Consider the following 227,503-nt stretch of genomic DNA (forward strand, 5'->3'; position numbering starts at 1 on the left):
ATAAGTTGTGTAATACATATTTGTTGAAAACATATTTTGATATCACACATACAATGTAGTGCAAAAAGATGCATAAATGCTAAGTTTAATGTAAAATAATACAGCAAAATATATGAGTATAGGAAAGAGGAGGGGGACATTGGGGTACTGATATTAAAGTCATTTACATAACAATGTCTGGGGTATTTGAAATAATGCAAAAAGGGTTTTCTGTACGGTATTGTTCAAACCAGTCCAGTTTCACTGTGGACTGCTTGTACACTTACCTGTTCCTGTTACCTGTTCCTGTACTTGTTTCATTTCATTTGCAACACTTATTTTTAATAGGATAGCAACTATTCAGAAGGTGTGCAGTTTCTTTCTTAGGTTTGGAATTCATAAATACATGCACACACACACACACACACACACACACACACACACACAAACATACACACACACACACCTTCACACAGCTGCTGGCTGAGTATCTTTTTTTTATACAGGCTTAAGGTCCTTCACCTTGCTGGCATGATGCACGGTCACCATCATATTCACAGAGACTACTCTGCCCCCCTGTGTACCATAACATGCCCTACAGGACACACAGCAAGGTGCTGTTCCCCCAGCACAAATGAGCAGCAGTGAGTCAGCAAACTGGCAAGCTTTACGCGGCTCGGTCAGAAGCACAGCATGTGATGCAGCACAACAGGTAATGTCAAAAACAATGACTGGTATCATTCTTGCAGCTGGAAGAGACATGGGTGTGGTTCTTTTGGGCTTTAACCTGTCCATGCAAGACATGTCAGAATCTCTGCAGACATGTAGTAGTTGGTGCATCATCTAGATAAATATTATGATCACTGCAGATGTCTGTGGAATAGAGGCAACTGGGTAACTTTGTATGTTCCCAGAGAAAAGACACAGCTCATACTGTAAGCGGATTTTTTTATACACATCTGTCCATGTATAATCCCTGCCTTCCTTCTGTGTGCCACTAGGTGGCGCATTTAACGGAGCGTTCGAGCGCCGCGCTGCTGTCACACGCACAACCGAGAGACGGAGAGACGAGAAGGCTTTTTATCCTTCAGCCATCCAGAACTGAACTGCAGAACAAGTCGAGCTTTGCCTTGCCAAAGAGGAGCTGAAGCCAGACGCTAGAATAATGGCGGTGCGGAGAGAAGGCGGTGATGATGCGGATGTCGGTCGCCGCGGCGCGCGCCAGCTCTCTGTAATAACGCGCGCGGAGCACTGATTAATGCGCACGGGGCTGCGACCGCGAGTCCCAACAGTTCAGCCGCATACTGAGAGACAGCCAGAGAGCCAGAGAGGCCAACGCAGACCCCGGAACCCCTAACCTGAGTGAGTAAGCAGGGCTAAGCCGCTCTTTATCATATAGATCTGTCTGTTTTAGTGGATGATGCCTTCGTCTCGCGCACATTGCCCCTTGCACATGTCAGACGTCGAATGCTTTTGCGCTTAATACATCACACATGTGAAATAAACAGCTGTAATACAATATGTGCGTAATGTACTGATTAGAGTTAGTATATTGGTTAGTGCATTAAAAGGCATGCACTGGATTGAGATTGGAAAGGCGACACACACACACACACACACACACACACACACACACGTGTGTATCCGCATCGGTCTTTGTGATGCTGCGACCAATTAACCGATTTTACCGAGGCGACCTTTGATGTGAAAGCGAACGAGGCGGGGGCGTTGTGCCATCCTGTGGAAGCGTTGTAGCTCTGTATTCACTGTAATCCGTTCATTCATTCACTGGCTTTATTTTGCAGTCTGTGAAGCGAAGTAAAGCCGCTTTCCGTTTTTGTGGGAAAGCTGGCGACGCGTCTGCACCGCGCGGACATTTTGACTTTGAGCTTATTTGCAGAGCGCAAGGGAGATACGACATATTTGGAGACAAAATTGTGTGTGCGTGCAATAATGATTAATGCATGCTTTATGATGGTTCGTGCCGACCACACAGAGCAGTCAGGGTTTCAGAGCTGACCTGTTTGGAGGTGAGTGAAGCGCCGCAGTCCAACAGAGCGACACGCTAGGGTCATGTGCAAGGCCAAGGATGGAGACAAACAGATGTAAAATGTGGGCGTGGGTCTTTAAGTGCTCAAATCAGAGCCCGTTTTGCATATTTTAAGCGCACACAAGAGCTAAGAGAGAAGAGGACAGAGTGCTTTGAAGGAGCCAGAAAGCCCTGGGGCCAGGCTGCTCAATCAGATAAGCTTCTACTGGTGAGGAATGGAGGAAATTGGCTTTTTCTTACCAAAGGTAAAATTTATACAAATGGAAATAGCCTGTTGATGAGAGAGATATCTGTGTGATATCATGTGTCTGTTTTATGTACATTTCGGTGTAAGATCAAGAGTCAGATCAGTAATGTTGCATTCTTAAAAACAAGGCTACCTTTGGTTGATAAATTAATTCAAACTCCTATTATCATTGTAAAAACACCTCTATGAAGTGTTCTCAGAGGAATTTCTCTGAGGATTACATCCTCATCAGTCTGTGACAGTAAGGAAAATTCAGCATGCATGTTTGTTTATGTAAAGCAGAAGGTAGACCCGCACGGAACATGTGTTAATTAATAAATATTAATTGCGCAAGCACGCACATACACCCCCCAGAAACCATCAACATAAAATCCCAGTGGGGTCCAAGGCCCTGGTCCAAGGCCCAGATGAGGACAACAATTATACATGTTAATCATACAACCTGGAGTGAGGGAAAAACCATAGCTGGGATCTGATTACTCATTCTCATGCTTTGTTCTACTGCCTCCCAGTGGGAATCAGCACCTTTTCTTCTGTCTGCTTATTTATGGAGACTTTGACATTCCTCAGACATAAATTCATGAATAGATTCCTGAACTGTGCCCTTGAATTTACTGAAACACTATAATTACAGTCAGGAAGCTCTTAGGCCTGACAGACTTGACTAAAGCAGCTGGCTATTTGAATGACATTTAGATTGCACATATGAAAGCAGCCAAGCAGATACACATCCTAAGAGAGTATCCGAAAGGATCATCAGATGCAGGCAAATGTGTTTTATCTTTAGACTTCCCTGGAAGCAAAATATGGAAGAAAGTATCCTCCCTTCATTACATTTTAAGTAAATTGCTAAATATCCTTGCCACTGCCACTATATGCATAAGTATGAGTAACTTTTTTTTTTTTTGCCTCACCAGCAAGAGCTCATTTATTACCTGTAGCTGGGTGATAAGCAGTGTGTTCAATCCACTAGTGAAGCTGTGTTCTAATGGAACTTTCCATGAGGCCTCCCTTTATTTAATATGGAGCAGATAAGCAAACATGGTGTCTGACTGATGAATGGTGCTCAGAAATAAGAAAAATGCAATCCACCTGTGTGTATGTGTTTGTATATAATAAGACAACAATAATTATTTGATGTCTTGCATCTTCCTTTCTAGGGATTTTTAAAGATGGTTTTGCAGCCATGGTTACACGCTCAGTCCCGCTTGGCTGTTTGATGTGACATTCTATGTGAGTACTCTTTCATTATGTTTTTATTTTGGCTATTTTTTGGCACAAGAGTACTTTAATGGAGTTTATAAGATTTTATTTTTAAATATTATTAAAATGGCAGACAGCCATTACAGGGATGTCAGTGCTTCCTGACTGTCATGGGTTGGGGTCAGTGTTAAGGGCAAAGAAGAGGGGAATCACTTATGATTTTATAGTCCATCCAATAGAAGTAGACTTGTAGGCCTGCTTAAACATGTCCTCAGCAGACATAGTGTGCATCGTACAGCAAATACATGGGTGGCGGCCTGGGAAAGCGATTCCAATGGTCAAATACTAACATTATCTACTATATGAAGTTCTGAAGACTACAGGCTTTCATGACCTGAAATATGTCCACATCAGTTTCTATCTTATCACCTGAAGTAGCAGTATTGTAGTATTTAGACTGTTCTGTGGTTGCTCTTATATCTGTACTAAAATAATTAATTCAGTGAGTTCTCTTGCCTGTATTTCCCATATTTTTATTAGATCATTTGTCCTCTGTCTTCTGTACAGAGTGTGTAAGTGCCTTCTTGGTTACAGTGGGATGGCGCAGGTGCATTGCGGACAATTTGACAGGTGGCATCTGATGATGAACTAAATTGAATAGGCTTATGTCCAACTGATAAAAGGCTTACATTCACAAAAGCACACTTAGCTAGCAAGGTTTTAGATCTTTTTAGGCAGTTTTTACCACTGCGCTTGTTAAACTGACTTCAACATGATCTTTTCAGATAGCACAGGCAAGATTATAAATGAAATAAAAACATTTCCACATTACGTTAGTGAAAGATATTTATAAATTCTTAAAATAGAGAAGTCAAAGTATTTTGTAAGCAGGAAAACCTAATTTTGGCCTAAAACTGAGTTATTGCTGTTTCTGGCTGTTTGCCAGAATTGAGCTGACAGGTCTTCCCCAGTCTGCCTTGCGTACAGTATATTTTAAGCAGTGACATAGGTTTCTTTTAAATGAGACACACTGCTCATAAAACCCTACTCATCTTATGCATAAGGTTTTCTGCTAAATATTAACAGCAACATTTTTGGCAGTTAAATGCCTTATTTGATAAAGTTATTTGGCTTAGGATGCAATATTGCATTAACCATGTGTCAGCGATAAGATATATAAAATATGTTTTACTTCTTTTTGAGTCAGAGAGCGAGGAACAGGGTGGATAAATTACCGAGAAATTATGCTTAAATGAAAGTATAGATAATGTGTCAAAATCTTATTCCGTTAAAAGACGGAAATGGGTATTTCATGTGAAAAATAACTTTTATTACTTTTGTCTGAAAACCTCATTCAGTCTCTGTAAGTTTGCTGGTCATATGCATGACTAATACTACACAGCTTGCCAATGAATTAATCAGAAATAAAATATACTTGGATAAAAAGTATTTACCATCAACTAGAGTTTGACTTGCACCCTAGCCACTTACTATAGCTACTGGAATTGATGCTCTTCTAACCTGACATTAGCAAAGAAAGCAGGCTTAGTTAACTATAGGCAAATGACCCCTTAATGTTAGCAAATTAGTGAAATTTACCTCAGCATGCCTTTTCAAATTTGATGGAGTTAATGCCTTCTAGGGAGACAAAGAAGACCCCTCTTTTTATATGAGTATTTGCTTACTGCATCATATTGAAACATTTTAATGAGTTAGGGCCTTTTAGGGTCTAAATAATGTAAGGAGTAAACAGTAAGGATTTTTTAAAAAATTAATTACTGAAGTATTTTCTACCTGTTAGTATTACAAAAGGTCGAGCCGAGGAAGGATTTAACAAACTGAATAGGACATTTTACGAACCAAAGTGTTTTTAGAGGATAAAAGCAGATATGATGAAAATGCCAAATGGTGTAGAATAAAAAAAATAATATTTAGGAATACACAGGACTATCATAAGAAGGAAACCGATTCTGTTTACCTGCCCAGGTAGACTGTTCCACTCATTTGTGCCTGCTATAATGTAGCATTACAACACTATTTCAGAAGCACTTTCATTAGTAAATATGTTTTTTAATCCCAAACACTGCCTGTATGAACGTAGCTAATGTCAACTGACAAACGTATACTAAACTAGCTAGTTATGCTACCTACTGCTAACAAACTATCTTTAGCTAGATATAGGCTGCAGCATTGGCCGTCGTAGCTACTAGGCTGACAGTTTCAAACATGAACTCACTGCCATGCAGTGTACCTCAGTTTTAAGCACTGATTTGGAAACATTTGCTAGAAAAATGTAGCTAAAATGTAGGTATAGTACCATGTTATGAAAGGGGTTGCCAACTGTTGACTGTTTCTCACTCAGCTTGTGTGCAATGACAAAAATACCTTGTAAACTATAGGTACTTCTGAATTTTAACCAGAGTTTTTGATTTTTAAAAATAGATTTTAGTTGAAAGCACTGACATTAGGATATTTTGAGAAGACACAATTGTGGCGGAACATAAACAATGCTTTTCGGTATTTGCAGGCTTATAGCTTGTAAGCTATTTGGGTCACAGACGTGCTGTTTTTGTTTGAATTTCCAGTATAATATGGAACATTGCAATTCTAAATACTAATTCATCCATTGGTCACTAATATGTAGTCATGAAGTCAATTTATGTCCTTGTGAATATTGGTTCAGAATATAATTTATTAGGTTGGTCAATAAAGGGATAATACATATAAAAGCACAAACTCAGTAGTAGTAAGTGAGTTAGCTAGAGAGCCTTAGCTACAGAAACATCATCCATCAACCACTTTTTTTACTTAAAAAAGAGAAATTACTATGCTTTGATTTCTCATAAGATTAACATTACTGTGATGTGACTTCATTTCATTTTAAGGTCAACTGTAAGTCAGGGAACCACTTCGTATATATAACTGAGCATACAAAATCTGTGCTGGTAGCTACTTGCCTGAGATAAAAGCAACAAGTCTAACATGCTGAATGATCTGTCAAATCTGCTTGATGAGTGTTCACTGATTGCAATTTGCCATGGTACGAGACATAGATTGGAACAACTTGTAACTGTATGCAGCCGAGGCAGCACAAGCATGACAAGATTAGACATGGCTGACAACGACAAAGGCCAGGAACTCTGCTACAGAATGTTAGACTTGTACGTTAGACTTGTTGCTGCTGTCTCAGGCTTGTTTAAAAAAGTGCACCCTGGAAAGGATATAAAGACGTTATAATTTAACCATTGCCCCATGGAAAGTAGCAGACATATAAAGGATGTTGAAGTTTTATCATCTCCTTTCTCTCAGAGATTCTTTGGAAATTGTAGCTGTAAAGATGTATTGAAGGATGGGGTCGCTGCTGTCACATTTTGCCTATATTGCTCTTTAGTTATTTATTTAGTTTTTTCTTCCACATGAAATTGGCCTCCATAGAACAAGGAGAAAAGAGAGGGAAGAGAGAAACAGTGTGGCGACAAAGTCTTGTCACTGGGCTTGGGGGTATGACATGCCAGTTTCTTTCTTTTTCTGAAATCTAGGCCTTCACAGTAATTAAAACATGCCATTCCTCCATTGCTCCCTCTCTCTTTCTCTATTTCTCTCTCTAGGGTAGTAATTGGCAGCAGAAATGGGAGCCCATCTGACTCTGTGATGAAAGTTTGCAGTTGTTACGTGATCTGATTTCTGCTCTGGTACATTAACAATAAAGGAACTTGATTCATGTGCTAGTGACATTATTATTTCTGCTTGGAAGCTTTAATGGTGTTTTCTAGAGAGTGTATTAATGATGTGACAATATACCAGTATGACAGTGTAACATTTTAAGCAAATATTCTTCCACAGTTTTTTTTATGCCGTGCCAGTATTGACAATATCCCAAAAATTTCTAGGTGCACGCCTTAGAAACACCTATTTCTAGGTGCACGCATCCCATAAGTGATACTATTATATCTTTAATGTAGTGTTACCAACTTGTGCTGTGGATGCAGTATGGCATTTCATGTCATCCTCTTTGAATATGCAGTAGATTGGTTGGTACTTCAAATGGCTGCATTGATATGTTTTCATATGTTTTCTATGTCGGTTTCTTTTCTGTTATTCAACTAAGTCACAGAATTTAGGTTTCCAAAAACTGGACATACAGTATTTTGAAGAGAAGTATTTTCCTGCTGCTGTTTATTATTTCTTAACTCTGGCATTGAGGAAAAAATTTCTAAGCATAGAAAATTTAGGCAGGGAAAAAAGTCAAGGAGGCAAAGCAATCATTTTACAATTGTCGTTTCATATTCTTTTTTTACCCACTGTTTGCATTTAAACAGGTCATAATGTAATCATTCATTGTGATTTTTTAACAAGACGTTATAGTCATAATTATTTTCACATATGGCCCATTATTATTAGCTAGTTTAGCCAGTCCACTTACTGAGCCTGTGATATTGTTGCCTTTGCTAGATAGCTAGCTAACCTATGCTTGAAGAGTTTAGGTTTATTTCAAAATGCTTGAGTAGCATTCTTGAAAAATTGTTAACCTTTTGATAAAAATGGGTAAGAACATTAGGTTCGAACTGAGGCCAAGTTAAAGAGAAGCTAAACATTATTAAACAATAATAAACAGTAAAATCTGGCCAGCCCCTGTCTCTTGCTTTGAGGTGCCAGTGAATCTTATATCCAAGTGCTTCACAGTGTGCTGGAATTTTCACAAAAGTTTTTGTGGATGCTCTGAATTCAGTTCAACTCAATGGGGACAATCTGGAAAGTTGCACCCCACAAAGAGGGCGGCGCTTTTGACACATGAATCTTAGCCTGAAGAGGCGACTAGGTTTCTTATATATATGGCTGTTCATATTAATGTTTTAAATGAAATTGGCTGTCACTCTTGTGCCCAAGCTTTACCATAATTCTTATTAAAGCAACTTACTTCTTTTAACAACCTAGGGCTTCACATAATCAACCGTCTACAGGGCTAAAGCTATATACTGCTGAATTCCTAATCAAAGCTAGATAACTTTAGACAAATCAATCAATAGTTATGTAGTTGGGGGAAAGTTGAGCTGGCTGAGTTTATTTATTTGTTTATTAATTTTGGATGGTATGGTTATCATGTAGTGGGGTGTTTCGGTTTGAAATTTTCATAGTGTGATAATGTGTTGATGAAGTACTGAATACTAGTAGGAGTGGCAGCACAATGTAATATGTTTACAACAGTAGCGGATTACACAGGCAAAGGATTTTCAGTACAGTCTGTGTCCCCTGCAAAGAGGAATAAATGTTGCTGTATTATGATTTAGGGGGAGTCCAGAGGGAGGAATTGCAAAGTTTTTGGGGAGTTGCAGCCAGACAAAAAAAAGGATGAGGCGGAAATACATTTTAATTGCTTTTTTGATAAAGTCAATGGCGCGGTAACCGTCCAATCTTACACTGTGACTAACTATGAAACCATAATATTGGAGCAACCCTACCATAGAATTTTTTTTGTATCATCCCAGCACCAACCCCCCCCCCAACCTTAAAGCTGATTATATTCATCACTTCTATACATCACCAAACAACAGCAAAGACCTCAGAATGGGGAAGCTGTGGAAAGTGTTCTTGAACCCTTTAAACAATCATTTTATTTCATATATTATAAAGGTGCCTTTCTAAAAGGCATGGAAGTCTTTTCCTTTTCCTTTATGAAAATATATAATTCTGAAAATATATAAATATACTGCATAATATATAATTACTACATTATGATTTGCTCGATATTACAGCCATAAGTGCAGTTTTGCATGCATGTGTAATTCTATAATAATATATATATTGTAGTATTTTCATTGGTATGTGAATTTTTTCATTCACTGAGCATTCTTTTACATAAAAGGCACTCAAGCTTCCTTACAGGATATGAATCAGCTGTTTTCAGTGCATGAGTTATAATCTGTTGTTGTGTCATCACATGAATTAAAGATGAGCAGAACAGTTGATCTTGCTTAAATAATTGTTCATATTTTAAACATGTAAATGCCCTGTCTTGGTTTAATGCATTAGACAATTCTTTTTCTGGACTGCAAATGAAACCTAAAAGTAGAGACAACACAGCAGGCACATGATTCTAGATCACCCCTGGCTGTGACTATGCAATTAAGCTGTAGGGAAAAAATGGCTATTTGCTGGTTAATTAGGCCATCAAGAAATACAGTACTACTGTGAGGTCTTAGATATGTATAGTAGAAATAAAAAAGGTCCCATCTGCCAACTGAAGATAATATTGTGACTTGAGCCACCATACTTCATTTATATTCTTACTCTCTCTTTAGAGGCCATGCCAGTCTATGCTGAGGTCTGGCTAAGAGTGATGTCTTAAGGCATATTTGAATGCTGTTCTCCTGTATGAGGGTGAGGATTAGAGCTTTATAAGGGGCCCTAAGAGGCCCTGTTAGTGCAGATGTGTGTGTTTGTGTGTTAGGTGTACCAGAGTTCTGTTGCGCTCTGCCTGAGATTGGCAGGTGCTGAAAGACAAGCTGATTACCCTGAATGTTGCACTGCAGTGGCAAGGTGACACTCCTTTTAGGGGAAAAAGAGAGACAATGGAGGAGAGAGGGGGTTACAGATGGCAAGGGAGGAGGACAGGCAAAGGAAAAAGAAGAATTGGTTAAGGGGGATGAGAGGTAGAGTTTCACTTTTCTGTCTGCCTGAGCAAAAGTGTTAGAGTGAGGGATTATAAGAATCAGTAGGGCTGTAGAGCAGACACTAGTTGGCTGACTGTCACCACTGAGAGCACACATCTGTTTGAGGAACTTTTAGGCAACTACTGTCTGCCCTGCACGTTTTGAAGAGTGTACAGCAGTACCTTTACCACTCCTAGAATAAGTTCCGAAGGTTTTTTTTTGCAGAAAAAAAGTCAAAATATCCTTCTGCTTGTTTCAAACTAGTAGCTTGTCAACATCATTGGATCAAGAGCAGTAGAATGAGATTGGCTCTCACAAAATTGAAAGTCTTCCTCTCTGAATTAGTGTGTATTTATTAAGGCAGGTGAACTGTTCAGAATGCCCTGCCACACTTGAGCATCTCAGAGAACCTGGCCAATTATCAGGCTTTGACTGTATTATTGGAGAAGAACCCAGGTTGAAATGACAAAAATAACTTTAGACAAACACCCCAAAATCATCAGACAAAGTCCAAAAAGGCAAAAAATTGAAAAGCATCAAACAAGCAAAATAGCAAACAACTAAGCAGACAAGGGCGAAACAGGAGATCAAAAAACATAATAATAATGGAAGGACTCACGAGGATACAGACCAGATAGCAAATAACAGAGGCTTAGTGATGCTGGCAGTGAAGCACAAATAAGACTTAGCAAAGAATGGAGGAAATGTGGGTGTATGTACACTTATAGGGTGTAATGAGTAGCAGGTGACAACAATCCAATGCCAGTGAGCTAGAATGATTGTAGTTAGAGGAAACCGGAGAACTGGGCATGGTTGTCGACTGGGGGTTCTGGGAACTGGATGATAGTGACAGCAACAGTACTAATCTATAGGTGGCATCAATAATTCTGCTGACTACTTTAAATGGACCAGTGTAACATTTCAGTTTATCATTTCCCATTAAAAAGCTGCTTACTTGTCCCAACACAACATACTTCTCCTGCAACACATCTTGTAACTCAAAAGACACCTATGCCAGTTATCAGATAACATTATCACAGCAACATATTAGACTAACATTATTTTGCAGTTTGGTGAGTGCTAGACTTGCCTGGTGATGGGGCACCTCATGGCTGGTCTTGAAATTGGATTCCCATCTACAAAAAAAAAAAAAAATCACAGAAGCGCTTGGCACTCCATCTGGTAAAATTAATGGTCTGTTCACAGCCAGTGTGGCTACTGATGAAGCTTCTTCTATTTTGTGTGCGCACATGCAAGGTATATGATAATGCTGATGATAAGCTATGGTAAGCTCTCTGGCACTAATTTGTAAGTAATATCTAGTGCCAAAAAATACAGCGCAATAGATGGTGGCACTATAATGTTATTGATAACAAGTAAATAAGAATGGATATTAGTATTTACCTAGTCTCAGCCTCAGATGCTATAACTGTGGTTTGCATATATACTGTAATCTTACAGGTTACAATCTGATTGGCTCTCCACACATGTGTGTATATGTGCTTTCATACAGAAACAAATAGGCTTTTCCCAAACAAGACATAGGTACTAGAATTGAGTGATGAGAAGTATCAGGTACAAGTCTGTCTCGCAGGACTAGTAATTAAACACAGATTATTCAGCATTGTGTATTATATAAAACGTGCTAATACTATTACATTTTCCTGCCTATTCTATTACTATTTCTGCTCTATTACTATTCTATTACTATTTCTGCTCAATAGTAGTAATAGTATAACAGTAGTTTGAAAAGAAAATTAGAGTCCTCCTAATAGGTCAAATCAGGTCCCAATTTTACAATGTCTATTAATAATAATATGCATAATCTGTTTTATAGCTTTATGTACTGTTTTATGTAATGTTAGGAATACTATTACTGCCTGTAACGTAAACCATAAAGAGAAGCTCAGTCTGTTTTTTGCAGTGCACTGTGGAAATGCAGAAAAACAAAAATTGTACACTGTCCCGGAGTTGCATAATTAAATGTAGGAGACCTGTGTTCACCCTGTCTAGCCCAGCGAGTAAGTAAGAGAGATAAGCAGCTGTGGTAAAAGACTGCGATCGCTGTTCAGAACAGCTGCTATCCCTGTAGTGACTAAATATAAGCAGAGAATTAAAGGAAGGGTCGAATGAGGAGAGCGAGTGCTTCATTTTGACAGAATGTAGAAGAGTTTTGTATTTGTGAGAGAAGACATGGGTAATATTTACAGCAGCAGGCCCAGGATTGCTTAATTTTAAATAATTGTAAGGTTTAATGAGGTAATATTGCAACGTGGAATACTATCTGGCTTCTTCTAAAACACATTCACGTTGTCAATTTGGTTAAAGAAATGAGACTGTATTACCAGATTGCTGTTCTACAGTCGAGCATTTAAAGCTGTATCTGTCATTGACCTATGCTGTATAGGCCTATAGGGTGTTGGGAAAATGGAAGACTGCTTAGCGGATAGAGAATGCTATATTGAAATCTCCCTGTGTTCCTTGTAATCATTTAGTGGATGTAACAGGGAAACTAGTTTCTACAATAAGATTCAAGAGATCTGCTTTGGATCATTCGGTAATGTGATTTGTTGTATCATGGAGGCAAATCTTATGTAGTCATCTTTTGGAGTTCATCATAGGTTCAGAAGGCGTCTGCGGCATTTGAGACAGAACGTCCTGTGTGTTTACTTGTCTGTGAAAAACCCATCAAACTAACAAGAGTATTGTTCCCCCTGAGAACAAGGAGACACAAAAAAGTTTTTTTCCCCAGCCATGTTTTTTGACATCTCTTCACAGCAAGAAGACCTGCCTATGCACGAAAACATTTTTAGACTTTATCATGACTCATGGCTCACTTTGACACTACAGAAAACGAGCCAGATGATTAAAACATGCTCATTTTGATTTCAGCATCTCCACACTGCCAAATTAAACTGTGATGAATAAACAAACAAGCAGACAGACACACAAAGCAAGCACCCCCCTCCCTCCTACACACACACTTCATGTTATTTGCAGTCAAGAGCTGCCGTGTGATATTTTCTAACACTCATATTGCTATTACTGGTACTTGGGTAATGTTGAGGCACATAATCATGAATAAACAGCCTGTACATAGAAATATGAGCCAAATGTCCCATTCAGAACTATAATCTTATTCAGGTCCATTCACTGAGATCTCCAGCTGGTGTGTAAAGGCACGGCGAGACACTATGGGCTAGAAGGAAAATAGGAGTGCTGTAAGAAAAGCTAGTTCATCACTCTGCGATGTCCCCTACTGAGAAGGTGGCTCTTGTGGCAGGGGGGGATGGTGTTGTGGTGGAGTAAATAGTGGTGATGGGTTGATGAGACAAGGCATAGATTGAGAGATGAAGTTATATGTCTGGGTCATGGATACCCAGGCATTGTAGTGTTTGCAATAGGGAAAGTGGAGGAAGGGAACAAGTGGGTGAAGTGGGTGAAGTAGTTGAGTACTTCATGTTTTATCATGTATTATGGGGTTTATTGTGTGTATGTTGAACTGACACAAGTGTTATGAAGATAGCAGTGGATGCATGAGTAACACCCAAGGTATGTTGCAAGGTCCAGAAAAGTCTGCTATGAAGCAGTTTTTATTTAAGAATTTATCAGAAACTAATTCAATATTGCATTCTGTTGATTAGTTTTAATGCCATTTAATTTCATTGTAACTCATTTCCTTTCCATTGTAATGTATGCTAACACAGTGCCTGTTGTCATGTATTAATTATTAACTTGACATTAATGTGACCCTCTATTTGTTAGTCATTATCGCTATCAGGGGTTAAATTAGAGTGGAATGAACAGAAGTCAAGCTCAGACACCTTTGGATTATGTGAACAGCAATCAGAACTGAACTCTGGTACTATAATTTAATTCAGTTGTAACTCATATGTAATATAATCTTCATTAAATCCATTAAATTATTAGATGTAATAAATTGTGCAGACTGACAACCACTAGACAGCTGCTGAAGTTAGACTCCCTTGACTCCTCCCCTTCCGACCTTTTGTGAATATTCAAGTGTTTTTGCCGCTGTGTGTTTACAGCTATGAATCCTCTGATCTTGCTGATTTTCACAAATTATGTCTCAGTCAGCGATTGTTAACTGCCACGTAAATTTTGCTCATTAGAGAAAAATGTGTTTATTTACTGGGTTAAACTATAATAATAGAAAAGAATTAGATGGTACTCTGATGCCAACTTGACAGAGAAAATTTAAAAAATCAAGATCTGGCTACGAAATTGTGTTCAAGATAAATTAAGCCGTAGGGACAGAGCATGTAATTGAAAATGTGTTTTAATCACATTTTAATATTAGTAACAACATGTAATTTGAATGATACTATTCCACACATGGTACCGAACACTGTTTTACAGAATTAAAGCTAAAGTAGAGTAATATAGTTAAAGTAGGTGTTATTGTAAAGTGGCTCAATAACACTGCTTTCAGCAAAAAACAAAAAAAACAAAAAAAAACTATGGATGTATTGTATTCTATTAGTGATAGAAGATGTAATTTTGTATAATTCTAAAAAATAATAATAATAACAGATGACAACATATGGCAAAGGACTGTACATTGCTGTTCCATAGCTTGAATGTTTCCAGTAGTGTAGGCACTAGAATTAGCATAGGCAGGGTATAGCGCAGAGTTCTTCATAAGGAGTGTACAAAGTGTAAAAATCACCCCCTTGAACTGTGGAGCTGAGGATAATAGTGTCAGCCAGGGGCTGACTGGCAGCCAATAGGGAGAAAATGACAGTAAGTGTGAGACAAAGGGAGATATTTGGAGCTGGGATTCCTCTCCTGTCTCACAAGGTTTATGGAAGGAGGATGCAAGGATTCAGATGGATGTTGCTGTTTGATCTAAATGGAACAAATGTGCACAAAAGAAGAGCTTACCCCTTGCCTTCATCTCCGTTTTTCCTCAGATCCTGTGAAGCGTATAGCCAGTTTTTGCCTGTGTGCGTGCCTGTGGCAGAGAGTGGGAGTGTACGAGCGAGCGTGTGTGAGCACTCTCACATGGCCTCGATGCAGGACGGGGTGAACTTCACTGCTCCCCCCTACGGCAAAGTGTTGCTGCTCGGGGCCATCGCAGCTGCCTCGGCCTTCGTCGTCACCATCCTGATTGTCGTGCTGTGTGTGGGCTGCCACAGGTGAGCAACAGATGGAAACTGTAACTGTAATAATGAACACACACACATATTCACATATACAGTGGGTTTGGAAAGTATTCAGACCCCTTCATTTTTTGCACACTTTCTTGTGCTATAGATTAAATTTAAAATGGATAACAACTGCCTTTTTGACGATCAATCACGTTTTAGAAATTTTTGCAACTTTGTTAAAAATCGAAAACTGAAATGCCTAATTTAGATGAGTATTCAAACCCTTTATTCAGTACTTTGTAGAAATGTTGGGCAGCACTTACAGCTTTGATTATTCTTAGGTAAGATCTTCTCAAGCTCAATTAAATTCTTTTAAATTAAATTTATAATACAATAACATGCAAAAAGTGAAAGGGTCTGAATAGTTTCTGAACCTACTGTAAATATGAAGCACGGGCCATTTGATATGTTTAAGCAGAGGCCATTTGGATATGGCACATCCAAAATGGACTGTGATTGAATACAGCACTAAGCTCCAGTCTATCTAATGAATTATAGATGTGTTTCTCTGTCTGCTTGACGAGGACTCTTTTCATGTCTACTCTTCGGAATCTGGAGCTTTAGCCTTGCTTACCAGAGTCTTATCTAATGGTAGAGAAGAATTCAGAGGGACTTCAGACAGTTGACAGTTGTTCTTCCAGTGAGAGTAAACATATTTCTGCTCAAAGATACTTTGCAAAACAAAACAAAAAAAAAAGAGTTGTGAAAAAGCAGCTTTGGCCAAGAAAGTGAAGCTCCAGAGCTTTGACCAAGAGGCACTGGATGTGTAGTTAGTGTTAGGGTCTGAGTCTAAAGGGAGCTTTGATACTGTATGTACTGTAAAATAATCATGATAAATGATGTAAGGCTTTATTGCAGCTGATTGAAATATGCTCTGTGATTTAGCTGAAGACTTCAGTGTAAGAAAATGACCGTAAGTTTTATCGTAAATTACTGGCAACAGGATTGCCAGTAAAGTACTGTAAAAATTTACAGCCAACTACTGTTATATCCTACATAGTATGGAATAACATAATCCAGTGCATTTGCTCATTCGGCTGATGCTTTTTAAAGAAGTGCTGTACAGTTGATACAGGCTAAAACTGATCTGATGTTAAGGGTCTTACTTAAGGATCTAACCATAGCAGTTTAGAGGCAATGGGATTTGAACACAAGACTTTCTGTAACTCAAAGCCTTAACCACTGAGCCACCACAACTAGCCTGAGTAGCTTTCATTGATTCGATGCAATCTTTTAGTGCAGGTTAATTCAGTAAATGCAAACTAGTTGAGCAAGTTGTGGTGACTCAGTTGTTAAGGCCTTGAGTTGCAGTGCAGAAGGTTGTGTATTCCCAGCACTGCCAGATTGCTATGGCTGGACCCTTGAGCACCTTGAGCATGACTTGATTTTTTTTTTTTTTAAGAGAAAGCGCCAACCAAATGAGCAAATATACTGGATTATGTGTTACTTTATACTATGTAAGATATTGCAGTACTTTACTGTAAATGTGTTTACAGTTGTTTATTGCAAAATGTTTAAAAAACTGGCTTAAAACCTGTTGCCAGTAAATTACTGTAAAATTTACAGTCAGTTTTGTGTTGGCCTGAATCCTTTTCTTGTTTCAAGATTCAAACATTGGTTATCCTTGGTTGTTTCATGTGTCTTGGATATTAGGATTGTAGTATATACAAAAAATGCAGATGTAATTGCACCCAAGACACATTTAAAACAGATTTAATTCACTCAGAATATTTCAGGTGACCCGAGGTTTATTTTAGCCAGATGCATCCATCTCTCCAATCCAAACTTAACCAAAATCCCTTCCATTACTTGTTTATTTTGCACAACATAACCGGAAATTGAACCGTAATTACATAAATCCATGTCATAATAGGATACAGTGCAGGTACAAGATGCATGAAATGACCAGGTGTAATTGGGGCCGAAGGGGGTGAAGGGTTCTCATCCTAATCATGAACCAACCATCTATTATTGATAGAGACTGACGGATAATAAGTGTATTTTGTGCTTATTTTGTGTTTAACAGGAAGGGGAAGAGTCACAATGGTACTGGTGAAGAGAGAAAGCACAGACTCATGGACATGGTGACCATCTCTTTAATTTTCCCAGTTGCAATAAAACTATTTCCTTGTTATGTCTGCTTTTAGACTGCATTGACAGGTGAGAAGATTGGGATCTGGACACTGATGGCTGCTTTCAATCTTGGCGATATAAATAGGCAACTTATTTATAGATAATTTCATTATTCAGTTTGTGATTTTTGGGGTAAGCCATTCAGGTAATTGAAATGCAGGTTATGTCTCTGAGTTTGCCAGATTCTTCTTGTGTAGAGGTGATGGACAAGGAGATTCTCAACTGCATCTAGTTCACTCCTTTTAAAACAAGCTGTTGTCTTAAAAAGATTGTTAAATAAGGACTGATTAAGCTGATCATTTTTTTTGCTTGTAGTTGCAGTATGACTTAGCATAAAAGCAAATCTAATAGCAGCGTAATATATTAAAAATATATTCACACTCATAGTAATGAATTGTCCTATGGGTAGTGTTGCAGGCTCACAGCTCCAGGGCCCACAGTCTGATTCTCAGCTCAATTAATTTATTTTCCTCCCACCTCCCAAATAATGCTGATATGTGGATTGACTATTATAAATTGCATCTAGGTGTGTGAATATTTGTGTTCATGGTGCCCTGCGAATGACTGGAGTCCGTTCCAGGCTGTATTTCTGCCTTACGTTCCTTCAGTAGGCTCCAGATCATCCACAACTCCGACCATGATAAAGCGGTTACTGAAGATGAATGAATGAATAAACTAATTAATTCATTAATATTTTATTTTTTAAATGCCATTCCATCATTTTTCTGTGTACTTACATGCGGAATTGTTGCGACACATAGTGAGTAGCAGATAATGGAATTAATACAGCACAAAAATGTGACTTATTCTCAAGGACAGACTAGTACTAGTACATAACTGAGACATGCTGCTGTTCTGGACAACCTCTGCTCTTTGTGTCCAACTGTCTAGCAGTCCTGGAGTCCAGAAATAATTAGGTCTAAACACCAATATGTGCAATTTCTATATTAATTTCACAGTATCCCCACATAACTCAACTCTGAATATGGCCCTGTGTTAAGGCTACAGTCAAGCATGATGCTTATCTTATTGACCATGTAGATGAAAAAAAAAACAGTGTTCTCACCTGTCAAGTGCCACATTTAAGCTCCACACACAAATGATGCTTTTTGCAAATATTTACAGTGCAAATATATTTATACAAATTTACTGTGGTATTTATAATAGAAGTCTTACATTGATCTATTTTCTACTTTTTACTCTTCTTTTATAATGATGTACAACTCATATTAGGCTATATGGTTACAATGGTCTCTGTTTTTTTTTTAGAACATATTGCGGCAGTCAAAGCTGCGCTCCATCAGTAAGTCAGACACCAAGCTCCATGAGATGAACAGACTCAACTGCAATGGCAAAAGTATGTACATTCGCTTCTCACACTGCTTGATAGCGTTACCGAGGCCGCAGAGCCGCCTCAAATTCGGATGTAGAGTCGGAGCATGCGGGATGGTATAAGTTTCATTTCGGGATACAATTCTTTTCTCTGTTCTTCTGTAGTAGAGCCACCCGTAGATGTTATTTTCACTTTGTGAGGGTTGGCGCCGTCTGTGCCGCCTTTGCCTCTGCAGTTTAGCCCACAATGTTCTGTTCCTTTTTTGATATACCACATATTCCATACTCCATGGAGCTAAAATTGATGTTAAATCTTCAGAATCCTCCAAGAAGAACCGTCCAGCCAGTATGGACCTGCTCCTGCTGCCAAGCCGTCGCTCCAATTCTGACCTGCGAACCTCACAAGGCCGCCAGGTGCCCCAGGTGCCGTCAGGGGAGGATGGAGAGCACACATACGCTGAGGTGGGGCGTCGCTCGTCCCCCACTCGCTGTCCTGAGGCCGCGCTCAGGGGGCGGGCTGGAGAGACAGACACCCCCGCCCCCCCAGCTGTTCCCGCCAATACCCCAGCCCCACCTGATCCGGATGGGGACAGCCTGGATGGCGGGATTCCTGAGCCTGAGACCCTCCCTCAGGTAATGAACCCGCCCCCGCAGCCTCCGGAAACAGCTGAGTATGCGTGTATCAGAAAAGTTCGCAAGGTTGACAAAGCTGCCCAGAAGAGGGATAATGGCACTGAGACGGAGGAGGGGCTCGGCCAGGCACAGCGGCACAGTAGTGGAGAGATTCGGCATGCTCCGCCCAGTCATCCAGCTCCGCCCCCACCACATCCGCACAGTCAAAAGTTGCCACGCAAGAATGTGGAGGCTTTCAATCTTCCTTTCTTTCCAAAGGTAGGTGGGGCTTTTATGCTGAGGGAGATAAGCCAATATTGACCATAATGTTTGTTTTTGCATTATTAGTTACTTATTGGCACTGTGTCTCTGTGCCAATAATTAGCTTAATTAGTAATTAATAGTCAAATTACTAGTTGGCTTACACACATTTTGTATGCATGAAACTGCAGTATCTGTTCATCAGAGGTGGCACAAGAAGGAAAAGAAAATGTGTTGCACATGCTCTCTAATTACTAGTGGTGGAAAGACACCACTGAAAGTACACACTGAAAGACACAAAGACACAAAGACACTGACTGAAAGTAGTAATAATTGATGAGTAAAAGTAAATTACTTAAGTAATCATAAATAAGTCATCTGGTTACTACTTAAGTAATTACTTTACAAATTATTTCTTCACGTACTGTATCTACAGCTGACATAGCTAATCTGAAAATGTTTTATTTTCTATTCTGTTTTATTTTTCATGTTTATAGTAGCCATAACACCACCTTAATTATCAACAGTATATAAACAAATGCAACATTAGTTGCCTGGCTAACTTATCCAAATGCGCTTGGGGTTTCAGTAGTTTGCTAGCTAATGGCTTACCTGTATGTTTCTGCAGGTTAGATATTGAGTTGTGAAATGCCAGTATCTCCACTGGTTGGCTCACAGATGGCTCACGGATCTACTTTAAAAATCATTACCACACTGTTTCCTTTGAAGCATTTAAAACTGAACATGCCTGAAAAATTGGACTAGGAACGCTCATCTGTCACCACTGTCTCAGACATTGCTGCTGCTGACTAAGCCTTTAGCACCTGAAGTGCAGACATTCAGCAGGAAACTGCTTTATTTTGATTGGGTCGAATTATTGGGTTGAATTATTGAAAATATAGACATACATTTTTAAACTCATTTTATCAGAGGCCAAAAAATGGAATTTCCGTCTGTTTTCTGTTATTTGATATGTCACACTCCACAGTCGTGGATAAAGGCTTATATGAAAGTAGATACTTAAGGCTTTAAGAATTTGCAGTTTTTCCTAAGTATTTTTTTACCTAGCCTACTAGGTTTAAATATTATAATTTTATTGTGGCTTATAATTTTATTGTGGTTGTATAAGGTGTATACTCTGTAACAGTGATTAAAATGAATGCAGTGAAGTTGAATATTTTATTATTAAAAAACCCAGGTAAAAGCACTATGATTTAATTATACTAAAAAAAGTACCATTACATTGAACCTTGTACTCAAGTACTGTAACAAGAGTACATGTAGTTTTGTTACTTTCCATCCCTGTTAATTACACACTTCTGTGAATACTCCTGACACTGGTTCTTGTCCATTTGGCATTCCTGCTGAGGCATACCCAGAAGCCCTATGCCATACAGATGACGCAATACACAGAAACCCATATGCAATGCCTGTATTCCCGTCATTCAAATTCAGGTCATAGACATCTAGTGACTTCCTATTGCTACAAGATATATTTTCTCATAAACAAATGCCTGTAATCTTGCCATAAATATTCAGAAGTAGAGCTTATACATTGCAGCTTCTTAGCCAGCTTTTCACATTTGAGGGCTTTACATTGCTTCTCTGACAGGAGCATAATACCCATAAATCTAATAAAATCTAAAATAAAATACCTGACTGAACTTTTACTGTACAGTAATGTTATAAAAAAATAAACATTATACATAAATAGAATGAAAAATAAACTATTCTAGTACGTTGCGGTACTCGCTTTTCTATTTTGCGCTCATGAGAATATGAATAAAACTGTGAAGTATGGGCTATTGTTCCCTCACCACTGCCAGGTTGGGAAAACTCATTAAGCTTCATGTCATTAGATCCACTGAGTGGTTATAGATGAGCTAGTCAGTCAGCAGGGGGAAAGCCAGATGGATTGCACTGACCTTAACACTCCGTTAGAGGACATGTTTCAAACAAGCTCTCTAAATCTCAGAAAAGTTTAACAATAATCATTTTGCTGGTTAATCTGCTCCAGTTGAATGTAAATTAAACCATTAAATATTAAGCTTTAATTACATATTTACATAGGCTCAGTTGTGAAGAAACTGTCACTGGTGGTTTGCTTAACAGTGGCTTTTGCCAGATGCTTGCATGTTGTTGGGTTTTTTTTACACTGCTGATGTGACTCTGAGAAGTCTCTTCTTCTAACCTTTTTCTTGGTGGAACTTCTCTGACATATTTATATATATACACACACATACATACACACATTTTCCATTTTTCCAATGAATTTTTTCCATTTCATGAGACTAAGACCCATGAATGAGTCTCCCGACATGGTGGGTGGGCAACGCCAATTCTGACCCACTATCCTTTAATACAGGATAGTCAGGGCAACTCGCGGCAGTTCAGAAACATCATATTATAGAGACTTTTTCCCTTCCCTGACTTAATAATCATGTTTTTATTGGTAGCAAATATATCCTATGTACTATAGCTGGTACGTTCACAGATGATGCATTAAACATGGTAATTCAGTACTGCTTCACTGTTGTAATTGGTTACTGTTGTCTTCATATGGGTATATGATGACAAAGACAGTCGTGGCCTAATGGATAGAGAGTTAGACTTGTAACCCGAAGGTGAACCTGAAGGTCGTGGGTTCGAGTCTCAGGTCCAGCAGGGATTGTAGGTGGGGGGAGTGAATGACCAGCACTCTCTTCCACCCTCAATACCACGACTGAGGTGAGACCCTTGAGCAAGGCACCGAACCCCCAACTGCTCCCCGGGTGCCGCAGCAAAAAAAAAAAGACTGCCCACTGCTCCGGGTGTGTGTTCACTACTGTGTGTGCACTTGGATGGGTTAAATGCAGAGCACAAATTCTGAGTGTGGGTCACCATACTTGGCCACAAGTCACTTCACTTCGAAGACACAGATCATAGCCTTATAAATTTCATCACTACATTGATTCAGGTTTAATTTTAGCCATCAATAATCAGAAACGGTCTGTATATGATAAGACAGCTCACTCTCTGTATTGTCTGATCAGGAGGCAGTGTTTATTGGAAATGGAGAGGAGTACATATGGAAGCCTCCTGAAGATGATGACATCATGTTCCAGCCCAAGCACATAGGCCCTCTGAGCCCTCACATGGGAGAAAACATGGCAGCTGGGGTACGTGAGTGTTTCTGCATTCAATCCCTTCTTCACTATAAAATGGTTTTCAAGGTGTCAAGGCTTTCACTTAATTTCTAAACTATAAGTAGTCATGTAAAGGTTGAGGTATAGATTAACAAAGGCAAGGGCATTTATTGCTTCACCTTTTGCGACTCATAGATACTATGTTGTTCTTCAGATCTCAGATATGTATTCTAAAGTCTGCAAACCAGGCAAGAAGAAAAGAGGCATGCCCGGCTCGCCTACTGGTCCTAGGGATATTGGTGGCTATCGGACCTTGGCCCGAGGTGAACGTGATGGTGGCTTTAATGTGGTGGTGAAGCCACAGACATGGGCGCCACAGGAGGCAAAAGGCTCAAGGATGCCCCCTGGCTCAATGGAAGAGCACTGCTACGAAGCCATTGGTGCGGAGGAGAGCGACATGTCCTATGAAGCTGCAGAGGTTGGTGGAGGAGGAGGAGGAGGAGGTGGTGGAGGATGGAAACGAGACAGGCCTCCACCCAATGCCAGTGCCACTCTCCGGCCCAAGAAGAGAAAGCCACAGCAGCCACAGCACCAACCACCTCCACCACCTCCCCCTCCCCAGCATACGCCCAAGATGCAGCACCTGCCAGCCAAAGCACTTTTGCTGCCAGGCGAGAATCTCTACGAGAGCATCCCTGACCTTAAGCAGGGCTCAACCACATCCAGTACCACCACCATCTTCACTTTTAATGACGGAATGGAAATGTATGTCACTGGCCTGTAAGGGCTCAAACTTAAATCTCATATGGAAAGACCCCCCATCTTATAGTTGAGTGGGAAAGAGGCTTGATAAGGCAACAACTCTTCCTGCACTCATTCACACATCATGTTTACATTTCAGCCCTATGGTTCCCAAGTAGCCCCACACATTGCCTTAGAGAAGCAGTCTGGAAGAGGGGGCTTATCTTACAGAAGATATTGTGCAAAGGTTTTCAGTGGGGATGCTATTGCATCATACATCAGTTTGGTAAACACTCATTGCACTACCACTTCATGTCTAACATGGTGTATCAGTATTAATTGCCTATGGATTGGGATTTGAAAGTGTGGTGGGAAAAAAAGTGATAACACCAAGGAAAAGACTTAGGTAAAAACTTATCTCACTTAATCACATATCTTTCGAGAGTAGCAGACATCAGAATTCACAAATCACCAACAAATCACCACATAGGGGAAGCCTGTTTAAGGTATTCTCCAGAATCCTGTTTTTGATAGTACACTCACTTGTGCATTAGTTTCCATCTAAGTTTCCATCGGAATTGCGGGTTTCTTTTGTTTAATTTTATGTTAATTCCAAAGGAAAGGACAAAATGAGCACAACTCTACTGAGCAGAAAGAATACTAAAATGGCACAGAGTATTTACACTCAATGTTTTAGAGTATATTGACAGAGAAAAATTATGCAGTGGGAAAAAAAAGCCCCTTATTTTAGTGACAAACCAATAGCAAAATATAACTATTAATGAAATTCTGGCTAAGGCCACTATTGTCATCCCTTGTATTGTAGCTTGACAATGAACACAGGCCTTTATCTAAATTATTTATTAATACATCCACAAGCTTTGGGAAAATATGTGGCACTATTTTTCTAGTGATAAAGCCTCTATTTCTGTAAGGAAATTCTATGGGAAATAAATATAAAATATAGATATAAAAACAGTATTCCCAATCACTGAATCACACAACTGCATATTGGTCTGCATATTCAAAAGCACAGAATCATATAATGCAAATTTCCTCTTTCAGCACTTAAATACATTATAGACTGTTTTGAGTCCATTTGAAAAATGAGAGCTAAAATGAATTACATGATAATTATAGTAGCAATTAAAAAAGAGATCCTAAAAAGAATTAGCAAAAGCTCAGGGAAAGTGAAAAATATATAAAGGTAATTGAATTAGTTGCACATGGAACTATTTTCCTCTAAGTGAAACAAAGAGAGTTTAGAGCATTTTAGGCATTGGACCTTGCCCTTCAGAATGGTTTTTTAATCTTTTTGTTTTCATAGTACTAACTTTTTTCGTTTTAGCTCATAACATAAACACTTAAATGGCTGTGTATGAAGTCACCACTGCCGTACAATACAGTACAATAATGTTTTACGTTGTTAATACTGTTAATGCACTTTGCCTGATAAAAAAAGATGCATGTATTAAAAAAAAACATACAAATGAAAAAAGGTGATGAAAAAAAACAAGTTATCTGGTGTCTGAGAATGGTTTATTTCTTGCTGTTGTCGGTTGCTTATTTGATTTAATTGCCTTTTCCTCTGCTAAAGAGAGAGCACAATGTTTTGCTTCAAGACTGATGAATCAAGGTGAACTTTGTCTACATCTGACATTACACAACTGGAAGCAGAATGTGACTGGTCATAGTGAATAAATCATAGACAATTCTCCTCATTTCTCCAAGTGAACACCAATCAGGATGTCTGCATTTGGCTCAAACACCTTTTAGGCGGACATATGCTCTAGGTGGAATTTAGGTGGAATTTCACCCAACTGTCTTTCAGCACATTAATCTGCTGTATAATAATTGGGAATAATGTAAAGAAACACTCTATTGATGCTATTGAAATGATGGTAACCAGTGAGTATAGTGCGCTACAGTGGTTTTTATGGTTGTGGTTTTAATGCACACAGCATTATCTGTGACGTTCCTCAAGAATTGAAGAAAAAAAAAAAACGAGTTAACCTTCACCAGTGAGAATTAATATTAGTGTAAAAAGAGGCTTGAACCCATGGAGAAAGACTGCAGTCTATGAGTCTGGCACACAGTCACTGTCATATATGTTGGAGCAACGTTGTAAATATTTTACAAGAAATGAAAAGAACAGGAGGATCAAGGTGAAGTTGCCCTAGGTGTATTTGAACATATGTGTTTCTTTTCATTTGTTCTTTTGGAATGATTTTTCTCTGGTGAAAATTTTGCTCAGCAGTATCTCTGTGGGTTTTGATGTGTTTCGTTATTTTTTTTATTCTTTTCCCGTGCCATTTTGAGCTATTATGTGTATTTCAAAGATCAACTGAGTATTAGTGTGGCAGCTGATGTTGTGTGTTTGCTTATCAGACAACAGGGTTGTGTGTTCCAGCCGTGTAAGTACTCATGTGCAAAAGATTGTAATGTTTTTATAACAAAATGACTATTCATAAAAAATGTCAACAAGTTTATACTTTTCTAATAAAGTAGCACCTAAAAACCTGCCTTGGATTTACATAATGTATTTTGTAAAAATGCAATAGCTCTGCAGTCTCTCCACAAATTTTAAAATGCCAAAACATGCAGATGAGGCCAAACGTTTATCTAAACCTAGGCTAAAGACATACAGACTCAATTTTTCACAACTTCATACAATTCATGTTACCATACATTTCCTATGTTGAGGTAGTTCCTTAATTTCCATATAAGTTAATTTCAAAATAATAGTTAAGAGACAGATTTATTTCAGCTTTTATTTACTATATCAGATTTTTTTTACTCTTATACAGTATTAAGTGGCATTGCGTTTTAATTGCTTGAACATGAAGGCTTGGGGTAGCTTTGACAAACGTTTTCAATTCAGATTTTTCAGACAAATTTTGTTGTCTTTAAGCCATTTTGTTACAGTGTTGGAGGTATGCTTAAGATCATTGTTCTGCTGGAAGACCCAGCTGGGGTCAAGTTTTAAATTACTGGCTGGTGTCTTGAGGTTTTGCTTCAGTATTTCTAGATAATTCTCTTCCCTCATGATGCCATCTATTTTCTGAAGTGCACCAGTACTTTTTCCAGCAAAACACCCACAGAACATAATGCTGCGACACCAATGTTTCACAGCTGGGCTGGTGTTCTTAGAATTAAAAGCCTCATGCTTTTTCTTCCATATATAGCACTGATCATTATGGCCAGATAGTTAAATTTTTATTTCATCTGACTACAGAACACTCCTCCAAAAGGCTAGTAATCACCTGAACACTTCAGCCTGACATTTTTTTAATGCCGGTCTTAAAGTAGGGGCTTCTTTCTTGCGCAACAGCTTGTCAGGCCACGAGTCCTGGAGGACTTGTGGAGGTCCACAAATTTTTTCTAAGGTCTTGGCTGAGTTGCTTGGATTTTCCCATGGTATCAAGGGCAAAAAGGCACTGCCTCTAAAAGTAAGCCTGTAAACAAAGCCAATTAAGTCCTAATTATGACAATTGGTCAATCAGAAGCCTCTAAAAGTGATTATATTAATTTATGGAATTTTCCATACTGTTTAACGACACAGTCAACTTGGTGTATGTAAACATTTGACCCACTGGAATTCTGATACAGTGAAAATGAATGCTGAAATAAATCTGTCTCTAATCAATTGTTTTAAAATGACCTCTGATGTGACCAAAGTAGAGGCCCTAACTGATTTGTCAAAAGAAATGTATGGTACCTTGAGATGTATGGAGATGTGAGAAATGAGATGTAGGTATATGTAAACTTTTGACCTATACCTTATACAGCATCTTCTTAATCCAGGCACTAAGGAAATCTTTTGCTTAAATAGATTATTTATCTTGCCAAAGTGCCACAGAAGCAACTAAGTCTTCATTCAGTCATTAAGTTATTCAGTCTTAAAAAAAAAGAAGTCAAAACACATTTTTAAATTCCAACATTGTTAACAATGAAATTGTAGCATTTCAGGAAAAATTCTACTTTGGGAGAACTCAAAATCTGCTTCAGTGCCGGTTTGGGTTAGTCTCAGGTTCTTTTTTTAAAATGAAACCAGTCTGATTTATGAACACTTGGGTAAAGGGAGGATCTGATTTGAAATCTTTGTTTACAGTTAAACCAGGGAAGCTGCCATGTTTCCCCTTTCATTTCTGATATGTTCCTATGACAACAGCTGTTCCTCATGCTGTGATATGATTTTTTGTTTCTCCCATGCCAAGACAAAATTGAAAATTATTTTTGCATGTGGAACAGCCCAAATTAATGCCTGATTACAAACATCATTGATCATTTGATTGTATTCAATTTATTTTAGTCTATGAAGTAACATTACAGTTATGTGTGTGTGTGTGTGTGTGTGTGTATTAATGTGTCATTTATAGAATATGTTTGTTTGTTTGTGTGGTTGTGTGTGTGTGTGTCTGTCGTATGCCTCTATCTGACTTGTTTTGGAAAAAAAAATAGGTCATCCTTAAAACATGTGCAATCTACATGGCAACCATCTGCTGATTTTTTATTGGCTGATATGTTACCATGGTAACTGGTTAACCTTGAGGCTGCAGTCTCAGACCAGTTTGTTGTCTGGGAGAATCCAGCATGCATGAGAGCCTCTCTTAGCCCAGATGTCATACACGCCAAGCACATCGGATAGACGGAGTGCGAGTCTGGCTCAGGCAGCTCTCCTGAAACATTAATGCTGTGATAGTGGAGGCCTGTTAGAATCATGACACTGCCAACTTTAAACTGCCTCACAGAAGGGCTGTCTACAGCACCACTGTCTCTACAGCTGTAATCCTGTAGGCTTTCCAAGGCTACAGTGACACACAGTCTATTTTTATGGTAGTCTAGCTAAATGGAACTGGTAATGAACAGCACCATTTCCTTTGAGATGTTTTTAACCATCTCCTCATTTATTCTGCCTCCTGATGGGAGCTGTTTAATCTCAACAGTCATTGTGATAGAAATCGTCTTTTGTGTTTATAAAGCTCTAAAAGAGTTGTTTTGTTACTGAACTATTTTATAAATTAGATTTTCAATAGTGCTGATTTCATGATTTTTGTCTGGGTGATGTGAGCAACTTACTTCAAGCAAGGAATATACTTGGGTCAGTGCGCTATAAAACGAGGTATATAACACTTTATAATAGAGATACGGCTATCAAATTTGGTATGAATAATCACAGTGTGGCCAGTGGAATAACATATTGCTTATTGCCATTGTTGATCATTTTAACTGTTGATATACTTTAAATGTAACAAATGTGAAAGTTCTCATTCATTCACTTTCAGTAACCACTTTATCCTGGTCAGGGTTGTGGTAGGTCCAATGACAATCCTGGGGACACTGGGATCAAGCAGAAGAATTCACCCCAGATGCGATGCTAGTACATCTCAGGCCACCATGTGCACACACAGTCAAACACTCATTCACTACTATGGGCAATTTAACGTAGCCAGTCTGCATGATTGTGGACAGTGGGAGGAAACTGGAGAACCTGGTGAAAACTCACTAGAACATGCGAAACTCTGCACAGACAGTAACTCTAGCTCAGGATTGAACCAGGAAGAATTTTAGATTAAATGGGTAAATCCTGTAGGTCGTTTAATGTTGCAGGGATTTTTAATCAATTACTGTGGCATTTTTTTAGTATACACATACATGCTTGATGTCAAACCTTTACAGAAGTCTAAATGAGTACTAGTGGTCTTGTCCAGTGCCAGTCATGTTTTTACCCATTATCTTCACATCTATTCTCCCTCTAAGGAAAGCTGATTACAGCACCAGTGGAACCCGTGAACCTGCATTTCTGTGCTGTATAATTCCTATATACTTTGTGTCCTTATTTCCAATTTCATAAATGCATGATCACTTGAACACAATTTCATTCAGTCAGATATCCTTATCCAAGATCTTCCTCATCCACACAGTGCTCTTATTGGCTGATTTCTCAGATTACTGCCATTGATGTCTCACTGAGTTGTCATCTCGTGATGTTGATTCATGCTGCTCCCAGAAGGAAAAATGTCAACCACACTCTCTTCCAGTGAAAGTTGAGCTACCAAGAAATTTCAGCTGCTCTTTGAGGTTAGTTTATTTTTATAGCCAATGATGACAGGTATCTGCTAATTCACTTCTACCTCAACCTTTCATCCTCTCTTTCTCTACCTTTCATATTTCCACTGGCTTGTCCAAATTCAATGCTTGATTAACTGGGGGTGCCTGTGTTCAGCATTGGATTTATTTGTGATCTCACAATGCACAGTAGTGGTTTATGGCTGGTTGGAGGTTAATGGAAAGTAGACACTAGGGCTTTAAGAATTTGTAGTTTTCAATAAGTATTTTTTTTTTTACCTTGCCTACTAGGTTTAAATGTTATACTGTATTGTGGCAGTTGTAAGCTTTAGTTGTGCTGTCTGTTTTCATCTCTGTACCAATGTTATTGTGGAGAGGTGTGAATTATTTGCCCAGCAGGGGGCTTACACCCCTCCCCTTTCTCATCGCCCTGCTCACCAGCAGCTAAACACAGTCACGATGCTCTACACACGGAAACCCAGCAGTGTCATGACTAATCTTATAACAGACTTACAGCGATAAAATAATTCATTTGTTTATACTGATTGAAAATGTCCAATAAGCCGATTTCTATTCCGCTGGTGGAATGGAATGCCAGTGTTCTGTGAAAAAGGGTTAAAATAGATGCTTTGGTTTGTTCAGTTGTACAGCAGTCATATTAGGCTGGTGTTTATTAAGTTTTGATAATGGACAAGAGCACAGGTGCAGTCATGTGAGCTGACATAATAAAAAAAAATTAAGTGCAAAAAAAAAACCTTCAGAGGGCAGATTTTGGATTTTAAGGAACTTTTTTTCTGACATTTTTGGATTTTACTGTGGTCTTTGCTACCAATATATCCTGACAACATACACTACATGGCCAGAAGTATGTGGACACCTGACCATCACACACATATGTGGGTGGGCCTTCCACAAACTGTTGTATGTTGCCCCAGAGTTGTAAGCAAACACGTGAGGTTCATAAAGACATGGTTTGCCAAGGGTGACTGGCAAGATGGAAGAAGTCAAGTGGCTTGCACAGAGCCCTGACCTCAACCCCACTGAACACCTTTTGGATGAACTGGAACCCCAACTGTTCCTCCTCACTTGCCATCAGTGCCTGACCTCACTAATGCTCTTGTGGTTGAATGAGCACAATTCCCCACAGCTCAAATGCTCCAAAAGAGGAAAGTGGATAGCCACCCTAGAAGAGTGGAGACTGTTCTAGCTGCAAAGGTGGCACCAACTCTGTGTAAATGCCCATGGTTTTGGAATGGACACATATGGGTGTGATAGTCAGGTGTCCACATACTTTGGGCCAACTTTATTTTCAAAAAAGAAAAGTGTAAAAACTTTGGCACTGCATTGACAATAACTGCTTGATTTCAGTAGCGTCTTGAGCTATGAAATGCAAGCCTGTCCACACAGACAAACTGATTAGCTAAAAAAAAATTTCAGTTGTTTTTATTTCAACTAGTTATACAGCAGCACCCAGTATACAACACTCACTGGTTGGGCATATTTAACCTCACATTTGTAATGAATATACAATGGATTTTAAATGAATATAATGATTAATAATTGATACTAATAGACAAATAGAAAATGGTAATCAGATACAATCAGTGTATGAGAGTTGCAGAATAGTTGCTATTATATAAATTGTCTGAATGTCATGATATTTTAGTAGCTACTGTTTTGTGTTATTAGCCTTGATTTGTAATAGTTGGAGCAGATCTAGATCCATGGCATGGTGTATGTACACACACACACCCTAGTTCTGCCCATGGTGAAGTTTCTTTTGTGATTACTGTTGTGATCAGTGTATAGTGTAAAAAATAGCAGCATAGATGAACTTGCACCATACAAGCTTTGCTGCATATATGATTGTTTTAAATTTATTTTTCATTACTTTCCCATTCTTCAGGCTTTCAAGGCACTGATGAGCTGCATAATAATTGGCTAAAGTAAAGAGAGATATATACCACCACCTAGTGGTAATAATCCTACAGCTCGCATGACACCTTTCAAGCACAAACACTCAAGCACAGGATCACTGTATTGCCTGATCAGTGGGTTTCATGTTCTCCTTAAGGGAGACAGTTTTACAGCAGGTAGACACACACACACACTTTTTAATCAGTATTTAGGTAAAAACATTAGACAAAGACACACAGACTGTGTTTTTATTTATTTTATTTTATTTTATTGACAAAAGCTATTATCCACAAAGCTATTCTCTCCACAACTGAGAGAAGATTCAAGCAGTTGAAGGATAAAGGCCCTGCATAAGGTTTTCTGCCAGTCCTGGATCTGAACTCATAACCTTCCAATCACACGTTTAAAAAAATAAGAACTGAGCTACTGCTGGCCATAATCATTAGTGGCAAAAGGTAAGTTATTTTAAAATATTTTTTAATTATTACTAGTGTATGTTTGCATTATTTACTTACACAGTTGTCTGTTTGAAGCTTTTGTAACTGTTGTGATAGTGTTTAAGTCACTGGTATGTTTACTAATGACATTGAGTGTTCAAGGAAAAGACACTTTTTGTCTACAGAGGTCTCTCAGGCCTGTTTATTCATGGATCACTTACACAAATGTTGTATCTTAGAATACATTCCTGACTGGCTGAATAAAGAATATACCATATTTCTTAAACTATCCCTGTCTTTTACTGTGCACTTAGTCTGTCATGATTCCAACTTGCATTTAATCACTTTGCTTACAACCGTCATATAAATTGGCAGGGTCAGTTTCAGCAAATGCTGTATTTTAGAATATATTCCCATCCTGAGTGGCTGAATACCGAATCTACCATAATGCTTAAACTGACCCTGCGAATTTACAAGAATCGTATAGACAAAGTGCTTAAATGCAATTTGAAATCTTGACAGACTCAGTGCATAGTCAATGACAAAAGTTCCTTATTTGAAAGCATCTGTTCTTGGTTCTCTATATCACTCTGTGATGAAGGAACATCTGTTCCAAAGTAGCACCTCATAAAATCCCTTTAAAAGTGGAGGAATATATTCAAACAGAGGAATTTATTACTTGTTCCTACTAAGTCTATTGAGCTTTGGAGAGCAGACAGTTGGGAGTAGGATGTATTTCTTTTTATTATACTATGAATGTTACTGAATATCATTACAAGGGAAGTAGGTGTTACCCCCCAAAGTCAGGCTCAAGTATGCACTGCAATAGAGTGTCAAGTAACCGATTGGAGGATATAAGAGAGTGAGAGTTTTATCTCAGTGAGCCTCACCTATACCTGGGAAGACCTTTAAAAAGTCATTCAGGCTCTTGTCCATAGCAGTGGTGACACCAGCAATATGTTCTCCTCCTAAATATTTGGTCCTTTGCACATTCACACACAAAAAAGCAAAATACATGGTTAACACACTGACAGTTCATAAGTTAAAACATACACTCTGTAATGACCTCTGTAATGAAACTTTGTGAATAATATGAACCCAATTTGGTAAAGGACATTTGTTCTATGTTTCAGTTTATGTAAGAGATAATAATGTTTATCATAGTCCTGGCGTCCAGGGATAGTATTTATGTTCATTACTAAATTTTGAAGCTTAACTGACTGGCCACTTGCGTTGAATAGTTTTAAAATTTACACAAAGTACACTATAAGAAGTTGTTCATTTCCTAATCTGAAGCATTAATAATGGTAACTTTTAATAAAACTAGTAGAAGTGCTATTTATGGTACCAAATGACTCTAAAATGTAACACAGTGCAGTTTGTTTGGGTTCTGTGGATAGAAGGTTCTGGAATAAAAAGCCATAATGGACACTATAAATAAATATAATTATATGTTTTCATAAACTTTGAATAATTGGATTATATTCATAAAATAAATCTGTGCTGTGATTAGAACGTTTAAAAACCCCTTCCTTAAACTACTTACACCTAATATGCCCAATTAATTAGCTTGCTTACTTAGATATGTTTAATAAATAAAAAATATTCAAATAAATTGGTGTTTTAAGCCAATGTGACTCAGCTTGTGTTATAATCTTGGGGATATTTCACTACTTATCTAAGGAGCTACGCCAGATCTACTAAATAGTGGTAAAATCCCTGGCATTTAAATGTGTGGGTGATTCTCACTATGTTACACTCAGAGACATGTGAGAACTCCTAGAACATGAATCGGTGTGAACCTGCTATTATGATGTTAAACTGATAAAACCACTTGACTGAGTAACATCTTTATATAAATTTATATAGCATGGTCATTGCATTGACTTAGAACTACCAGATAAATTTCTATTAATTTTCTGGATGTAGTAGTTCAGTGGTAAATGTTTTTATTCTAGTCAAAAGAAGGTTGAAAATCTTGAGATTGCCAAATAAACACTTAAATCCTCAGCTATATTTTCAATCTGCTTCACTTGTAGGTTGGTTTGTTTAAAAGTATTTGCTGAAAAAGTAAAAGCACTACACTGGTTTGTTATTGTTTGTCTGTAATAGAATTACTGGTCAAAGCTACAGACCAAGCACACTCTAGTCACCATCATGGCTGCAGATCACGTGAACATGATGCTGTTCATTATGAGCCCATGGCCCTCTCTGATGAACTAGGCAGTAAGAAGAGTGGCATATAAAGATCCTGTTACCAAGGAAACAAAGTGAGGAACAGGCAAAACCAAAAGAACACAAACCAAGGAGTCAGGAGACCCCTGTTTCCATGGAGACTGAGTCATGACAACAGACAAAGAGGATGGGAGAGGTGGAATGAAATCTTAGAAAAAAACACCTTTTTCATCATATTTATTTTACTAGTAGGTATTACAGTACAAAGAGGCAAATGAGAACAGTCTAGAATGAAAGAATGGGCATTACACACACACACACACACACACACACACACACACACACACACATATATATATATATATATGGGGTGACATGATGGGGTGGGGTGTTTCAACAGCTAGCATAAGTTCAAAAGCTAACATACAGCTATAACTGGACAAAGTAAAAGTGTGGGATAAACCTGGAATTAATTAAAGTGTCTGGAAATAGGGACTGGCTTAACGGATTCACCATTATTGTGCTCCAATTTTATATTTTCCTAATGAGATGATGTCATTTCTAATCTGCCAATTCCCATATCAAATTTCATTCTCTTCTATCCTAAATCCTAAACATATAGTAGAAAGAGAGACCCTAGGCGATAGACCAGAGCTGGTATGAATGTATCAGATGAAGCAGCAATTATGTGTGTCCAATTATATGTGTACAGTTATAACTCATCTTTTTCCATTTCCTGCAAAACAACAAGGACATATGCAGCAGAATTATATGTAGTTGTAATTAGTATTTTGTAATGCAAAGGTTGCTATTTAATCTCAGACTGGCAATCTATGTCAAAGAGGTATTAAGCCACATTGAAAGTTGTGTTAACACTAATTCACATTCAAACACACCGTATACAGTACGAACACGTGAAGTAAGTGACTCAGTCTTTTTGGACAGAAAGTAAACATCCACCTCCACATCCGAATGTACTGTCTTTGTTTTTTTTTTTTAAACTGAAAGATATTTAATAAACGTAATAAATATAATGAAAGGTAAATGAAAAGCCATTATATAAATGGCATGACCTAATGATGAATTATGGACCAGCGGAGTGCTGTAACACACTCAGTGTCTGACAGAGAGACTGAGACACTGTGGCCAGGATTGCCCTGTGTTTGAAGAGAGAGAGAAAAGGAAATGAGGAAGAAGCAGAATTATATCTGAATGAAGCAAAATAAAAAGGTATAATTGTAAAGAGAAATAAAAGGAGTGCAAATATAATGTCTATATTATTTCAAAATGAGGAGCACACTGAATAGCTTGCTATATAAATAGACAGGCGTACAAATCCATGACACTGTTGCAGTGTTCAGTCTTGGCCCTAGGGCAGCTGACAGCTCTGGTGCTGTGGCAGCTCTACTAAAGCTTTACAGACCCACAGCCATTCTCTTTCTGAACATCTAAAGTTTATAGGATAAATAGTTGCTTTCTTTCCGTCTTTGTCATGTAGCTTTGAGTAAATACACCCACACTGAATCAGTTTAATGTCAAGTATAGTTCTATTCATTTTTTTTTAGCAATCTGAAAATGAAAAAAAAGGGTATTAAATATTATTACATCACCTGTATAGAACTCCTGAATGGATTTAACAAAAACTTTTTGATACAAGAGAGGGCGCTGTTTCTGCACGTGATGTTATATTGTTTTTTTTTTGTTTTTTTTTTTTGTTTTTTTTTGCAAAAGCCAGAATTCATTTGAAGATGCTGACATTTGCAGCAAAGATATTTTCATAGGAAAGATTAGGAGTTAGTGGACACTTCATCATATAAATGATGTTACAGTGCTTATCATGGATCTATTCTCTGTGTGGTAAGGCATGGTTCTGAATTTAGTGTACAATATACTTGGCACTATTGACTTTTATTCATTATTTTATTGTTTTAGTGTCTTACTACATGGCTAATTAGTTGTCTCAGGTGGTTAGATAGTGCACCTGTTAGTTAGTTAGTTAGTTAGTTAGTATGCTTTCCATCACATTCCCCAAGAAACAGGGGTGGGGGCAATGGGCTTGTTTCTGTCCCAAGAATGAAGCTTCACAGCTCTTGCACAGCACTTTTACTGTTACCTCTCCCATTAATCTTCATACTGCTGTTATCCATCATCACATCACCAACCAAATCATACCCCCACCCCCCACCACCAGAAGACTTCATAGAAATCCTCCTTAATCTTTTCCCTTCTGATGGGACCTGACTCTCCACCTCCTTCATCCTCTTTTCAGTCATGCTCCAGTCGTTCTGCCTGCGCTATCTTTCACTCTTTTGACCTGATCTTCAACAACTGCCCTCCAACACACAAGGGAGGAAACATTCTGGACCTGGTCTTCAGCTGACCTTCTTCAGCTTTAGATATCAACATTACTGGTCACTTTTCAGATAATCATTTTGTAGGAATGCCCTTCCTCTCGACTGTTGTACTCCTCTCCCACTTGCCTCAATCTATCTCTCCTTCTTCCCTAGCTTTCAGCATCCTGACATCCCTACCTTCTACCACTTGATTCAACCACCAATACTTTCCTCTTTTCACTCTCTTCATCCATTGACCTCCTCTGCCCTCAATCTTCTAGACCAGGAAAATCTTTTCTTCCTGTTCCTTGGCTGTCAGACATGCTACACAGCAACAGGAGAAAATTAAGTGCAGCTGAGAGAAAGTGGAGGAGATCACTTGATGCTGATCTCTCATACCTCTCTCTTCTGTCAAAGTTCTTCTCTAATGTGACTGCTATTAAGACATCATTCTACAACAGAAAGCTGAAAGCATGTGATATATACAAGCTCCATAGCATTTTTCTTCACTTTTCTTTACTAGACAACTACTAGCAACTACTGGTATCACTTCTACGCTTTCTTTCTAACATTTTGAATGTACTGTATACAATCAGTTGTCTCTATTCCTTACAACTTCCAGAACCTCCAGACCTCTGAGATCTTAATTAGTCTGGATGAAATGTGACACACTCCAAAGAAATGACCCTTGTGGCTGTTACTGAGAAACTTCATGCCTCTAGAAAATCAGCCCTCATCCTCCTTGAATATCTTCAGTAGCCTTCAGCACAGTCAGTGGAATTATTTGGTACCAGAGTAAATACAGAGGGTTTAACGCAATTAAATACATTATTATTTTTTTATTATTATTTAGTAGACAGCTAAAAATAACAATACATTTGACAATGTCCAAATATTTATGGACCTGACTGTACATTCTTCATATAGGGTGCCAGAAATTATGAATTTGACAGTAATATGCCCGGTTTGTCAAAAGGTAAGTAACAGTATCACTGCACACCTGCAGTTTACAAAGTTGCATCAGACACTTTTTATTATGGAACTTACTTTTGCTGCCAATATTGCTGCTATACTTACTGCTGCTATACTACAAAGTAGTTCACAGTTTACAGCCCATGTTCTGTGTATTTATTGTCCTGTGTATCTATTGCTCTGTTCTGTGTATTTATTGTCCTGCACTCGTCTCACACTGTTGTGTATTGCACTTTATGTAGTCTTGCATACTGTTCTGTGTTGACCATGGCCCTGGAGAAACAACATTTCATTCCAATGTATACAAGCTGTATAGAGGAATGACAATAAAAACCCACTTGACTTGAGTATCGTTACACTGATAGGTGACTAAACAAAGGAGAAGCAGTGGTTGATGCCATGGGGGCATTTTGCTGTTGAGGTTTTCCACAGGAAGCGTTACTGCAAATCAATGCAAATTTATTTTGACTGATCAGCTTTGTCCTATAGTGAAGCATTTCTATCCTGATGGGAGTGGTCTCTTCCAGAATGACAATGCCCACATCATGGAATGGTTTGAAGAGTATAAAAATGATGTAAACCATATGATATTGTTCTTTGTAGTCACTAGATCTCAACCCAACTGAACACTTATAGAAGATTTTGGAGCGCTCTCTACCATCATCAAAACACCAGCTGGGGAATATATTTTGGAAGAATGGTGTTAATCCATCCAGTACATTTCGAGAGATCTATTACAAGACACACTGAAGCTATTCTGGCTGTTCCGGTTGTCCAACATCTTACTAAAACATTGTGTGTTGGTTTTCCTTTAATTTACCACTGTACCTTCCTTGGGGCTGGCATTCATTTTAGGAATTTTTGTTTTGGGGGTAAGAAAGAAAAAAAAAGGTCAGTAGATGGCAGAATACACCAACAACTGCTTCCATCATAGATAACTGTGTGACACCACCACAACAGTGTTTCTCACTCCTGGTGAACATATGCACAGAAATTTTGTTTCATCTGGTTTTAAAAATATCTAATTCCACTCACAATGCACTAATAAGCTAAGCCAGGGAAAACAAAAACAATGTAGAATGCATGCGGTACCAATGATAGGCTTAAGCTGTATTTGTGCAAATGAGATATAATCCACCTTTCAAATCCCGCACAGATATTTATTCATTGCAAGAAGGAAAATTATCCAAAAGCTCAATAAGTTTTGCTTATTATATTCTTTCAGTAGGCTACACCATGAGACACTGTGTTCAAAAAGTAACAGTCTGCCTATCAGACTTGTAGGCTACACATAATAATCTAAGTCATATACAAAATCATATACAAAATGCCTGAACAGTACACCCCCAAACAATCCATATGGAGAGCCAGCAGTGAGGTAGTGTTGGCACATATTACTGAGGCTGTAATACTTATGTATATGTCAGTCCAACTCATCAAATCGCTTTAACTACTATACAACAACATACATCAAAACCCACACATGAGAAACTTGGGGTAAATTACAATAGATCCAAATGAAATAGTTACTAATTATTTGTATACATTTCTCTAGGCTTAACGTCATGTTCTTTATTTACATATTTTAAAATAAGACCTCAAAAGGAATGAATATGAAGAATCCAAACATAAGGTAAAAACCAGAATGTAAAAGGGTGTTTGGACGTGTGTGCTCAGGGCAAAGGGTGCCATGTAATCCAGAAGGGTTCTTAAAAGAAACTATATTTAAAAAGCCATTACACGTCAGTGAATGTTCAGTATGCAAAACAAAGTATGGAGAGAATGTCAACCTTTTATTGTGGAATTTCTGTAATGCTCTAATGTCTCCAAGTAAAGCTCTGTGTGTTATCAAGGTGACAAATAGACTAGAAACGCCTAAATCTGTGTGTAGTAAAAGTCATGGAGCAATGATTTCTTTCATTTCTTTCTTAGTATTTTTTTTTAACCACAACATTTACTGAGTGATGAGTGTTAAACAATGTGAAGTCCTGATGAGCTTGTTTTTATCACCTCATCTTTCCTTCAAGCTGTGTTACAATACCACTCTGACATTTCACAGTTAGATGTGGTACCTTTGAAAGGCATGTCAAGGCTTGCTGCTTTCTTAATTTTTGCGTAATTCCACTGTAGCTGATTCCATCGGTCTCCTAGCTGGCATTTGTCTCTTGAAAGATTATTACAGTGAGTTATTGTGCAGTGGAAAAATCACCCACATAGTCTTTGTGGACAAAATCACTTGTCATGAAAATGAAAAATACTTCTGCAGAAGAAAACAGCTTAAGGTAACCAGCAAAACGTGTGTTTCCCAGCACTCCTGGTTATAGTTCTGCAGCCTTGTGCTCACAGAGACACTACATTTTAGAGTAATACACTACGCTCAGAGGGGAGATTCAGGTTAGCTTGTTTACTCTCCTTGTTGCTGCAGATTTAGTCTGTGCTCTTCTGGAATCTCAGATGGACATGAAGGTTCAGCTGGTAATGCTGAAAGCTCTGCCAAAGCCTCAGTGGCCTGTGGCAGTCCAAGACAGAGGTCTCTTCTTGCACACACACAGCGTGTGGCCCCATGCCTTGATGCCCTCTCACAGCACTGAGCCTGGCAGAGCTGCCCACGCATGGCTGTAGCTATGACAGGTTCCCAAAAGTCCCTGCAGTCAGAGGAAGAGGGAGAAGAAAGGAATGAATACATAATCCTCCCAAGCAAAAGAGATCCTGTTCATATGGAAAAAACAAACACACTCTCGCTTTCTCTGAATTTTCATCACTTTCCTTACAAATCACATCCTGTGCCTCATTTATAAAGCTGGATACAAACAAATGTATGCAAAAATTATTCATTCCTACACATTTACACAAGAAATTATGTATTCATGAAAATCCTGTAGTTTTAGGAAATCTAAACTAAAATTCTATTCATGTTCCTGAGTGTGTGTAAATTTGTGCATAAGAAGACTAACTAAAGTAAACCTCGACTTCAAATCATACAAGTTGCACGGATTACTGCACTTTTATACATGGATCACACTTTCAAATGTAAATCGCTTATTTATTTATGTTTACAGCATTTAGCATTTAGATTTAGTGCACACTTATGAGAGAAAGGATGTTTAGAGACCGCTATGATGACAGCTGGCTTATAAATCTGTTCTGTTTGCCATGCCATCTTCTTTGAATGCTGTGCACCACTTCCAGCATGATGGCTGAGACACCTCAAACAATTTTTTAAAATTGCTTGGTACAGTATAGATCTTTTTTTCCTCCTCCATTTTCATGTCGCACCATTTTCTTGTCATCTCACTTAATTGACACCTAATTCAACTTTTCTGTAATCTGTCTCTAGATTTTAACCTGTCCAGCTGCTGTTAAATGCACTGCTAAATATTTTTACTGGCACAGAAGTCAGTCAAAATGACTTCCATTTCTCCCTTTTCTCCCGTCTTTTAGTAGTCATTTTGTGCTTCCAGCCATTGTCCACCTGGCCTTTTATGGAGCTTTGTAGGCATGCCTAAATGCAAATGAGCTGTGTCAGGAACATGGTTTGCACTTTACAGTTTATAAACATACACAAGTGAATACCAAGAAAATCAGCATTTCTGAAACCTTTCTAAATTTGGCAAAATTTTTTAGTTCAGTTTAGCTTACTAAACTAAAAGTTGATAAAAGAGGACCCTTGTCTGTCTAAATCAGTTTCCCAGCTTCCATTCACCTCTGCTGAGCAGCTGGAGGTTGCGTCTCTCCTCCTGGACTTGCAGTTGCAGGACCTGCTGAAGAAGCTCCTGCCTGAGAGTTTCCTGTACCAGACCCATCCTCTCCAACTTTTCACCATTCAGTCTCAACAAAGCTCGGCCTGAGAGAGAGAGAGAGAGAGAGAGGGAAAGAAACAGAGAGAGAAAAAGAGAGAGTGAGAGATGGTCCTTTGAATCACATTGGTTAGATTATTTAAACATTATTAACATTATTTAGTGATCATTATCTACGATTAATGCAAATGAATACTGTTACAGAAATATTCAGTTTTAGTATGAACAGTGGGCTATCTATTAGACCCTTGGACATACTGTAAGCACCTGATGTTCTTAAAAAAAAAAACAAAAAAAAAAAACAAAGGTTTAGCACCACATCATTCTGCAACTGTTGTTTCCCCAAACCCAACAGATTAAAATGCAAATTAATATGATCCTTGGTGTAAGTGTTGATTTGATGGCGGGCAAAAGATAATATCATGTATAAAATTGGGTCACTGACCACACAACAGCCCTTACACGGACAGATACAGATGGGCTGACAAGACACACACACCAGAAAGGGAGCTCAAGCCTGAAGGTCATCTGTGACTCTGCAGAGTTGTTGTATGTCTCTGAGGTTGTTTTCCTCCCTGCTGTCTCCCAAAAGAATGCCAAACACTAACAGACTGGCAGACATGTTCTGTTTTAATTAATATGCTGATATTTTTATCTTTCCTTTTCTTCACCCATTTTTCTCATTGTGTTCATTTTCAGCAACTATTAAATTACATGTTATAAAAGCTGTTTTGTTGTAGAAGTTGTTTGAATTAATCGAACACTGAATTTTGGATTTACTTCCTTTTAAGTAGCCAAGAATCTTGAGGGATGCTTAACCTGAAACCAGGAGTCTCAAGTACTCTGGTTTCCAAATTACTGTTAAATCGTAGACGCATCTCCCCTACTCATTGGGATCCTTCAAGCAAATCACAGGTGGGGGAGATTCTGAATGTAATTATGGCATCCTGCTAAAGCTGCTCCCTGAGAGGTAACCAAGCCTGAAGTCATTTTCATGGCCCTGAAACCTACCGAGCTTGCTGGTTTTCTAAACCCTTTAGTGCACAGCCCTGAATGGCCAACTGCTCTGTTGCCTTTCTTTGCCTTCTTGTCTTCTCCCCAAATGACAGGCAAAGCCTCTCTCAATATCTCGGTCACTCTCCCTGTCTCTCGCTCTCCTTTTGTCACTTGCATAACATCTGAGCCCCAGATGCTTTATGTTCAATTAGAGAGAGAGGACAGGAACAGTGAGCCAGATGGGGCTCTCCAGAGAAGGAGAGGGTGGAAACAGAGAAAATTTACATTTACATTTACAACGTTTGACAGGTGCCCTTATCCAGAGTGACTTACATTAGTATTTTGTAGTCTCTAATATAAAACATATCCCCATGCTAGTACAAAAAGGCCACGGTCTGAGAATACAATCAAACTAAAACAATTTGAAGGGTTACTATGGGAATGGGTACAGCAGAACCACAGGACTAAGCACAGTGTACATGGACAAAGGGACTTACAAAAGCATATGTGTACACACATTCTCAGTGAAACTGTACGAATTACACAGTCAGATACATAAAATATGCTTTCTGCCTTCTTCAGAGATTCGTGTACACATTTATGTACACACTCAACTTCAGACTCTATTTTGTGCAAGTCATATTAGATGTGACAGAATGTTCTCATTAAAATTAACAAATGAATCAGGGCTTCTGTGGCTTCTTAAACTCTGCTGTAATGACCTCAGAGCACAAAGTCACTGTGGTTACCAGCCACTTTGGATGCATTGATATGCAGTGTTGCCCTCTCTAAAGGGCAGGGCTGGCATTAATCATAAATGAAAAAAATACTTGACTTCAACATGACTATGCCTACACCCTACGCATGCACTTGTTGTATCTAGAACCAGCACAGATCAGGTATTGGGCAGATATCAGCAGAAAATGCAGGATAGGATATCAGAGGGAAAAGAACGAATCCATCCATCTAGATCTATAAGAAGCTAACATGCTATTATAACCATATGCCATTTACCTTCATGTTAAATGCCTTTATAACTTTATTTTCTACTGTGAGGGTATTTTTAGACTGGAAATTTTGTTACACGTTGATTTTAATATATTTGGCATGAATAAGTACTAAATTGAAACTAATTTTGCACATATTTGCACTGTGATATTTAAGCTTTGTTTCTTTTTGTTTGAATTTGGTGATGTCTATGTACAGCATTTCCTAATGGACGGTAGTGTTTGTGCAGTTTGAGTATGGTCCTTTTAGATGGCCAGTTTATTATAGTTTATATTGAGATGGCCAGTTCACAAATCTATCTATATATATATATATATATATATATATTTTTTTTTTCTTCTAATTTTTTTTTTTATTTTCTCCCTAATTTAGTCTTGGCCAATTCCCACCCACCAGTTAGGTCTCCCCAATCATACGACAGCTAGCAACCGGGGAAGGTGAAGACTATCATTGATAGGGGAGAGAGAGAGAGTATGCCATGCCTCCCACTCAGAAAGCACGGCTAATTTTGCTGTCTTGGACTCTTGGCCATGGAAGGCTGTGATCTCCGGACGATAGAGTGAACACTTTTCTATTGCACCACTCAGGAGCTACAAATTTTAAATCTCAGATTTTAAACAGATATTAATATCAGCTGATACTCCAGGTTTGATATCAGTATCTGTATCATAAAAAGAAGGTAATATGGTATTGTGCTATTTTTAGTTGTATATCTGTATCAAGTATCAAGCCTGTAATGAGAGCACAGGACAGTGCTTTTACCATGCAGTACATTCATAGTTTGGATGAACAGATGGATAGTTTGGATGACTACAGTTCTGATACTGCACCTGTCCTGAAAATAATATTACAATATATTAAAGAGCTTGTACACCTGCACCGCTGTAACTCAAAATGAAACCACTGCAGTGTAAGGAAGTGTACATACAGACGGTGGGGAGCTTCTAAGGTCCTAGAAAAGTAGTCAAGCCAGAATTCACTGACCTTTAATTCAGAGGGCTAACCCTTCTGTCCCACTGTATAAAATAGTTGTGTCAGAACATGACCGTGATTATCTTGAGCAAATTGCTAAACATACACTTATTATATAAAACTTCCTTTTTTATTTATTCTTTTGTCCTGTGTTAGAGTAATTGAACAATAGTGAGAAGTTGAGTATAAAAGCTGCATGACTTCAAAATAATGAAACTCAAAAAAAAGGATTTAATGCAATTTAAGTGTTTTGCAAATCTCTTGCAGTTTTTCATTTAAGTTATTCTACTTTGACTCTTTGGTAGTGTCTTTGTTTCTATGTTTCTTTTAACACCATTCACCATTGTGAAACATATTTCAGGTCTTTTATGTCTCACTGAGTGTTACATGTTAGAATATTGCATGCCTTTAACACAATGAATGTGTTGACTGCTTTAAATCATTAGATAACACAATGGGACAAATTCTAGTAAATCAACTAGTTTCTTTGCTGTTTAGTTTTACAATAGAATTACTGTTAAATGGACATGGAATTCTTTTTTGCTGACAAATTTTTTTTTCCAAGCAGATGCAAAGATTTACACACAACTGTGTTACACAAGCCAGCAGCCAGCTACAACAATTAAGTCTGTATTTCCAAAAAAAAAAAAAAAAAAAAAAAAAAAACGCATTTACTTTTGATGTAGAAAAATGCCCCAGTGCATTAACTTGTCTCTGGTAGCAGTGACCTCAAAGTCTAGAGAACATACCTGTAATGGCATGGTGGGAAAAAGCCTCCACGTAGGTCAGGTAGTTGTGAGGACAGTGTTTCTTTAACCACCGACACACATCCTGTTGGGACCACAGAACCACTGGCCTAGACAGGCTTGGCAGGGTGGGACTAGTGTGGTAAACAGAGTATGCTTCCCCTGTGTGAAGCTGAGGGAGAAAACAGAAATAAAAGGGAAAGAGAGACAGAGAGAGAACAAAACAATTCCAGTGAAATGGGCGAATACATTCCAAGTGGAGGCTACGGAGTCTGTGTATCATACCTCATGTGTCAAAGCTCGTTAGGAATGCATTTCATCGGTACCATAACACACACATATATGCACACCCAGCTTCTTTCTCTTGACTAAGTGAGCAATATCCCATGACGGTGATGACATTCAAACTGCTGCACAGAGCTCTAGGAAATAAATCTTTTTTTTTTTTTCGTAATAGCAGTGTTCCGCTCTATGTGCTGTCAGTAATTAAGATGGATTATTTCATCTCAGATTGTCATCATTTTGGCCAACACATTGACAGACTCATGATGCTATAAACAGACCTCATTAAACTAAGACCATCTAAAAGCTATTTAGTAACCTCTAGCACAGTGCCAACACAAATGTTGTTGCAGGTGTCCCAAAAACCAATTTACAGTCATGTACCCTAGCTAGAAAAGCAGTATGGTGCATCGTTGTGATCAGAATAGTCCCAGACAATGTTTGGATGAACTGAGAATTTAGACAGGATATATGAAGACACTGTTTACAAACCCTCCATTCACCTTTTAAGTTTTGTCAAGGTATTAACAAACTGGCATTTATTGTTATTATTATTATGCATTTTTCAAAGCCAAGCACTGTGAATATAATATGTCTAATTTGTTGTATCATTCACTCCCACAAAGTCCTTTTCATTATTCACAGCAATTTTGTGCCTTTTCTTCTATTTGTTTGCTTTGATGACCCATTAACTGCCATCTGCGTATGTTTTTATTCTGGCCCACTCCCATTTATCTTCAATTTTCTTTCTCCTTCACAGTTTTTGCCCTCACACTCTCTCCCTCCCTCCCTGACAGCCATTTTAACTGCAGTGTTCTCTCTTGAATGGCCCTAGGGAGATCTTTCGTGTGTAACAGCAGACACACATGTGCACACACACAAAGCTGAATCAGAGAATGGTACTCCCTATTTGAACTGGTTGGATACATATGTCCTTTCATATCCCAATCATGCTCTCTGACATGGCTGGGACCGTAAGGGACTTTCCCCTCTCGAAACCAATACTACATGCAAATATCACAAAACCAATAATCAAACAATAACTGATCAAGAAAATTGGTCACTGAACATTTATCCGCAGTGCAGATGCCAATCAATGGGTCTCCTTTCCATATGTCTGTTACTGACTAATCCCCAACATGACAATGTTTGTGTAAACACCATGACTGTTTAAACACCCTTCATGTCCGGGCTATTAGTTTCTTATTCATTATTGTCTAGCAAACATGTGGGTTCAACAAACATAAACCTACTCCTGTTTCTTTCCAGTCAATCACAATAACACCGGTAGCTGGCATATGCGAGAGCTGGCTGGTGGGTGGGAAATGGCCAAGACCAAATTAGGTGGCAAAAATGGGGGAAAGATTTTTCAAAAGTCACTTCGTAGTTAAACGTATCAAAAGAAAACAAAGTCACTATCCAGACAAATAATATATTTTATGAGTGAAAGGACACCACATCTCATAGGTGTTGGCCAATGATTTGCTGGCTTTATGTTGAGAGTGCAAACACAATCTGCTACATGATCATATACTCGTTCATTTCCCTTAGTCTGTATTAAATGTACCTAACACTCTAATTATCTTACCATACTTTACGTTAGCCACTGCATTTTAGCCTACTCAAAAAAGGTACTCAGCAACAAAATATGGGACTAGGCAAACACTTTAGAGCTTTTACTTTTGTGGTGGGCAGGCTAATGAATTTATGATTTATCCACCCCTGCATAGACAAGGGTGCCTCTGACGGGTAATTATAGAATGCAGTAATGAGATGGAAACTGGCTTTCGTGTTTCTCAACCTGCTATTTTCTTGTAGACAGATCGCCACGCCACCATCAGCATTAAATCCTCATTACGGTCTGACTTACTTTTCTTTCTTTCTGTCTGTCTTTCTTTCTTTTCTTTTGAAAAACGAGATACAAAAATTCCTTAACAGTAATGGATGGCTACTTCCATTAGGAGGTCATATAAGTACAAAGTATCCACACAGTTCACACTAGCTGATCTGTCTGGAGAGTGCTAACTTTCATTATTTATGAAAAATCATGATTCACATTGAGGCCCAAAATAGATGAAAATTACCCACGATTTCAGCAGTTACTGTTTGGACTCTGTAAGAGATATATTAATATAGTAGACTAATTATACAGGGCTTTTAGTCATTGGTTCACTTAGAACAAAAAAAAAAGCAAGTAGCTGCAGCTCTGATTGGCTCTTGCAAGGTTGGGGGGAGAGGCACAACAGCATACCCACTAGAAAACTCTTCAAAGCCAGCATAGTGTTCATGAACTAACTTCACTTGACAAGAAGAAAATGCAATAGATATTGCAAAAAAATGTAAGCACAGCTTTTCTTTAAATATTTAGCTTTAAAAAAAAAAAAAAAAAAAATTAGGACACTAGGACATGGAGGCAGAGAGAGGAATTAACATTACTACCACCACCACTACTACTACTACTACTACTACTACTACTACTACTACTAATTATTATTATTATTATTATTATTATTATTATTATTGTCCGTATGTTACTCCTGGATAACCAGACATTTGCCAAGTTTGCAAATACTTATACCAAAAGAATGATGATTATTCTTCTTTTTTTTTTTCTTTTTTTTAAAGGGGGGGTGGATCATAATAATAATAAATAATAATAATAATATATCTGCTACAGCATACAAAGGCATCCAATACAATTATGTCCAACAAAAACCCAAGATGTCACATTATTTTAAGAACATGAATTATCTCCAGATTTGAAGGTGTCTGCTGTCTGATAAGATACACTCCTGAAAAAAAAAGCTTTCTTTTACACCAAAAATTTCTCTAAAAACACAACCTCTACTATAATCATAGACATCCACTGTATGTTACTTTATTGAATGACACTTTTCTGAACAATATATACAGTGGGATCGGAAAGTCTGAGACTACTAGTGAAATTGCATTCATTTTGCATTCTTAATTAATTATTTCTTAATTTAGAACAACAATTTTCTTTGCAAATTATATTACTGACAACAACTTGAGTTTCTGAAATATTTACATAAATTTCAGAGTTTCTTAGTATTTGGTATGTCCCCTTTTTGCTTTAATGACAGCATATAATCGAACTGGCATGGACTATACAAGCTTGTGCAAAACATTATGATCCATTTTAGAGCCATCGGAGTGTCGTCTGAATATATACTTCAGTAGAATCGATTATGCGTGAGGAAAAGCCAACCTTCCGTAAAAAGCAGTTAACATCAATATCCCAAATTTGCTTACAGTTAAATAGGAACCTTGATATTGATTCCGCACTATTGCTAAGATACTGAACACTTACTTTCTTTGTTTTAAATAAAATATTTATTTAATTTTAATTAATTTATTTAATTTAAATTATTTTTTAAATAGAATTCTTTGTTTAAATAAAATTCAAAAACCTTCTGTTTATTTCCAATGTTAAATGAAAAAAAAAAAAAAAATCCCAGATTTTTAATGTGGTCTCAGACTTTTGGACCCTACTGTGTATATCTTTTAAAACTAGGTTACATATATAACTTACCACAAGCCTTTTCTGTAGCGTACATGTCTAGCATTGGTTGTTAAATCTTGTTAATTGGACTGCTAGTGAAATGGTTAAATCGTGTAATGTAAGAAATGGGATGGAGAGAGAAGGGAGTGGCACCATGTTCACAGATCTTTCAGATCTGGGAGAAGAAAGACAGTAGACTCTCTCTCTCTCTCCCTGTCAGGAGTGGGCCTTCAAGATTTTTTTTTTTTTTTTCCAAATCCTTACATTGTTGTTCTGGACCCACTTTCCCAAAATGAAAATGTGAATGCTTCATCAGTGTTGTGATTCTGCAATTTGTCTTGCTTGTGCACTGATGTCTTTGCACTGTGTGAATGTGTTATTATGTGTTATATTATGTGTTAAATTATGTGTATTTATTTTGTCTGTTTATTGCACTGTGCCTTTCAGCCACAGTAGTGCCCAAATTTCCATTCTGGGGATCATTAAAGTCTTTCCAATCATACGTCTGCAAGTGTCAGGCCTAAATATTATGTCATGTCTTTCATGTATCCTGAATATATCGTTTAAGTAGTTAAAAATCATCATCATTATTATTATTATTATTATTATTATTATTATTGGTAGTAGTAGTAGTAGTAGTAACTGCAAGACAAATGTGTGATTTTTGCATTCCATTAAAAAAACGACTGGTGCTAGCGTTTTCCCTTGGGCAGGCGTGCATTTAATCACAAATTGATTTTGGTCACGTGAGAGTGTTTATATTTAACACAAAACAGCTTCAGGAATAGATGGCACTTCAGATAATAAAGTGATATAAAGATTATTAAAAAAATAAAATATAATTTTTTAAAAACTCAACTTAAATCATGAACGAAAAATTATCACCTCCTTAAAAGTCTCATGATTATCATGATCATAAGTCTCCTTATGATTCTGTTATTCACTGTAAAGCATATTATTCAGTATTATGAATTATTCAATGACAACAACTAGTCTAATAAGAAAACATATGTAGTTATGTAGTGCTGGGAGTTTAAGGGGTTAACTCAGGTTATTTGCCACTAATAATCACTCAAGAATAAAGTCAGTTAAAACCATTTCAGCTTATAAGAAAGATTAGTTTAGCTGGAACTGTTAATCAGCCCAAATGCAGAATAAAATCTATAAAGAAAGCAAGCCTGTGCTATTGACAGGATCTGGACGTACCCACTGGGGGCATGGAAGGGGGGCACAGGAGGTTGTTTTTTTTTCAATATGAAAATTTAAAGCCTCAGCTAGAGTTCAACACAAACACTAAGGTTCGTATATCTGCCTGTAGTGTTCAATCATCCATTACCAGTGTTCAGGAGCTAAGAGACTTTACAGTCTATTTAAAGCCATTCTCGAACAAGAGCCTTTGCTTTGCTCTGCCTCCCGGCTCAGCTGCATCTTTCCCATTTTCTGCAAATAAAGTCTTGATTTGGATGGATGGCTGAATAGAGAGCAAAGGGGGATGGGTAAGAGAGGAAGAAATGGGAATAAAAAGACAGACAGAAACAAAGAGAGTGAATGGCAACATTTCCTCTTTCTTTCACCCTTTTGACCTTTGTATTATTCACAGCCATGTCTTTGTTGAGTGCATGTCAGAAAACATGAGGATATCAGCCATCGCAGTCATGCAAAATGCAGTGAAGAATGGGTGTGGAATAACACCCTCTCTCTTGTAGCACAGTTTAATGGGTAATGTGTGGACTTCAGCCATAAAGAGAATGCCTGTTTAAAGACATGAAGCAGTAGTATGAAAGCATTACAGCGGTAACCGACAGGGTGCTTAGAAAGGATCAGCGATTTCTCACAGCTGTAAGGTCCTCATTATCGCTGTCACACCATCATACTGTTCCTGCTGCAGTTCTTTTTTGATGAAGCAGAAGGATGTAGACGAAAATGCAATGTATTTAAGCCACTATATTCTCAGACACTCCAAATAGCAGTATTATTTCTGCAGTATCATACCTGAGAATTATGAACCTATATTATTCCCATATCATGTTGTTCATACTATATTGTAGATTGTACAGAAAGTTTCTAACTTCTTCATAAACCAGTATATGATGGGGTTCATTTCCCTTATTGGAGAAAACAATAACAAACAATCATTTCTAGTTTCAATAGTCTCATCAGCTTATGGATTTCTGCTCTTTGCATTGCGATGCTATGAATCTATGAATTTGAAGTGGAGCACCTGCTGGATTATTGGCACCTTTTAAGAAAATGGGAAATAGCCAACAAAACAAACATACAGTACATTGCACATAATGCTTTAAACTCCACTCAAACAATTTCCTATAACCACTTATCATGAGAACTATTTATTTCATTTGCTAGAATACATTCAACCAAATGGTCATGCTTAAAGAAATTCTACTGGTTTTTAAATTGCTGTCATTGCACATCCATACCCATTTTAAAACAATATGCTGGTGCATCATTAAAGTTTTTGGGATTTTTGTTAAGGTTTAGGGTAAGATTTTAAACAAGATAATGATTTTTGCCAATAATTCTAAAGTTAACTGTAACTTCAACATTTTACTAAAGCAGTAACTTTTTTTCCAAGATTTCTAAAGACAAACATGCAGCTATTCAAAAGGTATGAAAACACATCTTTTAGGTTTGAGAGAAAACTGTTTATGTGCTTCTGCTTTCATTGAAACACTAGGACATGACTGCAGAGTGAGGAATTTGTTACACTTCGACACCATACACAATACACTTTGAGACTGAAATGGCTCCAGTCTATAATAAACCATAGCTAATGATTTTGTCTGAAAAACAGACAAGAAAGAAAAAACTGAAATGAAATGAAAAAAAAAAATTCAGTCAATTAGCACTTAACACAAAACAGCTGCCTGAATAGATGGCATGCCAGGAAATTTCAGTGAAGAGATTAAATAACTTGTGAAAAAAAGGTTTTGCCTCCTTGGCTTGTTATTGAGTTATTCAAAATTATTGCAAAACATTATTCATTAACTAGTATGAATTATTCAGTGGCTAGGAAAAGATATTTAGTAATATAGTGGTTGGAGTTTAAGGGTTATCTCAGGCTACTTGCCAATGAGTCACTAACGAATATAAATTAGCTCAAAACCTGGTTCAACAGGATGCTGGTTATAACTTCAGTACTTCACTAAACTTCTTTACCATCAAGATGTTCATAATGGTTTTGTGTAGTTACCTGCAAGGCCTCGGTTCCTGGCTGCTGTAGAAGTTTGACAGTACGACCGCCTGCTGTTTTGTTCCCAAGACACTCATGCCAGGTAAGATTTCCACCGGTGCAGCGGCTGAGCTGGTACTTAAAGTCTTCTGGAAGTGCCTTGTACTCTACTGCAGGACGACAGAAACTAAAGCTGGAGGCAGCTATGGAACAAGAGAGAATAAGAGAGCTTGACACTTTGAGAAGGTAACCTCTGTCCTGGCTGTTCTGTTTTGCCTTCAGGCAAAGATAAAAAACTTGGCAGACAAAAACCGAGACAGTGTGAATTCCTCACTAATGCTATAGATGTTTGATGCTTAATTAAAAGAAACATTATGCTTTCGCATGCAGGATATTGTTGTAAAGGTAAAACTGCTGTGGATGGTTTTGTGGATTATGGGTTAGTGTAATTAATAGCATATGGATTTTCCACAACTCCAAGGGAAAACAGAAAGTCTCATACTAACTCACATTTACACAATCAGCAGATTTTTTCACATCTGACCTGGAAAAAACATCGCTCTGAAGCTAAACAGACAAGGAAAACTGCACCACCAATTTGGCAGCAACCCATCTGCATGATTGGTCATCCACTTCAAGGGACTGCCACAGAGTTCTTTGGATCTAAATGATGTACTGCTTCTGTGTACTGCTGCTGCAACTACTGCTCTTGTTTCCTCACATCCACCTACAGGCATTGAAAGGCGATGTGATTTGCAGCACTGGACAAAGACTCTCTCTTAAGTTGACTCCTGCGTCAGATGTTGGCCAACCCGTAGCAGCATAGCTTATGTCAGCTGCCAGATAGGATATTAGTCTTGGATCTAGAGCTTCACTGACCCTCTGATCACTGGTATGTGAGAGTGTGCTCACATCCTGGCTTGATCACCATGCATATTCCAGCACCAGCACCGGCATTAATGATTCACGAGGCAGTCTGAGTATGTTTTCTCAGTGAAGGGCAAGTGGCCAGTGTGTTTACAGACAAGTGTTCAGTCAGTGTGCACATGCTCATTAAAATCACACTCCTCTAATTGACAATGTTGTCATAGCTGAACCGAGGACAACCAGTCAACCGTGATAATGTAAGAGGTTTGTGCGTGTGTGTGTATGTGTGTGTGACAGAAGGTGGGGAACTAGATGTGATGAAATCTTGCTTGTCTCTCTTGCCCTTGGCCCCCCACCCCCACCCCCACCTCCTCCAGACCCTCAGACCTACAAAGGCAGTTCTCATCAAGTCTGTTCATCTGACCATGGTCTATGTGAAGTAAACACGATCTGCTTCAGGATAGAGTCACACACTAACAAAGTGGCTTTCATTACAGAGCTTCTGATGTGGATATGGGACGGATGGGATTTGTGTGGGAATGTGGGGAGTTTGGGATAAGGAAGTTAAATAAAGTCATGGCTTATTATGCTGCATATATGTTTTGTAGATCCAGTCGCTCTTTTATAGACCTCAGCAACCAGCAGAAATGAGCTCAACCAATATTTATTGTTATTATAACCAAAATTTATTAAGGTGTAAATATCTTGCCTGGTTGAAGCCTCAAGTTTACCACATGAGAAGACATTGTCATTCTTCAACCCTTGTCTTTACTTTGGGAATGAAATACTTCATTCAGGTTTGGACTTTTAACAATGTTAAGACACTGCTAAAACACTAAATGGCAATGCATGAAGTGAATAAATAATGCTATAAAATATCCTTACTACATTGTTTCAGAGGGGTGATTCAAGGTGAATGACTGCCCCATGAATCTCATTTATTTATTCACACTAGTACGCCACTCATTAAAATATAAAATTATTGCAAGGTAATTCAAAAAACAAAACAAAAAAACATCATAAAAGAAGTAGCCTAGACTTTTTTTAATATCTGATGTAGTCTCTCAGGTCAACTGGTGCAAGTTCATCATGCAGTCTGTATGCATCATGCAGGCTATGCAAACCAGTTCTGGCACTGTGAGGGGCTTTGAACTTCAGAGGACGAGTGAAACGCAACATCTGTGCAGAGTAATGAGCTAGAAGGGAAAGGCTGAGACAGGTCTGCAGCCAGCCCCTCCAGCACTAGTGCTTAATTACTGATGCAGACGAATGCCAGAACGAATTTGCAAGTCACTATTAAAGCAGTGGTGAGCCTCTCAGCAGGTAAATGGATCTGCTGTTAATAGCAGCAATGATCAAAAGCTGAAGTTTTCCATGTCTCTCAGTTTATATGCTTGTTTATCTCTCTCTCTCCCTCTCTCTCTTTGTGTGTGTGTGTGTGTGTGTGTGTGTGTGAAATTGGATTGGTGGTAGTTTTGCGTGTATGGATGGATGTGTGGGTGGTAATATTGTGTGTGTGTTGGTCACATGGGTGGGTGGTTGGGTTTTTTTGGATGTAGTTGTATGAATGGATGCTTGGGTGAGTGGGTAGTAGGTGATGTAGGTGTATTTGTGGATGGATTTTTAGGTCAGTGATAGACTGCATGTTATAATATCCAGGATAATGCTTTGTTATTCTGCACTTACTTTGCATTGATTGCAGGATCTACTTCCTGATGCTCTCATTGTTACTGTACTAGTAGCGGCAGTAGTAGTAGTAGTAGTAGTAGTAGTATTTTTGTTTATGCACTTAGGTCTGAATTGGTCCTTTTTTGTTATTGCCCAGACCAGTCTAACACTTCTACAAACCAGCATTTGTCTCTAGGCTTCATACATACTCAAGGCGCTTTGCATTGCTGTTGTATTGTTTGCATGTTTTAGCCTATAAGTCTCTTGACAAAAGCATCTGCCAAATGTCTAAATGTAAAATGCAAATGTGTGTGTGTGTGTGTGTGTGTGTTTGTTTTTAGATAAATGATTGATGCTTTCAGGTAGGACAAGTTCAGACCAGGAACAGAGAATCACTGTAATGACAGACCAGTACTGCAGCTTATTAGTCTCTTGTAATCTGCAAAACAATTCCTATAATCTCTGAGTACACCATTGTTAAAGACAAGCCACCTTTCCCACAACCAGAACTGCATAGAAGAAACAAATGGAAACAGGAAAATACATACTTTAAATGCTTTCTCTTTCTGAGAAGGAAGTATTTATAGAATTACTTTAACAAATTCAAAGTTTCTTCATGTGGGTTTACATTTGGGATAATAATGAACTATGCATGTATTAATACTAAACAAAATAGAATCAAAAACACAACAACATAAGCCACGCGCTATTTAAAATAAACAAACACCTTTTACCTTCAGAATGCCTGAAGCACTTTCAAGCGCAGAAAGATGAGTTTTATAATAGTTTTCACATAACATTTCTTCATTCCACAACAAACTAAAGGCTAGCTTTACAATGTGTGAAAGTTTCACACCTATTAACATTTATTTACTCTGTCTGGTCGAAAGTGCCAACCATTTGGTCCACACACAAACCTGACCATCTGTTTACGTCTGTTTACAATAAATAAAAACGATTTACCGTCGACAGCCATGCCATTAATCCGTCTGGAATTCCTCTTAGTGAAAAAGTTGTGAGATGTAATGTCCCATTTTAGTCTGCACGACCCGACAGCTTGGCACACGCTCAGCTCCGGTCGCTCGGCTTTGCGCTGTGTGCTGACTGAGAGCGCTGAGTGAGAAGAGAAATTTCACTGTGCCAATGAAAACGCTCGCGCTCTGGCCCCGCCCCATTCAGCACAGGTGACAGCGACGTCAATCAACTCACGAGCCAAACGCCCCTCGCGCCTTTTCCGAGAAATTCCTGAATTAGAAATTAAATTTAACCATTTCACCCTGTTTGCGTAAAAGAGATTTGTTAATTAAAAACGAAAAAAAAAGTCTTAAAATATGTTCTGAACTCCTGTCATTTCCTATAAATCATGGCGTATATATAGGAACCAGGCCATTTTATAAAGGATAAAGGTATTGTAACCCACTCCCACTTTTTAAAAAACATTTTTATTATTGTTTGCTTAAAGTAACTTCAAACCCTGTGATGGAGACTTATCAAAATAACTATAGAGCACCCATCCATTCTCTGTACCACTTACCCTACACAGGGTCACGGAGAGCCTGGAGCCTATCCAAGGGGGCATCCTGGACAGAGTGCCAGCCATCACAGGGCACCATCACACACATTCTCACACACTACAGACAATTTGGAAATGCCAATCAGCCTACAGGGCATGTCTTTGGACGGGGAGAGGAAACCAGAGTACCCGGAGGAAACCCCCGAAGCACAGGGAAAACACGCAAGCTCTGCACACACAGGATGGAGGCAGGGTTCAAGCCCCCAACCCTGGAGGTGTGAGGCAACAGTGCTAACCTCTAAGCCACTGTGGCCCCCTATAACTATAGACAATACATCAATTAGTCAAGAGGTGCCGAAAGGTAGTAACCTATAACAAACATACCCTGACTAGATCAAATCCAAAGAAAGGAAGAAAAAAAAGGAAAAATGAATAAGTGTCCTGTTGGGAATAATCATTCACGTCAGCTTACAAGTTTACCTCAACCATGACACAGAGACATATGTGTTATATAGTAGTAGTATTATATTAAATATCTCAGAAATCTTTACACATTTAACATTTAATTTCACTCAACGCTGTCTCAGTTACACAAAGAGATGCACTGTTCAGAATAGCTACTGACGCCACATTCAGATGAGACAGTGGATGTTTTTTTTTCTATTGTATCAAATTCATTCATTCATTCATTCATTCATTCACTCATTTATTCAACTTCAGTAACAGCTTTATCCTGGTCAGGCCTATAGGAACACTGGGCACAAGGCAGAAATACCCCTTAGATGGGATGCTAGACAATCACAGGGCACCATTCACACACATTCCCAACTATGTGCAATCTAGAGTCCTAATGCAAGTAGCATGATGGTGCAGTGGGTAGCATTGCTGCCTCACAGCTCCAGGGTACTTGATTCTGTCCTGAGCTTGGGTGTGCTATCTGTCTTTCACATTTCCTTGTCTGCGTGGGTTTATTCCAGGTTCTCTGGTTTCCTCCTATTTCCCAAAAACATGGCTGTAAGTGAACATGTAAATGTGTGTTTGCATGGTGTCTTGCCATTAACTATGGTTCACCAGGAATACCATGGTTACTGAAGATTAATGAATAAACCTGTACTTGATTTTTTTGGGAGAGGTGGCAGCAAATTAAGGAAACCGTCTGGAACAAATTCTACCAATTCAAATTCATTTTGTCTGCTAAATAGCTACAATTTACAGCAATCCTACAGCTTGTCCTACATCACTTCAGTAAAATCCATTGAAATCTATGCTACTAAATTGGGGCAATGAGTCACATTTGATTTCTGCTCCCTACAGCCAGAAGCGGATGTAAAGCATCCTATCAACACAGCAAAAATCTCTAATCAGTGTTATGAGCTAAATATTTAGTGAACTAGTCACCAACATTTCTGGTGGCCAGCCACACAAAGAAGAAGAAAATATAGCCTAAGCAAAACACACAAACAAATCCATTGCAATTCATAACAACTAAAATGTTTCTATCCAAAATACTCTATTGACATTAATGTGTCTAATGTCCCTGTTGCCAAATTACTCCTACGCCCTTGCTTTAGCCCCTTTAATCATCGCTTAACAGGAATGGAAAATAGCACGCCATGATCTTCAGATTTTTTCAGTCTACGGTTCCAGTGCTACAGATTTTGAAATTAAACAGAAAATCTGATATAGCTAATGTTTTAGTTTTCTGTATTTTGTGGCTGTCCACTTGACTTGGCTAGAAATGCCAAGTGGCTCTCTATTAGATATAAGGTGCATTACGCAGGACATAGAAGCCACTATATTATACCCTATTTAGTACCCATACAGAGGGTGAAGAGAGTTATTTTGGATTCAGCCTGTGACTAGTCATGTCTTCTGAGAAACAGCCCCATAGATGTGTCCCACCGTAGTCTGTAATTAAATTAATTAAACACTCAAGTGGGATCTCTGAAAAATAACACTGCAGGTGCAGAAGGGCATAGAGGAAATAAACAGCCAAACTGATTTATCAAATAGGACAACTTTGTATTCTTCACAATCACCACAGGTAATCATCTGTATGGTGAGATCATAGCTATTGCAATAATCATAATAAGCTTTCTAGCTTACTACTACTACTACTACTAATAATAATAATAATAATAATAATAACAATAACAATAACAATAACAATAATAATAACAATAACAATAACAATAATAATAATAATAATAATAACAATAACAATAATAATAACAACAACAATAATAATAATAATAATTAGTGGTGGTGTATTTAGCATTGCTGCCTCACAGCTTCAGGGTCCCTGGTTCAATCATGAGCTCGGGCCACTGTGAGGAGTTTCACATGTTCTCTCTCTGTCCTTGTGGGTTTTTCTTTGGATTCTCTGGTTTTCTCACACCTCCTGAAAACATACTGTTAAGTGAATTGTTGACTCTAAATTGCCCCTAGGTGTGAATGTATGTGTGAGGGGTGCTTGCAATGGTTTTCCCAGGGTAGGCTCCATGTCCCCTGCAACTAACGCACACTTACTGAAGATGAATGAATAATAATAATAGTAACAGTCTCAGCTTATTTTTCAGTTATTCATGTTAAAGCATATTATTCACTAACTACAAAGAAACTAACAGGGAAAAGTATGAGAGTGAGTAATCTGGACCCAACAGCAGGTTCCTTTTATTCTACTGAGTTATTATTGTGGCAAAACATATTCACATGTAAAATAAGGTTTGTGCACTGCAGTGCATATTCGTTCTGTAATTGCGTTCTGTATCGTGATTATGAATACATAGCATTGTGTCTTCGAACAGGGACTCACTCAATACATTTGAATTTCTTTGTATTTGAAACTCTTTACTGTGAGATTTAGACATTGCTAATTCTCACCTTCTAGCTTTTCTTCCTCTAACACACAACACCTACCATCCAGAAAGGCTCAGGGAGTAACATGCTTCCTCTAAGACACACACAGCTATTTTGTGTGCACATTTCTTTGAACCACTGCCCTTGCAACATCACAGGAGGAAAGCTCACAGGCGTGTAGTGACTAATGTCTTCACATACAGCACAGGTACATATCTGGAAGGAAAACGTATCAAGCAGCATTCACAGTCATTATGTCATACTATATGGCCTGTTTGTAGCTTGCTTCTTGTCTGCAAAAAAATGTGCACTGACAACCTGCAACACTAAAACTTGATATACACAACCATGAATCGGATTCTAATAACATCTAAAAACACATATACCTGGATGTGTGGCTTGATGTCATATCAGTTTTTGTCAACATATCCTATTAACATTAACAGCAAACATTCTTTCACAATATTTCTAATGAATTACTGCATATTACCCAGTGAACTAACATTAACATTAACATTACAGAGAGCTAGTTACTTCTTCATGTATGTATATGTTACAGTTCTTTGAGAGAACCACAGGTAGAGATTTACAAATTTGCTAAACTTGTGTTTGTTGTGAAACACAATATTACATATGGTGAAATATCACTATTCAAGTATCTGAATAGATTTTGCTGTGCACTGTAATAACTCCATACTAATTTTTAAAACAATGTATTAAAACAATATAATAAGTGGCATACTGTGTTTTGACAGGCAACTTAGTATCACAGAATGTGGTTTGGGACATAACCAGTGTGCTCTCCTTAGATTATGTTGTACACTAGAGTGCAGCATTTCAACACCATGTGTGTAGGCACACAGTGAACATCATCTTAAAATGACTATTTTTGTTTTTTTTAGTAGATCAGGGCCAAGTGACAGTACGACTTCAAGGTTCATTGGAATAAACAAGCTTTCTTTAACACTGGGTCATTTGTTGAAGTATTTCCTGATCTTGCAAAATAAGGTTTAATTTACTGCCAGAAAAGGTAAATAATTTTCTTTTTCCTTAGTGAAATGCTGTGGTTGTGTGAGTAGGGTGTATCCATTTCCATTTTCATGAAGCATAAAGATTTGTTGTTGCTGATTGTACAAGGAGCGTATTGTAAGAGCCAGCTCAAATACAAGTATCTTATACACAGGAAAACCATGTTTCTCTTCCACTACAAGATTTGGTCAGTTAAATGGGTGCCATTACATTATGAATGGCAGGGTGTTGCAGCTTACAGAACAGTAATAGTTCTTATCAGTTTGGAAGAACGCCTTTAATTTATCCAATCAGAACCAAGTAAGAGTGCTGACACTTTCTCGCCATACACATACTAAAGCTGCCTGTCTGTCCCTGCATATGAATTCAGATATGCATCGATTTAATTTACATCTATTTACAGTGTGTGGCTAAGGAATCACAAGCTTGACACATTGCCGCAGTAGCTCCTAGACAGCAAACAAAATTTTGTCATGGAAGCAGAGGCTGTGAAATTAACAAGTTCTGTTTTTCTCTAAGTAAAGACACATCACAAGAACATACTTCAGACAATGGTTTTATTAGTTTGTAAAACATTTCTTCTGTCATCATTACACACAGAACAAATTTTAGGTAAATTTTAGGTGTGATTCATTTCTATTTCAACAATCTACATACACTTCAGTATACATGAAAGGACTGTTCCTCATATCAGTATGGAAAAGTCCAAGTCATTTATTATATTTGTCTCCATGTAATATCACATATAGTCTGGTGGTAGGCATTTAAATAAAAAAAACTCTTTATTTTAATTAATTAATTTAATAAAACTGTTTATTGTTTTTCCAATGCGGAATAGATACACAAACAACAACAAATCATTTCATTGACATAGAATTGACAAAATGTTACAAAAGGAATACTGATGAGGAAATGTGTGATGAGGAAAACAGCTATATATAAAACAATTGTAGTAATTACAATTCCAGGACAAGATATCATGTTATCTGGGTATATAATAACAAATGGAGAATGTAGACCAGAGGCAAAAGGATAAATATACATACATAGTTATATTGTATACATATAGTTGGAACTGTTTATTGGAACTGAACATGAACAATCCAAATATTGTGGTAGTCAGGCCTAATTTTTAGCAAAAGTAGCCATTGTGCCAATGAGGTAACAAAAGCAAATGAGTTCTGAAGTCAATAATTATAACATGGGTGGTTTAAGAAGATGTATATGGTTAGAAAGATGGAAAACATGTATGTAGCCAAGCTTTGATGACATCTGCTACAAACTGAACCCACATCATTAAATAGCTTAGAGATTCTGAACTTCAGGAGGTGTGCCACATTATTGCTTTTGTGCAGGGTAAGCCCATGTTTGGTGCAAGCAAATAAAGAATGTACTCTGCCAAGAGTCTTCTCTGAAAATGCCTTGGGAACTTCCTCTCCATAATCTCAATTCTACTTTCACAGAATTAAGCATAGGTAAAATATTTGAGTATAAATAGTAGTTTGCATGCCATTTAGGGTGGATTTTGGTGTGTGGTTGGTTTCAACGATAGTCAGTCCTGATTATAAAGGGAAAAGGAATAATTTTTTCCCCTTTTGGTTGTTCCACTGCTTATCAAGAATGCCTGATTGCCACCTCTAAAAGCTCTGGGGATGAAGAATGTGAGAATCAGGTTGTTCTTTTGTTCAGGGAATGCAGTTTCTTAGGCGCCCCCTGGTGTTAATTGGTTTCCACTGCAGTCTTGCTCAAACAGGAGTTAGTGCTGTGGTTTTCTTTCTCTGCTTGTAAAAGTATATTTCTCTATTCTTATAGAGTGGTATTTTTCTGGTTAAGATATGCATTTTCATATGATAGTAGTATATTCTCTTCTTATGACCTGGAATTTGCAAGCAAATGTTAGTAAGTCAACTGGAATATTAAGAAAAAGCGGCACATAGTAAACATGAAAACTATGCATTAAATCAAAAAAAAAAAAAAAAAAAAAAGGCACAGTTGTTCTATCAAGATATAGACAGATATACTATTCTATATAAAGAAACCAAAATTATCTGCTGAGACTGGGTGGGTTGTTTTTTATGCTTCATGTGGGTCTAAGCAGAGGAGGATTCTTTCTTACTTATAAAAGATACAATCTAAATCTTTCAGGAATGCACATTTGAAGTCAGACAACTTATATGTCTCTGTGATATTCAGGGCCTTTTTTCACTGTGAAACTGCAGGCGAGAAAATTACATTTATTTGGTGAATATCTTATAACCACTGGGCAGTAGCTCAGTGGTTAAGATGTTGGACTTCTGATCAGAAGGTCATGAGTTCAATCCCTAGCACTGCCAAGCTGCCACTGCTGGGCCCTTGAGCAAGGCCCTTAACCCTCAACTGCTCAGATGTATAAAAAATGAGATTAAATGTAAGTCGCTCTGGATAAGGGCGTCTGCTAAATGCCATAAATGTAAATGTAACTTCGGGGAGGAGGGGATTAATCAAGTAATGGACCATACACTAGATTACATCATGCTGCTAACCTGACCTATAAATATACCTGTACTATATTTGACATAAGACTCAGATTTGGTTGATATTTACCATCTGTGTAACCCTAAGATGTGGCAATATACTTTCTCTGTCTCCCCCTGTAATGATAGGTCAAATATAGATTTCTTTCTTGTATCCATGTTAATGATCTCATCTCTAAGGGGCTGTGATACTGGTACTATTATTACCATACTATGCCCCTATTTAGATAGCCTGTTTCATCTACGAACGACAAGATGGCAGTTTCTCTCAGATGTCAATTTTAAAGAATCTTAAACATGAAGTTTTGGTAGGAGTTGCCTTATATACTTATAAATACTTCTTATTTCATAATGTGCAATTACACAGCCATCACTGTATCTTTTTTTCTGGCAACGTTACCCAAAAGAAGGCATTAAAAAATCTCAGTATCACAATTCAGTATTACAACTCATTTTAAAAATTCCATATTAAATTATGTATTGTGTACCACTTTGTTGGAAATCATGGTTCGACCAAGGAATTACTACTCATGGAAATCTGTATGGTCGAAATATATTGAAGGTCTTCAGTAATCAGAAAGAGTGGTGTAATCTAACAAAGCAGCAATTTTAGAGATATTAGAAGCTTGGGCCCTTACTAATCAATCCCTTTGGCTTCCCTTTATCTCCCCCCTCCCCCCCACATGAATGTTATCTGAGATCCCTGGAAAAGCACTCATATTATTATATAATGCTATTGAGCCACACAGATAAAAATGCCTCATCTTCTAGAGTGGTGTGGGAAGCAATTCTAGGAGTATTGATTCCAGAGTGAGACTGTTAGATGTCAAAAAATTTGAAAAAGGTCTCCAGAGAACTTAACTCTAAATCCATTCAATTTAAAACCTTTAATGGAATTTATTTGATATGGTCTAGGCTGTGTTAAAGATGTAAGGAACGCTTGACTGCTATTGCTGCAATGAGGATAAAGACACTATAAAGTAGAAAGTTATTGCATAGACTATCCATTCCACAGCTCAGCTAGTATTTGTGCTGGGTGACACATCACCTCTCTGTAATCTATGCCCCTTTGATGGTATACAGCTCTACTGTTCAAACATAATTGTGTGTAATGAGAGGACTTAATTTCCTTGGTAACTATATGGCTCAGTAAGCTTGGAAAACTCACAGGACTAGGACAACTGTCCTTCACACTGCAGAATAGGATTAAAAATTATTTTCTTAAGTGGTATAACCAGACAGAGGAGGGAGCTGAAGATAAAAACCTAATTGCCTAATTTAAGCTAGTCTAATATGGCATAGTACTACTTCCTAGGAATACATGATGATATTTAAGTTAAATCCCTGGTGGGATTTGGTCAGACTATTAGTATTTTGATTAGTTATTTTGCAGTAAAATCTGTATGTTCTCCACTGTGATGTCAATAAGCCACCTTAGAGCAGTTTCTTGGGTGTGTTTCTTGGCTGTTTAAATTGCCAGCACCTCAAATGCTGTAGTCTTCATTGAACAAAGAAACAACAAGGAAGGAAGATGGGAGGAAGATGGTAGGATTGGAAGTCATTATAATATCTCTCGTTCAATGATTACAGGATCAAATCAGCTATAAACATGGCCATTTTGTTGAGTAATCTGTCCCTGATTCACACTATCTCAAAACGTATAGGGTCGCCGGATTAACCCCGTATCCCAGTCAGTTTTTAACTGTGTAATTGTGTTGTGGGTTTCTTTACAACATGTTATTTACATGTTCATATTTGTGTGAACGTTTAAAGAAAGAAGCAAGATTTTTGTCAAGAGGTAGATACGGATGCAGATGCAGGTAAACAATGCCTTTACTAGAAAAGCTTGCAGGATAATTCAAACGCGAGACATGAGTGCGGTCAATAAACAGGCAGTGGTCAGGCATTGAACAAACAACTTGAAACAGACTAGGCAAAGGCCAAAAATGTGAAAACCAGAAAGACTATGATAGTAGACAAGATGGGTATCAACTGATTGAATGGTTGGTGTGAGAGTCCTTATATACTGTGTGGCTATGATTGTGTGACTGAGTTCAGGTGTGTGATCAGTAAGCCAGTGAACATGAACATGACAGTCTCTGTAGTTGTTGGGTGTTGTAGGCAGTGGCGGCCATGTTTGTAGCCCGTGTTGTGTTCTCGGTATTGTAGTTGGATGCTGTTTCCGGCATTGACATGACAATTTTGTTATGATATGTTTAACAAAATTGTTGAAGATGCACTTTGGTCTCGAAGTTTGCTAAGTTTTAAATAAAGAAATAAAAGCACTTTCTGCCAAAAGTGCTGCTTTTTTTTGTTAAAAATGGGACATTTCACACTTTTTTGTCATATATTGGCTCTGTACTATTTCAGTAGACACCTGAATTTTTAAAAATCCCATTTATAATTAGACTATTCAAGAGGGGCCAGCTCCAGAGGTGGCAAAATTAGAATGAAGTTCAACTTATACAAAGTTTGGGATTTCAGATGAGTCTAACATTCTGTTTTCTGTTTGAGTTTTACCTGTTCATATGAATGCTGGGTTTTTTGTGCTCATCTGTCCTTGCCAAAGCTTTACTAGACCTGTATTCTCTGTCCTTTCAGATGAGATGATGCCCCTTTCTGATGATGAGTCAGTTATGGTGAGTAATTTGATGATGAGTAATTTATGCATTGCCATCTCCATGTTTAGATTAAAAGTATGAAATTAAAGTTATAAGGAACTATATTTTGTGACATCAATCAAAATTATAACAACGTACAGAGTCTACTCATGTGGATCGTTTACTTAAAAATGTAAATACTGGATGCTGCAGTACAGACCTAGAGGTAGCAGAGAGGTGGACAGATGGTCTTGTTCTGGTCTGGTTGGCTGATGCTCTAGCAGAATAAATTGTGTGTGTGTGTGTGTGTGTGTGTGTTGTTCTATCAGTACTCACATACAGTTAATTATTAATTAACTGATAGATAGTAGGGGCTATTGTCTGACTATTAATGACTATTAATTGCTTCATGTGGATAATCTTGATGATATTTTTCATTGGGAAATGAGCAAAGTAGAAGGAAGAAAATTAGTTTATGGAAAGTCCAAATTTTTCAAGCTGAACTGTTCTTTGGCACGAACCAAACTCCATAAACTACAGATTACCTGAGAGAGTTTTCTTCAGAATGGAGTGAGGCATCCTGTAAACCTCATTCTCCTGCTCTTCTTTCTTTGGAGGCATATCTCCATCCCTTACATGCCTAGTCCTGACACTCTGATGCTTAAACTGTGACATTCCTACTGTAAAACTCTGAAACAGAAAAAAATTATGCAAAAAGGTTTATAGCACTTTATTCCACATTTATCTTAAATCCAAATAATCTTTGGCAAAGACATCTACAGATGGTACTGGTGATTATTTCTTTGCTTCACCTGGAAGAAAAACCCACCATTATAATTTTATTACCTACATACTGTATCAACCTCCGAAATCCTTAAAAGAAAGGATTTTCAAAAGAAAAGGAATTTAAATACACTTTTCTCAACCCAGCCACAACACCGCTGGTTTTATTTTCTCTTTCCTTTATTAACATTATGAGAGTGAGAAGCAAAGTAAACGAGTGATGAGTGATTGAAAGAATGAGTACGGCATCACAAAAGTGAGAATCTGTGAAAACAGAACTATCATGCAAACACTTGATACAACATGCACAAGATAAGCAGACCACAGCAAGCAAATAGGATGTGAGTAAATAGAAAGAGAAGGTTTGCAATCTTTGCAGTTTCAGATGTGTCTAATATATCCAATATCTTTGAAACCACACATGGAATAAAATTGCATAACAGCTTAATACTAAAACATCCACCTCTATAGCTCTACAATGTGTGGTAATACTTCAGTCTATAGCTACTTTAATGGTTTATAATATTGGCTTGTGAATACACAAACCTTTTTTGTCATAACTTCACAGGGATGGAAAATTATTCACTGCCAAAAACAATGCTTCTTTTGTATTTATACCATGGAACGTTTCATTAATCAAACCACTATCCGAAAAATCCAAAACTAATAAAAAATCTATTCTGGAATTAGTTTCTACTAACCACTCACTCTACCTCATATTGTTTATAGAAACAACAAAATAGTACTATTTGAGTAAAACTCTTGGTTTTTCTCATTTTCAGAGGAAGGAGGAGGAGGAGGCCAGTTAGTTAGCTGCCGTATTCTACATGTTTGCTGAAAGCCAAACATGGTTGTCAAAAAATTCATATTCATTTTGATAATCTGCTAGACCCCCTGAGAACAGAGTGCACTGTCCATTCTAGAGTCACTAGGGATCAGTCAGAACGTAATAGGACCTACTTATTATAGTGGATGCACCCTTGATTTAATACTGACATTTGTTTTAAATATAGAAAACATAGTCACATTACCCCAATCTGAAGCTCAGCTCACACAATTTCATTTAAAATGTGTCTTTCACATGTAGTCATAAAATATGCACTTCGCCATGCTACAGCATCAAGCATACAATCACTTCAGCTACTGTACACAGTTTTATTGAAAATCTCCCAGAGTTGCTGATTCAATTCAATTCAATTCCATTTCAGTGTCATGTATATATTGCTTTTAACAGTGGACATTGTCACAAAGCAGCTTTCCAGAAATCTGGATACAGATTTAAATTTGTCCCTAATGAGCAAGCCAGAGGTGACTTTTTTACACCATGGATCATAAGAATTCTTCTATATAGACTAGAACATGCTGCTGGAGTTAAGGGAATAGCTCTTTCCTGGCTAAGGTCTTATTTGACTGATCATTATCAGTTTCTAGATGTAAATGGTGACTTTCCTATGCATACTAAAGTAATGTTTGACATTCCACAAGGCTCTGTTCTAAGCCGATTGCTCTTTTCTCTATTTATGCTACCTCTGGGTACAATTATTCATAAACATGGTATTAGCCTCCACTGCCAATGACACATCTGTATATTTCAGCAAAGCCAGTTAACAGACACCAGCTGTGGAAAAAGGAATGTGTAAAGGACATTAGTCACTGGATGTTGAGTAACTTCCTCCTACTTAATTCTGACAAGACAGAAGTACTACTATTAGTAACTTATTAGTAGCTTTCTGATTAAGTAGTAACTCAGAATGGCATTTCAGATACATCATGTAAATCAGTGAAAGACCTTGGTGTGATTATTGACTCCAGTCTCTCATTTGAAGCTCATGTAAAAAATATTACTATGATAGCCTTTTTTCATCTCAGAAATATTGCTGAGATAACATACATAATGTCACTACATGATGCAAAAAACTACTTCATGCCTTTGTTACCTCTAGGTTGGACTTCTGCAACACCTTGCACTCTGGACATACTAGTAGTTGCAGAAACAAGCCCAAGCTGGCCCAGAATACAGCAGCCTTACTAAAATGCAGAATTCTTACTAAAACCAGAAGAAATTTTGCATTGATTATAAAATACAACAAATGATATATAAAGCACTGAAAGGTCTCGCATCACAGTACCCAAACAAACTTTTTTCTTTTATGATCCACCTTGCCTGCTATGATCAAAAGGTGCAGGCTCTTTATTAGTACCTAGAATAATGAAGACTACTGCAGGGGGCAGAGCTTTTTCTTGCACAGCTCTCCAGTTATGGAACAGCCTTCCAATTAGTGATCACGACTCAGACATAGTCTCAATCTTTAAATCTATGTTGAAAACCTATTTGCTTAGTCAAGCTTTTTGTTAATCAGGTTTGTTGATGGTGGAGTGGCTGTGTGCTCTCATGCATGTGTTACCTTCTGGCTCTCTTTTTTATTTATGCTGTCATAGCTAGCCCTGCCAAAGTCCCTACTTGCACTTTGTGCACCATAGGCCTCATTTATCAATCTTTTAGATTGATAAAAGAGTGTTTGCATAAGGCAAACCAAAATAAAATTTCTCGCTGATTTACAAAAGTTTCAGAAACACTGATTTTCTTTGTACTCACATATGTATGTTGATCACCCATAACGTGCACTTTCCCAACACAGCTCATTTGCATTTAGTGCCGCCCACAAAAACTGCATAAAAGGTAAACCACACTGAGGGCTGGAAACATTAAATGACTACGGAAAGGTAAAAAAAAAGGCAGAAAGGTAGAAGTGGAAGTTATTTCGACTTATGTCTATGCCAGTAAAAAAAAATACTTAGCAGTGTAAAAGCACCTGAAAAGGTCAAAATCTAGATATAAATTACAGAAAAGGTGAATTAGGTGTAGGAGAAAAAATACGAGGAAAAAAGACCTACACTGTACCCAGGTGATCATGGACACCAAGCACATCACACAGGGAAACTCATGAGGGAATGCACAGCCATGACATGAACTAGATGCACTTGCTATCTGGCAAAAATCATGATGAAATATACTGAGCTGAGAAAATACTGAGCATTCCAATAAAAACAGTGCAGATGTCATTTTCTATGCTGTAACATTGTCCTGTGTATATTTTTAATTAATGCCAATAGTATCAAATGAATTAATTAATATAAAATTTTCTCTATGGTATTCTTAGTCCATGACCTAGTGAAATAGTATGAGGACTAGTATAAGCACTAAGCATTAATATAAGTCGCTCTGGATAAGGGCGTTGTCATGGAATGGTAGCAGAGGCGGATGCAAGTGTGGATAATTTATTAAACAAAGCACAAACAAAACCAACAAAAGGGTGAGCATAAGAACCATAAACATGAACTATAGATACAACGCAAGAATCATACAACTAGAAGTAACGGCATGGCACACAGCACAATGACAACCACGGCAAAAGCTTGACAAACAGTGCTACACAAGACAAGACTTGTATACAAGGGCTCATTATCCCACAAGGTGGTTCAGCTGCAAACAGTCATGTGGCATGGTGAGTGTTGTGGTCAGGTGTTGTGCATTGTCAGTATAATTCATATATAAAAGTGCAGTAATCCATGCAAATGATATGATACAAAGCCGATTAATTGAAATTTACATTAGTTAGACTTCTTGTGTGTAAATATACACAAACTCCAGTGCACAAGTAGGATACTTGTTATCCAAAATTATGGGATTTTCATTAATAGCAAATTTTTTGTGTATCCAGCTTCATAAATGAGGCCTTTTGTGGCATAATAATCCTGTCTTCCTCTCACTTCTGTCCCTCTCTCTCTCTGTCTCTGGCAAGCTACACATTACTCTTGCGGCCTAATTAGATGCTAATGATCCTGACTCCTTCTGCCCTTCGGACTTGCCTGATCCATCCTGATTCTCTACTTCTTATTTCACCTGAAAATCACTCACTGCTGCTGAGGCAGGCGCAACAAGATAGCCTAAAGTTTGCCGTGAGATTGCTGTGGATGGTACCACATGGATACCATAAAGATTGCTGTGGATGGTCTAACTTGCATAGCTTAAACACCTGCACTTACTGAAAACAGTCAAGTTTCATTCACTACTCAGTGGATACCTTCACTTGGATACTGTAGACTTGAAGCTAAAAAGTCTAATGAAATAAATAATGACTCTGATGCTCATACTGAAGATCCTTTCAACACACTCAGTACTGTTTGACTTTATAGTATACAGCTCAGGATGAGTAATGACTCATAATCGCACTATCCAGTGTCACCCAGAAGAGGACGGGTTCCTTTTTGAGTCTGGTTCCTCTCAAGGTTTCTTCCTAATGTTGTTAATATAGTCGAAAGAATAGAAAAGAGTTAGTTTATTATCTTCAGTGATTGAGAAATAAAATCAGATTAGGCAGTACTTCCATTAAACCCAAAAATGGCTATAAAAATTGATTGCTTGAGGCAGCTTTCATTGAACAACCCAACTTGATATATGTATGAGGAAGTTAAATACCCTCAGTTGGTTCTGGCTGCAGTGTGGATTTGAATGGGCCTGCTGGTAACAAAGATCAAGAATCAAACCACTAAAGCTGCAGCTAAATCATGAGGGAATGCACAGCCATGACATGGACTAGATGCACTTGCTATCTGGCGACATCATGATGAAAGATACTGGGCTTAGAAAACACTGAGCATTCCAATAAAAACAGCTCAGATGTAATGTTATTTTCCATGCTGTAACATTGTCCAAATCCTCTCTCCATCTGTGAAAGAGTAGATTGAGAATGTGAGCAGGGGTGACTTGCATCACTCTATACCAGCTAAAAAAATTTATATTGTGTTCCAGTTTTTTGATATAACAGGAGTCACAGTCTGCCATGACTGTTTTTTTTAAGAGTACCCATGACTCTGAGGACAGCAGTTTTTAAAATAGTCATAAGTTTTAAATCAGTCCTATATAAAGTCATTTTTTAAGAATTGTAAAGAATATTAAATATTAATTGTCAATATTTTGTTTTCTATAGATAATTAACTGGAGATGGATTCTTTCTGTTTCTTGTTTGTATGTGTGATTGTTTTAAAATAATTTTTTATACCTTTATGGGACAATTTCCATGAGCCAAAATAAAAAATAAAAAAAAGTCAGGATACTGGGGGGTCTCAAACGTCATCATAGTTAAAAATGTAAAAAAATAATCAAGTAGTTTCTAGCTACTGCTAAACCCAAACTAAGGATATATGGATGCATGATTTTAAATTTTAAAACCAAAATGGGTACAGGGTAATAGAAGATAGTGCCAAATAAAATCCTATTTTACTAACTTTGTTACTTATTTATTTTCACACATGCAATGACTGTACTTAATACCATGTATTCACTTGTGTGAATACAGTTCATTTAGGCATTATTTTCGTATTTATATTTATCTTTATTTCACTAAAGGTCATAATGATGGTCCATCTTGGCTCTAGGTTGGGAAACCAAATTAAACCCTGTTTCCGGAATAGTCTTCAGCCACACTCCACACCAAACACTTCAGCTCTCCTAAGACAAACACAGAGCTGACTTTAAGAACCTTACAGTTAGTGGTGGAATGTGGATAGCTTGTGCCATGTATAAACAGAGTTGTGGGGAGAACAAGCACCACATAAAGAAAAGTAAGAAGGAGAAAAGACAATATTTAGGAAGAGTTCACAAGTCTACCAGGCTCACAGATGTATACACTAATGGTGGAACCAATACATACACACAGACTTTCCATGTTCTACACATTTTACATCATTTACTAGCTTCAATTTCTACAAGGAACATATTGTAGTCAGAGGGAGGAAAAATGAACCCCACCCCATTTAGACATGGATTTATTTGAAGGACATGGGTGGTGCATATACCAGTGAAATAAAGCCTTCATTTCTTCTGGGCAGGTGAACAGTTGCTGTATTATGCATTTCCTGGGTGGAGGTGGCAGAGAAGGAAAGAGAGACAGGAAAATATGTACTGTGGCTGTGATCTGGTGAGCTGAACCAGTTTAGAGAAACATTCAGCAGCACCTGCAATAATTAATCAACATGCCTCATACTGCTAATTTGAAAAATGATTTCAAAATCTTTACTGATGCCTAATTGTTCGGAAAGTTAGACAAGGCAATAATGAACAAACATCAACAAAATGCTCATTTTCATTTGCAGAGATATTTTTAGATGAACAGCATAAAAGTAAACTAATTCTCTACCTAACATCAAAAGGAAAAATGATCACTCCTTGTATTTCAACAATGATAAGAACATTAATAAACATAAAACTAATTAACATAGAAAAAAGTAGCAATTTTTTAGTAAGAGAGAAGTAAAAAAAAATCTGCTTATTCAGGTCATCTGATATTTGGTTGATTGCTTAAGATACTATTATATGAAAATATATAATAGTATAATAATATTACTTAATACAGGAATTTTACAGTCAAAACTATATACTATATACTAAATAACACAGTCAAAACTCATTAAACATATCGTACCAACATGAGCATACATCCGAAACTATTAACAATTTGTATTTCTCATTAAAATCATTGCACTAAGTGCAGCCAAAATAGAGACTTTCTTAGAAATCCATTGCATCAGAACCAATAAAGGTCTTGGAAACAAAGTGAGCACTGTCTACTTATTAGTCTCTCATTAGCAACTAAACAAAGATGTGGGTTGTGTTTAAGCCTGGTGGTTTAAGGGAGAGGTTTGAGGGGCGTGGGGGTTGGGGGGCTTGGGGGGGCAGTGTTACTGAGGTGTGGTGTACACTGAATGTGTGCTTGAGCAGTCTGAGTGGTCACTTCCAGATGTGGTCCAAGAATTCACAGTTTACCACAAAAACACCACAAGGAAAACCACAATTAAACTAAGAACAGCTAAACTCACATGTAATGGTCACAAAAAAACTGACTATTTAAGAATACATTTTACATTTTACATTGTGTTCTTGGTCATAAGTAACAAATCATGGCTCACTCATACTATCACATTATACACAACATAAAGAACATTCCCATCTACTTGGTGTGCATGTGTTTTCATTACTACGATTTTGGTCTTATCAGTTAACTGTTATTAACTGCATTTTAACTGGTCCTATTTAGCTGCCTCAAGTGCATTTAGTCCACTCCTCTGTGTCAGCATGTGTTTTTGTGCCAGACTGTAAGTCCATATGTTCTCTTTGCTGTGATTAAATCCTCCTACTAACGCTACATTAACACAATAATCGATTGTACGGCACACTGTAAGATGAGAACACAAGATATGAAGTCAAACAAAATATTGACTATGTAAAAAAAAATGATTCTATACCAATTATTTTATTTAGGAGCACATCACAATTATTTATCAGTCTCTGCTATATTTGTCATATTGTCTCTACTACCTTATTTTAAATGTTGTTATGTTTTCCATTTCAATACCTTATTCTGTCCAGGTCCAGGCATAAATTCAGTGTTTTTTACAGCAAGGGTGGATAAATTAATGCAAGTTCAGTAAAAGAAAAAAATGAGGATTAAAATAGCAAACAAATAAAAAAAAATTAACAAAAAAAAAAACAGAGAATACAAATGTGTGTGTGTTAAAATGCCATACTTCTGTATGTTGTATTTTGTGGAATGAAGGGCGGGACTATGTAAATCAGGTCACACATTGCTTTATTAGCTGGTTGTGAGGGCTGGTGCCCAGACCACAGAAGCCTCCAGAGCATCAACACTACAAATGGGCATTTGATGCATTGCATATTGTTAGGACAATCCTGAACTTCTTTTTGGTTATTGGTCTTTCTTTGGATTCATCACTTTGCTGAAGATGCTGTGGCTAGATTTCCTGAGCCCACTCATTTTTCTGAGTGCTAGTATAGCTGTTACAAATGCTTTTGCGGCTTTCCACTCCATGCCCAACCGTTTCAGCTTCTACAAGTCAGGAGCCAATCCTCATTATAGTTCTGGCAAACCCACTGCTAGACACAAGTAAGTATTATTAGTATATTGTACTAAAAATATCTAATAAATATAAAAGCTGTACTGTCAGGTAGTCAAGAGGTTCTCTCTAAACTATGACATCCAATGTATCACTAAACAATGTATCCTTTGTGTCCTATAAGTAGCTGGCTATCCATTTAGTTCCTTAAATGTGAATTTACATATATGTAAATGTAAATTGTGCTTTGTTTGTGTAATACATTTTGATTTGTTTTATTACTGTTGAAGATAGCATTCTCTTCTGGTACTATTAAAAAAAAATAAATGGAACAGATTCAACTAGAAAAATGCACAGAAGAATCTAATTCCAATATTCGGTAATATATCATTATTAATAAAAATATATCTTTGGTAATCATTTTTTATTATTTTTATTTTTGTTAGCTTTTGCTTTATTTTCATGTTTAGCCAGCATTTAAATCTTTCTGCTTCTAAATCTGTACATATCCCAGATTATTATTTGGAAAAAGATTGAAATTTTTACATGATAAAATTATATTCTGCCTTTCTTTCATTCTTCCTACCCCCTTTTTTTCCCTAGAAACCACTGTGCATATGTAGTGGAAAAGAGTGTTTCCTACACTGTTCAGGATGGTGCAGCTCCTTATGTGAAGGCAGAGTACAAAAAATGTGGCTGGGGGAAGAAGTGTCCAGCACTTAGGTAAGTAATACTGCAGTTATCTGTTTAATGTATTTACTGCAAAGATGACAAATGGTCACTTTACTTGTTTGGGAAAAGATATAGATGGATGTATGCCATATTGAAAAAACATTTTCTAATATTGGCACAGAATCTGATTATTTACATTTGTGTATTGCCTATCTACATTCATAGGTACCGGATGCTCTACAAGCCAGTGTTTAAAGTGGCATACAAGACAATGACAGAGTTGGAGTGGCGTTGTTGTCCTGGATTCACCGGTGTTGGTTGTAACATTGGACCTACCGCTTATGGAATGAAAGCAATGCCCCCTTTCAAGGGTCATGTGCCATCCTACAAAGGTCCTATGCCATCTCATAAAGGTCCACAGCTATCCATTAAAGGTCCCCTATCTTCTTACAAAGGCTCTATGCCACCTTTCAAGGGCCCAATATCTGCCTTCAAAGGACATATGACCTCTTATAATGGCCCAGTAAATGCTTATGAAGAGCGAGTGCCTTTCCACAAAGGTCCAATGCCTCTATTTCAGGGCTCAATGTCCCAACCCAACTATAACAGAAACCTCTGGAATCAACCCTTGACACCCTCTAACATAATGGATGAATATCCTGACCCTAATGCTGCACCATCTTATCCAGAAACTTCATTTGAGCCTTATCAGGAGCCTGAAACAGATCATCCTGATACAGTGCTGGAACAACACAACCCTCTGACTAATGATCAAGATTCTGTACATGATCCTATTTCAGATGATCATGAACCAATAACAAACTACCAGGATCCCATACCAGATCACCAACAGTCAATTCCACATCCAGAGACAAAGCCGCTTCCTGAAACACAGGCATCTTCGGGTGATAGTGAGGTGAATCAGGGTAAGATTAAGGGTTTTTTTTTTTTTCAACATTTCCACATGCATGTTTTTATACAACAAATAAAATATTTTAATTTGTTTGTTAGTCTAGGTGTGACAGTTCAGCATTCATTAATTTATCATAGAAGAAGATCTGTCAGATATTTGACTATTATTTTTTAACTATTTATCTGCATTTCTTCACCATAGCTGTTGAAGAGAACAGTGTCAGAGTTGAACGTTTAAATCAGATGGAAGAGGATGTACAGCGACTTTCACTTGGTCTTGAGACGCTTCGTGCTAAAGTGACCAGCTTAGAAGACCACCTACGTGCCTCCCTCCGGGAAGACGCAAACCGCATGCTCTCTACCCTTCTGTCTGAAGCTCCAGTTCCCATAGCCGCTGCATCTCAGGACATGACTATTGGTTTTGGAGACCTGCCTGGGGGAGCACCAGATATAGAGGGCTCAGATGCCATAGGGCAGTTCCCAAACCTGGGTGAGTTGGCTGAAAAGGTGGCACAGCTGCATGCTGAGGTACTGGCTAAGAGCACAGATCTTGTAGAGTTAAAAAAGACAGTACTGGACCATGAGGAGACCCTTCAGAGGTTGCCTGGTGGGGCACTGAATCTCACAGATTCTCAACAAGCCCTAGAGACACTGCTGGAAACCAAACTTAGTAAGGCAGGAGCAGCTGTCCTAGGAGAGTTTGACAAACGTGTGGAGACTGCAGAGCAGCGTTGTGAGGATCGGGTGATGGAGGTGCATCTCCAGTGCAAGAAAGAGATCATGGAAGGACAGGAACAGCTGGAACAGGTTGTAAACAGTAGTCTGACAGCCTTGAAAATTGAGCTTGCAAACATTTATGCTGAGCACCAAGGTCTAGAATCTGATGATGCTTGCTGCACGGCGATGTCTGGCATGACAGAAAGGCTGGTTCTTCTAGAGCAGTCAATGGATGGCTTGAACCAGTCCCAAGTGCACCTTCAAGTTGAACTAGGTGGCCACAAGGACCATGTAGAGGGCATGGTAGAAGGTAGACTGGCCTATGTAGAGTCACTTTTGAGTACAACAGAGAAGGAACAAGGATGTACAGGTGAAAGAACAGCTGGTATCCTAGAGGACTGCCTGGAGGAAAAGATAAAGGATCTTGAAATTCGTTTGTTTGCTGCTATGGAGGAACTGGCTAATGCTACATCTACAGTTCTGGTTGAATGTCAGACAGTGCCCACACTAGACACAGAAGTCAAGTCCCTCAAAAAGAGGGTAGAAGTAGATCTGGACCTCATTCAGAAGCAGCTTAGCTCCCTTGAACTTGTCTGCACTTCCTCTTGTGCTCCAGAACCAGTTCTTACTGGATATGCTGAACCACTGATAACACTGGAAGAGAAAGACAAGAAAACACATGAAAATCTTAATGGGCAGCTGAGTGCACAGACAGAAAGACTAGACCAACTGAATGCCACTCTAAATTCACTGCTCACACAGTTGACTGAGAGACAAGAAGAGAAGGAGCTTCAAGGTGAGGTAACCCTGCTGAAGGTGAGCATGCACTCTGTCAATCACACACTTTGTGGACTAAAAGACTCATTTGGGAAGGTGGTGCGTGAAGTTGGACAAACTAACCTTACCTGGCAAGAGCGAGAGGAGAGGCTAGCACAGCAGGTTAAGGGTGTGGTGCAGTTGGTTGGACGGCAGGCTTCTATGTTGGGTGCTGGGGAGAGGAGGCTGACTCGTCTGAAGGGTGAGTTGCAGGATCTACGGCGCAGGTTGGCTTCAGAGATGCAGACCTGCCACTCAACTGCTCTGGGCGTCCAGAAAGAGGTGACTGATGTAGGGGGACGTGTGGCCCGTGTAGAAGGTCAGTGTGGTGGCTTGTCACAGCTGGCTGAAGACTTGGAGCTGATCCGAGGAGAACTGGAGAAATATTCAGATGGATATTTTTCCCAGGTCAACAGTACCCTTGTCAGTCATTCCCTCCAGCTATCTGAGCTTAGAGATGGACTGAAAACCTGCACTAAGTCCTCTGGGTTAACAGGGGACCATGTCGTTGCAGTAACTCAGCCATCGGAAGAACAACATACTGTTGAACCACCTAAACCTAGAGGAGACCAGTTTATAGATCCCACACAGGTTTAAGATGACTAAGAACTCAGGAAAGCTCCATAATATGGGGAAATACATTTAAAGACTACTCACAGGCCAAGCAGCATATTTAATTAATTTTTACTTCTTGGTATATATTAATCTTTATACTTTTTGTACTGATTGAATTGTGTATTTCATTTCATTTCTGTGAAGTGTGTAATACTTGATACTGAACATTAATGTGTCTGTAATGTACTGGGACTTTTGTTTTTCAGGTTTTTTTTTATATACAGAGTCATTCTTATAAATACTAAAGTTGTTTTTTCTAAATGCTTTTTTTTATTGCAACATAGAGAATTTTAAATAAAAAAAATGAAATGTTTTAGCTTATCATGGAAATTAAATTCAAATCAAATTAATATATAATACAAACATTATCTTTAAATGAGAATTCCTAGCTGTTAAAACTGAAAGCAGTAGAGATCTGAGTATAAAAAATAAGGCAAGCTCCATTCAAAAAAATTCATGGACATAAAAACACAGCAAATGAATTCATGGTTTTTGTTCGAGAATCTTCTCAGATGATGTTTCATGCATTTTCATGCCCTCTTTCACTTAAGTCTCTATAGTAGTTTCACTTCTAGGCTTCTTGTATGGATTATCATAACACAGGTTCAGTCACTAAAACAAGGAAATAAATAAGAGAAATATCAGAAAAGAACAGCTGTGGGTGAAAGCTTATATCATCTACTTTCATACTAAACAGTTTACTGCAGTGTGCTTGCACACCATACTGCCAGTAATACTGGGCAGTATGACTGATTTTCTTTTCAACCTGATACCAAGGCAAGTAGCCCAATACCAATACAAAGATGAAGACTGTTTGTGTACATGAAACGGAAGCTACACGTTTTCGAGAACCTTCCTTTACATCCGGCACCTCAAGAAATTGTTTACATGATTAAATTAACCTATTGGAATTGGTCATAGTCAAGTACAGATTGAGCCAACACAGACATAATGCTGAATGGAGTATAGGTATATAGCTAAGTAACTGAAAGTTAAGGTCCATTCCAATGCAAATGTTGGGTGGAGGTGATTCCAATGGCCCAGAGTAGACAGGAGCCTTTGGTATAAATATTGTCTGCTGCTCAGTGAATTTACTTGTGAAAAGGCCCAAAACTCCTGTCGATGCCTCTGGTGCTAGATCACAGATTCCCAACCTTAACAATGTGGACCACAATGTTTTTGTTGTGTTGTGTGGGGGTGGCAGAGGGCAGGGTCAACGTTATGGGGAAGGGCATGTGTAGACCAATGTTAAAGTATAATGAAATAAAGTTATCCTGGAAGTGTAGGTCTTTATAACTATGTTTAGATTTTAAGTTAAGCGGAATGGTACCAAACAACCCTGGTACCAAACAACCCACAAACTTCTGTGCTAGATGGTGACCTGAAAAAACACAAATACTTACCTTTTAATGCAATCTGTGGTGTGTTGCTCTTAATGTGTTTGATAATTATGTAACTATTCTAGCCAAACAACAGCACTGCCAGTAGTCCAAAGACCCGAAATGCACACAGGGCTTTTTTTTTTTTAATACAGACCCAACTCAAAAAAATGGGGAGACAAATATTGGTGTACCTGGTAAAAAGTAAAACAAAAAATCCTATAGGGAAATGAAAAGCTAACATTTTTATATACACATATATTTTTATATGCACATATAGTAGTTGAAGTACAGCTCTCCTTCTTGCTTGCCTTGACTTGAATAATTTCTCAGACTGCCACAAAATGCTAGTAAATCTAAACTCTAACAGGTGTCACAACAGAAACTGGATGGCAGATGAACCCTTAGTGTATTTTTCTAAATTTCACATTGGCTCCTTGTACATATACATGCAAATAATATCTTATATCATCTGAAAGAAACACATTTTTTGACATTAAATAATTCTCCCTTAAATAAAAAAAAATTAATTAAAGAAAAAAAAAAATAGATGTATAATGTTTGGTTTCAACCCAAAATTATGATACAGAGCCATCTTGTTGGCTTGTTAACCACAAGACAAAGGGATGGGTGTCAGGTGCAATGCCAGTTGGGTGGCAGGCATGTGATTAGACAGAACTGACCTTTGCAATGAAAAATGGTTTTGGTGGAGAAAGAAGCTAAGTGAGTGATTATAGCCTTAGATCCACACCAGTGGTGGAAAGAATGCAAAACACAATAATAATAAAAAATACTGCTACTGTAGTGATAATTCACCTGAGTAAAAGTAGTGAGCAAAAAAATTACTCAGGTAAGAGTAAATAACTAGTCTACTGAAAGACTGGTTTATAAATTACTTTTTTTTTCTAGACATATCTACAACTGGCACAACTAATCCAAAATGTTATATACCAGAGGAATGCATTTCTGAACAATTATCTCAACTAACCAGGTGAGCTATGCTAAAATGAATACGACCTCGTTTATCGACAGTATATATAAAATAGATATAACATAGCTTGCTAATTAGCTTAGCCAAGTGCTGTTTGGGTTTCAGTAGCTTGCTAGGTTTGTTAGCTAGCAAGTTAGCTCATGTTAATTCATACATGTTTGTTTCTAGCCACATTGTTAGCTATCTTGCAACAAAAAAAAAACCTCTTCATCATGAAATTATCACGAAACTACTTTATTTTGATTGGGTCTAGAAATTGAATTATTTCAACTTTGTACATTTGAATATTTTATTTTTAAAAACTCAAATATTTATATTTATATAAAAACCTCAAACATTTATATTTTAATTTTAATTTATTTAATTTATTATTTTATTTTGTTTATAATTTTGTACTTACAATCTCAAAGGTGAGAATGGTCCCTTTTGTGGTCTTCATGTAACGCAGCAACTCCAAGCAAGCTAACATCAGGTGATGTAGTATCAGTTGTTTTAGTTATGTCTACCATCTTCTCAGACTTGCAAATAACACAAACACTTTCTCCCTCCAAGACCTTGTAGAATCAAATGTGCTTGATCTGAAGTGCATCGTCGATACACACACCAAAGCCAATACACTTGCTAAAAGATGTGTAAGAAACTCCTTCTTTGTCATTGTCTTATAGGGCAACTGAAGCTTAAATCTTTTGACAGAAGTTCAAAAATAGTTATGGAAGAACTGCTGAGTTGGTTAGAGGTTGTCTTAGCTTTATCATTAAGATTTTTTTTTTACTATAAGTACTTTAAAAAATTCATCAACCTGTAATTTTGCAAAAGAAAGACCAAACTACAGCTCTGAAACAGGAACTTGTTTTATGGCTCCGAAATCGCCTATTAACATACTCATTAGTGCTTATTTCACAGTAGGGCACATAATATTTAATAGGGCAGTGTGTGGTTTTAAACGTGTGGATAAACGGTCAGCTATAAAGTCCTACAAACTGTGCAATTTCACATTAGCAATAAATGTTGTCTGGTTTAACTAATCTTCTATCTCAGTGAGAACACAGGGCACAAATACAGGAATACACACTGGATGGAACACACTTGTTCACACACTCATTCATACCTATGTACAGTATGAAGTCATCAATCTACCTACATATTTTAGGTGGGAAAAAACTGGAGAAAGAGGAGGAAACCCATGCAGATATGGGGAGAATATTCAAACTGCTGAGATATAAACCCAATAAGTGGAGTACTCCAAGTACCTTCTCTTTGGGTTATCTTTAGCACCTAGGGTGTTCATGAAACATGTATTGGGTAGATGATAATGGCTAGGAGAAGATTGTGATGTAGTGGGGACCTTTTATAGGCTGCACATGTGAGTTCATGGTCTCAGGGTGAAGACTTTAGTACTTGGCAAAGAAACAAGCAAATGAGAAAAAAGTTCAGAAGGAAACTGTAATGGCAGTCTTCGGTCATATATATATATAACATTATATACAATATGTATCTATCGCACAGTACAGTAACCAGTACCAGTACCAGATGCAAAGAGAAAATATTGTTCAGTATAAAGAATGCTAAATATTTGGCCCTGTTTCCTGCAAGTAGAATATCCATGTACATTTTTCCTAATATTCTATTATTAAACAATCTTTGGGATTTCAGAAATACCTAAATACACTGGCTGGATTGATGACATGGAAATTGGAAGTAAAAATTGGAAATTATCCTAGATTACTTGTGTTTATTCCAGCTAGTCAAGCCTAGCCTCTCATACAGAGAACAACAATAGGCTAATATTCAATTCATGTGGAATATGCTTTATGTATGTAACTTTGTACATATATATAATGAATGTAACTTCACTGATTAAAAAAAAAAAAAAAAGCATTCCTCTTTTGACCTTCTACATTTGGACAAGAAATGAGACTTTATTTTTTCAACAGGATAACTTATTCTTTATTGAATTTTCCTTCATGGATTCCATAGAACAGTACAACAGAATTTCTGGATAATTTTGGTGATTTTTCAGTATGGTCATATTCACTGTCATCAACACTGTTTGAACGCTAAGAATATATTATGCACAATAAATACAGCACAACCCAAAGGCATCGAGAGATTCACGAGACGTACCAAACACCACTAACAACGGAGTAGTTGAATAGCATATTTATTAGGGAGAAAGGAATGGGGCAGATTAGAGAGAGTGAGAGAAAAGAATAGAAAGAAAAGGAAAAAGAAAGAGAGAGGTGCTAAGGCTGTGGGTTCACAGGCTGTCTAGATTTACTCAAAAGCTATTCAAATTGCCTTACACTCATGAACCACTGAAAGTGTACAAATATTAGATGAGACCCAGTCATAAATTTAATCAAGCTAGACATATGAGCACGTGATCATGCATAACTACAGAGCAGCTCAGCATAATAATATCTACCAAATTAATGCCAAATAAATGCACTGATTGTAAGGGACTGAGTATGACTGTGATGTTCCTCAGCCTTTAGACAGCGTATATTCATCTTTCTTGCATATAGATTACTACAGCTACACAATCCATAATTCAAGGCTTATACCATATAAGAAAGTGTTGATATACTGCTCATATACATTTCTCGAATGAGCAAACTGATGTTGGTTAAGAGGTTCATGCTTGTTACTTGAATCACACAAGTTAGTCTGAATGGACAATGCAGGCTGGTCTACAGCAATCCAGTCAGTTAGAACCAATTCTGAAAAAGCTTACACTATCATATAATGCCAGATACGACTGGCTTCTGCATATTGATTGATTAGTCAAGCAGATAAACCTGTGTATCCTGGCATCCGCATGATGCTATGATCAAATCATAAAAAACATTTGCATTATTTTGTTAATGCAGTAGTACTCTAGTACTCCATAGTACTCTAATCAGTCCAGTTAGTGCATATACAGATGTTATATCTTTGAATAGATCTGCTGTATAACATAAAAGAGTAAATCATTAGATTGCAGATTTTGCATGGCATATACATATATTTACACAGATCTTTGAAAATATATTTCAGTATAACTACACTAAAACAAAGCCAGTGATTCAAACTCTTTTGGACAAAATTGGGTTACAAAGAGATTTAAGTGTGGGTAAGAGCAAGAAAGGGAGAGAAAAGAGGGAAAAGTAGAAAAAACGAGGGTCAAATGTTGAAACTGGTATTGAAACTGGCACATTTATCTAAACTACCACCGACTCAATATACAGGACTGATTCTCTGTCTGGTGCCCACAGTACACAAAAAAGTCTAGTATTAGTCCTCCAGTTGCATGAAACACCACTAACACACTTGAGCCGCATAGTAAACAAAGCATAGTATTTAGGGGCTACTCAAACCATGCTAACTCATTACACACGTGCTTGTCGTATTACAGAAAGAAAATCAACCAAAGTTTAGTCAAGAAAGAAATAAAAAATACTGCAAAATAGTTTCAAGTTTCAAGATATTTTGGGGTTTGGTCTCATATAGCCTATTGCTTTCAGAAGAAATCTAAGCTCAATGAAAAAAAAATTAGAAAAGAAAAAAATTGATATGGGTGAACATCTAAAAATTTGAACTCTTCTTCAGTGAATATCTGTGAAACTTGTACCAAACCAGTAATTCTCAGAGAACTATTTCCAGTGGGTTCAGAGCACATTTTCATAATCAGTATCGTCATCAGTGAACTTCTCTAAACATAACTTATACTATAATAGAACAATCCCATACAGATCTTTAGGAAATATTTGTATATATTTGTTCATATTCATATTTATACAGCACAGACAAATACATTCTCTCAAAGTTTAGCATAACTATTGTCAACATCATCAATTCAAAATGTATATAGCAATGATTTATATTTTTTTTTTTATATTTTATGTATTTTGGTGTTTCTTCATCTGATCATACCTAACTTTTTATTTTAATTTATACATCACAATAATGAACAGTACACAGAATAATCCCTTCTTTTCTCCTTATGCCCTACATCTTTCTATATTTCTGACCTGCCCCATTCCCTCCCCCCAATCTTTACATCCACAGACATATGCACAAACACACGGACAAGGAAGAGTGTGGGTGTGTGGGTAGGGTTCAGGTGCCACACTCCCTTGATCACATGATCACCCCCTTTCTGTGGAAAAAGGACAGAAGATAAGAAGGGTAAGAAGAAAGCAGGAAGGTGAAAAGTGCACTAGATTGCTTTTATAAGATGTAAAAAATTATATATATATATTTGTGTGTGCATGTGTATCAACTGGCTATCATTGCAAAGTGAACTTTAATAGCCATAAATACAGTAGTAACAAGAGTAATAAGAGCACTCACCATCCTCCATCTACCTCTTCCACTGTCCCTTCCTTACATCTGGTTGGAGAAAGAGGTGGGCGCCCCCTGCTGGTTGTAGCCGCCCTGGCCGTAATCTCCACCCTGGTTGTAGCCCTGCTGGCTGTAATCAGGCTGATATCCTCCCTGGGAGCCCGAGTAAGGGTCCTGCTGCCCATAACCCTGCTGACCATAAGAGTCAGGGGCCGGCTGCTTCTCCTGGGCAGGTGGTTGGCGCATGAAAGGAGCAACAATACCGGTCTCTTTAAACACGAACCAGATGTTGCCTGCCCACAAGATCAGATTCAAGAAGCCAAAGACCTGGAAGCACAACGCCACACATTGCTCATGTTCTCTTTGCTATGTAGCAACATAATTTCAGTTCAAATTGTATGTGTATATATACATATATACAGTATATATATATATATATATATATATATATATATATATATATATATATATATATATATATATATATATGTGTGTGTGTGTGTGTGTGTGTGTGATCACAATGATCAGCCATAACATTAAAACATTAAAACCATTGATCAATGACGTGAATAACATTTATTGTCTCATCACAATGACACCTGCCAAGGGGTTGGCAGCAAATGAACAGTCAGTTCTTGAAGTTGATGTGTTGGAAGCAGGAAAAATGGGCAAGCATAAGGATCTGAGCGACACTGACAACAGCCAAATTGTGATGGCTAGACGACTGGGTCAGAGCATCTCCAAAACGGATCTTGTGGGGTGTTCCTGGTATGCAGTGGTTATTACCTACCAAAACTGGTCCAAGGAAGGACAACCGGTGAACCAGAGGGAGGGCCCTGGGCGCCCAAGGCCCACTGATGCACGTGGGGAGCTAAGGTTAGCCCATCTGGTCCAATCCCACAGAAGTGCTACTATAACACAAACTGCTGAAATAGTTAATGCTGGCTATGATAGAAAGGTGTCAGGACACACAGTGTATGTCATACGGGGCCGCGCAGCTGCAGGGCAGTCAGAGTGCCCATACTGATGCCTGTCCACTGCCCAATGTGCCTATAATGGGCATGTGAGTATCAGAACTGGAACATGGAGCAATGGAAGAAGGTGGCCTGGTCTGATAAATCATGATTTCTTTTACATCATGTGGATGGGTGGGTGCATGTGCGTCACTTACCTGTGAAAGAGATAGTACCAGGATGCACTATGGGAAGAAGACAAGCTGGCAGAGGCAGTGCGATGCTCTGGGTAATGTTCTGCTGGGAAACCTTGGGTCCTGACATTCATGTGGATGTTACTTTCACACGTACCACCTACCTAAACATTGTTGCAGACCAAGTACACCCCTTCATGGCAACAGTATACCCTAATGGCAGTGGCCTCTTTCAGCAGGATAACGCGCCCTGCCACACTGCGAACATTGTTCAGGAATGGTTTGAGGAACATGACAAAGAGTTCAAGGTGTTGACTTGGCCTCCATGTTCCCCCGATCTCAATCTGATCGAGCATCTGTGGGATGTGCTGGACAAACAAGTCTGATCCATGGAGGCTCCACCTCACATCTTACGGGACTTAAAGGATATGGTGCTAAGATCTTGGGGTCAGATACCACAGCGCACCTTCAGAGGTCTTGTAGAGTCCATGCCTCAATGGGTCAGAGCTGTTCTGGTGGCAAAAGGGGGACCTACACAATATTCAGTTTGTGTATCTCAGGTCTAAATGACCAAGATCATAATTATGGTCATAATCTGAACATAAAAGCTATAACAGAAATGTGATTTTTGCAAACCATACTTCATATTCATTAGAGAAAATTAAACAAACACAAAGTTTTTTGTATGTATGTTACAGAAAATAATTATAAATATTGTTCAATGTTTTTAATAAAAATTTAAACATGCCTTTTGAAATAATTCTATAAAGCACTCAGGAACCCAACTTCTTTACATCAAGATGCAATACTACATGTTGTTTTATAGACTATAAACAAGACAGCCAGAGCTAGCAGACTCCACTCACCACAGAGGTGTTGAGGCCGGACATGACGGGGTCATGAACCTCACCACAGCTGTTGCCTTCCTGTTCACAGGCTGGGATGAGTTTAACCACCTTCTCTGGGTCTGTGGCCGTCTTCACGTCCGACAAACCCTTGGCCCATGCTGCCGAGCTCACAAGCCACATGAAGGTGAATACACACGTCACACCAAAATCCTGAAAAGATGAACCCAATATTTATGGCTGCTTTGATCTTCGTGATGTAGCTGATGGCAAATCATTTTAATTTAAGGTTTACTTAAATTAAAGTGGTTTCACTGTAAAACAGGTTCACTGTAAACCAGTAGACATAATATATTGTAATATGTAGCATCTTATTTAGCTGGTAGAAATTATATTTAAATTATTCAAAAAAGGGATATAGCTGTAACAGAATTAAGTGAACTCACAATCAGTGGCCCCTTGTTGTTTTCACGGTATTTCTCAAAGGCAAAGATATAGACGCTAAGAGCAGCCATGGAGTACAGGAAGGCAAAAACACCAATGGTGACGAAGAACTCGGCAGAGGAGGAGTAGTCACCTACAAGGAAAAAACGCTCAGTTTGACTTCCCTTGCAGGATGGAGCATCAAAGTAGACTTGATGGAGCCTGAAAGAAAGGAAAGAAAGATTCAATATTATTTGCCTTATATAGCCAGTGAATCACTGAAATAAAAAAAAAAAACTGAAATATTTTAATATTAATTTGTATTATTGTTTTTAAAAGGTGTTTCATTTGTAAAATGGCAAAAATAAATATTTAAAGAACTTCTTCAAATGTTTTAAATATTTAAATTTATGCTTTAGTTGGCATTTGCTATACATTGGGGAAGACATGTCAACTACAATAAGGTCAAGAAATACATATAAATTTATAAAATATTAAAAAAAAAAAAAGCACTGAGCATGTCATGTACCTGAATGGGTATTCAAAGTCTACATTTATTCTTGGGTTACTCTCTGATCTGTTTTTGCACTCCACACGCATGCGAAAGGAGCCTGAGTAGGTCCCACAGGTGGAAAAAGCAAAGATGGCAAACACCTGAAGGCATAAACAAAGAGAGCAGTATGATGTCTATGAAACCTTGTCTGTAAAGAAATTCAAGAAAAACAAGAGTAGAAAAGGCAACAGTGTGTGCCTATCTGTATTAAAGTTAGTACAAGCATTTGAAAATTTCTTGTATTAAATTAAAACCTTGTTCTGTAAACATCACCTTCATATCCTATGCATGTGTACATGTATGACTAGAGTTATCAGGTATGATTCTTCCCACCTATCAATGCAATGCAATTAAAGGCACTTGCAAAACATTAATTTGAAGTAAAGACCTTTACATTGGAGAATATCATTGTATAGATAAGTAAACTGGATTTTCCTGGTCTGCCTTAAATCTGAGAGCTTGAGTCACTGAGAGATTACATGCACAGTGGTGTGGGCTGCAGTTGGAGGAGGGTTTGAATGAAGAATGGAGCTATTAAATATCACAGAGATCCATGGCCATCTGTCACACAGTGGAACTGGAGTCTGGCTGGATACAGCCACACATGGTATTATGGCAGATTCAGAGGAGATCACTACAGCAAACAGTGTGAACCAAACCAGCTGACATCAAACTGAACCAGATCAAAACTGAACAAATGCAGACCAGAACAGACAACATCAAAATATTGATAAGTTCAGTAGCACTGACAGTAAACTAGAGAAAAGGAATTTCAAAAGCCAGAGGTATGATATGAATTATAACATTAGGTAAATTTGGTTTAAACAATATAATGAATGTCAGTGGATCAAATTCACACAGAAAATTTTATTAACCATCTTAGAATGAAGTGAGCATGGTCTCAGACCCATGTATCGAATTGGATTTGTGTGTTATATTAAATGTCATTTTACAAACAATAAACCAAAGTATGAACTGGGGACTGGGCCTCTATGACACAGCAATGTTAATGTTATGTGCATTACATGTAATACAGAAAAAAAACTTTTTCAATTAGCTTTTTTTTCATTTGATACTTTAAATATTACAATTAATGACACAAATCTAATCCTATACTATGCATGGTTTCTCCCCTTAAATGCAGCACGAACCCAGTTATGTATCAATTAACTCTTTCTAATCTGTCCTTCAATAAACCATTTTTAACAATGTTAATAAATATGCATTCAAATTACTTCTAAAAAGAAAAAATGGCAATACTGAGATTTGTATTTAAGTATGCATACAATTATTCATAAAATTTAGGATGTCACACAAGCACCACCAAATGTCACTACTATGCTAATATCACACTACTCGTCACAGCTGCATGAAACCTTCTGCATGAGACTTTGACATGTCAGCATAATTCTGTGGCCTATATAATGGGCTCCTACAAGGTGTCAGAAAACTGTATCAGAAAATTATATATGATTAAACAGAAGTGGGTCTAATTGCTTGTTCAGTATGTATTCATCACACTCTGCTTGCATAAGTAAGCACCTAGCAATGAATCATAAGAGATGATAAATAAAGAGATGACTAAATTATCTAAAAGAGCTAAAGCAAAGATGCTTTATTCACATTCATGTCTTTGGGTTTAACAAAATTATATGAGTAATACAAACATACACTTGGAGAATTATGGAATGATGGAGAAGCACTTACCCACTCCAGGACTTTGATGAAGCCCAGAGGCACTTTCAGCACCCTGAATTGTCCGTTAGCAACTAACTGTTAACAGCAAAATAATCACACAGTAAATGTATTAATTTCTTATTAAATAAAGAATTGATTTCTTATCAAATAAACATGACGGCTAAACTACATGCTATAGGAAAATAGACATCATCATAAATGACTATGCTTGAGGTAAATTTTTCCTATTTTCTGTGTATCCTTGGTAATTTTGAGGTAACATCACACTACTCTCAGCTTCACATAATATTGTATATACTGGCACTTACATTTAGCATTCTCAAACAGGGTATGAATAGGGTATCTAAAAGGATGCTTAAAAATTTTTTAAAAAGGCCACAATGTTGTGAGGAACCAATATACCTTAGGACTGACTAGAAAGGTTTTAGGAAACGACCGCCACATTCAGGCCATTGGGATAGGCGATGTTAACACTGAAGAGCCTTGAGAAAGCATATGGTGATGCCCAGTTAGCAGCATTACAGGCTTCTTGGAGCAGAATGCCTTTAAGTGATGCCCATGAGGAGACGCTTGTCACAGTAGGGTTTAGACACTCAACTTTCTTATAGGCCATGGTGATGATGTGCATCACTCAGTGACTCAGTCTCTGTTAAGACATGGAATCCCCCAGTGTCTTTTCTCTGTGACAGATGGACATATGTGATATTCAAATCTCAGCCAGTTGGTCCAAATAGTACCATAGGACACATACTAAATACTACAAGAAACAAACTGCAGGTGAACCTTCGTAGAACGCTGAGAGGTGAGGTGATTGTCTACAATATTGGCTCATGTAAAGCTGGCCAAAAGGTCACCCCAAGTTATCTGGCTACTAATGCATGGAAGGTGAGCTTATCTACATGGCATTCAATTCTCCCACTCTGCTGAAAAAGACAGCTTAAAGACACCTGTTTCAGTTTGACATTTTGCATGGGCTCACAAAGAGAGACCTTAAGGGACTTCATTGGGAGAGATCTTGAGTTCTTTAGGGGAGTGTGGTGGAAGGAGGTACCATGCACTTTTCATAAAGATGAGAAGTAGGAACAAGCCATCCATGGGGCTCTGGCATATGGCAATGGCCACCATATACACCTTTAGTGTAGATGAGGATTTGCCCGTGCAGTAGACAGTGAGGCCAGTCATGAGTCTTGTCCCAGCAGGCCGTTTGGCTGCACCAGGGAGCACAATAACAATCCACAGCTGATAATGAATTGATCTGGCATTGGTGAAGGAGTCCACCTTGGGCTTGCTAAACATATCTCAGACCTGGGACACCACTGCTGGGTGTAAACATTACTCCGTCAGGTCTACAGCTCATCTTCTACACCATTGTGCAGACCTTGTAGGTGAGTTGCTCTCAGTAATTCTAACATTAGTGGGCCCACCTGAGGAGATTTTGTGCCAGGTGAAGAGAGACATCTGACCTCATGTAGCCCTGTTAATGTATCTGACTGAATGTCTCAGAACAGGTAAGTGGAACTTGAGGACCAGACAGACCACCTTCAGTTCCAGCAGGCTGATGTCTTTTGATCTCACACTTACCCACACACACTCAGTGCCCCTTCAGCACTACTCTGCCCCATCCAGTGAGGTAGGTGTCCATGGTGACTATCTCTCTCGGATGGGACACCACTCCCAAAGGGGCCCCTTTCATGAGAAAAGGCTTATGTCTCCACTGAGCTAGAGCTTTGTTATTTGGGGTCTGGCTACAGGCTGATAACCCACTTCCAAATGTCTCTCAGTACTAGCAGGCCCAAGGGTGCTACAGGGTGGCTAGCATTCTCAATGAATCTAGCTTCATGCCAAATAATTTTGTGGCCTGTTTTGGTGTTCCGGAGCTCTTTACTGAAAGAGCTTTGAATTAGAGGGCCTGCTCTTAGAAGGCAAACCTCGGAAGTATTTGTCACCCGGTGGGAGACTAAGAGCTTAGTGCCATACTGAGCACTGAGCATGATGGGAGCAGATTTCTCAATATTATGCCTAATATAGCCCAGCAGCAGCTGGGTCCCTGGAGGACTAGTGGTTAGGCCTCGGCACTCTCACTGCCACTCCCCAGGTCCAATTGCCGCCCAGGGAACCGATCCCAGCCACTGAGGGTGCACATGACAGTGCGCTCCCAGTACTGGTCTCAAGCCTGGATAAAACTGGGGATGAACCGGTATCCGGCATAAAAACTGTGCTAAATCAAATATTCGGACCACTGATCTGCTATGGTAACTCCTAACGGGAGCAGCCGAAAGAATAAGAAAAACAACAGCCCAGCAGCAGCCAAACAGATTGTTCTATATGGTTTTGGTTTCATCATAAGTCATGACTACGGTCACAATCAACCACAATCAAGATGAGAGAAACAGTTTGCAGCATGGTAGCAACTATATATTTTATTACTTTGTGTTAAAATCTGGGATAACAGTGTCAATATATTTTTCCTAAATTAATATTTTATTTTAATTGCTGACCATATTTTTTTTAATATTCAACAAAATAAAAGAAAAAAATGATCTAATCTAAATGCCAATACCCCTAGTACAGACAAATAACTTTACAAAAATTAACATCTCTGATATAACACTGCCATGTTTAATTTGCCTCAATTGTAAAGACATTTACCTTGTACAAGTAACTGGTGCAATTCTGATGGTTTCTGGTTGCTGATAATTGCAGTGCAAAGAGACATTAACAACCGAACTAGTTACATAGCTAGCTACATAACAGTAGCCTATAGATTAAACTTGCTGATGACATTCTTTCTAATCAGGTAAAGGACTGATAACTATGGACTAAACAGATGGCAGTGTTAAGTTTGCAAACTTATGTTCAATTTTTCTGTTTAAATTCCACTATGTTATATATAGTAGGTGTGGTTCCTGTTGCCATTGACACAGTGTGTGAGATGAACATAAAAGAGATAATATTAACTGTCCTGTCCACTGCTCTTCCTACACTCATAAACAAAACATTCACAGAGCAAGCATGGGCAGAGTTATTCCTGCCCCAATGGAAATCTGTTATCACATGCTGCAGTTTCCATTTTTGACTGGTAGGCATGAGGTGCAATAATGGCTCTACTGTGCTCAGTGGGGTGCTGAATACAGTAGAGCCATTATTGCACGAACTGCAATAATAGCTCTGCTGTGCTCAGTGGGGTGCTGAGCATGCTACCCTACAACTGCACATCAAGAAAGGCAACCAAATCAATGGACATCAGCTTATATCTGTCTAATACCAACATTTTTTTAATTGTTGGTCACTCAAATGAGGTAGTTAGTATTTAAACGGTTGTGGGGTTGAGAATGAAGACTTTATTAACATTTGTTAAATGGCTAATATATGTGGTTGGGCTCAGGATGAATCATCACTGTTGTAGTAACCTTGTTTAACCGAACAATAAACACATAATGAGAATCGTCCTGAGACAGCCTTGTAAGACAACCAATCACATTTGGCATATTCTGCTCTGCTTCTGGGCTTTTGCAAAAGCAAGTGTAATAACTGGCAATTAATGAGGCATTCATACTTGCTGTACAAGCAAAGTGTTGATGAGGGACATCCAGTTTCTCTGAAAAAAGTATCTGATGCTTCAGACTTTACTGTAAACTAAAGGTGTGATATAAACATTTTCCTAAAATATATGAACTACGAAAATACTTTAATAGGAACATGTGTACACCTGGTCATTCATTCAATTATCCAATCAGCCAGTCCATGGGCAGCAGCTCAATGTATAAAATCATGCATATACAGGTCAAGAGTTAATGTTTATATCAATCATCATAATTTGGAAAATGTGATCTCATTTACTTTGACTGTGGTTGTAGGTGCCAGATGGGCTTGTTTGACTTTTTCATAAATTGCTCAACGCCTGGGATTTTCACGCACAACAGTCTATAGAGCTTACATAGAATGATTAAGGCAAAAAACAAAAAACATCTAGTGAGCAGCAGTTCTGTGAGCAGACATGCCTTGTTGATGAGAGAGGAGAATGACCAGACCCTTTCAACCTGACAGGAAGTCTATAGTAACTCAAATAACAACTCTTTACTACCGTGGTGAGCAGAAAAGCATCTCAGAACGCAAAACACAACAAACCTTGTGGTGGATGTGCTTCAACAACAAAAGACCACATCAGCTTCCACTCATCTGACACTACAGTGGGACTACAGACTACAGGCTCACTGAAACTGACAGGATGGTTTGGAAGGTTTGAAAAATACCAGGTGATGTTTTTCCAATATGTTCACAAAAAAGCTGTAAGCGCAGACCCACTGCTCTGAATGAGACCAGTTTTAGGGAAACCCTTCCAAAAAAAAAAGGTTCTCCAAATAGAAAAAAACGGTTCTCCAAATAGAAAAAAAGGCTCTCCAAATAGAAAAAAAGGCTCTCCAAATAGAAAAAAAGGCTCTCCAAATAGAAAAAAAGGCTCTCCAAATAGAAAAAAAGGTTCTCCAAATAGAAAAAAAGGTTCTCCAAATAGAAAAAAGGCTCTCCAAATAGAAAAAAAAGGCTCTCCAAATAGAAAAAAAGGTTCTCCAAATAGAAAAAAACGGTTTTCCAAATAGAAAAAAAGGTTCTCCAAATAAAAAAGGTTCTCCAAATAAAAAAGGTTCTCCAAGTAGAAGAAGGTTCTCCAAATAGAACCCTTTTAGGGAGATAAGAACCCTAAAGTTTACAGACCCTTTGCCAATATTCCATGATTGCTGAGTGACATGTACATTTGCACACATCCAGTTTGGACAAATGATCCCAAACATTCCCAAAAATGAAATGATTTTGTGTTTATAAGTGTTCAAATTTTTTTAGTTCGTTTTGTCGGTGGTTCAGAGGATCTTTTATCACTAAGCATAAGGCCCATTACACTGAATAAGACCTGTCTGCAACGCACATTATGCTACTACGTTATTACATAAATGATAATGGAATAGTAAACAACAACAACAACAACAACAACAACAACAACAACAACAACGGGTTTATTAGGCCCAGCGGTGTGTGACAATCATACATTAAGAAGGGGGAGGGGGGTGGAGGGGGAGTGACGTCAGAAGGCGCGGTTGAACGCGGAGACTTCCACCATCCGAATCAACACAATCTTACGATATTATTTATTTATTCACCCGGTATCGTTTCATCACTCCATTTTTAATCTGCATTCTGTAATAAATGGATGTCATAGCACACGCCTCTTCACTGATGATGGATCAAGGTGACTAAGGGAAGATTTTTTCAAACCAAATCAAATGTCTTATTCAGATGCCATTGCAAACCAATGGCCCAAAAAATAAATAAATTAATTAATTAATTAAAAAAGGAAAAAAAAAAAGACATGGCTTTGAATGGACATGATTGTCTGAGTCACACAAGCGGCTCAGCAAAGTCAGCTGCCATTTTCCACAGCAAGCTCTCCAGCTGCAGCTGCATCCAAGCCCAGGCCTTCTGCTGCGCTGCTTTTCTTATTCACCATCAAACACAATTCACACATTAATCACACATTATTTAATCCCATGCCTGAAAAAAACACATATTACTCTGTGCTCAGGCTATGATTTTTCCCGGAATGAAATACTATAAAAATATAAATTAGTACAACCTCCATAATATGGAATATATAGAGATACAAATAAACAGCATAACACCTTATATGCTAATTAAATAAAGTCTAGAAGCATGACTTTTAAAAAAAAAAACCCTCGAATGTGTAGAGCATCAGCAGGGCATTTCCTCTTCTGCTCATATTCTGCCATCAATTCACGAGCGCATCTTCATAACTGGCCATAATAACTGATTTATCATTTATCATTTATCATCCTACTCACTATGCCAGTTCTATATTCATGTAACACTGAGATTATGTGCATTTCTTTGTGCCCGAAATGTCCTACCTGGTTTACAATGTCCATCTTGGCTGCTTGCTGCTAGATTAGAGAAATAGAAAATCAGGGGGAGGTGAAGGCGGCAACCGAAACAGCCTACTCAGGGGAGGGGGGGCGAGCGCATCACCGGAACAGCCTATTCCGTCATACTACGGTGAAGGCAGGGTTGCCAGATTGGGCTATTTATCTCCCAGATGGATACTGAGCTGAAAAATGTTAATACTCTTTTTTTTTTTCTTCTTTTTTTTAATTTCCAAATCTACTCTATCGAAATTAAATTTTATTTGTGCTCTTTAATAGTGAAGTCCAATGATGACCTGATGTGTTTGAAAAAAATCTGATTTACAGGAAAATCTTATGGAAAAATAGAAAAGTTTTACATGATCATAAATGTTTCACGTCTGCTTGTGAGCTGTGCATTTCAACATGTTAAGCCTTGAAACTTGCACATGTGAAATCAAGTAAACATATGTAACTGTGAATGATGTGATAAATAAAGCCACATGCTGTTCATATATATATATATATATATATATATATATATATATATATATATGTATATGACACTGGACCTACACTGGACCCACACTCTTTTTTTCAGAGTTTCAGAGTCCAAAGGTTCATAAATGTTTTGCTCCTGTAATGTAGACATTCAAACTGCAGTGGCCTCTGATAGTTTCTTGCTCTCCACTACACATAGCAGGCTCTACTGCTGATTGAAAAAAAAAAAGAAAAAAAAAAAGTTTAATGCTTCACTCTTATTTCTACATTTTTGTTAACCATTATCACTTTTTGTAAGCCCTGATTTACAGTTTAAAATAGTATATTTCTTATTTTATATTTGGTTATTAGCCATCTGCATGTATTCTGAATGGTGTTACATTGGGCATGGGGCTTCCCAGGTTTTTGTTTGTTTGTTTAAATCTCTAAGAGGTAATCAATTTGGGTTATTGAACAATATCAAATAAATGACAGTATGAGTGCATAAATTTGATGGTTGTAAAAGTAACCAAATTAGAACACAGGGTTTAGCTATAGACCTTTAGGAAGTATTAGTGCCAGGCAGTTATAATAAAACTTTATATATATATATATATATATATATATATATATATATATATATATATATATATATATATATATATATATAACAAAAAGTAAGGTTTTTCTTCTCAAAACAGTTTGTTGGACTGTGTCTTTTCTTTTTGCTCCAACACTGGTCTCTTGGACCCTGTTCAGAATCCTGTGGTTTAAAACAGTAGCCGCAATCTGGCAACCCTATGGGGAAGGCGTGTGTAGTGCGCAAAGCACAGAGCGATGACTCGACCTGCGTCTGGAGAGATGATGAGCATTTTCACAGGCCTTGAATTAAGCTCAGAAGTCCACTAGGTTTATAGATATGTAGCTGTGATATGTATGCGTGAAGATCATTTCTATGGATACTTAGATTTGAGATTGAAGCAGATTAAATGCTTTAAAGAAAAAAAAATTCCAGAAACTCTCACAGGCCTCCATAGGACACTAAATCCTGAATTACCATTAATATAGTACCATTAATATCCTCAAAAGTATTATCATTTTCATGTAATCTTTTTTAATCACTGTTTCACAGCTCTGAGCTTTGTTGATTGGTGATGGTATTAAAGGTGATATTTTCTTCCACCTTCTATATAGTATAATATAATATAATATAATATAATATAATATAATATAATATAATATAATTGCTGGCACCTGGCACCCTGTGCTCTGTTCAGATGGCTAATGAGCTTCAAATATTATAAAGAAAATCATGCTACTTTTCAAAATAATAATAAAAGGAATACACATAACTGAATGTAACTATGGATATTCTGCTAAACATTGTTCTTAAATACTTTTATGTAAGCTTATTTCACATATGTACGAAATGGTAGAAAAAGAAAAATAAATCAGTTTAGGAGTCAATGAAAATGCAATAGACAGACTGTGGCTCTGCTCCCCAGACAGTATACTTTTCAAAAATATTTGATATTTTAATGTCTTTAACCCTTACACTGTTAAATCTACTATGATACAGAACAAGTATTTACATATTTTATTAAGAAGAACTGGTATATAATGAGCTACTCTGTAGGCCGTAGTTTTGGAAACAGTGCAATTTTTTTGTAAAAGTTGAACATGAGGCATTTTTTGTGTGATAACGAACAGTAATATCAACACAGAACAAAAGAGTTTTACGAAATATCTACATCAGCACACAACTAAATGTATTTATATTTATTTGTATAGTTAAACTGAATTTATTGTAAAATATCTTCATTCATTCATCTTCAGTAACAGCTTTCTCCTGGTCAGGGTCACAATGGATAGTAGAACGCTGGACACAAGGAGGGAATACTTTGAAACTTTAAATATTTTTGTTTTCATACTTTTGGCCTGTAGTGCATGTAAAAATGTAAACAGAAAGCAGGAAAATCAGATATCTCTTTGTAATTCATTTCAGGAAAACATTACACCACATGGTAGCTATTCATATTCAAAACAAGCCTGACATAAGCCAATACAGCTTAAATAAATAAATAAATAAATAAATAAATAGCTCTAGTTCTTTTTCAGAGAAAATAACATGCTTGTAAGAATTTCCTAAATGTGAAGAATAAGTTAAAGTGAATAAGTTAAAGAATAAGTAAAGCAAAGAAGCTAAAAACAATTTAAATAAAATAAACAAAAATACTCAGCTGTATTCGGTTCATATTTGTCCAGTCTCATACAATAAATGTGTTTTTATAAAAGCCAGTCGAGTCAAGGCTTTTATAAAACAGTCACAGGAAAAATAAAAACACAGCAGAGAAATGTACAGTCATGTACAGTGGAAAATAATGTACAGTGATAAAACATAAAAGTTCAGTGTTATGATTTTGGATTTCTTACACTCATACATAAAATACTGCTATGTATTAGATAAGCAGCAGAATGCCTTTACACGTTTTATGAATTTGTTCAAATATGGAGCAGAAAGTAGAAAGTAAAAACATATTTAACAACATGTACAATTAAGTTGCAACTTTATTAGGTACAAATCTTTCACCTTTACATATATTATAACTTCCAGTAAGTCATACGTCATGTGATATCAAGCAGACCAGCATTTCTTGTGTCAGTTAGTGCTGGAGTGAACATTGCACTGGGCACAACAAGTCAAGGGAATGTCCCTTTTAAAGCACATCAGGGCCCTTGATATCTACTGAGGAACATCTTAGTATAACCGGCATAACCTTAGTAACTACAGTTTATACACACTGGGATTGACACTTCCAGGATGATAATGAACCCTGTTTCAAGGCACTTATTGTCACATGATTCCATGAACAAGACAGTGAGTTTCACTGCTTCAGTGGACTGCACAGTCCCTAGAACCCTACTCGGAATCTTGGGGATGCAGGGGAAAAGTTACAGCAAGGCTGTCCAGCCATGCAATTTGCAACTGCCAACAAATCATTTATGCCCAGCGCATCAAGAATCTTGTAGAATCCGTGCACTGGCAAATTACTGATGTTCTGTAGGCCCAAGCAGGTGCAACGTACTGCTAGATAGGTCTACAAACTATGCTGGCAACTCTGTATATAAACATTATTCAACATGATGTCCAGTAAAAAAGGAGCCTCTCTGGGATTCATCTGTATACCTTCAAAGAATCCATGATCTTTCTTTTGCAGTAACTAAACTGACCTCTACCTTGCTTGTATTACATGAAGCTTCAAACCTCTGCCTCTCTGACAGAGTCACTGGCTACCTCAGTGGCCTGCCTGCTTCCTTGACCCTCCATCTATTATATTTCTGACTGGTTTCATTGGTGTGACAGTCAGAAAGAGGTAACGCATGTCATCTCATCAGCAAGCTCATCCTCATCATGGCTCCTGACGAGTTCCTCGTCACTGTAGAGCCCTCCAAAGTCTGTGTGATTCAGAAAGCCGCCTCCAGAGCTCCCTGTGCTGCCTCGATTCAGCAGATCACTGGCCGCACTCTCCATTTCATCTATGGTCATGTGACAGGCATCTGCAATCTCCCGCTTGGCAAAGGCGACAAACTTGGGGTCCTTGGCATATAGGCCAAGGCCCTCGGAGATCAGTACCTGAGGAAAGCATTTACATTATTTTTAATTCAGCACATATCAACAAATCAACTCCAAATAAAAAAAATATATGAAGTCAGCTTACAAACACAGTCATGCTTCAGCACAACAAGCCTGGTTATTAGGTGATGATAATAAGTACCTATTATAATCTCAGTGACCAAAGTCAGGTGCCAACACAAATATTTAACAAGCATATTACAAGAGATTAGAAGAAAAATTGATATCTAAAAGAGCATAGCTAAGAAAGACTGCAAAGCTATTTCTAAGGAACACTTGGATCACTCCTAGCAGTAATTAATCTTGAATAGAAGTAGCTATTCCACCAAAATGACTCCAAGAGTGCAATGTAAAATCATCCAGGGAGTAGTGAAATAATTTACACAAACATCCAGGCTTCTATAACTTGTGAGAAGAGACTGGGCATATACTTGTATGGCTGTAATTCCTAAATGGTTAATGCAATATTTTTGTTAAACCCCTTGAATTAAAGCTGAAAGTCTACACTTCAAATCTATTGTGGTGATGTACATAGGCAAAATTATAAAAATTAAAAAAATACTCATAGAAATGACTGTACATATTCATGTGGCATGTGGCAGTGTAAATGAAAGCCAAAAAGATAAGTGCACATTTCACTCTGGCTAAGAGGAATTCAGTGTCCTATGAAAAGATATTAAATGGGTCCCAGTTTGTCTGGTGTAAAGCAAATTGCAATATCTTACACTAAGCAAATTAACAGGCATACAATATGGCAGTGTGATGTAAAAGTGAAAGGTTCAGGACCTAGGCACATGACTGAAACACCAACATGGTTGAAGGAATAATCTTTCTGAATCACAGCATTTCTGTGAGGAAGAGTAGGCTAAAATTTCTCTACAGTGATATGAAAGACCGACTGAATGTAATTATGACTGTGGTCATTTCAATTAACAATACAAGTTATGCAGTTCTTGTTAAACACATGGGATTTTATCAAATAAAATGTATAATCAATAATAAAGTATTGTATCTACTTTCAGAATTTATCTTTTAATATCCCATGTGAAATATTTCACAGTAGGAGAATAGATATGATCAGAAATACTGTATATACTGTATATTTAGAATAATGTTGACTCTCTCATGTCTTACCGCCTCCACCAGGCTGTCAGCGCTGCCTCTCTTCTCGCTGTAGTGCGGGCTGAGCTGTGTGGGAACTCTCAGCGTGGTGTAGGCCCTGTATGGCTGACCCACTCGCCCTGCCACAGGCACACTGGCACCATCCTCAGCCTTCTTATCCCAAAGGCTCACGCTGCTTGTGCCAGCTGCCCTCTCATCCTCCACTAGTATGAGGGGGGCATAAAGAAGACGACTGCGGCGGGGGCTGGGGTTGGCCCAGGAGGCCGTGGAGCCTGTGGAAGAACGGCTGCTGCTACGGCGTGAGTCATAACTGCCATACGCCTGAAGGGAAAGATTGGAAGAGAGAGGGAGGAAGACAAAGAGAGAGATGATAATAAAGAGGCAATTTTGCCTAGAAGTGTCTTGTATTATATTAATTTGACATGCAAGGGCTGCACAATTGATGAAATAAGAGTCACGTTTTTTAGGTTACCGCTGTTTCTCACTTATTTTTCCTTAAAGGGAAGCTGCATGCCAAGCCAGCCGAGGCACGCGTGGCTAGCTATGTGTAGGACAAGCCTTTTTTTTTTGCCTACGATTCTCACTTCTGATTCTTTGAACAATTGAAAGGAACAATATGTATATTTATTAAATTCCTACACTACTGTAGCAGATTGTCACTACATTTCTTTAGCAGATGATTATGAATGACGGCTTGTCTAAATTTTGTATTACTGATAAAATGTGATGGCACAGTTTTCTGCAATAGCTGAAATTCTGAGCAAAAAATAACTGCTATTTAGTATAGAACTTTAACATTATAAATAATATAATAATAATATTGCTTATTTGTTAAGGATAAATTTGTTCTTTCTTTCTACAAGCGGTCGTCAATTATGGGTCATTTTAAAATTAAGCTAAATTTCCCCCTTTGTCTTCTCACAAAAAAGATATTATAAAGCTCATGTGGTACAATGTCTATGGTCAGTGGTCACAGTGAATAAGGAGGAATAGTGGCACAATAGTGGCAATAGTGGCACATCAAGAACAGCAGTTCTTGAATCAAATTGCATTGATAAACGAATCAAGCTCATGATTTTGACCACTTTTTGTGCATCCCTATATCATGACACTATGTAGCTCTCTAACAGAAACAGAACCTACACAATATAATAATGTGAACAAAACATTTAATAGGCAAATAAAAAAGCAATACAGAGTGCACATGGAGTGCCTGACTGTACATGTATATCTAATACAGGAAGCGGTACCTGTGTGCGTGCTCTACACGGTGGGAAGTTCTGGTGGTAGGTGCCTGGGATGGGGAGATCATCACTGCTCCCCTGTCTTCTCAGACACTGGATGGTAAAAGATGACTTCCGGCCTGAGAGAGAAGAGAGCACTTGTTACGACAGTGTCCTCATTGTTTCATTTCAAGAGTTTCAGTGGGAATGAAGGATTTTCAGTCACTTGACATGAGTCAAAATTACTTCCACATCTGCCTCTTGAGAAATTACTTTTCTTTTGCCTTTTTGTCCTCATTTTGTGCTTTCAGCTCTCTGTGATCTTTACCTTTATTGGAGTTCTTTGGGCATCACTAAATGCAATTGAGCTGTGGCATGTATTATAGCAGGGGTCTTCAATCTTATCCGTAGATTGCAGGAGCACACCGGATTTCACTTGTGTAATCAGTTCATCTTTGTCCCCAATCAACTATCAAGTGTGCCGGCAATTTGGCTATAATGAAAACTTACAGCCTCACTGGCCCTTTGCAGATAAGATTGAAGACCCCTGCATTATAGGCTATTGGCATTTATCAACATTCACATGTGAGTACAAAATAGATCAGCATTACCGAAATGTTTGTAACTCCGGAAGAAATTTTTTGGTTTGGCCTATGAAAACATTCATACACAACTTCACACAAAAACTGATAAATCAGTCCCATTATTAGTAATGTGTGTGAAATGGTAATGTAATGACAATGGTATTAATAATATGTAATGGTAATATGTGGTGCATCAGCATTGTTGAGATTTTTAAACATTGTACACACTTAACTGGCCACTTTAGTATGTCCCTATTCAAACGTGGTAACAAGAAATGGCAGTGAAAAACAAAACAACCATTTATATAACTAGACTTTTTTCATACAGTTTAGTTGAATACCCCTGGGGTAGAGGTTGGCTGACAGATGGACTACTGTCAGTAATTCATCTACAAAGTGCACCTATACTTAATAAAGTGGACACTGAGTGTGAATATATTATAATTTAATACTCAATAATAAAGCCTGTGATACTGGGTTGAAAATATATGATAATGGGTATCATATAACAGATTTATTGTAACATTCTCCACTTACTGCAATGCTCAGAGGGAGGATTAAGTGAAAGGGCAAGTATATGCACAGAGAGACAGAGTAAAAGGGATTATTGATTGTACCAGTGGGGGTTGCAGGCAGGAGTCGTCTTCTGGTTGACCTTCTGGCCTCACCATAACTGCTGCCATACTGATTAGTGTATGCAGGCTGTCCATCATACCCATGAGCTCTATAGCCAGGATGCATGGGGACTTCATTTGGGTAGCCATGCCTGAGGAGAGATAAAAAGGGAAATAATTCTGAAGGACATGATCATAGATCAAAAGAACACAGACGACTTTTGTTTCACAGTACCTGGGTCAATGCTGTCATTTTGGAAATTACTTTAACAAACATAACACTAGGTGATAGCAGATAGTCATAGCTCCAGTGTCCCTATTGCAATCCTGAGCTCGGGTTTCTGTGCATGTTCTGTCTGTGTCCACATGGGATTCCTCTGGGTTTTCTGCTTTCCTTCCACCTCCCAAAGACATGCGTATAAGTGTATTGGCTATACTAAAACTGCCTGTAGGTGTGAATGTGTGTGAGTTATAATATCAACCCTGCAATGGACTGGCGTCCCATCCAGGGTGTATTCCTGCCTCACACCCAGTTTTCCCAGGTTCTGGATGCACTGTCACACTGACCAGGATAAGCCGTCACTGAAGATGAATGAATGAACGAATGAATAAATGAATGAATCAATGAATGAATCAATGAACATCAATATATTTGGCTTTATTCCAGACTTCCAGCCCTCCTAATTATTTAGTCAGTATAAATTAAGTATGATGAAATTTACATTCCTAGCTAAAAATTTTCTCCTGCTGATGTGAGCAACTCAATATTTCTGTTGTTTTCATGATCTGTTTTCTGACATCTCAATGTACTTTTATCCAGCTGCTCTTATTGCATGTGTTGGTGTACAGTATACGTGATATATGAGATGATTATTTGTTTATTTGTTAATTGTTTACTGTTGAACTCTGTAAAGCAACCTTTTGAGGAAGGCGCTATATAGATTTAACATTTTATTATTATAGCTCTGCAGAGGTGGAGTTTGATTTTAACCCACACACCCACACAAGGACATATTACAATATGCTATTTTTATATTTTGGCTTGTATTGTGCCATTTACACTACAATTCATTTTCATAAGCATACAGAGTGTAGGAGGAGAGAAGAAGACCTGTCTCTGGGTGCTATGACCTCCTCGTCTTCTTCCCTCCTGTAGAACATTTGCTCCCTAGGGTACCTCTCCTCTCCATCTATACTTCGTGAGAGAGAAGAGCTGAAGTGGTCCCTTGAGTCTCTCCTGAGGTGGGTGAAGCCACAAAGTGCCATGACAATTACAAAAAACAACATGTAACAAAGAAACAGTGACTAAAGTTGTGAGCTATATTCTGGACTTACCGTGGATGCTTGTAATATGACACCCTATAAAAGAACAGATAGATAGTTAAGAGAAACGATTACAGCAGAAGGAGTATGTGGCAAAGGCACAGATTGTGGTAGAACATGCAGTAACTGCAATAAATTTAAATACATGTAGCATTGTGGTGGTTGTCAGTGGTTTGTCCAAATGGGTTTCTGTTTTATTTTAACATTTATTTTGGCATCTTTTTGTCAGTTGACAGGATAAATTCACCAGTCCACCACATCACTTTAAGATGTGTCTGTGAAAGATACTGATATTGTTGAAGTTAATTATCTGTTTTCACTTGTTTTCAGTCCCACACTTTAATGCTGAAATAATTAAAGTATACAGACTGGGGTTCCAAAAGAAAGTTTTCTTTTAAAGTAAAACAAATCTGTTTTTCAGAGAATATGACATAGAGCTGATATTTTAGAGCTGCATGAATACAAAAATCAGATTCTTGCCACTTTCATAAGTGATACTACATGTGGCAATTAGATCAGAGTGATTATGGTTTTCTGGTAAATTATTTTCGTATATTTTTGTGAATACTCATATGACTTCTGGTTCTTCACAAAAACATTTCTTATGCACAGAAAAACTCCAAAAGCTATACTTGAACATTTGAAGGATTATGCTACTAGTTAGCTTAGCTTCTACCTAGTGCAATAATTGTCTTGCAAATATCATATCTTTGGCATTATGCATGACTAAAAAGGATCATGGTTGTTACTGATTATAAAAATGTGTGCTTTCAGGTCAGTACAGGGCAGAAGTTTATTCACATTAATGACAAACCTTTTCACTTACAGCCATGAATATAAAGCATCAAGGCTAACAGGAAAAATCAAATAATGAAGCCTGTAGTAATAAATAGCTTTATAAGTTTGTGTTTGTGTTGTGATCTCAGAGTTCCTCCTACCTGATTCATCAAATTATGACTGATTGGTAACAGGAATTTTACTTTATAGAAATGATCACTGTCCACATTAACATTGTCTCTGACCTCTTTGATGGCTGGTCGATCACACCGTTCTTGTGCTGGAAATAGAGGGATGAGCGTCTGTTTTCTCTTCTTCTAAATTTCTCCTGCTCCAAGATGCCGCCGCCACCATTTGGTGTTCTGGTTAGTGAATTCCTGTGACTCAGGCCCCCATTGGAGAAGCCTTCTCCTGACACAGCGGCGGATGACCCTGTCGGTGTGGAGACCACGGAGGAGCGGCGGTCTGAGGACTCAGCGTTGCCAGCATAGCCATTTTCATTCTAGCAGAGCAGAGACAGAGCATGCTATGTATGATGGTACCTGCATGTTCAACAAATTCAGCTAAGATGAATCTATGATGAAACTATGGTGGGCATGTGATATAAGATGAGGTTCACCTTTGTTCTAATATTAAACAGTAATCTTTACTACAACCCTAAACCTATTCATTGACTCATGAAATACATAAAGATTGTGACAAAATCAGACATAAGGTTGCTGATCTAAAAATAATATGTGAAAAGGGAGATTCCAACTGTGGCTCAGCATCATGGACATTTTGACACCCGGTATCTAATTTCAAACAGAATCAATTAGGCTTATGTCCATTTTCCTACAGCACATAGCCGTCCAGCAACTTGACTAAAACCTGACGTTCACTGTATCAGAAAATCACATCTTTCGACAGACCGAGTGTTTTTACCACCATATTTGTTAAACCCAATATGATCTTAGCGGAAGTAAGTAAATTGTTTTGGTGAATATATGTATGGTTTTATAAAGTAGAGGTGACAAAGCAAATGCAAAAAATCATGCAGATATGGGCCAGCAGCTTTGGGTAATGTTCACATCAACCATCACAGTGATTTTGACTGTGGCATGATTGTTGTTGCCAGACAGGCTGGTTTGAGTATTTCTATAATTGCTTATCTCCTGGGATTTTCACGCAGTCTCTAGAGTATACTCAGAATGGTCCAATAAAGAAAAAACATCCAGTGAATGGCAGTTCTGCGAATGAAAATGTCTTGTTGATGAAAGAGGTCAACGGAGAATGGCCAGACCGGTTCAAGCTGACAGAAAGGCTACAGTAACTCAGATAACCAGTCTATCTAACTGTGGTGAGCAGAAAAGCATCTCAGAATGCCCAACACATTGAACCTTGAGGCAGATGGGCTACAACAGCAGAAGACCATATTGGGTCAGCCATGAACAGAAAGCTGATGCTGCAGTGGGCACAGGCATAGGGTCAGAATTTGGTGCCTTGTGTCAATAGTCCAAGCTGGTGGAGGTGGTGTAATGAGGTGGGGAATGTTTTCTTGCCACACTTTGGGCACATTAATAACCAATCAGTGATCATTTGAATGCCACAATGTATCTGATTATTGTTGCTGACCATGTGCACCCCTTCATGGCCACAATTTACCCATCTTCTAATGGCTACTTCCAGCATGATAGTGCACCATGTCACAAAGCAAAAGTCGTCACAAACTGGTTTCACAAAAATGACAATCAGCTCAATGATATTCAGTGGCCTCCCCAGTCACGGGCTCTGAATCCCATAGAACACCTTTGGGATGTGGTAGAACGAGAGATTCACAGTATGAAATTGCATCCGAAAACTGCGTGATGCAGTCATGTCAACATGGACCAGAAACTCAAAGGAATATTTCCAACATCTTGTGGAATCTATGCTATGATGAAATTAAGCTGTTTTGAGAGCAAGGGAGGCCCTATCCAGTATTAGTATAGTGATCCTAATAAAGTGGTCACACACACACATACACACACACACACACACACACACACACATATATATATATATATATATATATATATATATATATATATATATATATATATATGTTATATATATATATATATATATATATATATATATATATATATATATATATATATGTTATATATATATATATATATATATATATATATATATATATATGTTTGTCCAATATTAAATGTCCATGTGGCACATTCTAGCAGTCTTCTCTCAGATACCTCATAGCATACCTCATCCTCTTCTTGTTCTTCCTCCAGGTCCTCCTCTTCCTCCTCAAGGTCTGCATTCATGGCCAGGCGAATCTCTGGCCCAAGATCCTGCAGGGTGCGCAGACCCGCCTGACACAGATGCAAACGGACAAAAGAGGGGCCACAGTATATATGCTGCACAAGCTCTCAAGACACACACTTGAAGTTTTATATAGTTACTTTTTATTTTCATTCAACCCAACATAAACTTACAAAGGCCTCAGGTTCTGGCAATAAATATATTTTGACATGTGCAAAATCATCTTTATAAAACCTTTGAGCAGTGATTCGGCCATTGAACAATAAGTGTAGTCTGATTTTTTTTTTTTTTTTTTTTTTTTGAGATTTTATACGTATATGACATTTTACAATCTGCAGCTTAACATTACTGCCTAAAAATAGGTCAAGGTGAAAAAAAAATCTCCTGGATCAGACTAGGTTAGACATGTACCTGTAGAGCCGATGGCTGTTTAGGGTCCGGGTCTCCCAGACCCACTTTCTCCTTCCTCTTACGGAACTTCCTGAAGTAGTCCTGAATTAGGAATGTGGCGTAAAACTTACCCACAGTCACCTCCTCCTCTATAAAAAACACAGTGAGAAAAAGAGTGAGAAAAAGCAAAAGGAAAAAATCATTATACCAAAAGATGAATCTTGAATAAATTATGGAATGACAGATGAATAATCCACATTAGCACATCTAAAGCACTAGACTGCTTCTAATGAAATAGTAAATCAATTCATTTAAATTAAATTCAGTTCAGTTTATAAAGAGGCAAAAATTAAAAGAAATCACAGCATATCAAAAGCATTCAAATATGAAACCATGCCTATAAAAGGCTACAAAAATGCCATTAAAATGAAAAGAAGAAAAAATGATTACACAAAATCAGAAAAAGTATCCAGAGACCTATTATGGAATTATAAGCCTCAAAGCAGCCTTTAATCAAAAACACAGCGATTTTTCTCACCAGCAGGAGGAGGAATAACCTCATCCAGGATTTTTGGTTTCATGCGCTTCCAGATCTTCTTAATGATGATCCTCAGCTCCTCATTCTCCTGGTCTGGGTGACCTGAGGACAAAGCAGCAGGTCTGAGTATTCCAAGACAGATTTGGATCAAACGTTAACATGACTGGCTAAATTCATTTCATTAAAGACATCTAACTCACACCTCTCAGTGTGCTGACTTCCATTACATGATCTTCATGAGCACAACATGGTCAAAGTGCTTACTGTTCACTGGGCTTACTCAGTTCTACATGACCAAACGACTTTAAAGTCGACATCTTTAATACTAAGCACAAATTCATCTCTGAGTGGTGTGTCAGTAAGTCTGTTTATGTGTGTTCCCATATTTTTGTCTCTGTATAGGGACGAAATATAGCAGTTTTATAGCACCTTTGGGACATTTGGCATGACCAAATGATGCTTTTCTATTTAAAAAACTGAAAGAGACTTTAGTTACTGAGGTTAAAGGTATTACTGAGACTATGGTACCAACCTTCAGTTTTAATCTTCAGGGCAGTTCTGACTAGTGCAAACAGAGTAGCGTTGAAGGTCACTGTGCCATCTGAGTTCAGGGGCATGTTCATAGCAACCAGTCTCTACCAGAGAGAGAGAGAGAGAGAGAGAGAGAGAGAGACATGATGGAGTATGTGAGAGAGATAGCTGGTAAACATCTAAAACTTTACTTTATGTATATATGTACTATGGTGTGTGAGAGATTTATATTCTGTGAGTATGTGTATGTGTGATACATGCTTGGAAAGAAGATTCCTAAACTCTAGCTTAGTTCTAGCTTTCTAAAGGGGTTCTATTTGAAATCTTAAGTGAAAGGGAAAGCCTTTGCTGTAGGCTTGTAGGGAAAAATAAAGAACGTTTCAGAGTGCTGCATGAAATCTTTTCTGTAAGATAGTATTTTTATGTTTAAAACAGGGAAGATGAACAGTACTAGACTGTGCATACTGTATGCCTGTGCATTCTGTGTGTGTGTGTGTGTGTGTGTGGGTGTGTGTGTGTGTGTGCGTGCAGCACCTTGCAAGCCACACGGTGGGGACACAGTTTTCCAAAACCCAGAGGAGGCTGGATCCTCCTGAGCAGAGCCACCACATCTAAGTGCTTTATGCGACCCCTGTGTTAACACACACACACACACACACACACACATATACGGTGCATTCTAATAAGATAGAGATGGCCTGACAGGACAATGAGAGAGAATCAGAGAGAGGCGTAATTCTTAAAAGACAGAGAATTTGATCTTACTTGGCTTCTGGATCATACTCTGACCAAATCCTTTTGAACTCATCAAGATGATGTGGCCCCAGAATTGACCAATCACGTGTCAAGTAGTCGAAATTGTCCATGATGACAGCAACAAACAAATTAATAATCTGAGAAGTGGAAAATTGTACATAGTAAGTAATGATCAGTGGCACATCAAAAGTCTGTGAAGCCCGCTGCAAACCAAAATATAGCAGCCTCCTTCAAATATGGCCTCATTACATAGTAATTAACATATCTACAGATTTTACAGATGCACCCTATACTGAGTTGCCAGTTTATTAGGTACACCGAACTAGCAACCAATAATCTAGTGGGAATCTAGTGTAGAGTTTGAAGAAACATAGATGAATTCATACGGCTGGGCAAATGTACTTTTTAAAGTATTGTCTAGGGGTGAGAGATGTGGCAAAAATATCATATCACAATACCTGATGACATCTATTATGTTACATGATATGTATCACAATATATAGTCCCCTCCGAAAGTACTGGAACGGCAAGGCCAATTCATTTGTTTTTGCTATCCACTGAATACATTTGGGTTTGAGATCAAAACATGAATATGATACAATAAATCAGAATTTCAGCTTTCATTTACTGATATTTACATCTAGATGTGTCAAAAACGTACAGCATGGCACATTTTGATGGAACCCACACATTTTTCAACATGAGTCTGAAAGGTTTCTCTCATAAGTAAGTCAATGTAAGTATTTATTATTTGACACTTTCTAAGATGTAACAGTTTCTAATATGCAGTTTCTCTAGGAAAAGCTGCTGGAAAAGCCCAAAGTCCACCACTACAAAACATACACAAATCAAATGAGAATTTTATTAGGTCACGTGTCTCCACTGTTCCACTGGTAATGATGTGCTGCTTGTGGGTGGTTGTTTAAACCGGCCTAATTTCCCAACCTTCATTTTTTTACTCTGCTATTTGTAGTTTATTCAGAACAAAATCATTTAAGACCCATTCGAGTAAATTAAAATAAAAAGATGTAAAAGAGCTTTGTGTTACCAAGAAAGCGCAGAGCATGAAGAAGCTAATGAAGTAAACAATGGCAAAATTGCTGCCACAGCTGAATTCCTCGCCGGGCTCAAAGTCTGACTCTGCATCACAGCGCTTCCCTGGAAGACTGGCCAACATGATCTCCTGCCATGCCTCACCTGTAGCACACCTACATCACACACACACACACACACACACAAAGAGAAGTAGAGTGTTATCAGGGCGTATAATATCAAAGCAAAAAGACACATAAATATTTGAATGTTAAAAGCCACTGATGTCTAAACAATAAAATGTTAACACCATTAACCGCACATCTGCATTTCTTTTGAATTAATCATGACATTCAAAAAAGTTTTATTTCAGTGTTCAGAGATTCACATATTCAAATGCTGGTTGCTGTATATTTTCTTTTACTCTCTCTCACCTGAAGAGCAACAACACTGCCTGGGGAAAGGTCTGGAAGTTGTTATTACGGTTGATTGGCGTGTGGGGCTGCATTGCAATCTTCCCAAATGTCTACGAAAGAAAGACCATCAGATAAGCATTTGTGCCCCTGAAATACAGACAGAGCAGTCGGTTTATGTCTATCTTTACAATGCTTATTAAATCATGCATATATCTATTAAGACTACGCTGAATTTGTGACCTGTTCCCCACCCACCTGCATACCAATCACAGCGTAGATAAAGAAGATCATGGCAATGAGTAGAGCTACATAAGGCAAAGCCTTTGGGACAAGCAGAGCAAAAGAAATTACTTTCGTGTAAAATTTTGTGTTAATAACGAGAGATGAGCTGTGAGTGTATGTGATGTTGTCTGACCTGGAGAGATTTAACAAAGGTCCAGAGCAGTGTACGAATGCCCTCCCCCTTGCTAAGCAGCTTAACCAATCGCATTACACGGAACAGACGGAAAAAGGTGATTGACACCCGGGAACTGTCCTCTGAACTCTGTGGAAAAGTCAGAATTTTAGAAAAACAGAACTTGACACAGCTAAAATCCATAACCTGACAAAAAAATCCGGTTGCAGAGATAAAAATGCTGATACTCTCTTACTCAAATATAAATTTATAGTATTTACTAGAAACCCTACAATAGTGTAGTATATGGATGCCAAACAAAAGGCCCAATACATTTTCTAATCTGGCCAAATGAATAATTAAAATCTGTATTCTAAATTAAAAATATTTGTAGATTCAGGACATATAATCCTAATTCATACAAGCCACTGAGTAGGTATGGTGTATATATATCAATGATCATTTGAATGCCACAACGTATCTGATTATTGTTGCTGACCATGTGCACCCCTTCATGGTCACAATTTACCCATCTTCTAATGGCTACTTCCAGCATGATAGTGCACCATGTCACAAAGCAAAAGTCGTCACAAACTGGTTTCATGAAAATGACAATCAGCTCAATGCTAGTCAGTGGCCTTCCCAGTCACCGGATCTGAAGCCATTAGAACACCTTTGGGATGTGGTAGAACGAGAGATTCACAGCATGAAATTGCATCTGAAAAATCTGCAGGGACTGCGTGATGCAGTCATGTCAACATGGACCAGAATCTCAAAGGAATATTTCCAACATCTTGTGGAATCTATGCTATGAAGAAATTAAGCTGTTTTGAGAGCAATGGAGGCCCTATCCAGTATTAGTATATATATATATATATATACATATATATAATCTATTTACATTTATAATTTATAATTTAGATTTTTAAAAATGAATTTGAGTGTTTTGCAGGTCATATAGTTTGTGCAACTTTCAATTTAACTTTCAGATAAATGCTGACAAATTAAGACATTTAAGAAGAGTTGTGAATGTGTTCTTGATCTGTTAAACAGAATTTTTTTGGTCCAGCCCACTTGATATTACTAATTGTAATGTACCTAAAAAGAGATTCACACCCCCAGTGTAGATGATTTGATGCCACTATGCAAATTTGTTAATTCAGTAAGCACTAGTTTAGACTATGAAGACAGAAGTGACACACCTTCCCTATTCATTTAAACAGAATGAGCTTGGAGACTCACACTAAACTCTGTCACCACAATGTCCACCACACTCCCGACCACAATCAGAGCATCAAAGGAGTTCCAAGCATCTGTAAAATAGTGCTGCAGCCAAGACAAATGGCAAACTTCAGTTACAGCTTGACATATAAAAAAGACAAATATTACATAGACTGGTCATGTACACTGATAAAAGTATAGGTGTAACATGATAGATAAGAAGAGAACCTTGAGTCTAAGGGCTAACAACTTGACAATCATCTCCACAGTGAAGAGGCCTGTAAAGACCATGTTGAGGATATCCATGACATAGCTGAAGAGTTTGGACTGCTCATAATGCTGAAGAGGCATGACCAGACAGACCATTTTAGACAATTGAGACATAAAAAATGATGTCTAAAACTGTGCAGTCAGATATTTAAAACCATGGAGGACTGTCCAAAAAGAAAACAATCTAACCCTTTATTTATACCTAACCCTAAATAATATATACTTCAAGTTAACATCATAAATTTGAACACATTTAAACCAATTTGATTGTTTGCTGGAGATATTTGATGTTACATGCAAATTTGTCCAAAATTAATACGTGTTAACTAACTGACTAAATAAATAAATAATAAAATAAAATGTAATTGACTAAACAAAATGACAGTAATTAATCACAATTATTTGAATTATTTTTATTTATGTTTTTTATAACGATGCAAAGATTAACTACTACACATTTCTTATTAAATGTCCTGTGGTTTACCTGAACAGCCAAAGTGACCGTGTTGAGGAGAATCAACACGAACATGATGTACTCAAACGCTGTGGAGTTGATCATTGACCAGAATTTATACTGCACTGGGTTCTTTGGGATGTACAGCTTCAGCGGCTGGGCTTTCAGAGCATATTCTACACACTGTCTCTGTACGAATAAGAGAGACAGAGCCAGCCTTTGAAAAACATGAAGGTGGCACAACATAATCATGATGCAGAATTTGCTCATAAACGTTCCACTTCTGACCTGGTTCTTGTCCAGCTCACAGTTCTTAAACTCAGCCTCTCCCTGTTCACGGAAAGTGATGATGACGAAACCCACAAAGATGTTCATCATGAAGAAGGCGATGATGATGATGTAGACAATAAAGAAGATTGAGATCTCCACATGGTAGTTGTAGATGGGGCCGTGGTTCTCTGCGTTGGCATCGATAGCCTTGTAGAGGAGCCTGAGATAGGCAAAGGACAGAAGATATCATCTGTAACCCAAGGCAAGATGTACAGTCACCTTTGACCTGTGATATTACACCATGAGGAGGTGACTTACGCGGGCCAGCCCTCGAAGGTGGACACAGTGAACAGAGCCATCATGCCCATCAGCACGTTGTCAAAGTTAAAATCGCTGTTGTACCAGATGCGCTGCCGTATTATTGGGTTACTCACATCTCCATCTTTATAGATCACGAATGTGCCTCTGTGTCACACACACACACATACATACACAGCAAAACTCAATAAAAGCATAATGACATTTCAAGTCCACATAGATAATCGCCATACAAGATTTGCTTTTATATCACTCACTTGCACTGCTCGGGTGTGTGTTTTGCCTCATCTGTGCATCGATAAAATTTACCCTGCAATATGAGACACAGTATTTCATTCTTATGAGATCAACTTCCTCTATCACAAGGACCGCTACTGTTCTAACCCTCAATTTCTGTTTACTTCATTAACCTAGGTCATCCTTTAAAGCAATATGCTTGCAGAATTCATTTTAAAATTAATGTCCAATATATCACATTGCTGTCTCAATAAATGTCTCTATCTAAACAGCATTTATGGAAAGAGGCACCCGTTCACATGCTTGGTCATCCTACTTATGGCAAGTGTGTGTGGGCGCAAGTGTGAAAATGGTGGTAATGCAACAAGACTAACATCCACTTTTGTGTAAAATCATTTTAACACAGCTGAGAGCATATCTACGCCATTAAAGAAATGCCACTAAAACATTTTTTGTAGTGTTCAAATTATAGTTGAAGCCATGGTAAGATCAGCTCCTCCGAAAATGATGTTGAGCTTCACTGAGAGAATAATAAAAGTTCAAGCATGGGGGGAATTTACCAGTTTCTTATCATATTTCTACTTTACAGTTCTTCAAGTTAAAATTAAGTCAATCTCTTAAGTATTTCTGTTGTGGCATTTCTCTAGAGAATATAAGTTTCTTCTCCTTCTGTTAAACGTAAATAAAAGATTTAAGTTGTCGTGAGCTCTTTGCAGTGTGGCACCATACACACTTTCTGTCTTGCATTGTATAGGGGTGATGTACAATCTGCTTAAACTGAACATCCTTTCAACACACTTAGTACTGATTACCATTTCTCTATATGACTGTATACTGTAATGATTTAAAATTGCACTATCGAGTGTCACCTAGAAGAGGATGGGTTCCCTTTAGAGTCTGTTTCCCCTCAAGGTTTCTTCCTCATGTTGTCTCAGGGAGTTTTTCCTTGCCACTGCTGCCTCTGGCTTGCTCATCAGGGATCTAAATCTACATCAAGGTTTCTGTAAAGCTACTTTGAGACAATGTCTATTGCTATAACCACTATACAAATAAAATTGAATTGAATTGAATTTTTAATATAGGTATAATCCATTCTACGCCAAAATGAAAATAAAATCAGGTTGCATTGATGCTGCATGAATGTGTTATGAAAAGAAAGGTAGCCTACACTTTAAACTATGTTTCCAGTTTATTAGTTACTAGGTTGGAAGACCAAATAAACAGATAACTCAGTCAATGCTGTTTCAGATAGTATGATGAAGTGAAAAGTTGTCCATTTTCATGGGGAATTTTGTGTGGAGTAATATTTCTCCTCAGGCACAAAGGTTTAAAATTGCATGTTTCAGTGATCCCAACTGTTGTATGACCTTCTGAGCCTAAAAAAATCTCAATTTCAAACAACACACTAAGAGACCAGCCAGGAAGCATGTACAATATCTCTCTAAATAGCATGTTCAAAAAATCACTCTTTGTGTTCTCAAGAGAAAGTGAGCCAAGAACATGTTTCAAGATCAAACAAGTATATTTAAACAGTGCATGGGGTTAACAATATAATTAACAAAACCAAAACATGCCACTTGTATGACTGGTGTCACAGAGAAGACATACAGACAGAAAGTAGTGAATTATAGAATACCTTAAAGAGTTGAACACCGATGCATGCGAACATGAACTGAAGCAGAGCAGTAACAATCATAATATTCCCAATGGTCCGTATAGCCACGAACACACACTGGACCACATGCTTGAGAAACACACAGAGATTAGAAACAGATGCACTGTATAAGTGCATTAAACATGTAAACATACACATATACCGTGGTACCTTTAGACCTTTGGCTCTGTTGATGGCTCGCAGAGGCCTGAGCACTCGCAGCACTCTCAGGATCTTCACTACAGAGATCGCGCTTGAACTGAGAAGGGAAGAGAGAAGAACAGAGAGATGGAAAGACAGATGGATGAGTGTTCTGATGTTGTGTGCCTTGTATCCCCAACCAGAAATCATTTTCTGTTGGTATAATGGTATGTGTGTGTGTGTGTGTGTGTGTGTGTGTGTGTGTGTGTGTGTGTGTGTGTGAAAGAGGCTTTATATAGGGTCAAGTCATAAAGCTCCATACACCAGTATCATTAATTTCAAAAGCTGCTCAAGGCAAAAATGATTTCATATCAGCAGTATTAGAATTAATGTATTTATCATCAAAATTGTCTTTAGTTAGTTAACATTACATTATAATCACATTAAATAAAAGAAAGACATAAAACAATGTCTTCCACCAGAGGGCTCCATCTATCCATTTAGACTCAGCAGTCTTCTAGAACAACTTCTTGCCTTGTACTTTCACAAAACATTACACATCAGCAGGGAACTAGAGAAAGTACATGTATTTAAATAGCATTAGACATCAGACATCAAAATGTGTGTTAAATGAAGTTTAGTATTTTGAATGTACGTTAGACTTACTGTAGGAAGAAGGAAACCAGAGACACACTGACAACCAGAAGATCCAACAGATTAAACCAGTTCCTACAGAAAGAGCCCTTATGCAAAAATGCCCCGTAGACTGTCATCTGCAGGAAGAATGAGGGAAAGAAAAAGACTCACATTTAACAGCTGTGCCTTAAGTGTACTGTACCTTTTGAGCAATTTAAATATAGTTACAGTGAGTTTCTGCAATGTGTAATTTTGTCTCAAAATTTTGTCATTCCTACCTAGGATGTACCAGATTCTTATAAAATCTGGTGTCATATATCAATATTCGTTATGTTCCACTTCTGTGATTACACCTAAGTCTAGTAACTGTGTATATGCAGAAGAACTGGTTTGGAAGAGGGGGCAGATTAAGGCGATCAGGGGCCTCTAGGCTATACTGTAAGTGTTGCCCCAATAATCTGCCCCTGTGCCCGACACCAAGTGTGGAATCAAGTGTTGGATGTAAATGTGCAATTAGTAACACGTTCCCACCCATGAGTCTAATACAATGAACCTAAAATCTAGTTTCAGGTTTTAATTTTGTTACCTAATCATCATCCAGAAGGCATTCAAATGACTATATATTAGATTAAAGGAGCAATAGATGATTTTTTTTACATTTCCAAAATGTACAAATTACCCGGTAAATATGCAGAACATGATAAAAACTGATGGTTTAACCCATGGGCTCAGCACAAGTGTATTATGTGGCTTAAGAAACCATTTGCAAAGCTGCAAATGCACTTCAATCCGGACTGGAATTGTTTGGATGAGCCTTGCATCAGTCATTTTATAGACACTCCTCAATGCCCCTTCACTCCAACCCCCACAGGTGGGAATCGGGGTGGGCTCAAAGTAAAAAATAATAATAATAATAATGATAATTCAAATGGTGAATCCACCTACTTAACCATCAGAGACTTAATCTTGAAAAAAAGACCAATCTTGCCTAATGCTCCTTTAACACCAGAGTGAGGCTCTAGCATAGCTAGATAATACCATTGAAATACCAGTATGCAAAAGTTGCAAAGCAAACACTACACAGAACAATCAGAAACAAATACAAAGCCATATTCATTGAGGATCAGCACCTCCACAAAACATTTCAAAGTAGGGTTCCAGTTGTTTCCTAACTTTGACACTGTTTTAAAGTTATGGATGCAATTCCGTTTTTTGTCCCTGAGAACTCTTAGTGGCAAGCATGTTACATGATACGTTACTGTGGATTTGCTGATGTACTAATCATAACATACAAAGTTTCTTCTTATTTTTCACCACTTCCGGTTACTCACATTTTCAACTTTTTCTGCAATGCCTCTACAACTATACTTTATCACGCACCTCTGTATTTGTATAATGACAATAAATGTTTTAAGTTCATTTATTTATGCACTAATTTAATTCAGGATTATTCAACAGATTGCATTTATTGCATTTTAGGTTGCAGTCCTTTCATCTATACAGTACTGCGCAAAAGTCTTAGGCACATGTAAAGAAATGCTGTAGAGCAAAGATGCCTTCAAAAATAATGAAACTAAATGTTTCTACATTTAAAAAAATACTATAAAGAGCAGTAAACAATGAAACAAAGTCAATATTTGGTGTGAAGATCCTTTGCTTTAAAAAAAAAAAAAGTAGTCTCGGGTACAATGTGTGCAGTTTTATAAGGAAATGAGCTGTAAGTTTTATTGAGCATCTTGCAGAAGCAGCCACAGTTCTTCTAAAGACTTTGACTGTTACACTTGCTTCTTATTTTTGCAGCAAAACTCAGCAGCCTTCATTATGTTTTTTGTCTGAAAAGTGTCTCTTATGTAATATGCTGCTTTCTTTATTAACACAAACATTTTTCTGTAACATTTAATTTTGTGCTGGAAAACTAATGTTTGGAAATCTAAAATGTCTTTGTACTGAATCAGTAATGTAGAAGTCATAAAATAAAAATCTATAACAAAGTTTGTACTAAAAAAAATAGGGTGCCTAAGACTTTTGCACAGTACCGTATATCTTATATTTCAAAATATATACAGTAAATATAAATCAATTGTGCACAATATAAAACACAGTACCTTGAGAAGAATTTCTACAGTGAATATGGAGGTGAAAGCATAATCAGCATAGCCCAGGACCTGATAAAATCACACAGACCAAGAGAATTCAGAAGTCAGGAAGACAGACAGACAGACAGAGAGTAAAACACAGACAGATGTAGACATGATGAGTCTGTAAATAAGCCATGGCACATGGCATCTCTCTCCGTCTGACGAGTGCAGAGGTGATTGATTGCATGGTGCAGGATAACACTTCCTCAGCTGGCATGAAGAGTAACATCCAACATGCCAATCAGGACATCTGCAGTGTGTGTGTGTGTGTAATGTGTGTTTGGGCACTTGACTCCAACAAGGCCACTGAGTGCATTTGCACTGATTTACATCCATTGCTCTAAGAGCTATTTTGTTTAACTGAACTTTTTCACAGCTAGCAAAAAAATAAAAGTTTTTGCATGTCTAATTATTATTTATGTAATCATGTGTATTGACTGCTCCATGCATAAAATAAATATTTGTGGACTTCTTGGTTTAATACTGATTTTTCTCCACATTTCTATGAAGCCAGCTGCAGAGTAAAGAGAGAGAGGCTCTCAGTGCTATGTGCACCTGCAGCAGACCCAATAAGCTCATAATCCCTTATGCGTGTTTCCCGGTGTCTGGAGTTCACGTGCTTCATCATGTGAAGTAAAGTTGCAGCCAGAATTACAGCACGATGAGCCTAAAGATCTAAAGGGACCACTCTGGGTTCAGGCTACTCTCTAACTACACTGTTAATGGTGCTTAATTAAAAAGCTGCTTTCAGGTAAGGAATAGGTTTCCTTTCCTCTAAGCCTAGGAAAATGAGTTCATACATATTGCATGCTATATAGGGCATTTTTCCCACAGCCTATTCAAAAACCCATTTAAGAACAGGTCCGTACTGGACTGGACACAGTCAGCAAAAGCAAGTGGATTTTCATTATAGCACAACAACTGCTTGTACAAACATAGGACCAACAAACCAAACTGCTCGAAGGTTCAGAAGAGTTTCACATGTTCTCCCTGTGATCATGAGAGTTCCCTCCTAATTCCCAAAAACATGCCAGTAGGTGGAGTAACTATTTTAAGGTGTGACTGCGTATGTGAACATGTGTGTATCATGCCCTGCAATGAATTGGTGTCCCATCCTATGGATCCACCATGACCCTGACTGTTTGTTGGAATACCAAAAACCTTACCGGAACCATAGATTTAGTTTTCAGGTGTGTGTGTGTGTGTGTGTGTGTGTGTGTGTGTGTTTGGTGACTCACATTATTTCTGAAGGAGTGTGCTCTGATCGGGTCCTCAGCAGCCAGAGAGATACTACTGAGGATGATGAATACCAGAATCAGGTTAGTGAAGATGTGATGATTGATCACAGTATGACAGCCTACTCTTATTCTACAGAGAGAGAGAGACAGAGAGAGAGAGAGAGAGAGAGAGAAAGGGTGGGAATAGAAGCGAAATCATGACTGTTATACTGTATACATTCACTGTCCTCTTTATTAGGAACACCTGTACACCTGCTCAGTCATGCAGTTATCCAATTAGCCAATCATGTGGCGGCAGCACAGTGCATAAAATCATGCAGATACAGGTCGAGAGCTTCAGTTAATGTTCACATCAAACATCAGAATGAGGGGAAAATCTCAGTGATCTCAGTGACTGGTGGGATGGCATGGTAGCTGGTGCCCGATGGGCTGGTTTGAGTATTTTAGAAGCTACTGACCTCCTGGGATTTTCATGCACAACAGTCTCTTTTACACAGAATACTGCAAAAAACAAAAAAAGAATTCAGCGAGTGGCAATTCTGCAGGTGGAAATGCCTTGTTGAAGAGAGAAGTCAGAGGAAGAATGGCCAGACTGTTTTGAGGTGACAGAAAAGCTACAGAAACTCAAATAACCACTCTTTACAACCATGGTGAGCAGAAATTCATGTTGGAACACATCTCGCTACAGTTGTAAAGAGTGGTTATGTGATTTACTTTAGCTTTCTTGCCTCCAGCCTGGCATTCAGCTTTATCAAAGTCACTGAGATCACATTATTTCCGCATTCTGATGTTTGATGTGAACATTAACTAAAGCCTTGACCTGTATCTGCATGATTTTATGCATTGTGCTGTTGCCACATGATTGACTGACTGGATAAAATACACGAATGATCAGATATACAGGTGTTCCTATTAAAGTGGCTTGTGAGTGTATGTGGTTGTTGCATGTGTGCGTGTTTCTCAGGCTTACGGATTGGTCTTGCTGAGGCAGAAGAAAGCACTGCCTTCTGGAATTGGCACAACTTTTTCTTTAGGAGGAACAAAATCAGCCACATTCAGCTGAGTCCCTCCTTCTTTTGAGGCAGAAAAAAAAACAGAGATAAATAAATTGATAAAATGAAAACAGAAAAAGACAGCATATGCTAAAAAGTTGCATTATAACTATATTCAATTATATTCATCAATATATTAACATTTTTTGTTTACCTTCATCATCTCCTTCATCTTGCTCCTCCTCTTCCTCATACTCATCCATGTCAATCTGAGTGAAGAAAACAAGTGAAAAATCCTCAGCATAGACCTGATAATCCTCTTCCTGCCACTATAATAAATAAAATGTTAGGAGCAAACCTTTGCCTCTGTGTTCTCTCCTTCTCCCTGGCCCTCCTCTCCCTGTTTCTTTTCTCTGTAAATGAAATAAGCACATAGCTGAGAGAGAGAGAGAGAGAGAGAGAGAGAGAGTGGATAAAATCCACTACCTTCACAACTCTGGATTCTAGATGTCATTGAATCTGTTTTTTTTCACTCAATATGGCTGAAAACTGTCTACTTCCAGACCATATGGCTGACATTTAAATGATGTGTAGGAGAAGATGATCATGAAAATGGTACTACAACAACAGGTGGGCAACAACTTGGAAACAGTGTGTTTGTCAGCCAGACTTCTAGAGCAGGCGTGTCCAAAGTCTGGCCCCTGGGCCAAATGTGGCCAGCAGACAGATGCTAACTGGCCCAAAACTTCTCTCCTAAAATGTATGATAGGTGGCCCGCCGGCCAACATGTTCCAATTTTTCCTTTCACCTGACAGTGGCAGCAGACTGTGTTATCTAAAATGCAAGAGTCTACAGGTGCAAATGATTTTACTGAATGATACTTAGTCATGGCTACAGACAAAAAGCACAACAGTGAGAAGAAGCAATTTCAAAAGAGCTAGAAACAACTAAGCATGGATAATCTTTTGGGAATTCTTGAAAGATCCCGCAACTAAAGTGAATTTGCAACCAAGTATTAAAAATGACAATTTAATTTATGATTATGTTAATTTGTCCAATTACTTTTGGTCTCTGATATGAGGGGAAGGGTCTCATATAATAAGTGCTGTAATTCCTACACCGTTCACCCGATTCGGATGTAAGCATCATCAAATTAAAAGTTAAAGTCTAAATATGAGCTCATATTCATTATTTAATTTCAACTCCAATATACTGCAGTAGACATATTTATGACTGTGTGTGTGTGTATATATGAAGTGAAGTGACTTGTGGCCAAGTATGATGACCCATACTCGGAATTTGTGCTCTGCATTTAACCCATCCAAGTGCACACACAGTAGTGACCACACACACTGTGAACACACACCCGGAGCAGTGGGCAGCCTCTTTTTTTTTTTTTTGCCGCAGCGCCTGGGGAGCAGTTGGGGGTTCGGTGCCTTGCTCAAGGGTCTCACCTCAGTCATGGTACTGAGGGTGGAAGAGAGCGCTAGTCCTTCACTCCCCCCCACCTACAATCCCTGCCGGACCTCAGACTCAAACCCACGACCTTCAGGTTCACCTTCGGGTTGCAAGTCTGAAGCTGAGACTTGGATGACATTAAGCTCGCAAACAATTTTTTTTTCAATTCAGTCAAAAGCTCATTCCTGTTAGGTGGTTTGTTTTCTGGCTAAGCTTATAAAAAGCGTTAAAAATAAATGCATACACACAGTGAAGCAGATCATCAATGAGTGTAACTGGCAAGATCATTATAGTTGTGCTCAGCCAAGAGTACAATATATCAGAAGTCTGAGGCTGAGACCAACAATCCACTAAACTCAGACTCATTTATACTGTTCCTGTGTACCACATTGCTGTATTGTTTGTACCAGAAACAATACCGGATAACTATTATGGTGTTTTTTTTTGGTTGAAGTTGAATACTTCAAAATTCTTCAAGGTGTTAGTAAAACCCCTTCCTAAATTCCTTCCTAACAATTACAGATCAGTGTCATATTGTAATGTAAAACATTATTTATATAGCTAAATCTCACACTCCTATACAATATTTCATGTATTTCAAACAGATTTTTTGAGCATGGTATATAAAGAAGTTAACAATGTTTACTGATTCTTTTTGTCATCTCCATCTGCCCCTGCTAAGTTGTCCACAGCAATAGCCAAGAAGACATTCAGTAGGATGTCTGAAAGAAATTTAGTTAAGGCCCCAATATGACCAGGAAAGTGAGCATCCAAACATAGTCAGGCTACTATAGATATAAATCTAAAAAGGTTGTTTGTCTCCAAATTTAATGGGGATCTTCTGGCAAAATATAACAAACGGTTCTGAATGAGTAAATATATAAGGTTTCTATACTCATGTCTCTACACAGCTGGTTCAGTGTGAAAGGATACAGTTACCACAGATGAAGAGAATGACAAAATACAGACACACAATCATACCAGGAAACACGGGGCCTCCATATGCCATAATGCCATCATACATCACCAGGTTCCAGTCCTCACCTGTCAGGATCTGAGCACCAACATCGGGCTTGATAAGACACACGGCTAATCCACTATCATAAGTTTTATTCTGTTAAAAATCTATTTCAAATATATTGTTAAATATTTTCACATTTACTTTTAACATTTATTAATTTTATCCCATTAACACTATTGATGCATATTTTTCTTTAAAAATATGTGATAGTCATCAGAGCTGTAAAATAAGGTCTATCAGTTAGATCTCATGAGCCAGGCTGACCTGAAAGCAGGTGAGAAGAGCCTGGGGAAAAGCATCGAAGGTGCTTCTTTTCGTATGTGTCTCATCAAAGTTGAACTTGCCACCAAAGAGCTGCATCCCCAGCAGAGCGAAGATAATGAGGAAAAGGAAAAGCAGCAGCAAGAGAGATGCAATGGACTTCATAGAGTTTAGTAGAGATGCCACCAGATTGGACAGAGCTGTCCAGTGGCTGTGGGGTGTCAAGAAAATAATACACCAATCAATAACAATTTCATTCAACCTCAAAAGGTGAGCTAAACAACACAAATGTGTAAAATTCAACATGGGAACAATACAACAGCGCTAATGCAAAGAAAGGAATTCCGTTTCCCGAAAGCATTGTAAATTAAAGATTATCTGAATCTATAAGTCCTTAGATAATAAGATTCTAAACATTCTCCTTTTCCCTTGTTTAAATGAGCAAAACACTCTTTACTCCAAGTGAATGGTATTGCTTTTTATTATCTCAATTTAACCGTGAAACCATCAGCAGCCAAAAACTGGAAAGAAAAAAAACACAGAAATGTGTGAAAAATATAAACACAAATCTCATTTATATTAAAAGGATTTGAATAAAAATGTATGTTATGGAACCTGTTCACTGGTGTTAGTTCTCCCTGAAGCTCAAGACACTTTTTCCTTATTTTTTTTCCACAAATTTTGCTAGCGCTTGCTGTTTTTCTGTTTGTTCCTAATTAAACAGAGATTTATTAAATACTATATCAAAATAGTGCAACGTTTAATATGTTTATATGTTGTTTTGTTGCAGCCTTATTCCCTAACGAAATGATATGATATATCAACAGGTTCGGATTTTGTTTTGTTTTTTTAAATGCAAAAATGTAACACACAACAATATATTATCACCACTTTCAAATATAATAAAATGTACTAAAATAAATCTTCCGCTTGCATATACAAATGTGCTAGCAAATAAAAGCTTAGAACTCTTTATTTTATTTTATTTCCATTTCTCCGAGCTACAAAGACGAATTAATCTTGTTATTGCCAGTGACAGCTGCAACTTCAGAGGTGTTAACTGGTAAACAGAGTGTTCAATGTAATACTTCCTCTACCATTGAAAGATTATTTTTATGCTGCAAAAATTTGGGTAGTCGATTTTTTTGTGTCCTTTCCTGAGTGTAGCCTGCATACCGTGTGACTTTGAAGATCCTAAGCAACCTAACACAGCGCAGCACAGAAATGCCGAGGGGCGGCATGATCTGCATCTCCACCAGCACAGTCTCAAGAATTCCTCCACACACCACAAAACAGTCGAAACGATTAAAGAAGGCTACAAAGTAGGCCTGCAGCCCCAGACTGTACATCTTCAGCAACATCTCAACCGTGAAAAGAGACAGGAGCACCTTGTTGGCAATTTCTACAAAAAAAAAACAGGAAAAGAACAAATGGGCAGGAGGAATTTCATATAAACCACATCCAGTGATTAAGACCTCATTAATAAAAAAAAAAAATTTAAGACCCAACAGTTACAGTTCATGCTACAATGCCAAAATTCAGGACAAATGAAAAACCTGCTGTGAAAAGTTTAGTTCTTTTGTTCAAAAACTCACTGAAGTGAAAACCAAGCTTTATTTTTAGCACATTAATGCCATTAATGTAGTTACTGCCAAAATTAATCATTTGGTTTGAGTAAACAGGTCATTTCGCTGCCTCTGACACAAATCTAATATATCAATATTTACTGATAACTTTGTCCAAATTCATAGTGTTTTCAAAATTTACTTATCTCCTTAGCCCTATTATTTAGATACTTACTACGCAAATGTTTTCTTAGGTGAGATATTCTGATAGAACAGGACAGAGAGCTGGTGAATCATGAAATGTGAAAAGTGTATAAAAGATAAATGGTGTGTTATATACACACCCTGCACTTCAGTGAGCCAGTCCGGTTGGTTGTAGTGCTCTGATGCGCTCAGAGCTGTGTTGAGAAACACCAGAATCAACACCACCCAATAGAATGTCACAGATTTCACTGCTTTTCGGCAGGTTCTCCGAATACCACGGTTCCACCGGCGCAATGTGCGACTGATGACAAACACAAATACGTAAAACACACTCATACAAACATGGAAACCTTGTAATGTACAGAGAAAAATTATAAAGCCAATCATTATAAATTGTACTAATTAAAGATAAAGGATATAACATTTTGCAATTTTACGGTAGAAAAATGCTAATGCATTCCAAAGCTGTGTCCTAAATCACAAAATGCACACTAAATAGTATATACTGTATAAACTGTAATGACATGAATGATGCAGTGATACCGACTTGGTAAAGTAGTACACAATTTGGGATGCAACTGTGACTTGCTGTGACTGTGAGCTCTGATTTGCAATTGCTCAGTGTTAGAAAAGTGTTTATATACTATACTTTATAAACTTTATAAACTTTATACAATAACTTTATTGTGCTTATCAATGCAGCTGTTAGAGACACAGAGACAGCTTCTCCTTTAACTAGCATCTGCCTTACTGTGACTGCCTGACCAAGCAGCAGTGCTCGTGCATACCACAGTGTACCTGTGCTAAAATAAATAAAACTCCTTTTATAAATGAATCCTTTTTCTTCTTATAGTGTAGTTTCGCTTTCACACTCTCAATCCTGTTTGTTTTGTTTACACTCTGATGCACTTTCCCTTTCTTTCCTGCCTGATAGACTTCTTTCATGCCAGAAGTTGGGCCTTATAATAAGCATTGACTGTAGTGCTACTAAGTACTATAACAGGATTGTCAGCCCACTTATAGCTGGTCAGAATTATTTTATAATAAAGCGTTGTCCCTGTTTTTTTGCACTGGGATGGGATGAAATATTAATGATCATCTATGACAGATCAGAGGTTTATAGCAATATACCAGGGGTTCAGGAAGCATAGCCAGGGGGGCACTCATTTTTTATTAAGTTACAGTGGTGGAAATCACAGCCCACTATTACCAAAGTTATTATATGCATTATTGAGTTCTTATAGTTATTAGCCTATTTGTCTGATCTAATGTGTTTAATCAAACCTCAGTAATTCAAAAACAAGTAGACCTATAAATGGCCCTAATGTGTGGAATGTTCAGGAATAAAAAGCTCTGTGTTATGTTGATAAAATATCTGTAATTAGAGGGTATGTGGAATTTATTTTACAGTTAAATCGGTTCCTGACTGCAAAAAGTTTCATAGTGTATGCTGTGTATGCATTTGTATAATTACATTATACAAATGCATACACAGCATACAGTAATGCAAATATGATAAGACAATTTAAGGACATTTCCAAAAAAAATGCTAAAACATCTAACTCGCCCCTAATCGTTTTTACTCGCTAATTAAGAACATTAACTGCAAGCTAATAGCTGGAGGACGTTACCATGGCATGAAATCATTTTTCTGGCATGTTAATTAACCTTTTGTTTTATCTGCTAGCAGATAACTCTCAGACTCGTACTCACCAGCAGGGGTTTTTCATTATCCAAGCGCTGAGAAAGAACATGCAACAGAACGCAGAAATAATAAGACAAGAGACACACAAAACAAAGTGCCTACGACTGTGAAATACACACAACTGCACAACTGTACCTAATGTTTAACATAACAATAGGACATAATTACTTTTACTTTGCACCTAAGGGGGAGTTGTGTGTGTGTGTGTGTGTGTGTGTGTGTTACCAGCAAGCAGCGCAGCAGTCAGTGTGTTCTTCATCTATATTTTCTGTGTTCTCTGAGGCTGTTTCACTAGCTGGAAGACTTGCTACAAAATGAGAAAACAAGAGAAACATATAGACAATGTAAGACACAGCGACATGGTGGGAAAATGCAATAGGAAATCTGAAGAGAGCTACTCTAATTTTTGAATGTCAGCTGCATACAGGCAATCAAATTTAGAACAGGGTCAACTCATTTACTGTGAATCAAATAGAGAGAGGCCCAGATTTTGTACAATGATGTACAATTCGAGATAAAGTCAAGGAGCACTATATTTAGCAGGTAGGTGGAGCTGATGGCTGAAAAGGCTCTCTCTGATTGGCCGTACCGTGGGTCTCGTTGGAGTGGGTGAACCAGCTGAACTTTCCTCGCTTTTTGTCAGCCAGGTCACGTAGGGTCATACCTGAGAGGGAGACCAGGAGATCAACGTTAGTGTGAGTTTCGAGGAAGTCTAGTTAAAGAATCATGTGCATTGTAATAATAATGTAATGTGCGAAAATTGCAGAATTATATATCATTCAGAGAACTGGTTGCTGATAATTTCTGTTTTCTAATGTTTTTTTTTTTTTTACTGAAGATATAGAGCCTGTGTTGAATCAATGTGTGATAGTTAATGTATGGTTATTGTATCTACTAGAATATTTGGATGTATTAAAGAGTAAAAAAGGAAACTAGATAAAAAATTCTAAAAGGTAGGAGCATGTGTGAGCTTACGTCTGTTTCCATCCTCATCAAACTCATCAATGTCCTCAGCCTGCATGATCCAGTCCATGTAGCCGCACAGGTCCTCCTCCAGCTGCTGCTTCTCCCGCAGCTTCTGAAAATCCCCACGTGCTTTAGCCTTCTCTCGCTCTTTAGAGAATTCACTACACACACACACACACAGAGTTCTAGTGTAATGCAGTAATGTATCAAAAAGACTGCCAGAGCAAGGTTGGCAGGTTTGTAGTTTTTTTATGGAACGGAGTTATTTTTAAACTGTAGAGCCACACTGTTGATACATAGAAAGAGTGAAATTTTTGTCAACAAGTTCATTTTTGGTCTGCGGGCATTTTTCATACATTATAGTAATTTAAACTATATATTAAAACATGCCACAAAAAAGTGGTCTCTTTTCATATACATGCTTCATGTTACCATTCTTAACATCAGTTCTGCACATTACTATATAAATGTTGGCTATAAAGATGAATGAATGAATGTTTTTAAGCCTGTGTCATTAAATCCAGTATGACATCATTTTAGCTTGGGTTTCGAAGGAGCAATATTTTTAGTTTGGCTGTGTATACACAACTATTGAATGGCATTGTAATAGGAAATGTAATTATACATTATATAATCATTTATTATTACTTATTTATTATTATATTATGTAATTATACATTATACAACACATACATCTGCGCACTCTCTAAAAGCATACACAGGAACAGTATTTAGAACCACTGCGTTCATGTCTGTTCTACTTACCCGCTTAACACACCCAACACAAGGTTGAGGACAAAAAAGGATCCAAAGATGACCAGGCTTACAAAGTAGACCCAGGGCAGCTCAAAACCTATGGCATCATTCATCTACCCAAAGAAAATACAGAATTACACAGGATAGCATCAACCATTTATTTTAATCATTCATTCATCATTTATACATCTTCAGTAAGCACTTTATCCTGGTCTGGATCACAGTGGATTCAAAGCCTACCCCAGCCTAACACTGGGCACAAGGCAAGGATACACCCTGGATGGGATGCCTGTCACACATGCACACACACATATACACACCTGGGGTCAATTTAGAGTAGTCAAACCACCTAACACCTAACACTTTCACACTAGAAGGAGCTATAGCAACAGGGGACCATTCATTTTCTATGTACATTTGTGACACACCATGCATTTGTGCATTAATTTTATGCAAATTAACTGTGACTCTGTAAATCAACAAACCCAAATTAGTGGCTCCTGAAATTTCTCAGACCAATACATTGGTGCATGTTGTCTGTATATATATATATATATATATATATATATATATATATATATATATATATATATGTATATATACATATATATGTGTAGATATACATACTGGTATTTCGTATCACATTGAAAAATCTGGACAGTACTCATTAGTGACAAATCTGGAGCAACATCAGTGACTTGTGGCTTGCTAGTGTGAATGAGTATATACTATAGTGTAAGAACAGATGCTTACCCAGTAAAGAACATCGGTCCAGCCCTCCATCGTAATGCACTGGAAAACAGTCAGCATGGCAAAGAAGAAATTATCAAAGTTAGTGATGCCACCGTTCGGCCCATCCCACTTTCCCCTGCACTCTGAGCCATTCACAACGCACTGACGACCATGACCAGTGAACGCACATGGCACCGGGTCATCATCTGCAAACTCATCTAAGAGAAAAAGAGAGTGAGAATGAGCTAGAAATTAGTTGCAGATTTTCAGTGAACTGAAAATGAGGACAATAACAGAGGCAGAAAGGGCACTAGGGGCAAGTAGACCTAAATGTCATATAACATTTTTTTAATTCAGTATTTGTCCATAAATGCAGCAGTCACATGCACCAAGTAATTTAACTGTTTCCACATTGTTATTATTATATTATAATTTATATGATAGCCGATTACTTTGTACATGTAATTTTGAGGGTTTATTTCCCATATTTATATATCTTTTATGTAATTTATGACATATTTGTGCCATTAATGCTAGGTACAGATTTTATGCTCTGTTAACTCTGCTGGTTTGTTGCAAGATATGTCTAATGTGTGTTAACTTAGTTTGCACATTTGTGCAAGCTGTGTATGTGTGCTTATGTGTGTGTGTGTGTGTGTGTGTGAGTGTGTGTGTACGTGCGTGAGCATTAACCTGTGCCAATAAAGTAGCATGTCTTGTGCATGCGGCCGATGAAGAGCTCCAGGCCAATTATTGCATAGATGATTATGACAAATAGGACAAGAAGAGAGATGTGCAGTAAAGGAACCATAGCTTTCATGATGGAGTTCAGCACAATCTGCAAACCTGGAGATGTAAAAAAAAAAAAAACAGTGATAAAGAGATTATGACACACACATGAACAATTCTGGACCAATATTTATGCTATCCACACCTGTTCAAGAATGTAGATGTAGAATGTAGAATATACAATGAGACCTTTAGTGTCTGATAATAAAAATCATTTCAACAGTATTGAAAGCTGCTTTTATAAATTAAGCCAAGATCACATATTATTACAAGCTTCTTTATCTTTGCTCTGATTGAACCCTTTACTGTACAATAACATGACTTTGGGCTACAGAGCTGACTCAAGCCATTGTGAAGATGTTAAACAACTCCAGAGGCTGGAATTATGACCCAGGCTTAGTCATGCTTCTATTCTACAGCTAGTGAATGGGACACAAATGCCATAAGGACCCAAAAGGCTGTGCCACACACAATATAGTACACATTTATCATCAATCAAGGTCAATCAGCCTTTTAGTTAGCACATACTTTACATGCTATTAGTCCAAAACTGCTGCAATGAGAGCCAATACATACTCTCATAGACAGAAATATTTATCAGTGAAACAGATTGATGTAACTAATTTAGCCCATCTGTGGGAAAAGGGGGTGGTTTCTTTCAGAAACCTTAACACAGCCAGGCAAACACTTCTATATTGCATACTCTTTCCTCATACAGCTGTGCTGTAAAGTCCTAATTCTTTGTCTGGCTTTCCACTTATTTATATTCTATTTCGAATATGTCCTACTGTACTTATTTTTTTCATATTTGTTTATATTGGTTGATATATGCTGCACCTGTTTTCTGAATATTTTTGTTCCTTATAAAATTATACATTAGTAATTGACCTGAGTCTCACCACTTGTATTTCTGTGTACATACTGTATGTACTGACATACTGCACCAAAGATAAATAAAAGACTTTGAGCTTAGACAGACATGAACACACAGACTTACACAGTCACAGACACACAGATACAGACACGGACACACACACACACACACAGAGAGAGACTGACTGGGCACTCCAGAGACAAGTCTGAGAGGTCGTAACACTCTGAAAGCTCTGAGTGCTTTCACATCCAGGCCTCCTGGCTTCCCTGGCATGTGGTGTGTTTCCCCGGGCTTATTGGTTGTTGTCTCCAACACCACACTAAACAACCTACAACACACACACGCACACACACACACACAAGCACACAAAAATATGTAAAGGCATTACACAATGATAACATTACTACTACAACTACTACTACTACTCCTACTACTACTACTACTAATAATAATAATAATAATAAAGCACTTTTCCAATAGTAAAGACTGCTTTACTAAGAAAATCACAAATAATAATCCAAGCAACCGAAGACAAATGTAATATAGGCCCTACAAAACTAAAACTTACTTAAAAAAAAAGCCTATGATCAAGTCATTATTACACATTTTTATAACCTTCCTAATATTTACAGGATGTTTTATCCATCTTCTCATTTTTCACATAACTGAAAAACTGTTCTACATTTCTAGTTCTTTCAGGAACGAATGATCAAGTGAGAGAAAGATGGAGGACAGGGGGATGAGGGACAAAAGTAAAGAATATAACAGCAGGGAAAAAGAGGGGCAGGTGAGATAACAGTAATTATAGTGGAAAGCAACTGTAAGGTATTATACCACCTGAATATAAAATAAGGATGAAAATAAATATGCAAATGAGAGATTACCTAAATGGGCACAGACACAGCGAGAAAGGAAGGTCACAAAGATAACGTACCCCACAATGACGATGACAAAGTCTAACAGGTTCCAGCCGTTGCGGATGTAGGAGCTGGGATGCATGACCAGACCGTAGGCCAGAATCTTTAGGAAGGTTTCTATGGTGAAGATGATCAGAAAGATGTACTCCACTTGTTCCTGTACACGCACATAGAAAGGAAGCAGAGTCATCAATCTGGACCATTCTAACAACACCACAAAACATTTATTAGTACGATTGCTCTCCATAAAGACTTTGTTGGGAAAAAATGTATGTATTAATATTTATGTCTATGTGCACATTTGCCTATATACTGACTGTTTTTGTGTGTGTGTGTGTGTGTGTGTGTGTGTGTGTGTCTGATTACATGATGTGTTTGTGTGAAATGTGTGAAAGCATAAGCACTGATTTTAGACTGTCAACTTAAAGAATTTAGAGTGTCAACTGAAATTTTCTTCAAAAAGGCTAAACACACTTGGCTGTAAGAATCTTACACATTTGGATGTAAGAATCACTGAATCTTCAAAACAAGCAAACACAGAATCACTCTTACCAGGTGAATGCTCTAACCGTAATTTTCATTTAATGAGGGACTGTTGTGCAAGTTAAGGCAGAGTTTATAGGCTGCAGTTAGACTTTTGTATACTTCATATTTAACTTGACCTACAGATTGAGATTCACTGAGATGCTGCGGTGGGATCTTAAGAGAGCTGTGCAAAAACGAAGGTCCTCAAACATCAGTGAACTGAAGCAATGTTGTAAAGAAGAGTGGGCAAAAGTTTCTTCAAAACGATGTGAGAGACTGATAAAGCTGTAATAAAGGTGGTTCTACATGTTACTGAATTATAGGGTGTACTTATTTTTTCCCACCTAGTTTCTGAATGTTGGTTTTTAGGGAAAAAAGACTTCTAATTGAAATCTGTTGTCTTTTTTTGTTGTCACCTGAGGTTATTATTTGTATTATTGTATTATTTCTAGAAGTTGGTGAGGACCACATAATTGTTATTTAGGCACACAAACAGAATTGAAGGAGGGGGTACTTTCTTTTTCACATGACTGTATGTTCTTAATGGTCTTATTATTCACCAGTCAAAGTGAAATTTAGGCAATATTAATTTGTGGATATGCGATTGAGGATGAGTGACTCAGGTTGTATGGCATTTGTGTTATGATGTAACTTACCATAACTAATGTTAGCTTGAGGCCATGCCTACCACATCAACTTTAGATAATACTGGAGGCAGAATATGATAAATCCTGTTATTGCTGGTTACTGTCATGTGAACCAAACTAGAACGACTGAAAACAGAACCCTATTTCAGTCTACCCTATATGTACATATATATTTTTTAATCTAAATGTGTGGTAGATTTAAATGTACCAATAACAAAAAGAAAACTCAAAACAAACCAACAAAAAATTATACTGGTAGGTTTTAGGAGTTTTTTTATTCTCTGGCCTTTGACGCGCATCATTGTATGTTTTTTGATGGAGACTTAAAGTCTGGATATGGTTGTCTGCTGTAAATGAAAATGGTTTATGGTTTATGATCATTTTTGTCAAACCATACACTTAAACTAAAACACTTCATACTGCTTTGAAGTGTAAATTATGGACAGGGAATGTAAATGTAAATTTATATTTACATTACATTGGTGGCTAATGCAGCATCTACTTTTTTCTTATATCTATGAGCATGAGTGCTCTAGACTGATTTCCTGCTTACACAGTCTGTCCATTATTCACCCGTGTCCAAAGAATGAGAACAAGATATAAAGAGAGAGAGAGAGAGCGAGAGAGAGAGAGAGAGAGAGAGAGAGAGACAGAGTCTTGATCCAGCACATTTGACTTTAAAATAAGGATGGGGAATTAGTGAGCATTTGAAGGATTACCAATCTGTCAGCATCCTCTCTCTCTCTCTCTCTCTCTCTCTCTCTGTGTGTGTGTGTGCTCTATTTTCAATTCAAGGCAATTTTATTTATATAGCATTTTTAACAATGGGCATAGTCACATAACAGCTTTACAGAAATGTTGATATAAAATTTAAATTTCTTTTTGTCCCTATTGAGCAAGCCAGATGGAATAGCAGCAAGGAAAAACTCCCTGAGACAACATGAGGAAGAAACCTTGAGAGGAACCAGACTCAAAAGGGAATCCTCACCTGGGTGATACCGGATAGTGTGATTATAAATAATCCCTTCTATAACTGTTTACTATGAAGTCCAGCAGTGTTAAGTGTGCTTAAAGGAGCTCAGTGTGTTAAAAGGAGTATGAGCATCATTAGAGTTTCAACTTTAAGTTTCTTGTATCTTTATGTTTCGTCTATTTGCAGCTACACACACTGGGACACATGCCACACACAGAAATCCACGTGCATAGATATACGGCTGTGCTTGAATCTTTATCTCTTTTTTGGCACAGACAAACATATAGAGCCACTGATGTAAGAAGGTCAAAACACAAAACACAGAAAAGTCTATAGTGTGTACTATTTAAAAGGTTCTTTCTGTCAATACTTTATGTCTCTAAAGTACAGGATCTGCAGCAGTAGAAACATCCTCACACAACATTTATCATTGTCATTATCATTTATCAAGTTTCAATATGTTATATTACTATGTACTATCTATTTCACTGGATTAACATAAGCATGAATGTAATTATGGAAATGCAGTGTTTTACTGTGCACTATTGTAGTGACTCATATGACCAGCATCAGCAATGATAGCAATAAGGTGATGGACCTCAGTCTATACCTTCTTCTTTTGAAAGTGAGTTGAGCTTTAGTATACCCTTTAAGAATGCCTAAACTGTAATAATAAAGTCTAAAATGCCACCTTGTTTAATTTTCTGGCACCCACACACTATTTTTCAATAATGTTTTGATCACACAATTACATTAATTAGGAACTTAATACATTTTGATATTTTGATCAAACCAATTTACATGGTCATATTGGCTACACATATCAGTCCACAGTTTCTATCTAATATCTAGTTTCTCATAAATACATGTTTATCCATTTGCAAAAATGACATTATACATTATATGGGTGATTGGCTGACTGGGTTGTCATCTCAATATAAAAAAGTGATTTACACATAATTAAATGTGCACTTCTACACACATACTACAGATGTCAAATGAATAAATTTATTAATAATAAAATGAATATTAGGCACAAAATGGCTACTAAATGGACAAAAAAGAACAATTTCTCTAAGGCAGGAGCTAAAGTACTTTCGACTCGTGTCTACGAAAATATTATTTAGCAGTGTATCCAGTGAAGTTACAGCCCCTGAAAGGGCCGAAATGTGGAGAGAAATTATAGAGGTGAATTTGAAGTTTTCCATCCAGCACAATACTGTATAACTGAGGTCAAAAGAAAATGGGTTGACACAAAAACCATCAAAAAAGTTTAAAAAAAGAAAAAAGAAAAAATGGATTACTGCTATTCGACAGAGTTTCTCTGCTACCAGGAGAGGCCAAACCACGACAAAGGTTTTGATTGAATTGACCAGATGCCATGGCAACTTACAGGTTTTCTTCTCATCCTTTTATCAGGAAAAATGAAATATCCATTGCCTCCTAAGGGCATATATATATATATATATATATGTGTGTGTGTGTGTGTGTGTGTGGTGTGTGTATATATACATGTATATATATATATATATATATATATATATATATATATATATATATATATATATATATATATATACACACAAAATTCATAATCCGAATGAGAAGACTAACTAATGTAAACCTTAATTGATTGGAGATATATATATATTACATTTTTTGGTGTAAACGCTCATACGAATGATTTACACAATCCTCTTGGATCCAGCTTAATAAATGAGGATCATTGTCTACTATAAACCAAGATTGGCAGATTTCTACATACTACATGTCTACATAAACTTTTCAAAATTTCAAAATCTCATAGTTGTGACATGTAAATGGCACTGCAGTCATGGAATCACTCATCTTTTGCACATATAAATGTACAGTTATAAAGTTCTACCATGATACAATACTTTAATTTTTTGCTTGAGATGACGGCGATGACGACAGAGGTCATGGCAAAGCCCAACGCATGCAAAACACTGAATAGCCATAAATGTATAGGTCTGTAAAAATTTGTGAATATATCATATTTTACACCAGTGGACCAATGAAAACTAATATAATATGATGAGATATTAACATTACAGAAGGATCAGAGTTGGCTCAATGCAAGAAGAAACAACAAACACATATACACACACACACACTCGCTCACACACTCATTAACTACATCCCTCCCCCCTCTGCACCTGGCATCTGAGATCTGGCTTTAAGCATCTACACAGTAGTGGAGAGAGAAAGTGGGGGATGGAGAGAGATATAGGGAAAAAATGAGTGATGGAGTGATGTGAAAAAGAGATGGAGAGAGGAAAGCAGAGTAAGCTGCTTATCAGAGCCAACAGCATTTAAAGCAGCCAAACGAACAGGCAGTTACAATCCCCCCTGACCCCCCTACACACATCTCTCTCTGAATTTTTCTTTGCCCCTCTCTCACATCTAAAGCCATTCTTTGTCCTCTGTATGATGGTTCTGTACCTTATGTATGGCTTAGAAGAAAATCCAAGGAGAGAATAATTATTCACAGTACAAGCCCTTCAAGGACATGTTTTGTGTTAGCCTCCTATCTATTTTCCCACTAGGACATTATTTTTTTGTTCAAAGGATTTTTATTTTTTTCTGGAGAAACTCCACTGTGGTTAACATCTCATTCGCAAGTAAGCTTTGAATAAGATGGTTCAAGTGCCTTTCTTTGCACCAATGCCCTTCTGCCCTTGAGCAAGGCACTCTACCCCAAGCAACATGGCGCCTCGGTCTCCTCTAAGCCACGAACAGAGACAGCCCCAACCATCTGGGTAAATTAAAAGTTAATAAGGACTGAGGTAACTATTTCACCAGGGGGATTTCACCACGGCTGGAGTGTAAAAGTGGATGTGTATCGATAACATTGTTTGAATAAATTATGATGAAGGAGGTGAATATTTTAGTCTCTAAGAATGCTTGTGTTTCACTGGTTTTCAGATCTATCTTTGGAATATTAATTACAGGAACTAGTGGAAAAAGACTGATTCATCTTTTCCTTTGCTGACTTTTAAAGTACCACTTTTTAAGTCATTTTAAAATATTGTGAATAGTGTAAGTTAAATAATAAATGGTTTTGTTTTTAGGTGTGAGTGTGGGTGCATGGTACCCTGCGATGGACTGGTGTCCCATCCAGAGTGAATATCTGCCTTTCTGGAATAGGCACAGTTATTGTAGTTATTGCAGTTATAAGCATTTATTGTAGATGAAAGAATAAATAAATGAAATAATGAACTATCAAAAAGGCATCATAACATTTCTACATTCTACATCTAAAAAGTGCCAGGATCTATGAATACATGATATGCAAATTGAAATTGCTCCTAAGTAATCCCATCTTGATCCCATCTTGAATATTAGAGCAACTTTACTCTGATAATATTAAGTCATAATTTTGATAAACTTTGATTATTTTGGGACACCAAAGCATAATTTCAATGATGCTTGTGACTGTGTGACACTTTGCACAGTTGAGGGTTGCAATCCTTGCTAGACTCTGTAAGTAAATGAAATTGATCATTTTTTGCTTGTGGATGTTATAAAGTTTGAATGTGCTTTTACACCCATAAACTTGCTAAATCTGTGCCTCAACATGAAAGTTCATCCACAATATCAAAAACAAACAAAGCCAAAAACAATCACTTTTATTTATTCTGGTTGGTAAGAGAAATTTCTGCAAGATACTGTGTTATTACAGTGAGGAACATCTCACTTTCCAACATGCATTTCCATCATTCTGGTTTCTTCAGGTTGGAGTACTGAATATATTCAAGTGTCAATGTTCAGGGCAGTTTGCTTTGCTTCATTTGCATGCAAATTGCGCTGCTCCACAGCTCCAGATACAGCCGCTCCAACGGGACTGGCAGAAGGCTATGCCTGAAGGGTCAGTCTCCAACAGTGTGATGATGTGCAACCTTATTAGGCTTCTCTGTCTCTCTCTTTCTCTGGTTTTCTCTCACAAGCCCTATGGTAACCCCTCTTAGCAGGCAACTGCTTGGTTCACTAAGCGTCTATGCATTAATGGGATGCCATGCATGCTCCCCTGCATAAATGGCACTCATACAGCTCTGAGAGTTGCCCTCATGGATGGTCCATTAAGCTCAATTCTCATCAAAGAAAAACATGGGGTTGGAGTATCTTCTGTATCAATGTTGCATTAAAAAGGAGCTAAATTTACTCAAATCTCCACTTAGCAATGTTGACCCAGGGCCCTTGTTGATCTGATCATTCTCTTGATCTTTCAAAGGGTGGAAGTGCATGCACCATGTTCTGTATACTGCACGCAAAACCCTCCATACAAAGCAGACAATTCATTTAGCTGATGCAGACTTCCTAATCCTCAGATGGGATCCTCTTTTCCTTTAAGACCCCCGCTAAGACATAACAGCTAAAGAATCAGAAAACATTCATACTCTGAACACAAAGGACCAAAGTATCAAGTGGATGTGGATCATGGGGGAAGGGGGGATTAAAATTGCTTATTTTTATTGGATATAAATTGAAGCACTCAAAGAGATTACAATCCACATGGGGAAAAGGTGGTGGATTGGCCACATGTGCTCATATTCTTGGCTGCACAGGATTACGATATTCAGCTGACAGGAAATTCATTTCTTCATCTCCACAAACAGTAACCACAAATATGAACAAGCTAATCCATTACTGTTAAATAATGATGGAGGTTTCCAAAAATATAAAAGCACATGAGGTTGACAGGGCAGAGATTAAAGTGTTATTTTGGTTCTATTAAATCCTGGGATTCACTAGTGAGACTGAACATTTTTCCCTACAGCTTCAGCTCCTCGCCAGCACGTGTGCATTTTTAGAAAGTGGAAAAGTAGGAAAAAAACATATTTATTTTGCCTGACAGATGCAACTCTTTAAGGGGATTGACTCACTTATCTTCCGTAACCACTTTATCCTGGTCAGGGTCACGTGGATCCAGAGCCTACACACACCCGTGTGACACAATGTGCACTATATGTTCAAAAGAATGTGAACACCTGACCATCACGCCTATAATTGGGCCTTCCCCAAACTGTTGCCACAAAGTTTGAAGCACACAATAGTCTAGAATGTCTTTGTATGCTGTACGATTAAGATTTCGCTTCACGGGAACTAACAGTGTCGAGCACAAACATGTTCCAGCATGACAATGCCCCTGTGCCCAAAGCAAGGTCAATGAAGACATGGTTTGCCAAGGTTGGTGAGGAAGAACTCAAGTGGCCTACACAGAGCCCTGACCTCAACCCCACTGAACACCTTTGGGATGAACTGAAATACAGACTGTGCACTAGGCCTCCTCGCCAAACATCAGTGCCCGACCTCACTAATGGCCTTGTGGTTGAATGGGCTCAAGTCCCCACAGCCATGCTCCAAAATCTAGTGGAAAGCCTTCCCAGAATAGTGGAGGCTGTTACAACAGCAAAGGAAGGACCAATGCCATGTTAATACTCACGGGTTTGGAATGGGATGTTCAGGAAGAACATAGAGGTCTGATGGTCAGGTATCCACCATACTTTTGGCCATATAGTGTATTGTATCAACCATACAGGTATATCAGCTGTTCGACAAGTATTAATTTTCACAAAGTCCTCTAATTACTTCTTTTGAGTAACCAATGATGTAAAATATCTTGCTATTTGAGAGATATAAACCAATGTTTCATTAATTTGGCCACCTTTCTAGATGTTGTGGAATCATGGGCAACATGCTCGCTGCCCCATTTAGCTCCAGAGAGTGGTCAAACATGCGAACTGCAACAAGTGCTAACAGACGTCCAGTGGGGCAGCATTCATACTGCACCATGCTCATTCTCTATCAACATTTTCAGTGGAGGAGGAGCAGTGGACCATGTTGCCAGGGTAGCAGTTTTTACATCAAATGGGACTAGTTTAAAAATACTCTGTGGCTGCCAAAATGTTCCTTCACAGAAAATAATCAGATTTAAATTTCCACAAAGACAAAGTGTACAGTAAGTGCAGACAATGTGTTTATTATGTACAGAATCAATTCTACTGTAAGATATACTGCAAAGACTGGGAGAGGGAAAGGGGGATTATGGAGTAGATAATGTCCATACAACAGAAATGTGTGTGCACCACAGAGACTTTGTTACCCATGCAAAGGCTTAGGATAAAAAAAAAATAAAAAAAAAAAAGAGCCTCACTTTTCCAGTTTCCAAAATCTTTGGGCTAGTTTATGTCTTGTGTGGTTTTTGAGATGTAGTTGAACTGGAACTTTTCCTGGAATCTGGCAACCCCAGTTAATGATATTACCTCTTCTGTGTGTGTCTTGCACACTGTGGCAATGGTAATGGGAATCACACCTGTCTTATTGAACACAGATGAACAAATGTACATCTACAACTGCTCAAAATAAGCTGCTAGACTGTAGGCTGGATGATTTCATGCTGTTGACTCTGAACTGCCTATTACGGGGTTGCTCTAAAAATTTAGTAGATAGAAGCTTATTGCATAAGTCTACTGTGATAACTACTCAATTTAAATTTGTTTGAGGCAAAATTTATTAATGCAAGCTTCTGCTGGTCAACATGCTGCCTATTATTTCTCATTTCTGTAATCTATCTATCTATCTATCTATCTATCTATCATTTTACTTCTATTCTCTCAACAAATAAGAACTCTTAACTGGTCAGATTAACAGTGGAAGTACTTGTAGTGCTAAGGTGAAGGCACTGGAATTACCGGCTATGTTGATATATTGAAATTTTACAACTGAAGTACAAAGTGTAACTATTAGTACATTAATTACAATGAATCTATATTAAAGCTGAATATGCCATCATCTACTTACTCATAGTGTTTCAGTACAAGCAGTCTTTCAGACAACAAGGCAGACAAACACCAATAAATATCTCTTCCTTGATCCTCAGCCATTTTTCAAAATTTACAAACTTAATTCTCTGAATTGCCTCATTCATTTCTCTGGGATCATTACTACTCACCAGGTCATGGTTAGTAGCGTTGGAGTCATCCTCAGGGAAAGGCTTGGATACTCCCAGAGCCACACAGTTAGCAAAAATGGCTAGAAGAATAAAGATATCAAAAGGTCTGAAGACCTGAGTCAAGGAAGCAGTGGATTATTTATTGTGATGGTAATCTTAGATTTGTTTAGAGGTCATTTTTTCTTCCTATGTAGCTAATGTTCTCAAGAAGATGACCTAAGATTAGTTCAAAAATAAAGATTTTCAAATATAAAAGCATTTAATTCCTGGTTTTGTTAAGAGACACCAGACACCAGCACAGCTTTAGGGTTTCCCAACAGTCTCAAATGATTGAGTTCATACTCAAGAACCTGGTTATCATTGCAGGTTTGTTTTCACATCCACAAATTCCTTTCAAATCACAGATTGATTATGCAATTCTATATGTCACTACTTCTGCCACACTCACTGTTTTCTTCAAATGGGAGATAATAGATACACCTTATATTTTTTCCTATTAATGCTTTTATGTATTTAAATAGTGTTTCTTTAGCTTGACACTAATAAATGGTTTTGAAGGTGAAGCCATTTAGTCAAAGGTGCTTTTAGGATTTTTATGACTTGTAGTCGTTTGCATTTAATGTCTTCATTTCATGTCTTGAGAAGGCGTTCAGTAATTTCTGTGTCTTCCATTGTTAAATTTTAATCAGGAAGTGATGCGCCAAGTTCATCCAATCGCATTAATAAATGCCCAGCCCCATGAGTGCATTCATACATGATGTGGTCCACACCCTAGTGAATCAAAACCCTGCCCACCAGCCAGAGGTCAGTTTCTGGACAGTTCCTAGGTTCTAAAACAGAATCAAGTGTACCACACCCAGTCCTGGGGCTGGAAAAAGTTGCCTGTGTGAAATTGCATGTGTGAAGTTTTTATACTGTATATAAAATCTTATTATAAGAGATCAGGCGGTTATGCTGAATAAACCACAGTCTGAAATGATGAGCTTGTTTCTTGAACTAAAGAGAATTTCATATGTAGAATCACCAATCACAGTGTAGCCTAAGCCAGGATTAGGTTTAGACTCGTGAAGTCCCAAAACCTGTTGGAGGGTCCAGCCTACACTCATGGAGAACTATATTAGGAACACCTGTACACCTCATTCATTCAATTATCCTAATCACCCGATAGTGAGGCAGCAGTGCAATGCATAAAATCACGCAGATATGGGCCAACAGCTTCAGGTAATGTTCACATCAAACATCAGAATGGGGAAAAAATGCAATCTCAGTGATTTTGACCATGGCATGATTGTTGGTGCCAGAAGGGCTGGTTTGAATATTTCTATAACTGCTGATCCTGGGATTTTTATGCACTATAGTCTCTAGAGTTTACTCAGAATGGTGCAATGGTGCAATGGTGCATGACCCATCAAAATCTCAGCATATCACAAATCTAAACACATTCCTTTAAATACTGTAAATACATGAATGTGTTAAAATACCAAGCACTTCCCATTTTAATTGCGGTAGTATTGAAGGATACTTCCACTCGACTATTGACAGTGCAGCCCTGCGGATTGGGTTGTTCAGCTTAAGGCAGAAGAGGGCTCTCGGAGCTCGCTGCACCTGGTTGGAGCCCTGCACCTGCTTCTTGCCATGCTGGCTCTTCTTCCTCTGTGTCCCAGTAGAGCTGGTGTTGGAGTTGATTGTGTCTGTGCGATTTATCCTTGGCTTCCCACTGTCTTCCCAATCTTCCTCCTCGTCCTCTCCTCTCTCGTCCCCCTCTCCTCCACCCTCTTCCTCCTCCTCCTCCTCCCCTTCTCCGCCACCTTCCTCCTTTTCTTTGGAGTACCCATTACCTGAAGAGAACACAGGGTGGAGTGGAGAGGTTTAACTCTGACATGAGCTGCTGGTTAGTCCTCCACGATTCTAACAAATTTACTGACACTGACACTGACACGTGATCATCCCATAAGCAGTAAATGAAATTAACAACCTGACGTCATAAGGACAAGCTGGAATATTTCTGATGCCTGGCATGTCAATGATCTCATGTGACAGTTTTCACCTCATGTTGATTTGTCACAGATCAGAGTTGGCATATACAGATTTGGCAAATGAAGTTAAAAAATTACAGGAAAATTTTCAGTGGAAAAGTTAAACATTTTCAGATATGGGCTAAGAACCCAAAAGATTTTCTGACCTCCTAATTCCGATTAGGCAAATTACCTGTGTGTAGTTCATACCTCTAAAGTTGCCAGATTTTTCTTGAGTAGAAGTGTCCAAAACAAGTTTTTTCAGTAGTGTCTACACCACTGCCTTTAAATACAAGCATGTAACTTTAAGCCCAAAAAATCAGAATGGACTGGCAAAGGAAATCCCTTTTTTGCTGTCAAATGTAATATGCAAGAGACTATTTTAAATTATTTACAAATAAAGTCTTCTATGAGTATATATGAATGAAAATATGGAAAAATCTCATATGTTTCAAACATATTGCTTTATGTTATTACACAAATCACTGCACATTTCATTTAACAATATGGCTTCCACCTGTATTATTTGTCATCTTATAAAATAGCACTTGATCCAGCACATCCTATTAGTTAGCATTTTATTTTTTTATATCATGCTCTGACAGTTATGTGTGTGTGTTTGTGTTTAATTTTGTCCTCAAATGACATTCCACAGTCTTTTCAGTGTATTTACAATGCATAAAACATCAATTTCTTTGTGGTTACATCAAGCCAACAGAGAGTGGCGCTGGATTTAATACTGCTCAAGCCAATATCATGGAAGAAAAATGTGCTTAAATTCAGGGTCAGAACTGTGCATAACTGAGACACATCTCTGTTTTACTCAAAGTGCACACACTTCATGTGTAACTCTTTTTGCACAATTGTTTAATAGCACTTTCAGTATTATTACTTTTTTTACTACTAAATTTTAAATTAAATACTACCAACATCCATTGTTTGAAATTATGCCAGTCAAAATAAAATATTTCTGTTTTTTTTATTTCCTAATCTAAAACTTAACAACTAAAAATATATTTAAATACGTTTTAATAAAACTAAAAAGTGCTGTTAACAGAACTAAATAGTGCTATATGATACGAAATGTTTCCAATCTACATTTTCACATAATGTAAGGTTTGGCTTTCACATTTGATGAAAGTTCAAGAATAAAAATTTCCTGTATATAAATGCATATTTGTTTAATGTGCTTAATATTTAAATAGTTTAATTTATATGAATTGATTAATTAAATCTAAAATAATCTGTACTGTGATCATAAGGCAGTATGTGATTTTTTTATACACTGAAAAATCAGCAGTGAAAACCCCTTATTGTGAGGAGCCTGAAAGCAAAGCTTTGCTAATCAGCCACTGCCTGTAGTGAGGAGATGAGATTTCTACAGTAGGTGAGCTGAGCCACACTGTGACAGATGTGACCTACTTCCATGCAAGGACAGAGTGTGTGAACGAAAAGGATTCTGGGACAGAGGTTTTTCAGCGCTCTAGTACCTGTGGACTCATTCGACTAGCTGCTGGCTAAACAACAGCCCAGCTACAGTACCACATAACAGGAAAGAGAGAGAATGTACTAAAAAATAAGTATAACTTCCTTATTTCCATAAAGATTTAGCCAAATGAAAAAGAAATCATATTAAGGAGAACTGACTTGGCATTATGCTCTATGATTAAGCTGGTAAAAAGGTGAGTGGGGGGAAAACGCAAGGTTTTTTTTTATATATATATAGACCATTGATGTATTAAGGTCTAATAACGATCAGCTTTAAATAGAAATTGCTCAAGCAGAATGCTTTAACTGAAGTTGCAAACTGCTCAAAACTCTTTCTGCTATTCTTTGTGGAAGCACACACTAATGAATACAGGCTTATCAGATTTTGTGAACTTCACAAATTCTAACCAGAAAAATCAGATAACAGCAACACTTCTGCCCTAATATTGTAGGTAATAAACGTGGGAGTATATGAGGATATTTGGGTCCTTTCTAAAAATCTTTAGTCACTGCAGTCACTGTATCTCTGACACAAGAAAAACAGCAGCCCACAAATCAAACAGACCAGGTTAATTATGAACACAATAATCACTGTCTAAAAGAAGATGCAGAGGAAATAATGCATGTTTTGTTCTTCACTTTCTCGTAGACATCTGTAAAGCTTGTCTATGGGGTTTTGATGAGGATATTAAAAAATTTTTTTAAAAAGCCTTTTCTAGCACTCTCACTGATATTGTGAAACAAAAGAACCTTTCAATCTCACAAGGATGTTTTCTGTCACCATCAAACTTTTAAAGATGACATGAGGAATCAGCATGTATCCATCTTCTTGTATGACTTTTAACAATAGATTATTATTCAGTCCACCCCATGTACAAGCATAAACATCTATTATTAAATGTTACAAGTATAATCCATTGCTTAGGAATATTTTCTGTTATCACTGATACTACCTTCCTGGATTAATGTTAAGCTGAAGTCCTGATATAGGTTTCTCTTTGGGTTCACTGACCAAAAGGTCAGCAGTAATGAAGCTTTCATGATTTTGTATTCTACAGAAGAAGATGCATTATGAAAATAACTACCATAATAAGTACCATGTAGAACAAGCAATGCTAACTGAATTTATAGAAACTGATCCCAGTAGTCACCAAATTCATAAGCCCTGATCCAGTATTGAGTTTTAGTCTCACTGTCTGGAAATGCTGGACTGGCATCAGACCGAATATGAAACATATTTCTGATTCGCTGATATATTTTATGCTGTAAGTGCACGTGATGCTGAGTGACACAATAAAGATCTTGCATGTGAACACAACGCGCCTCACAAACCCTCAGAGTGTCATCTCTTTTACTAAGAGGATGTGGGTATTGATTAAGCATTGGCTGGCACTCAGACTCAGTATTGTATCTAAAATGTAAAAAAAAATGAATTGGTGCATTCAGAAATGAATTTTTAAACTTAGTAGAAGTAAAAGAAAACATTAAAAGACTACAATGAACTAATATGACTTAGAATGCATTTGCATTGCCAAAGCACTGACAAACTATAAATCAAATCTAGGTTTATCTAAATATAGAGCTCACTCTTATTATACTGGATGTTATATATGATGCAATACTTAGGATAATTAACACATTAACACTTCTGTGACATCTTTTGAGATGACACACTGTCAGCTTGCTGGATGTAAACAATCTGCAGACTGCCATTCTTTAAATCAGTCACATGAAATGTGGCAGAGCAACATCTGGCCCAAGCAGTGCAGGAAATGGCTTCATCACATCCAGCACAGCTCGCGGCGCATAACCTTCATCTCTCATTACAGTTTCTCTGCTGAATATTTCTGCGTCTGGAATTAGGCGAGTTTCTCTCAACTGTTCCTTCAAATGGCGCAAACCCACATTTGCGCAAAGATTTCCGTAATGGAGGGAAAGCGAGTGCCATTCGGAGCGCATTCCATATGCGTTAAAATGACCAGAGAACTGTAGGGAATATTGTTGACTTACTTTTCCGGTTCTCCTCATTCATGTCGGATTTGCACGCTTTCACCTCATCGGAACGCAGTGCATGATGCTCACCATCAGGTTCCCCTTCTACAGCAGATAACTCTCACGCACAGCACTTCTGACTTGGCTTTCTAACAGCTTCCCTTTGCGCATTGATTGCAGTCGAAGAAATTAATCCCAGAGGTTCAAACGCATCCCTTACCAGGCAGGAGAAAAGCACAAGTTTATAGCTGGTGAGGAAGGAATCAGAACAGGGTATAACCCTTCATTCTGTATTTATCCCCACATCTAAGCCTCCAGTTCAGGATTAGAGCAGAACAGGTGGTTTAGAGCAAACCACAGCCTGAAACTTGTTAAAGGGAAGGATTCTGGGCAGATGAATATATGGAGCGTCGACAGCAGGGTTGCCAGATTGGATTTACTCTCAAGCTTTAAAACCCTCCCAGTTCACTATAAACCAGCCCAGAATGCACCTAAAATCCATTTCACTAGTGCTCTGTCTCAAACATTAAAGGTCTAACTAACGTTTTAAGGAAGTCAGCTACTCCAATAGGTCGTTTAAACTCTAGATTTGGGGATAGACAGATTTAATGAGAGTCTAATTTCTAGTATGGTTCAGTATTTTATGAGTAAGATTGAGGAGGAGCTATTTGTAGCCTATTCCCTGACACTGTAAAAAAAATTGCTGTAAATTTTACAGTACTTTATTGGCAACCTGAGTTGCCAGTAGAGTGCTGTGCAATTTACAGTGAACACCCCTAATCCATTTTCTGTACTGCTTCCCCTACACAGGGTCTCAGAGGAGCCTGGAGTCCATCCCAAGGAACTCGGGACACAAGGCGGGGGACATCCTGGACACATCGCAGGGCACAATCACACACATTCACACACTATGGACAATTCGAATTGGCAGTCAGCGTACAGCGCAAGTCTTTGGAAAGGGAGAGGAAACTGGAGCACCCGGAGGAAACCCCCAGGGATGGGGAGAACATGCAAGCTCCATGCACACAGGGTGGAGTCGGGGTTCAAGCCTCCAACCCCAGAGGTGCGAGGCAAGTGTGCTAAGCACTAAGACATCCCCCCACCCCCCCCACCCCCCAAAAAAAGCATATTTACAGAAATTGCTGTAATATCTTACATTGCATAAAAAACATTATCTAGTACACAGCTTTGATGCAGGATAATACTGAGCTGAAGTGTCTTGTTCTAGGGCTGCTAGGAATTGAACACATGATCTTCTGATCTATAACACAAAGCAATAAACACTTAGCAACTACAGCTAACACTCTTAATGCACATTGATTCAACCACCAATGAATTACCAATGAAAATCTAAAGCTGAATTAACACCACTAAAATATTGCATTGAATCAATGTGAGTTAGTTGTACTTGTGGTGGCTCAATGGATAAGGCTTTGCAATACAGTTCAGAAGGTTGTGTCTTCAAATCACAGCATTGCTCTGTTGTATCCTACATCAGCCAAATAAGCAAATGTCCTGGGCTGTGTGTCATTTTATAGCATGTAAGATATTACAGTACTTTACTGTAAATATGTTTTACAGTTATTTATTGTAAATTTTACAGTACATTACTGGCAAACCAGGTTGCCAGTAAATTACCATAAAATCTAAATTAATTTTTTACAGTGCAGTGTACTGTGCACTTAAAGCTTCATTCTTTGTTAAATGTTGAAGGAGTAGTTTAAATCAGTCTAGGGGAAATTATTCATTCATTCATTTTCAGTTATAGCTTTATGCTGGTCAGGGTTGCAGTGAATCTGGAGTCAGTCCCAGTAACAATTAATGCAAAGCAGGAGAATTCACCCTGGATGGGATGCCAGTCCATCGCAGGGCACAAAGCACACACAATCACACACTTGATCAGAACTATAGTGTAGGCAATCCGGCTATCTGCATGTTTATGACAAAAAAAATGAGAACTCAGAGAAAACCCAGATGAACACGGACAAAACATTCAAAACTCTGCACAGAGAGTAACTCAAGCTCAGGATTTAACCCAGGACCCTAGAGTTGTGAGGAGAAATACCTCTCTGAAACTGTGAAAAGGGGAAATTGTGATGTTGCTATGGAATCCCCAAAATGTCAAAAGTTATTAATATGCTAAATATAACTGAATCGAAAAAAAAACTGAATACAAAAATTGCCTATAGAGTACCTTTAAAAAAAAAAAAAAAAACACATATTTTTCCTTAAAGCCTCAGTCAGTGAAATAACTTTATATTACTACATAAGTCATGTACTTACTTACTTTCCCTATCGACCCCAGCAGTTATCTATTTCCTAATTTACTCACACAACATTTCTTAATCTCCTTCCTGGTTATATAATGAGGGTGGTGTGTCCAAACCTATCCAAGTGTTAAGATATCTCCAAGTGGGTTGGATTTAATAACGATAATTAATGCAGGCTGGTGCAATCAAAAGTGTCAATGTGGGCCATATTGTCTCTGCCCAATGAGCTGCTGCTGAAGAATCTGGACCTTAACTGTGTTTAGATTAAAGCTCTCATCCGTGTGAACATCATTTAATACACTGCCTCAAACATATTCAGAAGTGTCTTCAAATTATTGTGACAGAACGATTTTTTAAAAAGCCTTTTTGCTTAAAATACTCCTTTCGAAATACACTGAAGTTCCCTCATAACAGGTGTGCATTTTTTTCGGGTTTTGATGATGTAATAGTAATATGTATTTGCCTTTCAGGCTTTATGTCTTGCACAATCATGTATTGAAGCAACCTGAGACTCCTGGTAGGCATCCGAGTGCCTCTCTACTCTGCCCTAGGCAGTGACCCCCCCTGCAGACATTTCAATTCAAAGTCCTGCCTTTTGGCCTCACTCTCCATGGTTTTTTCAAGTCCTCTTGTGGCCACAAAATGGCTAGCAAGACTTTGGTCTGCTTTCATTTGTTGGAACACCCTGGTGGTTTCTGAGCAGATATGGCACACATGACTTTTGTCTGAGAGTCTGGCTCTTCAGTTATCTAGTAGCAGAAAACACTTCTAAACACAAGAGCCTCTAGCACATGGACCTTGTATACTTATTAAGTGGAAGTTGGTCTGTGACTAGTGTTCTGTGAATAGTCACCTCATCAGCTGGACCTGGTGCATTGCCCCACTCCTAGGATAAAGTTTTTTTGGAAGATTTCTATGGAAGATTGCAAATATTCAAGTATTGCATCATACTACACTATCTGACTTTGCTGATGGATCTCATCATGCGTACACATGTGCACAGGGTGGTATCCACTGAACTGAGGTTTGTAGAACTACACTTACACAAGTAACTAGTATTTCCATCTGACCTGTCACTGACATGTGGAAAATTTGCATATTATGTCACTGTAATCCCTACTTAACCCTGGACAGATTTTCTGTTGATGTCAGTGTCTATTCAAGCATCAGCTGAATATGGCCATCCTTTCAAAAGTTAATATAACAGGATATAAGCAGGTTCACAGTCCAGTACAGTTTGGTCATCTTGCTGCTCCAACATAAATGATTGATCAGTTATCTCTAGGTTTAGCAGGTGTGCTTATGTGGAGAGATCATCAAGGTTTACTAGGTGCACCAAGCCCCTTCTCCAATTGCTCTTAAAGCAAGTGATATTATATACACATGATACACTTGTTTATTAAATATTCCAGTACTTATATGAAAAGAAACCTGTTCACAAATTACAGATCACTGCTGAAAATAGTTCTTATTGTTTGTCTTCTCAAGAGGTTATAGTTTATGCATAACCTGTGGGTCACATTAATATACAAATAATTATATGCATCATTATCATTATATGATCATATTTGTCAGCTAATTCATACTGGTTTCATCATGGTTATATTATATAGTGGCTTTGATTTCATTCATTCTGAGTTTCAGTACCACGACTGCCAGAGAACAATTAATGAGCCATTGAGCATTTTACCCTCACATATGTGCTGGAACTGTATCCTTGTCAATGATTAGTTTAAGGACAATGTTTATTTGCAGCTTTCATATTCTTACATATACTTTTGATGATTTATTAAAAAAAAAAAAACCATCATTAAAAACAGTTTATTTTTATGCTGATTTATGGTGACAGACTGGTGAATATATACTGCCCTCTAGTTGTACATAATGGCATTATTTTTTCCATTATTGTATGACATCACAAAATATTGCTAGTCATACAGGTAGGTGTGTCTATTGTAAGGTAATAAGGAATTTGGGGGATTTGGATTTTGTTTTTTTAGAATGATAGATCCAGTGTTACAGTTAATCTCCCATTGTATTACTGTAGATCTTAATAGATTATTGACAGATTCATTCTGCTGTCATCAATTTATCTCTTTTGTCACTGAATTCTATCTCACCATCACTCCCTCTCTCTTTCTCTCTCTTCTCTGATAGTATGCAGTGTCAAGTTTTTTTAAAATACGGGTGACAGGTGACAACTCAGTGGTTTCAGATAAAAGGAGAAAATCACAATGAATGTTCCTCATAATGAGCAATTTGTTATTGTGATAATGAGCAGATGTTATTTTTCTTTTATTAGATGACACCATCCAAATTGCAATGACACATTCCATTAGTCTCTGAGTAAATGTGTTAGCATCTTAAATTAGATTTGTTATAGACTGCTTCCTGATTTTAGTGTGTACATGGTTACATGTGTGTTAGTATGGCTGCATATTAATACACATATGAGCATGGGTGATAATAGCAGCCAGCAGTTTGGGTTTAGTTTGTCAATTACCAATGCACTCTCTTGGCTGCAATACAAGAAAATAAACACACACACACACACACACACATAAACGAGAAGGAGAAAATTTTGGCTCTTTAGTTTTTTCAAATAAAAGCTGTGTGTGTGGGTTTAAACTGTTAGCCTATTGGTGGTCTCCACTGGGATAGAAGAACCTGCCACACACACACACACACACACACACACACATGCATTTTTTCCACGTGCCTACTGTAAACAATAAATGATTATTTAGTGTTTGTTGTGAGAATATCTTCACAGATAAAACCCATATGGGCTCTTTAGCTTTAATTACCGTCCAATATATCAAATATAACCAAACTAACCAATAATAAGAAGAAGAAGAAGTATACATTAGTAGTAGTAGTAGTAGTAGTAGTAGTAAAAATAAATAAATAAATAAATAAATAAATAAATAAATAATAGGTGAGACTTTAGTCCCCCAGAGGTACATCGTGTTATGATGGTCAGCGTGCTCAAAAATGACGTATCGTGCAGGGTGGTGTTTCCGGGTAGCGCGCTCCTTAGCCACGGTATCCAGGATACTTCTGTTTCCATGGCAAGGCGACAGCGTGCGTGGAGAACGCGCTCGCGCAGTTAGCCATAAGCACTACACGTCCTCACTTTCTTTTCAAAACCACACACACTGCATCCTTCTGCAGTGTCCCAGCGCTTTCCCGAGCCCATTAAATAACCGCTGGTTTGAACCGGAAGTGGGGGCGATGCTGCGCGTAGCTTTAGGGGCGGCACGTCATGGAAGAGCGTAAAGAGCGAGCGCATTTGCTGATGTCAGCACTGAGCTACAGGGGCAGCAGAGCATTGCAGCAGAGAGAACAGGCTACCATGCCTACCTGTCACCATGGCAACGTCCCAAAACCGCATACCGCACTAAACACTGTCAAAATAGTACAGTAGTAAAAAAAAAGATTGATATATAGACCTTAAGATTTCTCGCTGTGTTATACTATTATTTAGTATAATTATATTGTATAAAGATGTTATATTTAATATGTACTTTATTTACTGAACATAATACAGGCCCTAATGTAATTAGGCTAATAACTAGCTATCCATGTTAGACTAAGTGATAAAAGCTTACGCCTATATTTACATTATATTACTGTGGCCTATAACACATTCTGAACACAAGCCATTTGAAGAAATTCACCTGAATAGTGCTCTACATTTTACTTAACATTTTGTAAGTATAAATTTGATAAACATAACAATACAAAAAGACACACCAAAGTGAATACAAACAAAATAAAACAACAACAACCGCTTTCACAACGCCCACACTCATTAAATTCTTTAACACTGAATAGAAAAAAATCTTCAGTAATCATTTTATCCTGTATTTAGACTATAAATATTTATTATAGGCTATATGTGGGCAATTTCATACACAAAAACAACTGCACTTTATCAAACTGTTGCTGCCGCCATCTTTAAATCCTCACATTAGCCTATATTTGATACTTTTTTCTTTTAAAACTCTGTGTAACTCTATGTCAATTCTATTTTATATCACAGACAGTCTTCGTGTAAAAAGCATTTTGTACTGTGTATGGTTGTGTGTGTGTGTGTGTGTGATACAAATAAAATGTGAATTTGAACCTGTAGCCTGTTTTACATTCAACCAAGACTATTCATGATAGGCTATCGCAGGCTCCATTTAATCACAGACTGTCCACAATGCAACACTGCTGTGTGACTGAAGTATTTAGGTGAGCAGTCTTGTTCAGTCGCAAAGGCAGGCTTTTTGTCCAATCGCTTCCCTAATAGGCGGGTCCTAATCGCACTGTTTCACACAGCATTCCCTCCCCATCCGGGCTCCGCTCGCCTCTCCGGCTTATCACCGCTTCCTGATCGCCGAGCCCGGGACACACAGAGCTGCACTGACCGCGCTGTCATTTGGACCGGTGTTGTTGTAGCCGAGGAGCTCTAGAGGCATGGCTACCGCGCTGTAATGCTGCACTGCTGTCTTCTCCTCTCACAAGCTCATCCATCCTTACCATCACCATCAACATCAACATCAGCAGCAGTGCAGTGCTATGTATGGATCCGTAAGCTAAGCCGCGTCCCTCATATACTACATACTACAGCAGGATCCGCAGGCTCCAGCCTTCTCCAGTATTGATAGAGCTTTTAATAACCAGATTCGAGCCGCAAGGCAACGCGTCGACGGCAGGAGCTGGAATTATGAAGGTATGTTGTCACGGAGCGTCGCATTTATTTGGCCATATGCTTTAGTGCACTTGCTGCCTTTTCATTTCCACCCCTTTGCGCGCGACACGTCATGCCCACTACTGCTACGGTCCAACTTCCATTATGCGAAATATTACACTGGCGTTAGCGTGGTTTTGCCTGGATTTCTCACTATCTCGCTTTCTTTGCAGTGCTGTCCGTCGTGACAGGGTTTAAAAGCTTGCTTGCACTCGCACCTTATGTCAGATGGGATGTTTGTTTTGTGGTAAACGTCTAACACATGACACGGTATGTTCAGGTCTATGGCAACAATGTCGCCGTGAGGTTTCATGCACAAGCTGGTCAGTTTCCTTCAGCAGCAGGAGGCTCCTGAGTGGATGCTGGAGCTTCAAATGATGTAGCATTGACTTAAAATTCTGCCCAAACCTGTCCTGACAGTTTCCAAAATGTGTGTGTGTGTGTGAGAGAGAGAGAGAGAGAGAGAGAGAAAGAAAGAGAGAGAGTTTTATTAGTAAATTCACTTTTATTCTTCAATTTGATTCATTCTATCTTTCTTTTTCATTTATTCTGTATACAGTGCCTTCATTAGTGAATTATAATGAATTTATTCATTATAGTGTCCTTAATTTATGTACATAATTTGCAATATTTTTTATTTTTTATTTTATTTTATTTGGGGTTTTTTTTATTTTATTTCTCCTGTTTTTACACTACCCTTCCTTTACACTTGCATTGGCAATACAAATGTCTAATTATTTGTCATGCCAATACAGCACAAGAAACTGACAAAACAAAAAAACTGAGAGAGCGAGAGAGTAATAGAGAACTGGAGCATTTCAGTGCACTCATTGTTTCTATTGCCACATTTCCTATGACTTTAATTGACTAGGCTAGGCTAATTAGGTGCATGATTAGCTGCATATTTATTATCAGATGTAGGCCTCCCTGTACACCGATCCCTGGAGTCCCCTGTAGTTCTGCTCATGGTGTAAATAATCCTAATTGTAGTCATTGACTAGCTCCTGGCATTAAACACTCTGTTCAGGATAATATCCCACAGTGTTCTCACTCGTGTGTCAGTGTAGTTTTGTATAAGTTCATGCTGTGACCTGGAAGAGTAAGTATTACAGCTGGACCATTTCTGTTAATAAGTATCATTGATAGATCTGATACTGGCCTGGAATAATGGATCTGACCTGACATATTTTTCTGATTCGATCTACTGACAGATCATGCATGTGAATACAAGCCACAAATGGTCTTACAGTATGCCGTCACGACACATAACTCAGCATTGGAAGCTTGCAGAGAGTTGGTTTGGTTATTGTGAAGATGTCGTATGGGTTATAGGTCCATGTCCACAGTTTCGGTATCAGTGTTGTATGGGAAATGAAGAACATGCGATCAGTGTAGCCCTAGTAAATATTCATGGTGAATACAGGGCATGCTGGGGAGGTGAGTGTTCTTTGGATGGCTAAGCAGATTTCTGGCAATGTATGGCTTCAGTAAACAGAGCAGACAATATTTCAGGAGGGGTCATTCTTAACTGTGGAGTCAGCATGCACTGAAGGACCCGTTACACACACTTACACATTCAGATGTTTACACCAGACATGTGCCAGCGGGATGCCGCATGTCTCTGTCTCTCTGTCTCTCTGCCTCTCTGCTTCTCTCTCTCCCTCTCTCTCTCGCTGTCTGTCAGTCTTGCTCTCTTTCTGTTGCTGTACGTCTTCTTCTACCTTTCTCCTTTTCCTTTTTACTTTCATGTGTCTTCTCTTTTCTTTTTCTGTCCATTCACAAATCCTTTCCTTTCCTTTACACTCCTTTCCTTTCCTTTACACTCCTTTACACTCCTTTCCTTTCCTTTACACTCCTTTACACTCCTTTACATTCCTCTTCTCTCTTCACTCCTCTTCTCCCCTCTCTTCCCCTTTCCTTTACACTCCTCTTTTCTTCACTCCTCACTTTATCATTCATTTCATCTCATTGACACTTGTCACCTTTCCTCTTCTTTTCTCCCTTCTCATTTTCTTCTTCTCTCCTTTACACTCCTCTCTTCTTCTCTCCTTGCATGCTCCATTCAACCCTACCAGCCATAAAGCTCAATAGCATGAAGGTTAAAAGGCACGAGGCCAATGGTGTCATTATGCAAACTGCAGGTGCCGGTTGGTGGTATTCATATGAAAATGTGTGCAGGTACCATGAAGATGTGTTACTACAAAACTGGCTGAATTTGTTCAAGTGGATGCATGTAGCATTTTGTACTAAGAGCAACAAATAACTTGTCTGAGAGGATGTTCAGTTGAAAAGAGCTTAATTTGAGAGCAGATGTGTTGTAAATAAAGTGATACAAACTCTTCTTTCATACCAGGGCATTCAGGGTAAGGCTGACAAAGACGTTGTCCCCCATTCCAGATAAGAGTGTTAACAAGTATTTGTACAGTAAAAAACATGAAAGCGCTTTCCCCGCTTTATTAACAGAGGAGCTTTTGGTGCTGATGTGGAGGAAAAGTGAAAATAGCTTCTGGCTCTCCAGCCCTCAGAATGCTTTAATGATTCTGTGTAGAATGCCAAGCTGTGCTAGCTCAACCGCTTCACACACTAGTAAGCCGCAGTGCGTTGCTGCAGAGTGTTTTTAAAATGTGTCTTTAAGCAATGTATAATATTGATGAGGGCAGAAGCAACTTTCTGAAGAGAGAGGCTGCGACGTTTTGTCTCATAATACTTTGCTGTGTCAAAAAAAAGAGGAGGAATCAAACTGGGCTTCACACAATAGTATAAATAGCACCTTCTCAGAGAATGTAAAATGTGTATTCATGTTATAGTACTAGCAAAACGTACTATTTTGTTTATTATAGTCATCCATTTTTTTGTCGTGGAAAAGATAAACTCAGAAGATGTTTATTTAGAATCGTAATAAATCTTATTACAGGTTGAGCTGTCAAGAAAACCAGGAGCTGTTCTTGCCACAGGTTTTATTTTCAGTCAGCAAGTATGTGAATCCAGTGCCTTTTGCAAAATTGTTCCTCAATACATCCTGATGTTCTGTCCTCCCGTTGGCCTGGTGCCTCCTGGACCTTAAGTTTTCAATTAAAGCCATGCTCAATTGGAGCTCATCTATCACATCATTGGAGGGCCCCTGCAGGATTGATCTCCCTCCTGCATTTTATCTCCTGCGGACCTCGCAGCTCCAGGCTAATGAGGACTGGTGCAGGAGCTCTACAGCCAAACAGGATATTGATGCAAGCAGGGATATCAAAGGGCTCTATACCGTATAAATCTATGCTGTCCCAAAGTACTCAGATAAGCGCTTGCAAAGTAATTTTCTCCTTCTTATACCGTTATCTTTAGTGGATATATGGTAACGGTACAGAGTGTTAACCAATATAAATATCAAATTTATATTACTCCTCCATATATCATTTACTATCCCATTTTATTTTCAACTTCTAATATTTTATCTGCCCTAGCACATTTATCTATCTACGTTAAATGGCCAAGGTTTGTGGACACCTGACCATACGTGCTTGTTGAACATTTTATTCCAGATGTAGTTCTCCTTTTGCTGTTATAATAACCTCCACTCTTCTGGGAAGGCTTTCCACTAGATTTTGGAGCGTGACTGTGGGGATTTGTCAATTCGGCCTCAAGAGCATTAGTGAGGCCGGGCACTGATGTAGGGTGAGGAGGCCTGAGGTGTAATCTGCGTTCCAGTTCATCCCAAAGGTGTTCAGTGGGGTTGAGGTCAGGGTTCTGTGCAGGCTACTCAAGTTCTTCCACTCCAATCTTTGCAAACCATGTCTTCATGGACCTCACTTTGTGCACAGGGACATTGTCCTGCTGGAACATATTTAGGCCTCTTAGTTCCAGTGAAGGCAAATTGTAATGCTACAGAATACAAAGACATCATATACAATGGTGTGCTTCCAACTTTGTTGCAGCAGTTGGGTGTGATGGTCAGGTGTCCACAAACATTTGGCCATATAGTGTATCTATGTCATTCTTCTAGTTCCTATTGTACTCATGCAAAATTTTCTAATTTCCTCATCGCTTATGATAATGAAAGTGAAGGGTCTATCTATCTAGGTGTTACATTGGTCCAAGGAGAGGTGTGTGTCGGACCTGGGATCTCGCAGGACTCAAAAAAAAAAAAAATTCAGCAGTACATTCTTACTTTCATATGGGCAGTGAGATTAGAACGGCCGTGGACGTGGCGTGTAGCTGTGTGACAAATCTCATTTATTCATTCATTTATTCATTGATCATCAGTAAATTCTTTATCCTGGGTCAGGGTCGCTGTGGTTTATATTACATATGTGCTGAGATTTTGTGAAATAGAAACAACTAAGTGCATTAAATATATCACAGGCAGGTACAAATAAAAGTAATATCTACGGCAATGGGTGGGAATGGAATGGGATTTAAAAAAAAAAAAAAAAACAGTCCTGTGCAGCACCTGTAGTCCATGGGGTTTGAATTAGAGGGGAATTCTGACTCTTTTCAGTGAGTCAGATCATGTAGCTCAGCTCACCAATAAGAGCTGACTCTTTCAGCTCCCAAACTGCTTGTAGCCATTTGTCTTTTCTAAACTAGACAGAGTTTGCAATATTTTAACCAGTGAGTGATTTTTTTTTTTGCTTAACTATGGCTGAAACTGTTTCATGAAATATCAAACATCTAATTAGCAAAATACTTTGCATTTAATTTATAACATCTATTTAAATCATTTTTAAACTAGCAAGGCATTGACAAATACAAGTAAGCATCTCTGACTTAATGTCATTGTCCCTGCTGTGTCTGTGCTTCATTTCCATTTATGCTGATAACTGATTGCCTCTCTTAATACTCTCGACTACATGCAGTACATCTTCAGCAAGCAGCAGTGCAGCGTATCTGCCTGTCATGCTGCCTCATACACACCTGAGAGCTGGATGTATGTCTCACTATTCAGACAAATGAACAGCTCAAATGATGAAAAGCGGTTTCCATGGAAGCATTTTGAATAAATTACACTGCGAGAGTAACGGCATGTACAGAAGAGGAAAAACCCAATTCGGTGCAGCTCAGTGTTTTATTTCATGAATGACACATCACGAGTTTGAATACTGATATCGATGTCAGTTAATGCAGACTAGCAATCCAAAGTGTCAGTGCCGACCATCCTACTCTTGGGATGGAACTTAACAGCATCTAGATTAGGCTACCCCATGATATTATAACGTTTGCCGCTCTATTTTGTAACCCTAAATAACAGGCTGGGAATTATTTTTTTTTTAACAGAAATACTTCCTTCACAATATTTTGAAGCTTCCTTGTAATAAGTTTGCATTTCCTCATGGGTTTTAGGGATGCAGTGATAAAATGTAGTTGACTTTTATGCTAGGTTTTGCATTCTGGCAGTGGGATTACATTTTGGCAGCTAATAATGCGAAGTATCTTCATATACAAGTGTTAGCCTCACTGTGGCAGACACTAGGGGGGAAAAACTCAAAATCAAGAGCAGACTGTTAGTATCAATATAAAGTATATTGCTCTGGTAAATAATTACATTTTTTAAAAAACTCACTCTATAATCAATATTTGCATTGTAATTGTGTATTAGGAGAGTGTCCAGTATTTGTCAAAAAAAAAACAACATAGTTATCTCAGCATGCAAAGGAGAAAATGGGGTGAAACTGAGGACACAGTTTTATCTCTCACTGCATATACAGATATAGCGCAGATTATTTTCCAGAAGGAAGATTTCAGATTTTATGTAGCCCATTGGCAGGATACATTTGCGAAACATGTGAAAGATCTATTCCTGATATCCCATGAGACGAAAGAAAGTTATCTCTCCATAAACGTGTGTGTGTGTGTGTGTGTGTGTGTGTGGGCATGTTTTTATATCTTGCTGGAGACCAAATATCCCCATAAGGATAGGAGATTTTTTTTTAAACAAAAACTGCAGCTTTTATTTAAAAAAAAAAAAAAAAAAAGATCCAAAAATGTTTCCTTTTGGTTACTGAGGTTAAGGCCAGGGTAAGGTTTAGGTGTAGGTACAGCATGAATTAGCTGTATTAATAATTATGTCAGTAGAAGGACCTCAGAAGAATAATAAGCACTGCAATGGACAAGTAGACAGACAATCCTATGATACGCAGTGAAAGAGTTATGGTTTAGTAATTTATTGCACCTAAGTGCTAAAGTCGCAGTAAAGAAGGCTTCCTCAGACTCTCTGTTTTGAGGACCATGCCTCTGTAATGCCCTTGGCTGTATTACGTAGGTGTGAATACAAAGCAACAGACTGAGTGGACTTTGATACCCTGTCTGAATTGCTCACACCTCTGTTTGCTTTAGGTTATTAATAGTTTGTGTGCTTTAGCTGACCGCTTTGAGCATTGGAATGAAAATGGTAACCTGTTGTTTCGTTTTTGTGGCCTCCAGCGGTTTTTAAAACCCACTTGCTCTCGCTCACTAAATGAATATTGAGAAAGCTGCAGGTGCTCTGCAGCAGTGTTATAGTCTCAGTGAGCTAATGTTGTGTAGTTTACCCCCCCATCCAGCTCGCAATTCCCTATTCCCTACAGTGCTTATCAGCGAAAGTCCTCTTACTTAATGCTTGCCCTTTGCTCTGCAGTGCAACTATCATAAAATGCGCGTGTTTGCGCGAGCCACATGCATTGAGTTGTACACAAATATGCTCAAATGCTTTTACATACAGGGTTTTACAGTTTTGGATAAGAGTGTTCATCCTGATTAATTTGTTTACTAAACAGTTTATTCATTCTGTCTATATTAGCAGCTTCTTAGAAGTCCCACTGAAGAGAATGTCATACATGATAGTAGTGAAAGTTATGTGATAACTGATCTGATTAAGATGTATCCCTAATGTGAGAGTGTCTTTATAGGCCACTCATCTTAAAGGAGCCACATGCTAAAGCTGTCATCTATGTATCTTGGCATTATGTATTCAAAATGTATGGGTCTAGTATCACTATACAATTGTTAACACCTGAAATAGCCTTTTGCATTTTTAATGAACTCTGGGAAGTCGTGTTTGCAGATTCAGTCACCCCCCTCGCGTGTTTTGACCATCTGTTTGCTTATTTTGTTTCAATTTAGAGACTCAGCCTTATGTATTCAGCCTGCAGACTGCCATAGGGAAGCAAAACTCCCTGCTGAATAAGATTTATGAGGAAATGTATGAGGAAAGCTTATTTCCCATGAAAACTTTTAAAGAATTAAGAACTATGCACCACTGATTTCACTATTTGCGTGATGCCTCGTGGCTTTAATTCCTGTCAAGGTCAGGAAAATAATATATATTTAACTGTATTACAGTGTAAGTGAAAGTCTGAAAGAACACTACTGTTCAGGTTTTTAAAAAAGTTCAAACTGATCACTATTATACAGATTTTTTTTTTTAAAAAACCTTTCAGGCTAAATAATGTCATGTGGTCTTCCCAGTCTTGATTTTGTTCAGTGTTTTAAGGAGTTAGCTAGATATAAACTGTGTCACAAATGGTAAACTTTGTATACTTTTAGTGTGAGAAGTGCATTTACACTGGGAAATTCATTGAGCTCTAGTTACTATTAATACCCAGATAATGTACTAAAACCTCTGAAAAATAAAGTTAGCAGTATAGGCAGAGCCACCAGCTGACACTGCAGTTAAAATTTTACTTGAAAAATTGACACACTTGGTGAGAATTAAAAGCAAAAAACTGACAGCAATTTTTTGTTGTTGTTGTTGTTGTTGTTGTTTAAGAAATTGGTGGTTGATCCTACATGGAAGTTGTTTGGCCACAGTTCAGTAATGTGAGATACCACAGAGTCATTTGTAATTTCTGCTTTGTTTGCAAAGTGTGTGTTCAATTTGTGACTACAGGTGTTACAACTCCAAAAATGAAGTACACAGTATACTGTATACCATTTATGAACTCTTCTTGGTGCGATAAGAAAAAGATTTTAGTCACACTGCAAAAACTGATATCTTAGCAACTGAATATAGCTTGAATATGGGCAAATTTATCTACAATGAGATTATTAAAAATGAAATATAAGATTAATTGGTCTGTTTTTAGATGCTTTGACTTATTTCAAGCTTTACATTTTCTTATTCAATTAGCAAGATATAAATAAATGCATTTATTTATATTACTATAAATAAATGCAAGAACAAGACTGTTTTAAACTTGAAATGGGTAAAAATGTATGGAATAGGGTTTAGTAAATATATATTTGGTTTATTGTAATTTTATAATAGGAAATACTAGATGTTAAATATATTTTCACTTGCTAAGATGCCATTTTTTGCACTACAGCACATGAAAGTAAGAAAGTAGAGCACACTGGTTGGCTATGGGATTAAGTTCAGGGGCTCTATTTTTGTGCAGACACAAGCATAACTTGGTGATATCAGAAGAGTGTGTTGCTAATTAAATGATATAGGCTATAGATGCAAATTAGTTGATTGCTTAATTTTTCCTATTCTCAACCAGCAGGTATTTTGGATGGAAATGGAAATGGAAATAGGTGCAGTGGCTCACCGTGGTCCAAATTGCATTATCGCATGCTGAGGCACCTTATTAGTGCAGACTCTAGAGCAAAACATTTTACCATTAAACTATCAGTGTGAGATATATAACTCAAATCTAATTGTATATAATCGAAACGTCACTGCATTGCTGTCAGACACTGAGAAGAGTAGAACTGATTGTCTATCTCCTAACTGCAACTCTTGTTGATGTATTCAATCAACCCCACCCCACATTTTACAATTATGCTGCTCTTCACCAGGTCACTGCTTCCGCCACCGGTCCCTGAAATACCAACAATATATCGTATGCATTATGTTTGTTCCACGGAAATATGGCCATGCATTTCACAGAGACAATTACTCAAATGAGTTTAACTTTTTCAAAATAGTTTTATTAACTTGTGGCAGCCCCATAGAAGCCGCTCACATGTTTTAATCTCTCTTCTTTCAGCGTTGGCGCCATGTCTAAGGCTACAGTCAAGAAGCTGCACTGGCGTTCCAAAGTTCAGGAGAGCTTCGTTCCTCTGGGTGGAGCCTCGGGGGAGCTGGGTGTGGCTATTGGAGGTGGTGCCGACTATGGCGAGTTCCCATTCGTCACAGCAGCACCGGGAGGAGGCGCTACAGTGGGTGACATCATCCTGGAGATTGGCGGCACTCCTGTCCTGGGCATGACCCTGGGAGATGTCAGAGGGGTTCTGAACTCGTGTCCTCATCCCATCCGCATCAAAACCGTTTCACCAGGTAAAAGCAGTAAAGCTGATTAATTTATTCCAGACTATTTTGATTAGCTGAGTAAGGTATTCTTGTATCTGTGGAATATATTGGCATGTCAGCCTGCTTCTGCTCTCTGCTCTGTAGGTAGCGGATTCCTGAAACGCTGCATAATGAACTCTTACAAGCTCTTTACTAAATTTTTCGCTTTTGTTTCAACATAATTGCTCTCTTTTAGAACAGATACATTTGATATACATACATCCCCTTTAAATTCAATGACACCAGATGTTTATGAAAGTACAAGTAGGCTATTCTACAGGCTCTTCTCTGGTTATGATGTATATTTTGGAACCTTGTTCTGATTTCATAGAAAATATGATGAAAAAAAGGAATCAACATATGCAGAAATAAATTTTTAAATAATTTTGGTGATTAAAGTATTCTTAAATTGTAGCACCTGGAAAATCCTGCTAATTTTCTAGGCACTATGTTGTCCTCCTTTACCATCACCATCTTGCTATTTTTAAAAAGCAGGTAGTGATGCATATTAGTACATCAGGCACTAATGACAATCTCCAGTCTACTCTCTTCTTGCTGCTACCAGTAATTGCTGACACACATCACTGTTCATTCAAGATCATTCATTAATTTTGTCCCCAAATTGAACCTGAAATAATAAAAAGTAAGCAAAGGAGAAATATGAGAGGTTTATATATATATGTGTGTGCGTGTGTGTGCGTGCGTGTGTGTGTGTGTACACTAATTAACCATAACATTAAAACCACTGACAGCTGAAGTGAATGACATTGATTATCTTGTTACAGTGGCACCTGTCAAGGTTGGGATATATTAGGCAGCAATTGAACAGTCAGTTCTTGAAGTTGATGTGTTGGAAGCAGGAAAAATGGGCAAGTGTAAGGATCTGAGCAACTTTGACAAGGGCCAAACTGTAATGGCTAGATGACTGGGTCAGAGCATCTCCAAAACACTTGCCCATTATTGTATAGGTAGGGTGTTCCTGGTATGCGGTGGTTAGTACCTACCAGAAGTGGACCAAGGAAGGACAACCAGTGATCCCACGACAGGGTCATGGGCTCATTGATGGTCATGGGCTCATTGATGGTCATGGGCTCAGTGATGGTCATGGGCTCAGTGATGAGCATGGGGAGCGAAGGCTAGCCCATCTGGTTCGAGCCCACAGGAGAGCTACTGTAGCACAAATTATGAAAAAGTTAACGCTGGCTATGATAGAAAGGTGTCAGAACACACAGTGCATCACAACCTTCTGCGTAGCCACCCCACAAGCAGCAAGTATTGTAACTCGGACCAGGCCTCCTTCTTCCATTGCTCCACGGTCCAGTTCTGATGCTCTCGTGCCCATAGTAGTATAGGTCCAATTTTGATGAGTCTGTGCCCATGATAGCTTCAGATTTATGTTCTTGGCTGACAGGAGTGGAACCTGATGTAGTCTTCTGTTGTTGTAGCCCAACTACTTCAAGGTTTGATGTGTTGTGTGTTCTGAGATGCTTTTCTGCTCACCACAGTTGTAAAGAGTGTTTATATGAATTACTATATACTTCCTGGCAGCTTGAACTAATCTGGCCATTTTCCTCTGACCTTTTTTATCAGCAAGGTGTTTCCACCCACAGAACTTCGCTCACACAATGTTTTTTGTTTTTTGGACCATTCTGTGTAAACTCTAGACTGTTATGAAATCCCAGGAGATCAGCAGTTTCTGAAATACCTCAGACCAGCCTGTCTGGCAACAATAACCATGCCACAATCAAAGTCACACAGATCACATTTTTATTTCGTCACATTCTTCCCTGAAGCTCTTGACCAGTATCTGGATGATTTTATGCATTGTGCTGCTGCCACATGATTGGCTAATATATATATATATATATATATATATATATATATATATATATATATATATATATATATATATATAATGTGTGTGTATGTACTGAGAGGAGCATAATTGTAGAGGAACAGACCTAAGCTACATCACTTAAGGACTACTCTTGCCACTTTGAGAGTACATTTGTTTGCAAAACAAAATGAAACTGTACAGTGTTTTTGTTTTTTTTTTTTCAGACAGTTTGTGTCTTTGTTAATAGTTCAGCCATGCTTCTGTTTTTCTTTCTTGTCCCTGGTGATACGCTTGACTGTTTGCTATTAAGTAGATGTGATAAGCACACTCCATTACTTAACCTTTACTGAGCTCGCCTCTCACCCTGGCAGGATTGATCACTGTCAGTGGAGGAAAAACAGTCAGATGCACGTAAGGCTCATATGGGGTGGTTAGTATCCGTCTGCTCATTATATACAATGGATACAAAAAAGTCTACACACCCCTGGTTTTTGTGATTGTAAAAAAAAAATGAAACCAAGATAAATCATGTCAGATCTTTTTCCACCCTCAATCAGGAACATTTTCAGGAAAAATAGGAAAAATAAAAAAGTTACAATAACCTAGCGCCACTCCTGTCCTGGGCATGACCCTGGGAGATGTCAGAGGGGTTCTGAACTCGTGTCCTCATCCCATCCACATTGCATTAACTCTTTCTTATTTCGAAATGAAAATGGGAAAACAAGGATATGGCTTTTAATTTTATTTTTGTTTATTTTTGGCATGCATTGAAAGAGGAAATTAATTCGTTTTTTCTTAAATCTTTTTTTTTTAAAGAAATAATAAAATATTGACACCACACAAAGTCTAGAAATCCTAATATTCATGAATCCAAATATATACAATAACCTAATTGCATAAGTAACTTGCACACACCTAAACTAATACTTCGTGGAAGCACCTTTTGACTTTATTACACCACTCAGTCCTTTTGGGTAAGAGTCTATCAGCCAAGGCACATCTTGACTTGGCAATATTTTTTTTTTCTTTCTTGCAAGAACATTCTCGATCCATCAAATTGTGAGGGAATCTCCCGTGCACAGCCCGCTTCAGGTCACCCCATAGATTTTTAGTTGGATTCAGGTCTGGGCTCTGGCTAGGTCATTCAAAAACATGGATCTTTTTTTGGTTAAGCCATTCCTTTGTTGATTTGGTGTATGCTTTGGTTCATTGTCATGCTGAAAGGTGAAATTCCTTTTCATCTTCAGCTTACTAGCAGACACCTGAAGGTTTTGCACTAAAATCGACTGGTATTTATAGCTATTTATGATCCCCTCCACCTTGATAAAAGCCCTAGTTCTGGCTGAAGAAAAGCAGCCCTAAAGCATGATGCTGCCACCACCATGCTTCACTGTGGGTATGATGTTCTTTTGGTGATGTGCTTTTTTTGCACCAAACATACCTTTTGGGATGATGGACTTATTATACCTTTTGGAATTGGTCTCATCAGACCATAACATATTTTGCCACATGGTTTGGGGTGATTTATTTGGGCTTGGATGTTTTTTGTGAGAAAGAGTTTCTGTCTAGCCACCCTACCACACAGCCCAGACCTGTGAAGAATACAAGAGATTGTTATCACATGCAGAGAGCAATCAGTACTTAGGTAGTCAGATATTCCTGCAGCTCCTTTAAAGTTGCCATAGGTTTCTTGACAGCCTCCCTGGTAAGTTTTGTCCTTTTAAAATTTTGGAGCACAAATGCCTTTCACGGTGTTCCGTGGTACATCTAATGCTTTGGAAATTCTTTTATACCCCCCTCCTGATCGATACCATGCATGCTTTGTAAGCTCTTTGCAGACCATGGCTTCAGCACTCCAATGACACCAAGAAAATGTGAAGAAAATCCTACAGAAACAGCTAAAATGTTTCTGATTGTTTTTCGTTTAATTTTTATACTTTCACATTGATAATTTCACATGGAGAGTGGCAAAAGTTCTGACTTGTTTTATCTTGGTTTCATTTTTTTACATCATAAAAACCTGCCATTTTAACAGGGGTGTGTAGGCTGTTGTTTAAGGTCACAAAGCGCTTTAAAAAAAAAAATGAACAGATGGGAGGGCAAAACTGCTTCGCCCCACAATTCGCACCAGTCCTTGAAGCTTTTGCTGGCTTCTTGATTCATTTTTATTGTGAATAGGGAATGTTATTGTGTGAATTAGCACAGTTTGAAAGAGGAGGAAATCGATGGAAGGTGATACTAGGAAGCAGGTGAATGTTGAGTTCTTATCCACTGAGTGGTGGCTTCAAACAGCGCTATTAGTTGATTGTCTTACGTGTTTAAGTGGTTTACTGTAGACTAAATGGTTTCACTTGCTGTCACTGATTTTGTAGTTAATGATAGTTTGTGTACAATGTTATTTTATGTGCAAATATGGGCATATGTGTTATTGTATATGCATATACTGTGAAAGTGACTTACTATCATCAATCAGGGATGTATTGAACTTACACCCACTGAAAAAATTGGCCAAAAATGACATTCAGTTGTCTGCCAAATGAGTAATAAATGGCTTATGAGAGAAAAAGTTACACTGTTTCCAGCTTTTAAGATAAAATACAACATGTCAACATACAAGTAACGTTTTACAAATCATTTCAATAGTAGTAATAATAATAATAATAATTTAAAATACTTGGTGAAAAGGCACTGTTTCTTTGCTCTCCTGCACGAGACATTCAACCAGTGCAGGAGGGATCCAGTGCCAGTGGTAGTTGTAATTTGAAACATTTGCATTTCTGGGCTGGTGTACAGTAAACTGAGTCCTAAACCACGGATTCAATGTATCAATTCTGATTTATAATAGTAATCTTAATCTGTGGCCAATTATAATGTTGTTCTACATGTGCGTCATTTTAACTCATGCATACATGTCACATTTTCTGGCACTACCTGTTCTGTTAATGAATGTCCAGTGATAAAACGTTTATAATCATGTGTTGGATGTACCTTTTCAATGCTACGTGATCTAAAAATATTTGTCTTTCAATGATATTTTAATTGCCTTTTTTGTTTTTCTTTTCAAAAGCAAAGTAAATGAATAGAATTAGTGCAATTGATGCAAAAACCATGATTTGAGTTTTCATGAATTCAGTTTTGTTGTTGTTGTTTAATGTCAGTAGGGAGCTTCATTTCGATGCATCGCTACTCTGAATAATTATTAGGTGATATACTGAGTGTGGTTTGAGTTTCCGATGCCTTTGGTGATGATTAATACTGTGTAATTTTTCCTAGGCTCCACTCTGTGTAAAGACCTGAGATTATATTTAAGCAAGTGCTTCACACCTGGATCCATGGACAGCCAACTGCAACAGGTCATACGGGAGAACCTTTACCTGCGTGCTGTGCCCTGTGAGTGAGACTTAAACATTCATACATTTATTTTATAGATGACATATACACAAATACATACGTATGCATCAGTAGCAGTGTTTCACAAAAATCTAGTGTTTGTCACATTTTACCTGTAGAGTAGAATATGCCTCCATACTACACCACGAAGCATTATAAAGCATTATGAATTTACAATCCCATGTCCTAGCAAAATAATAATAATAAAAAGAAATATACATTCAATTCAAATCAATTTACAATTCAAAGGTATGTTTAGATCCTTTTTTTTTAAATTAAAAAAAAAGTCACTTCTGGAACATTCACTGATGCACTGTTTAATCCAGATCTTACACTTCCTGTGTCTCAGGTTTAAGAAATGATAAAACTACTAAGCTATAATTGGTTGATGATTGTTTTAGGGGTGGGGTTTATTGAAAGATTTTTGTATTGGAATAGCACAACATATTAATCCTTTATCTGCTGCAGTGTGTGTGTGGATGCGTAGTGTAATAGGCTGGGCGATATGTGATATAATATCAATATTGTGAAAATTATGTCACAATATACTTTTCAGAGATATCACAGATATCCTCAGTATTTGTATAACATCTAGAAACTTGGATTAGATTCAACTGATGCAATTGAAGAATTGCATTTGTACTGAAGCTTTACCACCGTAAAATGTTCAAATGTTATATATTTTTTATGTTCCCATATTTCAGTGTTTTCAGTTTTTGTAATGTACAAGATTTGTAATTTTATTTGTTAATAAAATTATTATTAATATTATCAGTTTTTCCACAGGTTTTTAAAATACATCACCACTGTTTTGCAGGTTGCCTGTTTATGTATCATGATACATATCATGTATCATTGAAATGTCTTCACGTATCACGATACAATAATTATTCAGATTGCCCACCCATACTAGGCAGCTCTGGGTGACATTTTAAACTTGCTACAGCTGGTGCACACCATCACATTCCACTTTTAAACTTAATTTGACAGCAAACTTATGAGGCAATAAGTTAACTTACGGCATGATTAAATAGCTAAGTTAACATTCTCCTTACTGTACCGCCACACAGTTTGCTGGATGCATGTAGATGGACATTTTGGATTTTACACCTTGCACAAACTTTAACCGAGTACAAATTTGACCCTGTTCATCACTCAACCACTGACAACCTGCTGTACAAGGAGCGGCAAGAAGCATTCCAGTTTATACAGGCATAGAGTAAAAATTGTCTCTGTTCACACATTTAAGGTGACACTGAGTTAAAAATGCTGCACAGTGATTTGTTAGCAGTGAGTGATACCCAATGATACACTGCTGAGTGTGGTTCTGTGCCTTTGTCTTAAACTGAGATAGGGCCTACAGTATATTTTCACAAAACTGCATCCGGAAAAATAAATTGTGCTTCTAAACTGTTCAGACGTGTAACTAACCTAACACTTACAAACTACAGGCAGCCACACACTTCCTCATAGATGGCACGTTTTTCTGCAACCATGCAAATCAAGCAACTCTTATGATTACTATTAAATAAAAAGTCAGAAGGGCCTGATTTACTAGTTTAATTGCTAGGACTTTCTTGAAAAATGTGTGTGTATATATATATATATATATATATATATATATATATATATATATATATATATATATATATATATATATATCTTAATTCTGACCTTTTTTTTTCTTCAAATTGAAATGGTGTGTTCTATGGCTTCTCCCTCATAAAATGGTGGGTGGTGATATAGTAAAGCCATAAAATTAAAATTGCAAATTGGTGTTTACATTAAATATGTATATATATATATATATATATATATAAACAATGTGTGATTTCAGTTAGGCACAATGGCTCTGAAAGACTGATATTGTTTCTAGAGATGGGGTCTGTTGCCTAGAGAAACAGGACCCACATGAATAGGTAAAACATTAAAAATAGATGGTGCCAATCCAGTGGACTGACTTTGACACTGAACACAAAGTGATTTTTCCTCTGTTGATTAGATCTCTGCTAGCATCAGGCAATGAAAAATTAAAAATTGCCTGGAAATGGAGAAAGAGAAGAGAATTCTCATCTCAGGGGGACATTAGGTGTGGAAAAATGAAAATCTGGAGCTTGTGATGGGTGACATAAATGAGCATAACTGTTTATCCCTAAAGGCAAAGATCTGTTATGTTTTACCTCCAATCACTAATTTGGATTGCCTGTAACAGTACTTTTTTGTTTACACTAAGCTGCATTTCACTTAACGAAAATCTGAAAGATATAATCTGAGATTTCAGCTGGAACAGATGGTTTTTAAATGGCTTAGCATACAATATAGAGAAGAACACTGTACACTGAAAGTACTTATATTTCAAACACATCCTATGTTACAATAAATATGACTTTTCCCTCTTCTGAACTCACATGTATATGAATATTAGGATTATATGACTATTAGCATGCACGATTATATGGATATTAGCATGCATGCTACATAAGTAAAATCGAATACCCAGTATGGTAAGATTATTGGTACTAGACCTGGGAAGCTTTTACATTTTAAGTTATTCACTGGGAGTTAAAAATATGCAGAGTGCTTTATATCTCTATATATGGCTTTCTCTTTTATTTTTTCCTGAAAGGCTCACACACCAGCTCCTATCCCCTGTATTGTGAAGACTTAATGTAGTTCAGTCAATAAATCTGTGTTGCTTTGCTATTAAATTTCCATTTGCTTAGTGTTATATTATGTGAGAGAACATGCTTGAGAGCTGTGGTCAGGTAGCATAATCTGGTCACTGAAATAAAGTGACTTATTTCCTGCTTAGCCTCTTTCTGCCTGAGTGTGAGCATGTCTCTGTCTAGTCAGAATCTTATATTTTATATACACTATATTAATACAGTAGTTTGAGTGTTAATATTGGGTCTTTATTTAATGGTGATATGAATGAGAATTAGCAGAGTGGCTGTACTATTATTGTACATAAAATAATAATGATCTACACCCAAAATTGTTAAAAGGTACATTTTTGTCCTGTTAACATTAAAAAAAAAAAAACTCATTACTTACACATAGGCACACTGTAAATCCAAGACTACAGTTTTTGAAGATATTTTTTGTTTCAAAACACACACAACGTTGAAGAGAGGAAAATGAGAGAAGTTAATCTGACCTTGCCCAGCTTTACTGCCAAATCTCAAGACCTTACAGTGTAAATAAGCAGCTCATAACTGTGTGTTACATGAGAGGACACTTTATTCATTTTAATCCATTTTATTAAGCCAGACATGATATGCACACTGATTTTGCAACGCTCTACATATCAGGGTAACTACTGAAACTATCTGAAGCAGAGAAGTAGCAGTTAGCAGTGGAGTGCGCACAAACTGCCCCTCATGTGCCCCTTATCTTCCTTATCTATCTATTTTTGAGGACTTTTTTTTTTGCCAGGAGTGTTAACATTGTGAGTCACATGCTTTGTCTAAATAATGAATAAGCAGGTTATTCAGGAAGTATAATATTGTACAGTTTACCTCAATTTAAAACTTTATATTCATTATTGTGTGTGCATATGATGTAGGTACCACTAGGCAGCCGCGGGACGGCGAGATCTCCGGAGTCGACTACAACTTCGTCTCGATTGAGGAGTTCTTCTCTCTGGAGGAGTCAGGAGCTCTGCTTGAGAGCGGCAAGTTCAAAGGTCAGGATCAACACATGTACTTTGGGTTACGCATATCTTTGGGTTACATCTATCAGAATACAAACTTACACAATTTTTACAAATTAACATTCTGGGATGTGTGTGTGACTTGAGGTGAAGGGAATATTTAATGCTTGAGCAATGCAGTATTTGTGTAAACACAACATGCTAAAATACTATTTTTGTCTCATTAATCAGAACCTATACATGGTCAGTAATCTTTGTACATTACTAAGTGCAATACTGACTGATATTTGCTGTGCTTTGTGTTATTTGCAGATTTCGCTCAAGAATTCTTTTCATAGTTAAAGGTTCTTTAAAGTTCTTTAACTTTCTAAAGCAGTTGTACCTTGACTATTTCCTGTATGGGGAACGTCTGTTTTATGGTCCCACACATCACTTTTAAAGCTTCCACCAAAGAGAAAACCTGTAAAATTCTTTATGTTGCTTGATTTAACTTTTTTAACATCAAAAAGATGTTATTTATTTGTAGTTATATATTATGGAGCAGTACACAAAGTTCCTTGAAAGCAAAGACATTGTGGACAGAAGTCCTTCAGTAGCTGTGCAAGCAAAATGCACGACAAACAAAATCTCAAAACTGAGATGTGTTTTTATAGATTTTTTTTATACCGCTGATGCAGTAACTTATATTCCTTATATCTGATATCTTCACCAGTTCTGTCTTCCTCATTCTTTTTTTATCAACAGACAATTACGGCAGATAATAAAACAAATTAAGCTGACGTCAGTCACAAGTACTTTCATTGCTGTACAGAGAGGATTCTTTGTATTTAAGTTTCTGTGATGTATAAAGTCAGTATATGTTATGAGAAGAATTTCAAAACTTCAGCAGTTGTAGGCTTGAGATATGCTGTCAACCATTCACACTGTTTGATGCTATTTTGAGGAAGAGTGCAAATAAATCCCAGGCTTTATCGAATTCTGACAAATGTTTCCTTTCAGCAGAGGTAAAATGAGAAAATAGTATAAATTTAAATTGTCATTTAAGAGACCCTGACATGGGTTAGAGTTGTAGTTGTTGTCCACATTCTTAATGTGAGGTATTATCATTGCAGCTGGCTGCTGTCTGATTTGAATCCCAGCGTCAGGTGATTTCTGTTGTCCTTTTTTGTCAGACACTTGATTTAATCATTGCCTAGTGTCCCTCTGTTGAATAAATAAAGGTTAAACATTGTAGTGATACATTTTGCACAAGGGCTGCACAATTAATCGATTTGATATTGGTAAGCTTAAAAGTATCTAACTGACTAACATTAGGTAAAGTTTTATATTACTTTAAGGTGTATATTCACTCACAAGGCCGTGATTTAATTACCTGTTTGTTTGCATACTATTTATCATTCTGTGTAACGCAGTGGACTGAGGAGAAGGTTGAGGATCTGTGTGCAGGAGGGGTTTATTTACAAAACCTGGCAGACAGGACACAGACAAATACAATCCAAATCTGAGTCATAGAACAAGCAAGGGTCAACCACAATAAATAGCCATAATCCAAAGGGTAAATTTAGAACACAGAAAAGGGTCTATACATAGTAATGGTAGTCAGATTAATATAAGGCTGAGATCTCACACCACACATGGGAATGGCATGACTTTGCTGTATAGCATGTGCTGGGTTCATGTATGCTAAATCCAGGAAGTGGAGACATAGAACTATGCAAGTATTCTGGTTATTGCAACCTCTGCTGGAAGGGAGGGGTAATGTCCTCGACACTCTTATTGTCTTTGTACAAAAAGCAAAAAAAGCCATTTTTTTAGAGGCACATTATGGCTATTTATTGTGGACCTCATAAGGGGAGGTCTTAAGTGACTCCAGTACACGGGTGAGATCCCAGGCTGGGCTAGCCATGGCAGACAAAGGCGCCTCGCTCTATTCAAAAAGGTTGCGATGGTTTTATGAACTCCCAGCGAGATGCCATCCATGGTGCTGTGAAGTACTGAAATGGCTGCCACATACTCCTTCGACGTATACAGGCACTTTAATCACTCTATTTAAGAAATACCTGCAGGAAGGCTAATACTCTAGGAACCAGGCAGCGCACTGGATCCAGGTGATGGCACGCACGTTATTCACGGAACTCAACCTGCTCTTCACTCTGTGGGGCCGAGCTACTGTGTGGCCTGATTGCTAAATTCTTTGCAATCTGGGCAGAGTCAGCAGTAGAAGGGGAAATGCAAACAATAGACAGTAATGCAGTCATGGGCCACCGCACCGACCCAGTGGACCCAGCTCTGTCAAGGAGACCCACAGTGAACAATGAGTAAATCTGGCACTGGCAAAAAGGTCCACGTTTTCCAGATCTGGGACATCACTTTTAGGTGCAGAAGCCATTCTCATGTGTGTGTATGCGTTGTCTTGTGGCAACACGTTGTCCCTAAACCAGTGAGGGAGGCATCTGTCAAGGCTAAATTTAATGGGGCAGCACTCCCAGGTGGACCCCATTCATAAGAAAAGCCTCGTGTCTCCAGCAAGCTAGTGCCTGTGCTACTATTGCTGAGATGAGGATGTGTCTCTGTCTGTGGTATTTGGCATTTAGCCACAGGCTGATAACCCACTTCTAAAATTTCCTTAAATCCAACAGGCTCAAGAGAACTAATGTTGCAGCTGCAGTTAGCAATCCAAGCATCTTCAGCAGGAGCTGGTACTGCACATAGTGACCTGCCCAAATTTGACTGCCAGATGTGATCATTTGAAGCTAGTATTGAGAACAAAACTCTCATGCCTGTGTATTTGTTATCTCACTTTTTATATTTTGTTATCTGATACAATTTGTGTTTTCTGTCCTGGTTTTTAGCTACTTAGCTAACAATACATGTCTAGCTAGCTACCATTGCCTGGACTGTGCTAGACTTCATATTGGACTTATTCATTTTTGTTTTCTCCCCTGACTCAATAATTGCGTTTTTTTTCTTAAACACAGCTTTAATTCCAATATTTGTCCATTTGAAAGGATATAAGGCTTATAAAGCACAATGTGAAATAAAAGGCTTAAACTGGCTAAATAATTGTGATAAGTAATTGATTATCATTTTAGTTGTTATCATGCAGCCCTAGTACAATGTGTTGAGAAACTAATGTAACAATATTATCACCCATTCATAATCCAGCATCATTTGTTAAAACTTAGTACTTCGTCTGTGGTCCAGTGTGAGAGCAGTAAAGCGGTTCCCCTGGTAGAGATGTTTCTACTGAAAAGCTAAACTGCTACTGCTATTTATCACTGTGCACAGGAGAAAAGAGGCTTTTCTCTGTAATCCCTGTTTCAGTTCACTCTGCTCTTCTGCTCTCTCTCTCTCGCTACTTTTTCACTGCTGTAAACAGAGATTGCATGAAATCAAAAGCTACTGCTTTCAGAACGGTACTGCTTTCAGAGAGAGAAAGCTTGTCTCTGGCAGGCTTTGGCTCTAAGCTGTAATCAAAGCAACCAGTTTTAATGTCGGAAGTGACGTTTTTCCTAGGAAATTACGAACATTCTTAGGAAAATCCTATAGGATGGTGCATGTTGTGGTTTGCAGTATTGAGGAGTTAAATGCAGATGGAGCATCGCCTTGCTGTTCTATAGCATGTTTAATATGACTCCAGTGTGTTGCCTTGAACATTTTAACATTTAAATGGATTCATGCATACAGATTGAGATTTATAAAAGTAGATTCAGAGTACTGTATTATCTAGACTAGAGACAGGAAAGAACAAATAGATGAACATTGATCAAATGTGAAGACTTAAAATGAGTCCATTACGCAGACAATGTAAAATGTGTTCCTTCATTTAATGGGAACTAAGAACTGATTTATACCAGGAACTGATTTATTTTCAACATTGTTGGAAGATATTCTTCCTCTGAAATTCTCATATCCATTAAATGAGGGGTTTGGTTTCTCTTTAGGATGCTTTCACGTATGCAGTGTTTAGTCCGATTGAATCGAACCCTGAAGCGTTTTCTTCTTTGCTGCAGATAGTTTGTGCAGGGCAGTGCAGTGTAGAGTTTTGGACTGACAAACAAAAAGAGTAAATACATGGTAGATGTGATACACAAAATGGTTCCCTGAGGATGAGGTCCTATAGCGATCTAACAAGTATGGTCAAAATACATCGTAGCGTTGCCATCACTTCCTGTTTGGTGGCTTCCCTGTCAAATTTGTTTGCGTGTTATGAATGTATCATCCTTTATATAAAAAAATTTGAGAAACAGGTTTTGTTTGCGTTGGTCTCATGATGGTGCATTGTAAATTTGGTGATGATTGGACAAAGTTCGCAGGAGATGAAGTGAAAAACTACACCCCTTCAGTGAATGGCCCCCTAATTAAATGCCAAATGTTTACCCATATTTACCAATTAAACACCAGATACTTACCACATGCTTATCTACTACTACCTGTGGATTACACAGGTAGACAGTTAGATATTAAACACCATATATTTACCTATACTCACCCGTTATTTACTCCCTGTGGTTTACACAGAAAAAACATGTAGCTATATAACACCAGATATTTCACGATATCTACCCAATAAACTCCAAATACTTACCGATATCTACCCAGTAAACACCAGTTACTTACCACAAGCCTCCCTATTACTACCTGCAGTTTAAACAGAAAAACATGTAGAATTTAAAACACAAGATATTTACCCAAACCTACCCATTAAACAACAGCCACTTACCACAGTCTTCCTTGCTACTTACCAGAGGTTTAAACAGAAAAACTTGTAGATATTAAACACCAGATTTACCCATACCTATACATTAAACACATGCCACTTACCACATGTTTCTCTGATATTACCTGCGGTTTACAGTAAAAAACAGAAATTTAGATAGTAAACACCAGATACAATCAAACACCAGATACTTACCTATACCTATCCTCTCAACACCAAGTACTTACCACACAATTCCTGGCTACTACCTGCAGCTTAAATAGAAAAAACATGTCGATATTGAACACTAGATATTATCCATACTCACCCAATAAACACTAGCTACTTACCATAAGCTTCGCTGTTTCTACCTGTGGTATTATTTACTCAAACTCATTATTTACTCATTATTTACTCATACTTACCCATTAAACATCAGATACTTACCAATACCTACCCAGTAAACACCAGCTTCTTACCACATACGTCCCTGCTGTTACTGACTGTTTACATGTAAATACATACAGATAATGTATAATATTATTTTATATTATAGTATATGGAAAATAAACACCAGATATTTCCTCATACTTCGCCATTACAGCAAGCTTACCTGCTCCTACCTGCGGTTTACACATACACATGTACAATCATTAAGATATTAAACACCAGCTACTTACCATCCATGCCCCTGTTACTCCCTGTGGTTTACACACAAATACATGCAGTTAATAAACACCAGATACAGTATTTACCCATACCTACATATTAAACACCAACTACTTACCACACACTACTTTGCTACTACCTGAGCTTTCCAGATATTTACCAATACTTACCCGGTAAACACCAGCTACTTACCACACACCTACCTGCAGTTTTAATAGAAAAATGTGCAGATATTTACCCGAACCTACACATTGAACACCAGGAACGTACCACATGCTTCCCTGGTATTGCCTGTCGTTTACAATCATACACAGGCAAATATTAAACACCGGATACTTACCTTTACCTTTCCATTAAACACCAACTACTTACCATATACTTCCTTGCTACCACCTGCGGTTTACAGAGAAAAAAATGAAGACACTCAAGACCAGATATTCACCCATTAAACACCAGATACTTACCGATATCTACCCAGTAAACACTGGCTACTTACCACACGCTTCCCTGCTAGTGCCTGCAGTTTATGAACAACAAAAAATACATATTAATCACCAGGTATTTATCCATACTCACCCATTAAACACCAACTATTTACCACCTACTTCCTTGCTACTACCTGCAGTTTGCATACAGTACAAACAAATGCAGATATTAAACACCAGATATTTATACCTCCCCATACTTACCCATTAAACACCACATACTTACCAATATCTACCCAATAAACACCAGCTACTTACCATAAGCCTCCCTATTGTTACCTGTGGTTTACACACACACAAAAATATCTGGTGTCTAATATCTACATGTTTTTCCATGCATGTGGTAAGTAGTTGTTGTTTAGTGGGTGGGTATGGGTAAATATCTGCTGTTTGATATCTACGTTTTTTCTATTACTCCCTGCAGTTTAAATAGGAAAAACATGTAGATATTAAACACCACATATTAACCCATACGTATAGATGAAACACCAGATACTTACCTCTGAGTCCCTGGTATCACCTGTGGTTTACAATCAAAAGCACACTTTTTATTTAGATGATAAATACCAGATACTTACCCATACCTCTCCATTAAACACTAGGCATGTACTACAATGCTTCCCGGCTACTACCTGTGGTTTACACAGGAAACAAACAAAAAAAAAAAAACAAACACATATATATATATATGAAACACCAGATATTTACCCATACTCACCTATTAAACAGCAGCTACATATCATGCCTTCCTGCAACTACCTAAGGTTTACACCCAAAATGAATAGATATTAAACACCAGATATTTATCTATACTTACCCATTAAACCCAACTACTTACCACACACCTCCCTGCTGCTTGCTGTGCTTTAAACACAAAAACATGTATATATTAAACAACAGATATTTGCCCATACTCACCCATTAAACACTAACTGCTTAAAAACACCAAAAGCCTCCTTCCTACTACCTGCAGTTTATACAGAAGAACATTAGATATTAACCATCAGATATTTACTCATTGCTAACAAGATACTTACACAAATACATGCAGATATTAAACACCACATACTTACCCATACCTACCAATTAAACATCAGTTACTTACCACAGGCTTCCCTGTTACTACCTGTGGCTTAAATAAAAAAAAATGTGTAGATGTTAAATGCCAGATATTTACCCATACCTACCCATTAAACACCTGCTACTTACTGCATGCTTCTCTGGCATTACATGTGGGTTAGAAAAAAAAAACAGGATATGTAGATAGTAAACACCAGATACTTACCCATACCTGTCCATTAAACACTAGGTACATACCAGATATTTACTCATGCCTACCCATTACCACATGCTTACCTGCTACTACCTGTGGTTTACACACACTTAAAATATTAAACATCAGATTTTTATTCTTCGCTAGCCAATATACCCCTGCCACTTGTACATGCTTACCTGTGGTTTACACACAAATACATGCAGATATTAAACACCAGATACTTACCCGTACATACACATTAAACGCCAACTACGTACCACATACTTCTCTGCTACTGAGGTTTACACAGAAACATGTAGCTATTCAACACCAGGCATTTAACAATACCCACCCATTAAACATCAGATACTTACCAATACATACCGAATAAATACCAGTTACTTACCACAAGCTTCCCTGCTACTACCTGCAGTTTAAACAGAAAAACTTGTAGAAATTAAACACCAGATATTTACCAATACCTTCATATTACACACCAAATATTTACCTATACCTACCCATTAAACAGCAGCTACTTACCACAGGCTTCCCTGCTACTACCTGTGATTTAAATAGAAAAACATGTAGATACTAACCACCACTTACCCTCCATATCACTGCTACTACCTGCGGTTTACACACAAATATATGCAGATATTAAATTCCACATGCTTACTTATACCTACCACCCAGTAAACACCAGCTACTTACCACATACTTCTGCTTTTTACACTACTGCTTTTTACACAGAAAAAAAATGTAGATATCAAACAACAGCTATTTTACTCATACTCAAATATTAAACACCAACTACTTGCCATATGCTGTTACTACCTGCAGTTTAAATAGAAAAACATGTAGATGTTAAACACCACATATTTACCCATACCTACATGTGAAACACTAGATACTTACCCATACCTATCCATTAAACACTAGTACATACCACATGCTTCCCAGCTGCTACCTGTGGTTTACACTAAAAAATGTAGATATTAAACAGAACATATTTATTCATACACACCCATTAAACACCAGAGACTTACCAATACCTAGTCAATAAACACCAGTTACTTACCACCCACTTCCCTGTTATTACCTGCAGTTTACATAGAAATACATGTAGATATTAAACACCAGATACTTACCTATACCTATCCGTTAAACACCAACTACTTACCACATGACTTCCTGCTTCTGCCTGCCGACAAAACACACGCACACACATTAAGATATTAAACACCAGTTATTTACCAACACTTACCCATTAAACAGCAGCTACTTACCACAGGCTTCCCTGCTACTACCAGTGGCTTAAATAGAAAAACATGTAGATATTAATCACCAGATATTTACCGATAGTCAACCGTTAAACACCAACTACTTACCACATCTTTCCTTGCTACTACCTACAGTTTACCTACAAACAAATGCAGATATTTAACACCAGATGTTTAACCATACTTACCCATTAAACACTACATACTTACCAATAACTACCCAATAAACACCAGATACTTACCATAAGCCTCCCTATTACTACCTGCAGTTTGCACACACAAAAAACATGTTGATACTAAACAACAGATATTTACTCATACTTACCCAGTAAACACCAGATATTTACTGATACCTACCCAGTAAACACTAAGCTACTTGTCACATGCTTGCCTGCTATTACCTGCTTTTCAGACAGAAAAAATGTAGACATCAAACAACAGATATTTACCCCTACTCAGCCATTAAACACCAACTACTTACCACATGCTTTCCTGCTTCTACTGGCGATTAACACACACACACACACATATTAATCACCAAATAGTTACCTATAGTTACCCATTAAAGTGGAGTGAAGTGACGTGTAGCCAAGTATGGTGACCCATACTCGGAATTTGTGCTCTGCATTTAACCCATCCAAGTGCACACACCCTGTGAACACACACCTGGAGCAGTGGGCAGCCTTTTTTGCTGCGGCGCCCGGGGAGCAGTTAGGGGTTCGGTGCCTTGCTCAAGGGTCTCACCTCAGTCGTGGTATTGAGGGTGGAAGAGAGCGCTGCTCATTCACTCCCGCCACCTACAATCCCTGCTGGACCTGAGACTCAAACCCACGACCTTCAGGTTCACCTTTGGGTTACAAGTCCGACTCTCTATCCATTAGGCCACGACTGCCCCCTACTAACTACTAAATACTAACTACTTACCACATGCCTCCCTGTTACCACATACAGTTTAAATAGAAAAATATGTACATATTAAACACCACATATTTACCCATACCTACATGTGAAACACCAGATACTTACCCATACCTCTCCACTAAACAGTAGGTGTATATTCCATGCTTCCTATCTACAACCTGTGGTTTACAAATGTAGTGAAGTGAAGTGACTTGTGGCCAAGTATGATGACCCATACTTGGAATCTGTGCTCTGCATTTAACCCATCCAAGTGCGCACACACAGTAGTGAACACACACACACACCGTGAACACACACCCGGAGCAGTAGGCAGCCTTTTTTTTTTGCTGCGGCCGCCTGGGGAGCAGTTGGGGGTTCGGTGCCTTGCTCAAGGGTCTCACCTCAATCGTGGTATTGAGGGTGGAAGAGAGCGCTGGTCATTCACTCCCCCCACCTACAATCCCTGCTGGACCTGAGACTCGAACCCACAACCTTCAGGTTCACCTTCGGGTTGCAAGTCCGACTCTCCATCCGTTAGGCCACGACTGCCCCCCTGATAGATATGAAATACCAGATACTTACCCATACTCATTAAATACCCATTAAATAGCAGCACTTACCACTTGCTTCCCTGCTTCTACCTGTGGTTTACACACAAATACATGCAGATATTAAACATCAGACACTTACCTATACCTATCCATTAAACACCATCTACTTACCACATGCTTTCCTGCTTCTACCTGCAGTTAACTAACACACACACATTAAGATATTAAACAGCAGATATTTACTCATACCTACCCATTAAACACCAGATACTTACCAATACCTACCCAATAAACACCAGCTACCTAGGACATGCGTCCTGCTCCTACCTGCAGTTTAAAAGGAAAAACATGTAGAAATTAAACACCAGATACTTACCCATATTAAACAGCAGTTACTTACCTCAGGCTTCCCTGCTACCTGTGTTTTAAATTAAAAAAAAAATGTTGGTATTAAAAACCAGATATTTACCCAAACCTTAAACACAGGTTACTTACCACATGCTTCTTTGGTATTAATGATGGTTTGTAATTAAATAGTTTAGACGTTTAGACGTTAGTCTGGACGTTTAGATAGTAAACACCAGATATTTACCCATTTCCATCCATTTAACATGAGGTACTTACCTCACACTGCTACCTGCTTTTTACACAGGAAAAAATGTAGAAACATAAAAATCTACACAAAAAAACATATCTTTACCTATACTTACCATTAAACAGCAGCTACTTACCACACACCTCTTTCTACTACCTGCAGTATAAATAGAAAATGTATATATTAAACACCAACTATTTACCCAGATACATAACTGGAAGCTGTAATTCATCTTTCAGTTCTTTTCATGCCATGTCCCTTTTTGTCCAGAAAACGTTTTGTTTATGCTTTGCCGTTGCCACACTGTCCCATGAGTTTTGTGTAATCCTATGCCGTCCTCCTATTAGTGACTTTTAGATGACTTTCATAGCAGCCATCACACTCTTTTTAAAAAAAAAATAAAAAATTGGTTGTTGGTTGTCTTGGTCACAGTGGCACTAAATCAGCCGTTAGTAAGTATGTCACATTATGTGTTCTAAGACACCGATCTTTTATATCAACATATTATCAACATACTGTATTATCATCATTATATTAAATATATCTAAAGCAACTTATTGTGGTCTTGGCAATTTTAGGCAGGCTAATTTACACAAATTTTTTTACAGTTAATGTTTTTTCAAATCTGTTGCTTTTTTTTTTTTTTTTACAATTAACAATCACAGCAATTAGATCCAGTTTGTTAACAACATGTAGATTATTTCTCAACTCTTTCCCCTGGGGTCCATGTATGCTGGTACATCAAAATGCTGAATGCTTGAAGAGGCATCTTGACCTCTTAGATGACGTACGCTTTTCACAGTGCTGTACATATTCCATACATTAATCAGATTTGCATTAATTACAATTAGATTAAAATATCATTAAACAAAGACCTTAATCCCACATTAATCCCATAACCAGTTACTTATCCCATATTTAGCACATACTTGCCTAATAGTATGGCTATTTATTCAAATTTTTAGCCATTAAATACCAGATACTTACCCATACCTACCTATAAAACACCCGCTACTAACCATAGACTTCCCTGTAAATACTTTTACATCTATTAACCAAACATTTAGATATTTGATGCCAGATACTGACGCATACCTTCTTGTTTAACACTAGCTACTTACTTACATATTGAAAAATACTTATGTGCCCCATACTTATTATTATTAGCTAACACATTTTTTGCTTAACAAATAACAGTTATTTACCGAACTGTAAAAAGTGCTACCAGTAAATAAGATCACCTCACCTGAAATATGGACTAAAATCACAGAGACTGATGTCCTGGGCCTGGACACGGTCTCCTGAAATGATGACATTCTAGAATGTACCACCCTATGATGTGTAGCAGGTCATGATATTCCCTACTGTGATGCGTGCACACAGGCCCTTTTGAGAGTTCTAGAATGCTGACATCACAGTAGAGCAATTCGAATGCTGTGATGTCATATCAGGTAGTCTGTTTTTGTCCTTTTTTGGGGTGGGCTGATAAACTACTCAAGCACAACTTTCTAGGGGCGTGTTGCAATCAGCTCCCTAGCTCAACAGTCAGGGCACTGATCAGGGACTTGGCCATTTTAAGGGCTGTCTCAATCGCAAAATCCTTCCAGTGCACTGGAGTGTTTGCTCCCTAAAAAATCCCACAATGCACTGCAAAAAACAGGGAGCATCGATGCTCACTATGTTCCCTTACTGGAAATGACGTCATATTTTCTGAAGCCTCTCAGCTCGAAAAAAAAAAATTTCTAACTCTCAGCCAACTTCATCTACAAACGTAGTAGCTTTTTATTGTTGTTGAAGCTCTCAAATCATTACTTACTTTAGTGAGTTGTCGCTTTATTGGCATTCTATATACGGTTTGTTTAACTCTAGCGACTTTTAAGTGTTTAATGATTTCAAAAAATCCACTAGCTAGCATACGATCCTGCTTGAAGTACCATGACAGAAACATGTGTGATTAAGCTAACAAATTTATATGACATATAATGTCAAAAATATTGGTCCTGCCAGTGTTGAATTCGATTCGAATCAATTCAAATTTATTTTTACTTTTACCCATTAAACAGCTTTTAAATTTTACTTTTAACAATGGACATTGTCACAAAGCAGCTTTACAGAAATAAATACATTCAAATTAAACCACAATAAATAGTAAATATGTGAATTTGTCCCTAATGAGCAAGTCAGAGGAGACGATGGCAAGAAAAAACTCTGTGAGGAAGAAACCTTGAGAGGAACCAGACTCAAAAGGGACTCCATCCTCATCTGGGTGCTAATGGATAGTGCAATTATAAATAAATCCCTTCTATAACGATGTACTAAATGGAACTAAATAGCGCAGTTGTGCACCCAGTAAATTCATCACGGTTTTCACAAGAAGTCCGGTTTGTTAAACCTATCCACTGCCCACTGATGGAGTCCTGAGTACAAAGCTGCTCGTGGCATCTGCAGCCCCAGAGCCACCACAGCAATCGCAGTCCCAAGCCATCACAGTACAACTCCCCATATGAGATCCCCAAGCCATCTCCCCAGCCCCAGTGGGGCCATGTGGGGCCGCCCCCAGCAGCAGCGAGTGATCTCAACCGATGAGAACTCCAACCAGAAGCAGGGCATCAGGAAGGATCAGGCAGGTCCGGAGAGCAGAAGGGGTCAGGATCACTGGCATCTCAGGAATAGCATGTGTTGCTCGGCAGAGAGAGAGAGAGAGCGAGGGTGAGATTGTTAGGAAAGCTTTTGTCCTGTAATGGTTAAGGACAATGTACTCTGTGTGCAGAGTGCAAGCAGGGACTCCGGCAAGACTAGCTATGACAGCATAACTAAAAAGGAGAGCCAGAAGGTAACACAGACATGAGGGCACCCTGGGACATAAAGCAGCCAGCAACTCCACCGACGACAAACCTGAGGGAACGTGTGAGAGTGGGGGGGCGACAGCATCCAAACATCCCAGTTCACCACAGCACTCTATGCCTGTGAATCCTCCAGAGTTGTTCCTTTACCTTTTAGAAAAAACTATTCACAAAAGGCTTGACTAAACAAATATGTTTTCAGCCTAGACTTAAACACTGAGACTGTGTCTGAGTCCTGAACACTAACTGGAACGCTGTTCCATAACTGTGGGGCTTTGTAAGAGAAAGCTCTACCCCCTGCTGCAGCCTTCACTATTTGAGGTACCAACAAATTGCATGCACCTTTTGATCGAAAAAGCGTGGCGGATCATAGAAGACCAAAGGTTCGCTCAGGTACTGCGGCACGAGACCATTCAGTGCTTTATAGGTCATTCATAGGTATTTTATAATCAATACAAAATTTGACTGGGGTGTTGACGTTTTACAACACAATGTAAGTAGTATGTAGTCATGTGACCGGAAATTGAGTCATTGGTGTCCCAGTGTGTAGTGAGCCAGGGTTCTTACCAGTGCCTGAAGTCACATACACGATATACTGATTCACGACTTAGAGAACTAGGGAGCTGACTGAAATGCACCACTAGATGCACCTAGAAACACATCTATGGCTAAGTGTGATGTGCCGTCTTGTGGCTGTATTCAGCGCTGAAAAAAACAGCACTATACTTTAACACACAAGTAGTACTGTATTTTTACACTGTCAATTGAATAATAGAAAATATATGTTTTGTTTGGGATTTCTCTGCAGTGCAATTAATGTAGTTTTTGCACTAATAAGCATTTACAAGACAGCTGTCAGCAGGAGTATCTATCACTGACATTACTATATACACTCACCGTCCACTTTATTAGGAACACCTGGACACTGCACATTCATGCCCTTAACTTATCAGCCAATCATGTGCCACAATCAAAGTCACAGAGATCACACTTTTTCTGCATTTTGATGTTTGATGTGAACATTAGCTGAAGTTCTTGACCTGTATCTGCAATTCCTAATAAAGTGGACAGTGAGTGTATAACGTTATGCTAATGTTATATATGGTATTATAATAAATTATATGTATATGCTATTAGCTTATAATATAGTATATACTTTATACTATAATTATGTAGTATTCTATAATTAATATTATGGTATTAATACTAGCGTATGCGAAGCTGTATTGTGACAGTGTCATGGCACTGATTTTACACTCACCGTCCACTTTATTAGGAATTGTAGATTCACTGCACGTTCATGCTGTTATCTAATCAGCCAATCACATGGCAGCAGTGCAATGCAAAAAAAATCTTGGATACATCTAAAACCCCCACTTTACCTTACATACATGAGAAGTACACTGAGCTACAAAAGCATGATGTTCTAATGTACAGCATGGCTGGAAATTGTAAAACACGGACTTGTTACAACAACAAAAATGTTGTTGGTGGTAAGTTTTTGTCAGTTGTTATGATGGATTTATGCGTATGTCATGTAGCTATGTAAACATTATGGTTACCAGTATGAGTAAGATATAGGCAACCATCACCTGGAGAAACTATGAGAAATTCCTAGCTCTTCTTACTATTTATGTGCAAAGAAAGAAGCGTGAATGTGGAACACACAATGAAAAAATGAAATACTGTACTATTTCTGTCTGTAGGGAACTACTATGGTACGCCACGGCCGGTCCACATTGGGCCCGACAGCCCACCTATCACCTACCAGGAGCACCGCAACCTGCTGCGGAACTTCCGCACACGCAGCAAGTCCCTCAGTAACCTGGAGAAGGCTGTCGAAGAGGGAGACAACAGTGAGGAGGATTCTGGTCTCTCAGGTACCAAATGAAGTTACATCAGCAAAAAGACCATTGTATTACCATTGATGAGCCTCTCAGTAGTTTTGTTTTAGTTCGGTGAGGTCTGTTTTTCCAAATTAATCAGTATTGTGATGAGTTAGAGAAAAAACTGTAGTGACGAAGGTGAATAAATAAGGGTAGAGGAATTTGAAAGGTATGCTAATGCTGCATTTATTTTTAAATGTTTTGCCACTGTGTTAATACCAGTACCAGTAGATATTCTGTAAAATGGATCAGTGTGGAAGTGTGATTTAGGGTTTGTCCCAAGTGAGAAATGAGTATTATACCCTATGATAGAACTGATAATAATGCTTTTGTAATTTCACATTCTAAAGTATGCTGCAGTAACCTTCAATTTATTTTATAGCTTTGAAATTAAGGCCATAGGTATTTTGAATTCTAATGTTCAAATGCCGAGGGAAGACTTGGTATTTGAAGCCTGTTCCCTGCATTATGTTTCCTCTGCCTAGCGGGTTCTGCAGGAGCGAGCAGTGCCCCCACTACTACTATTGTTTCGCCCAATCAGACGTGGGACTCAGGTGGACCTCGGGATGGTGGTGTCCCGATGGAGAACGGTGCCCGTGGAGGGGCATTGCCTGAAAACTGGGAGATGGCATTCAGTGACTCAGGAGAACCTTACTACATCGAGTGAGTCAGACACTTCTTCTTTTTTTTTTTAACTTCCATAGCAAGACTTTTTACGTACCATATTGTGGACCATAATATTTGAACATACAGTCAGTACTGTCATGGGAACCACAAGAGCAACTAGTCAAAATAATCTTTATAGAACACTGACTCTGACAGATTTATGGCATCTATGTACATAAATGGTTATGGACGAAGTAGTCATTTAATACATTATGAAGATTTCATACATGATGACAGTTATAAGTGGAGGAAAAACTCATTTAATGTGCGTACATGTTTTTAGTCATAACTCAAAGACGACGAGCTGGCTGGACCCGCGGACTCACAGCAAAGAGGTGGTCAGCAAGACAGAGTGTAAGTGTGTGCGTTGCATCTCACTCCTGCCGGTCCTGTGTGTGATCTGTGAAGACTGTGTGCTCTTCCAAAGCCTTTTCGTTTTGTCTTTTCTGCATCTCTGACATTAATAAGATCTGAGAGCTTATTTTCTTCCTGTGCTTTTTCTACTATCCAAACCCCCATCCCAACCCCAAGTCTTTTTTTCAAGCACCTAGTGATTTTCTAGCTGTCACTCAAGCTCAGGTTATAGTCCGAATAATGTATTTTCCAAAGATTTGTTACAAAAACATGCATGCAAAAATATTTTCCATGTTCTGGCAAACATACTGTTTTTTACAATGAAAAAAAGCTTGTTTTCTCTAAATATTTTCATGCTGGTACAGTTTAATATCCAGCAGAGGGCACTAAAGTTTAACAGTTCCTTTGTATGCTGTGAAATACATCTTAAAATTTTAATCTGAATAACTGAAATAAGCGCATCATCTTTAATTATATTTTGTGTGCGTGTATGTGTGCGTGTATGCGTGCATGTGTGTGTGGATATCTCCTTGCCTCAGTACCTCCATTCACAGACCAGCCATCTGAACTGAAGGGCTATTCCATCCACACACGTCTCTCAAAAGGGCCAAGAGGTTTTGGCTTTAACATTGTAGGGGGCAGCAGACCCAGAGAATTCCTGCAGGTGTACAGCGTCACACCTGGAGGCCCACCTGCCCTTAACACAGGTATCCCTGCGCTATGTATAAAGCTTTCACTGTGTGATAACAACCGGAGGTCTCATCCTTTCAGAGAAATGTCTACGTTAAAGACATATGGGTCCTATCAACAGTTTTCAATTTCGATCTGTATATTCAGTTCCCCAGGACATGAAGTGATGAATGATGAAAATTAGAAATGGACACTAGAGGGCAGTCAAAGTTCACGATAACATTTTGAGCACGTCGGGCTGAGCAGTGAGGTTCCAGAAGTAATTTATAACTGTGATGAATTTTACTTTTACGGCTAATGCATAAACCTTAAAAAAACTGGCTTACTATTAATTATGAGATGGTTAAATTATAGTAACAAACAAAATTAAAAATACAACAGCAACAAAAATTGGACTGACTCATGTCCTGTCAATCTGATTTTGTTGTTGTTGTCTTGGTTTTTGTTTTGTTTGTTTTGTTTGTTTCAAAGGGGATTGATGTTGTACTGGTGAACAGCTGGATTACCCACAATCCTAAAGTGACACCCTCCAATCAGAGCTATCACTGTAATCATGGAACTAACAAAGGCAGCGTCTCTGCAGTGAATTTTTATCTTGGCCGCCAGAAATTAAAAATGAATAGCTTATCATGGATGCAGGTATTAGTCCACGTTCATCTTCCAGGTTTGTAAATAACAGCACTTTAGTGAATTAACCAAGAAATAAAATTCTGAAATAAACTTGAAGGCAAAGAGTAGCCTTTTCAGTGGTAGGGACTTATTACACATGTCTGGTTTCTCTGCTATAGTTGAACAAGGAAACATTTGGGTCTTTTTGTTGTACGTATATGTAATCAGTGGTTGCAGCGCATACCTTAAACTGAAAGTTGTCTGGAGCGGGAAATATTAAAGTTGATAATAATAGGTTTGGTATTATATGTATAAGTAAACCTATTATACTCCCTGTAGGCTTCTGAATAACTTAAAACAATTACAACAGAAGCTTAGGTGTAGCTCCTAAATAAAGACAGAGCAGTTTGGGAGCCATGCTGAAAATATTGGTGCTTACGAGTTAAAATATGTGTTCCATAATTGATTGGCAAATGGCTTTGTATATGCAAATGTACAATGACCTCTCAGTAGTGAGCACCAAGACAGTTTCGTATCTTCCCTCAGCGTGAGAGATAGAGTTACATGGCAGAATAAATACAAAGACAGAGAAAAGATGAAAAGAACACAGATGGATAAAATAATTCCAGCAAAATAAGTTGCTCTCTATTTATCTCTGTCTCCCCTCAATTTCCTTTGTCTACTCTCATTAACTTCTCTCGTGTTTGTCTCTCTTCCTCTTTCTAACTGATTTATCCTGACTTACACCTTCTCTCCTTTCTCTACCTTGTTTAGTATTTTATCTCCCACACTGCCAGTGTAGGATTACAGTGATGTGATAGGGGGTTGTTGGGTATGAATCTGCTGATCTGCTCTTAATCCTGATTGGGATGGGCTTTTAATCCTTCTATCCCTCACCGCTGCCACTGCCTGCTCACGTGTGCACTCTGATGGTCTCAGTAAGGAACGAGGACATGAGAGGCAGGTGTTTGAGTGATGGAGTTGTCTTCTTTTCATTTAGCCAACTTAAACAGGCCATTTTCAGCAAAGTTCACTATCACCATTAGTACAGCTTTAGACACTGCTACAGTCTGATTTGTGATAGAAAGCTGGTCAGCTTTTGAGTAGCCCACACTTCCTGGCAGAACTGGATGATAGTAGCTTCATTGTAGCATGCATGTAGTTAAGGCAGGACATAAAATCATTGTGGTGTTTATTAGGATAAATCCAGTACTCATTGTCAGTCAGAACAAGTAAAAACATCTATATATCTATATATATCTATAATCCAAACCAGCGAGGGTCAATAACAGGGAACACAGAACAGGAAACTAGAAAACAGGCTTGGACTTAATGTCCTAAATGCATGATAAAACATCAAAACTAGACAAAGACACAACCGGATTTAAATAGTTAAACTAATCAAGGGCTGAACAGGTGAAGTGAGGAAATCACAGAACAGGAGCAGAGACGCCTGACATAAAAAAAAACATATGACATGAATTCAAAACCAAAATATGAGAACTGCGTTCGATTTGAACTGCATCGAGAGGGGAAATTCATGACATTTACATATATAAGGAGTCACACTTGGGATGACAGGAAGCTCTCTCTTCAAACAAAGCTGAAGGTGGTTCTTCACCCTGGATAAGATGTATGTATGACAGCTGAAATGTATGCTGAGATGGTGGGAAAGACAGGTACAGCTGAATATCGTTAGCATAGCAAAGAGAAGCACAAGCATAGGAGCTTGACATACACCAGTTTTCATCATTCTCGGCCCTCCACACCACCCTGTACATTTTTCCTGAAAGGATTAAAGTCATCTGAGTGGCAGTTTAAAGACAGTTTATCAGAGAACGTGCTGGTTCACTTTATTAAAAGCTGCAGATAGATCCAGCACTAAACTGAGGATTTGTCGACAGATCGCAAGGTGTTCACAGCAGTCAGAATGACAGTTTTGATGGATTGGCTGCTCTTGACACAAGCCTATTTGATTCTGTTCAATTCTAGATAGCTTTATATTGTGACTGTATCCATTACAGGGTTCTTCTGCAGGTCTGAAAATGTATGAAATTGAAAGACATTCATTTTCAGACAGAAAAACATGAAATTGCTACAGAGATTAAGGTTCTAAATACATTGTTTTTAGACATTCCCTTATTTTCTGTCCTAATGTGTAAATACATTGTTTTTAGACATTCCCTTATTTTCTGTCCTAATGTGTATCACATTAAATATTCTTCTTTTTTTTATTATGTTGAGAAAGTTACCAAGAAACCTGAGCATAGAGAGTTGTGTCTGGCTTTTTTTAAAACAAAGAAGCAATCTTGCCAAGCTTAAAAATTAAAGTAGAACTTTTTATAACTTAGAATCGTTGTTATGAGCTCTCTCTTTCCTTCTTTCTGTTTTTCACTCTCTGTCTGTTTCTGTCTGCCCATGACCTCAGCGGACATCCTGGTCTACATTAACGACACATGTGTGCTGGGTATGTCCCACAAGGAGGTGGTGGAGATGCTGAAGGCCGTGCCTATGGGCCACAGTGTGGATGTGGTGCTGCGTAGGGGCTATCCCATGCTTTACAATCCTGATGGCTGCCCCAAGACCAGCCTGTCTTCACCCTCTGACCCCACCCCGGGGTCTGCCCAGGCCCCACCTCACAATCTGAACCGTTCCACCTCTCATCACAACGGTTTCTACCCCCGGATGCAAAAAGAGCCTTTAGACACCAACGGTAATGTGGCAGCTCCGCCTTGCTACCACATGCCCAATGGAAACTCAGTAGACAGAACTGTAGGAATGGCAGGCCTGCCCTCAAATCTGCCAATGGCAAGGTCGGAGAGACTGAGCTCAAGTCACAGTGATACAGAGGTCAGCACTGTCGTCACACGCAGGTAATATACACACAAATACATAAACTCACCATGGAGTTTTTAGTGAACTGAGTCTTAGCCTTGGAAACTGGTGGTTAGCAATAAAAAGAAGAGAGCAGAGAAACAAATTCAAGAAAAAGTAAAGTATATACACTACTACAGTAGAAGTATATACAGTATATACAGTAAAAGCACATTATTGTATATACAGAATATGGTGGTTTGTAATAATATGCATGTAACTGAAAAATTATTAGCACCTTTCACTAGCAACTTGCAATTGTATGTGTTTTTTTTTTTAAATAAATTAATCAATTAGTGAAATTATAATTATTCAATTAGTTGAATTAGTAACCTTTGAATTAACAAAACTTGTCATACAAGTTTTTTTATCTCATACACATGTGCCAAAATTACTGATAACCCTAAAATATTTAAAACAAATGCAAACTAATTGATGTCTCAGTCTCTAGAATTACCAAACAAAGCATTACTCTCTTCATTAATTTTTATTGTATACAGCATGATTTGTTATTTTGTGTTTTGACTACATTTTGTTTTCATCTGTAACATGATTCCGGATCATAAGAATACTAGATGGAAATTTTCTCATTAAACTTAATTCCACAATTTGCCATGCAAACGTCAGTTTTCTACAAGCACCCATTTTTTCCAAGGAGAAACAATTGAATGCATTAGGATCGGAGGTCAGGAATAGGAACTTGGACATGTAACATACGAGTACAAAGGAACAAAGCATTAAAAACCATTGTTATTCCCTGGTGTCCACTTGGGCTCTGAGACTTGAGCAGGAAGGCTGTTTCTAACATTTTCCAGGAATAACAATATCAATCCCATCAATCAGTTAAGAACACAATTCTAGGGAAAGCAAAACTCTTGTACCACACTCTGAGGTTTTCCAGGCCCTGAGTAGGAGGCCTATACATACAATATAATATATACAATATAGACATTATATGCGGTACAATTTGTTCAGCTGCTTTTAAGTTCCAATCAGAAATGTTAGTAGACTACATGCACACAAAGTTCTGTATAATTTCTCCATATTTCTTTTGGTTTGGGGATCGCCTGTACCACAGGTTTGATCAGAGAATTGTACTGAATTTAATTGGACCATATTATAACTTATTTGCATAATAATTATGAAATATTGAATTAATATGTTACTTGTTTCCCTGTTGTGTCACATGGCTCTATATGGTAACTCAAATAACCACTGTTTACTGAAAAGCATCTCAGAATGTACCACATTATGGCAGATGGGATAGAACAGCAGAAGACCATGTTGGTTTCCACTCCTGTCATCCAAAAACAGGAATTTGATACAGTGCAATGATTTTCCATTCTTCAACTGTCCAGATTCAGTGAGCATGTGCCTGCTGTAGCCTCAGATTTCTGGTCTTGAGTGATAGGAGTGGAACCTGATGTGGTTTTCTGCTGTTGTAGCCCATCAGACACAAGATTTGACGTGTTGTGCGTTCTGAAATGCTTTTTTGCTCACCGTGGTTGTAAAGACTTGTTATTTGAGTTACTGTGGACTTCATTTCAGCTCAAACAAGTCTGGCCATTCTTCTTTGACCTCTTTCATCAACAAGGCATGTTCACTGGCAGATCTCAAATCAGCCTGTCTGGCACCAACAAACAAGCCACAGTCAAAGTCACTACGATCACATTTATCCCCTATTCTGATGTTTAATGTGAACATTAACTGAAGCTCTTGACCTGAGTCTGCATGATTTTATACATTGAGCTGTTGCCACTTGATTGCTGATTGGATAACTGCATGAATAAGTAGGTGTCCAGGTGTTCCTATTAAAGAGTCCAGTGAGTGTATAGCAGAAATCAGTGGTCATCTGTAACTTGTTTTCTTGTTAGCGTGAACTCAGTCTTAGAGATTATTCTTGGAGTCTCTGTTTAATGTCCCAATCTCCAATGTCACAGTAACTAATCAGACTCTGGGTTTCTGCCCAAAGTGTCAGTAAAACCAGAGTTTCTCTATTTTGTCATTTGGTGATGTTCAGATGTATAGGTTGTGTATCTTTATTCTTTCTCTTTATGTCTCCTCTCTTCCCTCACTTGACCAGAGCCTCACTCATTCGCAGCTACAACAACAATACCCTTCCTGCCCCATCTCTGGCTCACCAGAACTCCAAGTCTTCCGAGAGTGATCTGTCCAGTGGTGCCCTCCCTCTGCCGCAGCCTGAGGTAGGCAGTGCACCAGCGCCACCAGGTGCCCCCAGTGCCCAACGCCCACTCGTGCCCCCAACTGAGCTGCCACCCTGTGGCTTCAATGGCTGCCCGGCCAGCAACCCCCCTCGGCCTGCCCCAGGCAACCTGGGATCGCCTGGGGCTGGCACAGGAGGTGAGCTTGTGCCTGTGGCCCTGGGGAGAAGCGAGGGAGGGGGCATGGGCTTCAGCGTGACAGCAGGCGGGCAGGGCGGGCAGTTGGCGCTGATCAAGCGGGTGTGGGACCGGCGCCAGTGCCCGTCCCTGCAGCCGGGCGATGCCATCATCAAGATCAATGGCGCTGATGTGCAGAGCCTCAGCTTCGCACAGGTAACTTGAGCCACCTGTTCAACTAAATTACATTTTTATTTTCATTGCATTAACATGCATGTGCATTCATATGTAATACAGAAGTGGACAAATGGTATCCTGGGAACCTGGGACAAATAGATAACGTATCTGGGCTGTAGGTCTTTCATTATCAGTTGCCTGGACAAGTAGGTTCTGTATGCTTTTGATATGATGGTCACCGGTAGTTCTTTTTTTTTTTTTTTTTTAAACTTTACTCATCCAGCAACCAGAGGGGAAAAAACTCTACTTTCTACTGAGTTTCACAAAAGAAGACTTCATTTGATATGTTTGTTTAAACGTAATATGCCACAATTGATACATATATTTTCAGAATTCATTTTCCTGCACATTTTTTTTGTATAGTATGTTGATTTTTTTGTTTTTTTTACATCCACAGGTACAGAGAGTTCTACAGGAACATACAAGACAGGGTGAGGTGGTCTTACTGGTTTACAGAGGAGGTAAGCATACAAAATACATTATAGTATAGAATATTACATACTACATACAGTACATGTTCTATACATATAAAATAGAGATATGTTAAACTTCCACACTTCACAATATAAGAAGGTCTTGAAAAGGGACAAGAGCAAAAGTAGGGGATTATGAGAGAGGTTGCCCTTGTAATAATGGCACAAATTTAATGCTCTTTCTGAAATAACTTGCATGATGTTAAATCATGTTATTTTATCATGATATGCTATTGTTGAACATCGTTATACCCTATATGGTCAAAAGTTTGTGGACACCTGACCATCACACCCATGCGTGCTTTTTGAACGTCCCAGTCCAGATTTAGTGCCCCTTTGCTGTTATAATAACATCCATTCTTCTGGGAAGGCTTTCCACTCGATTTTGGACCATGCTTATGGGGATTTGTTCTTTCAGCCACAAGAGCATTAGTGAGCTCGGGCACTGATGTCAGGGGAAAAGACTCAGTGCGTTCCAGTTCATCCCAAAGGTATTCATTGGGGTTGAGGTCAGGGCTCTGTGTAGGGCACTCGAGTTCTTCCACACCAGCCTTGTCAAACCTTGTCTCCATGGACCTCGCACAGGGGCACTGTCATACTGGAACATGTTTGGGTGAGGATCCTTAGTTCCAGTGAAGGGAAACTGTAATTATACAGAATACAAAGACATCCTATACAATTGTGTGCTTCCAACGTTGTGGCAACAGTTTGGGGAAGACCCACATAGGAGTGTGATGGTCAGGTGACCACAAACCTTTGGCCATATAGTGTAGTATATATGACTAGTTGGTTTGTGCATTTTGAGTATCAGGATTCTATCCAGATAGAGATTATTCACACAGAAATGCAGGTGTGAATCTGCCTGAAAGATATTCAAATCTGATTTCAGTCTTACTGCTCGAACCTCTTCAGAAAGTCTCATATGCATTTTATCTGGATATTATACAATTAAATATGCATTCATATGTCACTCCAAGCCACATCTGACAAACAAAACCCCTGAAGACTAAGTGTTTGAGGAAATTAAAAACAAAATGCTATACCTCATTCTTTTTCATTTTCTTTTTCAAAATAACTGACAAAGAACAGCAACATAGGAAGTTGGTGGCCAAGTGCAATGAGATGATTGCATCTTATGCATTTGACTACTGGTGTAAACGCATGTTTAAATCATGTCATGATACAATCCAGATACATAACTCAAATGACCGTATGTAACCAGGGTAAATATGTAGGTAGATGCAGGCACTATTTTAACGAAATGAACTTGCAAAGTGCTTACATAATCAAACTGCTAAATAGTATCCATGTTCTCGTCTGTAGGAAACATCCCTTCTCCTGTCACCCCAAACTCGTACAACAGTGTTCCTCCACCCCAGGGCCCTCCAGATTTGATGTCTCCTTCCTCAGATGGCCCCACAACCAGCCAAAGCACCCTATCTCCTCAGTCACCCTCCAACGAGCTCCCTCCTCTGGTCCAGAGCACCAGCTTTCTGGACTCTGTGCCTGTTACCCTGACCATGGAGCCACGGGACTGGATGGGGGTTGAGGACATGGCCGTGCAGGGTCCCCGTCTGCCCTCCTCTAATGCTCTAGGAGCCGTGTCCAAAACGCAGCCCGAGGGGAGAGGAGCAGTGCCTAGCAAATCTTTGGAAGTGGAGCTGAGGAGAAGGCCTGGAGAGGGTTTTGGCTTTGTCATCGCCACACAGGACATGACGAATGGATGTAAGTGCTGCCGGCTTTTATTACTGACTCAGATTCAGTTCCAGCTTCAGGGATTATGTTTCCATTTTAGAATGCTTGCTGGGAGTTAATTCGGCAGTATAACAGTGATTTGTACAAAATGCAATAGCCTACAGCATAAAAAGGCAATACAAGTACAAGCTTTGCAAAAGTGTGAATGTGGATAATTGTGTGATTTTGAACTCCACTGTGTTTTTGAACTTTATTGTTTTTCAAAAGTATTGGTTTCTTTGGTCTTGCCTTTTTTTAAAAAAACAGATTACTAATGACCATATTGACCAATATCAATATCTTCATTTCAGTGCATCATGCATGAATTAGGTCTTCATCAGTGCTATGGGTTGTGGAAGGTCCTTTATCACATTTTAACATTTATTTTAACTAAGTTCCTAGTTATAGTCCTGCAGGTGCTAAAATTCAAAGAGCATTTTGCATTTTAGATCGCATTTTGCATTTTAGATTGCATTTTAGATCAACTTGCATTTATTTTTCTATCTTTTGTTCATGTTCATTTTTTATTCTCTAAATCTTTTATCAGAACTCCAAATAGCAAACACAGAGGAATTTGCTGGATAGGTTAGAATGACATACTTTGTATCGAAACTAAGGTCAGCCAGTGAAGAGAGTCTGTTTGTCTTCTTACTGCAGTGAATTTGTACCAGGTTTAGTGCAGAGGATCCCTGAGTAACACCCTAATCCTGCTTTATTTCACTCGCTCAGTACAGGAGAGGCCAGCGAGCCAAACAAACACTAAATCCACTCCTTTCACATTCTTTTATTTTTGCTAAAAAAAAAAAACTGGGTGGGGGTATTATTTTTCCCAACACCTGTGACTATTATGATTCATACAATAGTGCTGTGTACATGCACCAAAAACGCTTAATTACCAATATCAAACTAATCATGATGCAGTCTGATTTTAAGCTTATGTGTGTGAAGGGAGGACATAGATGAATCCTTGAGCATTTTACCGTGTTGTGCAAGTTCATGTTTCGCAATGCTTTAATAAAGTGCACCATCGTAAGGAGGCATCAGTGTATCTCTGGGGGTTTAACATCATCTGGTTTGACCTCATTCCTGCAAAGGTTAAGTTGTTATGCAAGTTGTTATGCAAGTTATCCAGTGCGGTCCTCCAGGTTGTGTGGTGTGTGTTTGGTATTGTGAAGCAGAGGATAAAGTGTGTGTGTGTGTGTGTGTGTGTGTGTGTGTGTGTGGTATATAAGGTTGTAAAGAGTAATTATATGTGTTACAATATCCTTCCTGGCAGCTTGAACCAATCTGGCTATTTTCCTCTGACCTCTCTTATCAACAAGGCATTTCCACACACAGAGCTATTGCTCATGCACTGTTTTTTGTTTTTCGCACCGTTCTGTGTAAACTCTAGATACTGTAGATAGGAGATCAGCAGTTTCTGAAATACTCAAACCAGCCCATCTGGCACCAACAACCATGCCACAGTTCACATTTTTCCAGTTCTGATGTTTGATGTGAACACTAACTGAAGCTCTTGACCTGAATCTGCATGATTTTTTGCGTTGTTCTATAGTTAAACAGTTCTGGCAAATGAATAAATAGTAATAAATTTTCATAGCTGAATTGGCATCTCCTTTAGTAATTTACAAGCATTATAAGAAATTACAGTTTATCTTGATTAGGTCATTATATTCGTGCCAGATGGGTATAAAACCCTGATATTATGACAGATGTGAAAGTAGATATGCAGTAAGAGGCATGGCTCCTTTACTGTATCACTCTTATATCCTTATACATGATGTTGTGTAACTTGAAGTGTGATGCCACATTACCTGTTTTCTGCTTTCTGTCTATCTCAGTTTATCTCCCTTCACCACATACTCGCACATAGATACACAGATATGCAAACACACACTCGACTTCACTGTATCGTTGCTTCGCTCTTTAAGTCGATCTTTCTTGCACATGCCTGCTGAATGTGAAATCTCACTCTCCATTTTAAACCAAATACATGCACAAACATAAATATCCTCAAATATGCCTCTCCCTGCTATCTACCTCTGTTCCTCCCACCTCTCCGTTCTCGCTCTCTCTCTCTCCCCCCTCCGTCCTTCCCCCCCCCTTCACTCAGTTTGCGCACTTTCACCCACTCCCCATCTCTCAGTTGCACTCGAACAGTGCAGGAGTGTGTATCGCCTCTGTCTCTGCTCGAAGAGAAATAGCCCTAGACGTTCTAGAACTTTATGTAAGTTTAAAGATTGATGGTTGGCTCTCTGTGGATTTGAACTCTTCGACCATCTCATCAAAACACCATGTTGGAGCGACTACAGTCTGCCATGAAATCTGTCAAGGACTCTAAACGTAAATACTCCACTAATGTTCATAATTTTCTGATCATGTTTTTAGAGATGCAAGGTTTTTTCAGATCGCAGACTTGTTAATTTTCTGACAAATCTTTGCTCAGCATTTTCCCGTACTTTCTGTCTTGTTTTCCTGTGTGTTTGTTGCTCCTGATTCTGTGTGGAGTGCGCACATGTTTGGCATGGGAACATTCGGGATGTGCACGCACCATACAGATTCTGCTGCTCACTGTCTGTGTGTGTGTGTGTGTGTGTGTGTGTAGAGAGAGAAAGCATTGTGCTGTGTAAGTTGTGAGTCACCACTACATTGTTACAGTGATCCGTGTCCCTTTGGTTTCAGCCCAACTCTAATTGTGCAGCTTTGGTGGACCCGAACTGAATACCTGAAATATTTCCAGCTGCCTCTTACAGTCATGAATGGCCTAATTCTTTGCCTCTGCATCAGAAAGGGATTTGGGCTCTTTTATTAAACCACACTGATGCCAGAATTTCTCACAAACAGACTTTCGGAGTTTCACACAATTTAGCATAGATCAGTGAAGACAATTAGTCATATACCATAAATCTTAGGAGTCTAAGAGGTTATATCTTTTCACTAATTTCATTAATTATTGGGGTTTATATTGCTGTGGAACAGTTTGACCAAACAAACCTTTAAACACAGGACACTATCTAAAATACCTCTTTCATGGTTACCTCTTGACCAGGCTTCATGTAGAACTTGGCAGCATACAAGCTTGTATGTCTTGAGGGTGTTTGAAGGGTAAATCATTGACAAAACAAGGCAAGAGTCTTATGATCCATTAGACATTTTAGCCGTCACCTTAACTTTAAATGGATTGATTTATGATGTTTAAGAATGGGTTCACTACAAATGGTTAACATAGAAAAGAAAAATACCTGGGCTCCTTTTCATGTTTTATATTGCAGTATCCGCACATCATCTGTATCCTTTCAAGACCTGGCAGTTAAATGTAATATATACAGGATAGAAGTTTGAAAAATGTGTCAAGTGTTTGCATGATCTCATTTAAAAAGAATGTTCTCAAGAACAGTACCAAAGAACATCTTGTTTTGCTGTACCTGGCATTGCACAAGCAGGGGCGTACTCTATTCACCATGGTGTGATGTACCTAACAGTTGCTGTATATCTTCAGTGACTTAAAACACAAGAATCAGACGAGTATGTTCACAGGTCATAGATGTGTAGTATTACTAAATTGTCCCTGTATTTTTCATGTCCTGTGCTCTGTACTCGAAAGAAGAAAAGTTGCACTTGGTAAAATATTAAACAGATGGTTAAACTTTCTGCCCCTGTTTCCCCAGGGAGAGTGTGTGTGTGTGTGTGTGTGTGTGTGTGTGTGTGTGTGTGTGTGTGTGTGTGTGAGCGAGAGAGCTAGGGAGAGAACTAAGCTAGACTGAATAATTAGGTTACGCAGATACGTATCCGTTTCGCAACTAGAATAATTGTGATATACTGTTGCTTCTCTAATATACTCTAATATTCTGTAGTTTTATTTGTTTAGTTTCTAATCATGCTTGAATAATCATGTAATCATGCTAAATAGATTTTCCCAACTTCTCAATCTTCTAAAGACAAAATTGTTGTTTTTTTATTGTCATATTGTCTAATTATTATATCAATTATTCAGTCTAATAGCTGTCAGTAAAATATGTGTGAGGCTGAAAATCTCTGGTCTCAGTGCTGCTTCAGGCTAAATCAATGGGGAAAGATTGAGAAATGGGGGGAAAAAAATGATGTGGCCCACCAACATTCAACCAAACTGGACATGTAGGCATCTCTACTTACTTGTCAATTCAGCCAGTTATGCCTGTTGCACTAGCATTCTAATATTCTAGCCCAGGAAGCATGTTTCAGGGGTTTGGCTTTGGTAGGACCACTGAAAGTTCTGATATTCTGAGTTTAACTTCTAACAAAATCATTGACTATACCTTGAAACACATATATAAACACACACAGACAAGGAAGACCACCCTACCCTGTGAGACAGTTTGTCATTTGCGTCTATGGTAACTCAATTCAAATTGAGCATTTGTCCATGTGCCCACCTGAGTCGCATTACAGTACACATACATGATTTCAGAACAGAGGATGAACTTATGGTGGATTTATACTGACTATTTTTTGTGGCATTAGTGAAGAACCAAGAATGTACAGGTGTGGTGTAAACTCAGACTCAAATACGCACATTTACATGCAACGTACATTTGAATACACACTAAAATCATTTCATGTGAGTCTCATCTTCTTTGTTTCTTTCTGAAGCAGAGAATCAGGAGGGACAAATACGTTCATGCTGTCACTTGCAGGACATAAACACATGAAAGATGCACTATACCCACATTTGCATATAGTAAATTAGTACTAGAGCTGTCTGTGTATGTTGCTTTTTTCCTGCATTTTGTACCTGTGTATGTAGGTCCACTTTAATCAGCATTCCTCATCCATGTCAGGCAGTAACATAAATCTTCCTACTGCTTTAACCTCCACCATTGCGTAACTTGTCTCCACCACACACTGGTTCAAACTGATAACTCTGGAAAACTGAAGCATGTGTAAAGCCACTCGCTTTAACATGTTTAGTTAGCTGTCAGCTCAAGAGAAACCTAGCCAAGCCTAGAAATAAAAACATAGGCACTCCAGGCATATAAACAGGTTGAATGTCCCAGGGATATAAAAAAAAAGTAAATAAACAGTTTTCACTGCAGACATGCAACACACTGTGACGTCCAAGGTCGTTTGAGGAAATGCCAGGAAAACAGCAGAACACTGTTGCTGAGGAGCTTTGAAATTTCACCCCATTGTTTCTCTCATCTGCAGGAGTTTCTGTTTGTTTAGTTTTGCTGATATTTTAGGATTTTGCAAGTGTTTGAACTTTTGTTTGAGTTGGAACATGTGGGTGTGTTTATTAGGAGATACGTCTACCTAAAAGATCATAGTGTTTATGAATGTTTTTGTCATTAGTTTTTTAATATTTTTTTGGTAGGTTGATTTAGTTGGTGTAAAATATAGTAGATTTGGCACATTGCCTACCTAAAGCCTTTAGAGTAAAAGGTTTTTCTTGTTCCATGCACCAGCACCACCCATCTTATCAAAAGAAGGCTGAAACACAACTCCGCATATGTACAAAACACCTTCCACTTCACACCATAGCGGGCTGTCCAACCTAAATCTCAGACCTGTAACTGTAATACATCGGTAGTTGCCTTTTGGGGTAAAGGGGGCAGTGCTTTATAAAGCTGCGCAGCTCTGGACAAGCTGGGGCAGTGCTAATTTTAGACAATGGGTTCTTTTCAATACTCTAATTATTGCCTCTTCAACTCTTCCACTCTACGTCCTGTCATACTGATGTGCCTGATCGAGATAGGGTGGAAAATGTTTTTAAGTAGTATAGAACTGGATAACTGCTATGCTTCATTTAGTTTAATATTAAGTAAACTAGCTACTATTACAACAAGAACCAGTCTTATTAGGTACATAATGAAATAGCTAGTAAGCTATTGGCATTTCACTCAGCTCTGAAAAACTCTGGAAAAAATAAAGCATTAAATAAAGTTCCTCAAGAGGCTTTTTGATGTCAGCTGGACCACCACAGTCACATCCAAGTAATGGTGCCTTTGAAATTACATAATTATTGAAGATCACTCTATTATTTAAAAAAAATTGAAAATGACTATTTCAGTCTTATTATTTTAGAATACTTTTTTGGCTAAGTTTGTAACTTTTGATGATGAAAGAGCAACTGTAAAATACTGTTCAAAGTAACAGGTATAGGCAAACTTTTGAGTGGTACTGTACAAGCCCTTAATGAATAATGAACTTAACATAGGTATTTGACATGAATAATATATAAGTATTATCAATAATGGACAGGGAGATGAATAATGTAGATTTTGGTCTACCCTGATAACTGGCAGTGTATAGAGAGAAGCAGACGGCTTTCCTAAGTGAGCAAGCACTTTATGTTCAACACACTACATATGCACCTAAGGTTCACTCTGGTTGTCATGACAAGCCTCTGATTGTCTATACATACATACACACTGTATCTTATCTTTTCAGTAATAAATTAAAAGATGTAGCTTTCTTTCAGTAAGAGTAAGTAGGTGGAATGTAACAGACGATCATGTTTTAGTTCATGAAATGATCACCATCTGGCTGTTTTATCAGGTTGCAAATATAAGATTTGGAATGTAGTAAAGACAGATGGCTTTTTTATACATGGAATTTTTTACATAGTGTCCAGTGCTAGCATGCAAGTGCTTATGGTTAATGATATTCATGTTATTACTTCCCAAAATAGATGGTTAAATCTGATGAAGGTGATTTTTGCTAACGTAGTTCTCTGTCACTATAATAAAGTAATGCCCCCATCTGCTCTTGTATTTTTAATTTGGGGAGCTTGAGAGAGAGCTATGTTTCTTCTGTGAGGTTTAGAGTATGAAATATGCCTTTTTTAACCTCATATTTTTTTTTATTGGCAGCATGGACTTTACATTCCTACAGTCTATTGCAAATGATGGTAGAATCAGGTCTAAGTAAAACTGAACAAATCTAAACACTAAATGTGTTTAGTGATGTGATGCTAGTTAGTTATGTCTGCTGAAAAGCCACATAACACACAAACCATTATTTATTAATATTACCTTTTGCAAATGGCAGACTGTTCAAGTTTTTCTGATGAACTCCTTAAGTCCTTAAGTTACTTCACATATGTCATATTGGTTAAAGCATATGCATTGAGCAGCCAGTGTGTGTAAGAACAGTGTAGTTATTTTGCTTCTAAACTTGGCCATTTAAAACTCTGTGTGAATCACACGGACTGCTCATCAACTTAGATAAAAGAATAAAGTACATATTTTTACTGGTTTAATGTTATCAGTTATTACAGTGATCAAGCCCTAATTTAAACATAGGAAAATTGTTGTAATATTTACTCCCATATTAGTCCCATATACTGACCACTGTAAAAAGAGTAAAACACTATTTGTGCAAAAATGTACCAAATTTGATTGCTTATTAAGCTTCTATTTGCAAAATTTCAAATAGCACTGATTCATAATTAAATCAGTTTAAGGTTGTTGTTCTCTTGCCCTCATTTTGCTGCAGGCAGTTATTGTCTATGCACAAGCAGCTCAATCAAAACTAATCAATTAAACATTCAGCTTGCAACCAGGACTTGTTATAGGATACAACAGAGTGCCACAGGAGAGAACAGAAAAAAATCGGTACCTGGGTTTTTTTTGCAGATAGCAGCAGTGTGAGCAGGAAAAATCATTATATTTGTTTGAGTCCTCACTGTTTGGTGATATTCTTAACGATTTGGAACTTTGCAGCTTTGTGTAACCAACCAAAGTGTAATTTTTACTATCAAAGAGTGTTACTGGTTCTTTGTAACCTTGGGGTGACCAGTGGCAATGGAGGTATGAGCCCAGGTAAGCAAGTCAGCACTAAGATTGGAGGAGGAATAGCCCTTTGTTGGAAAGGCATTGGGCAGGAGTAGGGTCAGCACCCCAGCACCCTTTTACAGGGTGGATGTGCAGGAATAGGAAGTGTGGGGAAAATTTAATCATCGTTGTAGGATATAAAAATCTCATCAGTGTAGGATATAAACATTTTTGTAGGGAGACAAATGTCCCTGAGTACATCATTAAGAAAGGCCTGGAAGACAGAGGGGGTATTGTTGGGTTACTTTGTTTTGGTTCAGGCCTCAATAATCTATCGAGACTCCCTCCCCTCTTGTGTATAAAGATGAACCCTGCAAATGCAGCAAGGTGATGTAGCCTTGCTGCAAAGCCTGAGCGAAACATTGTTCCATGGCCTTGTTTTCTTTGCCAGTTAGAGGGTAGATAGATTCATGATCAAAAATCACATGGTGTATGAGAGCAGGTCTAAGGGTCCTTGTGGAGGTACATTAGGAAGCATACCATCCAGGGACTGTCATTTCTTGGGTGATTCCTGGGTTCTGTAGAGACAAGGAGACTACGTATATTGATTGTTAAAGAGCACAGGCAGTTCTCAGTAAGGGGACCAGTCTATGATTTCTTATTCACTCCATAAGCTTCTTGGGTTGTGATATTGAAGCTAGGATAAATCGAGCACAACAGGGCTGTTAGGGGATGCCATGATCGATGGACCATGTTGCAAAACATGAAGCAGACAGACGGACTCAAGTGGAGGGTTTCTGGTTTTGTCAGAAGCACTGTATCAGACAAACCAAAGTGCAAGACAATACTCAGAAATGTGAGCCAGGCTAGTCAGGCGATCAGCAAGCAGGCATAAACTAAACAAGACTAAATCAGGTTATGGTTAAACCCTGTTCAAGACAGGCATATAACAAAGGTTTTTCCATTCCTCACAGACCCAATGCTGGAGTAATGAGAGTCCTGGTTATTTAAAGTAGTGTGATTGCAAATAGTTCAGTTTCATTAGTAATCAGGTGATTTTTAAAGGGGGGCAGGAGCTTAACGAGGCCATATGAAGAGCTTGCAGGCTCAGGAGCACAGGAGTTGGAGCCTGCAACTTCAGGAGTCCACTGCAGTCAAATAATTGCCATTAAGCCTCTTGAGTAGCACAACAGAGAAGTGTTTACCCTATCGTCAGGAGATTATGATTTTGAATCAGGGCATGCAATTGCTTGCTTGCTTGCTTGTTATTTGGGGTAAATCAGGGCCTAGTTGTAAAATGTTAAAAATGGTTTTCTGGACATCATGATGTACACTGGAGTCTAGAAGTCGGGCCATAACCAAAAACTCAATCGTTGATCAAAAACTAATCTAAAATTTGGGTGACGTTTGTTTTTTTAAGAATTCATTTTCAATTCATAAATGCTGATGATTAACTGGTCAAAATTGTGTTCGCTTTTCTCTTGGGGTGCAGGGACATTCCTTTGCACTGGAGGTTTTTGGATCCTTCTGCATGTCTTCAGAATAGCAATCCATGGTTTTGCTTGTAGCTTTTTTAATTGAACTTTTGGTCTTCAGACTAAATGCAGTTGTTAATAGTAAATATGAGAAATGTGTGTCTGTTGTTGTTTGCATCTGGGAATGTTTGTGTTCCTGTTTTATGTTCATGCAGCGTCTCCTTGGCAGATTGCATTTGTTGGAATGAAACAGGAAAGTGAGAACTGATTGAACGATACGCTACATTGTGCCAACACCTGTCTGAAATGCTGTATTACACTATCACACCTCTCACTTGTTCCCTCTCAAAAGGAGGATTGAATTGCTTATTCGGATCAAGTTCTCACCAGCCTCTTTCCCTCGCTGCAGTGGCATCAACTTACAAATAAGGCAAAAACACTGGTACAGGACTTAAGACTCTGCATGCACATCACACATAACAAATTTGTATTTGAAGAAGTTACATATCCAGTAGTAAGTGTGAAATGTGTTGTGATCCAGTTGCTGTGAGCTCAAGCTTCACTTCATGGCATAATCGGACACACAGCCTGCATTCTATTATTAAATCTTTCATCAATTATTAGCAGCGCTGTCACTGTGTGTGGCCTCTTTGGTGGCTGATGGAACTATTTTGGACTGCCTTTGCCTAATATTGATTATGTATGCATGTCCTCATAGAAGGAAAGAGGGAGACCGCAATAGATCCTTTAACCGTCATGTTCCATTCTCTGCTTAGCAGTGCAATGTCCTATTGAGCCAGGTCAAGAGTGCAAAAGAAGAGATGGAGGGGATGTGACAGGCAATACTGTCATCTTTTTGTTTGATCTTGTTACTCTCAGGTCAAAAATGAACTGAACCCTTGTACTAAGAATACATTTTTAAATTATTTTATGTGCATATAAAGTTTCATATCACAAAAATAAATTTGTTATATTAGCCTTTTTGTGCTGCACTATTAAAAATATAAAATGGGTCATTTTGTCCCCAACAGAATATAATAGTTAAACCTGAGCACAGGTTTGTGTTGAATAATTGTCTTGTGCCCTGTAATTATTGGCAGTAATCATGGAGGAAATTAATGCGTATATGTATGTATATTGCATAGCTGCAATATAGTGCAATAATACATTTACAAATACAGTACATCTGCATAGCAGCCACATTAAAAAATAACAGATATTTGCTATATTAGAAGGATTTTCATAACTACCACTGATTTAAGCACAAATCTTTTATAAGCATGTTGAAAGTAACATTTCATGAGGTATAGATACTGAGCAGTTTGGCGCATTAACACTAATTCAGGATACTCCCCTCTCTGTCCTCTCTCTGCCTCTCTCCAGCATCGTCACTGTTCTCTCACAGGTTTGTGACCGTACGGAGGGGCAGTCCAGCAGCCCGCAGCGGTCAGATCCAGCAGGGTGATCATCTGGAGGCAGTGGAGGGCCGCTCTGTGCTCACGCTGCCTCACAGAGAGCTGGCACAGATCCTGCGGCGAGCAGGAAACACACTCCGCCTCACCATCATCCCGCGCTCCAACAACAGTATGCCTATCCCTCTTGTTCTGTTCAATATTTAGAAATGCATGATGCAGGATCTCCTTTGATTAGAAGTACACTTATAGGTTTAACTTTAACATGTTGTCTTTGTTTGGTGGAAGTTTAATTTAGATTATTTTTTAAGTATTCACACATAGACCTGCTGATGGCAGGCATGTACATGTATAAAGAATGGGACAAGGACTAGAATCACCTTTTTGTTCTATATTTACAAAAATCTGTTATTTTTAATACTTGCATGCCATTGTTACTTTCAGGTAAAAATGACCCAATCTGTGAAATATTTGATATATTTGATTTTAAACAATATGTTCATGTTCATTAGGGAAACTGAGCCAGGTACAGGAAGCTTTGTGTCGAATTTGTTAATGTATTTTGCTCCAACTTTAAAATGGGTCATCTTGTCCCAAACAGAGCAGAAAAGAAACAGTGAACACAAGTAAAGTTTGGCAGTGGCAAGGTTTGCCCTGTTCCATCTAATCTTTGTACTTCAGTTTACCTCATTTATAAATTCTGTGTCTCAGGGCAGCTTTTTGTAGAACAGCTTGTCCTCCAGAGGGCACCAGTGCATCATTTGTTCATGTGGGTTTTTTCTTGTGACATTTCTCTTTTTCTTTCTCTCTTAGATGCCTCCAACCTGACAGAGTACACAGACTTTGATGCAGATAGCAAGTTAAGAAAAGGGCACATAGCCAGACAAAAGGTGACTTTCTTATGGGCTTAATATATACCATAGTATCATAAATATATAATTTTATAACAGCAATGAATGTCATTTCAGTCGGCGAGGTACCTAGCAACCATTATTTCTCAGAGACCGGAGAGGGAAAAAAAATTAATCACTTTTTTAGATTTTAAACATAACACATATTGAGTTAGAGGTTATATATAGAGGTTATATATATATATATATATATATATATATATATACAGATTAATTAACAGGAGACCTGCAGATATCATATCAGTGCCATCAACTACACCTCCCATCAACCCCAGCAAATGACATGACCTGGTCACATGCCTCACTGATTACTCACACCTGTTTTGTGTTTCACTAATTAGTAACTGTCCCTGCGTCTCAAGTACATACTTTTTTGTGTGTAGCAAAAGAGTATACAAGTACTGGGACATACTAATACATTGTGTAACGGAAGAGAACACTGTCACCCTAAAAAAAAAAAAAGAAAACTCCTTGTTGCATTTCAGCTTTTCTTCATTCATTATTCCTTATATAATTTATACTATGTTATTTAATGTACCATTCCCTTGATTTATTTTTCCATATATCATTTACACCTCTCTAAAATGTGTCCTTGAATTCGGCAAAGCAAATGATCACAAGACTCCTCCTTCACACAAGGAGTTGTGGGCAATATTAGTTGAAAAAGTGTCCATGGCTCCACACTTCGAAAATCTACCGGAAATAGTAGACCATCCAGGGACCTTTGGGATACTCATTTCAATATATTACAATTTGGGACACACTAATTCTAACCTTGGATACTATTTAGGACGGATAGTAGGCGAATTGAGACGCAGCAACTATTAAAGTTCCGGTTTTAGTTGTCAAGCTTTTATTGCGCATCACCTCTTTTGTGCTAAGTATCCTGTGTGTTTTGTACCACCTTGCTCTTGCCCTCATTTTTGCTTTTATTTGTTTCCATGCAGGATTCTTGTTTCTATTTTTGTTTGTGGTATTTGTATTTCCTTTAAAAAACAGAACCTGCACTTGCATCTGTCTTCCATATCTGACAGCAGATGTCTAGTGCGACTGCTGAAGATTGCGACTACCTTGTCGAAGTCAAGCAGTTTTGCTAATTCCCATTCTAATAAGTTATATTATTCTGGAATGATGATTTTAGAGCTGTGTTGACTTAGCACTGGCTAGGAACTAACACCGCTTAGATGCACTATATGGCCAAAAGTTTGTGGACACTTGACCATCACACCCATATGTGGGTCTTCCCCAAACTGTTGCCACAAAGTTAGAAGCACACAGTTGTATAGGGTGTCTTGTATATGTCTTTGTGTTTTGTATCATTACAATTTTCCTTCACTTCAACTAAGGGGCCCACACCTGTTCAATGTGTGGGCCCACCTGTGACAATGCCTTTGTATACAAAGTGAGGTCTATAAAGAATGGTTCGAGTGGAAGAACTCAAGTGGCCTGCACAGAGCCCTGACTCACTGAACACCTTAGTGATGAACTGTAACGCTGTGACTGCACACCAGGCCTCCTCACCCGGCATCAGTGCCTGACCTCACTAATGCTCTTGTTGCAAATCCCCACAGCCATGGTCCAAATTCTAGTGGAAGAGTGGAGGTTATTATAACAGCAAAGGGGGCACTAAATCTGGAATGGAATGTTTAAAAAGCACATGGGTGTGATGGTCAGGTGTCCACAAACCTTTGACCATATAGTGTTACCAAAGTTACCAAAGTCCACCAAAAAGAACAGTCAGGAGTAGCTATGCAATAGTTTGAGCCATCACAAATCCAGGGGCACCCCTGTTTAATAGTATCTGGAAGGCTTTAAATATGAACAATATTAAATATGGAATTTCAGTTGGATAGTCTAATTCACTTTTCACCACTGTTATTATCTCATTCACATTTTCTTTCCATCTCTCCCTCTTTGTCCTCACTCTCTTTCTTTCTTCCAGCAGGACCCACGGTACTACAGTGTGGATCTGGAGAGAGGCCCGACTGGTTTTGGCTTCAGTTTGAGAGGGGGGAGTGAGTACAACATGGGACTCTATGTGTTGGGGCTGATGGAGGGAGGACCAGCATCTCGCAGCCAGAAAATACAGGTACACACACACACACACATAAAATCCTTTCTGACATGTTCTGTATGCACCATTATGGACTTCATCCTTAACACAACCTGGAGCATCTCTAAGACATCTGTAATTACAGTAAATTCTCACAGTGTAATCTAGAACAGGATAGCATGTCTTACCCTTGTGTCAGGTGGTGTTTGCTCACTAATTTGCTCAGTAAATTGTTCAGTAAGGCCTGTCTTATGGTTTTAGGTGAGTGATCAGCTGGTGGAGATTAACGGGGACAGCACAGCAGGCATGACCCATAGCCAAGCTGTAGAACAGATCCGCAAAGGAGGACACCGCATCCACCTGGTCCTGAAGAGAGGAAATGGATATGTACCAGACTACGGTAAGGAGAAAGGGACATCAAGGCTTTCTTCCCAGCTGACTGATTCATTTTGCACTTGGGATTTGGATACTCTTTTTTGGTCTTAGCTTGTTTGGAGGGAATCTCTCTGTTCACTTCCAGCACGATGGGCAACTTTCTGTTCACCTTTTCCTAACTAAGCTTTGGGATTTTTCTTCTTTGTCTTGTCTGTTTTTCCCTTTTTTTATTTCTATCGGTCTTCCATGCGGCTGTCATCCCCCCCTCCCTCTTCTCTCTTCCTCTTTTTCTTTCTCTCTCTATCCCTCAGTGGAGCTTTCCAGCTTATCACTCTGCATGACCAACTCCAAACAGGGCGAGCCTTGCTTCTATGTCATCGGCCGGACAGAAAACACACGGTTGGTAGCTGTTCCTATTAGTTTTGCCTGTTTTTTTTTTTTATTTTAGGTTTCTTTAGGTTCACACTGGTGTTTTGGCTCTTTTCATTTTCTCCCTGCTTACTGTCTTTAAGTGACTGCCAGAGTTAACCTTTCACCTTCATCTTACCCATTCTGTACACCCATTGACACAAGTGTAAGTAGTTGTTTTAAGGACTTAAATCCCAGGGAACTTCAATTCATCATTGTTTTCTAGTTAGTGATAGTCCAGTGGACATGCAATATGCATATACAAAGTTGGAATACTGTCATTCAAGTCAAGTGGGTTTTTATTGTCATTCCTATATACAGCTTTTATACATTGGAACGTAATGTCTTTTCTCCAGGACCATGGTGCAACACATAACAGTACGCAAGACTGTAAACTATTTGGTAATGTATCAGCAATAGCATTAATTAGTGCCCTTCCAACTTCACTGTAAACTGGTCTATTCTAATCTTGGGTAAAGCATCCATAACCTTTAACCTTTACTCACACCAATCACAAGGCTGATGCTGGTTGTCCCAACCACTTAGCATTTATCCAACCTTTCCATACATGCTTGAACAGTCTCTTCATGTCTGAACATCCTAGTAACTGAAAGCTGATTTAGCAAAAGTAATCTGCTGTGATCATTTTGTAACTCTCTAGATTTGTACATTACGTCTGATTGTATGGTCTAGCAGGTGAGCATCTCCAACAGAGTGTTGTCATTTATGCATGGATGGTTTGCAGGCTGATCTGATCAGTGTTATCAGCCAGTTTTGTTTTATGACATTTCTGTATTGTTTTTAGGGGCCCAAGCACACCATTGTACATTTTGATAGGTTAACAGTATGGATACTGAGGACAAATTAATTGTTAGGACTTTGTCCATGCAGTTGATAGAATTGCTTGAGTTTCTTGAGTTGCAACTAACACCTGATTAACAGTTGAAATTTGGTCAGATTTTTATTGGACACAGGTCTCTAAATATACCTAAACAACAGCTGGCCCAACCAACATTCATGGCTGCCAATAGCTGATCATACAGTGACTGTTTACGAAATTTAAGAAAATCCTGCTATATGAGATGTGTCTGCGACGACACACTAAGTTTGTAGCATGTATCAAGTATATGCCAGGTAGGGCATCTAACACAATAATTGTTGCTTGATTCTATATTTTTTATTTAGATTTTTCTGAATTTTTAATATAAAACTCAATTTTAACACAAATGTATCACAGAAAAGTGTTACACTCTGGTCCCTGGAAATTTAAATGCTTATGACTTGTTATTTATATAGCATGTGGAAGTATTAAAGTATGCAGCAGGTATGTTGTTCAAATACAATGGGTTCTCCATTCAGAAAAGTGAAAGGAGATGAATGAAAGTTAGTAGTTCATAGCGTTCTTTTTACTCATTTGTCTGCTCACCTCGCATTCATTCCAGTCTACAATGCCTATTTGTTTAGACACTATAGCATGAGTGCTCTCATATGGCCAACTGAGTGTGTGTCTTTTCAAGTCTACATCTCTCTCTCTCTCTCTCTCTCTCTCAGGCCATGAAGGTGGAGCAGCCTCCCCCTCCTCCTTCCGCTCTGAGGAACCAGGTGAGATTGGAGTGGCTTTCTCCTTGCCCAGGAGCATTGAGAAAGGGGTGGACAGAGAGGCAGAGAGACGAAAGGGGCGGAGAAAAGGAGGCAGCAGCAGAGAAGGAGTAGAGGAGGAGAGGAGAGGCACTCCTGAGATTGAGCGGGCTTCGGGCGACTTGGTTAGCATCCCAGCGAGCTCCCACTCAGGGAGGAAGAGAGAGAGAGAGAAACCAACCCAGAGTACAACCAAAAAGGCTTCAAAAAGTACAGAGGGGGAGGAAGAGGATGTGCAGCGAAGAGAGAGGAGGGAGAGGGAGAAGGAGAAGAGGAGGAGTTCAGGAGGCAGGAGGAGCAGAGTGAAAACTGGAACTCAAGAGAGAGAAGACAGGGAACAGGAAGAGGAAGGGGAGTGGTCAGATGCAAGAGGGAGGAGGGGGAGAGATGAAAAGAAGGAGGGAAAAAAGAAGGGAAAAATAGAAAACAACAACGGTGATGTCCCTGAGGGCACAGAAGAGGTCACTGGGGTCACACAGAAAGCACCCTTTTCCTTCCTCATGCCTCTGGATGATGAAAGCAATCTTTCTGATGCTGACTCTGCACTCAGCTTTTCGGAAGTCAGCGTGTCTGCAGCTAGCATCTCGTTCACAGGGGCGCAGTGGCCCCTTGACCCCAGAGACCTCAGCAACTCCCAGGAGATCCCCGCTACCCCACACCTCACCCCGGGCCCATGGCTCGTCCCCAGCCCCCATAAACTCTCTCAGGTCTTAGAAGGAAACAGGTTAAGCCAACATTCAGGAGGCCTATGGTTCTGAAAAGCTTACTCTCTCTGAACTCTCTCTCTCATACACACAAACACAAACACACACACACACACGCATGTCATTTGGAGACCAGCACACCACCATCATCCCACCAGCCCTCCTCCACTTTGAAAAAACCTACACCTGTGTTCATATTTTCAAGAATAGCCGCTCGATTGCAACCAGTGCCCATGTCTGCAGTCCTGGCGAACTGAAATTACCATCACCTAGAGGCCAGTGAAACAAACAGAGAGAGCATGCTGCCATCATGGGATGGTTCTGGTTGGTTGCTAACATGCAAGGCAAATCCATATGCGTGTATGTATTCATAGTGTTGTTCATAGCATGTACAAGTTATTTTTTATCTTATGTCATTTTGACATTTTTTTTATTTGATATTTTATTTTCTTATGAATGCATTAAGATTCTATTACAGAAAAAAGAGGAAGATTTATTTAAGATCTGCATTAGCTGCTTGCTTTTCTGTGACCAGACTGTAACCCTCTCCCCCACTGAGTGTGTTGATCTAGCTGTCCGTGCTGGGGAAAGGACGGGGAAAGAACTGTTTTATTATCAGGCTAGCGAGCCATCTCAGACTTCTCCAGGTGCCTTCTGCTTCTTTAGCTGGTGTTTACCAAAAAAAAAAAAAAAGAATCTATATAATATAATAAAAAAAATTATTAAATGAAGAAAAGATTAAATGAAGTAGCAAAGTCGAGAGTGTGCAATTAAGTATTCTTCTGCCTCTTGAACTATAAACCTTTGCAAGACTCAGTACACAAGACAGAGGAAAAAAAAATACTGCACACATTCTGCAACCGGTCAGCGAGTCATTACAAGTGCCTCATGTGATATTCCTTTACGTGAAACACTAGACTTCTCTTATGATGTCTGTGTGAATTCAGGATCCCAGAGCTTTTGTTTCTCATGTTTCTCATGTTTGTGTTTAGAATCAGCGTTTCAGAGCCATTCCAGATTCCCAGCACATTTCAAAATCGCAGAAAAAGAAACAATCTGAAGGCCCATAAGATCCCATTTGCTCAGCCCTCCTCCAGTCTGCATCAAGATTGCTGTTACCACATCTGTCACTCACTCCCTAGCTTCATGTGTTGATCCCTCGTTTCAGGAGATAAAAAGGGCATTTTGATACTGGTCTTCTATGCATTTTGTAAGACTTACTGATCAAAATTGCGGAGGCGTTTTTTTTCTACTGAGGTCTAGATTGGGAATATTGTCTATTATAGAAGCGCAGGCGGTTTGCTGGGATGTGACTGGCATGGAACATAAGGGAAGACTTTCTGAGGTCATCTAGTGTCAGACGTACTGCAGCACCAGCTTATGCATCTCTCTTTACCTCTGACTGTCTAAGCAATAAGAGGCCATCTCCCTGTTTTCTGTTTCAGTATACACAACGTAACTTTACCCCCAAAAAATTCACTACAGAGCAGTATTTAAATTAGTTAATTAAAAAAGGACAAGTATTTCATAATGCATTTGTGAGATTTATAACACTGGTAGATGTGTATGCAGGATGTCATGTTATTCATGCTGTATGTAATAGCATGTCATAAGCATTTATCCAGTTAAAAGGAGTGCAAATGTATTATAAGAATTTAAGTAAAGTTTGCTGAGCTATTTAAGTTCATTGAACTAATGGAGACCTTAACCAGCCTACGTGTCCACTTTGTATTTGATACCTAAATGGGCAGAACTTGGCAAAATGCATCATCGTGTTTGTATTGAATTGGGATTACAAAACATTTTTCATGTCAGAGAGACAGTACTGTAGCAGATGCTTCTTGTAAAGCAAGACTATTGTACATAAAGTGAAATCCCAGAAAACCTGTAGGCTTTACACCAGAACAATATAATAAACCCTAGTCTGATTTATCAGCCACCAACATATCAGAAATACTATATGTAGCACAGAATATAATATCCTTCAAGGTATGTTTACAATAACTTATTATTATACCCTGGCACATGAAAACAGGCTAAAAGTGCCAACTTCTTCCATAATGTAACATGATGTTCGAAAAATATTGAAACTATTTCAAAGTTGCATGACTGTTAGATGTACTCTATGAGCATCACCCTATAGAAATATTTGTTTTTATTGTCCTGACCCCTTTTTTGACACTTTGTCATAATGTAATGTGGTGAAATGTGCAATGCTTTTTAGTGGCCCTCTTACCCCTTGAAAAGAAAACTTAGCATGGCTGCACCCTAGTGCTTTTTGTAACAAACAAGTTAACAGGCTCCTTGCTTTAGCTCCCTCCTTCACAATAAAACCAAGGCAAATATTCACCCACAGTGCCAATGTATAAGTATGCAATCCAGAAGAACAGTTTTGAACAGCATGCCCAATAATCACCATGTCGAAGGTGTCTACCTGTCAATTTATTTCAGCCAGTAGCCCATTAGATGAAGTGTAGGTTAAAAAAAAAACTGAGATTGTCTTATAAGAAGGAGCCATAATATGAGCCAATCATTGTATTTAACAAACGGTGCCATGTTTTGATACTATAACTTCTGAGGTCAAGCTACTTGCAGTGCTACTGCACTATTGAAATGCTAATTAACGATGTCATCCTCGTTCCCTTTGAAGAAAGGAATAAGGCCTTTGTTCTTGTATGTTTTTGTAAGTGTTGACAGTTGAAATGTCAAAATGTGAAAGTTAAGGTTCAGCTTTGAATTTCAACTTGAATTTATTACATTAGCCTTGTTAAGGAATCAGCCATTGTACAGAACAATAAAAAAACATTGCTTTTCCCCCTAGACTATATATTCTGTAGACAGTAGTTAGAGAAGTAGTAGGAGCAGCTGGACAGCTAGGAGAAAGATGACTGAAGGAGAGGGCACGGCCGGCAAAGCAGCACATTTCTGCGATGCTTTTGTTTTTACACAATTCACCAATCAAAACCGTTGCAGGAGTGTACATGCTTTTGTACATGCTTCTAGTGGCATGTTGCTTCCAGCCAAAATAGACGTATATTGCGCCCTTATGTGCACATGACTGCTGCTGCGCCGCTTGCCATGTGTAGCTGGATTAAAAAGCTACAATGATAAATGCTTCTGGCTCAAAATAAGCTCAGAGTTTAAGGATGTAACCACGCTGTCATGGATTGTATGGCGAGAAACAAATTTGTTAGTGTAAATGAGCTTTTGAGGTTACAAACATACCATCCCAAAGTAGGGATGCACCGAGATTTCCACCACCGCCTGCAAATGAATGGTGCTGAAAATTTTTGAATGGAAAAACTCACTTTTCAACAGATTATTTACAAACAATTTGTTGTTGTAGTTAGTGTGAAGCCTTCTAATGCATCACTGACATGTTCATGTAGAGAATCAGTTTGTTCAGTGTTGCCAAATTAGGTTGGATCCCCCACAGAGGGATTTTTTTTTTTGGACTCAAAGCAGTGGATCCAGTCTGGTAACCCTGAATCTGTTTTTCCTTTTTTACATCATATGTGTGCACCATTTCACACACACACACACACTCTACGTTACATTTTCTGGCACTACCTGATCCATACTGCACATGCCAATGATGGATACTTATTTGTATTTGCATGTGTTTTTCGCAGTGCTGGATTTTTTAAATGCTACCTGCTATGCAAACAATCAGTGATGTTACTTCATCACCATGTACTGCTTCGGTTAATTATTTTTATTATTCCAAAGCATAAAAAAAGGGTAATTAATTAAAGCAATTCCTGCAATGGTTGAGAAATTAAACTGATAAAAAAAATTATCTGGCACTTGTTTTTTTCAGTCCAGTGCGTCCTAAATTTTGGTCTCAGACAGGACTTATTTTCGGTGCATCACTACCTCTAAGATGTAAAAGGCTTGATTAGACTAAAATACTTGCATGCTTGATATAGCACACTGCTCCAGGTTATATCCTAAACCACAGTCATTACTATAACCCTAGCCAGAAATATATAAATATATTCCTCCACAACTACTGCCCTCTCCTTTGTTTTCTTTCTTCTGCTTCAGTTATACAGGAAGAAGATATAGGCAGATTTTTAAATTTTATTTGTTAACCAGGTCTTGGATTCCCTCCTCCTGACTTGAAGCCGAACAAGTAGCCACTGTTCTAAAGCTGCAGTTGTGCAGCAGGAACTTTGACTATACCTGAGGGTGTGTACATAGCAGTCCACACGACACTTAATAGTACAGATGTACAGGTTTTTATTCGTTGCTCTTGATATGTATGAAGATAATTGTATTGTTTTTGAATGCATCAACAGGGAGTTTTGAATTATGAACAATGAAATAATGACATGCAGTTACCACAATAAAGTGATTAAACTGAAACGAGTTGCCCGTGTTCACTGATTCATCCTGGCGTGTTTGCTAAATAAGATTTTTCTAAACTACTTCCAGTGGTTCTGAATAATACAGGACTACTTTGCATAGACATGTTATGATTTCTTCAGTTTAGCTAGGAGTAAGTATTACATACTATTTTTTTTATCTGACATGCAGTTATATTCCAGCCCAAAAATTAAATGTAAATCACTTTATCCTTAGTACATGCCTACATGTTATATTGTTATATTGTTATATTGTAATATTAGAGGAAAATATCAGGAACAAAACACTAAGAAATCCTAGCTCATGACTTCTTATTAGCATTATCATCTACATGAGTAGAGTGTGCATTCTCAATTTCTCCACTCTGTAATTTCATTCAGAGGTTGAATCTGTTTAATTTTATACTCATACACACAAACAGACAGCTTGGGAGATGTTTAACTCCCACACAAAGCAATATACAGTCTCCCTCCCACACATCAGTCATGTTACTGCAGGGAAACATCAGATTCTTCTCTTTAGAAAGAAATGCTTGTGAGTCCTTGTTCTCACAATCACACACAATATGAACTTTAGCAAAGAGTGTACATGTGTTTTTAAGAAATGCACTATTTGTCACATTTCAATAATCCTATCCTAATAAGGATCACGTAACACGAGCTTTATATTTTTTACACACATGTAAACAATTATCACAACATTAGGTTATATTAATTAATTAATTAATTAATATAAAAAATTCTGAAGGTTTTTGCTAGTCATTTGCTAGTCACCTGGGCAAGTGGAAGCTCCAATATTTTTGTTGCCAGAAACTTAATTGACTAGGCTGAAAAAAAATGCTTGCTAAGTTAACAAGTATGGTGAGCTCATTAGCTAGTTAAGTAAATTAATAAAGACACAAATGAGTACATAAAGTCCTGTGTAGATGACAACTTGTTCATTATTATTGTTCTTTTTTGAATAAAGTGTATGATGTGTGATATAGCACATTGTGTTTCTGCTCTTGACAAAATGTCAGCAAGTTGTTAGCCAAAGTTGTGGGCCAGTGGGTTTTAGTATGAGTAGTGCACTCTGTAGTTCCAAACACATTTTATTTAAATATGCATACCAAATTAAAACTTGTTCTGCAAAAGTCAACAGAAGGTAGAGTTTGTTCTTTCTCTGTTTGTTGAACAATAGAAGAAAGAAACCCTGGTAGGTCATTTATCACTTTAACCAGCGCTGTCTCAGTATTGTGATGAGGCCTAAATCCTGACTGAAAGATTTCATTAATGTTACTCCTATGTAAGTATGAGCCTAACTTTTCTAGGATCTTAGAGTTAAGAGGAGATTTGATATTGGCCTATAGTTAGACAATGGCCAAGGTCAGGTTTTGATAAAGATCTGATAACGGCTAGTTTCACCGCTAGCCTACTGAGCCTACTTTACACTAGACAACAATGAATAAAAAATTGATAATCTTGTTCCAGGTGATTTTTCCACACCTAAATAAGTGAGGCTAAGATTCACATAAATGCAATTCATTTAATTTGCTGCTGAGCAATTGGAGTGAAACACAAGTGAATTTACCTGTAACCTGGAATGGTGTAGCCATAAAAAAACAACCTCTACGAGTTTTCTAATACAGGGGTGTCAAACTCAAATTCTGCCCAGGATACATCAGCATTTTTGTCAGACAATGAAGGGCTGTGTATTATATTATATTATATTACATTATATTATGAATGCATTCCTTTGTTTAATCACCTGTTATTGGATACCAGCTGGTGTGATGAGAAACAGGATTAGCCAATCGGGATGATACATTTTTCCCTGTTTTTGTTTGACAGCTACTAGCCAGATAGCTACACTATAGCTAAGCACAGAGATATATAGGTGAGATCCGGTGAAGGAGCTGCTGGTGTTTACTGCAAAAGAAAAGTAGCTGAGGATTTGTAATATAATGTGTAATTTTCACCTGTTATTAACATGGTTATTTAATCATTTCCAGTGGAGCTGTCATAAAGGTATTTTATAGCATTCTTATTAATGTGGAAAGATTGTTTAGTGGTGGATTGTGTTTTAAGTGATTAAATAACAAATTAGTGTCATCGCCACTCCTGCTGCTGTCTGACATCCACCTGAAAAGCACGAGCATGTCACATTTACCAATTTAATTGTACACATTAGAAAAACAATCATGATTTTATTTTGTATATTTCCTCATCCCACCGAAATTAATTTCTGGTTATGCCACTGCCAGCACAACACACAACATGCTTCTGAATCAATTTTAGATGCAAGTGTGACTTACTTCAAGCACAGCACACTGGCACATTCAGACCGTGGTCAAGCCAGCCGTGGTAGAGACAGGAGTGCACATATATACAGCGGTTTACAGAGAGTACCCTTCAGATATTTTAAAAAGCTGAAAAAGGCTATTACTCATCGAGTTTTAGTTAAGCAGTTTGAGATGTGTTCGTGCGTGCTGAACAATGGCGGTCACTACGCTACGGATCTGCTGTGCATTCTGAATAATGTGAAAAGGTTGAGCAGTAGTGTAGGCATACTGTGGGCCTTTTCATTACTATTTTTTACAAGTTCACGCGGGCCACACAAAATGAGTCTGTGGGCTGGATTTGGCCCCCGGGCCTTGTGCTTGATATCATCTAATATCTTTCTGTCATTTCTATTCAGCACAATTTTCTTACTACTTTGGCCTTGTTTCTATTTGCTGTTACAATGTAGGAAAAAGCATGCAGAAACACACAAATACCCACAACATTAAAGAAGCTAGAAGCAGTGAAATAACCATGGGTAGTTTATATTATTTGCACATACTCTGCTCTTTTTGAAGACTCAGAATACAACTGACTAAAGTGTTTTGCAATCTTGGTATTCTGTCTATCGGAAGCTAATTTTATCACTCTAAAACTCTAAAACCAAACATTTGATTAAAAAAAAAAAAAACTCAATCCGGCCTAAAAAAAATTTTGAATGCTGAATGAAATATGTCTCCGTGGTTTAATGTTGGCTTATTCCTTTAAGCCTCTTAATAACTCTTTGTCTCTCTGTAAACTTTATAATGCTCGCTTCCCACACACACTCCCAACACCCCTTTCAGCATCGCATCCCTAAGCACTGACATTAGCATACATCAAAACACATTTGTACCACTGATGATCACACTTAAGCTACACATTGTCAGCTGTGTCTGTGGGCTCCTCTTGGGAATCGTGAACATTCTCTTAATTGCGCTCACTAATTACACTCTCCATGCTCTGCTATGCTAACTCTGAAATAAGGGGGCGGACAAAATGGACGGGGAGTGTTCTGGAAAATTTTACCCTTGTCTGCAGCTTCTCAGAACCTGATAAGAAGGAATTGAGGGCAGAATTTTTGGCATAAAAATTGGAAAATTTTATAATATTTTAAGCTTAACCTTATTGAGACGCTAAATACCTTTTACATATCTTTTATAAACACCTTTTAAATAATCTGCATCCATGGACCTTTATCCATTTTCCCCCAATTTGGTCATCTGTCACTTTCCGCTCACCAGCCAGTTCTCTCCTATCATAAGACAGCTATCAACTGAGGAAGATGCCAGCCAATGGCATCTTTTCAAACTGCTGCTCATGCTGTATCAGAGGGCAGCGTAACACTTAGAAGAAAGCACTATCTGCTCCCTTCTGAATACATGAACTCAGAGACCCATGATTGGCTAGTGTTGCTGTGATTGATAGGGAAGAGAGAGAGAGAGCACATTTTACTCCCTTAGTTCCTAGCCATGTGAGGAATGTTCCTCATATTCAGAGTAATATTACACAGGCACTTAAGACATCCCATTCAGATTATCCAGATTACCTGTAAGTAGTTCACACCTTCAACATTGCCAGATTTTTCTTGATTACAAGTGTCTGAGATGAGGTTATTCAATAGTGTTTAGACCACCGACTTTAATCATTAGCACTTGCCGTTAAGCCTGAAAAAAACTTTGATAGAATATGAAGAAGCAGATTTCTCTGCTATCAACTGCAATAAGATAAACAATAGACAATTTAAAAATAAATAAATAAAAAGAAAGACTAGTATAATAATATATGAATGAGAAGATGGCAAGCATTCAATTTAAATATAATGGGAGTCTAGTATATTGCCATGTAAGACTTCCCTGTGTTGGGTCAGGAATGAGGAATGTTAGGCAGGCTTGGGACAACTCAAACAGCTTTTATTTTTAATTTAGTACTTTTGATTTTTCAGCGCGGATCTCGCTCTCTGCACACACGCACACCCACACACACATGGCTCTGTGCTGCTCTGCTCTCTCTCTCTGGCTTGTTACAGACCCTGAAGGCAGAAAAAGACACATAAGTAAACTTGGGCTAATACAACACAGGTGAGAATCATCACATGTCACCTGCCAGTTCAACCTGCCTCTTCTCCATCCACAGCTGATGCTCAACCATGCCCCTGCCACCAAACGAGAATATATTGCTGCATGAATAGTCCTAGTTGTAATTGAGTAAGTTGAGTAGCAGCTGGAAAAGAAGCAGCTGACTTGCTTAACATATCTTGGTGGAGGCATGTATTAGCCATCACCCTCACTGTTGTATGATGGAGAGAGCTGGCCACTGAGTGGGAATTGCCCGGTGACCAAATTGGGAAGAAAATGGCCAAAAAAACATGTTCAAATTCTGAATTTCAGGGGGTCTAAATTGCCCCTCTGTGTAAAATAGCGTTCATTGTGCCTTACAATGGACTGGCATTCCTATCAGTGTGTATTCCAGTCACACACCCACTTTGTTTTCAGAAAACTCTGCCCCTGTGCGTGCAACTGTCAACCGTAAGTGGTGCGTGAGTCTGTAGTTACATCTCGGGACTAAATATTGATGTGCACAATTTCAGTATTATTTTGTCACTACACACACTTAACTCTGCATACAGCTTTTTGTATGGGGTGTAGGAAAGTTTCCCGAGAGATTTACAAAAGCTTTGTTTGTGATTTTTGCCATGCTCACAAGTGTATGTTGATATAAGCCAGTCACACATAAATTACCAAGTGTATCCATGGCACATCTGATCTGCATTTGGTCAAGGCCACAAAACTCCATAAAAGGCAAAGAGAGCCAGAAAAAGGCCCAAATGATGGCAAAGCAGCAAAAGAGCTCTTCCTAGTGCAGTGTGTGCTAAATCATCCAGTAATGTTGCTCAGCCATTGCAGAGCATCTGTTAGCACAGGCACATTCTTCCTCCTGTTATAAGGCAGCATCTCTTTTGTCCTAATTGAATAGCTAATCTTATTTTTCTAAATTTATGGATTGCTTATGAGTTTCACATAAATTTCATTAAATTTAAGAATTTATTTAAAAGGTGAAATATATAAGCAATTTAAACTTGAAGTAAAGTTCAATAAGCATACAACAAATATGGTAGTATCTATAGTAGTACAAAAATACTATTAGCACATTGCAATATTAATGCTATGGTAGTAGCTAGAATACATAGTACAGGAGTAGAACTTGCATTATATTAAAAAGCTCCCTGTGTGCCCTGGCCTCATATTCACATCTCATGGTTGGTGAGCAATTCTAGAGTCTGCAATCTAATTATCTCCTTTAATTATCTCATTTAAGCGTAGCATTCAGCCCATTGTAGATGCATTCATTTTCCCGTTGAATATTGGCAAGATACGCAGTGGGAGTCAAGCAGCAGGCAAATGTCATGTTGACCTTTTGATTCACAGTACTGGTGGATGCTCCAGATGAAATAAGGAGGGCCCATGTCACTCAGTCACACTGAGTGTAATCAGCTCTAGGCTATGTCACTGCCATCGTTATGTATTATTATAACATCTGCAATCCTTTCACAAGATGGAAGTGTGCTTTCTGTGGCCAAGTGCTAATGACACATAATTATGCTTTTTACAGGTTCATAATACTTTTGTGTCACCATGTACTTGCCTTTAATTAGGTATTGGAAAAGTATTGGAACAGCAAGGCCAATTCTTTTGTTTTACTAAAGACATTTGGGTTTGAGATTCAAAAATGACTGAGTCGATAGTTCAGAATTTCAGCTTTCATTTACTGATATTTACATCTAAATGTGTTAAACAACTTAGAAAATGGCACTTTTCGTTTGAACTCACCCATTTTTCAAGTGATCAAAAAAAATCTGGAACATGTGACTGACAAGTGTTTCTTGTTGCCCAGGTGTTTCCTGTTAGATTGACTGTTTAAAAAAATTAATAACTCTGAATGTCTACTCTTGGTTTGAGTCCTGGGTTTCACCTGTGAAGACTGCATTTGTTGTTAAAAAGCATAAACCAACATGAAGACCAGTGAGCTGTCTTTGGGAGAAAAGCAAGCCATTTTGAAGCTGAGAAAACAGGGAAAATCAATCAGAGCCATTGTACAACAACCAGACATTGAACAGGTCAGCCAAGGAAAACAATAGCAGATGATGACAGGAAAAACCCAAAAACAACAGTCAGTGACATCACCAATAATCTCCACAGGGCAGGGGTGAATGTATCACAGTCTACCATTTGAAGAAGACTTTGAGAGCAGAAATATAGAGGCCACACCACAAGATGCAAACCACTCATCAGCAGTAAGAATCAGAAGGCCAGATTGGAATTCACAAAGAAATACAGAGATGAGCCACAAAAGTTCTGGAACCAAGCTTAACCTCTAATAAAGTGATGGAAAGGCCAAAGTGTGGAGAAAGAAAGGATCTGCTCATGATCCAAAACGTATGAGCTCATTGGTCAAGCCATATGTCAAGTTGTTTAAAACAACTAGATGTAAATACCAGGAAATAAAAGCTGAAATTCTGATCTATTATCTTATATTCATCTTTTGATCTCAAACCCAAATGTCTTCAGCTTATAGCAAAAAATCACACTCCTCACACTACCGCTGCTGTGGTGCTGAACGGACATGTGGACCATAGGACAGCACATGGCAGCAGGGAGGAGCATGGGTATGGAGAGAGATAATCACTGCGGCTCCTCACCCTCTCAGAGGAGACTTGAGATGATAAAAGGGCACCATGACCACAGGAAGGTGAGTAGCTTCTGTCTCTATGCTGATGCTGACATTCTCTGTTCATTACTTTGCAGAGAGTGATGACAGTGATGGTCTCCCACTGCTGCTCACAGCCGAGACCCTTCACCCTCACTACCCCTGGATGAGTCCCAGTCTTCCTGCTGCCACACCCTGCTACCAGCTCATGCTACATTGCCCAGCCAGCAACGACCGTCACCACACTCCATCTTGACACATCCCTTACTGCCCTCTACATCTGGAGACGACATCCAACACCCCCTCTGCACTCCCTTGTGCCCTTTCCCCTTTCAATTAAGAAAATAAAAGTGTCCGCCCTGCTTCTGTCTGTGTCTGTGTTATGCCTGCCACTGCAGTGAGTCACTACACTGGTGGAGAATGCAGACATGAACACAGACCCAGACCCCACCCTCACCATGGACCCCATACTAAAACACCTGCTCGAGACCAACCTGCACCAGCAGGGGGTCACCCAGGAACTGTTGCGAGGGCTCCAAGCCTTCTGGCCAAGCTGGCTGCAGACAAAGACATAGAAGCCTACCTGCAACCTTTGAACAGATTCCCACCCGCGAAGGTTGGCTTTAGGGGAACTGGGCCGAGGTAACACTAAGGAAGAGATCCTGGCACTCTGTGGATTATCCCCCACCAACCTGGAATTTCACAAATGGCCTATAAGACCAGGGTCAACCCTAAGAAACAGATGGACACCCTACGGAGCACCACCAAGAGGTTGCTGCAACCAGAGCGGCTGACAGCGACAGAGGTAACTGAGCGGGTGGCCATGGACAAGTTCCTAAGGTCTCTACCACAGTTGGTATGTGGTCTCCCGGAACCTCCAAGGAGATGGCTGAGGCACTAAAGTGCACTCTGGCCACCTGATACTTGGCAGAGGAAAACAAAGAGGTGAGTGGCCATTACTAATCAGGTTGGTGCCTGAATTACCTATATCTCTACTTGTAGGGAGAGATTGGCTGGGGTTTCCCACAGAGCCACCCTTCTGCTGGTTCACTGATCACTGTCCAAAATCAACCTGCTGATGCACATAGCCCACGCTCACCCACTAGGTGGCCATCTGGGGGCCTTAAAAAAATAAGGGACCGCTTCCACTGGCCAGGCATGGAGCCAGAAATATGGAACTTCTGCCAATGGTGCCCTCAGTGCCAGCACACCTGCCTCAAGAAGCCCACACCTGCCCTGCTCATTTCACTTTCCTTCATTGGCATGATTGGCAGAGTGGGCATGGATCTCATAGCTCCGCTACCAAAATCTGCCAGGGGACATAAGTACATACTAGTGATTGTGGACTATGCTGCCCGGTACCCTGAGGCAGTCCCACTCTGGAAGGCCACCTCCCATAACATTGTCACGGAACTCCCCAAGGACCTCTTAACTGACCAAGGTATGCCCTTTATTTCCAAGTTAATATCTGATCTCTGTCGGTTGTTACAGGTTAAGCAAATCAGGACATCCATCTACCACCCACAAACAGACAGCCTTGTTGATACGTTCAGCCAAATGCTGAAGAGAATGCTCCTCCTGCCCTGTGTCCTGTTTGCAATCTGTGAAACTCCACAGACATCCACAGGCTTCACCCAGTTTGAGCTCCTGTTTGGGAGGAGACCACAAGGACTACTAGACATGGCCAAGGAAGCCTGGGAGGAGCAGCTGTCCCCATTCTGCTCCATGACTGAAAACATCCAGAATATGTAGGATCAGATCAACCAGGTACCTCCCATCATTAAGCAACATATGGAGGAAGCACAAGTGGAACAGAAACGGATCTACAACCGACCAGCCCAACCCTGTGACTTCCAGCCAGGTGACTGTGTGCTCCTCCTGCTGCCCAGTGCGAAATGCAAGTTCCTGGCCTGCTGGCAGGGCCTGTACACGATCCTCAAATGGGTGGGCCCAGTGAACTACAGCCTACAACAGCTGGGTAAGAGAAAAAGTGCTTAACTGTATCATGTCAATCTAATAAAAAAGTGAACCTGCTCCTGCCTTTGTTGATGTCCCCCTAGAACCACCTGGGCATACCTTGGTTGAAAAGGTTGAGGACCTCACCTCCTCACAGCAGAAAGTACTAAGGGAGTTGGTGGATCAGTTCGTGTATGTGTTTTCAACAGAACCAGGGCTGAAACACTTGGTGCAACATGACATCAAGACCCCACCTGGAGTGGTAGTCCAACAGCAGCCTTACCGAGTCCTAGAAGCCAGTCACCAGGCTATTGAGGAGGATGTTGCCAAGATACTATGTGACAGCATTATTGAAGAGTATGACAGCCCCTGGTCCAGCCCCATCATTGTTGTCCTAAACATGATAGAAGCCTCAGGGTTTGTAACGACTTCCGGAGACTAAATCAGATGTCAGAGTTTAACAGCTACCGCTTCACCAGGTGGATGACCTGGTGGAGCGCATTACATTCACATTTGGCAGACACCCTTATCCAGAGCAACATACAGTGCTTCAAGTGCTTTGAAGTTTCTATCAATACATCCTGGTACTGGTTCACTAGGCCACAGACTAAGAATACCATCAGTCTAAAAAACTCAGTTGGGGAGGTAATATAGTAAGAAAAGCACACAGACAACATAGTTTTTTGCTAATCTAAGTACTTCAGGAAGAGGTAGGTCTTTAGACATTGTTTGAAGTCTTACAGTTAATCAGCTGTTCTGACATCTAGGGGAAGTTCATTCCACCACCTAGGTTCCAGAACAGAGTAGAGTCTTGATGTATGCCTTCCTTGTACCCTGGAGATCGGAGTGAGTGTGGTGCAGTGCGGGGTGTGATAAGGGCTTTAATGTATGTGGATGCTGGTCTGTTTTTTGTCTTTGTAGGCAAGCATCAGTGTTTTAAATCTGATG

The 227,503-nt window shown here is 38.3% G+C and overlaps 6 protein-coding genes across 10 annotated transcripts; 3 read left to right on the top strand and 3 right to left on the bottom strand.

Moving 5' to 3' along the window:
- Nucleotides 1–993: 993 nt before the first annotated feature.
- On the top strand, nucleotides 994–26,026 carry si:dkey-70p6.1 (uncharacterized protein LOC570575 homolog). Of its 2 annotated transcripts, none has more exons than XM_026912780.3 (8): nucleotides 994–1,341; nucleotides 3,437–3,509; nucleotides 15,064–15,288; nucleotides 17,327–17,384; nucleotides 18,703–18,790; nucleotides 19,085–19,656; nucleotides 22,671–22,796; nucleotides 22,978–26,026. In XM_026912780.3, the coding sequence occupies exons 3-8, from the start codon at nucleotides 15,155–15,157 to the stop codon at nucleotides 23,545–23,547; spliced, it is 1,548 nt and encodes a 515-aa protein (XP_026768581.3). In that variant the 5' UTR covers nucleotides 994–1,341; nucleotides 3,437–3,509; nucleotides 15,064–15,154; the 3' UTR covers nucleotides 23,548–26,026. The 2 variants fall into 2 exon arrangements, with proteins under 2 accessions (XP_026768581.3, XP_026768590.3); XM_026912789.3 differs by having other exon boundaries at nucleotides 18,703–18,736.
- A 9,851-nt stretch (nucleotides 26,027–35,877) lies between these two features.
- On the bottom strand, nucleotides 35,878–55,561 carry samd10a (sterile alpha motif domain containing 10a). The gene is made up of 5 exons (XM_026930397.3): nucleotides 55,420–55,561; nucleotides 51,943–52,124; nucleotides 44,930–45,098; nucleotides 41,111–41,251; nucleotides 35,878–40,052 (listed from the first exon to the last, which is right to left on the bottom strand). Exons 1-5 carry the CDS (start codon nucleotides 55,430–55,432, stop codon nucleotides 40,030–40,032), a joined length of 528 nt encoding a protein of 175 aa, XP_026786198.1. The 5' UTR covers nucleotides 55,433–55,561; the 3' UTR covers nucleotides 35,878–40,029.
- Nucleotides 55,562–64,987: 9,426 nt separating this feature from the next.
- On the top strand, nucleotides 64,988–77,720 carry emilin3a (elastin microfibril interfacer 3a). 2 transcript variants are annotated; one of them, XM_034306380.2, is made up of 4 exons: nucleotides 64,988–65,009; nucleotides 74,271–74,390; nucleotides 74,565–75,265; nucleotides 75,454–77,720. In XM_034306380.2, exons 3-4 carry the CDS (start codon nucleotides 74,572–74,574, stop codon nucleotides 77,379–77,381), a joined length of 2,622 nt encoding a protein of 873 aa, XP_034162271.2. In that variant the 5' UTR covers nucleotides 64,988–65,009; nucleotides 74,271–74,390; nucleotides 74,565–74,571; the 3' UTR covers nucleotides 77,382–77,720. The 2 variants fall into 2 exon arrangements, with proteins under 2 accessions (XP_034162271.2, XP_026780522.3); XM_026924721.3 differs by lacking the exon at nucleotides 64,988–65,009 and adding an exon at nucleotides 73,433–73,717.
- A 3,965-nt stretch (nucleotides 77,721–81,685) lies between these two features.
- Nucleotides 81,686–94,776, bottom strand: sypa (synaptophysin a). The gene is made up of 7 exons (XM_026925534.3): nucleotides 94,677–94,776; nucleotides 88,768–88,833; nucleotides 87,037–87,161; nucleotides 86,531–86,729; nucleotides 86,106–86,297; nucleotides 84,102–84,419; nucleotides 81,686–83,907 (listed from the first exon to the last, which is right to left on the bottom strand). Exons 1-6 carry the CDS (start codon nucleotides 94,692–94,694, stop codon nucleotides 84,135–84,137), a joined length of 885 nt encoding a protein of 294 aa, XP_026781335.1. The 5' UTR covers nucleotides 94,695–94,776; the 3' UTR covers nucleotides 81,686–83,907; nucleotides 84,102–84,134.
- Nucleotides 94,777–96,491: 1,715 nt separating this feature from the next.
- On the bottom strand, nucleotides 96,492–140,823 carry cacna1fb (calcium channel, voltage-dependent, L type, alpha 1F subunit). The gene is made up of 45 exons (XM_053236453.1): nucleotides 140,724–140,823; nucleotides 131,623–131,762; nucleotides 130,874–131,016; nucleotides 129,719–129,871; nucleotides 129,047–129,243; nucleotides 128,303–128,406; nucleotides 127,547–127,698; nucleotides 127,161–127,235; nucleotides 126,797–126,878; nucleotides 126,580–126,606; nucleotides 125,007–125,167; nucleotides 124,274–124,499; nucleotides 123,101–123,308; nucleotides 122,749–122,869; nucleotides 122,462–122,537; nucleotides 120,716–120,770; nucleotides 120,572–120,626; nucleotides 120,336–120,438; nucleotides 119,366–119,495; nucleotides 118,095–118,154; nucleotides 116,020–116,126; nucleotides 115,195–115,471; nucleotides 113,579–113,631; nucleotides 113,322–113,468; nucleotides 113,022–113,223; nucleotides 112,764–112,922; nucleotides 112,238–112,348; nucleotides 112,031–112,114; nucleotides 110,810–110,938; nucleotides 110,650–110,715; nucleotides 110,413–110,504; nucleotides 109,995–110,154; nucleotides 108,956–109,083; nucleotides 108,725–108,821; nucleotides 108,192–108,294; nucleotides 107,660–107,761; nucleotides 107,143–107,270; nucleotides 106,674–106,781; nucleotides 104,670–104,926; nucleotides 103,660–103,683; nucleotides 103,436–103,561; nucleotides 102,328–102,476; nucleotides 101,154–101,266; nucleotides 99,916–100,224; nucleotides 96,492–98,781 (listed from the first exon to the last, which is right to left on the bottom strand). The coding sequence occupies exons 2-45, from the start codon at nucleotides 131,685–131,687 to the stop codon at nucleotides 98,512–98,514; spliced, it is 5,694 nt and encodes a 1,897-aa protein (XP_053092428.1). The 5' UTR covers nucleotides 131,688–131,762; nucleotides 140,724–140,823; the 3' UTR covers nucleotides 96,492–98,511.
- An 11,900-nt stretch (nucleotides 140,824–152,723) lies between these two features.
- On the top strand, nucleotides 152,724–213,923 carry magixa (MAGI family member, X-linked a). 3 transcript variants are annotated; one of them, XM_026913672.3, is made up of 18 exons: nucleotides 152,724–153,208; nucleotides 162,181–162,470; nucleotides 167,593–167,709; nucleotides 171,275–171,394; nucleotides 186,345–186,518; nucleotides 187,010–187,187; nucleotides 187,474–187,544; nucleotides 188,084–188,251; nucleotides 191,272–191,716; nucleotides 193,801–194,272; nucleotides 194,691–194,754; nucleotides 196,090–196,491; nucleotides 207,110–207,310; nucleotides 207,952–208,028; nucleotides 209,992–210,138; nucleotides 210,364–210,502; nucleotides 210,789–210,876; nucleotides 212,437–212,580. In XM_026913672.3, exons 2-18 carry the CDS (start codon nucleotides 162,191–162,193, stop codon nucleotides 212,441–212,443), a joined length of 3,150 nt encoding a protein of 1,049 aa, XP_026769473.2. In that variant the 5' UTR covers nucleotides 152,724–153,208; nucleotides 162,181–162,190; the 3' UTR covers nucleotides 212,444–212,580. The 3 variants fall into 3 exon arrangements, with proteins under 3 accessions (XP_026769473.2, XP_026769456.3, XP_026769447.3); XM_026913655.3 differs by lacking the exon at nucleotides 210,789–210,876 and having other exon boundaries at nucleotides 152,727–153,208; nucleotides 209,995–210,138; nucleotides 212,437–213,923; XM_026913646.3 differs by lacking the exon at nucleotides 210,789–210,876 and having other exon boundaries at nucleotides 152,729–153,208; nucleotides 212,437–213,923.
- The last annotated feature ends 13,580 nt before the right edge of the window (nucleotides 213,924–227,503 follow it).

This window comes from Pangasianodon hypophthalmus, chromosome 8 (genome assembly GCF_027358585.1).
Source record: "Pangasianodon hypophthalmus isolate fPanHyp1 chromosome 8, fPanHyp1.pri, whole genome shotgun sequence".
In the NCBI taxonomy this organism is placed as follows: Eukaryota; Metazoa; Chordata; class Actinopteri; order Siluriformes; family Pangasiidae; genus Pangasianodon; species Pangasianodon hypophthalmus.

Coding starts and splice junctions, on each gene's coding strand:
- si:dkey-70p6.1 (XM_026912780.3), top strand. CDS start 15,155: ATGGCCTCGATGCAGGACGGGGTGAACTTCACTGCTCCCCCCTACGGC. Junction 17,385..18,702: donor AGCACAGACTCATGGACATG/GTGACCATCTCT, acceptor TTTTTTTTTTAG/AACATATTGCGGCAGTCAAA. Junction 18,791..19,084: donor ACTCAACTGCAATGGCAAAA/GTATGTACATTC, acceptor TTAAATCTTCAG/AATCCTCCAAGAAGAACCGT.
- samd10a (XM_026930397.3), bottom strand. Junction 41,252..44,929: donor TTCCCACCATGCCATTACAG/GTATGTTCTCTA, acceptor TCTCTCTCTCAG/GCCGAGCTTTGTTGAGACTG. Junction 40,053..41,110: donor CCTCCAGCTGCTCAGCAGAG/GTGAATGGAAGC, acceptor CTCTGACTGCAG/GGACTTTTGGGAACCTGTCA.
- emilin3a (XM_026924721.3), top strand. CDS start 73,557: ATGCTGTGGCTAGATTTCCTGAGCCCACTCATTTTTCTGAGTGCTAGT. Junction 73,718..74,270: donor AAACCCACTGCTAGACACAA/GTAAGTATTATT, acceptor TTTTTTCCCTAG/AAACCACTGTGCATATGTAG. Junction 74,391..74,564: donor AAGAAGTGTCCAGCACTTAG/GTAAGTAATACT, acceptor CTACATTCATAG/GTACCGGATGCTCTACAAGC.
- sypa (XM_026925534.3), bottom strand. Junction 86,730..87,036: donor GACTTTGAATACCCATTCAG/GTACATGACATG, acceptor CCTTTCTTTCAG/GCTCCATCAAGTCTACTTTG. Junction 86,298..86,530: donor ACAACAAGGGGCCACTGATT/GTGAGTTCACTT, acceptor TCATCTTTTCAG/GATTTTGGTGTGACGTGTGT.
- cacna1fb (XM_053236453.1), bottom strand. CDS start 131,687: ATGCATCCCAGCTCCTACATCCGCAACGGCTGGAACCTGTTAGACTTT. Junction 126,607..126,796: donor GACTGCTGCGCTGCTTGCTG/GTAACACACACA, acceptor GTTCTTTCTCAG/CGCTTGGATAATGAAAAACC. Junction 124,500..125,006: donor CTGGCTCACTGAAGTGCAGG/GTGTGTATATAA, acceptor TTTTTTTTGTAG/AAATTGCCAACAAGGTGCTC.
- magixa (XM_026913646.3), top strand. CDS start 162,191: ATGTCTAAGGCTACAGTCAAGAAGCTGCACTGGCGTTCCAAAGTTCAG. Junction 162,471..167,592: donor CATCAAAACCGTTTCACCAG/GTAAAAGCAGTA, acceptor AATTTTTCCTAG/GCTCCACTCTGTGTAAAGAC. Junction 187,545..188,083: donor GGTGGTCAGCAAGACAGAGT/GTAAGTGTGTGC, acceptor TCCTTGCCTCAG/TACCTCCATTCACAGACCAG.